At 36.2% G+C, this 279384-nt stretch overlaps 3 protein-coding genes and 1 pseudogene across 3 annotated transcripts; 3 read left to right on the plus strand and 1 right to left on the minus strand.

The window, feature by feature from the left end:
• Nucleotides 1-48865: 48865 nt before the first annotated feature.
• On the plus strand, nt 48866-55005 carry LOC131152695 (probable linoleate 9S-lipoxygenase 5). Its single transcript, XM_058104503.1, has 9 exons — nt 48866-49016; nt 50882-51171; nt 51453-51693; nt 51844-52185; nt 52305-52390; nt 52758-52865; nt 52968-53269; nt 53359-53622; nt 53998-55005. The coding sequence occupies exons 1-9, from the start codon at nt 48899-48901 to the stop codon at nt 54749-54751; spliced, it is 2505 nt and encodes an 834-aa protein (XP_057960486.1). The 5' UTR covers nt 48866-48898; the 3' UTR covers nt 54752-55005.
• Nucleotides 55006-65953: 10948 nt separating this feature from the next.
• On the minus strand, nt 65954-66552 carry LOC131152705 (large ribosomal subunit protein eL14z-like; annotated as a pseudogene).
• An 11540-nt stretch (nt 66553-78092) lies between these two features.
• On the plus strand, nt 78093-172964 carry LOC131152683 (DNA polymerase zeta catalytic subunit). Its single transcript, XM_058104484.1, has 24 exons — nt 78093-78308; nt 78567-78649; nt 88381-88438; nt 93741-93790; nt 93907-94019; nt 106023-106065; nt 106705-106773; nt 107155-107385; nt 107490-107661; nt 107754-107845; nt 107932-108354; nt 115360-117019; nt 120731-120955; nt 121044-121103; nt 121177-121526; nt 132006-132148; nt 155846-156437; nt 157095-157241; nt 165064-165339; nt 166305-166412; nt 167466-167671; nt 167969-168272; nt 168453-169070; nt 172465-172964. Exons 1-24 carry the CDS (start codon nt 78209-78211, stop codon nt 172636-172638), a joined length of 6297 nt encoding a protein of 2098 aa, XP_057960467.1. The 5' UTR covers nt 78093-78208; the 3' UTR covers nt 172639-172964.
• A 23720-nt stretch (nt 172965-196684) lies between these two features.
• Nucleotides 196685-212189, plus strand: LOC131152687 (uncharacterized). The gene is made up of 5 exons (XM_058104491.1): nt 196685-197391; nt 198395-198512; nt 208991-209343; nt 209845-209943; nt 210395-212189. The coding sequence occupies exons 1-5, from the start codon at nt 196781-196783 to the stop codon at nt 211749-211751; spliced, it is 2538 nt and encodes an 845-aa protein (XP_057960474.1). The 5' UTR covers nt 196685-196780; the 3' UTR covers nt 211752-212189.
• Nucleotides 212190-279384: the final 67195 nt, after the last annotated feature.

Raw genomic sequence — 279384 nt, forward strand, 5'->3', positions numbered from 1 at the left:
CTATATTTTCTACTTTTCATATTGATAATATTATACTATACTCATCATATACTGTAAAACTGTATACATATACATAACTGTGTTTTATCCCTAGGACTCTGTACGTTATGATTTGACCCCTCATGACAGGGTTGTGCGGCCCGTAGGTGGGACTTCATCTGGTCGGCCCTCCAGATAAGTCAATATACTCAACTCTACCTCAGCCCCGCCAAACTGCATCAACTCTTAGGCGCGGGACTGGCTACTACCTCGTCAAACCGGCCCCCTCCACTTAGTGAACTGGGGAGCTGCAACCTCTCCGAGCACAGTTGACGGTACCCACACACTATCTGAGATATGTGGTTGCACTCTATCTGCATATAGCAAAGGTACCGTGCTCTGTAATCTATATCTGTACTGTATCTGTCTATAATCTTTCCACAGGGATCTAATACTATATACATATATACATATATACTATTTTACTATTTTCATCATGTTTCCAAAATTACCATAATGTTATCTTTCTATACTGTAAATACTGTAAACTCTGTATACTGTATCTGTAGCATTTTGATGCTACCTCTATATATCTATCTGTATCTCTGTCTAAATACTCTGTCTGTATACTTTGTATGTTATGGTAATAGGAAACATGACATACTATAACTCTGTATATACTGTTCTATATAAAGCTGTGATATATATACTGATTTGAATAAAACTGTGTACATGTATATGTACATATATATATATATATATATATATCTCTGTTTCATGAAACTATTCGTATAAAAGCTGTATATGCATGTAAATTTCTCTGTATAATCTCTATGAATATATAACTATATCTGTATATTCTGTATAACTCCATATACTGGGAAAAACTATATAAACTGTATATACTTTCTATATCGGTGTATTCAGTACAGTATGATACATTATAAAGATGTGTAATTTTTCACAAACACTGGGCCTGATAAAGCCCTTATCCAATAATTCCTATAGCTGATCTTTCAGTTCTTTCAACTCGACTAGAGCTATACGATATGGTGCTTTAGATACTGGTGCAGATCCCAGCAACAAATCTATCGTAAACTCAACCTCATGATCTGGTGGCAAACCAGGCAATTCCTCTAGAAATACATTTGGGAATTCCCTCACTACTGGTAAATCAGCTTGTCTCAATGCTTCTTTTAGCAATTCTTTTATGTATGTGACATACCCCTGACAACCCTCTTGTAACAATCTCCTCACCTGAATAGCCGACACCAGCTGTGGCGAGGCACGCATGTGTGAACTTGTAAATCTAAATTCTGGCTCACCTAGGGGTCTGAAAATTACTTCTTTCCGATGGAATCTATACTAGCGTGATAAATGGTCAACCAATCCATACCTAGTATCACATCAAATCCCTGCATATCCAGGACCATAAGATCGGCTAAAAGCACTCTCTCCTGAATACTTATTGGAAAATTCTGAAGTAGCCTCCTACATCTAATCACAAATCCCATTGGCATACCCACAGATAATTCTATATCTAATGGTTATATCTCTATTCCAGCTATTTTCACATATCCCGCCGATATAAAAGAGTGGGTGGCACTTGTATCAAACAAAAGAATCATTCTATATGGAAAAGCAGTAAGAGTACCTGTGACCACGTCTCCAGCCGTCTCGGCATCTCCTGGTGTCAACGCATAGACCCTCGTCGATGCAGTGTTCCTCTACTGACCATCGTGGGGCACTTGATATCCACCTTGAAATGGTCTAGGAGCCTGTGCATAATTCGACGGCATCTGACATGATTGAGCCTTTTGACTCGGCCTCCCACAGCGATAACAAACATTCTCCCCTAGTTGGCACTCACTAGGATGTCTTCGTCTGCATCTAGGACAAATAGCAAGAAGTTGTTTGCCCTGAAATCCACTGTGTTCTACCATATGTCTCTGGCCTCCACCAAATCTACCTCCTCTCCAAGGGCCTCGGCTGGGACCCGCCTAAAAACTGGAGGGCGCAGTCCTTTTCCTCTGACTTTATGTCTCCGTCTCTCTAGATAGACTCTCCTCCGCTATAGTGGCCCTGTCAACCAATTCTGCAAAATCCTGGATCCTCAGTACTACCACCTGCCGGTAAATATCACGCCTCAAATTTCTCTCAAACATTCTAGCCTTTTTGCTTCATGGGGGACAACATATGGGCAGAAACAAGAGAGCTCAATAAATCTCACCGCATACTATGGGACAGTCAATGTCCCTTGAGATAGACTCAGGAACTCCTATACTCGAGCATCTATAACTAAAGCAGGATAATATCTATCAAAGAACATGTCCCTGAATCGAGCCCAGGTCATCTACACTGGTACAACCCTCTACTCTTCCAACAACCAAGTGGTGGCCCACCATCTCTCGGCGTCCCCTGCCAGCCTATATGTAGCATATAAAACTCTCTGCTCACCGGTGCAATGGAGTACTATTAGAATCTTCTCTACCTCCTACACCCAATTCTCCGCAACTGCAGGATCAGTTGCTCTAGAGAAAGCTGGCGGATTCATTTTCATAAATTTCTCTATGGTACATCCCTGAGCTAAGGATAGGCCTCCCTGCTCTCTAGAACTCCAGCTATTTTAGCCATGACCTTCTGAGCCACACTACGTAGCACAGAATTTGAATCCCCACCTGCTGCGCTAGAAGGACCAACACCATCATCCCCATTGGCGTGAGCGCTATTGCCTCCTGGGTCCATCCTGCAAACATATAGAACACCATTTCAAAATTCTATTTTCCTACAGAGCCAACTTATTCAACTAAAACTCCAAATCCTCTATTAACTATCCCTCATGATTCTAGCCCCAAAATCCACTCCTGCAACCCAAACACATGACTCGTCAACAGTTTACTATGGTTTTCCTGAAATCGTCACCCCATGAAAAATACGAAAACAATCATATAATCCTATATCCAGATCACAAAACAAAACCTCAAAAATTTTCCTATATTCTGATATTGTTTTCCGCTGCACTCTAGAGTCTATAGAACCAAACAACCTCGGCTTTGATACCAAAATGTAATATCATCAAAATTCTATCTATTATATATATATATCCATACCTAAACAATGGGAATACAAATCATACAACAATTCACATATATACTATACAATACCAAAATCCAGTATATACAGACCATAGCTATATAAAAATACCCCTCCAGCATCATCTACTCAAAAATATACATAACTCTGTCAAAAACTCACCCTATAACCAGGGTAATCAAACTACTCTCTATTCGCGAGCCTGATCTGCTCGCCTAGCTGGCTCACCTAAAATATGTTAAAGTAATGGGGTGAGTCGACGCTCAGTATGTGGAAATATGCTATTACTAGTTTGTGGCAACTAAGTTAAGGATACTTTTAAATAATAACTGAACTGTAATGCAACAAATAATCTATAAAGCATATCTTTCTTTCTCAATTTAAAATATATTGTATCATCTGTATTTTCTACTTTTCATACTGATAATATCATACTATACACATCATATATTGTAAAACTATATACATATACATAACTGTGCTTTATCCCTAAGACTCTGTACATCATGATTTGACCCCTCATGACAGGGTTGTGCGGCCCGTAAGTGGGACTTCATCTGGTCGGCCTTCCAGATAAGTCAATATACTCTAATCTATCTTAGCACGGCCAAACTGAATCCACTCCTAGGCTCGGGACTACCTACTACCTCGTCAAACTAGTCCCTTCCACCCAGTGAACTAGGGAGCTGCAACCTCTCCAAGCACGATTGATGGTACCCACACACTATCTGAGATTTGTGGTTGCACTCTATCTGCATATAGCAACGGTACCGTGCTCTGTAATCTATATCCGTACTCTATCTGTCTGTAATCTTTCCACAGGGATCTGATACTATATACATATATACATATATACTATTTTACTATTTTCATCATATTTCCAAAATTACCATAACGCTATCTTTCTGTACTGTAAATACTGTAATCTCTGTATACTGTATCTGTAGCATTTTGATGCTACCTCTATATATCTATCTGTATCTCTGTCTAAATACTCTGTCTGTATACTTTGTATGTTATGGTAATAGGAAACATGACATACTATAACTCTGTATATACTGTTCTGTATAAAGCTGTGATATATATACTGATCTAAATAAAACTATATACATGTATATGTACATATATATATATATATATATATATATATATATATATATCTCTGTTTCATGAAACTATTCGTATAAAAGCTGTATATGCATGTAAATTTCTCTGTATAATCGCTGTGAATATATAACTATATCTGTATATTATGTATAACTCCATATACTAGGAAAAACTATATAAACTGTATATACTTTCTATATCGGTGTATTCAGTATAGTATGATACATTATAAAGCTGTGTAAATTTTTCATCACATGAAAATCTACTCAGACCACACAAGCATTTAAAATCATATTCTGTAAATACTGTATAATAAACTGGTATAAATATATGTCTATGAAATCTCTGATAGCATTATAAAAACCCCTAACGTAGCATATTTCCCTTACCTTAGCTTTGAAAAGCCCCTATAAAATTCTGGCTCTATACCCGCAAGGTTCCTAACTCAACATCTTGAAAACACAATCTCCCAGAACAAAACATCTGCATTTTCTTACCTACAACATTTCTTATAACTGAGGGAAAGACAAATATTGAATAAAATGTCTTACCCTGAGATTGGGACGAAATCCAACCCAACTTTTCCAACGATCATTTTCGACAGATTTGCAAAGAACTTCGCTAGGAGCATCGTGGTAGCCTGAGATCTTCGATCCGATGAGAAACAGACCCGGAAATGAAGAGAGAAGTGAGAGAGGTACGTAGAGAGAGTGTGATACCCCATGGATGAAAGACTTAAAAGATTAGATGTTACTACCCATATCAATACGGTACACCTTTCTTTTCGAGAACTTTCCCATAAGAACTCCATAGTTAAGTGTGCTTGGCTTGGAGCAATCTTGGGATGAGTGATCACCTGGGAAGTTTTCTTAGGAAGTGTGTGAGTGAGGACAAAACACACTGAAAAGAACACGCGTTGGTTTGTGGGCCCAGCCATTAGTCTGATAAGGCCTGCCCCCTATTGTCTGGTCCAGGTGGAGGAGGAGAGACGCAGTGCTCCCTAGCAGACCTAAGTTGGGGTGTTACAAATGGTATCAGAGCAAACACCCAACCAGAAGTGTGATGAGATTCACATCGCCTAGGTTTGGAAATGTGGATTCGCAATGAGGACGTTGCATTCTATAAGTGGGGGAGAATGTAATACCCCATGGATGAAAGATTTAAAAGATTAGATGTTACTACCCATATCAACAAAGTGCACCTTTCTTTTCGAGAGCTTTCCCATAAGAACTCCATAGTTAAGCGTGCTTGACTTGGAGAATTCTTGGGATGGGTGACCACTTGAGAAGTTTTCTCAGGAAGTGTGTGAGTGAGGACAAAACACACTGAAAAGAACACGTGTTAGTTTATGGGGCCAGTCATTAGTCCGATAAGGCCCGCCCTTTATTGTCTGATCCAGGTGGAGGAGGAGAGACGCAGTGCTCTCTGGTAGACCCAGGTTGGGGCGTTACAGAGAGAGAGGAGAGAGAGAGCGGAGTTAAAAATGGATAAAAATCCGAGTTTTAACTATTTATACTGCGGCCTTCATCGATGAGACACGTCATCTCATCGACGAATCTTTTAGTAATTTCGTAGACAAACCTTGCTCCCTCGTCAACGAAATTCAGGCTACCACAAAACCTCTCTTGGTATTTTCTTGTCGACGAGGCGTAGCACCGTCGATGAAGCCTATTGCCTCCTTCTGTTTTTGTTTCCATTTCCCTCTCTCTTTTATATTTAAATATTGCTATTTTTCAGGTCATTACATGAAAAACCCATAGTTTTCCTTGTTAGATCCCCCCAATGAGTAGCCAAAACACACATAGGATCGTGAACCACAGTTCTACTAAGTCTGATTTAAAAAATAACTGATATAAACACAATTCCCTTTACCTTTTCCCTGAATAACAAATCCCGAACTCCAAGGCCCCTAAACAGCGAACCGAGTTCCAAAACTTACAATCAACAGTCAACAGTATAGAATATACTCACAACACTGTTCTCTACAAAACTACCAGATCAGAATTGAAAACCGAGTCTTACCTCGATTTTTCTCCAAAACCCAAAAATCTCTGAAACAGGATTCCAATCTGTAGAACTTGTAGAGAATCCTTCCACGGTCCTCATGGTAACTTTAGATTCACGATCCTCGCGACAATAGGCGAAGAAATCTAGAGAGATAGAGAGTAGGGAGAGTCCTAGAGAGAGAGAGAGAGAGAGATTTGAAGCTTCTTAATGGTTAAGAAATGAAAAATGATATTTATAGCCCTCTCGTCGACGAGATGGTGTCCTCGTTGACGAGACTCTATAGTCCTCTCATCGATGACACAGAGGATTCCTTGATGAATCCTAATATCACCGGTTCCTGAAACTCCTCGGCTTCTCCTCATCGACAAGCCTCTGAACTTCGTTGACGAGAGATGCATGATCTTCGTGAACGAAGCCTATTCAAATACCAATATTACCCCTCTCTTAATTATTTAAACCCATCTATCACAGTTTGGGTTCTTACATATAATATCAACATAACCATAATAGATATAAACTAAATAAAAAAATATATAAGTATTACAAAGAGCAAGGTGGGTGTGCTGTGTGCGTGTGCGGTGTGTGTGCTATGTGTGTGTGTGTGTGTTGTGTGTGGTGTGCATGTGCGGTGTGTGTATGCAGTGTGTGTGTGTGCAGTGTGTGTATGTAGTGTGTGTGTGTGTGCAGTGTGTTGTGTATGGTGCTATGTGTGGTGTTGTGTATGCGTAGTGTGTGGGTTGTATGTTGTGTGTGCTGTGTGTGATGTGTGTTGTGTGTGTGTTTTGGTGCGTGTTAAAGGTGCATGTTTTATGTGTGTGCTATGCATGCAGAAAAGCCTACCGTGGGTGTCACCGGAGTTATTGCTTGTGCTCACAGCTAGAGCTGGTGTGTTGTGAGGATGGTTGTGGTGTCATGGGGCATCGATGATTGCTGCCCTGCATGAAAGGTAAAGAGAGAGAGAGAGATATCTGTGTGAGTCCCCCCTGCGGCCGTTTCTTGGTTGCTGGTGTGGATGAGGACGGCGACACAGTGAACAAAGGCAGGAGGGGCTCTGAGAGCGTGGAGGTCTATGCGGCGTGCGGGTGTTCAAAGAGAGGTGAAGGACGATGGTGTCGGTGCTGCTGTTGGGGGAGTGTTTCCGAGACCAAGGTTGGTTGATGGTGGCCGGTTTGAGCGGCGGTGCGATGGAGACCCGAGAGCGAGGGAGAGAGGACGTGGGGGCTGATGAAACTAAAGTTATGGTTGGAGAAGAATGAAGCGAGTTAGAAAAAGATGGAAAGGTAGCTGTGTGGCTGGGGTTCCTGCTGAAGATGAGAGGGTGGCGTTTAGGGTTTTTTTTTTGTTTTTTGTTTTGAATGCTCTTGCCCCCCCCTGGGCCGGGCCGTTGGTGAGTGGTGAGAGTCCCTTTTATAAACTCTCATCCCCTAACCCTAATAATAATAATAATAATAATAATAATAATAATAATAATAGTAGTAGTAGTAGTGGTAATAATGAAAATAATAATGATAATAATACTAATAATAATAATTAAAAAAATGAATATATTAATAATAATAGCATTACTAAGAATAATAAATCATAATAATAATAATAATAATATAAAAATAACAATAATAATAATAATAATAATAATAATAATAATAATAATAATAATAATAATAATAATAATAATAATGATGATGATAATGATAAAAATAATGATAATACTGATGATAGAAATAGTTACAACAATGATAGTAAAGTAATAATAAAATATAAATAATAAAAATGATAAAAATAATATATAGTAACCCCTTTGTTATATTTGGCTCGGGCAAAAATAGGGTGTCTACAGCTGCTCCTTTTTGTAGGCTTTGTTGCTTCAATGTAATGGTAGGAGCTCTTCTACGTTTTTGTAACAACAAACTTACAAAGATAAAAGACACCTATTTTAGTCAAGCCATACAGCTACCTATGGATTTCAGGTTAATCAAGTGTTGTTTATTTTTGCCAACCAAGGATGATTTGCACTGAATGTAAGAATCCAAGCGGAAGTACATAGCGAGGTAATGCACTAAATGTAAGAATCCAGGTTGAGGTACATAGGGATGGCTTGCTGCAAATGTAAGAATCCGAGCCATAGCGGATACGATGATCAGAGCCATGAGACACAATAATGGTTTGCTTCAAATGTAAGAATCCGAGCCATTGCAGATATGTTGATCTGAATCATACGACACAATGGTGGCTTGCTTTGAATGTAAGAATCTGAGTCGTAGTGGATACGATGATCTAGGCCACAGGACACAATGATGGCTTGCTGCGAATGTAAGAATCTGAACCGTAGCGGATACGATAATCCGAGCCATAGGATACAATGATAGCTTGCTACGAATGTAAGAATTCGAGCCGTAACAGATACGATGATCCGAGCCATACGAAACAATGGTAGCATGCTTCAAATGTAAGAATCCGAGCCGTAGCGAATACGGTGATCCGAGCCACAAGACACAATGACGACTTGCTTTGAATGTAAGAATTTTAGTCATAGTGAATACGATGATCTGAGCCACACGACACAATGATGGCTTGCTGCAAATGTAAGAATCAGAGCCGTAGTGGATACGATGATTCGAGCCATAAGACACAATGATAGTTTGCTTTAAATGTAAGAATCTAAGTTGTAGAGGATACTATGATCCGAGCCATGCGACACAATAATGGCTTGCTGCGAAAGTAAGAATCTAAGCCATAGCGGATACGATGATTCGAACCATAGGATACGATGATTGCTTGCTTCAAATGTAAGAATTTGAGCTGTAGCGGATACGATGATCCAAACCACACGACACAATGGTGGCTTACTTTGAATGTAAGAATCTAAACCGTAGTGTATACGATGATCCAAGCCATAGGACACAATGATGGCTTGCTTCAAATGTAAGAATCTAAGCCATAGCGGATACAATGATTCGACCCATAAGACATAATGATGGCTTGCCGCGAATGTAAGAATCCGAGTAGTAGCGGATACGATGATTCGAGCCATAGGACACGATGATGGCTTGCTTCGAATGTAAGAATCTGAGCCATAGCGAATACGATGATCTGAGCCACAAGACACAATAATGGCTTGCTGCGAATGTAAGAAATCAAGCCGTAGTAGATACGATAATCCGAGCCATACGACACAATGATGGCTTGCTTTGAATGTAAGAATTTGAGTCGTAGCGGATACGATGATCCTAGCCATAAGACAAAATAATAGCTTGTTGCGAATGTAAGAATCTGAGCCGTGGCAGATACAATGATCCGAGCCATATGACACAATGATGGCTTGCTTCGAATGTAAGAATCCGAGTCATAGTTGATACGATGATCCGAGCCATAAGACACAATAATGGCTTGCTGCGAATGTAAGAATCCTAGCCATAGCAGATACGATGATCCAAGCCACACGACACAATGATGGCTTGCTTTAAATGTAAGAATCCGAGTTGTAGCGGATACAATGATCTGAACCACACGACATAATGATGGCTTGCTTCGAATATAAGAATTCGACCCATAGCAGATATGATTATCCAAGCCATTAGACACAATAATGGCTTGCTGCGAATGTAAGAATCTGGGTCGTAGTGAATACAATGATCCGAGCCACTTCAAGCAATAATAAGGTATGAAATCAAAGTTTGGAAAATGGTTACTCTATTGGGGAAATGCACGTGGGTGTAGGGTCCTGATTTCAATGAATTAATTCACTTGTCCCTGGGATCTACTGCACCAGTTTCAAAATAAATCAATGTGTGTCTGGGGTCAATTGCCCCAATTTCCAGGTCAATCAATGTATGTCTGGGGTCGGCTATCCCAATTTCAAATATTAGCATAACATAAATTACTTAGTCAAGGATGTCAAATGATCATTCAAAAGCTTATTCAACAAGACGAATGTGAAGGGTGCTCTATTGTTGCTTATGATGCCTAAATGCAGTGATACGTTGCTATATGTATGCATATAGCTAACTTATGATGCTAGAATGCAGTGAAATGTTGCTATATGTATGCATGTTGCTAACTTGTGATGCCAGAATGTAGTGATATGTTACTATTTGTATACATTTATTTTTCTATGCAATGCATGAAATATATGGTAATGCATGAAATGCATGGCAATGCATGAATCTTTTCTCTCAGTGCACCTGTGATCAATAACCTCATCTTTTATCTTGGCCATGTTTTCGAATTTTTGCATGAAATTTTCCACATTTGAATGGATCTGTAATTGAACTTCGCTCAATTTTCTTGATTCATCCAGTTATGGAGGTGATTGACTTGGCTCAAATGAAAATCACAAAATCTGCCCCAGTTGAATAGATCTATAGCTGATTTTGACCCTGTTTTCATATTCCAATCTTATAAGAAAGCGCTTGAATGGGTCCCACTGAAACTCAATTCTTCTTGAATAAGCAGATCTCTGAAACTTGATATGACATTTTCCCCAGTTAACTGCTCTTTCTCCACAGGGATCTTCTTTATAGAAACTACTAGTGATTCTGAAACCCTTTGACTATCCATCCTCCTTTAAAGCTTTGAAGGGCAAGGAGATTTTTTTTTGTTTTTTTTTTTTTATAATACATGATGACGTGTCAATTTCCCAACGTGCCCATAACAAACCTAATTCTGATCTTGGCCATACTTTTGAATTCCCATCTGACATAGATGTCCCTGAATGTGTTCCTCTGAAACTCGGCAAGACACCTGCCCCAGTAGATGCATTTGTAGCTGATCCTTTCCATCTTACATTTTCTCCACAAGGACGTTCTTTGGATTACATCCATAATGTTTTAAAATCTTTTTGAAATTTAAATAAATAGCATACAATCAGATAACTCAATCTCAATAGGAATATGGATGGAATTTACAAACTTGCTTGTCTTTGCTTGATTTTTTGGGCTTGTAAAATAGGAGATAAATTTTACCAATACTTTGACACTAATGTAACTTTGCTAGCTTAGATAATCATATCAATGGGAATTTTTTTTTTTTTTTAGCCTTATAACCATAACTCGTCCACTTTATCGCCACTTAGAGATTTTTCCTTACTTATTTCAAGCTTATTTCAAAATCTCTGTCTTGAATTATAACTAGTGTCTCATTAAATAGTCTGATCAATATTCCAATCTCAGGGTGGACTTTAAGACATGGGACGAAATGTAGCCTTAGGATTTAGGTTTCACCAAGAACAAGGAAACTAAGGCTCAAAAATCCCATCCCATAATAAAAATTTCTACCCCATTTTGTGGTGCAGTATTCGCAAAGTATTGACCGAACTTGTCATTTGAACAAGTTGCTTATGTAACTTTGCAAGATCAGATCATTACGTAGTTCAAACTCAACATTGAATCTGAAAAATCATTTGAGACAATAATGTATACCAATCTGGTCAGGACTTTCATTTGGACTATAATGTAGGCTAGGGGTATGGTTTGAAGAAAGAAAGATTTGAATAAGGCTCAAAATTTATCAATCTCATCACAGGTATTCGTTAGTCAAAGATCACATATGAATCATGTCCCTTATTTTTCTTTCTTCTTCCTTTTCTTCTTCTTTCTCTTTCTTTTTTTTTTCTTTTGCTTTTTCATCTTCTTCTTCTTATTTTACCACAACTTTTGCTTTTCCTCTTATGAAGGAATCTTAACTTCATTTTCATTTGAATTCCATTTGGGACTGATCTTTTTTTTTTTTTAAACTAGCCCAGTGTGGGGTGTGATCCTTTGACGGGTTAATCAAGAATTGAATTTTTCAGACTCAAAAGGACTAGCAAATGATTTATTTTTCTTTTGAATTTCTTTTAGATAGCATAAAAATGGTCTGCCATCCTTTTGGTAATGATTATTGTCTCAAATGACTTGCTAAACACTAGGGAATCCAAACCCAGGTTAAATTTCTGATGAATTGAATTTTAAGAAAAAGTCGGTTTAACATTCAAGCTCAACTTGGTTAACAAATGGTAACTCATTGTTTGGTTCTTTATGGGAAAACTGGTCGACCAAAGATAGTCACCCCTCATTTGATCATAGTATAATAATTGTACTCTTAAGATATCAATCATAATTTAGAAAACAAAGACAGGAGACTTTGTTCGTCGATTTCATCCAGCAAATGCATGATAAGGCTTAATAAGTTGTTTCTGTCTACTTCTCCTACAACTCTTCATCATTTTGAAATCCTCACCCAATGAAACTTCTTGACAACATCTTGAAGTGGGGTCCTTACTAAACTCCAACTTGAAGGCTTTTCCTTCATTTTTTTTTTCATCATTTTTTTTTTTAAAAATTTTTGCCCCATTGAATAGACTCCCAAAACCAACAATTGACTCCAAGTCCTTTATACTGACAAAACTATTTCCTATGTCACTTTACACAAAATGCAAGCAAAAATAGGCAAAATTTGGCATAGGGTGATGATCCAAGGAGGATAGGATGAGATGAGACTAAAAGACATTCTTATTTTATTCAATTTCAAAATGATTTAAATGAAAAGCATGGATACATTCCTCTTGTTATTACCCTTAGATGATCAAGCACATCATTTTTGTATCCCGTGAGCTCACTTCTGAAGTTAAATACCAATCAATCCTTTAACCCGATGGCATTTGTGACATTTCAACTGTGATCGGGCAACGAGTTCCCATGATTTTAACCTTTCACCTAGAATAGAGAGATCGTTTTTGTTCTGCTCAATGATGGAATCTTGGATCTCAATTTTAACACCTTGGCTCATGGTTTTACAAACAATTGGAGTGTGATTATTGACCCATTGAAGATGACTATGCATGCATGGATATGAAATTATACATGAATTACATGAATATGTTATGCAATGGGTGTTTATGCATGAGTGTAACTAGTGTAAAAATACATGCAAATAGGGATATGAACATGCATGCAACCTATCGTGCATGGCTATGCATGAAATTATGCGTGAAGTGCATGAATGCAATGTAAACGAAATAACTACTTTTCCAGAATTCTGGAAAAATCCCTATCGGCTAATGAAAGGTTTCATGGTTAAGCCAACCATTGATGGACCACTAATTCAATTCAATTCCTCTCCCAACCATTCCTTTCCATGATGATGGTCCATATACCTTAGATCCTACAAAGGATCAGGTTATGATCTGGGTTTGGGATTAACTCGGATGAGTCAACCCATTGGGTTGGTTCAACGCAGGCTTGTGGACTTTGATGTGCACTTGGACCTCGGGTGAAACATATAGGCTTCAAGCTATTTTCTGATGGGTCAAGGCCCGAGTTTAAAAAGAGTTGGACTTGGAATACTTTAAAAATGTTGGCCTATATTTTTAAGTAATAGGGTTGAAGCCCCTTTTTGAAATATGGGTTTGGCCCTTATTGAAAATTAGTCTTGGGTTGGATTTTTGTTTAGGAAAAGGTTGGGCTTAGATTTTTTTTTTTAAAAGAGTTGGATCCAAGTTATTTGAGAAGGATTGGACCAACCCATCTTTTTAAATGCTTAGACCAAGTGTTTTATTTTTTGAAGGGATGGGTCATGGTCTCATTATTGGGCCTTTCCAGAATAAAGGCTAAGTAGTATGCATGTCTCAAATGGATGCAAAATGCGTGACACATTCAACACAAAAACACATATATACAAAAGACTCGATTATATAAATATGAAGAAGGATGTGGCCTCTGTCCCAACCAAGGGTGGGTTTGTATATACGGGGTTCTTCAGGGTTTTATCCTAAGCAAGAGATTATAGTTATATGTGGCTAGGCTCTAACCTTATTGACAATAGGTTCCCAATCTGACCCCTATCCTTGCCCAAAAGGGGTTTGGATAAAGTTAAAATTCAGCGGAGTGGTTCGCGGGTCCCCACAAGCCCTGTCACGTGGGGACAAATGGTATTATACTCCTTTCTAATCTTAGCAGGTAAAGCCTAGGTAGAAGGCGCGTGAAAGTGTGTGAATTCAAATTTAGCCTAATCCCGCTACCCCACATGCATGTCACACGCTTATTCACAATTAATCACATGCTTATTCAAACATCCATGGAACCAAATATTTTCATTAAATCAAGGATATTTTCAAATATGGAAACTAAATGTTTACATTAAATTTAGAATATTTACAAACATAGTAACAAGCATTCACATTAAGTCAAGGATATTCACATATATGGGGGCTAAATATTCACATTAATCAAGGATATCTACATACATGGGAACTAAATATTCACAATAATCAAGGATATCTACCTATATGGGAAGTAAATATTGACATTAATCAGGTATGTCTACATATATGGGAATATTAATTCACATTAATCAAGGATGTCTACATATATGGGAACATTAATGTTGGCCTTACAAGGCTTTAAATCTTGTTATCTTGTTTTGATGCTAACAAACAAGTGGAATTTAACATATTTGTGTCAGTAATGTTATTTCAGGGCTCACATATTAGAAAGTAAGGTCAAAGTACTTACAAGGATTAAATGAAACTTAAATGAGTCAAAGCATGGACTTAAAGATGATATATTAAACCTTGAAGAATATAAGGTCATGCATGATTTGTTGAAAGTCAAGGAATGTTTAAAGTCAAAATAGCCAAAGAAAAGCAAAGTGAAAGAGCTCAAAGAATATTAAAGCTTGAAGACCAAGAAAGAGCAAAAGCGAACATGAAGACTTGAGCATTTAGAATGTTAATGTCTTAGAAGTCTCATATAAGTGCTTTAATATTTAAAATATCGTTTGAAATATTATGAAGTTCTTAGGTTAACTTCTTGGACCTAGATACCTTTTAAAATACTTGGAAAATATTTTTATAAGGTAAAAAATTATTTTAAAAAGGTTAAAATCATTTTTGGAATGAAAAGCACCAAAAAGAGTTTTTCCAAATGCTGTCAGTTTTTATACATCCACATTGAGGTGAATTTTTCTCTATCAAAAACTCATTATTTTAAAATGTGTTCAACATGAAAATTGTAGGATTTTATCTTAGATTTATTTTAACACCAAGAAAACCTAATTTGGAGTTATAAAAAAAAAAAGTTATGGCCAAAACACTGAAGCGGGGTCACGGCTATCAACCAACCGAACACTGTTCACAGGAGGAACTTCAACTGACTGAACAGCACACAGAACCACTTCAGACGACTGAAGTGTAACTTCAGACGTTTGAAGAATAACTTCAGATGACCGAAGATTAAGTTCAGTTATCTGAAGATTTTTTGCTGAATTTTTTAAAGAGGCAGAACCACTTCAGACGACTGAACCCAAAAGTTCAGTCATCTGAACACTATTCAACGAGCAAATTTTTTAAAATCTAATATTTTAAATAATAGCCATTTTGAGCTCCAAATTTTCTAATAACTTGGGAAACTCTCTAAGGAAACTTTTGCAACAAGGAAACTTGTTTAAAAGAATATAAATACGTGGTTTTTGTAAATCAAAATCACACCAAGCATTGAAAATCTCTCATAAGCTCTTTTGCTCTCAAAGTCTCATCTTGATCATCTCTTGCAAACTAAAAGTGTTGTGATTCTAAGATTCTAACTCATCAATTTATGAAGTTAGATTACTGATTTCTCATCTAGAGAAAAGAAATTTGGTGAAATCTTTGTTAAGCTTCAAAAATGTATTTCATTCTTGATATTTATCTTTTGAAGTACATAGTTTCAATTTGTACTAACCTGCTCTTTGTGAGAGCATCTCTTGTACACCAGCTACTTGCTATTTCTCTTGTAGATTTTGGATGATTCCAGGCTGTTGGATCGTTGACCAAATGAGGGTATATTGTTTGGAGAAGGCGGGCTCTAGCCTAAAAGAGTGACCAAACGAGGGGACGTCGTTTGGAGAGGCGGGCTCTAGCCTAGTGAAGGAGTGTTTAAGTGTGGGGTATCGCTTGTAAAGGTTTTGTTCCACCCATCAATGGAACAGGTTTAGTGAATCCTTTGGTGGATTGCCAAAGGCGAGGATGTAGGCTGGGTATAAGCCGAACCTCGTAAAAATCTCTGTCTCACTCTCTCTTTCCCTATTCTTTATTTTCAGTACATATTTAAATTGCGTTGATGGTTTAAATTTGAAAATCATATGAACTACGTATATTTGGAAATCAAGTAAACTTTAAAGTTTGATTTTGATTTGGGTTGCGGAAACCAAAAGGGAGTACATTGATTGAACCATTCTTTGCGGAAACCATACGGGAGTACATTACTTGGCTAAACATCCCAAAGATAAACTAACTTAAGAGTTTATTTGAATTCTGAAGTTTGGAAAGAGCAATTGGATCTTATATTGAACATCACATTGAAGAAGCATTTTCACATATACAGGGCTTTGCTCAAACTGCATTTATGATAGGGCTAAACACAATACAAAAGCTGAAAGTTACATATACCATTAATATATTGTGATTGTATGGTATAAAGCTTGAGATTGAGTGAACTGTGTTTATATTTCAGAAAGAGCTAAATCTTGAATGATTTCATCAATCTAATAGTGCTGAAGTGAATTAATATTTGGCAATCAAATTGGTTGTTGGTTTAAGCATTGTGGTTGATAGGCTTGACTAGTTTATTTATTTGTGTGGTTGAAGATTAAATGTTTTATTAGTTGTTTTGTTGATTGTTTAAAAGAAACCAAGTTCTTGTTTGATTGACAAAATAGATAAACAAGTTAAAGAATTGGTTAAATATTAAAAGAAGTTAAGGACTTTAAAAAGAACTAAAACAAAAGTTTTAAAAGCCAATTCACCCTTGTAACGACCCCGACCCGCCACGTGGGCCCGAAGTGCTACTTTAGTGACGTCAGTGTACCAGACACCTTATTCGTCAAATATAAAACATACGTATGCAGCGAAAATAAAATATAAAATCCTCAAATTGCATTACTAGAGTTCTAACTATCTTTACACACAAATATACCCATTTTCATATAATTACATCCCATAAAACTAAACAAAAATAAAATCTCTATCTACACACTACCTACATAAATTTACACCTCTAGCTCGGCTCCTCTAGCCTGCTAGACCCGATTTCTAGGATTTCCTAAAAAGATAGTTTGTAAAGTAGGGGTGAGGCACAACTCAGTAAGGGAAAGACTAAGTTAACGTCGGTGTGTGGCCAACATGCATTTAATATACAAAAAATAACCAGTTCTCTAAGCAGATAAACACTTTTATGAAAACATTCTTATTTTACACCCACACACACAATTAGCCGAGGATAGAGAAGATTACCCGCCCATACAAGTAACTTCCCTCTACTCTAGTACCATTACTGCTACCGCGGCACTCACCTTTCTCATTAAGCCCTCGAAGTTATCTTATTAATTAACTGTATTCACATAAATTAACAGATATACATATAAGACACTTCATGTGACAAACATGCCATTTACATCCCCATGGCACGGGTTGTGTGGCCTGAAGGCTGGACTCAGCTTGGGTGATAAGCCCAAACAAATTCAAAAACAACATCCTCTGCAAACACATTGCAGGCATCCACAGCAAAGCTGCAGGTCTGATGCTCTTACTTCAACCTCACGCAGGCAGTCGGTTGGACCCCCTACACTTCTATCCAGACAGTGTGGGTGCACATGGTCTAACTAGCAACGGTACCGTGCTCACAATACACTGGTCCCCAAGGTTCCTAAAGCATAGCATGCAATTTAGATAATAGAAATCACCATTTAAAATATTAATTCATATATATTTCATGTTATTCCAAACACCTAGCTACCAGCCACAAAATATAACCCGGCATATAGCCATCAATTAAAAAACTCAGCCCTCGGCCGTCAAATAATAATCCTAGCCCTTGGCCAATAAAATGCACCTGGCCATTGGCCGTTAATTCAAACTCCTGCATTTCATAAACAGTTCCAGTATTTTCACAAGCATTTCCAGTATTTCTCAATCAATTCAATATTTCAAAATCCCAAATCCAGATATACAATAATCCATAAAAATTAAATCATCTACCACATGATTTTCCACATTTTTACAAATCCATATAAACAAACAAGCTTTCCACCATTCATTTTATTCAAAAATACCATACCATATATCCTAAGTTTGTAAAATCTATTTTGAACGGTTGGTTTCCAAAATAGCCTTTAAATTCCCAAATGAATAAATTAATAAATATATTTATATAAACAGAACAATTTTATTGATTCAATTTTCATAAAATTACTGACTTAACTTAATCTCCTTAACTGATTCCTGAAAAAACCCGATAACACCCCGGCCTACACCCGAGGTGTTCAAAAACCCCTGAACCCTGAAATTCAAATTTCACCATATTATTCGTCATAATTCCTAGAGTAACTTTCCCTAAAATTTCCCTAAGTTTTGAATACCTTAAATAGCCTAATAAAATCCTAAATTATCAAACTTACCCTCAATTTAGGATTAGTACCCCGAAACTCCAATTTGAAAACCCTCTTCGGCTAGATTGTAGAGAATCTCCCCACGAGTCTCTTGACAATTTCCGTTTGTTAATGGGGCTTATAATTTAAGTAAAATTGAGGTAGGTTTAAGATTTGGCCTTACCCCAGGAGGTATGCCTACTCCGTTCCTACGACATATCTGCTCTAGTAGAAATGTCGGTGTTGGCGAGCAGAGCCCAACAGTATTTTTGGATTTTTGATCGACCGAATAACGGAGACGAGATGGAGGAGAGTGGGAGAGAGGAGACAGAGAGGAACGTGGGGCTCTCTGCAATTGCTTCCACCTGAAGGATTCAAGAATCCTTCAGGATGTATATATATATATATCATTATAATATTATATTATTTAATTAATATTAATTAATTAATTAATTTTATAATTTTATAATTTTAATTTTAATTTTAATTTTTTAATAATAATTTTTAATTAAATTTTTTTTTTTAGGATTACTACAACCCCCTTCTTAGGAAGCTATTCCTGATTTCAATTAATTCACATTAATCAAGGATACCTACCTACATAGGAACTAAATATTCAGATTTAATAGAGGATATCTACATATATGGAAACATTAATTCACATTAATCAAGGACACCTACTGTAACTGTAATGACCCGAAGAATAATGGTATTTAAATAATAAAAGAAAAGGAAATGGAAACTGGGAACAGAAGGAGGCAGTCGACGATGTTGCATTTTGGAAGGAATAACCAAAGGAAATTATCAGGGCCTCGTCAACGAACACAGGGGATTCGTCGATGAGGGTATAAGAGAACCTCATCGACGAAGGCAAGATTCATCAACGAGGAAATACCAAGAGAACGTTTTAGGCAGTCTTAATTTTGTCAACGAGGAGTGGGATTCGTCGACGAAATTATTAAAGGACTAGTCGATGAGATGATGTGGCTCATTGACGAATCCAACCTTATAAATAGTGAAAAACTCATATTTTTTTATGGAAATCTTGCGTAGAAACCCTCTCTCTCTCATCCTTCGGTTCTTCCCCCTTTTCTCTTTGATTTCGGGCTAGATTTCTGCCGGTTTAAGGATCTAAAGCCACCACGACACTCCTGAGAAAGTTCTCTGCAAGTCTGCCCGAGCGAATCGTCGGTGGGGCTGAGTTAGAAATCATCCCAAATCTAAGATAAGGTTTTCTATTCAGTATTTGGTTAATTGATAGTTGTAGGAAGTGATATACGCAAGGAAATACTGAACTTTAGTTCTGGGGAATGCTATTTCCAGGGCGTTGAACGGGGAACTCTGTGAGTGCAGGAGTGTTTGATTTAGGGGCTTTTCAAGACATAGGTAAGGGGATAAATTAAGCTAGTTCTTTTTGAGAAAATGTATATATATATATATATATATAGCATTTGATTTCAAGAAAGTAAATATGTTCATATATATGATTTATATTTGAGAAAACAATGTTAAAAATGATGGTACGTTGAATATGCGGAAAACTTGTTAGTGTGGCATGAGTAGAAATTGCTTTGAAATACTGTTTTCTAGAAATGCGATTATGATACGGACTTTTATAGTGGAAAACTGGCGTACGGACCGAGATTTTTATATGTTTTGCTAACGTACGGGTCGTACTATGTGTATGATTTGCTAACGTACGGGCTGAGCTATGTATATGATTTGCCAGCATACGGGTCGTGCTATGGATGTGATTTGACAGCGTACGGGCTGAGCTATATATATGATTTTTCAGCGTACAAGCCAAGCTTTGGATGTGATTTGCCAGTGTACAGGCTACGCTATGATATGATTTGCCGACATACGGGCTGAGCTATGATAAAATTTGAAATACCGGTGTACGGGCCGATGATTTTTATGATGTACATATATATGCAAAATGATATGATTGATTTGATAATTAATGTTATGAAATATCCATGTTTCACTGTTTCAGTATATGTTATATGGTATCAGAACCTGGTTGGCTTGGTCTAGGCTAGCACATGCACGGTACCGTTGCTATGTATCCATGGTCTTCGTGATCATGATATCCGTGTTAACGCCGCTGTATGGAGTAGTGTGAGATTGGATGGTCGATATGGTTTTTAAGAAGTGTGTGAGTGCCCCCGGTACACGGACCAGGTCTGGTAGACCCATTAGATTTATAGACTGTACTTTTGACTTGGCAGTGGTCGACCAACCATTGTAAGGTCCCGCCTTCGAGCAGGCAACCCAGTCATGTGGGGGTAATACATGACAACAGCCAGCTAACCTACTAAGAATGTTTTTATATTATTATTATATGAGATGATATATGTTTATGAAAATGCAGTATGTTTTGCCATGTTTTGATGATATATATATATATATATATATATATATATATGTTTTCCCAGATCTGACATAGCAGTTTATAGAAAATGTTTTGTATGGTATATGTATAACACAGAATACTCATGTTGCCACACACTAGTATTAGTTTATTTCCCTTACAGAGAGATGTCTCACCCCAAAATTTTATAAACTTTTCAGAAGCCCTAGATAGGAGAATGGGAAAAGCCCCACTAATCTAGAGCTGTTGTCTGTCCTTTTTGAAGGGTAATTTTTAGTAGGGACAGCTAGATTTTTGTGGAAAATATTCCTAGATTTTGTTTTTGGGATGTATATATTGAAATATAGTGGATATAGTGACTCTGGTATTTATGGTAAAGTGATGGATGTTTTCGTGTTTATAATATTATGATTGTATGTTTCCTACTGCTTAGGCTTCCGTTATGTGTTCTGATGTATCCTCGGTACCCATGAGTCCAGGTGGATTATGATCTACTGAGTTGGGGTTGTGATATTGATTTTACTTTAAAAAAAATGTAAAAATTAAGCAGGTCGTCACAGTAACGACCTACTTTTCTACCATATAATAAAACATATTTAATAATAAGGTCAACCTGAACCAAGGGGTAACGGGGACACATTTGACATTCACGGCGGAAATCTAAGCAGCAGTAAATGTGAATCACATTCTCATAACCACAAAATACATAATACCAGAGTTAACTATAATCCAAAACACTGTGTTTGTATACAATCTCCCAAAAATACAAAAATATCTTTAGGATCCCACATCAAAATCTCCTGATCCTAGTTTAAGCTTACCCTTCTAATGGGCTAACACAACAGACTCAACGGCGGCCTCAATCCGCCAATCCTTCTGGGTTTCTTGAAAATTATTTAAGTTCGGGGGGTGAGACACTTCTCAATAAGGAAAAATAAACTAAATACAGTTGTGTGACAATATGAATATTTAATGCTATAATGCATATACAGTACATTTCATATTCTAGAAAACATTCATGATAAAATGTCTGATTAATTATAAACTTTCATTATTTCTAATAATTCATACTGATCATGAAATATATGATATATCTGATAATACAGAAAATTTACCCATGATGTATAGCTAACTGATGTCATGTATTACCCCCCACAACGGGTTGTGCAACCCGAAGGCAGGACTCGACAATGGCTGGCCGACCACTGCCGAGTCAAAAATGTCTGTAAGTACGATGGGCCCGCCACACCCTGGTTCGGACTGCCAGGTAGACGTTTACAACTCTACACTAAAAGCCACATTGACTATCCATCTCCCACCCCCTTGTGAGGCAGTTAGCACAAGTCTGAACATAGTAATCTGATCTGTATAGCTACGGTACCGTGCTCCTATAACTGAACTAAACTATCATCCGTGTTCTAATAACATATAATACATGATAATATATTTGTTTAACATAAGTAGATTGATAGCATTTTCTGTAATAACATAAATACATACGTACATACGACCTTACACCGATTTCTTTCATATCTGCGGCCATGCGCCGAACATTTCATAAATACGGCCTTGTGCCAAAATCATACATAATACACGGCCTTACGCCAGCTATCAATCATGGTCTTGCACCGAATATTTCATACATATCATTCTGAATAAATAATTCATTTAACATGTACTTCAAAATCAACATGTACTGCATTATTTCATAATCTCTGAAAAACATGTTTTATTCATAAAATTGTCATATCATAATACTTCCCATGTAAAATACTATTCATGCCACACATTGCTGCATAAAACCATACATTATATTCTAAAATCATAATTTCGGGAATTTCATACATATATATATTTCAACATAATAGCAGTATTTTCTTAAATATGCACTTTCTCCATAATATACAAATATAATACATGCTTTCCTGAAAATTAATTTGCTCATAAATAATAATAATTTGTATGAAAAATAACTACTTTAGTTTATTCCTTTACCTGATTACTAGAAAGAAACTTGCTAAATACACCGGTCCTATACTCGCAGGGTTCCCTGTTCAATACTCGAAAAATGAGAACTTCCAAAACTAAACTTCAATATTTCTCCATGAATAATATTTCCTATAACTAGGGAAATACCAAATTCTAAATAAAAAGTCTTACATTAAACCAGGGATGAATTTCAACTCAGTCCCACCAATGATTTGCTCTGGTACATTTGGAAAGAACTTCCCCAAGAGCGTCGTGGTGGCCTCAAATCGTCGATCCGGTGAACGTCAGAGCCGAAATCGAAAAGAGAAAAGAGAGAAATCGTAGAGGAGAGAGAGGAATTTTTTCTGATTTTTCTGCGTAAAAATTCGAGGTTTGGGCTATTTATACTATGGGCTTCGTTGACAAGCCACGTCACCTCGTCGATGAGGTCAAGAGGCAACTCATCAACGAACTCTTCCCTTCGTCAATGAAATTCAGAGTCGCCCAAAACATCCTTTCGGTATCTTCTCGTCGATGAAGCATACCTTCGTTAACGAGCCTATACTGCCACGTCGTCGACGAATGCGCATCCTTCTGTTATTGTTTCCATTTCCCTCTCTCTTTGTTATTTAAATACCATTATTCTTCGGGTCATTACATTCTCCCCTCCTTATAAAATTTCGTCCTCGAAATTTACTATTCATATAACTCATCATCCTTTAAAGGCAAAATGGTCTACTTATTTTATTACTTACTCTCACTTATGGAGGAGGAATGTCGTGGTTACATTCCAAGTCTTGGGAGATTACATAAATAAAATAAAATAAAAATTCCCCCAAAACTAAAATATTACTTACTAATTAAATTATCACATGTACCTACAAAAGAAACATTATACAATCACTTACATTTTCTTGATCAAGACTGAACCTCTTGGAACAACTACGGGTATTTCTGTCTAATATGTTCCTCGAGCTCTCAAGAAGCCTCTTCTACTGCATGATTCCTCCATAGAACTTTTACCAAAGGAATTTTCTTATTACACAATTCCTGTTCTCTTCTATCCAGAATTTACACTGGCACCTCCTCATAGACTAGTGAATCGTTGAGCTCTAATTCACCAAAACTGATTATGTGAGAAGGGTCTGGGACGTATTTCCTCAACATAGAAATGTGGAATACGTTGTGCATCTTGGATAACACAAGTGGTAAAGCTAACCTATAGGCAACTGGTCCCACCTTCTCTAAAATTTCAAACGGACCACTAAACTTAGGGCTAAGTTTATCCTTCCTTCTAAACCTCATAACCCCTTTTAACGGAGCTATCTTCAAAAATACATGATCACCAATGTTAAATTCTAACTTCCTGCGGTGATTATCGGCATAACTCTTCTTTCGACTCTAAGTTGCACTGATTCTATCTATGATGAGTCAAACCTTATTGTACGCCTACTGCACAAGCTCTGGTCCCACAACTCGTTGCTCACCCATCTTGTCCCAATACAAAAGAGATCGATATCTCCTACCTTATAAAGCCTCAAATGGTTCGATGCCAATGTTGGCTTGATAACTATTATTATACGCGAACTCTACCAACGATATGAATTGAGTCCAACTACCCCCAAAATCTAATACACATGCTCGGAGCATATCTTCTAGTATCTGTATCATCCTCTTAGTCTGCCGATCGGACTGAGGATGGAATGTCGTGCTAAATGATAACTAAGACCTTAAAGCTTCCTGAAAGTTTCTCCAGAATCATGAAGTGAAATGTGGGTCTCGATCTGACACTATGGAAATAGGCACTCCGTGCGAACGGACTATCTCCTGAATATAAATCTTTACCAAACGATTAAAAGAGTAGCTAATCTTGATAGGCAAAAAGTGGACGGCCTTAGTCAAACAGTCAACAATCACCCATATGGCATTCTGGCCGTGCAACGCCGTCGGCAGTCCTGACACAAAATCCATAGATATATGATCCCACTTCCACTCTGGGATAAATAATGGCTATAACTACCCTACCGACCTTTGGTGCTTCACTTTTACCTGCTGGCACGTCAAACACTAGGCTACATATTCAACAATCTCTTTCTTCATACCACTCCACCAGTATGACTCTTGCAGATCTCTATACATTTTCGTACTGTCGGGATGAACTGTATACAAAGATCTATTAGCCTCCTCTAAAATGGTCTTCCTGATGTCAGCATCCGTAGGAACACATAACTTGGAACGGAACCGTAAAGCTCCGTTATCTGACAAACATAATTCCTCCCCCTGACCATTCTACACTTTGATTAATACCTCTGCTAATTCTGGGTCTTCCTTTTGAGTAACTTTAATTCTTTCCTAAAGAATAGGCTACACTATTAAAATGGTGATACATACCTGATGATCGCTCATGACCAAGTTGATGTCGAGTCTCTCCAGATCCATCATGGTCGGATACTGGATCTCCTTAGTTGCTAACTGTAAAGACCCGAAAATTTAAAAGGATTAAAATAATTTGAAAAAATAAATAAATAAAATAACAGATGAATAAATAAAAGGAATGGCGTGGGAATAATAATAATAATAATAATAATAATAATAATAATAATAATAATAATAATAATAATTAAAGAAATTATATTAAATTAAGATAAATTAAATAATTAAATAATTAGCTATTAAATTAAATATTTTTACATTGGATTTAAAAAAAAAACTAATTAGAATGATATATATAAGTAAGTTATTATAATATATATATATATATATATATATATATATAAAGTAAAGTAAAATAAAGAAAAAGAAGAAAGAAGAAAGAAGAAGAAGAAGTTGGAGCAGGCAGCAACCCCCCCTCCCTGAAACTTCCTGCGAGCAGCGCAACCACCTCTGTCTCCGTCTCTCTCTCTCTCAATTTCTCGGCGAGTTTGCGATGGATCAGGAAATGGAAGGTGCCATTGGATTCCTGGTTTCGTTGTCGACATTTCTACTGGAGCATATTTTTCATGGGAACAACTTAGGCACTGCTCTTGGGGAAAGGTAATTTTTTTCCATTTTCTTAATTTCGCTATTAATATGCGATTAAATCAACAATTGGACACCACCACGTGGTCCTAGTCGTCGCCATCATCATTTTGACGTAGGTAATTTTTCAATTGGTATTTTTTAGACCCTACTCCAAAGCGAGAGTGGGATTTGGGAATTTGGCTAAATTTAAGGGTATTATTATTTATTTAAGAATTATGGTCCTAGGAAATATTTAAATAATATTTTATTCAAAAATATTTTATTGGAATTAGGAATTTAATTTCAGGGTCCAGGTGAGCACCGCATGCATCTTTTCGGGGTCCCTGTTGGCGTAGTTCAAGAAATTAGGTAAGGGGAAAAATATATATTAAATCATAATTTTTATGAATTTAATGGAAAAATAAATTGTGTTATATGTACGTGTATATGTTTCATTATGGGTAAAATGCCAACTGTTTAAATTATATTTTTTTCGAGTTTAGGGCTGTTTATTAGATATGTGTGTGAAAATGAACTGATGAAAGTGGAAAAATATTTTCAGAATATTTTACAGGCAGTGTATGAATTTTATTGCTAAATTGTGTGGCATGAGTAATAGAATGTTGTGTGCAAATATATGTTAAATGTATGAGATGCAGGCTAAGTAAGTAAAGCAATGAGAATAAAATATGATATGGACAATGTTGCCTATGTATGTTAAATGCAACCATGTAAAGGTACGACAGCTAAAAGTCGGGTTACCAGATTCTAGCGCATTTCTATGTGGACTAACTGACGACAGCTAAAAGGAGTTGTGTTAGCAGGTTCTATCGCATCTCTATGTGGACAAACAAATGACGGCTAAAGAGTGGCTATAGTACAAAGGAATGAAATGAAAATGTTATGAAATGAAATGACAAGGAATGACAATGCAATAAAATGAAATGTGAAATGTGAATGATACAAATGGGAAAGAGTCACTTAAAGTGAAATGAAATGCAAAGTTAAGTTATGAACAAGAATGAATGTGCATGAATGTATAATGACAGAAAAGAATGATGTATTATGATATTAGAAGTATGTATGTACGTAGAACATGTTACGACTGGGCGAGGCGTACCTTTCGCCTGAGGGCTTGTTGAGTAAGGCAAGTGCACTAGTAGCTACAGATGTGACAGTAGCCGCATAACGTACTAGGGAAAAGAGAACCTACTTGTATGGACGGGTAGATTTCCCTATCCTTAGGGCCTTTGCCAGTAAACTTTTGTAAGAACTGTGTGAGTACGAGATCAATTTATCACTTGAGGGCTTATTGAGTAAGGTGAATGCCCTGGTATGCTTTAGTTGTGACCTTTGGGTTGTCAAATGTATCAGAGCAGAGGGGTGCTACTTGTATGGGCGGGTAATCACCCCTATCCTCGGGTAATCTCGTGGGTTAAACATTTGCATGTGTTTGATTAGGATCAGGAAATGATTTTAGAAATTATGTTAAGGATTTTCAAATGTTAAATAATATGTTATATATAAACTCATGTTGGTTACACACTGTTTTAATATATGGTTTCTTCCCTTACTGAGATGTGTCTCACCCGAATATGAATTTATTTATTTTCAGGATTTCCTTGAGATCGAGCTTTGAGAGCTTGAGATTTTTATAGCATTATTAGGAAATAGAAAAAAAAATGGTATATTTCTATGTTAATTTTGGGGAATGTAAATAGTTATGTTTTACGCCTTTATGTTTTAAGGCTATTGAGTAAGGAATGATTGTGAAAATATTGAATTGCTTTGGGAGTTATGTAGATTTATGAAAATGCAAGTGATGGATGATTTAATATGGATTATAGTTAGAATTAGTAAACTCTGGTGTTATGTTATATGGAGATTATGATTATGTTTTCCGCTGCGTATGTTATGGAATATGATTTATCGGGATATGATCAGGTATAACACACCGGACCGGGGTTTAAGGGTTCGGGGCATTACAGAGCTAATGCTAATCCCACAGACTTCCTACTCAGTGCATTAGCTACCACATTTGCTTTCCCTAGGTGGTAACTGATAGTATAATCAAAATCCTTACTTAACTCTAACCACCTTCTCTACCTTTCATTCAGTTCCTTCTGAGTGAAGAAATACTTCAAACTCTTGTGGTCAGAGAAAATCTCACACTGCTCGCCGTACAGGTAATGCCTCCAAATCTTCAATGCGTGTACCACTGCAGCCAATTCAAGGTCATGGGTAGGGTAGTTTTTCTCATATTCTTTCAACTGTCTAGATGCATACGCCACCACCCTGCCGTCTTGCATCAATACATAGCCTAGTCCCTTCAAATACCCATCACTGTAAATGACATAACCCTCGCCCCCAGACGGGATGATCAGTACTACTGCTGTGATTAGCCTCAACTTCAGTTCCTAAAAACTTTGCTCACAACTGTCGTCCCATTCAAATCTGGCGTTTTTTCCTAGTCAATCGTGTTAGAGGCCCTGATAATGCTGAGAATCCCTCAACAAAACTACGGTAATAACTAGCTAACCCTAAGAAACTCCTGATCTCCTGGACATTCCTCAGTCTAACCCAATTCACTACCACCTTAATCTTACTGAGATTCACAAAAATTTCGTCTCTTGAAATAATAAGCCCTAAAAACACAACTTTTTCGAGCCAGAACTCACATTTACTAAACTTGGTATACAACTTCTTTTCTCTGAGCGTCTACAAAACTTGCCTCAAATGCACCTCATGCTTTTCATAGTTCCTCGAATAAACCAATACATTATCAATAAAAACAATATCAAACTGATCTAAATATGGATGGAAGATTCTATTTATCAAATCCATAAATATCGTAGGAGCATTCGTCAGACCAAATGGCATAACAAGAAACTCATAATGTCCATAACTGGTCCTAAAGGCCATCTTCGATACAGTTTCTACTCTCACCTTTACCTGATGGTAACCTAATCTGAGGTCAATTTTAGAATATACTCGTGTACCCTGGAGCTGGTCAAACAGATCATCTATACGAGGTAGAGGATACTTGTTCTTGATTGTCACTTTATTAATCTCCCTGTAATCTATGTACATCCTCATGGACCCGTCCTTCTTCTTCACAAATAGTACTAGAGCTCCCCATAGGGATACACTAGGTCATATAAAACCCTTATCAAGTAAATCTTGCAACCAATCTTTCAATTCTACTAGCACTGCTGGTGCCATTTTATACGGTGCTTTAGAGATCGGCGTTGTACCTAGAAGTAAATCGATGGGAAAATCTACCTCATGATCAGCTGGCAGACCTGGTAATTCATTTGGAAACACATCTATAAATTCTTTCAATATTGGCGTATTAATAAGCTTTATTTCATTTTCTGACATTTCCTTCACAAAAGTCACGAATCCCTGACAGCCACTCTGGAGTAGTCTCCTTGCTTGAATAGCTGAGACCATCTGAGGTAGAGATTGCACTCGTGACCCTGTAAATCTGAATTTTGGTTTTCTTGGAGGTCTAAATATCACTTCTCTCGTATAGCAATCTATAATAGCAGAATTAGCTGCTAGACAATCCATGCCAAAGATGATAACAAACCCATGCATATCCAGCACCACTAAATTAGCAGATAAAATTCTCCCCTGAACATCAAATGGACAACCACAGAGCATCCTACTACACCTCACCACTGACCCGGTCAGTGTAGCCACTAATAATTCAACATATAGTAATTGTGTTTTAGCCCCACACAATTTAACAGACCCCACAAATATGAAGGAGTGTGTGGCCCCTGAGTCAAATAGTGTAATAATTTTAAATAAAAACATATTAACCGTACCCATCACCACGTCGTCGGCTGTCTTAGCATCACCCGGCGTCAGAGCAAAAACCCTAGCTGGAGCCATATTCCTTTGCTGGCCTCCACGTGGTGCCTGATAACCTCCTTTGAGCAGGTCTAGGAAAAAAAGCAGCACCAATCTGAACCTTGCAATCTCATCATATGCCCTAGTTCCCCACACCAATAGCAGATACCTCGCCCAGCATGACACTCCCCCGGGTGTCTCTTCCCACAAGTCGGACAAGTTGGAAGTGGCTGCACAACCTGGAAACCCCGATTCCATGTCTCCTATCTTCGGTCTTGGTAGTAGCCACCTCTCTTCCATGAACCACGACTGACTCCCTACTAGGAACCAGAAGGTGTGGATCTCTTCCTCTGTCTCTGCTCCTCAGCCTCCAACCGCTCTCCAATTTCTGCTATAGTGGCCCTATTTACCAGCTCAGCAAAATCCTACAACTTCAGCATCAACACCTGCTTATATATCTTTTTCCTTAGACCTTTTTCGAACTGTCAAACCTTTTTCACCTCATGTGGAATAATGTATGGGGCAAAGCGAGATAGCTCGATGAACCTCTATGCGTACTGCTGCACAGTCTGCTGTCCCTGTTTTAGATTCAGGAACTCTTCTATCTTAGCTTCCCTAGACGAAGCCAAAAAATACTTGTCGAAGAATATCTCCTTAAATCGCTCCCGCGTCATCTTCACAGGTGCTGTCCTCTTCTGCTCTAGGAGTTTCACCGCCATCCACCATCTCTTGGCCTCTCCAATCAATCTATAGGTAGCAAACAGCACCCTCCATTCCCTTGAACACTGTAGCACTGTAAACACTTTCTCAATCTCCTGCACCTAATTTTTAGCAACTGCAGGATCAGTTCCTCCTGAGAAAGTCGAAGGATTCATCTTAATGAATTTCCGAGCTGCCGTGGCCGATAGATGATCCACCCAGCTCCCTATAATTCTTGGCAATTTTAGCCATAACCTGCTGTGCCACACTGCATAAAACTGCATCTAAATCACCGCTCGCAGCGCCTGAGGGCCGAGCTCCCCCATTTCCACTAGCATGGGCACTACTGCCTCCAGGGTCCATCGTGAAAAAACAATAACTTAACTTAGAACCCTATCACCATAACATATCACCCAACTAGTATAATATTTCCTTAATTAATTCATCACATCTGATCTTAATTCAAGGTTCAATCCTGCAACCTAGATACCCAATCCTACAATAGTTTACTATGACTTTCCTGAAATCGTCACCCTAGGAAAATCACACAAATCACTACGGAAGTCCTGCAACTAGACTACAAAACTAGACCTCAAATTCCCTTATCCTATACTCTGGTATTATTATTGCTACATTCAAGAGTCTACAGAACCTAGTATTCTAGGCTCTGATACCAAACTGTAACGACCTGCTTTTCTTACCATATAATAATACATATTTAATAAAAGGTCAACTTGAACCCGTGGGTAACGGGGACACATCTAACATTCACGGCGGAAACCTAAGCAGCAATAAATGTGAATCACATTCTCATAACCACAAAATACATAATACTAGAGTTAACTATAATCCAAAACACTGTGTTTATATACCATCTCCCAAAAATACAAAAATATCTCTAGAATCCCACATCAAAATCTCCCGATCCTAGTTCAAACTTACCCTTCAACGGGGTAGCACAACAAATTCAACAGCGACCTCGATCCGTCGGTCCTTCTGGGTTTCCTGAAAAATTATTTAAGTTCGGGGGGTGAGGCACTTCTCGGTAAGGGAAAATAAACTAAATACAGTTGTGTGGCAACATGAATATTTGATGTTATAATACATATACAGTACAATTCATATTCTGGAAAACATTCATGATAACATATCTGATTAATCATAAACTTTCATAATTTCTAATAAATCATACTGATCATGAAATATTTGATATATATGATAATACTAAAAATTTATCCAGTATGTATAGCTAACTAATATCATGTATTACCCCCCATGATGGGTTGTGCAGCCCGAAAGCGAGACCCGACAATGGCTGGCCGACCACTACCGAGTCAAAAATGTCTGTAAGTACGATAGGCCCGCCACACCCTGGTTTGGACTACCAGGTGGACGTTTACAACTCTGTATGGCTACGGTACCGTGCTCTTGTAACTGAACTAAACTATCATCCGAGTTCTGATAACATATAATACATGATAATATACTTGTTTAACATAAGTAGATTGATAGAATTTTCTATAATAACATAAATACATACGTACATACGGCCTTGCGCCGATATATTTCATATCTATGGTCTTGCGCTAAATATTTCATAAATACGGCCTTGTGCCGAAATCATACATAATACACGGCCTTGCACCAGCTATCAATCATAGTCTTGCACTGAATATTTCATACATATCATTCTAAATAAATAATTCATTTAACATGTACTTCAAAATCAACATGTACTACATTATTTCATAATCTCTGAAAAACATGCTTTATTCATAAAATTGGAACATTTCATAAATACGGCCTTGTGCCAAAATCATACATAATACACGGCCTTACGCCAGCTATCAATCATGGTCTTGCACCAAATATTTCATACATATCATTCTGAATAAATAATTCATTTAACATGTACTTCAAAATCAACATGTACTGCATTATTTCATAATCTCTGAAAAACATGTTTTATTCATAAAATTGTCATATCATAATACTTCCCATGTAAAATACTATTCATGCCACACATTGCTGCATAAAACCATACATTATATTCTAAAATCATAATTTCTGGCATTTCATACATATATATATATATATTTCAACATAATAGTAGTATTTTCTCAAATATGCACTTTCTCCATAATATACATATATAATATATGCTTTCCTGAAAATTAATTTACTCATAAATAATAATAATTTGCATGAAAAATAATTACTTTAGTTTATTCTCTTACCTGATTACTGGAAAAAAAACCTGCAAAATACACCGGTCTTACACTCGCAGGGTTTCCTATCCAATACCCTAAAAATGACAACTCCCAAAACTAAACTTCAGTATTTCTCTATTAATAATATTTCCTATAACTAGGGAAAGATCAAATTCTAAATAAAAAGTCTTACATTAAACCAGGGATAAATTTCAACTCAGTCCCACCAACGATCCGCTGCGGTACATTTGGAGAGAACTTCCCCAGAAGCGTCATAGTGGCCTCAAATCGTCGATTCAGCAAACGTCGGAGCCGAAATCAAAAAGAGAAGAGAGAGAAATCGTTGAGGAGAGAGAGAGAGGAAATTTTTTTTTATTTTTTTGCGTAAAAATCCGAGGTTTGGGCTATTTATACTATGGGCTATAATAAACTAGATTGGAAATGGTTGATAACTACACTTGAGTCCCTATGGATCGATACTCGACTTCCCCCACTTTCTACAGAACTTGGGATTAGTTAGGTTCTATGAATATTATTTTTGGTAGTTAAGAACCGAAGCCTTAGTGAGCCTACCAGTTGGTTTAAATTAAAGAGGTTAAATTAAACTGAAATTCCGCTAAGTAATTTTTAAATACTCAATTCGCCCCCCTCTTGGGAATACATCTTTGGTCTTAATTGGTATCAGAGGCCCAAATTGTAGTAAATCCTAAAAAGTAGCTACACAAAGATCTTTATGGCAAACTTAAGTGTGTCCCCTTTCGGTGAAGGTCAATCTTCATTTAGACCTCCTATTTTTTGCAGTGTAAATTACACCTTCTAGAGACAACATATAAGGATATTCTTGCAAAATATGGATTGGAAAGTCTAGAAAGTAGTAACTCAAGATGACTATATTCCAAGAATGTAGGTAATAAAGAAATCCCTAAAGAAGAAATTGATTTGAATGACACTGATATGAAATTGTTGCAAATCAACTCTAGCGTAATGAATGCATTATATTGTGCGTTATATGCGAATGAATTTAAAAAGATAATAGGATGCAAATCCGCAAAAGAAATTTAGGATAAACTTGAAGTAACCTATGAAAGAACTGTTGATGTAAGGGATAGTAGAATCGATATGCTCACCAGCGAGTATGAAGCCTTTAAGGTGAACCTAGAGGAGTCCATTACCAGTATGTATACTAGGTTCACCCATATAATTAATTCTCTTAATGCACTAGGAAAGAACTACACTACATATGAGATGATTAGGAAAATCCTTAGAGGACTTCCTCCCATTTGGGAATTAAGGCTACTGTCATAACTGAAGGCAAAAACATGAAGAATACTTCCTTAGATGAACTCATAGGGTCACTTCTCATGTATGATATGACAATATATGAAATAACTACCGAAGTTAGTAAACAAAAGAAATCAATAGCTTTTAAAGGTTCAAAGGAAAGCTCAAGTGAGGAAGAGGATAATGAGTTGGACGATGATGATTTAGCCATATTCACTAGACGGCTAAGCAAATTCTTCAAAAAGAATAAAATATTTTTTTAGAAAATTCAGAGTAACTAAAACAAACAAAGGTGAAACAAGTAAGAAAGAAACAAAGGCTAAACCCCCGACTTGCTATAACTGTGAAAAGGTAGGACATATAAAGCCTGACTGTCCCCAACTTAAGAAAGATGTTAAGAACAACAAAAAGAAAGCAATGACTTGGGATGACTCCAACTCAAGTAGCTTAGAAAGCGATTCAAGTGGTCAAAAAATAGCCAACCTGTGCTTCACGGTGAGAGATGACTAGGTAAACCCTTATTCAAACTCACTTGTAGAATCTAGTGATGAATCTTGTAATGACTCATGTGAGAGCATGCCTTCCTACAATGAAATTCAAGATAAATTATTCTCACTACATAAGAGGTTCATAAAAGTGTCCAAGAGAAACATTACACTAAAAGGACAAAATGAAATATTAATGAACCAACTAGAGTCATTTACATCGACTGAAAAAGAAAAGGACTTGGTTATTGATGAACTTGAAAGTAAAATAAACCATATGGCTAAAGAACTAGTAAAGCTACAAGCTAAATGTAAAGGAATGAAAGATTCAAAAATACTTTGTATTGAAAGTAAAATTGAGGATCAAACTAGAATTATTTATAATTTTACTAAAGGTAAGGAGAACTTTGATCAACTAGTTGGATCACAAAGAATGTCTTTGGATAAGGAAGGCATAGGATACAATGGAGTTGAAAACAAGAAGAAAAAGAACGCTACATGGGGCATTTTGTAAAAGTTTCAAAACATTATGCAAGCACATCTTCAACTAATGCATATGAACACACCACATGTTTACTATGTAAGGAGAAGGGACATATAAAGTTTGAATGTACATTCAAGAGAAAAAATATTAAAACCAAAAAGGTATGGGGACTCAAAAATGAAACTAAAACTAACTTAAAAGGACCTCAGAAGATTTGGATACCAAAAGTAACATCTTAAATCCCTTTTTGCAGGTCTGTTTTAGGTCCACCCCATCAAAAGACAAATGGTAGTTGGATAGTGGGTGCTCAAGGCATATGACCGGAGACAAGTCCAAGCTCGCCTTGTTGACACTAAAGGATGGTGGACATGTCACTTTCAAAGATAATGTTTTATTGGTAGAAGGGTTAAGACATAATCTACTTAGCATTAGCCAACTAAATGACGAAGGATTTTACGTAACATTTAAAAAGGACAAATGCATAGTTGAACACACTAAAAAGCATGAAATATTGTTTATTGCAAACCGAGTTGAAAATGTATATTGCATAAACTTTGAAAACCTGGTGTCTCAAAAAGTTAAATGCTTCATAACCTTAAATGAAGCTAGTTGGTTATGACATAGGAGACTAGGACACGCTAGTATGGACCTGTTGTCCAAATTAGCTAAAAAGAATTTAGTCAAAGGCTTACCCAGTAAAAAGTTTATAAAAGACAAGGTATGTGATGCATGTCAACTTGGGAAACAAACCAAGACTAGCTTAAGAAAAAGAAACACATCTCCACTGCAAAGCCATTAGAACTAATTCATTTAGACTTATTTGGCCCCACTAGAACACAAAGCCTAGGAGAAAAGCAATATGCATTCATCATAGTTAATGACTATTCCAGGTTTACCTGGGTACTATTCCTATCCTCCAAGGATGAAGAATGTAAAATGCTAATCAACTTATGTAAGAAACTTCAAAATGAAACAGGATATGGTGTTCTAAACATTAGAAGTGACAAAGGTTAAAAATTAAAAAATAAATATGTTAAGAACTTTTGTGATGAAAATGGAATTTTTCACAACTTCTCAGCATAACATACACCTCAACAAAATGGAATTGTTGAAAGAAAAAATATGTCACTTCAGGAAATGGCTAAGACTATGCTAAATGAGCATAACCTACCTAAAGTGGTAGGTTATGCTATGTGATGAATCGAGTAACCATTAGAACCATCCTAGATAAAGCCCCATGTGAACTTTGGAAGGGAAAAAGACCAAATATCTCTTACTTTCATGTATTTGGATGTAAGTCTTTTGTCTTAAATGATAAAGGGGACCTAGGAAAATTTGACGCTAAATCAAATGAAGCAATCTTCCTAGGATATGCTGTAAATAGCAAAGCCTTTAGAGTTTACAGTAAGAGAACCCTTTTTGTTGATGAATCCATTCATGTAGCATTTGATGAAGCAAACCCATTTTCTTCTAAACCTACTAATGTTAATGATATAGAAATAAGAAAGAGTTTAGAAGATCTAGAAATTCATGAAATTAAGGATGAGAGCACTGAAACTCAAGAACCATCTAATGATTCCTCTCAAGAACAATTTGAATTGCCTAAGGAATGGAAATTCGTGAAGAATCATCCTAAAGACCAGATTATTGGAGAACCATCACAAGGGGTGTCCACTAGATCTTCTTTAAAGAATCTATGCAATCATTGTTTGTTCCTATCTCAAGAGGAACCCAAGAACATAAATAAAGCAAACAATGATGATTCATGGATACTAGCCATGAAAAATGAACTAAAACAATTTGAAAGGAACAAAGTTTGGAAGTTAGTTCCTAGACCCGCTGATCATTCGGTAATTGGCACAAAATGGGTCTATAGGAATAAGAATGATGAAAACAGCATTGTAGTCTGTAACAAGGCTAGATTGGTAGCTCAAGGGTACAATCAAGAAGAAGGCATTGATTATGATGAGACCTTTGCTCCCACAACTAGAATGGAAGGTATACGCATGCTACTAGCCTTTGCATCTCACAAGAACTTCAAACTCTATCCAATGGATGTGAAAAGTGCATTCTTAAATGGGTATATTAATGAAGAAGTATACATAGCACAACCCCCTAGATTTGAAGACTTCCATTTTCCAATTCATGTGTTTAGACTAACTAAAGCCATGTATGGATTGAAACAAGCTCCTAGAGCTTGGTACGAATGACTGAGTGGCTTCTTGTTAGAAAATGGCTTCACTAGAGGAAAAATGGATAGTATCTCATTTCTAAAATCTAAGAACAACGATATGCTTATCATACAAATCTATGTTGATGATATTATCTTTGGTGCTACAAAGGTGGAATTATGTAGGGAATTCGTTGCATGCATGCAAGATGAGTTTGAAATGAGCATGATGGGCAAATTGACATACTTCCTTGGTCTTCAAATTAAATAAGCCAAAAATGGAACATTTATCAATCAGTTAAAGTACATAAAGGACTTGCTCAAGAAATTTGATATAGAAGGTGGCAAGCCATTAGGAACTCCAATGAGTACCTCTATTAGTCTATACAAAGATGAGTAAGGCAAATCGGTAGATGTCAAAAACTACCAAGGCATGATAGGTAGCTTGTTTCATTTGATGACTAGTAGACCTCACATTATGTTCAGTGCCTGTATATGTGCTAGATTTCAAGAGGCACCTAAAGAGTCTCATCAAATAGTGGTTAAAAGAATCCTAAGGTATTTGATAGGTACTATAGACTTATGTTTATGGTATCATAAAGATAAGCATTTGAGATGATCAGCTATTTAGATGCGGATTACGCCGAATGTAAAATTGACCGAAAAAAGTACAAGTGGTACTTGCCACTTCTTAGGACATTGTAGTGACCCAAAGAATAATAAAATTTTAATAATAAGAGGGAGAGGAAATAGATACAGAAACAGAAGGAGTTCGTCGACGACATTGCATTTTGAGGGAAATAAAAATTTCAAAAAATTTCTAGGGCTTCGTCGACGAAGGCCTTAAGGATTTCGTTGACGAGAAAATACCGAGAGATGGTTCGAGCTTCTCTGAATTTTGTTGACGAATGTAGGGCTTCATCAACGAATTTACTGAAGGATTCATTGACGAAGTGACGTGTCTTTTCGACGAACCTGGCCCTATAAATAGTGGAAACCCAGGATTTTTATCATTTTCACTGCACCTCTCTCCTCTCTCTCTCTCTATCTCTATGTCTCCGTCTCCCTTCTCTCTTTGATTTCAGCCCCACCAGTCACTGGATCGATGATCTGAAGCTATCATGATGCTCCTGGCGGAGTTCTCTGCACGTCTGCTAGAGCGGATCGTTAGGAAAACAGAGTTAGATTTTATCCCAAATTCAAGGTGAGACCTTTTAGTCCCCATTCAGCCTTATGGCAATTATAGGAAATAATGTAGATGGAGAAATATTGATATTATGTTTTAGCATATGTTGGTTTTAGGGTGTTGTGTAGGAGGCCCTGTAGGTGTTAGGCCAGTTTATCATAGGGGCTTTTCAAAGTTAAAGTAAGAGAAATATGCTATGCTAGGTATTTCCTAAAATACTATATAGCTTATTTAATTATGAAAATTATGTATTTAATATGGTGTGGCTTGTGAATATGAATATGATACGGGGATATGTTTTACGAATCTAGTTTCATGATTTTTACGAATTTCAACATTATGATTATGTGAATTTTAGTACCATGATTTTATGGATTTTAGTACCATCATTATACGGATCTTAGTACCATGATTACATGAATATTAGTATTATAATTATGCAGTTTCAGTGTTATGATTATTCAGTTCTCAATATTATGACATATGAATTACAGTACAGTAATGCAGCATCATGGTTATTAGGATTACTTCAAAATCATTGTAAATTAGATAGGTATGTATAGAAATGTATTATATGATATCAGACCCTGTTGGACTTACAGCTACAGAGCACGGTACCATTGCTACAAATATTATGTTACTTTATGAGTGTAACCACCTATTTAGATAATGCGTGGTAAGGTTGACCACCTAGGCCCTTGAAGAGGTTAGGCTTCCCATCCATATATGGGTTGGGGTGGGCAAGTCGACTGAAGAAGTTTAGTGATTTATTTCTGGTTGGCCAGTCAGGGTAAATCCAGCTTATGGGCCGCACAACCTTGTCATGAGGGGGCAAGTCATGACACACGGATAGCCATAGGGAACAGTTTCAGTTACTATTACATACGTACGGATTTACAGAAACAAGGACCCTATTTATGTACACTAGAAATACTTTGAATTATAACCTATAAAACTGCTATGTTAAGCAACATGGAAAGGGGTGGTGTATTTTATTATTTGTATGTACTCTTGTATTCAGTTATTCATGTTATATGAAAAAAGATTTCATGATATATATATAAAAGGGGTGGTGTATTTTATTATTTGTATGTACTCTTGTATTCAGTTATTCATGTTATATGAAAAAAGATTTCATGATATATATATATATATATATATATATATATAGTAGCTCATTTGCCACACACTAATAATAGCATATTTCTTCTTATTGAGTGTTGGCTCATCCTAGTGTTGAAACATTTTTCAAGTAATCCAAGTAGGCAAGCAGATTAGGCTCGAAAATAGAGGGGCGTCTATAGTGCCCTGTCAGCAAAGTGAGTACAGTGGAGGATTTTTGCATTTGCCCCAGTTAGCTGAGGGTATTTTGGGAAATCAGTGATATGTGTATATTTTGGGAAACATGTAGTACTCTGGTATTGAGTGGTATTGGTTTTGTATTGTATATAATGGTTATGGTTATGTTTATATGATTCTACTTCTTGCTGCTTAGGTTTATGGATGAGTTTATCTCAGTAGGGTATCAGAGCATGTAGATTATCATAGTATAATAATAATTAAAAAAATACAGTTTATTAAGCAGGTCGTTACAGACATTCTCTAGTATTTTGGTTTTCCAAGAAATAGAATTTTGTGGTGTTATCCACTACTGAAGCTGAATATGTTGCAGCAGGTAGTTGTTGTGCACAAACATTGTATATGAAACAACAACTTAAGGATTTTAATCTGGAATATTCAGTTATCAAATGTGATAATACCAATGCCATTAATATTTCAAAAAAATTGTATATCTCACTCTAAGACTAAACAAATTGATATTAGACATCATTTCCTTAGAGATCATGTGCAAAAGGAGGATAATATTCTTGAATTCGTAAACATAGATGAACAATGGGCAGATATTTTCAAAAAACCTCTTTTAGAGGATAGGTTCATCTCCGTACAGCAAGAATCAGGTTTATTACACTATAGAGAAGTGATTTGAAGAAAAGAAACTCGTTAGAATGAGTATGAGAGTCAAAAGAGCAAGTGAGCCAAGTTTTCTGAAGGATGAGCGACTGAGCCTTTCATATCAGTCGACTGAACTTATACTGACTTGCGTATTTTTGGAGTTCAGGCATATCCGGTGACTGGCCCTTTGAGCATTTGACTGACTAGCTACTGACCTATGAGTTTTTAATTTCCAGACAGATCAGGCGACTAATTGCATGCTTCAGTTCAGACGCCTGAATTGCAGAGATATAAATACATTATGTTCGTAAAAGCCCTAATTTTTTCGAACCCTCAAGCTATTGATTGCTATTTTCTCCTCACCTAAAGGCTCTTCTTTAACCTCCAAGTGCTCTCCTTTAAAGATTTCACCGTTTAATCTTCCAAAAGCCTCTTACTCATGCTTCCTTTACTCTTTTTGGTTGATTATATCGATTATTCTTCTCTCAAACCATATCATGAACTAAGGAAAGGGGAAACAAAAGCTCCACTTCCGAGAAGGATGACACAAAGGATATTCAGAAGTGGCTGGGTGAATATACAGAGAGCATATAAGATCTATCGAACCCATCCTCGATAAGATTTTGGACATTTCTTTTACGCGAGATGAATTTCCTAACATTCTTCAAATGTTTAACGTTTTAGGTTGAAAGCAATTCCTTACTTATCAGCCTAGGGGTGTCTATCCTAAATTAGTTAGATTATTTTATGCAAATATGGTTAAGGATGAACATTTGTATATAACCACCGTATTGGATAAGGCCTTTGTCGTTACTCCACAAACTCTTGCCATTAGGTTTAAGATCCAAGATGGCGAATTTGAATGTCCACAACTAGGAAAATCTTGGATTATGGCACAGGGATTCGACCCTAAAGAGTTTCTACCTTTGATAATGAGTGAAGAACCTGTATATTTTGGTCACCCTCCATTATACTGGCAGTTGAATCTTGAAGCTTAAGCTAGAATTATACATAACCTTATTACATATAACATTCTACCTAGGATAGGGTCTCGTGACCATTTATCCTATTTGGATTGTTTTGTAATGAGGTGCTCATATAAAGGCAAGCGCCTTGATCTTCCAAGTCTAATTTTTAGGTGGATGATTTTTAAAGAAGAATCTCGTCGAGTAATTCTTCCTTATGGAGGAGTTCTAAACTTAATCTTTGATCATCTTCAAGTTACCTCTCCATCGATACTGTTCATCGTTTGTGCGCATTATGACGTCTTCTCATCTACCACGGTTAAGCTAATGGGATACGATAAATATTGAGACCTTGGTGGGTTCCCTAAGCATGGCAAAGCTCACAGAGAAGATGTAGGACTTCAAGAAGATCTGTAACCAGCTCAGGAACAACAACAAGTGCACCACCAGCACCTTTAGTACAAAATGTTGACGCTCTTACTTGGTTCATACTTCATTGACTATCGTCATCATATGGACTCTCAGTTAAGTGCATTTAGTGGAGAAATAAATAAGAAATATGACGCACTTCAGTCCAACATGACTTCCTTTGATCAGAGGCTCAGACGCATTAAAAGCTATACGGGCGATTCTTCCACTTTGCAAGGAAAGGCTCCCGTGGAGACGAGCTCTAGAGATGATGATGATAATGATGAGGGTTGATTCTGATGGTGGTGATGAAGACTAGATCTTATTGTTTTTACTATATTTTACTGACAACATTTAATTTGTAATATGTTTCAATTGTTATTTGTGTTTGTTATTTCTCTTACTTGACATTTTCTTATCTTTTGTGATATTTTCTCATACTTCTATTATCGTGGATACTGAGTACTGCATACGTTTGGATCTTATTGCATATGATTTGCATGATGCTTACTATGTATCTTGATGGATATATCATTATTGTATGTTTTGCGAAGTGCATCCTAAATATAGGACTTTGTGAACTGAAAGCTACTTATTGGTTCCTTGAATATTTGCATGTTTCTTTTTTGAATTCTTCCCTTTTTTTTTTTTTTAATGTCAAAAGGGGGAGAAGCATAGAAAAAAGAGTAGAGCTAGATATTCTGAATTTTTAAGAAAGCATGTAGCATATGCATGAGCTAAAGCTAGATATTAGATATTCTGAATTTTTGAATTTTTGAGAACCTATGACATATTCTGAATTTTTCCTATGACATATTATGAATTTTTTTGAGACCTTATGAATGTATTTCTCCTATCTCTTTATTGAACATATTGTTTAGAGAAATATTACATTTAGGGGGAGTTATAATTATTAAAGCATGATATAAGTTGCATATGTTGAAAGCTTGATATATGCTATATTGAAATTCTGATATGAGTTTTGAAAATGCTAATATTCATGAATGACTTGTTGAGAGCAATCTAAATGTGAGGGGAGTTTAATCTCGTCTTGATGATAACAAATTAAGGTTACTAACTATGCTTTCAAGTTAAGTTTCAAGAATCAAGTATCTTACCAAGTGAAGTGATTCCACCTGAAGAGATTTGTTGAAGCTTAGACTTAAAGCTACAAATTATTAGGGATATGAAGCATATTGAAGAATTGGTTAAAGCTCAAACAAATTATTGAAGCTATGACATAAATACTTAGGAATTGATTTGATTTATCTTTTTAGAGTCTCATGTAAGTACTTATATTTTCAATATTGAAGCTCTTAGGATTTATGTTAGACTTAGAGACCTGATTTAGAATATAGGAAAAAATTTTATAAGATCTAAAATATTTTTCAAAGTCAATAAAAATAAGTTTTGGAAACAAAATATGAAAAACACTAAGTAGCTTAGTCGTCAAGCGACTAATGATTATACATTAAGCGACTAATATGCTACTGTAGCGTTAATGAAGAAACAAAATAGGGTCAGGCAACTAAACCATCGGTGTCAAGTGACTGGACTTCTATTGTATGTTTTGATGCGCTATTTTGAATTAGCTTAAGCGACTCATCTCCTAGTTTAGGTGACTGAAGCGTATGTTTTAAACTTTCCTAAAGCGTTGATTTCTTTCCGAATTCAATTGATTGAGTTTCCAAACTTAGAGAAAATTTGGGGAAAATGGTAGCTATCCTTTCTACTCTATATAAAGATTATGTTTTCGCAATTTAGGGTAACCAAAAAATTGCACATACATTTCAAATCTGTGTTATACTCTTGCTATACTCTCTGAAAATCTGTTGTGAGCTTTTGCTGAAATCCCTAGGTTATATTCTAATTTGTTCTTCTTAAATCTTCACTCGACAATTAGAATACGTTAGATTTTTCATGAGCTTCAATCTGATATTGATTATCTTAAGTATATTGTGCTTTATTTTATTCAAATTCTGCTCTAACTGAGAGTGATTATGTACGAATTTTTGTATTGCCGTTGTGCAAACTTTGATGGTTCAGGATTGCTGAATCATTGCCTAGCAAGAGGGTGTTCCTGTAGAGAGGGGTCTCCAAATGCCAAGAAAGAGAAGTTTACTTCACCTATTCAACGAAGTAGTAAAGGAAATCCTCACAGCTAGTTGCTTAAGGCAAGGACGTAAGCTGCTGGCTGAACCTTTTAAAAAATATTGTATTTTGCTATTCTTCCCTATCTCTTTAATTTTTGTATCTTATAATCTGCGCAAAAAAATTATTATTATTATTATTTTTGGGTCGTTACATGTATGACTTTAAATTCATTGGGAAATTTGTTGAATATTGAGATTTGATTGTAGTTTAATCAAGTTATTATATTGAATGTTAGTTTATGTTGCTAGATGAAAATCAAATGAGTTTTGATATCTGAATTTAGTTGTGTCTTGGTTGAAGTCAAATTGTTGTAATTGATTATTTAATTGAAGCATAAGTAGCAAGATAATCTAAGTTGTGTTATTGAATTTGTGCCTTGAGAAAATTATTGATTATTGCTGAAATTTAGAACTGAATACTAAATTAACTAGAGTTTAAATTTGATTTGTAATTTCAGCATTCATACATATATGATTGGTATAGTATGTTCGCTGATTAGATTATTGTGATTGATATTAGAGTGTGGTTGTGATTGGTTTAAATTAAAACGGTTAAAATAAACTAAAATTCTGCTAAGTAACTTTTAAATACCCAATTCACCCCCCTCTTGGGAATACATCTTTAGTTTCACATCTGGATAAGCTTTCATGGTGTTCCCTAGTAAATATTTGAATATTCTATTCACCAGCCTCTGGTAGGTTGCTCCCGTGTTTTTTAATCCAAATGGCATCACTCTGTAGCAATAGAGCTCTCTTTCGGTGATGAACGAAGTCTTCTCCTTATCTTGGGGATGCATACAGATTTGGTTTTAACCTAAGTATGCATCCATGAAGCTCAGAAGCTCATGTCCAGATGTGGAATACACTAGCTGGTGGATCCATGGAAGAGGAAAACTGTCTTTAGGGCATGCCTTGTTTAAGTCTATGAAATCGATGCAGATTCGCCACTTTTCGCTTGGCCTTTTCACTAAGACTACGTTGCTAAGGCATTTCGGACAATTGACTTCCTTGACAAAGTTATTTTTTAAAAGTTTGTTTACCTCTTCATCAATTACTTGACTCGCTCTAAAGCAAAACTTCTCTTCTTCTACCTCACGAGCTGATGGTTTGGATCCACATGTAATCTATGCTCAATAATTGTGGGGTCGATTCCTGGTATATCATCTGCTGACCAAGTAAAAATGTTTGCATATTCGCCCAATAATCGAACCAGCTCTTTTTTTAGTGGGTCTAGTAATTGCCCCCCCCCCCCACTTGAATGCACCTCTCCTAGTCCCCTCTTATCGGAATACTAATCAAATCCTAATCTAGTGTGCTGATCTGCGAGTATTCCTCTCTTACCTCCAAATCTTCAATTGTTTGGGTTTCCCATCCCTCTATCTTCCCCTTCAGCACCATCACATAACAATTGTGTGCCACCATCTGGTCTTTTTTCACCACTCCGGCTTCGTGTGAGGTAGGGAATTTTACCTTTAAGTGATAAGTGAAGGTCATGGCTCGGGTTGCATTGAGTGTTGGGCGGCCCAATATAATGTTGTAGACTGAAGGGCGGTCAACCACTAGGAAATTCATCGTAAGGGTAATCTATTGCGGAGGTGTCCCCATTGCCAAAGGGAGTGTTATCGTGCCCAAAGGATGGACTACATCTCCCTTGAATGCCACCAAGGGTGTGGAGATTGGTTTTAGCTGCTTTCTTCCAATATGCATCTCCTGTAGTACCTACTAGAAGATTATTTCAGCTGAATTCCCGTTATCCACCAGCACCCTTCTTATTTTGTAATTAGTAACAAGTAATGATACTACCAAGGTGTCACTATGAGGTTGTTGTACACCTTCTTCATCTTCTCTAGTGAAGGTGATAGTATCATCATGCTTTTGTTTTTTGTGATTCTGCTCCTATACTTCTATCAAGAGCATTTGTTTCGCATACCTTTTCTAGGCACCTCCGCTATTTCCTTTACTAGCTCCTCCCCCAAAGATCCCAGCAATCTCCCCAACAATCTACTCTCCTTTCTGTTTATCCTCTGGCTTTCGATGTTCATGAGCTTCTACTTGGCGGTCATCTCTTTTCACAAACCTAAAAAAATATCCCCTTTTTATTAGGGCCTTAATTTTTTTCTTCAAATGGATGCAGTTTTCTATGTCATGCCCATGATCCCTGTAGAGCTGGCATAATTTAAATGTGTTTCATTTATGCGATAGTGCTCGCATAGGCTTCGTCCATGAAACATATTCTCTTTCTTTAATGTGCATTAGGATGTTTACTTGGGAGACATTCAAAGGGTGTAGGATTGGAATTTAGCTACAGATCCTAACTCCCTTGGACTACTCAGCGATTTGCTATACTCTTGCTTCTTACCTAATCTCGCAGTTTCTTCCATGTCTTTCAAGCCCTTCCTTTTCAAGTCAGTTCGACTTTTCCTTGTGTCCATCACCTCTTCCAAATTGATATGCTTTTGAGCTTGAGTCATTCACTCCCCCTATTGGCTGGGGGTTTCTTCCCTAATGAGTTCAAGAAATCCCCTAGCTGGAGATCCATTGTCAAGGCCACCACCACTACCTCGTGGTCCAGGTTTTGAATCTCCAGGGTCACATTGACGAAACGGTGCATGAACTTCTTTAATATTTCTCTTTCTCCTTAAACAAGGCTTATTAGATGAGCTGAGGTTTTTGCTATCCTTCGGCTACTGATGAAGTTTCCCGTGAACTATTGCTCCATTTCGGAAAAGGAACCGTTAGAGCCAAGCTTCAGGGTCTGATACTATGCCCTAGCATTCCCTTTTAAAGTGGCTACAAATGCTCAGCACATGATTGCATCTGGTGCACCTTGCAATTGCATCAGCACTTTAAAGATATATAGATGGCCGATAGGATTGGACAAGCCTTTGTACCCCTCTAAACTAAGCATTTTGAATTTGCTAGGCAGGGGAACGTTCATTACCTCTTTAGTGAAGGGCAGGTTTGAAGATTTCAGTAAGGACTCCCCGAAGGATGGGTTGCAGCGAGCCTAATTCCTCATCTTCCCCAACTGATCAATTCTTTTGAATCTTTCTTCCAGTTCATTCGATCATTGTTCGTTGATTCCCACGCTATTTGCATCCTCTACCTTCTTTGTAGGGTCAGCCTTTTCATCAATCTCCGGTGGGACTGCAACCTTCTCACGTGACTTAGGATCTACTTTCTTAGGGTGGGGAATACATTCCTTATAAACCTTTTGCTATTGGATCATACTGAGCATGTCCTCCATCCTTTTCTAGAAAGCAAGGAACTCACCTCTTATCACACCAAAGTTGTCACTTGGTGCGGAGTGTGTAGACTGGTGTGATTGGTCACCCATGGTAGGCTCTGACTTTGAGTTATTTGATGTGGTCATGATTTAAGGATCATAAAAGAAAAATCTCTCAAGAAGTTTCCCACAGATGGCGCCAACTATTGTTGAATAAAATTGAACAATCTTTGAAGACTTTTCTCGATCACGACCATCTGAAAGGGAGAAGGTAAGGATGGCTTTGTGGACCCGGGTTATACTCCGAGGAATCACTCCAATGCCTAAATAAGGGACTTTGTTGAAGTAAGGGACTTTGTTGAGAGGCTAATTGCAACAGTAAAAGAATGGGTATCAATGAGATGTCCTTACCTCTTCCCCATGTCCCCCTTTTATAGTGGTGAAATTTGACCATGCGATAATGACATTTATGAACGCATTATTACACTTGCATGAATCACTCTAGCCTTTATGGACATTGACTTGAGTGATTTTGTAACTGCCCCCATCAATGTGGGTGATTTGGTCTTCTCATTGGAAGGCATTTTAATGAGGGCATAGTCAACAAGTCTTCCTCTTTAATGAGGATATTTTTTAGGTATATCAGTATAATTTCCCCACATTGAATGGAATAATTCAAGAGAAATGTGCCAATTTTCCTTGTTGGGTGCATGCATGTGTAGGTGTGCAGAAAAGTATGGGCTCTTGTGGTCATAGAAAATAGTTTTTTTTTAATTTTTTATTTTTAAAAATTAGAAAAATATAAGCTATTTTTAGTTTTTTAAATTTATACTTTAAAAATAGAAAATAAATAATTTTTTATTTGTACAAAATAGTTGTTATTTTAAAATTTCAAAATAATTGTAAAAAAAACACATATTATCTTCTAATTTTTCTAAAAAAAAATTACATGAGATAGTAGTTGAGAGTGTGGATTAAATTTAGGGTTTGGATTTGTGTGTGTTTAGATATGAAAGAACTTCAAGTATAATTTCGTGTTGTATTTTGTCTAAATCCAAAATCTGAATTCAATGCTCCTAAATATAGGACAAGAGATAAAAAAAAATTTAGAAAATAAAAAAAATTCTAAACTTTTCATATTATATGTTTAGAAAATTAGGTGACATTTTTTTATAATTATATGAAAAAATTAGAAATGAAAAATAAAATATTTCCACAAATGGAATGCACCAAAAAGTTTTATTAATTTTTTTGCATTTTCTTATACAAATGTTGTAAAACCAAAAAAATTAAATAATTTTTTATAATTATGACAAATTAAAACTAAAGACTAAAAATTATTTTCCAAACTAAACTATTTTATTTATCATCATTTTAAAAACAACGACAAAACCGAAAAAAAAAAAATGCAAAACAGTTGTTAGCATTAACGCGCAGCTAGAGAGAGAGAGAGAGAGAGAGAGTTTACGTAGACGATGGACGTGAAGAAAGCAGGTCACGAAGCTTCTTAGCATTAACACGCAGCTACGATTCATTGATTCATCATCATCATTTTATTGCCAAACTCTTGGCCTAAAAATGCCCACCGCCGTTCATTGATTCATCATCATCATCATCTTCCAATTTCTAACTCACCAGTATAAATTAAAACCTTTTCTCAATTTATACTTAGTTTCTTTTCATCTCTTTGGTTCCGTTTTGATAATCGATATAGTTTATATATATCGGTCGTTTGTATATATATATATATATATATATATAAAGTTTTGTTTTGATATATATTGTATTATATTAAGAAGCTAAGGAGACAGATCAATGGTGTTGGAGAAGGGGATGGATGGGACGACGTCGTTAAAGGGAGAAAATGAGAAGAATATTAATGGTGTGATAAAAGTAGAAGGAAGGGTAGTGCTGATGAAGAAGAACGTGTTGGATTTAAATGATTTGCATGCATCTGTTCTTGATCGCCTTCATGAGTTGCTTGGACGTCGAGTCTCTCTGCAACTCATTTCTGCTGTTCATGCTGACCCATGTAAGTTCTTCAATTTATTATATTATATATTACAATTATGTAAATCTCATGTATCATAATTGATACATATATAAAAAAATTCGATATTTTTTTATAAAAAGTTAAATGGGTGATCTAGTAGGTACCTTACCTGAACTCAACTCACCCGTTTATTAATTGAGTTGGATTCGAGTTAACCCATTTATAAATGAGTCACTCATTCTTAGATCCAAATCAATTTTAACTGAGCGGGTAACGGATTACCCCAATTTGGTCATGACCCATTTTAGCTAGTGCATTTTATTTCAAAAACTATAAATATAAATAAATATATATATTGATATGAAATATAATATCATATAAAGTATATCTTGAAGAGTATTATGTGAAGTTTGGGTAAGGTTTGGTGAGCTAGGTTACAATTAAGGTGCCCTAATTAGGTGTCAATGTGGATTTGCAAAATAATTATGCTTGATCCAATATTTTTGATATTTCATGTCACTAGCATTTTTATTTTCCTCAATCAAACTTGAATAGATTTTAATTTAAATATTATTTAAGAGAAAAAAGTCTATAAAAAATAGATTTCCTTTTTCTCCTTTATAACCTTTTTCCTTTCCCACACATATTTTATCATTCGAACAAATCTAACGTTGTACTCATTTAGGAATGTAAATTTGCAATTTTTAATCCGAAATTTTACAAATTTTTAGATAAAATTTAATATTATTTTGGTTATTTAAGTATCTATTAGGTAAATAAAATCAGATTCAAAATTTTAAATACTAATTTCAGAAAATAATTTTAAAAATGAAAATATGAGATATTGAGTAAGCACACGTGGGGAAATTTTTTTAATGAGGCAAACAATATTGACAATGTGACATTCAACTACAAGTCACATGGATGAAAAGTAATTGTTAAATTCGTGAGCAATATGACCAATTCTATTAATTTTTTGATTTTAATTTTAGGATGCTCATGAATTTGAATTTATGACTTGTACGTAAGAAATGATGAAGGGTATTCTAAGAAAAATATAAATCGAGAACTGACTTTTCTTTCTTTAATTAATAGCATAGATTTAGAAATGTTTATAAAATTTTAATCACAAATCGTATGCATGCATTCATTTAGTGGAAATGGTTATTTCAACAAGCAATCATGATACGATTTCCTTAAATAGTGTAACTATTTAGTTGAGTTTACCATCTAATTTAGAAAATGTTTGGAAAAAAATGTTCGAAAGGCTAAATTTTCTTGTTTTCGATTGAACTAATTTGGACACCCTCTTCAAATTCAAACTAGTTATTAGTACATTATAAGGAGAAAATTGGAACCTAATCGAAAGAGACCATTTGAACATTTATTATTCTCTATCTGTAACCCATAACATATCCAATGAAGATATTGATTTTCAAAGTCTTGAAACTGGAGAGGTATCCCATAAAATGTTTCAACTTGAAGCTCAACCAATCTTGTCAAGTCTAGGTTAGCCTAGCCAGTAAAGTGTGAAACCCGAAAGTTGAAATTTGAAAAGTCATTCTTGTCTATTCTATGTTATGAATTAATAAAAAAAAATTGTATTGTCATGTGTGTTTACGATGGTGGCATGTTTTTTTTTTTTTTTGTAAGCTATTTCATTTCCATACTATCATAGTTTCTATTCCACTTTTGGAACCAGATATAACCTTAAACTCAATTTTTTTGCAAAAGGAAATTTTTTTATATTTTATATTTTTTTCTCTATTTCAAATGTGAGTAAAAAGTAAAAATTTATTCAAACATGAAATAAAACTAAGGAAAGTTAATGTTTGGATTATTTGTTGAATATAAGTATACACTAAACCATGAAGCCAATTTTGAGCTTGGATATGATTTTGCAGCAAATGAGCTGAGAGGGAAACTTGGAGGGCCAGCATACTTAGAAGAGTGGACTACAACATTCACTGGTTTAGCTGCTGGGGAGTCTACTTTCAAGGTTACATTTGACTGGGATGAAGGGATAGGAGTTCCAGGGGCACTGCTCATAAGAAATAACCACCACAGTGAATTCTACCTCAAGACTGTCACACTCGAAGATGTTCCTGGTCACAGTCCGATTCACTTTGTTTGTGATTCATGGGTTTATCCGGCTAAGCGTTACCAAAAAGATCGCATTTTCTTCACTAATAAGGTAATTTGTGCAAGATGATGTGCAAGGTGGTTCCACAGGCTCATAAATTCTAAAGAGATTTTACATAACACCCACCTAAGTTTAACACTCGAAATTGAAGTTGGATTTAAATGTTCACGACACTTTTCCTAGTACTAGTTTTGCTATCTTTTGTTTTCCTAGTATTATACTGATCTAAGAATAGGATTTCTTCACACAAAACCATGTCTAATGAGCATTTGTTCAAGACTTCACTAGTGATGAACTAAAAGATGTTTGAAAATTTTCTACTTTTGTTACAGACATATCTTCCAAGCGATACCCCGGTGCCACTATGCAAGTACAGGGAAGAAGAACTAGTGGGCTTGAGAGGCAATAAAAAGGGAGAGCTCGAGGAATGGGATCGAATTTATGACTATGCTTACTATAATGATTTGGGAGACCCAGACAAGGGTCCAAACTATGCCCGTCCAGTTCTTGGAGGGTCTACCGAGTTCCCCTATCCTCGTAGAGGAAGAACTGGTCGAGCACCAACCAAGACAGGTATATATACACTTCCATCATTTTCTTGTTCCCATTCCTCAAGAGTTAATAACCATATTACCATCACATGAGAATTAGCACTTGTTACTACATGTTCTATTGCCTCTTGCTCTTGACATTGCCTTTCACTTCAATTCATTAACTCAACAGACCCCGAGAGCGAAAGCAGGCTGTCCCGGCTAGATGGCTTAAACATTTATGTTCCAAGGGATGAACGGTTCGGTCACTTGAAGATGTCAGATTTTCTCGCTTATGGATTGAAATCCATTGTTTATTTCCTTCTTCCGGAGCTAGAATCCCTATGTGACATCACACCAACCGAGTTTGACACATTCCAAGATGTACTGGACCTCTATGAAGGAGGTATCAAGCTACCAGGTGACCCTTTGCTGAACAAAATTAAGGAAAACATCCCATTTGAAATGCGCAAGGAACTTGTTCGAACAGATGGCGAAGGACTCCTCAAATTCCCAATGCCCCAAGTAATCAAAGGTAGTATGTACATATATGCTTTTAAAGACCAATGCTGCTTTTAAGAATGTCATAGTTCATATATTTTTGTTCATTCCCTTCAAGAACATTTAGATATTTAAGCCTTCTTATTTATGCAGAGGATAGGTCTGCATGGAGGACAGATGAAGAATTCACAAGAGAAATGCTAGCTGGCGTAAACCCCGTTGTCATCCGTGGTCTCCAAGTAATCTAACATTATCAATATTAACTCGATTAACATTCAATTGCTCTCCCTTACTGTATTCTGGCCTTTGACAGTCAACATATCCCAAATGAGCATTTTACATATCCCAAATGAACATTTTTCCCATTTGGAAAAGTAAAAATGTCAAATGGTGTAGATGCCCTTTTAAAATCTAGAATTAAAGATAATTGGATTCTAAAAGTGATTTTGGATCATCAGAAAAATCTTCCAAACAAAATCTAAAGTGCCCAATTAATCCTCACTTCTATTATTTATTTTAATTCACAGGATTACCTTCTGGCTGCAATTGAATTAAGCTTGTACTGGTTTTTTAACTTACAGTAACATCTAAATTTTTCAACTGCAGGAGTTCCCACCAGCGAGCAAGTTGGATCCTAAAGTATATGGAAACCAGAACAGTTCAATAACCAAAAAACACATTGAGAAGATCCTAAAGGAGCTGACAGTTGAGGAGGTAATCTTTTTTAATTTACTCTCATTTTCAATTGAAGAAGCCTGAAACATCCTTGCTCTCAATAAGCCTTAATATAAGAAGTATGTGTATTTTTCTGACTAGGCAATCAAAACCAACAAGCTATTCATATTAGATCACCATGATGCACTGATGCCATACCTTAGGCGAATAAACACTACTTCGACGAAAACTTATGCCACGAGGACTCTCCTCTTCCTGAAAGATGATGGAACTCTAAAACCTCTTGCAATTGAATTAAGCTTGCCACATCCTGAAGGGGAACAACATGGCGCCAATAAAGTATTCACGCCGGCAGAACATGGTGTGGAAGGCTCCCTTTGGCAGCTCGCTAAGGCTTATGCTGCTGTAAATGACTATGGCTATCATCAGCTCATCAGCCATTGGTACAATATGTTTAAAAAAATAACTGCTTCAGAGCAACAAGCAATTGTTCTTGACATGTTATCTGAAATTTTTTGAATCTCTTTGACAGGTTGAATACCCATGCAGTGATCGAGCCATTTGTGATAGCAACGAACAGGCAGCTGAGCGTGCTTCATCCAATTTATAAGCTTTTGCATCCCCACTTCCGCGATACAATGAATATAAATGCTCTCGGTCGGCAAATGCTTGTCAATGCCGGTGGAATACTTGAGATGACAGTGTTCCCCTCAAAATTTTCAATGGAATTGTCAGCTGTTGTTTATAAGGAATGGGTGTTCCCAGAGCAAGCACTCCCTGCAGATCTCATCAAGAGGTAGATCGCTAAATTACATTTCATTATCATTTGGAACGAGCCATTTAGAAAATAAGTGGGAAACATTGTGCAGAATGTCTGGGAAATTTCATTGGGAAAAAACCAAAGACAAAAATCAACTATAGGGATTGAAACTAAGTGTGGAATTACAAGAAATAGTTGTGATTCCATCAAATATGAAAATCAATCTTTTAAACTTGTTGAAAATTGATCTTTTGCTTAACCAAAAAGTTCCATTCTGTTTGCTTATTAACAAAAAACAAAACAATCAATGTACAAACCATAGAAAGCATACAATAATGTGGATTGCAATCAGTCGAAATAGAATTGTGATCTTAGTAAAAAATAGCATATTATTAACGTTGTTTTATACAGAGGAGTGGCTGTTCAAGACTCAAATAGCCCCCACGGCCTACACCTGCTAATAGAAGACTACCCATATGCTGTTGACGGGCTTGAGATCTGGTCTGCAATCAAAACATGGGTTGAAGAGTATTGCTCCTACTACTACCATACCGATGAAATGATCCAGGCAGATCACGAGCTTCAGCACTGGTGGAAGGAACTTCGAGACGAAGGTCATGGTGACAAAAAGGATGAGCCCTGGTGGCCTAAACTGGATAACGTCCAGGACCTAACACAAACATGCACCATTATCATATGGGTAGCTTCTGCTCTCCATGCAGCAGTCAACTTTGGACAGTACCCTTATGCAGGATATATCCCAAACCGTCCGACCATGAGCCGCCGGTTTGTCCCGGAACCAGGAAGTCCTGAGTATGAGGAGCTGAAGTCAAACCCAGACAAGGTTTTCTTGAAAACCGTTACTGCTCAGCTGCAGACCCTTCTTGGCATTTCCCTGGTAGAGATTCTGTCAAGGCATTCCAGTGATGAGGTTTATCTGGGACAAAGAGCTACTCCTGAATGGACTTCTGATGCAGCACCATTGGAAGCCTTTGAGAGGTTTGGGAAGAGGCTGGGGGAGATTGAGAATAGAATTACAGAAATGAACGATGACACAAGGTGGAAGAACAGAGTTGGGCCAGTCAATATGCCATATACATTGCTGTTTCCTAGCAGTGAAGTTGGTCTCACTGGCAAGGGGATTCCCAATAGCACCTCAATCTGATTCTTTTCTCATTGGATTCATTCTCTCCCACTTAATGTCCTTCAATTTGTTATTTCACTTCTGCAAGAAGGCATGTGCGGTTAGTCTAAATAAATACATGTATAGGTGCTCATAGTATTTATAATTTCTTAAGATAAATGCTTTTGTGATTGATAATGGGAATTGGGTTCAAAAAATCCCATGTGATTTCTAAATTCTTTCATATGTGATTAGTTGTTTTTGGAAACTTAATAAAAGGATCTTGCAATCAATTATGTTTTTGTGTCAATTTTATTGGTCATTTGACTCATTTTTGCTCCTTTGATGAATAACATTGTTCTGATTCTTTCCTTTGTTCTTTTTTTTTTTTTTTTTCTTATAGGCAATCAATTATGTTTCTTATTGAATTATGCATGAATTCATTTGCGAGCAAAGGATATAGAGAAAAAAAAAACGTTTTTTTTAAACTTAGGCATTCATCACACTACTAGGAATTCTTTTCAAAGGTGTCAATAAGTGTAATAACGATTCATTTGATTTCATATTTATAGAAAGTTTAGGACAAAAATGTCTTTAAGAGTTTGTCTACCACATGGAGTGAAAATAAAAATGTTAACTAATGGTCATTTGATTGGTCATATTAGAATCAATTTTGGAAGCTTTCATTGGTGTCTTTTTTTTTTTTCTAACAAAATTGAAAAACTTTATTGATATGCCCTCACTTTTGGCAGAGGAATACCGTGGTTACAAGACAAATAATAGGGAGATTACAAATAATGAAATTAAAACCCTCCCAAAAACAACACCAATAACCAACCAAACCAAGACAACAAATTCGAACAATGCTAACTAAGAAACAAGTCTAAACAGACCTAGATAAAATCAAAAAAACTTTAAACAACTCTAAATCCACCAAACAAAACTCGAGAATTGAACTAACGACGAAAGGAAGTGAGACTCAACCTATCCACCCGAAGTATACCTTTCAAAGAACGTGATAAAAGATGTTGTTCTTCATAGATGACATTGTTTCCCATTTTTCCTTCTTTAGCGAGAAAATCAACCGCACTATTGTCTTCCCTATATTGATGGATCACCATGAAGTTCACTCCTTCTAACTCTGCCATGAGCTCCTCCCAAAAATCTCAAAGATACCACAAGGTACATCTACCTTTCCGAAACCAATCAACAACAATTCGCGAGTCACTTTCAATAATGACATTAAAATAATGAAGTCATTTACACAAATGAATTCCTTCCATTATTGCTTTAAATTTCGCACTATTGTTCGTACCATTGCCAAAATAGATTGAAAAAACCGCTCTCGCCATGCCATGGTAGTCTCGAATAATTCCTCAACCCCCTGAAGTACCCAAATTGCCCCTACAGCTCCCATCACAATTAAGTTTTATCCACCCTACTGGAGGTTTAACCCACAAAATAATTTTTTAGGCCTAGCGCAAACTCCCTAATGCTTAATTTGAAACTCCTTCAAAATCTTAATGTCTGACATCTTCAATTTTCAAAAAGAATTAGTGCTCTTAGCTATAGAACTAACCCATTATCGAACACTTCCTCACATTTGATTTGCGCTATGATATAATCCTTCCATTCTCGCTTTACATCTTCGATTCCAGAGGCACCACGTAATCAAACACGAAATTAGTTCAATTAAAATACCTTTAATAGACGATTTTCAAGCATAGTGGAACCAAGTTGCAATTCTTTTTTTACAGGAAAGGAACCGCTGAAAAGGAATCCCCAACACCACCCTAGCCTGATGCCAAACCTCTGAAGCCACCTCGCCTAAACAAAGAACATGATTGCAAGGGGAATAAACAATCATGCGGAAATTCCCAGAACCTAAAACCTGTGAAAAACAAGATAGAGACAAGCATACGCCAAAGGAAAAATAATCACACGCACACACAAGACAATATTTACGTGGTTCGGCAATTTTACCTACATCCATAGAGTTACAGAGATTTCACTATTATCAGGGAAGTATATAGAGTGCAGAAGATCATCGTCGTCGACCTAGTCGCACCCCTGTTCCCTATGGTCGCGATCTGGTCGAGCCTTGAGGGAAATCAGGCCTAAACTTCAGCATCCTCTACCTAGTCGCATCATTAAGTCTTGCTGGTCGAGATGCTGGTCGAGCCTCTCAGGATTTCATCCTACAAGATATCTCATAAACTCAACTTGGTTGCCCTTCAGCATCCTCGACCTAGTCGCACCATTAAGTCTTGCTGGTCGAGATGCTGGTTGAGCACTTGGGCAAGACTCTCAGTATTTCTGGCCAGGCCTGGGCCGATAGATTAAACATAACTAGGCTCCACAAAGCCCAACAAATCTCCCACTTGGAGACTAGTTCAATCACCCACATCAACTACAATTCTCCAAGAGAATAATCCCTCATCCCTACAACTCTACCTCTTGTCCTCAGGCTAAAGGGTCAACTGAAGTGCACATAGCTTCAGCTTCTCAATAGTGACACCCTTACTCAACATATTTGTTGGGTTCTTAGATCCACATATCTTCTCAAGTATTACCAACTTATCTTCAACAAGGTAACGGATAAAGTGGTATTTTGTTTGTATATGCTTCGAATTTGAATGAAAAGCTGAATTCTTAGCAAGAAAGATTGCACTCTAGCTATCACTGTGTAGAATGCCCATCTTCTGCTTCTTGCCCAATTCATCTAAGAAACCATGCGGTCAAATCATTTCTTTTCCAGCTTCAGTTGCTACAATATACTCAACTTCTGTAGTAAACAAAGTAACAATCTTTTGCAGATTTGAAGCTCAAGATATAGTTGTATCACCTAGAGTAAATACAAACCCAGTAGATCTTTCTACTATCATTATCACTAGCAAAATAAGCGTCTACATAACCCTGCAATTTCAAACTTGCACTTGTGAAGCAAAGACATGTATCTGATGAACCCCTTAGATATCTCAGAATCCACTTCACTGCCTCCCAATGCTACTTCCCTAGCCTACTCATGAATCTGCTCACAACTCCCACTACATGTGCAATGTAAGAACCCAAAAAATAGAAAATGGATTCCTGCAGATTTCGTCGATGAAGCCAGATTTCATCGACGAAGGCAGTAGACTTTTCGTTGACGAAATTCAGAGGTTCATCGACGAAGAGAAGCCGAAAGGTCTGGAAAAGTTTAAATATCAGACTTCATCGACAAGGCTACCGACATCCGCGACGAAATCCTTGACTTTTCATAGACGAAAACCAGGCAGGTCAAAAGGGGTATAAAAGGGATTTTCTCATTTCTTCTTCATTAAGTTTCCTCACATCTCTCTCTCTACTCTCTCTCTCTCTAGATTTCCTCGCCGATCGTTAATAGAATCGGAAATCTGAGGTTACCATGAGGATCGTGGAGGGATTCTCTACAACTTCTGTGGATCGGAATCTCAGTTCGAGCGTTTTCGGGTTTTAGGCCGAAATCGAGGTAAGGCTCAGTTTTCATTTATGATTCAGTATATATGTAATAGTATGGAGTATAAGCATGTTTAGTATTGTGGTTTGTAGATTTTGGAGTCTCGGTTTGTAGTTTTGAGGGCCGTAGAGTTCGTGATTTCGTTTCGGGTTGAGGTAAGGGGATTCTGTCTATATCAGTTCATTTTTGAAATCAGGATCGGTAAGCCTGTAGGCTACGATCGTATGTATGTTTTGACTACTTATTTGGGAAATCTATCGGGTGAAAACACGGGATTTCAGGTTATAGTTTTCAGGAAAATTAAGGATTTCGGGTATCATCTCTTATTTGATTGGAAAACCGTTTATGTTGTTTAAACTGTATTATTGAGGTGACCGTAATCCATATTTGCATAAACTATATACTTGAAATTGTAAACGATATGATTTGCCGTAAACCAAATAAGTGTGGTACGTGTGTATGTATGTAAATGTTCCAGGTATTCGTGAAAAAAAGCTATGTGGCGGATTATTACCGTACACTGAAATGTATAGGGACGTGAGTTCCAAAGTGATTCCAGGTTTTATGAAAAACGGCTAGGGGCAGCTAACTACCGTATGCCGTAACAGCTAGGGGCGGCTAACTACCCTATGCTGTGCCCTATAACGGCTAACTACCATGGGCAAGAGTGGCCGGCTCTATATCCGAGGTGCGAAATATCACTAGCATGTTTCGGTTGGTCACCGAATGTAGCAACGGACCACAGTGGGCCTAGGTTGACGCAGCGTAGTTTGCACATGGTAACGTAATCGGGGTTAGACCAGGTGACCTTGTGTAGTTGCATGTGTAGTAATGGATTCGCTATTGGGCCTGAGTCGGAAACCTTCGTAGTTTAATGTGTTGGAACGTAACCGTTGTGAGACTAGGTGACTTGTGCAGTTGTGAGTAGTGTGACGACAGTGACCATATGTATGTATGTATGTATGTATTTGAGTATGGTATAAACTGGAATGGATTTTGTGGAAATACTAGAACTGTATGGAATTGTATGGAAATGTATGGAACTTGTTTTGAAACTGTACGTATGTGTTCCAAACTGTATCGTATGTATGTGTTATGAAGTATGAAAATGACACTGGCATGCCACACACTGATATAACCTGTTTTCTCCCTTAGTGAGAAGTGTCTCACCCCAAATATATATACAAATGTTTTTCAAGTCCTTCGGATAGCCGAAACTAGCATCTTAGCATCCGGAAGCGGGGGGGTGTGTTTAGCTACTGTTAGTACCTGATAGGTATGAATTTTGTAACCGGGTTGTTCTGATGGATTTTGTAACAGGGTTCAGAGCGTGACATGCAATGTCTAGCCTTATACCCACAATGGCATTCATCAAATTGCCAATAGCTGAGGTATAGGGCACCTTGCTCATATGGTCCCTTTCTTCTTCTGGATTCAATGAATGTTCATTGCTTAGTTTAAAATGACTACCCAAGAGTGTGCTAACTGGTTTAGCTTCATTCATGTTGAACCTGCTAAGAACTTTTTTCACATACTCTGATTGTGAAAGCTTCAATGTGTCATTAGCTTTGTCTCTAATGATCCTCATTTCAAGGATTTGCTTTGCAGCTCCCAAATCCTTCATTACAAATTGTCTTGACAATTGCTTCTTCAGATTGTTAATCTCCTCAATGCTAGACCCTGCAATGAGCACATCATCTACATATAACAGTAGAATGTTGTAAGAATTGTCAAAGTACTTAACATAGCAACAATGGTCAGTTTCACATCTCTTTAATTCAATTCTATGCTTAAAACTATAAAATTTCTTGTACCATAGTCTTGGATCTTGTTTTAGGCCATACAAGCTCTTTCTTAGTTTGCAGACTAAATTTTCTTGTCCCTAAACAATGAACCCTTCTAGTTGACTCATGTAAATGTCTACCTCCAAGTCACCATGAAGGAATGTCGTTTTCACATCTAACTGCTCAAGACGTAGGTTTTTAGCAGCCACCATTCCCAGTACTAGTCTAATTGTAGACATCTTCACAACTGGAGAAAATATTTCTATGAAGTCAATGCCCTGCTTCTGTTGAAACCCTTTGACAACTAATCAAGCTTTGTAGAGTTTGCTACCATCATGCTCATTCTTTATTCTGTATACCCCCTTGTTGTGCAAAGCCTTCGTTCCTGCTGGCAATTCAGTCAGTTCCCAAGTCTGGTTCCCCAACAAGGAATCCATCTCATTCTTTATGGCTAACTCCCACTTGCTTGAATTTTCATCTTGCAAGGCCTCATCATAACACTCTAGCTCACCACCATCAGTCAACAGGAGATAATTTAGAGCGGGTGAATAACGCTGTGGAGGTCTAATAGTCCTGGAAGATCTATGGACCGTAGCTACAGGTGTACTCTGATCTACCTGTGATTCTACATTCTCTTTGTCCTCTTCACCCCTTTCTTGGACAGTGCTTTCAGTCAACTTATCTAAGTTAACAAATTCAGATTTCTTCTTATCTATTTCAGTGACATCTGTCACTACAGTTGAGCTGTCCTTATACATCACCTGTTCATTAAATATCACATTTCTACTTTTGATAATTTTCCTGTTTTGTTCATCCCAAAACCGATAGCCAAATTTCTCATCACCATAGCCAATGAAAAAACATATTTTAGACTTTGCATCAAGTTTACCATGAGCATTAGAATCAATACAAATATAAGAAACACAACCAAAGACTTTTAAATGAGAGAACGTTATCTCTTTATTGCTCCAAACTTATTCAAGAAGTCTGAAATTCATGGGAACCGAAGGTCCTCAATTTATCAGGTAAGCTGCAGTGCTAACAGCATCAACCCAGAAAGTTTTTGGTAGTCCAGCATGCAACCTCATGCTCCTAGTACGCTTATTGAGAGTTTTGTTCATGCGCTCAGCCACACCATTTTGCTGTAGTGTCCCAAGAATGGTCCTCTCCATTCTAATTCCATGTGCAACACAATACTTTCTGAACCCTCCATATATGTACTCTCCTCTATTGTCTAACCTTAAACATTTTACTTTCAAACCTGTCTCAGTCTCAACCATAGCCTTCCACTTCTTAAAAGTGCCAAATGCATCAGATTTATTTTTCAGAAAATAAACCCATACCTTTCTAGTTAAGTCATCAATGAAAGTGATATAATATCTTGATCCTCAAAGGGATGCAACCTGAGAAGGCCTCCACAAATCAATGTGTACTAACTCCAATTTTTCAGCCTTCGGTGTTCTATCGATTTTCAAGAAACTCACCCTTTTCTGTTTCCCTAAGATGCAACTTTCACACAAGTCAAAATCAATGGACTTCAATTCTGGTAGTTTCCCTTGTGACAATAGCATCTTCATCCCTTTCTCACTCATGTGACCAACTCTACTGTGCCATAAACTTGTATCAGTACTCGCTTCAGCAACTGCAACTGTGCCTCTTGGACTTGAGGTCATATATAGAGTACCAAACTTCTTTCCACGAGCCAATACTTTGGCTCCCTTTGTAGCCTTCCAAGTGCCACTAGTGAACAACATTGCATGTGTCCGATAGAAATCAAATTCCTTCTCAGGTTAGGAATATGTTGTATCTTCTCTAGTAACCAAACAGACCCATTGAGCAATGATATCCGGATGTTTCCCATACCCACAACATCCAAAGTTGTACCATCAATCAAATACACCTTGCTGAAATCACCTGCAACGTAGTTCTGTATCATTTCTTGGTGTGAAGTGGTACGAAACGAAGCTCCAGAGTCCAAAACCCAATCATCAAGTGGATTGTCTACTACAAGAAGCAAAGCATCTTGTACTTATTCTATTACGACATTAGCAGGGTCATCTTCATTCTTCTTCTTGAGACTTTTGCATTGCCTCCTAAAGTGACCCGTTTTCCCATAGTTCCAACATTATCCCTTTTGGTCGGATCTCGATTTGTTTTTGTTCCTATTAGAATTTTTGGATTTTGATCTGCCCTGATTTGAATTTCTATCATTACCTCTGCCTCTTGTCTCAAGGTTCAGGGCAGAACCAGATCCTAAGGTTTCACCAGCATCCTTTTTGCGAATCTCCTCAGCCAAAACTAAATCTCTTATGTCATTATACTTTAGTTTTTCTTTTCCCGTGGAGTTACTTACAACCATCCTCATGGCCTCCCAACTTTTTGACAATGAAGCCAAGATGATCAGTGCACGTATCTCATCATCAAAAACAATTTCTACAGACGACAATTGATTTGTGATTGTATTAAAATTGTTCAGATGTTGTGCAACCGATGCATTCTCATCTATCTTTAAATTAAATAGTTTCTTCATCAGGTGTATCTTGTTATTTGTAGATGGCTTTTTATACATACTTGACACAACCTTCATCAAATCTGCTGTGGTCTTCTCCTTTACAACATTATGTGCAACAGACCTAGTCAAAGTTAATCTGATAACTCCAAGTACCTATCTGTCAAGGAGAGTTCCTTCCTCGTCCTTCATGGTCACAGGTTTTTCTCCTAGAGGCGGTAGATGCAACTTCTTCCTATAGATATAATTCTCAATTTGCATCCTCCAAAATCCAAAGTTTGTGTCATTGAACTTTTCTATCCTAGGCGTCTTTCTTGCTTCCTCTGTCATTGCTCCCACTCAAGCCTAACTTGGCTCTGATACTAGTTGCAAAGGGAATAAACAATCACGCGGAAATTCCCAGAACACAAAACATGTGAGAAACAAGATAAAAACAAGCACACGCCAAGGGAAAAATAATCACATGCACGCACAAGACAATATTTACTTGGTTCAACAATTTTGCCTGCGTCCACGGAGTTGTAGGGATTTCACTATTATCAGGGAAGTATACAGAGAACAACAATTACAGTTTCTCTCACTCTAAACAAGGAAGAAACAATGTGCACACACCCTAAACACCAAAGCAAACACCTTTGGATCGTGCACACAAAAGCTCACAACACTTTCCACACTGCTGCACACTTCTACGCCGCTCTACACACATAGATGAACATTAGAAATATATATCTTAGGGTTTACAAGATCATAACTTTTGAAATAGGAAAGTTATGCCAAAATCTCACATAGAAGATCGTCGTTGTCGACCTAGTCGCACCCCTGTTCCTATGGTCGCGACTTGGTTGAGCGTCGCGGGAAATCAGGAATTTTGAACTTCAACATCCTCGACCTAGTTGCACCATTAAGTCTTGCTGGTCGAGATGATGGTCGAGCTTCTCAGGATTTCGTCCAACATGATATCTTAGAAACTTGACTAGTTCGCCCTTCAGGGTCTTCATGGATTAAACATAACTAGGCTCCACAAAGCCCAACACATGATTAATGTTTTCTCGGCTTCTCTGCACACAGCAATCATATGGCTAAACCATTGATATTCCTTTAGCCTAAATTCTATCATCTACTGTCAAAAATCTGAACCAGGCTTTCCATAAACACATTGAGATTCTTCTAGGCAATAAAGAATGTCAAAACCAGTCATTCCACAAAAATTATCACTTCTGTTCCTCACTGCCTCCCAATTCCCATGCCATTTTTGTAGAGAAATTACTGTCAAGGGCAGGCTTCCAAACAAATATATCCTAACCACTTTTTTCGGCCGGCACATTATGCAAAATTTCTATTGTTCTATCGGCACCAACCAATTCCAGTAATAAATCAAAGTTCCAGTTGTTATTCAGCCAACAATCCTTAATACACAGCTTCTTGTTCGAAATATCTTCAGTGCTCACAAATAACGGGCTTGATGTCAGCCACCTATCGAGACAAAAAGAAGAGTTCCCACCTCTCACCAAAATTTTAACATCATCCATAACTTTCATAATGGTGGCCGTCATTAATCTCCATAACCGAGAGTCATTTGATCTCCCTTTCCTTATTAATAAATGATCATTTCTGTAATATTTAACCCTGAAAAAAATCTGCCTATAGATAATTAGAAGTGAGCAATCTCAAAGCAAATTTCATGCAAAGAGATTTCTTGACTCATTTTTGCTCCCTTGATGAATAACATTGTTTTGTTTCTTTTCTTTATTCTTTTCTTCTTTTCTTTTTTTCCTTATTGGCAATCAATTATGTTCCTTATTGAATTATGCATGATTCATCCGTGACCAAAGGATATAGAAAAAATAAAAAACCTTTTTTTTTTGTTTTAAGCTTAGCCATTCATCACACTTCTAGGGAATTCTTTTCAAAGGTGTTGATAATTGTAATAACAATTCATTTGATTTCATATTCATTGAAAGTTTAGGACAAAAATGCTTTAAGAGTGTATGTACCACATGGAGTGAAAATAAAAATGTCAAATCTCAACTAGGAAGAATTTGTATGTATCATCCTTAATTTGAAGCTTAAAATTATGACATTTTAATAATAATCCTTGTATGATTTAAATGAAATGAAAAAAATTTGTGACACTCCATAGCTTTGTACTTGAAACCAAAGGGCACATGTATGTGGAAGGTATTTTGACAAAGTTGTTCATTTCTCTAAGAGTCCGTTTGGATCAAGAATTTTATTTGAGAAAAGGAAAAGGAAGGGAAAAATTATTTTTCATTATATTTTCTTACTATGTTTAATACTATTGAAAATGAAAGTTTATTTTAAGATGACTAAAAGTATAAAAAAAAATCATATATTAATTATGAGTAGAATCAAAATTTTGTTCATAGATATGGTATTTTTTTTTTCTTTTTTATTTTCCTCGATAACCAAATATAAAAATGCAAATTCTTTCATATTTTCGTTTTCTTTCCTTAGTGTTTTCCAAGTTCCAAACATAGTCTAATGGTCAGTTTGGATCAAGAATTGCATTTGGAAAAAGGAAAGAAAAAGAAAATAAGAAGAAAACTAATTTTCCACTATATTACCATTTATCTCTCTATATTAAATACCATTTAAAATAACAAATTATTATAATATGATTAAAAATTAAGAAAAACCAAATGTTAAGAATGTGTAAAGTTAAAATTTTATTCATTGATTTGATATATTTTTTATTTTCTTTCTCACTTTCCTAAATAACCAAACATGTAAAAGTGGAATCCTTCTTATTTTTCTTTCTTTTCCCCAATACTTTTCAACTTCCAACCAGACCGTAAAAGTTTTTGTTTTATTTTTTTTCCCTCAAAACATTTAACATATATTTATTTTTAAATATATTTATGTTTTTTATGAGCATAAATCTGCTTGATTGGTTTTATTTATAAATGAAGTTAGGAGATTTATGTAACTTCATAATTTTGCCTTAAAAAATAAAAATGAGTAGATGTTTGTGAGATGAAAATCTACAAAAAGAAAATAATAATTATACAACCAAAAAAGGAAATGATACAACTAGATCTTATTTGTCCGAGATAGATGGGCAATTGCTAGAGAAATTATTAGCTACTCTTGGTGCGCCACTCACTTTGATTCGGCACCCAGTGCATCAATCATACAACGATACATTATCTAGATGTGTTGGGCGCATATTGTGGGGAAAAAAGAAAGACTAAGAAAAGTCTTGGCTTGGTTTGTGACCCTAGTGAGATTGTGTGGGAACTTAGAATATATTTATTTTAGTAGTTGGGTGCATTTTCTTTAGATGAGAGAATGGTCATTTGAAGCTCGAGTTTGACGAAATTTCAGTATATTGCTCTCGCTGGTATGAAGATTATTTCTACCCATCTTGATCGTTCATCAGCATTCCCGTTTCTCTGCTATGAATACCCACATTTTTTTTTATTTTATTATTTTTTTTTTGAGGTCCAGCCATAGAATACAAATGTCTCATTAAACTGCTCTTAAATTTTCAACCCTGAAAACCAAAATCCATAAAAAAAGCAAAGAAATACAGCTTGCTGAAAATCATAACAAAAATGGAAACCCAACAAAAAATTGATTAGGATGCGTTCTGTTTTTTCAGCTTTGCAAGTTCCTGCCTGACCACTCCAGCCCTCTTGATCTTTGCCAACATCAGCTTAAACCCATCAAAGTCATTAAGGGAAGCTCTCCTCTTCTGAACAATCAGCTTCCTGCCCCAAGAGCTATTCTCCCACTTGTTCTTAACATCAGCAGCCTCCATTGCGTTGATCAGTGTCTTCTTCTTTGGGACCCTCTTGATGTCAATTTTCATATCTGTGAGGGAAAGCCTCTTAAAATTCATTTAACATCTCACCATATCAGGGGCATCAACAAGCGCTCGATTTTGATCGATAACGTCGACGATCACGACGAGTTTTCCATATTCCTTCCCGTAGTTCACAAGAGCGACCCTTCCGATCTCAACGTACCGCTTAAACGGCATTTCTTAGGGTTTACAGAGTAATTACTTGTGCGAAGCAGAGAGCTTAGGGTTAAAAGAAAATGACGGGCTATGAATACCCACTTAGCAAGCCCTTTTCTTGTGTTTATATTGAAATCAATCTTAGGGCGATGAAGGTTGTTGGTTATCCAAGAGTTGTATATTCTTGATCATTATATATATATTGTTGATTGGTGATGTCTAGATTGGCTAGAGGGATTTGTATTTATAATCTCACTTTTTTTTTTTTTTTGGATTACGCATCGGGTATCCACGCGTCCGTTTTACGGTTCACGTGACTAATCTTGCGCCCCTTGAAGTTGACCCTACAATTCCAAAGGGAGGATAAATTCAGAAGTCCATGGGTGAAAACGAGTTCGGGAGGGTTTGAACACCTGATCTCGTGAGAGGTACTCCCGCAACTCGCACTGCCACTTGAATCACACCCTGGGGTTTATAGTCTCACTTTTGATATAGTGGAAGATTTGCCATATTTCAACCCAATGATTTTAATATTTTCAATCCATGTAAAAATTGTTCTCCTCTCTTGTGGATGGATTTGTGATTTGTTTGTGTGTAATTAACTTGTGTGGTTTGATTTCCGACTGAACTATTGTTATTCCCATTAAACTTGCAAAAAGAGAATAAAATATTTCCTTGGGCTTGCTAGACTTTGGTATCACCCCAAGATGATATAATATGAGAGCATGTGGATAATGCTAAATAGTCTAGCTCACTTACGATACTTTTGATTATTAATGTAGTACACACCAAATAATTCAAAAATGTGTTGTATTTTTTCTATGTTATAAAAATTGTCTCCTAACCAACAACAAAATTTGGTCCATGTGATCAATAGCAATTTTATGGGTCATGTTTTCCTTAATGAACAAAATATTTTGAGTATTTGGTTATTATACTTTACTAGAAATCAATTGTATTCTTTATTAGATTATGCATGTTGTTTTGCAATCAAAGGATGTGAATTACAACTTTTTTTTAGCTCGATCGACTAATGACTGTGCTACTAGAATTAATCCTTTCACATATGTCGATAAATGTAATTGCATTCTATTGCTTTCTTATTTAGAGAAAATAAAAATGACATCTAACATTTCTAGCTTTTGTAGGCCTAATTATCTTTTAAATATTAAATTACAATATTTAACTACTCATATTGTTTAATAAACAAAGTAAATGAAAATAAATTGTGATTTATAACAAATTGTAATCATATAATGTATCAAAGGAAAGACATTGCAAATGTTTGATACATCTTCAATAAGCATAAGTTTGTGTGAGAAGCTTTTTCTATGAACTAAATTGATGAAATTCATTGTAGCTTCATAATATTGCCCAACAATGTTTGACTTATAAACTAAATTGATGAAATTCGTTGTAGCTTCATAATATTGCCCAACAATGTTTGACTTACATTTATTTAAGAATGAAAATGATCAATCATTCCTTGTATTATAGAAACAAGAGATGAAAAGGCAAGGAATAAAAATAACATATTAAACAAATATTAGATATTATTGACCTTGTAGAATAATGATATAATCCTAGATAGAATGATTGATACTACCCAATAAAATGGGTGATTAATTTTGTAGCAATTAATATAAAATTATACTTTTATTGGCAAGGTAGTTTATATGAGCACTTTATATATATGGATAAGCACCCTTGACTCAAAAGTTTAAGCCTTTAGGTCTTGGGTCCATTAATCATGCATGAACACCCATCTTTCACTCTATTTTTTCAACATTAAACAAAATCACAAGTAAAATTCTAAACAATATTCTCCTCACTTATGAGTTCCAACCACTCTCATTTAAACGGAAGTCATTAGTTCTCATGCAGCCAACAAGAAGTCATTAATTAACCCTAAGAAAAGGCATGAAATCATGGGATTTAACATATCAACACTCCTCATCCACATGTCCGTATCGGCAAGAACACATTTATAAACACTCGAGCCTATTTCGAACTGTCCCTTTGGGAGCGAGCCTAATACTCCAATCATTGCTCAAGTGGGCCTTACTCCTATGTCTTCCTAGTCTTGAGTTACATTCGACGTACCTTTGAATCAATCCTACTTCCCACATCTTAACTTTATTCAAATCCATTTACTAGGCCCAGATGATTCTTATTGGCCACAGGTATACACTTAGTCCTTAAATTGTTAATTAACCCTAAGAAAGGTGTAGCAACATGCCTATTTTACCATAATTTTTTTTTTCCTTTCTCACATACAAATACCAATCTTAATAACAACCCTGATACCAATATAGCAAAATCAACCCAAACTTGTGGGTGCCGGGGATACACCTGTCATACACAGCGAACACCTAAACAGCGAAAAATATAAATTACATACATACCATCCAACAGTTACAATACCAGAGTTCTACTAATATGTCAAGTATATATATACATCCTAAAAAGATCAAAAGGGTAAAACTAGGATCATAATCCAAAAACCATCTAACCCTAGTTCAGCAACTCACCCTCTCACCGGGGTAGTATGAACTGTTTCTACTAAAATGTTTTGTAAGTTAGGGTGAGACACCTCTCAGTAAAGGGAATAAACTAATATCAATTGTGTGGCGGTATGAGTATATTTGTGCTATAATAGATAAACAATACATAACACATGTCTGGATAAAACTAGTGATATAATACTGGTTAAAACGTACATAATCACGTTCATGTTAAATCATATTGTATTTCAATTATTATAAAATCATCTGCTATAACTGATAGTACTGAAATATTACCCATGATGGATAGCTAACTGATGTCATGTATTACCCCCCATGACTAGATTATGCAACCTGAAGGTGGGACCTAATAATGGCTGGCCGACCACTGCCAAGTCAAATATGTTTGTAAGAACGATGGGCCCGCCCCATCCTAGTCCAGACTGTCAGGGGGACATCTACAACACTACACTAAAGCCACATCGACTATCAATCTCCCACACTCTCTACTGGAAAGTGTGGTAGCACTAGTCTGAACTAAACTGAATAGCTACGGTACCGAGCCTTGAATACTGATCTATACTAAATCATTCGAGTTCTAATAACATATAGTATGTTTAAATATACTGTTTTAATATAAAACTACATTGATAGCATTTTTTTGAATTCTGACATATCATACATAATCACAGCCTTGCGTCGAATAGCATACATAATTACAGCCTTGCACCAAATAGCAGACATAATTACGGTTTTGCGCTAGCTATCAATCACGACCTTGTGTCGAGCATATTATAACTTACTGAACTAAAATTTGTACTACTTATCATAAAATCCTGAAACCATAATTTTTTGTATTTTTTATGGTTTTCCTGAAAAACTGTTGTAAACATGCTTTTACTGAAAATTTGTCATAACATAATATTCGTAAAATGATACTCATGCCACACAATTTTATATAATATTAAACTGAATACTTAAGCTAAATATATTTCTGATTAAATATTTTAAAACTGTTTTTCTTGTTCAACTGCAGTATTCCCAAATATTCTGATATAACATACATAATTACCATAAATACATGCTGTTTTAAAATAATAAATTTCCATAAAAATAAACTGACTTAATTTATCCCCTTACATGTCTACTGGGAATCCCAAAAAACTAACTAAATCTGCCTCTGTGGTGTTCCTAGCTCAACACCTTGAAATTCACATTTTTCCCCAACAAAACTTCAGTATTAATTCATCTACTACACCTCTTAAATCTAGAAATACCAAATACCTTATAAAACTTAAAATAATTAACTTATCCAAAATTTGGGATGGCTCCCAAGTTAGCCTAATCAACGATCCACTCCTATAGAAATGAAGATAAACTTCCCAAGAGTAGCGTAGTGGCTCCGGATCATCAATCTAGCGAAGAACCAGGCTGAAATTGAAGAGAGAAGGAGGAAAACCCATTTTTAGAGAGAGAAAATGAGAAAGAGAGAAATTTCTTCACTGAAAACCCTTGATTGGGCATATTTATAATCCCGGATTTGTCGACGAGACACGTCACCTCATCGACAAGTCCATGAAGGGAGTTCATCACCGAACTCGAATCCCTCATTGACGAACTTCAGGCTATGATAAACCCCCTTTCGGTAAATTCTCGTCGACGAGACATGTGCCAATGTCGACGAGCCCAAGAAGGATACTCGTCGACGAGAACCCTGCGTTCATCGACGAGACCCTGTGAATTCCTTTTCTTTTATTATTTAATTACAATAATTCTACACGTCTCTACAAAAGGCATGAAACCATGGGACTTAACTTATCAACACTCCTCATCCACATGTCCACATTCGCAAGAACACATGTATAAACACTCGAGCCTAATTCGAAATGTCCTTTGTGGGAGCAAGCCTAATTCTCCAATCGTTTCTCAAGTGGACCTTACTCCTATGCCTTCTTAGTCTCAAGTTACATTCAACGTGCCTTTGAATCAATCATACTTTCCATATCTTAACCCTATTCAAACCCATGTACTAAGCCAAGATGATCCTTATTGGCCACAATCATACACTTAGTCCTCCAATTGCTAAGGAGAATTAGCTTTTATGCCTTGACTTTATGATGTCGCTAACCCAAAGTTACAAACCATTGAATCTGATACCACTTTTTTAGAATTGAGGGAATTTTCATAGGAACTTTATATACACTACAAGAAATAAGGGTATTAGTGACGGTTTTAAATCGTCACTAGTACTATTAGTGACGGTTCTCTCAATATTAGTGATGGTTCTATTTTGTCATCATATCTACGAATACTAATACTTATTAGTGATGAAATATTCAAATCGTCACTAGTAGTGTAGTATTAGTGACGCAAAAGAACCGTCACTAAAAGCCTACAACCGTCACTATAAAATTGCACATATGGTCGGCTCAACTTCGTCACTAAAGTGCATGTATTAGTGACGGATTTAATAACCGTCACTAATATGACTGTAGTTGTGACGGTCAAGAAACCGTCACTAATAATACGCTTTTTAGTGATGATTATTAAAATTGTTACTAATAATTGACTATTAGTAATGATTATAGAACAATCACTAATACTTGGCCCCCATAAGGTTGATTCTATAGTGACGGTTTTGGTCATTTAGTGACGGTTTCTAAACCGTCACTAATACTTCATCTTCCTATTAATAGTAACAGTTTTGCAAATTGTCACTAATGCTTTGAAAAAATTAAAAAAAAAATAAAATTCCTGTAAAAACCTTTAATTACATTTTAAAATACATAAAATAGAACTAGAATTACTAAAACAATCATAAATTATTAAAATTTAAAATACAAATTGTTCAAAATTAAAATACATACAAGTACAAATTCAAATTAAAATATACAAATTAATTTCGTTCAGTTAACGAGAAATACGGGAAAAGTAAAAAGTTGCGCGCATTCGACCCGATTGAAGTGTCTACCATCGTCGTAGTGTTTTGAGAGCCGCAAACCCTACAAAATAATAATTTCACACAAAATTAGCTAGCTAGTATACAATGTTTGAACATATATGTGTGTGTGTGTGTGTGTACATAGCATGATTTTGTGTTCATAACCAAAGAACAATCCTTATTTAATCACTTAATGTATACACTTTATGACCATTTTATCATATTTTATTTTTGGAAAAATTAACTGAAATTTTGGCAGCATGCCGTCCGTAAATTGAGCATTTTTCCATAACAAAATATGCATACAAGTTTAAAGCAATTTAGTATACTCAATATTTCAGTAATAATCCATTCAACACAAGCAGTTCAGTATACTCAATATTTAGCAATGTTCTATTCAATACAAGCAGTTCAATATGATCAGTCCAAACATTTCATATAAACAATCAAGTTAAGTAGGTCCTTGCAAGCATCAGTTAAACATAATTGTTTTTCATAAATAAAAAGTACAAGATGATTTGCATCAATACACCAAAATAGATGCAAATAGCTAGTAACATCCTTAAGAGAAGCAATGAAAAAACTTTCTTGACTTCCAAAAATATCATCAGTTCAAGCACAAAAAACGAACACCATCCTCATTACCATCCATTTCTCCCCCTTTGCCATTATCAAAAATAGGGGGCTATCACTGCTGTTAATCTAAGAATGGTGCTCAGCTCCTCTATATATGTTCTCATGCATGCAATTTCAATTTAAGATGAAGATCAATTTTCATTTAGCAATCACTCATCCTTTCAATAACAATTTAAGCATGTATCATATTAGAAACATTTAGCACTTGATTTTTGGGTTTTGATTATTTTGGAAAAAATTTTAACAAAATTTTGGCAGCATGCCGTCTGTAAATAGAACATTTCCCAAATCTGTAAATCAAAAAGAGTATTCTAGATAGCCTAATTGTTTTTTATAGCATACAAAACATAAATCACTGCATCAGCCATGCAGATGGCATTCTAGATAAGGCATGCAATCTAGTAGCTCAAATAATAGGTCATACAAAATATAAATCATCCATCAAAGAAATGTAATCATTCACTCAATTTGCAAAAATGAGACTCAAATTTTCACTTGCTTATTTGAGTGGTCATCCAAGAACACGTCTAAACTCTGCAAGCACTTATGGGGCAGACATGTGCAGGATTTTTCTCTCTTCTGATGCAAGCCTTTTGTGCAGTCGCTTCTGATGATCTGCAAACTCCACGAATAAATCCTTTAACTCCTTAGCTATCCTGTATTTTGCAGTTCCTGAGTGAAAAAGCTTTAATTCTTCGCCAATTATAGCATTTGTGCTCTGTAATTCCTACTACAATATGAGAATCATAAGATCAATTATGCAATTTGACAATAGAGCTCCAACAGTAGCACAAAATCTCACTTTTATAGTTGATGATATTTCCTAAAAAATTAACAAAAATAAAAATGAAAGAACTTGCTAGGGACTTCAGTGAAATGGTAGTTTTGGAAACATCTAATGTTTTACTAGATAATTATGATATGATTAAATATTATTGGAAATCTGTGTGGCATGAGAAATAATTTTGATTACTGAAAATAAATCTATATTTATATGAGGGATTGGTGTTTATGTGGGAATATAAACAAATATGATGATATGAGTAATATACCAATATGTTTGAGACAAATATGTTGAAATGAGATTTATACAAAGATGGTTTTATTAGACATGATATGATAATATGTGATATACACAGTCAAGATAGTTTTATACTGATAGATATGATGAACAGCCATGAGTTACAGACGAGATGTGTTGCATGCACATGGATACTCATGAGCTTGAGCGCCATGAGTTACAGATGAGATGTGTTACACATGGATCATGTGCTTGGGCATGTTTATGAGAAATGAAAACTTTTGGGAAAAATAGATTTTTATGTAAAATGAGTGATGGAAATGAGAACCCGATTGATTAAGGATATAAGAGCACGATACCTTTGCTAGAGATTGTATTAGTGCAACCACACAGCTTGGGGAGCATGTAGGTATTGGAATTCGATTAGGCCTTCAAAGAGATGTTGACTGCCCCTGGGTCCGAACCAGGCTGCGGTGGGTCAATTGTACTACACAGGAGGTATTTTGACTTAGCCTAGTAGGCCAACTAGGGTTAAGTCTCGCCTTCGAGCCGCACAATCCAGTCATGTGGGGTTATTACATGACGATGATATGAATGAGTATCCTCATTACAGATGCGATACACTCATATGATTGTACTTTGACAAATATGATACTTTGTATATATAAATATTTATTGACCATAATTATATTTTCAAGGAAAGTATATGATTACAAATATACATATATGTTTGTGAATATGAGTACAAATTCTTATGATACCTCAGTTAAATTAATATTTTTATAAACATGATATGATACCCTAAAACTCATTGCCACACACTGATAATAATTTATTCCCACTTACTGAGAGGTGTCTCACCCCATAGATCTTAAACATTTCAGGAAATTCGGGGCGTCAGGCGGACCGAGCTCCATGATAGAGGATGAGTAGATTTCCATTAGTCAGGATATGTTTTTATTTTGGGATTGGATATATGTTTGTATAGGCTTTGGTGGTCTGATGACTTTCAGGAGTTGGTCTGTATATTTTTGGGAGAATGTAGTACTCTAGTATTGTACCTAGAACTCGAATGTGTTATATTTTCCACTGCGTAGACAATATATGAATGTGGACAGGTGTACCCCTGGTACCCTACCCTGGGTTCGGGTTGACTTGGTTGACCTTATATTTATTATGGTATCAGAGGTATTTGATTAAAAAAAAAAAAAAAACTAGGGCGTCGCACTCCACACATGATGGACAACAAGTGGCAACCTTTACATCGGTTCACTGCAATCTCGACGAATTTTTTGGTTTGATTCACGTTCGTTGATCGTTGGTAAGTTATCCAGAGGAGCCATGTAACGACCTGCTATTCATTTAACATTTTTTTTCTCTGTATATCATAAATATCATTTGTCTGTAATACTACTGAAAATACCTCAGTCTCAAAGGAGCACTGGGGAAATCCTGTATGTCATACACACCTAAGCAGCGGTAACAAGAAACTGTAAACTGTCACATATATAATACCATAAAGCTATAATATTCTAAAGTATATTTACAACACAAAAATACCCAGTGACAATATCAAAACCCCAGGATCTATCCCAAATCACTAGCACCAAAATTGCACCTACCCTTCTAGTAAGGGTAGCACAAGAAAACCTTTACCCGCGAGCTTGATCTGCTCGCCTAACTGGATTTCTTGAAAAATAGTAAGTCATTGGGATGAGACAATGCTCAGTAAGAAGGAAATATGCTATTTCTAGTGTGTGGTGGCTGAGTTACACATTTAAAATACTGATACTGTAATCTGAGAAAATCGATAAACTGTACAGAATATATATATATAATGTAATTTAAAGTACATCTGTATTTTTGAGTTTGCTATTTGTACATACTGCTAATAAGATAATATAAACTACTACTGTGTGATATATTTGTACATAAGAACTTCTGCTGTACCCTGGGATCTGTGGTTGGACTTACTCTGGTTAGCCTACCAAGCAAGTCAATCTATATTTGTAACATCCACCAATCTAGCCCACTGCAATCTCTTTGGGCAATCTCCAACTCTAACATTGTCTAACCAGCCCTCAACCCAGCTCGTTGGGGAGACTGCAATCTCTCCTGGCACGGTTAGATAGAATCCACATACTATCTAAGTAATGTGGTTGCACTATATTCTGTAAATAGCAACGATACCGTGCTTTGATTCTGTGTAATACTATATATATATATATATATATATATTTATCTTGCTATTTTAACATGATTTCAAAAACAACCATAATACTATAAATCCGAAATATCTGTAATGTCAGTTTGTAATATATGTAATTTCTGTCTGTAATATCTATAATTTCTATTTGTAGTATCTGTAATTTCTGTCTGTAATATCTGTAATGTCTATCTGTAATATCTATAATTTTTGTTTGTAATATCTGTAATGTCTATCTGTAATTTCTGTAATTTCTGTCTAAGTGTTATGGTTTAGAAATCATGTTATTCTGAGAAATACTATAAGTCTCATTTTCTGCTAATAATCTGTATAACTGAATATCTGTAAAGTTGCATAATCAATCATGGTAAACTATAATAAACTTAGGCCACACAACTATATAAGTGAAATCTCATAATCTATTTCTGTAATTTCACTGTAAAAATAATAATCATGATATTTTGGAAAAATAATTTGATCCACATGCTCGCAAATATATATTCATAATCTTCTATTATACATATTAAAAAAAATCTCTAGCATAGCATATTTCCCTTACCTAGATTCTGAAAAGTCCCTATTGTATCTTGGCTTTATACCCGTAGGGTTCCCCGCTCAACACCCTGAAAATAACATCCCCCAGAACAAAACATCAGTATTTCTTTGCATAATACATTTCTTATAATGGTGGGAAAGGCTAATACTAGATAAAATATCTTACCTTGAGATTGAGATGAAATTCAAATCATTTCCACCAACGATCAGCTCTGACAGACTTGCAGAGAACTTCACCAGGAGCGTCGTGGTGGCCTCAGATCTTCGATTCAGTGAGAAATGGAGTCAGGATCGAAGAGAGAAGGGGAGGGGAGCATTTTAGAGAGAGAGGGAGATATTTCTATGCTGAATTTTAGTCAAAAATCTGGGTTTCAACTACTTATAGCCCCAGATTCGTTGACGAGACATGTCATCTCGTCGACGAGTCCTATAGAAAGTTCATCGACAAACCTGCACCCCTTGTCGATGAGTTTCAAACTGCCACAAACCCTCTCTCGGTATCTTCTCGTCAACGAGACGTGCCCTCGTCGACAAGATCCTCATGAACCTTCATTGACGAAACCTTTGTGTTCATCGACGAAACTTTAATTAATTTCTTGGGTTATTACAAGCCACACGGTAATACTCAACCTAACCTATCCATAACTTTGTTACCATCTTTGTTTAAGATCCCATAAGCCCCCGTTTCGCAAAAACCTCGAAAAATCCCATTTTTATTTAGTTCCTTCGCCACCAGTCAACTAAACACCTCCAAAACTTGAAATTTATCACTATTTATACACATACGAAAGAACCACCTGAGACTGAATTTGAATTTGATTATATACCTTTTTAAAATCCCTGAACTGCATGATAAAACATGCTTCATTTTGTTTATGTTTGGTTGATTGAATACTTGTTTTAAAGTGTTTCTCATATATGTGATTGAGGGTTGAAACCCGTAGGACTAGGTCACCCATGCCCGTCCTACATCAATGGGAGTAGAATGAAATAATGGAATGAAAGAAAAGTGTAATGAAATAAAAAAATTATCACAAAATATATATTACAGAGACTAATTCAATTTTATTTCATTATTATATGTTAAATAATTTTTTTATGCAATTAGAAAGTAAAATGTCATTTTTTTGTCTTAATATTCCCAAAAGTAAATTATTTTAATTTTTTTGTTATTGTATTCATTTTTATACAATATTTTAAAATTAAAAAATTAACTTACTTTTTTTTTATTCATTTGAAAAGTAAATAAAAAGTAAAAAAAACATTTTCAGCATTAAATGACACTAAAAAATATACTTTTTATTTACATATTTTTATATAAATCTTAAAATTTGAAAAATAATATATATTGTATTAAATAAATTTTACAATTGATCCCGCTTTAAAGTGGGATTTGATTGGGGGGGGGGGGGGGTCATGCATTGAATGGATGGCAAGAGGTTTTTGTTATTGAGCTTGGCGAGGGGAAGGCAGGCACCAAACTGAATTTTGAAAAATCGGTTTCGTCATTTAATTTGTTTTTTTTTTTCTCTTGACAGCTGTGATGTGGGCAGGTCAAGAATCAACTTTTCAGATTTAGTTTTTTGTTTTTTGTTCCTATATTTCTGTACAAGTTTTTTATTTTGTTTATTTTTTTAAAGCCCTAACCGACTTTTGAGGTACATTTCCGTATTTTTTTTTTTTGGGGCCTATTCCATGTGTTTTTTGTTTTTGTTTTTTTTTTAATATTTCCGTAAAAACCTCCCATTAGGGCTCCGTAGCCCATTTAAGTAAAGTCTTGCCCGAATTAGCTTTTGGCGTTCGTTCTCGCGCGCTTTATTGCTTATGGTCTTCCCCACCGATCCATAATGCTGGTCCTCCGTGTGTAGCCGCAGAGAACAGTTATGGCGGACTCGAACGTGTTCAGCACTCGGATCGTTTCGATCGATTACTACATGGCGCCTCCTATCCCTGACCTTGACATTTGCTACAGTAGTTTTCAAGGTATGTACTGCCTGTTGAGCTCATCTTTCTCTCTTGCTCTCTCACGTGAGCAGGTATAGTTACCGGGACGAAATATGAGGAGAGCATATTTTTGAGTGCGAATTTAAAGCATTTTAAGCAGAGTTTTATGCATTTTTAGTGTTTTTGGAAGCAATAATTGCAGTGGAATTAGATATTAGATGCAACAAGAGTGTTTTCTAGAATACTAACTCAACATATCCGTGCGCGCGCGCGTAAATTACCTCTTGATTGCTGAAGGTGGGAAAGTAAACGAGGTTCCTGTGATAAGAATATATGGCTCGACTCCGGCCGGACAGAAGACATGTTTGCACATACATCGGGTATCTTCATTTCTTAATTTTCATCTGCTTAAATTATACAAGGTTTTGGTAGGTGTTAGTAGGAAAAAAAAAAGACGTAACATTGATTGTCTTGATTTTATTAGTAGTTTTTATTTCGGGCAAGGAGAAATTTGAAATATTTGAGTTGACTGGAAATGGTTCATTAATTTTCACGGGAAATACAATGCTCTGTATGTTCCTTCACGGAATATAATTGATTTCTAGCTGTATTTGTTATCGTTGTTTTTTATAAGATCAATGAAAATAAAATTTGCAGTTTGTAAGTTTTTACCTCACATAGGAAACAACTGTTACTATTTTTTCTGTTAAATTATTATTTATCTATACTTGAAAAATGCAAAAACATTAATGGGGCAAGTGGGAAGCTATTCATATTTATAATTTTGTCCAACAGCTAACTTTGAGAATTATTCTTATGTTTCCCTTTTTTTTCTTCCATAGAAAAGCAACCTCATACTATCTTCAACTATGTAGGAGCCAAAAAAATTGATATATCATTAGCAACAATGTCTAGCATGGAAGAGGGACCATCTTCCACTCAGATTCTAAGATCAAAACGAAGAGGTTGGAGCCAGCATAAACCCTGAGCGGCTTCATTCCCCTCCCCATTGAGATACAAACAACCGCAAGAAGATACCTTTGGAGTCGTGCAAGAAGCCCTACATAAGCAGACTTAACTCATTTCTTGGAATGAACTTCTACTTTTAATCGTCTCCAAACCCAAGAAAATTGACATAGCCTTAGCCATCCCAACCTTCAATTTAAATGCCAATGCTTCTCTGCATAAATATAATGCTTCTCAAATCATCCCTGAACAGCATGCTCTGTTCTATACCAATGCCCCCTGAAAATGGCAGCATCAACATAAATATTAAATAATCTTTCAAGAGGTGGCCTCAACCTTTCTAGCTCCCTTAAATAAAGTGGGCAAAGCAGCATCAATAGTCTTATATTTCTTTTCCACAAAAAAAAAAAAAAAAAAATGGTATGCCGATATATGTGATTGACCAGTTATACGTTTCAACAATGAATGATGCATTTTCAAAGTACAGTATATTGAACATGTTTTGGATATGACTTTGAACTTTGAAGTATCTTATATTTGGAAGTATACAAGGAGTATGAGTATCTAATACTGGTAGAATATGGATATGATCACCCTTTAGAATTGTTTTTGTTTCCATATGATTGGAAACAACTATGGTTTATTGTTTTTAAATGGTATTGTTGTAATGTTCGCAACTTTGCATAGTAATGTTTTAGTGAGGCGTGAGTACAGGTTGCACCATTGCGCTTAACACTTACCTTTCTAAATTATAGCTTGATTTTGATAAAATCTTGCAATAATAGGATGCCCTTTCTCTTTTGATAGGAAAAGAAAATTATATTAATGAAGAAGAGAAAGTAAGGACTTCTTAGTCTTCCCATAACTAAACAAAATGCAAAATAGAAAATGTTAAATTTGGAGAAAGACATTTTTCTCTGTATTATTATTCAGCATTACATGGGTGTATATATACATGAATCAATGAAACAAGATCCCAAATTACTCCTGAATATCTGCTTTATAATAATTACACAATAATTGGAAAATGGAAAGTGTAGATATTTCTCTAATACTCTCCCTCAAGTTGGAGCATGGAGATCCGTAATGCCCAACTTGAGGGAGAGTATTAGAGAAATATCTACACTTTCCATTTTCCAATTATTGTGTAATTATTATAAAGCAGATATTCAGGAGTAACTTGAGGGAGAGTATTAGAGAAATATCTACATTTTCCATTTTCCAACTTGCGTGATAAGTTTTGGAAATGTTCACGACCCAAAGTTTTGGTGAAGATATCGGCAAGCTGACTGTGGGTAGGAATATGCTTAGCGAAGAAAAGGTCAGCCTGTAACTTTTCATGAACAATATGACAATCGATTTCTATATGTTTTGTACTTTTATGGAAAACAAGATTCTGGACAATGTGAAGAGTCGCTTGGTTGTCACAATATAAGAACATAGACTGAGAATGCGGTACACCAAGATCATTTAAAAGAGTTTTGAGCCATGTAAATTCACAGGTAGTGGAAGCAAGTGCCCGGTACTTAGCTTCGGCGGAGGAGCGAGAGACTGTAGTTTGTTTCTTAGTGTGTCAGGAAATTGGATTAGTGCCCAGTTGAATGAAAAAACTAGTGGTGGAGTGGTGAGTGAGGGGACAACTAGCCCAATCCGAATCAGAATAGGCTGAGACTTGAAGAGTGTTGGCAGTAGGAAAAAATAAGCCTTGCCCTGGAGATGGCTTTATGTAATGAAGAACACGTATAGCAGCATCATAATGTGGTCGTCTGGGGTGGTGCATAAATTGATTGAGAATGTTGACTGGAAATACAATGTCGGGACGAATGATGGTGAGATATATCAAACGTCCAACGAGTCGCCGAAACGAGCTTGGATCAGAGAGAAGACCACCATCAGTATTATTGAGTTTGAGATTTTGTTCCATGGGAAAGTTGGTAGGACGAGCACCACGATGACCGCTATCAGTGAGGATGTCAAGAGCATATTTTTGTTGATTAAGAAATATGCTAGTAGAAGAGCGAGCAACTTTAAGGGCAAGGAAATATTTCAGTTTGTCGAGATCCTTTAGTTTGAATTTTTGAGCATGCATGACTTTGAAAGTGTTAATATTGAAGAGATCATTGTCTGCCATGAGAATGTCATCAACATAAACAAATATGACAGTAAAATACTGACCTCGAGAGCGGGTGAAGAGAGAGTGATTGGTTTGAGATTGGGTGAAACCCTTAGCAAGTAAAATAGAAGATAATTTAGAGAACCAATTATGAGAGGCTTGCTTAAGGCCATAAAGGGATTTCTGAAGACGACAAACACGAGTCTCCCCCTGTTTGCAATAACCCGGTGGAGGGGTCATATAAACCTTTTAATCGAGGTCACCTTGGAGAAAAGCGTTGTTGACATCTAATTGAAGGAGATGCCAATTCTGAGCTGTAACCACTGCAAGAACACACCTAACAGTAACTAGTTTAGCAACAGGAGCAAAGTGTCATGATAATCCAAGCCTTCTACATAAGTGTAGCCCTTGGCCACCAAGCGAGCTTTGTGTCGCTCTATGGATTCATCGGCCCGAATTTTTGTTTTGAACACCCATTTACAGCCAATTGGTTTTTTTCCAAGTGGAAGGTGTTGAAGAACCCATGTGTGATTGACTTCTAAGGTTTGAATTTCAGAAATCATGACATCACGCAAATGTGGGTGTAGCACAACTTGAGAATATGAGGTGGGTTCGGGATGTTGGGACATAATAGAAAGAAAAACCAAATGCTCATCAGAAAAACGATGATAAGATAAAAAGGAGGAGAGACAATGAACCGTACTTGAGGAAGATTGTGAAACCTGTGAAGCCGTGGAGGACTTTGGTAAAATAGGGCAGATATAATCATCCAAGTAAGAGGGATGTGTGATAGCTCGTTTGGGCCGTGAAGAGATGGGTGGAGGGGGTGGTGGGGAAGGGGGCGAGGGTGAGGGTGTAGGTGTGGATGGTTGGGTAGGTAAAGGGTAGGAAGGGTGTATCTCAGGAATAGGAAGGGGAAGGACTGGAGAGGATGTAGGAGTTGGAGGCATGAGATGATAGGGAAAAACATTTTCTTTAGAAGTGACATCACGGGAGATGAAAATTTTTTTGTTGTCAAGACCATATACACGATAAGCCTTATGATGAGCATGATAACCAAAGAAAACACATCGAAGAGCATGAGGAGAGAATTTATCGCGATGTTGGCGAGTGGTTTGGGCATAGCACAAGCACCCAAACATTCGCAAGTGTGTATACGATTGTGGTTTTTGAAAAAGTTCATAAGGGGACTTATGATTGAGGCTGAGTGAAGGAGTGCAGTTAATTAAATAAGTGGCTGTGAGAATGCATTCACCCCAAAAGGAGATAGGAAGATTAGCTTGAAAATGTAAACACCGAGCCACATTAAGAAGATGACGATGTTTACGCTCGGCAACACTATTATGTTGAGGTGTATCCACACATGTGCGCTCGTGAAAAATGTCTTGATCATGGAAAAAAGTTTGAAGTGGAGTGAATAGAAATTCTCTACCATTAGCAGTGCGCATGTGCTTAATGGTGCAATTGAATTGATTTTTAACCATGGTGCAAACATTTTTAAGGCAAGAGAAAGTATCAGATTTCATGCGCATAAGATTGGCCCATGTAGCACGCGAGTAGTCATTCACGATTGTTAAAAAATAATGTGCACCAGAAAGTGAAGCTGTAGGATAATCACCCCATATGTCACAATAAATCCTATTAAAACAAAATGTGCTCTTATTTGTATTCAAAGAAAAAGGTAAACGAGTGTGCTTTGCTCTAACATAAACATCACAAGACAAATGAGAAGAAGAAATATTTAAGGCTTTCTGAATGCATGAGATAGAAGGGTGACCAAAACGTTGATGCCAAAGAGTAGTGTCAGAAACGCGCTGAGAGTGGAAAACTGAGGCGGAGGGAGGTTTATAATGGTAAAGTCCATCCCGTACTGCACATGTTCCAATCAGCCTCTTCATTGATAGGTCCTCAAAAACACAAAAGGTAGGAAAAAATATAGCAACACAATTGAGATCAGTGATAAGTTTGCTGATGGACAATAAATTAAATTTAAATGAAGGCACATAATGAACATTAGAAAGAGAAATTAGGAGAAAAACGCATAGTGCCGGTATGAGTTACAGGAGCAATGTCCCCATTTGGAAGCTTAATGGGGCATGGCTGATTAAGAAGTTTAATATTATCAAGAGAAGACAAATTGGAAGTCATATGATTGGACGCACCTGAATCAACAATCCATTCAGTATTAGAAAAAGAAGCAGAGTGACAAGAGGCAAGGTTACTAGCAAAATTGGTGTTCAAGGGCGATAAAAGATCCAAGAGTTGACGGTATTGTTTGCTGATGAGTCTAGGGATAGCAATCTCAGAAGAAGTTGAAGAACCTGTGACAGTATTTGCAGCCATGGAAGAACCAGATGTGATGTTGGTCATATTGCAGATTAGTTCAGGTGAAGCAAACCGCCGAATCGAGTCAGATCTGATCTCTTTTCTAGGTGGAGATGTGGAGAAACAGAGAGGCTGTGAGCTTGAGGATTTGCTGCTGGAAAACTATCTGAAGACAAGAATGATGCCGGAGTCGGAGCAACAAGCAAAGATGTCATTGGAGAAGGCACCCCGAAGCTTGAGGGATACCCGAAGATGATCAACTGAAAAATTTTTGCCGGAGCTGAGATGGCTGGACCGCCGGAAAAACAGAGTTGAGATGGATCGCCGGAAAACTACGAACAGAAACCAGCCGAGACGACGAACTGGAACTGAGAGAGATTGCGCCGGAGATGGGAAAGAACTGCCGGATAACTGAGGTATGATGGAGACGATGCTAGAGCTGCTGTGGGTGCCGAAACTTAGAGCTGCAACTTAGCTGGGAGGAGAGATATGACGCCGGCGACTTAATGGTGCACTGAGATGAGGCTAGAGAAGGTGGAAGACGCCGAGAACTAAGAACAAACGAGAGACTGTCGGAGAGGTTGAGCGTAAGCCGAGCGAAGGGGTCTGGCCGGAGAAGACAAACGGACTGAGACAACTCTGAGAGATGCTGAAAAAAAAAAACAGGGAGTCGAGAGACAGAGACTCAGCGTGGTGTGACTGGTGTCGGCAACTCACAAAGTCGCAGTGTAGAGGGGCAGAAGCGAGAACTAAGAAGGTGATTGGTGAGCTTCGTAGCTTCTCGCGGGTCGCGAAGACAGAGAGAGTGAGGCAGATCGCCGGAAACGACTAGAGAATGCCGGATAAAAAACAGCAACAAAGAGGGACGGTGGTTTGCCAAAAATTGAGCACGAACTGAAGGGGATGCCAGAGAAAAAAAAAAAAAAAAAAAGGAATGTCGGACAAGAGAATGAGAGAGGGAAGAACTGAGGGCTTGCAAATCGGACGGGAAAACCACGCCCAGATGACGACGTAGAACCGGTGGTCGAGCAGAGGGAGGATGAGACGGCGGCAGCAAAGAAGGTTAGAAAAAACTAGGTTTTGAAGGTAACCATTCTCCCAAGCTTTGATACCATGTTAAATTTGGAGAAAGACATTTTTCTCTCTATTATTATTTAGCATTACATGGGTGTATATATATATATGAGTCAAGGAAACAAGATCCCAAATTACTCCTAAATATCTGCTCTATAATAATTACACAATAATTGGAAAATAGAAAGTGTACATATTTCTCTAATAAAAAACAATACAATAGACAACTAATATAGAAAAATATCCAATAACTCCAAATTAGATTCAAAGGAACTACTGGAAAAGTGCTTGCATGGGCGCCCAAAGGGAGGCAAAAAATGCCACTCTTTCTTGAAGCTGGTGAAGAAGGAGAGCCTTGTCCCCAAAGATCTTCAAGTTCCTTTCTAACCAAATGCACTGCACTATAGCTAATAAAATGCAGTCCCGAAAATCCGACAAGTCTTTCTATGCCCGAAAACTGAAAACTTCACAAAAAACAACCCTTCCAAATATTTTGAGGCATCTAACGTTCCCTACTGTAACGGGCCAAACACTTCACATCTAAGGGTTGTGTGGCACTAGTTTTAGTGCACTAGCTTAACTAGTTAGCCAAAAATAAACTATAGTTTCACCCGTGAACAACTTCACAACCATTGGATACAAATAACATAGTAGTAATGAGCAAACATGAAATCAAATACAAGTTACGTGGTAAACCATAAAGCAACATAATTCGTTAATCACACCTTTGTAGGCAATGAGTGTTTAGCAAGGGAAGCAAGTGGGCTATTCACATTTATAATAGCTAGTGAGTTTTACAATGATTGATGAACACGAACCCTCCATTAAAGAGCTTTCTATGCTATTCTCACTCCGTCACTACTCACTAGGAAACATCAACGTAACTAAAGAGTCATGCTCACTATTCGTCTCTAAGGCATTATCTACTCAAGACACTAGTAATTACATGATGTTTACCCGTTCTATGTGGTACAAAACAAGCATAATGCCCTGAAAATCTTGGCTTACGGTTCCCATCAATGTGAAAAAGGAGATTCCACAACTTCCAAACATAGGGTAATGCAGAAAATAGACAGGGAATGGTCTCATTATTCAGCTTGCATAATAACACGCACATCAGGCGAAAAAGCCTTATTAGGCCTCCTCCCCTGCAAAAAATCATAGGTGTTTATTCCGTTCAAAATCATGCACCAAAGAAAAATCTCAACTTTAAAGGATCTTTACCATTCCAATTAAATTTTTTCAATAAGAAAGGTCTATCATTTTGGGTTTGAATGATATTAGAATAGAAGGATTAGCAGGAAAAGGAACCCAAACTGTCAAAACACTATAATCTCCCATCCAGGGAAGCAAGGAACTGACAAGAATCAATAATAGGGCTCAAAGAAGAAAATTTTTCTAACTCCCTATCATTAAGATTACAAAAGAATTGAATATAAAAAGAATAATAAGAAACATTCCAAATATAAAAATTTAATAATTGGAATACTCTTGTGTGGAAATAGTTCAGAGGCTGCGTCATATTTGTTTATTCATTTTTCATTCGCTTGGAACTTGTGGGATACTCTTATTGGGGTTCTTGGTGAAATGGAGTTTGTCCTAAGTTGGTGGAAGAGCTACTGACTCTTTCTTTTACTGGTTTTGGGAAAGGTAACAATGTTAGGAGGTTGTGAAAGTGTGCCCTCTGCTGTTTCATGGGAACTTTGCCTGGAAAGGAATGCTAGAATATTTTTTGGTGAGAGGTTATCAGATGTACTTCTTAGGGCAAGGATACAGTACTTGGCTTTTATTTGGGATTATAGCACAGGATGTTTTAAGGGCTGCTGTTTTCAAGATATCTGAGAATGAGGGCTTTATTAAGTTGATTTAGTTTTGTGTTCTCTATTTTCTTGACTGAGGACCTCTTGCTCTCCTTTTTTTTTTTTTTTTTTTGTTGTTGTAGGTATTTCATCTTCAAAAGCTTCTTTTTTTATAGAAAGAAACTAGGAGCTTCATGCACGGTGGAAAATATTATATAATCATGGAGAGGAGTATCCCCATTGTTTATTAGTTAAAAAGATAAAGGTCGGAAAAATTTGAGAGATAAAGGATTAGCATGGGAAACATTACCTCCCACCTTAGCATCCCAACAATCTCTATGGAGGCCATATTTATTTTTGATTACCTTATGCCAAAAGGGAAGGAAAACACCACAAGAAGTTGCAGGCCTTTTTCTCCTTCCTGTTTTTGTTATGAGTAATAATTGAGCCCTACTAATGCATGTTTTTGGGATACAATGAGATGGTATTGTTGTTTCTTGATGGGTTTGTGTTGATATGTCAATGTTGCAATTTTAGGATGCAAAGTAAAACTATTGATACATTCAATAAAATATTATGGTATAAAAAGCAAAGTTACTAACTGAATGGATATAAATTTTATGATGTAAGCACATGAAATTATTGCAAAATGTTTGACATTGCTATTGTTTTAGGTACTGATATACATATGTTTGTGTTTGTGTGTGTGTGTATATTGAGTCCCCACCCCCTTGACTTTTTGGTGACTTTATTAATTACCATTTAGTTTGTTATTATAGGCTTTCCCATTCTTTTTTCATGCTTTTTAAATGGAAAGAATTTTTATTGAGAGAAAGAAGCCCCATGTTTTCATTACATTAACTTTTTTTTTAAAAAGTAATAATAGTGGAGGGTCTGGCTGTAAATTTGCTCTTTACTACAGTAGCATTGGTCCCTGCTCAATTTCTCAGAATTCTAATCATAAAAATTCTGTACAAATTTTCTAAATCTATTCCAAATGACATGCATACAGCATATATCAATATACAGACAAGAAGCAAACTAATGAAATGCGTTTAAAATTTTGACAATAAAAAAATCATACTTTTCCAGTAAACATTAAAAGGGAATGAGTCAACAAAAATTAATAAGAAAAATGAACTTTATGTTGTTGGACAAACTGATGAAAAAACACATTTGAATCTTAACAAAAAATGAAACATGAGTACCACCTTAGCTGATGTAGACCTGACAAAGTGGATTGGGTCAGGTAGTCTGTGACAGATTAGGCAGATTGTCGGGTGAAAAAATTACAATCCATATCCGATTCAATTAAGTGATGGATTTATGGCAGTTTGAATCAGATTATCTAATGGGAGATAATTTGTCATTCCTCTTCTTAGTATAATGTTTTTTACCATCAGATGAACAAATGATTTCGTAACATAATAATTGAAGTTATTTTTGAAATTATAATTTTGTAATTTGTTAAACATTTAATAACCAATCACAAAATTATAATTTAAAAAAAAAATTTAGATCATGAATTTATGGTTTTTATTTTAATAATGAGAATTGGGTATTTGGGCTTGAGTTTGAATGGGGGCATGGGCAAACTAGAAGCGCGTACAATAGTGCAAGAGTTGGGTGTGGGTTTGCACTTTAGTCAATGGGACTAATGCTTTCTTTTATGTTACTTGTGCACATCTCCTCAGTTGTCATACAGTTCCTGATTTATTTAACTATTTTCTGGTGGCATTAAGCGCTCTCTCTCTCTATCTCTCTCTCTCTCTCTCTCTCTTGCTTGCTTTCTTATCTAAAAATGGAGCTAAATTATTTATATTGGCTTATGTAGGCTTTACCATATTTATATGTGCCATGTGCTGATATATCAGTTCAACCACACCATGGAGGTATTGTACATATGTGGATTTAGATTACAGGTCAATGTTTACTTGTGTTATACTTGCTGTCATCATTATCGTTATTATCATTATTTTACCACTATATTTGTGTGTTTTTTCTTCTTTAATGTTTATGAGCATGTTCACTGATGTGGGTTTATATGTCCTTATTTCACTGATTGTCATTCTCATGCTTTGATTTGGCTCACTTTACAACATTCGTAGTTAAGATGGCTAGAATTCTATTACCTGGTTGCCTGTTGCTGGTTCTAGTGAGAGATAGATAATTTAGGTTCCTCTCCATCATTTTCTCTTCTTTTAGTGGATCACACATTCACAAATTCTCATGCTTGCATGGTTTCATGCACATACACACCCACACAGAGTACACTATAGAAGTGCCTTAGAATGCTGCTTAACTAAGAGACTGTTCCATTCTTTATTTGGTTTCATCCTTTTACAGCCAAATAACTATAACTTTGACTCAGTTCTGATCTGGATTAGTTTCTTCTCTCTGTTATTATCAACAGGGAACCTAAGATTTGGTTTTAGGGATGTGTCAAGGAGATCCTTTATCTCCATTCCATGCCGGATATTTTGAGCATGATGGTTGATAGAGCTGTTGCCAGATACTTTGTCTAGGGTCTCACAATGGGTAAAGACAATCTTTGTTTCTCTTTTGCAATTTGTTGGTTACACCATCTTTTTTGTTTAGTCTGATGTTAGCATGTCTGTTTGTTATATTCTTACTTTTTTATATGCCTTTGAGAGCATGCAAGAGTGGTTTAGCTTCATTCAATTTAAGACCAGTTCTCATTGTAGGTTTTGCTTCTCCAGCCGTCTATGGCATTTTGCAATGGCCTACCTAGTGCCTACATAGGAGTCCCATTAGGGGGCCGTGGTTGCGTTTTAGTGGTTGGAAGGGTGCTCTTTTTTCTATGGGTGGTTGTATTGCTTTGATTTAGGTGTCTCTTTTTGTGTTCCCTTTTTGTTTTGTCTTTGTTTGGCATTCCTACTAGGGTGGCTACTAAGTTACAGCACGTGATGAGGGATTTCCTTCAATCTGGTGTTTGTGAGAGGAGAAATCAATTAGTGTGTAAGGTCAAAGACGGAGGCTTGGGGTGGGGGGAGGTTCATGGTTGGGGGGAAGTGATTCTAGTGCTTTTCATCAGAAATAATTTTTTTTCCCTGGCACTAGCTGATTAAAAACAAACTTGGTTTGCAGGAAAATGGGTGGGTTACCAATCTTGGCATTGTGGTTTCATTTTCTGGAGTTTTTCATTGTTTTTTTTCCCTTTGTTAAATGCAAGGTGGGATAAGAATCTCAAGTTCAGTTTTGGTAGGATTTGTGGTTGGGGATAATCCTTTATTTTCTTTTCTATTCCCTTTCTGTCATTTTATTCTTCATAATTATCCTATTTCTGTTTTGTTGACGGGGACTTTTTTTCTTAAGATTTTCACTTTGGAAGGAGCCTGAATGATAGGGAGGCTGTTGATTTTCTTTTGTTACTTAGTTTGTTAATTTATTTTTTGCCTTTCTTCTAGAGAAGGCCATAGGCTTTGGACTTGGATGGGTTCTGGAGTGTTTTCTTGTAAGTCTTTTTATTCTCATCTGATTCATTCTTCTACAACCTCCCCCTTGCTAATTGTATTTTGAAAGCTAAGGGTTTGTTTGGTATTGTTTATGTTTTCTATTTCTGTTTTGGCATTGTGAAGAAACAAATTATAAAAGCATGTCTGCGCATGTCTGTGTATCTCATCAATTTTCTGTTTCTATTGTTGATTTTCAATTGTTTTTGCAAGTTGTTGCCAGAAAGGAAATTTTAATATCCAGAAGTAGTTTTTTTTTTTAATTAAATCGTTCATTTTATAAGCATTTTTAGTTAAAATTAAAATAGATGATCATATAAACATAAATATAATTAAAATAAAAAGCTAAAAGCCCATTACAATATATTTTTACAAATTTTCTATTGTCCCGTGCAATAAAATTGTTATTGTAAAGTGAATTTTGAAATATAACAATTATGTATTATAATAATTTTTGTTTTTATTATGGTATTTTTAATTTGTATTCTTTTGTTGTTTTATTATTTTATCGTATTTAAAAAATATTATTCGATTTAAAGACAAAAATGAGCATTTTTTACTCAAGTTTTTAATTTGTTTTTGCTTTTCAAATACTAACCAGAGAGGTTGCTGGTTTCTGGTTTTTAGTTTTTGTTATTGGTTTTTAGTTTTCATTACAGTGACACCAAACTGTCCTAAGGGTCTGTTCATTTCTGGGGAACTGCAGCTGCTGTTTTTAATTTTCCAATACTTACAAAAATGCTGACTCTTTTCTACTTTTCTATCATTTGTGTAGAAAATATGGGAAAACAATAAAAAAGTTGTTTTTCGACTTGTATAAATGTTGAGAAACTGGAAAACAAGCTGGCATTTTGTAATTATTTGGAAAACTTGAGCTGTTTTCCAAAGCCAAACAGACCCTAAGTTTTTTTCTTTTTCATTTGGTTGACTGTACTTGATAAAGTTAACATCAACAACTTGCCAGAGATCAAGTTGAGCAGTTAGGCCCTATCTCCTGATATTTGTGTGATGTGTTTTGCTAATGATGGGTCATTTCTTTAATTTAATTTTTTTTTTGTAGCAGATTAGCAGTTCAGAGGCTTGGAGCTTGTTATATAGATTAATTAATTCAGTGAATGTTTGGGTGCTTATGTTTGGGATCCTTAGTGACGTTCTTGCTAACTTCTTATGGGTGTTTTGGAATGTATAAACTATAAAGATGCTAGCAGATTATGGTTTTGTGCATAATTGTGTGCTGTTTTGTGTTGCTTTTGTCACATTTGGCTAGAGAGGAATGATCATATATTTGATGATTATGCTCTGCTTTTATCGTTGCTTTGAGATTGGATTGTTTTTCTTGCTTCTCTGAGGCCTTTCTTTTCTAGATGCTTCAAAAGAATTTGTTTTTTGGCCTTTTAATGGGATAGTGTGGCTTTGTTAGCTTGATTTTTTTTTTAATGTATTTTGTGACTTTTTGGCTTTTTCCCTTCTGTTTTCTCCAAGGAGAACACATTATCCTCAACTTCGTATCTCTTTGCTTCTTGTAATAAATTTTATTTTTATATAAATTTAGTGATTATAGCAATGCAATTTAGATAAATGAGAGTGAGTTTATTGGTGATTTTGTACGTCATGGTTTATTGGATGAGGTCTGTGACCGATTTGGGTATGTTTCTGATTCATATGATTTAGTTGGGGACATTTCTTATGTGCCACCATCTCCTCTTGAAGGTTTGGATGGAGGTCTATCTATTTTGAGGCGGTTTGGCTAAAGGGCTGGTGAGTAAACAGTGTGGGGATGGGATTTTACCAGCCCCGTGGAGGACATTAGTGGTAAGGATATTGAAGCCCAACAGCTGGTGGACAATATGGGACTGTCGCTGTCTAATCTTGGAAGAAAAGAAGTTCATTGGAATGGTGCTAAAACTTAAAAGTAAGGAGAAGAAAGGCTAGTGTGAGTTAGAAAATTAGCATGCTTTATTGACTCAATAGAAAGGGGGATTTTTTGAAGAGGGGTTTTCTTATTTAGTCTGTGTTAGCTTTTTTCCTTTTTTTTTTTGTTTTGTTTTTGTTTTTGTTTTTTTTTGTTTTGTTTTTTCTGTTTGGGGTTGTTGTGCTCTCCTAGGTTGTATTTTCTCTCTGTTCTTCTTAATACATTTTCTTTTATTATCTCTTTTGATCAATGCTTAAAAAAATTAATTCATTTTTGGTGTTACAAATCTGATTTAATTAGCCTAGAAGCTTGAAATGGTGGTTAGGGTGAGATAAGTAGAAGAGACAGGAGAGAAAGTATAGTTGAATAATTTTTTAAAGGAAAAATAATCAATAGCTTTAAAAATCCTGTTGCGTGCTTACAATGTGCTACATGTGCACTGTAAGTGTGTTCTGACAAGAGGACACTGGTAAAAATGAAAGCAAAGCACTGAACAAAATTATTGTAATGGATTCTCACAAGAAAATAATGGTAAAATAGAAGACAAAATGTGAAACAACACCCAAAGAGTGTTGTAACTCATATGTTTGAATACTAAGATGTTCCAATAAGGGTGCCAACAAGAAATTGTTGGGCAGTTGGATGTTGAAGGAGCATCTTTATTTTCAACTTTATGCTTGTGATTCTACTGCAGATCCTTTTGCTCTGTATCCTTTGATTTGGAAAGCTAATGCTCCCTCAATAATAAAAGCTTTCATTTGTACTGCAATACTTGAAAGAATTAATACCAATGACTTGCTTCAGAAGAGAAGACCTAATAAGGTCCTGTACGCCAACATTTGTGTCCTTTGCACGAGTGAAGAGAGTTGTGCACGTCTCTTTCTTCATTGCCCATTCATGCTGGCTGTTTGGAATAAGTAATTTGGTATATTTGGTGAAAATTGGGTCTGTCCATACACTTTGAAGGCCTTTTATACCATAACTTTTAAGGGTTTTAGCAAAGGAAAGGATAGGAAAGCTCTATGGTGTTGCACCATTATGGTTATGATTTGGTGTTTGGTTGGAGAGGAACACTAGAATATTCAAAGGTGTGGCTCTACTAACAATTTGCTTTGGAGTAGAGTGGTATATCTTTCGTCACTGTGGGTGTCAGCAAATGGTTTTTTTTGTATTGTTTCTCTGGAAGACTTGCAGTGGGATTGGTTTGTCCTGTCACATTGAGTTTAGTTCTCTGTTTAGGTTGCATTCTTTGTAACTAGTTTCTATTGATCTAAAGGGAGGATTTCTTATTCTGCCCGTTTTTATTTTTTCTTTTCCTTTCCATTTCTAATTTTTTTATGTACATTCTTTTCTTTAATGCAATTCTTTGTCTATTAAAAAAAAAAAAATTCATGCATGTGTTTTAAGGAACGGAGATATAGCATCAAGTCATGCAAGTGTAACAATCAATGTTTTTCTTCTTTTTGTTTTGTGGAGGTATTTTTTAATTTGTAGTTCTAATATTTGAAATATTCTTATGTATTGTTTGGGAGGATAGATTTCGAGCTTGGATTTGAATTTGTATGGATTTGAAAGAAATTCAGTACAATTTTATACCACATTTCTTTTAAACCCACACAAATCCAAATCCAAGGCTCGAAAACCAGGCTTTCAAACAGAGGGTTATGTTAATGTGTGAACTATTATTTTATTGCCATTGCTGTTGATTAAAATTTTTTTCCAAATAGTAATTTTGTATACTATTTATTTTGTTTTCTACTTTAGTTTATAGATATGGATGTAATACATTTTTACTGTTAAATTGCACAGATGATGCATATCCACGTGTTATATCTATTGCTATTGAGAAGGCTTTAAAGGTATGTGGGATTTAATCAGATTGGGTTTTGATTTGCATGCTGTTTGGGTTTTGTCAATATTTTGTTTGTACATGACTGCTAATTGGACATGAATTACTGTCCATCTGAATTTAAAGCTTAGGAGTAATGCTGGTTCAAAACGACAACATGTGCATGGTTGCAGTCTTGTCCGGGCGAGGAAACTTTATGGTTATCACTCCACTGAGGAGTTGTTTGTGAAGATATATCTGTATCCAAGTGTTTAGTATGCAATTGTTTTTGGATTTGAAGGAATGGCATGCCTTTTCTATTAAATTAGTTTGTAATTCGTGTGATGCATATCTAATTTAATTTAACATTAGTGTATATTCATGCAACTAAATTAATTAAGGGGCTGCTTGGTATTTTTCTGTTTTCTTTTTTTCATTCTTCTTTGGAAGGAACAGGTGGTGACAATAAGTTTGATTGCATTGCTAGTTTTCAATTTTGTTGTTGGTTTTAAGTTATTGTCTGCAATAATATCTTGAATTGGAATTTGTGGATCAGATGATTTTGTACAAATTTTTTTTAGTGAAAAGGTTAAGTAATTATTGCCGTATGAATTTAAAATAAATTAATATAAAATAATAGGTGTTCTAAAAATTTAAAAGAATATAAAAATCATCTGAAAAATATTTTCATCAATTCTCAACCTTCAAAGACCATGGGATTGTTCTTGCAATACTAAAATATGAGTTTAAAAATATAATAATTAAGTAAATTAAATAGAGTTATTATAATCTCTTTTAACTTGAATTTTTCATTATTCTAATCACATCTATTAATTGTAGTTTGATCCAAGGACAAAAATGAACATGCCCCCAATTATTTTTTTAATTTGTTTTTAGTTTTGGGAATAATAACTTGTTGCATTTGGATGGATTATTCATCTTTCTTTTTTATTTTTTTATTTATCCTTAATCACTCTGTTTTCATTAAAGTACAATAGACTCATGAGAAGAATTTGATAGTTTTGAAATGGAATTTTTATGCATCAGTAATTTAATATTGATGAGATTTTGTTTATAACTGCTTCTGCCTATGAGTCATGTTTTTTATTTAAAAATTTTAAACTAGTTGATAAAGTGGCATATACTTAATTAATTTAATCTAAATTATTTTATTGGTATGTTAGTGTGGAAGTAAAGGCTTATGATCAAGTTACTTGGAATTTCCTAGATAAGTTAATGGCTAGAAAGGGTTTTGGGGAGAGTTGGTGGGCTTGGATTAGGGGATGCTTGTCTAATGCTTCTCTTTTCAGTCACCATCAATGGAGAACCCAAGTCATGGTTTACGGCTTTAGGGGTGTTGGGAACGGGATGCACTCTCTCTCTTTCTCATGGTCAATATTTTGCACATATTGGCAGATAAGGTGGTGGATATGGGTTTGGTAAGAGTGATTGGAGTGAGGAGTGGTGAGGTTAGTGGGGTCTCATCTTTGGATGTGATTTTTCTCTTAGAAGATCATGAGGAGTATTTTTGGAATGTTCTATTGTACAACTTTATGAGAGGGTTTTGGGCTCGAAAAATAAATTTGGGTAAGAGTGGGATGGGTGGTATTAGTTTGAGTTAAACTTGATCCTTGAATTTTACCTCCTTAGCTGGGTGCGGTATTTTAGAGTGGCCTTAAACTTATATGGGGGTTTCTTTGGTGAGTGATCCTAGGTCTATTGGTTTTTGGTCTCCTATGATGAGAAGGTGTTCCTTCGAGTCCTTGAGGGGTGTATTCACAACTTCATTTTCTTTCCCAAATTTTTTCTTGGGAATAGGTCTCATATTCATTTTTGGAAAGATATTTGGTTAGGTTATTTTCTCCTTTTCATTTCTTTTCCTTGTCTTTATCATGTATCCTCATTGCATAATGGGGTTATTCTCCTCTTTTTTGATCATTAATGGAGATAGCTTTTTTGGATTTTTTTTTTTTTTGGGTAGATTTTTTAATGATACAAAGGTAGAGGCGCTCTCAGCCTTGTTGTGGACTCTTCATTCTGTGGGTATTTTTCTAGTTATTTTCTTCGATCAGTTGATGCAGAAAAACATGCCCTTTGAGCTTCATGGTAGTATTTGGAAGGCCAAAATCCCTTGAAGTGAGAACTTTTATTTGATTGGTTATTCTTAATGGAGTTAACACTAACAATCTGTTGCAGAGTAGGAGGGTTTCTAAGGCTTTATCTCCGAATGTGTGTTCTCTATATTTTGATGGTCATTATCTTTGCTGTTCTCTTTCTTCACTGTTCTTTTTCATGGAGGGTGGAATAAGATTTGTGGTAGGGTGGAATAAGATTTGTGGTATCTTTGGGGGAGTTGGGTTTGTCCACATATGGTGAAGGAATTGTCGGCTACTTGCTTTATGGGGTTTGGTACGAGTAGGGATGGTTTAAATTTGTGGGGTATTTTGTTGCGGAGGAATGCACATATTGTTATGGGGAAGAAGATGTCCTGAATTTTGATTTGGGATAGGAGTATAGGATTCAGTATTTGGCCTTGTCATGGGCTTTTGTAGCAGGATGCTTGAAGGGGGTACCTTTTTTGGATTTAGAACATGACTGTAGGACTGGAAGGCTCTGTAAAATACTTCTAATTTTTCCTCTTTTGTTGTTTTTCTTTCTTGAGAGGACTTCTTACGCTCCTTTTTGTTTATTCTTTCATCTTTAATGACATTTCTTCCTTTTTTATCAACAAAATATCCTAGTGGGAATTCACTAGTATTTTGGAATTAACTTGTTGCAAGTTCTGTGAATCTTTTGTGTAGCTATCCTTGATTACTATATATGTGTTTTGATTAATGTACAATAGACTTATGAGAAGTATTCAATGGCTTTAAAACATCGTTTTTATGTATCAGTCATTTAACATTTGAGAAAATGGTGATTTTAACTGAAAATTTCAGTTTATAACTGCTTTTTTTGGTTCATTTAATGGTTATTTAGTAGGCTTCTTCTGATATCAAATAATTTGACATTTGTTATGTGGAAGATGTGTCTAAGCTTATGACTTTGTTTATGATTAAGAAATCTGGTTTATTGTTCATTTAAATGATGTTAGGCATTTTGTAAGAGCTCTAAAAGAGGCTGTTAAAGCTTGATATACATTGTTGGACACAACCTAACAGGCTAAGCCTTTAGGTAAAGTGGTAATCTAACATGGTATTAGAGCTGGTTACTTGAAGATCCTGGGTTTGAGTCTTGTTGCCCGCATTTACTGTGTGGTATTTAAAAGAATTATTGTATTCCCTGTAATGGGTGTTATTTCTCATGTGTTTATCTTTCCATGTGTTATCAGGTTGCACATGCGGGGGAGTGTTAAAGCCTGATGTACTTTGTTGGCCCCCAACCTAATAGCTTAAGCTTTTTGGTAGAGGGGTAATCTAATAGATGCAAAAGGGTATACATATATTTGAGTATATATATATTTGAGTATATATATATATTTAACATTTTTAAATTGTTGCTTTTATTTTTTTTCCTAATGGATATTTTTTTTGGGTGATTGGTGTTTACGGTAGTTAGATGTCATCGAAATTGAAAGATTATTAATAAATCAATGGAATTTTAACTCAAAAAATTTGATTAATGCCCTGGAATAGGGACAAAGTCCCCCATTCAAGTGATATGAGAACTGTAAACATCGATGATCCAAAATACAAAAAGAGAGAGAAAGTAGGAGATACAATGGAAGAGATACAATTGCTGCACACAAGGGGCAAGTGTAGTTACTACATTGAATACAATTAGACCTAATTAAATAAACCTAACTCTAATAATGATACAAAGACTAAAGTTCCCCTACTTATACATATATATATATATTATCTAACATCCCCCCTCAAACTCACGATGGCGCACCAAGAAGCATTGAGAGTTTGTTGAGTAGAAACTGGAAACGACTAATAGTGTGAAACTTTGTGAAGAAGTTAGCCAACTGCATGGTAGAGAAAATGAATGGGAGAGAGATGGTGCCAAGGCGAAGATGATGATGTGTGAGATGACAATCAATTTCAATATGCTTTGTGCGTTTGTGAAAGACAAAGTTATTAGCAATCTGAATAGCATTGGTGTTGTCACAATACATAGGAGTGGATTCAGCAAAGTTCAGCAAGTAAGACACCCATGTCAACAAGTAACCAGCGCAACCAAAGTTTTTCAGCAATAGTTGAAGCCATGGCACAATACCCAACTTCAGTAGAAGAACGAGAAGCTACAGATTGCTTCTTGCTTTTCCAAGAAATGAGAGTCACCAAGAAAAATACAGAAACCAGTTGTGGACTTGCGGTCTATAGGATCTCCAACCCAATCAAAATCAAAATAAGCATGAAGTTCTAAAGTAGATGTAGAAGGGTGTAATATACTCTGAAACAATGTTCCTCTGATATAACGTAAGATACGGAGAATAGCAGCCCAATGGATCGTAGTGGGAGAGGAGACAAACTGACTCACAATATGAACTGCATATGTAATATCAGATTGCGTGATGGAGAGATAAATCAAACCGCCAACAATAGTATGGTATATAGTTGGATTCGCCAATGGAACCCCATCAGAAGAGGTATAATGAACATTGAGTTCAAGAGGAGTTTCTACAGTTCGAGTATTAGTAAGATGAACTTTTTGAATGACATCTGTTGCATATTTAGACTGAGAGAGGAGATAACCTTTAGGAGAATAGGCTACCTCAATCCCAAGAAAGTATCTCAGGGGTCCCAAGTCTTTCATTTTAAAGTGGTAGTGCAACTCTAATTTCAACTTTGCGATCCCATCTGTATCATCATTAGTTAAAATCATATCATCTACATAAAGAAGGAGAATAATAAGCCCAACATGTGTAGAACGAGTAAACAAGGCAGAATCATTCACTTGGGCGGAAGCCAAAAGAACAAAACACTTCAAAGAACTTCTTAAACCAAGCCTTGAGAGCTTGTTTAAGACCATACAAAGATTTTCTCAATCTACAGACCTCCCCTGGATGATGAGGAACACCAGTGGGTGGAGACATAAACTTCCTCTTTGAGATCCCAGTTTAGGAAGACATTCTTTACATCTAACCGTGAGAGGTTCCACTGGTTAATGGAAGCTACTGCAATCAAAGTTCATACAAATGTCATTTTAGCAACTGGTGCAAATGTCTCTTCATAATCAAAGCCAACTTTTTGAGTACACCCTTTTGCAACCAAACGGGCCTTATATATTTCAATAGAACCATCAGACTTAGTTTTGATCTTGTAGACCCAGCGACATCCTACAACCGTTTTACCAAGAGGAAGAGGTACCAACTCCTACGTGTTGGTCTTATACAAAGCAGCAAGTTCTTTATTCATAGCTTGTTGCCAAAGAGGGTCAAGAGCTGCCTCCTTATAGGAAGCAGACTCACAATGGGATTGAAAAGAAACTAAAAAAGTAGCAAAATTAGAAAAATAACAAGAATTAGACATAAGAACATATGAATCAAGATGAGAAGGGGGCTTACGAAGTCGCGTTGGATAACGAGAAGATGCAGGGTCCGCATGATCGGAAGATGAAGAGGAGTCCGCCAAGGAGGATGGGGGATTTGTACTTGCAGAAGAAAATGAAGGACGAGTAGAAGAAATGGGAACAACTAGGGAAGATTCTGAATTAATATCACAAGTAAATGGATCAGTATTTACAAGGTCAGACTTATTTAAGATGCTAGAACTTGTTGGAATAGAGAAGAAAGGAACGTGTTCAAGAAAGGTGACGTGACGAGAAACATAAAGTTTTTGTGTTTGCGGATCATAACAACGATATCCTTTTTTTCCATCACCATAACCAAGAAACATGCACATAGAGGATCGTGCAGACAAGTTAGAACGCTTAGTATGAGGACGAAGGATAAAGCATGTGCAACCAAAAACTCTCAAATGAAAATACTCTGGAGCCTTGCCATGCAATTTTTCATAAGGAGAGACTTGTAGAGTAAAAGCAGTAGGAATTCTATTTATCAAATATGTGGCAGTGAGAACTGCTTCTCGCTAGAAAACTTTGGAAACATTACCAGAAAGGAGAAGGGATCGAGCTGTCTAAATGATATGTCTATGTTTTCTTTCAGCCACACCATTTTGCTCAGGAGTGTTAGTGCATGATGGTTGATGTGTGGTGCCATCAGAGGTGAGTAGGGTGAAAACTCAGTAGAATTATATTCCCCTCCCAAATTGTACCTGAAACACTTTATGACAGCTGAATGTTGAGTTTAAACCAAAGCACGAAACATTTTATAGATGCTAATGAAATCAGAATGTTTTTTCATAAGATATATCCAAGAAAAACAAGTATAATCATCAATGAAAGAAACATAATATCGGGACCCTCCCTTTGAGGTAGTAGGAGCTAGTCCCAAAACATCAGAATGAATTAGATCAAAGGGTGCAAGAGACACTGATGTACTTTTATTAAAGGGCAAAACAGAGAATTTTGCAAGCTTACAACCACTACAATCAGAAAGGTCATGAGAAGATACATTTTCTAATACTCCTGTGGAAGCCAAAAATCTCAGTCGAAAACTAGAAACATGTCCAAGGCGTGAATGCCATAAATAAAAATTAGAATAATTTGAATTCCAACAAAATGAAGACAAGTCAATACTAAAACCAGCAAATTCTTTGACCCAAAGCTCTTCTAACATATACAATCCCCCTTTCCTACGGCTTGTCCCAATCAACTTCTTGGAATGCAGATCTTGCACAAAACATGAGGTTGGAATAAAGTAAACACAGTATCCAGAATCACATAGTTGACTAATAGAAATCAAATTCAATGAAAGTTGAGGAATACAATAAACATTAGAAACACACAAACTAGATGAAATGATGGAACCAATACCTACCAATGGCATTGGTGTACCATTGGCAGCTAGTACAGATGAAGGTGTCAAGGTAGAAGATACTAATGTAAATATAGAGATGTCATTAAACATATGATGAGTAGAACCTAAATCAAATATCCAAGTGGACGGAGATATACCTGTAGTGGATGAGGAGGACAAACCTATGGAGGGAGAAACAGATAAGGCATTAGGCTTTGATGTAGAAAGAAACTTCTGCAACTGCTCTTCAATAATAGATAGTGTAGGCACAGTGGGAGACAACTCTTCTGATGATGTAGTGGCTGCAATATGATAATGCCTAGGCTTCGAAGCTTGTTGTTGTCCTTTATGTAACAATAAGGGACATTGAACTTTCCAAAGACCCTTTTGCTTGCAAAAATTGAAAGAAACGTTGTAATCCCAAGAAGGGGGGGGGGGGGGTGAATTGGGTATTTTAAAATTCTTTGTGTGGAAACTTAATTAATTTTAAAACTTATTTTCCACGTGCTCTAAATATTACAGAAATTTATTCAACGAACAACTATACCAATCAACAATCCTAAATATGAAATCAAATCCCAAGATTAACAATATTCTCAGAGGACTAATATTAACAACAATATGTTTAACTACATAAATATTTATGCTAGTAATTAATAATGAATCAAACTATTCCAAGCAATCCTAGCAGACTAATTTAAATATGAATTTGTAGCTATAGCAGCATTTGAACACAATAGATATTTAGATCATTCAAGACATCCACAAATCAAACTAAACATTCATACCACTCCCAAACCAAAAGATATCATTCACAGTAGATGAATATCAATATATAAGTGCAAGAAAGTAAAGAGGTAAGGGATAAGAATGACACCGAGATTTTTTATAAGGTTTGGCAACGTGCCTATGTCCTTGCCTCAAACAACCTGCTGTGAGGATATTACTAACTCTCTCCATTCAATAGGTGGAGCACCTCTCTCCTTCCAATAGGTGGAGCACCTCTCTCAGTTCAGTAGGTGGAGCACCTCTTAAGCAAAAACACCCTCTTGCTTGTCTCCGATTCATACCAGAATCGTTTGTTTACAAATAACAGCAGCAGATTTTTCGTACAATAATGAAACTCTCACAAAGAGCGAATTTGTACAAGTTAAAATCACTAGGATACTCTCAATATAAATTTGCTATGAAGCTCAAGAGATTTTCTAGGTTTTTGGGATTGAAAGATAAGAAATCAAAGAGCAAAAACCAGAAAATACTTTGTAGCGATGAAGAACGGCGCACAACAGCTATTGGAAGATAAATCAATGTGTTCTTGTGTGATAAGGTTTTCCTAACACGTTTAGAGTTAGCCTTAAATAACTGGGTTTGAATTCTGACCGTTTGCCCAAATTTTGGTAACAATATATTTTGAAAATGAAAAGAAATAGCATTGTTCTCAAAGTAAATCGCGTACTTCGGTTGACTAAACTGGTACTTCAGTCGCCCGAACTAATTAAAATTATGAATTTCAAAACAGGCAGTAGCCTTTCAGTCGACTAAACTTCAGCTTCAGTCGCCTGAACCTGTTCGGTCGGCTGAACTTTTAGTTCGGTCGCCTAAACCAACATTGTTTGTACTTTATCAATGGCAGTACGCATTCGGTCGACTGAACCATGTGTCTAGTCGCCCGAACTCACTTATGCCAGATCAGATTGTTCTGAAATTCAATGTTCTTTTGATTTTTGATCCCAAAACTCATTTGTATTCATTTGAAAAGATATTTGGACTTTGAAAAAAATTATTTTCAAGTTGTTAAAATAGGTCTCTAAGTCCAATTGTTTATCCTAAGAGCTTCATAAACAAACTTAAATTTGAGAAGTACTTACATGAGACTTCTATTACATTAAACATGAAATAAAATCTAAGTCTTCATGTCTTGAAGCTTGATCATCATCCAAGCTTTAGCCAATCTTCATTTTGCTTGTTTTCTTCATGGCTTTTAAAATTAAATGTGGTCCGTTGTGCTTGGAAGATATAATACCTGTAAATTCACTTGAAAGCACAATTAGATTCCTTAGTTTGTCATTATCAAAACGAGATTAAGCCTTGTTAGGCCAACAAAAATTACACTCATCAATGGCAACTTTTTGACGTCGATTTGGGTCATTGGAAGATTGCTTAGATGAGACAGCCAAAGCAGTCTGAGTAGACACTGGGAGGAGACCTTTACCCACATGTGACTTGAGACGCACTTTCTCTGCCATTAGTTTACTAACAACTGAATCAATAGAGGGAAGAGGGCTTTGATGAAGGATAGAACCACGAAGTGCCTCAAATTCATTTCGAAGTGCCATAAAAAACTAAACAAGTCATTGTTCCTCTCTATAAGTGCAGTAAGACTTATTCACACTAAGATCTGTAGGTTCAGTTAGTGCCAATTCATCCCAAAAACTAGTCATAAAAGTGTAAAATTGCTGAATATTTTGATCTCCATGCTTTGCTGCTCTAATATCCATCTCTAACTGATATTGTTTAGCAAAATTGGATTGCATTACAATTTTGTTAAATAATCCCAAACTTGCTTAGCTGTAGAAAATTTAGCTAGTTACATACCAATGGACTGATTAACAAATTTATTGATCGGGTAATAATTTTGAATTATTCACCTCGCAAACGGTTAACAATTCTACATAATTCTCTTTCTTGCTATAAGAGGGCATAGAGCCATAAACACATTACCATAAACATATCCCCACAAGTTTTTCCAATATAAAATTCTTCATAACATATGCCCAATATGAATAATTATTTCCATTCAATTTAGCACTAATGGCTTGGATAGAATCATTGCTTTCACCAACCATCTTTAAATGCAAAGAAATTAATTGTAGAGATCCAATTAACAAATGAAATCAAGATGTTGCAGAATAAATATTATCCAAAAAAAAACTATCAACACAATTTTCAGAAACCACTGATTTTCTCAAAATCTCCAATGAATCCAGGTAACAAACTGCCAAATTCCGCATAGTTACCGCTTACAGTATGTGCTCTTGCTTCTCACTGCTATTCTCAATGAACGGCAAGTTGTTGAATTTTTTTTTTTTTTTTTAAATCTCAAAAAAAACTGCAATCAATAAATAGATTCGAGAAGAGTAATAATTTCAGAAGTTGAACAACACAGTACCCAGATTCAATTCCAAATCTGTCGATGGTGGATGGAGCGAGAGACCTAGCGAGCCGCCACTGCTGTGAGGAAGACAGCGATGAAGAAGAAAGCTGGCAATAATTTCAGAAGTTGAACAACACAGTACCCAGATTCAATTCCAAATCCTTCATGATACAATTGCCAGATTCAATTCCAAATCCGTCGACAGTGGATGGAATGAGAGACGGAGCGAGCTGCCACTGTAGCGAGGAAGACAGCCATGAAGAAGAAATCCGGCGACCAAAACGTCGACGGTGGATGGAGTGAGAGACAAAGCGAGCCGCTACTGTTGCAAGTCCAACTGTGCTGCGTGCTGGAGTGCGGCAGCTCTTGGATGAGGTTGCTGCAAGCGACTAGGGTTCCACGACGTGGGAACCGCGGCGGACGACGAGGACGGCGAGGGGGAAGGGATTAGGATCGTTTATGCTTTGATACCATATAAACCTTGATGATCCAAAATACAAAAAAGAGAGAGAAAGGAGGAGATACAATGGAAGAGATACAATTGCTGCACACAAGGGGCAAGCCTAGTTATTACATTGAATACAATTAGAGCTAATTAAATAAACCTAACCCTGGTAATGATACAAAGATTAAAGTGCCCCTACTTATATATATATATAATATTGTCTAACAAGAACCAATGTGAAGGCATATATATACACACAGAGACAGATATGCATACACACACACACACACAGTTTTTTGGGTTCAAACAATCTTTTTTATTTTTTTAATAAATTTCGCAAAAGAAGAAGTATATTAATAGAGAAAGAATATATGATACAGTAGAATAGCAGATCCTCCAAAAAAAAAGGAAGAACAGAAAAACAGAAGTAGACAAATAAAGAAATTAATACAAAACAAAAGATCAATCACCCTGGACATCTTCAAGACATAATCCCTTGAAACAACCCGCAGCAACAGCTTATAAAGAAGCAAAGTAGAGAATCTTATCCCAAATGAAAACCTAAAAAGCCTTTTTCCTCTTGTGCGATTGTTCCTTTCCATCCAAATACCCCGGAACACAGCAAACAAACCACATCTCCTTGGAGCAGCCTTGTCTTTGCTCCTTCTGAACCCCAAAAAAGAAATGGCCAGCATATACTACCGGACCTCACAGACTCTGGACAAACCCAACTTTCACCAATAAAACCAAGTAACTTGTTCCAAATCCTCTGAAGGAAAGAGCAATGCAAAAACAAATGAGAGACAGATTCAGAACTATCATAACAAATAATACACGTGTCCGGAGATGTTGTCTTAGAAGGCCTCCTATTCTGCAACAGATTGTTAGTGTTAACTCTATTAAGAACAGCCAACCAAACAAAAGCTTAATTTTAGACTTTTGCTTTCCATATCATATGAAAGAAAGAAAAATATATATTCTATTGGGTCGAAAGAACTCAAAGAAACAGCCTCTGCTTCTTCACAAGCTCCTCCACCTCTCTATCGTTTTCAAAGATTTACGGATTCAAAATGTTAACTTATTATCAAATAATAGAGCAATTATCAAATATTAATTATATTAATTTTCCTTTTTGTCTAAATTGTGGTTGAGCTTATATTTTTTCTATTTATTTTTATTTTTTATTTTTTGAAGAAGTGTGGATCATTGATATGTTTAGTCAATGCTAAACCTGTCATGAAATCTTTTGTTTTTGTGACCTTCTAAGTTCTTCGTTAAGCCTTTTTTCCGTTCACCCTTCTTTTGCTCAATGGTGCTGACTGCATGGTTTTTCAATAGACAATGTCAGTCATTATAATGGTAAGTTTTTATGATAAGTCTTGCATATGTGGACCAAAATTTGTCTGAGCACTTCTTCCCATCTGCCCGTCCAAATTTTACTGAACTGCTCAACACACACAGACACACATAAAATTTAGGAGATTTAGTTATAGTATATTATGTATACCATATGCCATGTAGCCATAGGTTTCTTGGAATCTTTAATTGCTTTCTCCTTTTATCATTTGACTGTCAAATGATGGTTTGGGCATCTATGTAAAGATTGTTTGAATATGTCACTTGAAATTGTTGTTGGACATGCTCATCCTATACTCATGATTTAAATTTCTTTTTATTTTTCTAGCTATTGACTATACGTCGGTCATTAATGTTTGAATATTACCTAGCTTTTGTTGTTTTATTTTTTTATTATTTTGGAAGCAAAAAGTATGAAGATAACTCCTTGACAGAAATCTTAGCTATTACCCACATGATGTTTCTCGTGCGGCCAATCTTCTTTTGGTAAACTCTTGAACTTTCAATTGATGCCTGTTGTTTAATATTTGGGCTGTCTGATGGAATAGTCAACACACCATTCTTTACTCAATTTGGTCTGATTGGATCAAGGATTTTGTTTAGGAAAAGGAAAGGAAAGGAAAAATAAGGGAAAAAAAAAAACTCATTTTCTGTTGCATTTAATCTCTATATCAAATACTATTAAAAATTAAAATTTGTTCTAAAAATTAAGAAAAATAAAGTGTTAATAATGTATTAAATCAATTTTTTTTTTCATTGCTTTGGTATGTTTTTATTTTCTTTCTCACTTTGATTGACAACCAAACATGAAAAAGCAGATTCATTTGTATTTTCCTTTGGTTTTCCCGATATTTTCCAAGTTCCAAACTGACCCTTATTAACAAAGGAAAATTGTTTTACACTTGCATGACAAAGTGGCTATTTTGTAGACGACAAAAAATAGTTTTTATATCTATGTTTTTCATTTTACATACTTAAATATTTTATCCATTTTCCCCTGTAAAGAGAGTCATGCTCTTTTCATTCTTAGTCATCTGCATTATGTGCAAACTCTCATGGTTTTCATTTTACAGATTTGAACAATTTGCACTTCCCAGCATAGTTGATGAAAATTTTGTTTTGCAGGGAGGTGCAGTTATGAATAAAGGCTTACAGCCACATGAATCACACATTCCATTTCTTCTTCAGTTCTTGGTAAATAAATTTGACAATTCTTGTTTTGCCTTGTGATGTTTAACATCCATTTAAAATGTAAAAGTGTATAAGTTCATCATCTTGATCTGTGAACGACCTTTAGAGGACATTGCAATCGTCATCACGTACGATGTTGAAAACTTGAAATTTTAAAAAGTAGCTCCTATGAAATTTCAATTAGTTGCTGGGATGGTTTATTTTGTTTCTTGACCTATTCTAGGTCATGCATTTGCACTTTTAAATACATTGTAAAACATGTCATGTCTGTCAGTAATACCAATGGGATGTCCAGCCTCACTTTTCTTGTTCCATTTCTTTTATTTATTTGTATTCCTTTAATGTTGTCTTGATCTGTCTTTCTTGTGTTCCAAAACATGTTAGATTGATTACAACTTGTATGGGATGGGTCACCTACACGTGTCAAAAATGAAGTTCCGTCATCCAGTTCCAGACCTTTTTTCCCCAAGGAAGGCTAATTTGAGTGGCAAGCATGGTCAGGAAACCATTCACTCCACTCCAGTTCCAGATCTTTTTTCCCCAAGGAAGGCTAATTTGAGTGGCAAGCGTGCTCAGGAAACCATTCACTCCACTTCCATGGTTACTAGTTTTCAGGTTATCTTATCTTTTTCTGATCCATGATCTTTAAATGTCCCTCCAGTGCTTGGAATGTTACAATAATTATATATATAATGGCATTTTTGGTCTCTTTTTATTAGGCAGATCCAAGTGGGGGTTCTTTTTTAGGTTCACCAGTTTGGATATCTTCCACAATTCCTGATGGTTGGTTGTGGCAATGTACTGTTGAGCTTGATGTTTCACCTGATCCAGGCATTCACCTTGTTAAACGACAAAGCAGTTGTGAGCTTGAGGGAGATGCTGCTGTAGATGGTTGGTTTGGCATCAGTGTTCTGTCAGATGTTTTTGCTTCCTTTCTTCAGGATTTTATAGCTAAAAGCAGCTACCTTTTTGTGTTGTTCCAGAGATTCTTAACCAGCAGTTTAAAATGTATTCGTCCCTTTCACAAACTCATTCGAGCGTGAATATGGTTCAGTCACTCATACCTATTTGGGAGGTTTATATGCTTTTTTATAAGACTTGTCAATTATGATTTAGACCTCTTGGAAATACATTTTATTAGCTTTTCTTTTCTTGTCTTAGGAGGAGTATGAAAGAACTGGGGTGCATGAGACAGCAATTCCTCCTGATCCTGGGAAACCAAATCCAGAAGATGTTTTGAAAATTCTTTTGCATGGGCTAGAATTGGAGAACAAACTTGTAGAATTGGGTGGGGAAGCAGAGATCTCTTCTGGTTCATTTGAGAAAGATAGCAGGTCTCCACTGTCAATAGGATCTTCAGCTGATAAGGGAAGTTTGATTGAACAAGAAGATAGTAAAACTAGCATTAAAGATGGAGAATCTTTGTCTAATGTGAAAAATATTCTTGAATCTGTACTATCACAAGGTGTTCTTAGTGAAGAGGACCATATTGCAGCACCAAGTGAGGAGGAAGATGTATATCCAAAAACATTGTCATTTGATGAGCTGCCACCGTCTGATGGGATTGGAACATTGGGTTTGAAGGTAATATGCTCTTTTTCTCATTTTTTTTTTTTTATGAAAACAATGATTTATTAATAAAAGGAAGAATATACAAAACAGAGGACCAGAAATCTGCCCTAAAAAGATCTTAAAAAAATAAAATACTACAATGAAGCAAAGCAGTAGAATAAAGAAGATGTCCAATCTCTCTGAATATGATTCAATAAAACTTCTGCAAAAGCACTGGTTACTGACGTATAAAGAGAGGCATAGAAAACCACCTCCTATATCCCTGAAGATTCTCAAATTCCTCTCTAACCAAATGCACTGCACTGTGGCCATTAAAGCACCCATAAAATCCTACTGTCTTTTCTTCTGTCAAAACTCCAAATCTAAGGAGAAACAGCTCCTCCACAGTACTGATGAGGCACTGATTCCAAAAGTTGAGGTTGATTGAAAGATTGGAAGATAGAGCCTAATTAATGTGGGAAGTAGTGAGGAGTAGTAACAAACTAATGCTGTATATATTTTTCTATTTCTCCCGTAAGACTTTGTCATCCTACAAAATGACTGCAAGTTCACCATATATATATTCCTCTATATTTTGATTAAACTGAGGTTTTCTATGAGCTTTTAATGATTCGTGTCACCAAATTACGGGAAAATTGAGCAGCCTGTACTAAGATAACTATTTGAAATGTATGTCATAAAATTTCCCTCGTAGTGTATGCACTTGTCAACTACAAAATGTCTTTTCATGTAATTTAAGGTAAACAGTTTCATCAATGAGCTCTTTTTTGTCCATTATTAGAACGGAAAATGAGTTTCTACGTCCTTAGTGGATGTGATCTTCATTCTTTTTTCAAATTTGGTGTATGAATGAGATGAAGTATTTATTAGTGGATCCTTAAGGTTGCTCTTTTGCAACCTGCTCACCATGGAACCAAGGTCCTAATTTTCAATTTTGACTCAAATTTTGAAGCTCCAAAAGTACATAAATTTCAACAGAAATTTCGATTTTGATTTGAAAAAAGAATGGAAATCAGTAGTATAGCATGGAATTCTTTTAGGAAACTCTAGAAATGGTTAATAGACATAATAATATAAGTTTTAGGACTACTATATTACAAGTTAAATACATCTATGTCTATGATGTGGAAAAGTTGAAATATAATATGTATATCAAACATATCTGTAAGGTAATGTGCATTAAACATATTCAGTTAATGCAAATAAAATTCATAAATCATTTAAATATTATTATTATACAAATATTTATAATTTAGACATGAATGTTTAGATAAAATGTTTTTGTAAGTTTATTTTTTCATATAATTTTCAAAATCTCTCGTAAAAATCTTTTTGTTTCAATTAGAACAAAATAAATTAAGAGAGAAATTTCACTTCACTTCTATATCTCTCATTTGATTTCTAAGGAAATTTAATTCTATGGTTAAAATTTCTAAAAATTTTTTCTAAAATTCTTAGATTTTGATAAATTTCGGATGATTCATTGAAATTTTGACGGAAAATATGTAAAATGGAAATTGATTGCCATTTCGATTTTGAGGGTGATGGAGATTGGAATTTTCATGGAAATTTCAACAATTTCATGGAAATTTAAGACCATGCATGGGACAACCTCTCCACATGCAGGCAGCAGGAATAAAGTTCTCTACATCCAATTGCAGGTTTGTACTGATGAGAGCCTTGATGGTTATAGACCTTGGAAAGCCCTGTGAAGGTGGTGCTGAAGGCAGTGTTTCAAATGGAGAAGGAGAATAGGGTCTTGATGGTTTTACTACGGTTTTCATTTTGGGTTGTGTGATATAGTCAAGGATCATTTGATAAGGATTTCCAAGGAGCTGTATGTTAGTGGTGTGTTGGGTAGGAGTACTAATTCAATTTTTATCCCCTTTGTCCTTAAGAATGATATGTCCATGGTTTTAAAAAACAGATGCACCAGCTGGTACGACTGGGTTCAACCAGAAGTAGTCCCAAGTCTGGTCTGATCAAGCCTCCAAAGTGCAAACTGAAATTGACATGAATGGGTATTGACCTGATTGAACTGGTCACAACCAGACCGACCATGCTGGAACAGGGGGCTACTAATGGGTCAACCCAGCGCCTCAAAATAAATAAATAAGCAGGAAAGAGCAAGGGACCTCAACATGTTTTCAAAATGTGAGCTACCAACATAAAAGCTTTATTTTGTTGTCTATATCACCAAGGAAGTGATAGATACTGACAATCTACGCACTAAATTAAGTAAAATTTTAATCGAACCACACATTTTTCTACATCTTTCAAATTTCAAGAATATTTTAGTTGAAAAATGACTAGCTTTTATTGAAAATGTGTTAGTAATTTTTTTACTCTATTTGGCTAGTAGGTGATCATGACCAGCATTTTAATATTATCTTAGATTAGTTTAATCTTATTGTTATATAATACGTATTTATGTATATGTATGTATGTGCGTATGTATGGCTGAATTTGTACATAATGTCATGCAGACATCACCAATTTGACCCCTGGTTCTACCCACCTGTTTGAATGGTTTGGCCAGCCTAGTGCCTTTTTCTGGGTGGTTTAACATTGGTCCAGTTTTTAAGACTATGGATATATCTATTTAGGTAGCAAAAGTTCTATGTAATAGGCTGGGGGAGTTTTGGAGGATACACTTGCTTATTCTAAGAGTGCCTTCATTGAGCTTAAAATATTTGGATGCTGTTTTAGTGGGGAATGAAGTCGTGGAATTCTTTGGAAAGGTGGTGTGCTTAGACAGATATTGAGAAGGCGTATGAGTGAGTATGTTGGAAGCTTCTTGACAAGGGTCTGGGACTCTGGAGCATAAGGGTCTTAAGGGTTGGTGGATGAAGTTGATTTGTGGGTGTTTTTGATTGAAAACTTTTGCATTTACTGTCAATGGTTGACTGAATTTCATGTTAGAGCTCCAAGGGTATCTGACAAGGTGATCCGTTGCCTCATTTTATCTTCTTGCTGTTAATGTCTTGGGTAGGGAGATTGGTTGTGCAGAAACATAAAGTTTTATTTATTTATTTATTTTAAATGGGTATTAGTTTGAGGTTGGAGAATGTTTGTGTTTTTCATTTATAGGTTGCCCATGATGCCTTTTTTTTTTTTGTTTTTCTTGATGTCTGAGTTGGTCTTTCAAATAAGATTAAGTTGCTGCAAGAGTTTGAGAGGATTTCAGTGTTGTAAATTAATTTATCCAAGGGTGTATTGGCTGGTATTAACTTGTGTTGTCTGAGCTTTTAGTTTTGGCAGGGTGTCTGGTTGACAAGTGGCCTCTTACTTATTTAGGCATTCTTATGGGTTGATGGTTGCCTTTTTACTTATAAGTTGACATTGTTATCTTTCAAGCTTGCATATCTTTTTTTTTTTTTTTTCCCTAACATTTTTATGTTCATTTAAAATTCATGTGCAATGTTCTCAGCATTGAGAGTTGATGAGGGGATTCTGGTATGGGTTGGGTGATGTCAAGGGTGATCATCTTATCAATTAGGATAGGGTTTGTAGGCCCAACTGGAAGTGTGGTTTAGGACTAGGAAACTTAGTGTTAAGGACATTGTGTTAGTCTGTAGATGGTCATGATTCTTCGTTTGTAGTCTGTAGATGGTCATGATTCTTCCTTTGTAGTATGAGTCAATCTATCTCATGGAAAATCCATGAGAATGATTGGATGTTAAAGCGGGTATTAATAGTACCATGCGAGTGGTTGTGAGTTTCTAAATCTCATTTCTCATCTTTTTTTTTTTTTCATTTTTTTTTTTTCATTGGGTGAAGTTCAAAGTTGGTAATGTTATAGGATTAGTGGATGCTTCTATTATGGACATCCTTTATCTTTCTTCTAGTTGTCATGCTCCCATTTTCCTTCTAAGGGGAGTACTTTCTTGGAATTTCAATTTTAGGAAGGATTTGAATGAGAGAGAGATTCGTGATCTTGTCCTTTTGTTAGGATTTTTCATTCTTTCTGTCTTTTATTCTATTTTTTATTTGATTTTATTTTTCTAGTAGAGGGATAAGGGTTTGGGTGTTGGATGCTTTAGGAAATTTTGTAAATAGTTTTTAATCACTTGACTTGGGATCCTGATGGAGATCAATTCTCATTTAGCCCTCTTATTTAAAGGCTAAGCCCCCTCTTAAAGTTAAGACTTTTACTTTGTCTATGGTCCTTAATGGGATCAATGACAAGGATTCATTACACAGAAGAATAAAGCTTTAGCTCTAGATGTGTGTGCCTTGCCATAAGAGTGAGGAGTTTGAATGCTCGACTCTTTTTGCATTATTCATTCTGTTGGCATATCTGAAATAATCCATTAGGGGTGTTTGTTGAGTTAGGAAGCATTGATATTGATATACCCGGGTTCAACGATGTGGTGATCCTTAAAAAACCTATGGTGGAGTGCGGTTGGGGTATGTTAAGTTTAATTATTGAAAAGCTGGTATCTATACATAAAATTATTAGTATGTGTTCTTAAAGTCTTTTAAAAAGTGAAATGGTTATGACACTTAAAATTTTCTCTTGAAGAAAACATGTAAACTCCAACTAGATAAATTGTTTCTACATTGTTATCACATCATGATGTAACGAAATTATCATTTTGATGAGCAAAGTGATCAATCAACTAGCTCCCAGTTGCTTGGTCCAATCTTCTTTTAATGTTCAATTGCATTTTAGGCTTTATTTTTTTTTTTTAGATTCACCTTTTAAACCCATAAAAAACTTTAAAAATTTAATATTAGACCCCAGTTTCAATTTTTTAAAATAACGCTTCACACTTGTCCTACCCATTTTGTTCTTGTACCTACCATATGCATGCCCACTATGTAGCCGAAACTTACATATAGTTGAAATTTTAAAATAAATAATAAGATAATAAATACGCATCAGTATGTAGCAGGCTGTACCTGAGCCCTACTGTTACACACTACTTTACCCAGTACATGTACTTCATTTTTTTGGAGTATCCATGCTTTCTAGTTGGTGAGCAGTGGGTTTGCCCTTCTTTCCTAGAGGGCCTTCTTAAGAAGTTTAATGGTTCTGGCAGTGAAAAGCATAGGAAGTTTCTTAGGAATTGTGCTACTTTTACTATTTTATGGTGTATATGGTTTGAGCATAATGTTAGGGTTTTAAGGGGAAACATGGAGTTGGGGTGTTTTTCTAGCATCACCATGGTGATTGGCCAATGGTGTTTCCAAAAGGAGAGCCTATGGTGACGTGAAAATTGGATAGCTTTTTGCTTCATTAGTGTTTTCATGTGTTTTATTTTAGTTTTGATTGATTCAAGATGAATTCTTGATCTCCTTTCTGTACCTTTTTTTCCCTTTCTTATAAGATTCTTGTTCATTAGAAAGAAGAGTTAATGTTAAATGCTACTTAACTATTTTATAGTAACAAGGTATTAATAGTCTTGCCACAAAGTGTTGATGTTGGATGCTGTTTGATTGACACATCTTTCTGAATTGTTGCCTCTTCTTTTTCTTCTTCATACGTTGTAGGATGTCATTTTTTCCTGTTTTAAGATTTGTGTCTGCATGATAGGACAGGACAGTTGATTTTATCTCAATTGATGAATATCAATGCAATATAGTTTTAATAAAGAAAAACACAATTTATGGACATATAATTAATTGGGTGCAATTAAGTTTTTTGTTTAAGGCTAGCCTGTTCTGAAGGTCTTTTGATTTTTTAATTGAATCAATTAATTTTTTTAGCTAGGTGTTAGTTGAATAATTGAAAAATTGTTGGTTTAATCCCCATGATGATCCGTGGCTATTATGGATTTTCAATTTCTTATACAGCATCCCCGGTTCTATATCTCCTATGGTTGATGCTGGATTACCAATTATTCTAATTTAAAATATTAGGAGTTGAGCTCCACAACGCATCCCAAGCTATCCATAACTGTATCTCATGTGGTCTCTTGCATGTGAGGACTGAGGAGGTAAACAAATTGACTTGGACGGATGCATAAATACAAATAGAACAAGGTGCACTAGAACGAACATAATGGGGTAAAACACACATCACAAGGTTTGAACATTGCACCTCCTCAATGAGAGACCCTATGCCATGTTAGATTGCCAATTAAGTTAGTTGCTTTACCTGTTAGAAGTTGAGACCAACATTTGACATCATAGTTTCATACTGAAAAGTTGTCTGTACTCACTATCTTTCTGTTGTTGATGGGGCACTTGTGTTAGCATCTTAGCAAGTGAAGGAGACTCTGGGAACTGATGCATCTATTGCTGTAAGCCTCTAACTATTATTTTTTTTTTCATAATAAAAAAAAATATATTAAGAAAGGAAAGAATTACAATTTAGAGAGTGCTTCAACTTGGCTAATTCCTGCTATCCTTTTCTCCACTTTACTTTTACTGACATTCGGACTTCTTTGCCTATCGAATTGAACAACGAGAAACCCATCTTGTCCAACAGCTGTTCTGCTTCTAGCCTCTTATGTCCCTCCCATTAGTCTCCCCCATACAAGAAATAGGGGTGGGCAAAGTACCAGCCTCAAATGGTTCATTCACCTGCTTCTCTCACCCGTATCCTCAGAAGATGGGAACACCCTCTAAACTGCCCAGCTGGGATGGAGACACCTAAGGTATTCTGGTAGATATCCAAATTCATCACAAACCTCTTCTAAAAGCAAGTCTTGATAACAATTAAAATCACTATCCAATACACTCATCATGGGATGCTTCTCCACATTTCTTTTTGTTTTTTTCTGTTTCAAACTTTGATTTGCTTGAAACCTAATGAATAAAAAAACTACTTGCACTATTTCTTTTATGTTTCTTCTGGGAACCTGCGTACCTGCAATCGAAGGGGATTTTTTTTATTTTTTATTTTTGAGGGGGTCACCCCTAGAATAGTGCTATACAATGATTGGGCGGGTCGGATAAGTGTACAGTTTACTGACTGTCTTTCTCATGTTTTGTTGTTTTTTATTGTTTATGCTGCTCAGACTATGGCTAAAAACTAGTTCTCAATTTTTTTGTTTACTTATTTTTTAGGCCGCAGATAAAGAGGCATTGGGGCTTCTAAAGTGGCTTACCTCCTCTCAGGCAGCAGAAGATATAAACTCTGATGATGAACTTGCTCATGAGACCATTCTGAGTCCTTTGTTTCCTGCAACAACAATTGATAAGGTGTTGGAGAGAGCTAATAAGGAGTACGAAAGTGAATCTCATCAAGAATGTCAAGACATTCTTGATTCAATTGATGATTTGATTGACTTTGAGGGATTGAAGGAAGGGAATTCTTGTTCTGTTAATCATGGCAACTCATCAGGGAAAATTATTCCCCAAGTGGATGGCTCTGGTGATGAACAGTACAGAACTCCTGGCACTGATTCATTTGAAATAGATATTACTAGTGAATCTGGAAGGCCTTCTCAACACCAGCTACAGAAAGAAATGAGCTTGAGGTCTACCAGTATCCACAAAAAGAAAGACCCATTTTGGGGTTCTTTACCTTTCTCCATAGCCCAGGAAAATGTTGTACAATCTGTCACTTGTAACATGACTGGTGGCAGTGCTGGAACTAAAGCTAGTACAGGAACAGGTTCTGGAAAAGAGGCAGACATATATTCTGGCAGGTCATTAAACAGTGCAATGGCAAATGTTTGTGACTCAAAGGAAGCCAGTTTATTAGTTGGGGGCTCTGTCCGGGACCTGATGAGGAAAAAGCGATCCTATCGGCTTGAGTCACCTGACTCTGGGACCCATAAAATTACAAAGATACTTTTGAAAGAAGATTCAAACGAACGTATGTTAATCCAGTCACAGCAGTTAGACTTCCAGACAGCACAGAGTGTTGCACAAGAAATGGCGCCTGTTGAGTCTCACATCATTAGCTCTGCAGTTATTGACCAGCAAAGAGAAATCTTTGGAAGGAGTACATGTATGGCAACTTGTGCTCTGGATGCAGGTGGTGAGGCTAGTGATGTTAAACCTGTGCTTTCTAATTGGTCCATGTATGGTAAATTGCCCTTGTCATCCTGCTGTGATGGTTTATTGCAAGATTATGCATCTAAAGATAGACATTTTGATTCTTGTGAAATACTTGATGCTGAGGCTGCAGGAAACATTTCTGTATCTTGTCCTTTGCATGAAGGAACTAGAAATTTTCTTCAGCCTTCGTACTTTGAGAAGCAAGATTCTGCCGTGTCTGGGGACCATTGTAAGAATTGTGCTATTAATGAACTGGGCTCTGCGTCTAGTTCTGTGGTACCTGTGACGTGTGATGGCAATACTTGCAGTAAACCTGACAAAGTAGTTAACAGGCAGTTGATGAAGTGTGACACTGAGGATAAGCTTTTGGCTGATGATGGATTGCGGCAAGTGGATGCTGCTGGTCTAAGCCATTGTTCAACTTGTAATGTTGAAGCTGATATGTCTCGTAAAGATACGTACAACTGCAAGAGTAGCCATAAGAGCTGTAACTTCTTTGAATGTGCACCTGGAAGGGATAATTGTTCGTACATGTCTGGCTGTTCCGTATCCAAGGTTGTTGACATAGAAGCAAAACCCACGGGATTGGTTAGCATGACCTTATGCAAGAGGCCTCCCACAATGGATTGGGCAGACGGTACATCTGAAAATGTTTTGTGGTCACCTACTCTCTCAAATTGCCCTTTATATGGGAATGGGGAAATTTGTAAAGGGACGTCAGGTTGCACTTCTATTTCTTGGATCTTATTGCTCATTTCTTCTTGTTTTTACATTAAAACATACTCTATTTGCGTTTTATATATGGCCAACGTCAGTTTCTCCCTCTCACAATGGAGATTCTTTGTATGTAATCTAAACAGTGTCTCTTTTCTTTTCTGTTTTTTTCTTCATTTGATATAATCTAAATATTGTCTATTTAAGTATATATTTGGTTGGCTTTAGTGTCAAAGAGTCATTGATTTGGAGCATATGGGGATAGAAACGTTGGTCTTGAGCATATGGAATAGTTTGATTAGAGTTAGTACTAGTGATTAGGAATTAGAATTCTAGTGGAAATGCAAGGGATTCTTTTCTTGCTCCAGATTCACTCTTCATAGGGTTAAAATAATTGTATGAAAATTGAAAGTGCCTGATGGCTGAGTAATACAATATTGTCTACTTTGACAATCAGTTTAGTGCATAAGCTTGAGTGCTTCAGCTGCCACTCCACAAAAAATCTAGAATGCATATAGGTAGAGCTTCTTTAGTTTATTTGTTGTGTGTGCCAACTAGTAACCTGAGGGGACATGTTAAAGTTACTGTTTTAAGAAATGTTTTCCATTCAACGCAGGCACACATTGCTAGATGATAATTTTTATGGCTGTAATAAGGAACTAGCTAAAACTAAGAACTGAACCCAATCAAGCTGAGCAGTTGTTTCTGTTCTTTTGAGTTATTGAGGAGGTTGTGGTTCCAAAAATTTAAGAACTGGTTTCATTCAGTTCTTGATTTTTCAGTCAAAGGAGCTGAACCATTTAGAACCAAATTGAACCAAACCATACTAGACTTAAACCTATTCAAAACAAACCAATTCTAAGGAACTAACTCAAATTTTAAACTAACATTTTTTGAGAAGGGGTCAACTTGAGACTTGAATTCGTAAGCATTTGATTTTTGAGGTAGGGTCACTATAACAAATGTGTTTTGTATTTATATATGAGTAATATATAAAGTACATATTAGATAAGATTAATGAAAACCAATAGAAAGAGAAAATTGTTACTAAGTTGCCTTAAGAGCTGAAGTTAGATGTTTTTCTTGCTTGTTTCTTTTGCTTAAGTTGTCACTTGTCATCATGTGATCTAAACTTTGTATATGGGTTAGTTTTTTTCAGTTAAACTTTGTTGGATTATTGAAATTTCAAGCTATGCTTTTAATAGCTTGAAAATGGATTGCTTTTAATTTACAAGTTTGCAAACTTGAAATCTTTGGACTTAGTTGTTGAAGCTTGGAATTAATTTTCTTCAATTTTGTTGGACTTCTAGTGGAATGTGCTGGTAGCCACTAAATGAAGGGGTTTGGCACATTAAATTCTGTCATATTAAGCAACAAGCATCTCCTTTATTGTTTTTGCTTAAAATGTAATGCTTTTAAGTTTACAATCATGTATACAGTTTATAAATATAATTATTCTTAAGAATAAAAGGCCCACATTATGTCTCAAGTTAATTTTTTTTTTCCAAAGAGCAATGTGTCAGACCTATAGTTATGCAAAGTTTTATTCGCCCAGGAACAGAACCAAACTGAACCAGAAAAATTTTGGATTTGGTTAATTTTAGTTCCAAGCATGGTTTGTGTTAAAGCTTAATATACATTGTTGGCCCATAACCTAATAGCTTAAGCTTTTAGGTGAAGTGTAATCTAACATGGTAATAGAGCCAGTCACCAGGAGGTTCTAGGTTGTAGTCTTGTTGCCCTTGTTTATTGTGATGTTTAAAAAATTATTGTATTACCTGTAAGGGGTGGTGTTATCTATTGTGCATTTCTGTCTCCACGTGCTATCGGGCTGCATGTGCAAGGAAGTGTTAAAGCTTGATATACATTGTTGGCCCACAGCCTAACAGCTTAAGCTTTTAGGTAAAGTGGTAATCTAATAGTTTGGGTAGGTTCTAGTTCCAATTTTATGAAACCAAAGTAGTTTGAAACTAAGCAGTACCAAACCATTTACACCCGTAATAATTTGGCTTCAATAGGCCGTATGTGGTGGTAGGTTTAGTTTCCTGTGTTTTATATTTAATGGAAGCTCTGTGGCTGCCTTTTGTATTGCTGGATTATGTCACTCAGAATTCTAACCTGCAAAGTATTTTATTTTATGCTTAAAATTGTATTCACATAAATGCTGACAAGTTAAGAGTGTAAAACATTGTATCGGACATAAATATGGTTTAACTTTTCAAGACATTCATCATTATTTTCAAGATACCAAAATAGCTACAAGCTACTAGAATCCACTTTCACATAATCATTTCATGTCTACAGGCCTACCACATAAGAACCTGCTATATTAATTCATACTCGCCACATGACAATTTAATCTTGACTTTCCTATAGTTTTCTACTTGTCAGTGGTTGTTTTACTCTTCTTAATCAATCATAGAAAAAATATAATCATAAATATATCTATGGTCAAGTGTTGATTATTATCCAAGTATTATAAATTTGTTTAAAAACACATGAACTTTACTCAGTAATTATCAGTTTAGATAAAACAAAATAATTTGACCTTTTGATGCTAACATGTGCACAGGAGTATTAGAGTAATAGAATGTTTTTTTTTTTTTCTTTCTTTTTGCTTTGAGGATCTCTTGTCCTCTCCTAGCTTGTACTTCTCTCTTTTCTCTGTCTTAATATATTTCGTTTGCCATCCAAAACAGAAAAATGGTATTATAGTATCTATGAAAAGAAAAAACGATAACACACTACACAATCCATATACTTAAACAGGCAAACATTAAAATTTAACTTCTAATAAAACACCAATCAATGGAGTTGAAAATTTGCAATACATCAAGGTTATCATTTCAATCTGTTATTTGTATTCGACATTTAATAACTATGAGTTTATGAAATTAAACTATTTATTTTTTATTGTGAGACTCCTACAGTTGGTGTAGAAGGGGACTAAAAGTTTAAGGGCAAATGGAAGTGAATCTCAGGTTAAAGGTAAAAAAGTCTCAGTTATTTGACATAATGAGGTTGAGGGGATGGGTTGCCCACAAGTAAGATGGAGTTGGTTGCTCCTAGTGAGCAGGAAATTTGTCTTGGCAATGGGGCAGATAATTGTGCTGAGAAAAAAATTTGTGCTAGATATTTAAAAGAGTACAACCATGATGGTATAGCTTTATGAGTACAATTAACTATGGTAGTCAAGCTTTGATGAGAAGGTTTCTTAATAGGCAGTCTAAATTTTTTGTTGTTTTTTTTTTTATTCTTTTTCTTTTTGCCTTTTTTTTTTTCAAAAAAATTATTATAGAGGACTTCTTGTCATCATCGAGTTTTTATATTTTTTCCTTTCTAGTGCTATGTATTTTTAATCTTTTTTTTTATCTAAAGAATTAATAGTTTTTACTTATGCCTACGGTTCTTTTAATATTACCCCCCCCTCTCCTTTTTTTGGGTGTATTGTGCTTAAATATAGCATTTTGTTACTACACATGCAAATTTGCATGCATGTCGTCCTTTTGAAAGTTGTTTTTCTCATTATGACATTTAGAGAATTGAGCAGAAACTAATTTTCTTTATTGTTTATGTTTAGTTTAAATAATTTTAGGATTATATGTAAGTTAGGGTCTTGATTTTGGTGGCTTCCCTCATATTTCTGCATGGGATTGATCATATAATGCTTTTCTGTTGTTACTCTTTACTAGCTTATGTTTCTTTCTTCATCATGCAGTTCAAGGGAGGGGTGCAGATGAATATCTTCCATTTTTTGACAATAGAGGAGAGAAAGAAGTTTCAAACAAGTGCCATATAAAAAAAGACTTTAATTCCCTTCAAGGCGTCAAGGGTGTTCCCACTCACTATCAAAATGATGGCTCTGTCTTATACATGTTGACTCCTATGTTTTCTCCTCCATCCAGAGACTCTGTTTCTAGATGGCTATTGCATGATGACTCAGGTATCAATTGGAGGTGCTATGTGAGAATTTATGCCTTTTCCAGTTGAATTGAATTTCTCATATATAGATGCTGGTTATGGAGTGTTAGGTACTTCAAGAGAGAACTCTAGGACAGTGCTTGTGAAGCCTTCATCTGTGAAAAATAAAGGTATTTTTTTTAACACCTTTCAGAGGGAAAAAGATATTTTAACTATGTAATACGTGTCAAGAACTCTTTGCAGGATTGTCTACCGGTCTGCTAGGTCCACAAGGTTCCCCTGCTGATACTTGTTATAATGTGTTGCCTGAATCTTGTTCTGATACTCATGTGAAGCCTATTCTTAGTCAGCCTAATCATGAAAAGCATCAATGCCTCAATACTGAAGAGAGAATTTCTTGTAATGATGTGACACCTCCACTCCGGAGTGAAGGAAGTACTGTAACGTTGAAAAAATGCTCTGATTGCTCACAAGATGTTTCTCAAATTTCGGGCCCAGCTGGGAACTTGAAGCCCACTCCTGTTAGTCAAATGGGATTCCGGGATTCTGCAAGTGTTGGTGGAGGCCAGCAGCTGACATTGTTTAGTATAGAGGTATTCTTTACGGATTTTGTATTGTGAGCTTCGTCTGTTATTCTTGCAAATTACATTAACATATCTTAAAGCATATTCTGAAGAGATGTCTTCAAATGTGATATATCCTATGTTCTCTCATTTAGACAACAACATTCTGATGAACTGATCATATTTCCACTTTTCTATTTTTTAAATTGCTGTAGTTGCTAGCCATGCATTTTCTTTCTTCCTTTTGATGGCTAAATCTTGAAATTGAGTACGCTAATTTTTAGAGAACATATAGAGGGGACCGGCCCCTCCACATGCCCTTGTGCTTGTTACCTAACCTAGACCATGAGACACGTGCTGGTGTGTACCAGCTCTTGATGACTCATTGAAGGAAGTCGGCTGAAAGGGGTGGGACCTGCCTGCCATGTGTCTCAGATTTAGGCAACAAGCATGTGAACATGTGAAGGGGCTGGTCCTTGTACAATCTCTTCAATATTTGGGTTTTTGAGGAAACAAAATGCATTTTGTTACTTTTATTTTGAGCCCTTTATGGATGAATTCTATAAGAATGACATTGATTTTGGGGTTGTTAAGGCATGTTGTGCATTGTTGGCCCACAATGTAATAGATTAAGCTTTTAGATGAAGTGGTAATCTAACATGGTATCAGAGCCAGGTTGCCAAGAAGTCGTGGGTTCTAGTCTTGTTGCCCACATTTATGATCTATATTTGTTTAGAACTATCTTATTTTCTACGATGGGTGTTGTTTTCATCATTTGCATATCTCTCCACATGTGCTCAGGGATGCACGTGCTGGGGAGTGTTAAGGCTTGATATGCATTGTTGGCCTACCCCTAATAGCTTAAGCTTTTAGGTAAAGTGGTAATCTAACAGGGGTTAGGTCAGGATATTTGCATTTCTTTTGTTTTAGTCATCTATGTATGACTTAATGAGAATGACAATGATTTTGGTTGTACCATTATATTTGTCTTGGTTTAGAATGGTCTTGCTAGCTTCTCCTCGGCCATGGCTTTTGATGTTTTTAGGGGGATTTCTTTGATTGATTTGCAAAGGGATTGGAGAACGTGGCTTTATGCAATTTGTCAGAAGAGAATATGTTATTAACTAGATTGTCTTAATGGGTATTTTTGTTCTTAAGAGGCTGTATGCAATTTGTTAGAAGAGATTATGTTATTTTAAAAATTAGATTCTGTTAATGGGGTATTTTTGTCCTTAAGACTTTATTGTTATTATTAATATGTAAGAGGGCAGACCTGGAGCTGTACTCTCTAGGAAACTGCTGCTCAGTTTTTTCATCTTTTTTTCCTATTCTTCTCATCTCCTCTTCTTTCCTTCTCTTCTTCTCTCCTCCATCTGTAACTTTACAACAATGGTTTCAAAGCATTGAACTCCTTCAATCAGATTGGTTTTGATGCTCTGTTTTTCGTTTTTTTCCTTATCCTCCCCTAATCTGTTCTCCAATCTGATTTTCTAGTTGGTTTGAGAGTCGTTTAAGGACACCCTCCATTTGGGTTAGGTTGTGCAGCATCCTTGCAAGGAATCTATGTGTTTTCATGGTGATCTGCTGATGTTAAGTCAGTTATACTCTATTTCAAGTATGCTGCTGCCACTGCTGTTCCTCTGTCACTTTGTGGTTTGCTGATGAAGCTGTTTTGATGACGTGTATTCATGATTGATTGCTTACAATCTTGTACCGATTGCTGGTTGGTTTCGATTGGTGTTCAAATATTTATTTCCTGTTCTTCTCTGAATTCGTTTCCAGTTGCTGCCATCCATAATGCCTGGAGCCGCTGCCTGGTTGTTTATAAAATGCCTGCGGTACTTTTTCTGTGGTCTGCCCTGTTCTTGGTGGCTAAGTAATTCCTTTGGATGTTGGAAGGTCAGTTCTGTAGTCATAGCTGCCTATTGAAGTTCTGGACTCTGGAGAGTTTGAAGTGTTGTGAGTCCTAGTTTTTTTAAGTCCTGAAAGTGCTGTTTGTGCTAATGTGTGCTACCTGACTTCTCAAGCTCCTTCCTGGCAATAAGTCAGCCATGGATACTACCTCTAACTGTAGTAGGGTAAGTTTTGGAGGAGGACAGTTTGGATTGTGATCATGGCAGTAGTTACACAAAGAGTTCGTTGTGGAAATTCTTGCATTTGCGCACATTGTGGCAAGGAAAATCATACCATTGATCGCTATTGGGATCTCCTTGGGAAACCAGCTCAGGTCAATAAGTCTCTTACGAAGGGCAATTCTACTAATGCCACTTCAAACACACCTAGCTACTCCACTGGGGAGTTGAGTACATCCTCCATTGTGTCCTGAAATGAGTTTAACAATATTTGTTTGGATCTTCTTGGGAAACCAGTTCGGGCCTATAAGCATCTTCTGTAGGGCAATTCTACTATTACTTCAAACACACCTAGCCACTCCACTAGGAGTTGAGTACATCACCCACCGTGCTCTGAGATGAGTTTAACAATCTTTTTGCATGGTTAAACAACATCAAACTGAGTCTTTCACATCTAGCGCTACTGTGGCCCATTCTGGTACAGCAAGGCTTCTTGCCTCTTCATCCTGCTCACCTTGGGTTGTAGATTATGGTGCCTTCTCTCATATGATAGGTAGTCCTAATTTGATTGAGTCCTTGAACCCCGTTGCTCTACACTCTAAGCTTACTTTTGCTGATAGTTCAGTTACACTAGTTTCTTGTTCTGGCAATATTCTCTCAATTCATTCTATTCATCTTTTGTCTATGTTATATGTGCCTAAATTTCCCTTGTACCTGCTATTAGTTGGTTAATTAACTAAGTCTCATAACTGTTATGTATCATTCTTTCCTTCTTATTGTATTATTCAGGATCTCCAAATGAAGAAGAAGGTTGGTGGAGGGCTTGAGAAGGATGGATTGTGCTATTTTGATGGTGTTCATGGTGGGTTCAATTCTTGTCATTTAACTTCCTCAATTTCTACTCATGGTGTGTCTCTTGATCATTGACATGCTTGTATAGGTCATCCTTCCCTTAAAAAACTACAACTATTTTTTCCTATGTTCAAATCCTTTTCTCATTTTGAGTATTCTATTCGTTAGTTTGGAAAGCATATTAGGACATCTTTTCTGTCTAGAGTCTCCTCTCGTAGTAAATCATTTTTTTACTTTATTCATTAAAATATTCGGGGTCCGTGTAGAGTCAAAAGTTTGACCAGGTCATCAGTATTTTGTGTCCTTTGTGGATGATTTTTCATGTATGACCTAGAACTATTTGTTAAAAGATAGGTTTGAATTTTTGAACGTTTTTACTTAATTCTACCTACAAATAAAAACTCGATTTGGCTTTGATATTCAAATTTTTCAATCTAATAATGCACTTGAATTTTTTCGAAATGAGTTTCTATCTTTTTCCTTGGCCAAAGAGATTATTCATGAAACATCATGTATGCATACCCTATTACCCTTTAACATAATAGAGTAGCTAAATGAAAAATAGACATTTACTTGATGTAGCATGGTCTCTACTCCTTCATATGCATGTTCCTAAAACCTTTTGGGTTGATGCTCTTTTTATAGCCTATTTTTTGTTCAATAGGGTGCCCTCAAGTGTTCTAGGTAGAAAAATTCCCTTCTCCTTGTATACCCAAAAACATCCATGTTATCTATCGTGCCTCGCTTCTTTGGGTGCACATGTTTTGTTCATGTTCCATATATTGGTCATGACAAGTTATCTTGTGATGTTAAATGTATCTTTGTTGGATATTCTAGAACTCAGAAAGGATATAGATGTTATGATCCTCACACTAGTAGGAAATATGTTCATCGTAATGTCACCTTTTTGGAGGGGACATCCTATTTTTCCAGTGTCGGATGAATCTATTCTGATTCAATCAACAGATTTATGGTCCCCCCTCTTGTGTTGATCCTCTTGTTTTTACCCTTATCCCTTTTGAGAAATCTTCTACCTCTTTTCCAAATCCATTAGTTACTGATCCAGTGAAACAATTGAAGGTTTATGAACAATAGAAAGCAAGTGCAAACATCTGTACCACCATGCAGGTGCCTCCTCTGCCCATACTATTGAATTCTGGTTCTGGATATCCATTGTAATGTGATTTGGATTTGACATTGCTCATTGTAAAGGTACTCAAACATTTGCTCAGCAATCCTTAGTTGCTTATCCTATTGCTCATTATGTTTCAGTTCTTCACATTCCTAGTTCTATGCGTCCTTTTGCCTTGTCTATTTCCTCATTTTCTATCCCTTCTTCACATGTTGAAGCACTTGCTAACCTTGTGATGTAGAAATGGATGCCTTGACCACTTGAGGGACATGGGACTTGGTGGATCTTCTTCCTTGTAAAGAGTTGGTTAGGTGTCATTGGGTCTACACCATCGAATATCTATTTGACGACTCTATTAAACAGCTTAAGGCTTGGTTAGTTGCCAAGGGGTACACCAAAAAATATGGCACGGTTATTTTGATACCTTCTCTCTGTTGCTTGATTAAATTATGTTTGTCTATTGATCTCATTGGCAATAAATTTTGATTGGCTTTATTTTAGTTGGCTGTGAAGAGCAGGAGGAGGTATGCATGGAGCAACCTCCTGGGTATGTTGCTTAAGGGGAAGATGATAAAGTATGCAGGTTGCATAAAGCCATTTAGGCCTTAAAACAGTCTCCTCGAGCCTGGTTTGATAAATTTAGTGTTATGGTCTCTGCATTTGGCTTTATCCAGTGCTACCTTGATCATTCAGTTTTTATCCGCGAAACAAGGATAGGTGTGGTACTTCTAGTAGTTTATGTTGATGATATCATCATCACTGGAAGCGACCATAGTGGGGATTGCAGGTGTTAAGCAGTGGCTTAAAATAAAAATTCCAAATCAAGGACTTGTGTATTCTGTGTTACTTCCTTGGTATGGATACGATGTAGGAAAGGGTTGAATTTATCTCAGCGAAAATATATGTTGGACTTGCTAAGTGAGACTGGTTTGTTGGGAGCCAAACCAGTTGATACTCCTATAGATCCCAATATGAAGTTGTCTAGGAATGTTGGACCAGACTTTGAAGACAAATGTTGATATAAGCAGTCGGTTGGCAAGTTGATCTACTTGACTCTCACTAGACCTGACATATCTTGTGCAGTTGGGGTGGTGAGTCAGTTTGTAGAAAATTCCAAACAACTACATTTGGATGCTTTTTGTAGGATTTTGTAGCATCTCAAAGGCTCTCCTGGTAAAAAGTCTGATATATAAATGTAATAGATATTGTGAGATTGTGGAATACTCTGATGCAGATTGGGTTGGATCTGTTGATGATTGAAGGTCTATTACTGGATATTGTACATTTGTGGTTGGTAATCTTGTTACTGGGCATAGCAAAAAACAAACTACTGTAGCAAGATCTAGTGCTGAAGCAGAATATCAAGCTATTGTTCATACTATGGCTGAGCTTATATGGCCGAAGTCTCTTCTGTCAGAGATGGGATTCTTGGTAACAAAGGCAATAGATGTGTTTTGTGATAATCAGGCTGCCATTTATATTGCTTGCAATCAAATGTTTCATGAGAGGACAAAGCACTCATAGAAGTAGATTGTCATTTTGTGAGGTATGCTGTGTTGAAGAATGTTGTGAGGACTCTCTCTATGAAGTCTGTTGTTTAGTTAGGTGATTTTTTTACAAAGCCTTTGTTTTAGCTCGCCTTGTCTAATATTTGTTACAAGCTAGGGTTAAGTGATATTTATATACCTCCAACTTGAGGAGTATTAGAAGAGAAAATGTTATTTTAATAAATAGATTTGTGTTCATGGGGGTATTTTTGTCCTAAAGACTTTATTATTAATTTATTATTAATAACATATAAGAGGGAAGATTGGATATTTGGAGCTATATGTAGACTCCAGGAAACTGCCGCTCAATTTTCTCCTCTTTTGAAGGTTGTTCAGCACTAGCTAAAGCAGTCTTGCTTAACTAGTCAGCCGAGAGTATATGGCAATTTACTACAATAACACATTCACAAACATCAAATGCAAAGTAAGCGGAAGCAGTAAACGATCAAGTAAGAAAATGTAAATCATGCTGTATACAGAAAAGCAATGTGATTCATTAACAAAACCTCCATAAGCAACGTGTGTTTAGCAGGAGAGGCAGGTAGACTAAACAAGTTTACAAATGCTTGTGAGGTTTATGATGATTGATGAACACTCATCCTCCCTAAAGAGCTTTCTTTGCTATTCTAGCTCTGGCACTAGGGAACATAAAACTGACTGAGGATCATACTGCCATTTTACACTAAGGAATAAACACACTCAACTAATAAACCCTGTAATACTATTTACATGATGGTTACCCATTCCACATACACAAGGCTAGTAATCATAGGCAAGCATAATGCCTTGAACAAGCTTGGCTCGTGAAATGTACATAAAACAGCATCCTTGTGAAGTTTAAGGAATAGATAAACAAGAAGGAAGGCTTATAAAGAAGTTATTACAACTTATCAGGGGTGTTCATATTCCGAAGGTTGGGTTGCAGCACAAGTGGAGCAATTGGGCTCTTGTCATGTGGCTTTGTCTTCTTCTCCAGTGGAAGGCAACTTTCCTATAGGATTGGTCACAACTCAAAGATGTTGCTTTGCCCCTTTACTTGACATGCTTCATCCTTTTTGGCTCAGTTGGGGAGGGACAAAAGGGCGGGTTTTAGACACTTATGTGGGTTTTTCTTGCGAATTCTTCTTCTCTCATTTGGTCCATGTCTCTCCATAATCCCAATGCTATTTATTTTGCTCTTCACTTCTTTCTTCGGAACGCTAAAGTTCCTTCTAAAGCTAAAGCCTTAATGTAAACTGTGATTTGGAAAAGTTAACACTAATAACTTGTTTCAGAAATGAAGCTCATAAGTATTTATCGCCTGATGTGTGTGTGCTTTGCTTTGACAGTGGGGAGAAGAACTGCTCGCACATGTTCCTATAATGCCACTTCTCTTGGTCACTTTGGAGTAAGTTGTTTGGTATTCTTGTAGAGAAGTGGGATCTGTTCTTCCACTTTGGAGGTGTTTTGTTTTATGAGGTTCAGGGGTTTGGGGAAGGGGAAGGAGAGAAAGGCTTTGGGCATTTGCTTGTTTATGGCTATTTTATGGTGTCGTTGGTTGGAGAGAAATACCAGATTTTTGGAGACAGAGGCTGCTTCACTCTAGTTACTTTGGAGTACTGCTGTTTCTTACTTCCTTATGGGTTTCAGCTAACGGTTTCTTTTGGCATTTATCTCTGGCAGATCTACAGTTGGATTGGAATGCTTTGATGTTCTGCAATTTATTGTTTTTCTTTTGTTTTTGCTTTTTTTTTGTTTGTTAGGAGGATATCTTTTTTTATTTTATAAGCAAAAGAAGATGAATTTATTAGAAAGGAAAGAGCATACAAGAAGAAAACATGGAGCAGATATGGGTTAAGGGTTTTCTCGGTGTTGTATACCAAGTAGTAGAGAGATCCAAAGTCGTCTTATTTTAATGTTCAAGGCCAAAAGAGGGCATTTGGTTCACGACTCTTTCAAGATTCCTAGGACTGTGATGCCTGTGACATCTCATTCCTACCTTTGTTTGTTCATGGGAATGTGGCAAGCATGTTCACATTCCTAGGAATGAAGGGATTCACATGAAACATGGACATCCTATTCCCACCTTCCCTTGTGGGTAAGTTTCACAGAATCCTACTTTTTGGACAAAATTCCTCTTATTATTTTGGCTTTTAGAAAATAATGCCACTATACTGTAATACAATCACACTATTATTATATTTAAAATAATAATTATTAATAAAATAAAAGTGAAAAATTTAAATTAGAATAAATATTATTTTTAATTAGAAAATATATAATGTTAATTAAAGATATTATTTATAAAGTTTTAAGTAAAATTTAATTAATTTTTAAAATATAATAATTAAAATGTTAATTAAAAAATTTTATTTGAAAATATTAAAATGAAAATTAAAGATATTAATTAACACAAATATTAGTTAATTTGTTAATTAAAAAATAAATTAATTTTTTTAAAATAGATGTATTAATCATAAAATTTTAAAGATTAGGTTATAGTTATACAATATAACTTATTTGTCTAAGACTGAATTTATTAGATTTTAGTACTTTAAGAAATAAAATTATAGAACTTATTTAAGTTATTGTATTTTTTGTATGTCTTGTGCACAAATTAATGGATTGTACAATTTATTTTGTTTTATTAATTAATTCGTCACACATGTGATTAATGAAAATGTGAAAATATGTGTGATGAATGAAAATATATAAATTTTCTATCGAAAGCCATTTAAAGCAAATGCAAAATTTATTTTCATTACTAAACAATGTTCGTAAGTTGAACTAAAGGACCCAAAATGCACTTAAACTCTTTTTATGAGGGTTAAGATCTTAAAACATGCATATAAATCAATATACCTAAGATTTTGTGGGCTTGAAAAACATTCAATGCCGTTACACCCACTTCCCATTATGCAACATGTTCTGCTTCTGCTTGCTGCTACATGCATTAATGTTACACATTTCTACAGCTTCTGCTTTTATAACCATGCTAGTGCGGAAAGTGGTGTTTTTAGTTGGTGCATTACTTGATTAGGTGGTAATCCTATTGAACCTTCTCTTTGGGACTCTATTTTTAAGAGAGTTTCTAGGAGGTAGGACGGGTGGAAAGGAGGTTTCTTTACTTCAGGGGGTTGTAGTACTCTTATCCAAGCACAGATCTCTTCCATTCCATTGTTTTGTGCGTCATTTTTTAAGATTCTTATCAAGGCTGTCTCTTTTTAAGATTCTTATGAAGGCAGCACACAGAATAGAGAAGTTGGTGAGGGATTTTTTTTGGTTTGGAATGGGTGAGTGGGGTAGATATCATCTCATAGGTTGGGAGATAGTGAGTAGATCTAAAAGGATGTGGGGGCTTGGGTTTAGGTAATTTGGTATCCAAAAATATTTTCTTCCCTTAGAGCATGACTCTCTTTGGCATAAGGTAATCTGAAGTAACTTCAAATGCCAACAGCATAGGCAAGATGCTAAAGTGTTTGTTGATATTACCTGTGCGAGTCCTTGTGAATTTGTTTCTCAGATCTATCAACTTGTTCTCTCTTGGGTTTGATATAAGATCTGGGGGAGAGAAATTGTTTTGGGAAGATCATTGGATTGGAGAGGCTGCTTTAGCTTGAATGTGTCCTCATCTTTTCCGATTACCTACTTAGGGTTTTCACTTTGTGAGAAACCTAAAAGAGAGGGAGACGAATGATCTTGTCCTTTTGTTGGATGGCCTTGATTCTTTTCATACTTGGGGAGGGAAGAATTTGGTTACTAGATATTATGGGGATTTTTCTTGCAAATGTTTCTTCACTTGATTCATGTTCCTAATGCTAATCAACTATCCTTACATTCTTTTGTTGGAAGGTTAAGTTCCTTTAAAATTAAAGTTTTTCTAGCTAAGATTGTGATGCTTAGTAATGACTTGCTTTAGAAGTGAAAGCCAAATAAGGCTATGTGCCCTATGTTTTAGGAGTGGGAAGACTTCTTCAAATCTGTTGTTAGTTGTTACATTGTCATTTTGCATGGATTCGGAATAACTTGTTGGAGTTCTTGGGGAGAATTGGGTTATCCCCTTCATTTTAGTTGTTTTTGTGCTGTTAATTTTAGAGGTTTTGGAAGGGGGAAGGATAAGAAAGCTTTTTGGAAATGCGCAGTCCTTGCTGTCATTTAATGTGTTTGGTTTGAGAAGAATCCAGAATTTTTAAGAGCGCTGTTACATCACATAATTTGGTTTCGAGCAGACTGTTTTTTCTTGTGTCACCTCGGTGTTATTTCTCTTGATGATTATCAGAGAGATTGCATTGCTTTGCTTCACTAGAGATGTATTGTAAATATTTTTTTTTTCTTTTTCTTTGTTGTATTCATTGACTATTGAAGGATGCCCTGTTCTCCTCGCAGCCTTTCTTTTCTTTTTCTGTAATTATTTTCTCTTCTCTTTCTAATAAAATTTTTTTGTTTATAAAAAATAAAAAAAAATAAAAAAAAAAAGGGTCATCAAATCACATCTATATCTTTTTCTCTATTTTGTAAGTGGTGATGAATCATTCAAATGAGAAAAATTTTCTCTATTCCAACACCGCAGAAGTTGAATAGTCCTCAATTTCATATTTCAATTTCTGGGATAGATAGCATATATGGGTATTTTTGACCCACAATTTTTTTGAATAGTAGTTTTCGGTGGGCCAGCAATTGCGAAAATGTTTTCCATGGGTGTTTTTGGATTGAAGAACTCTTATTAGGTTGTTTATATTTTTTCAATTATACTGTGTTGTTGTCGGCAGTCTTTCATTTTTGTTAAAATCTTGTATCAACCTATATTAGACTTCATTCATGTGTCACGAATGGAAAACAACAAAAAAAACCTAACAGGCTAACCAAAAAAACTATTTTTTTCCATCAGTTGCCTTATCTTTGACTTGAATGTGGTACTGTATTGTAGGTTCTAGCAGAATCCAGAGGAGACTTGAGACCCAACCCTAAATTTGATGCCATAAATATTATTGCACTTGCTATTCAGGAAGATAATGACGACATTCTTGATGTTAATGTTCTTTTGCGTAGTAATACTGAATCTTATCAGAGGTATGATGTTTTTCTTAATCTCATACAGTGATTTAGTTCTTCATTTTTCTGCTGATCATTTTCCTCATGGATTATGACCTTTTGAAATTTCTCTGATGGTTACTTTTGATATTTGACCCTTTTTATGGAAGCACTCTGATGTTTTTGTGAAAAAGAGTAGGGAGTACCCATGAGTTGAGGAACTGGTTGTGTTGGTGTTGGAAATAGAGTAATGGGGATGCTTGGAAGTAGAAAAGATCGCTACTTTTTTTTTTTTTTTTTTCTCCAGAGAAGCTTTAGAACAGGGAAGAATGTAAGAAATTGGACCCAATTCTGCCACTAAATAATACATTATTACAGCCTTTTATCTTATGCATTTGCACTGGATTTGACTACATAAACCTACTAACGGACATGTCTGAGCTTACAAAACTGATGTCAGCCATGCATTTATTAGTCATTTTATAATATATATAAAAAAACACTTTAAATTCATGGCAAAGTAATCTCGATAGCACTATGCTAGAATATTGACAACAGTTCAGCTATAGTATTGTCACGAGGTTCTTCAACCATATTAACAATACGATGCTATTGGAAGATGAATTTTTACATGCAGAAATAAATAATAGTATAGTTACCATGTGGAGTTTACCTTGTAACTGTACCACCAAATAAAACTCTGGGATATTAGTTTGCATTTTTCTCTGTCTCTCCTAAATTTAATGACTGATCTATTAGTGTTATGTAACCAAAATGATAAAATATTGAACTTGGAAGTGAGAAATGAGGAAAAGTCTAAAAATAGGAGATTTATTCACAAAATTAGAGTCTTGAAGTTAATATGGCTTTAAAAAAATGAAAAGTGGGAAATATATAGGACCAAACAACATCCCAATTGACGTTTGGAAATATTTAGGGGATAAATGAAGTAGATGCTTAACTAATCTATTCAAGATTATTCTAGTATCAAGAAAATGTCAGAGGAATGGAGGAAAAGTGCATTAATACCTTTATACAAAAACAAAGGCGGCATTCAAAATTGTAATAACTATCGTGGAAATAAGATTATGAGTCATATGATGAAACTTTGGGAAAGGGCAATTGAACATAGAATAAGACTAGAAACGAGGGTTCTAGAGAATCAATTTGGATTTATGCATAGGAGATCAACAATGTAAGTCATTTATCTTTTGAGAAGAATAATAGAAAAGTTTAGGGAAAAGAAGAGGGACTTCCAAATGGTTTCAATTGACCTATAGAAAGCATATGATAGTACCTAGGGAAGTTCTTTGGTGGGTCGTAGAAAAGAAGGGGGTATTTAGTAGATATACAGATATACTAAGGTCATCAAGGATATGTATGATAGAGTAATAAATAGCATTAGACTACAGGAGGGGAATCTAGAGATTTTCCAATCACAATAGGTGTACATCAAGGTTCTACTTTGAGTCCTTATCTTATAACTTTTGTTATTGATGAGCTCACTAAGAATATCCAAGACATGACCCCTTGGTGTGTGATGTTTGCAGATGATATTGTCTTGATTGATGAAAGTATGAGTGGAGTGGAAACTAAGTTTGAACTTTGGAGAATCACATTATAGTCCAAAGATTTTAGAATAAGTAGGAATAAAATTGAATATATGAAATGTAATTTCAATAACGTAAGGAGTAATGAAGAGAATATTAAACTTGATAATCAAGAAATTAGTAGCACTTGTAGATTTCGATATCTTGGATCTATATTGCAAGTTTGGAAGGGGAAATTGAAGAGGATGTAACGTATAAAATTAAAGTAGGTTGGGTAAATTGGAGGAGTGCATTAGGTGTGTCATGTGTAGAATACCTTTAGGATTAAAAGGAAAATTCTATAGGACAGCTATAACGTCATCTATGCTTTATGGTTTAGAATGTTGGACAACTAAGAAACAACATTTACAAAAAATAAAAATTCCTGAAATGTGAATGTTAAGGTGGATGAGTGGTATAATTTTAAAAGATAAATTAAAGAATGAGTATATAAGCAATAATCTAGGCATGGTGCTAGTTGTAGACAAGATAAAGGAGGGGCGGCTTAGATGGTTTGGACTTCTGAAAAGCAAACCTAATAGCTCACCTGTGAGGAGTCAGTGAGTTATTGTTTCTAGCACAAAAAGGGGTAGGGATAGGCTAAAATAACTTGGAATGAGGCAGTGAGGAAGGATTTAATATTTCTCAATCCAGTGGAGGAAAAGGCTCTGGATTGGGTTAATTGGCGGAAAAGGATTCATGTAGCCAATCCTACCTAATGGGACTTAAGGCTGCTTCTTCTTCTTGTTGTATCTGTTAGTGTTATGTGGGTGCAATACCTTGATTGTTTGGTCATTTTGCTTCTAATTGTTCATGTTTATTCTTTTCGCAGCACACAAGTTCCAATGATTATCTCTATTTACTTTTATTAATGAGCAAAAATATGATTTCAATGGCACCAAAAGGCACCAACTCAAGTACAAAATAAGAGAAAATTATGTACTAAGCAAGGTTTTAAATTTCAATTTCAACTAAAATTTCAAGGCTTCAAAAGTACGAAGATTTCGATGGAAATTTAAACATATGTCAATGTTGATTTCTATTTCTGAAAATGATGGAAGTTTCAATATATGTGAATGTACAGTCTTTATTTTGACATTGTAGGAACTGTTTATAAACATAATAGGCAAGATATAGAACTAAAATATTGTAATTAAAATAAATAAATGACATGTATTTGGTTACTGTAATAGAATAATTCATATTCAAAATATTCGATCAATAAAAATGAAATTCATAAATCAGCTAAAAATTAGTTATTATGCAAATACTACTTATTTTGGCATAAAATATTGAATAAAATGTTGTAGCTACTAAGTTCAATTTTTGCATAAAGTTTCAGGAGTCAAAAAGTTACTTCTCATCCTTCTTGCAGTAATCTTTATCTTTAATGAAAAAAGATCTATTAAGAGAAAAGTTTAATCTGGGTTATGATTTTCTAATTTAAAACTTAATGAAATTTTTTTCTAGTCAATTTTTTAAAAAATATCTCTGCGATTTTGAGGTTTAGATAAATTTTGGATCATGTGGGTAACTTTTTATAGAAACTTAAATTAGATGAAAATTGACTATCATTTCAATTTTGAGGGTAGTGGAAGCAAAAAAATATGATGGAAATTTTGGCAATTTCATGGAAATTTAAGGTCATGGTACAAGGTAAAAGATCCAAAAAGTAAAAAATATGATGTATTTTTAGACAATAATGCCTAGGAAACATGTAAATAAAGACTTTAAGTTTCCTATCTTGAAGTTCTATGAATGCCATCTCAACTACTTCAAAACTCTTATATTACTTTTTCTCCAAACAACGTACAAAAATGGTGACAGGGAACTGTGATAAGGTTTTTTATTTTTTCTTTTAAAAAAAAGAAGAGAAAAAAAATATGTTCAGGAATTTATGCCTCTCCAACCACAAAGCTCCTCCCCAACAGTTTCGGTTACTGCCTAATGGATGCGAAGAGAAAAAGAGAACTCCCACACATATATGGTCCAAGGACAATGTAGTAAAATATTGATTCACAGTTCCAGCAGCATGTCTGCAAAGTGAGCATCTGAACACCAGTATTTTCCCCCTCTTTTGGAGGTGATAATTATCAAAATTCTGTCTGAAGTTGCTTCCCAAGCGCAAAATAAATAAATAAATAAATAAAAAGCCCACATTTGTCTTCCAAATGGCTTTCCCTGGGGAAGCTAGCTTTCTGAGCAACACAATCCCTTTCTTTCTTTTATTTACAATAGGGATTGAAGCAAAAGAGCCCGTTGTTCTTCAACTTCCAGATTGGCCAGTCTTGGCCTTTGACTGTTCCATAGACTGCATCAATGAATAGGAGAACATTTCCACCTCCTGGCCTTGAGTTTTTCTATCAAAATAGATGTTCCAAGTCACTCCCTCGGCTGAGTGAACAAAGCATGAGCTCGCCAAAGCATCTTTGTCGAGGGCCAAAGTGGATATTGGATATTCAAAAGGGAATCCATGTCATAGATCATATCGAAAGAGCATGCTTCTGTCATTCCCCATCAAAACTGTGCAGAGCACGGAAGTCATTCTGCCCTTTTCTTACCAACTCCAAACCCCCACGCCAAACAGTTCTCTTTTGTCCTTTAGACGTCCATGAATTGTGATATGAGAGATTTTCTTTGATTTGGATTTGTGGAGAAGAAGGGTCACTTGGTTAGTTGGGAGGTTGTTTGTAGGTCTAAGGAGGGGGGTTTGTCTGGGTAAGTTGATGTCTAAAAACATTTCTTTAATGGGTTAATGGCTATGGTGGTTTCCCTTAGAGGAGAAGCCTTTTGGGCGCAAGGTTATTAAAAATATGTCTAGCATGCTGGTAAATGGGTGGGATGGAAATATAGGAATAAGATGTTCCTTCAAGGATAAGACAATCCCTATAGAATCTGGAATAAACAAGAAGAATTTAAAAAGGTGTTATTTCCTCTTATATTTTTCTCACTAAAGGGGATAACTTCTCTTGAGATTTCCATTTCTGTAGGTCTCTTAATGATAGGGAGGTGGAGGAACTCTTTTATTTTGTTGTGCCTATTGGAGGGTTACTGTCGTTCTAATAGATTGCACACTCGGTCTTGGGTTCTAGAATCATTGGGTGATTATTGTTGTAAATTGAACATTTGTGTTGACTTTTTGAGTCCGATCTCTAGTTTTGATAATGACAAACCGTAAGTTACTTATGTGTGTATTCAGTGCATGAGTAGGCTTAACATTTTAGGGCACACATAAGGAAGAGATGGAAGCTAGGCGGAACATAAAGATCATATCATCCGGCCTATTCCATGGGAAGATTAAAGAGCAAAAGAAGCAAACATTTATTGATTTATTTTGTAATGCATCTTTGTTTTCTATTTGGTATGTAATAATGCATAACATGCATGATGTGAATGCCAAGCTTAGGATGACTGTAGACAGACCCTAGGGACCAGCACTTTTCATGAAAAATTATTTTTTATAACTAATTGGTAAGGGTAAAAAATTAAGGCTAAAATGAATCGGTTGACTGACATTGGATTTTTTAGGTCAAATTAAGGGAAAAATAGTAAATTTTAATGCCCTCGGTCGACCGACCATTCTTGTGTTATAATCCAACAGTCGATCGAAGCATTGTTTGCCCGGAGTCAACTTGTTGACCAAGGCTCGGTCAACCGACCCAGTTTGAACGTGGCTTCCTCGGTCGACCGGCCCTTTAAAATTGACCTTTCCACTACCCTCGGCCGACCGGTCTTTTAGTTTAAAATGACCATGGTTGGCCGAATCTTATGAGTGGCCGACCAGCCTTTTGTCACGGTTGACCGAACCCACAAAGGGTTCCGTGTTGCCTTTGGTTCGGTCAACCGACTCGTGCCTAGGTCGACCAAACCTCTCGGGTCAGATCATTTTTGCTGCGCTAAACTGGGTTAATTTTTCATTAAACAATTTCAAAAATTCCTAATATGTCCCCAACGGTCATATTTTTCCGAAGGTCTATATATACCCCCTCATTACTCATTTTTAAACACAAGATTAGAGAGAAAAATCCTCCAAAAATTATTTTATGTTCTACTTTCATTTTTACTCTATTATTCTTTTGATAGATTTTTACAAGAGAGCATAGATCTTAAGCATTCTTTCTTCATTGCAAAACTCATTTAACTCTCTCTCTCTTTTACATATCTTTGAAAAATCATTTTGAAAGAGATCACTTTAATCTTTGGGCATTTACTTTCTTCATTCAAAGCATATACTCTCACTAGTTATTTGTTTGTGAAAATTTATTTTTGAGAGTAAGCTTCTTGGATCTCCCATATATTTTATTGATAAATATTAATTGGGAGAAAATTTTTATTGGTTATTTTTGAATGACTTGAGCACATATATTTTGTGCTAGGAAAGTCTTATTGCATTCATGCTTACACAGAGACATTATTTTTGCAAGTTCATTTGAAAGCAAAAAACCCTAGGTTCTCCTGCACTTTATTTGGAAAAACATTTTTAGAGAAATATCTTATTTGGGTTTTAATCTTTGAGCACTCATTACATAAATAGTTTTATTCAAAGATTATTTTTGAGAAAATCACCATACTCACACTGAGTTTAAACTCCCATCATACGTGAGTGCATTTTAAGCTGTATTGGTATACACATCTGCTTGTAGTAGAAGCATTCTATTTGTACACAAATTTGATTATCTATTGTATTCTCGACGTGTGGTCAGAAGAGGAAGACTTGCCTTGTGAAAAGTCCCGGATTGCTTAGACCCGGTTAAGAAAGCACCGGATGGTTTAGATTTGGTTAGGAAAACTCGGAGCACCTTTCTAAAGTGTGATTGTAAAGGTTGGGGTTAGCCCTGTGAATCTGACCTTGGGAATTCCCTTGCCTAGTAAGGAAAGGGTATTGTAATTGGTATCGCTCCACCCATAAGCGAGCAACTAGTGGAATCCTTTTGCTTGTTAGCTGGAGGCGGGGACGTAGGCAAGTTTGGCCGAACCTCGATAACATTTCTTGTGTCTGATTTTAATTTCTGCAATTTAATTTCTGCACTTGAATGTTTATGTTTTTATTGTTGTGAATGATTGAGAAATACTGAGTCTTCTGTATCTGTTTTACTTATCTGCTCAACTTTATATTGTCGGGTAATTGGTATTTGCTTAGACTGACCCTAGGTTGAGCTATACTGATTGTGGATTTGAATTACACCTAGGAAGAATTTTTAAATACCCAACTCACCCCCCCTCTTGGGAATACACCAATTCCAACAATTTGACTTGTGAAAACATGTCCTTTCTGCATTATCATAATGTTTGTGCGCTCCTTGTTTTGGTAGTTCAGAATCTGCTTCTCAACATTTCATGGATTTTGTTAAGGCTTGATTGGCCCACAACTTAACGACTTAAGCTTTTAGGCAAAGTGGTAATTTGACATGGTATCAAAGACAGGTTGCCAGGAGGTCCTAGGTTCTAATCTTGTTGCTTGCGTTTATTGTTTGTTTGTTCCCTATAACGGGTGTTGTTTATGTCAATTTAGGTGTAATCCCAAGAGGGAGGGTGAATTGGGTATTTTAAAAATTCTGAGATTTGAAGTCCTAATTTTAAAATGGCACAACCACACAAACACAAGTTTGGAGATACACAGATTTCAGTATTACACAGCCTAATAGATTCAAGCTATGTATTCCACAACTAGTCAATCAATCAGTGGTGCAAGAGATATTTAAGACATACACGATAGGCAAATGTAAAATAAATAATCAAACGCAAGCGGAAATAAAATGAGGTAAGGGAAAGAGAGATGCAAACTCTAGATTTTACGAGGTTTGACCAACTCGGCCTATGTCCTTGTGTTGGGCAAACTACCCAAGGATTCCGCTATACCACTCCTTAAACTGGGACGGAGCTTCCTATTACAATCTGCTGCTTACAAGAGATGTAGTAGCTACCTCCTTACAATCTACTACTTACAAAAGGCGTAGGTTCCTCCTCTCAGTTCACAACTCGAACCGTCAATACAAGTGATGTCCAATAATTTTGAATACACTCAGATGCTTCTCAATAAGCTAACGAGTACAATAAAATCCTAAACACTCTCACAAGAAATAACTTGAAGCTGAAGAGATAATATGTATTTTTCCCAATGAGGTGTTTGCAATAAAAATATATGATCTTTGTATGAATATATATATATATATATATATATATATATATATATATATATTGTAAGTTGCTTCCAAGATCTAAACCCTATTCAATATTTCTCCACAAATGATTTCTTAAAAATATGTGTTTTGGAGATTCTAGGATTTGCTTTCAAATAGGTTTTGCAAAGATAAGAGAATATGAAATCTTTGAATAAAAATATAAAAGTGAACACTTCAAAGATTCAAGCCCTAGTATAAACTTTTTCCCAAAATATTTTCAAACAATGGATATATAAAAAGGTAGGGTTTTTGCTCCCAAGAAATATTTCAAATAAAATAAGTAGGAGAGTAGAAAAATAAGATTTGAATGCCTAAAACAAAAAAACTTATTTACCAATCCTCAAGATCAATATAGCTTTGCAAAATGATGTGAGTGGATGCTCTTGGATCTTGAAGATGGAAGAGAAGAATGCCCAATAATGATTTTAGTGTCAGAGAATATAGGCAAGAGGTTTTAAAATAAATTTTAGGGTTAGTATTTATAGGCACTTTCGGCATATAGCTGTTTTTCAACCATTGGATCATTAAAAGATATTTTATTAAATAAAAATCTGACTGTTGAGCACTGGAGCGTCAGGTCTGCCCGACAGACTCGTCGACGAGTGTCCTTCACTCGCTTGTCGACGAGACTAGGGGATTAGTTGACAAATGACCTGTCTAAGAAAATTAGGGTCTCGGTATTTTCTCGTCAACGAGACCAGGAACTAGTCAACGAGTGTACTTCACTCGCTCGTCGACGAGACTAGGTGACTAGTTGACGAGTGCCCTGTTATTCAGCCCTATTAAACTTCTAAAATGTAGATCCAACCTAGGACAAGTGCATATGAATATTTCATGAAAAATATGCATCCTAGGGTCCGTCTATTGGTCATTTTGAGCTTCCTATCATATCTTATGAGACATGTAAATACAAACAAGACTAAATACAAATTACAATTGAAAAGCTGAATTGTCTTCTTCCTTTTGCTCTTCTACTTCCATGAACTAAGCCAAGCCGTATGCACTTCAAGTTCCTCATGGCTTCCTTAGCATCCTTATCATCCGTGCGTGCTAAGTAATGATCCTGTTCAAAAGCTCAATGCACAGGTAAGATACTAAGTGATTTGTCATTATCAAAACAAGATTGGACTCATAGAGTCAACAGTTTATCTCTCCATATGTGGGGGAGTGTTCAGGCTTGATATACATTGTTGGAACCTAACATCTTAAGCTTTTAGGTAAAGTGGTGATCTAACAGAATGTTCTTTAGCATGGAGGTCTTGGAATAGGTTATTTGTTTGTTTTTTTTTTTGTTTTTTTTTGTTTTTTGTTTTTGTGGAGTGCTGGGTTTGCTCGGAATCATTGGAGGATTTATTGTCTATTTGCTTTATAGGATTTAGTAGGAGTAGAGATGGCTTGGCTTTGTGGAGGTGTGGGATTTTATTTTATTTTTTCCCTGTTTTTGCGGGATATTTGTTATGAAGTATAAACATAATGCTCATATCTTTACTAGGAAGAAGGTGAGTTCATCTATCCTCTTGGATAGGATTGCAATAGACATTAGGATGTAGTAAACAGAAGATTAGAGAGGGTACTCTCATTGAGGGTCTATCTACCACTTTTGGAATGATAAAAGCCTTTTCCATCTGGCTATATCCTATTCAAGTTTTGCCACTACAGAATCTTATATATCCTTCTCTTACAATTTTAGGGAGCCCAAGGTAGTTCAAAGGGAAGGCCCCAACTCAAAGTCCCAGCCAAAATATGTCCATCAATGGTGTTACTGAAAGGGACAAGTTCATTTTTCCTCAAAAGTAACTTTTTTGTCCTGAGAGACCTTTAAAATAGAGGAGAATGAATCTAAGGTTTAGAATTTTATGAGTGGCTGCATTACATAAAACAATGGTGTCTGCTGTGAATATGGGGATGTGAACCATAATATCTCTACTGCTGCCACTTCTTCCCACACTAAGCCCATTTAGTAGTCTCCTGTTTGTAGCTTCGCCCCTATTTGGAAATTGGAGCCACATAAAAGAAAGTATGTAACTGTAAAAGTACTGTTTGGCTTCCACCCGAATAAGTACTTATTGCAAAAAGCACTTCTCCGAAACTCCTTTTGGGGGCCTTGAATTACTTTTTGGATGCTTACAAGAATGGTCTTAAAGTCCACGAAATTGTCGAAATTTCCAATTTTTGTCACCCTCGAAATCGAAATAGCAGTCGATTTTTGTCTTGCGTAATTTCCGTTGAAATCTCAATGAATCATCTAAAATTTATCGAAATCTCGATATTTTAGTGAGACTTGTCAAAATTTTAACTATAGAATGAAATTTGCTCAGAATTCAAATGAGAGATTTAGGAGTGAGAAATTTCTCTCTTAATTTATTTTATTTATTTTTATCAAAACGAAATATTATTACAAGTGCTTTTGAAGTTATATGAAAAAATAAACTTACAGCTATATTTTATTTAACCATTCATGTCTAAATTATCATTATTCGTATAATAAATAATATTTAAATGATTCATGAATTGCATTTGTTTTAACTGAATATGTTTAATGTATATTATTTTACAAATATGTTTGTAACACATACTATATTACAACTTTTCCACCTCATACACAACATAAATGTATTTAACTTGCAATATATTAGTCCTAAAACTTATATTATTATGTGACTTATGTCTTTTAACCATTTTAAAATTTCACAAAGAATTCCATGCTTTACTACTAATTTCCATTATTTTTTCAAATTGAAATTGAAATTTCCGTACTTTTGGAGCTTCAAAATCAAAATTTAAGACCTTGCTTACAAGTAGTTTGTATAGAAAGGAAGTGGCAAGCTTGTAAATTGCAACAACTACTCAACCAGTGTTGTCTCTTTGGTATCTCTCCCTCATTGCTGCCACTTCTTCCTCCACCAGCCTCCTCCTTGCCTTTGCGCTACTGATGCTACCTCCTTTTCTAGCCTCCTCTTCCTCTTCCTACTCCACCAGCCACTGCAAGAAATTCTGCAAGAATGGACCCAAGGTCATAGATCTCACTTTGCTTGCTCCTCAGGATGATGATCTCAATTTCCACCAAATCCCCATCTCCTCTGTGCCCCTTGCGCATTATGGATTTTAGTTTATTATTAGGAATTAATGATAAATTATAAAAAGCATTATAAAACTAATAATATTATAAACATAAATTAATAATAATATTATTGTTAATTAATAAATTATAATAATTATATGTTTTTTATTTAATAGAAAATATTTACATGTTAATTGAAAATGTTAATTAATATTTACAATTAACATAAATATTAATTTAAACTATTTAAAATGTTAACTAAAAATATGATTTTATTAATAATATTATTATTGGCAATATTTTAATAATATTTTGTTACATATTATAACATATTAATTAAGTGATAAGTAATATAACAATATAATGAATATATTATTATTATTATTATTATTATTATTATTATAATAGATTCATACATGACTTAAAATAAAAGTAAGTTCCAAACACTATTTATTTTTCCAATACTTATAATCAGTACTTGTTTTTAGATACAACCAAGTAGCACTAATGACTTTTTCAGCACTTTTTAAATTTAGCACTTAGTTCCTAGTACTTTTTTAGGAAAGTACTCCATAAGTGTTTCCAAATGATTTCTAGATGGCATTAAATTGAGAACTTCTATGAACAAAATCTGGATGAGTGATAGAAATTAGAGGGATAACTATTAATGTGGATGGATAAGGTTGGGGTGAAGTTTTTTTCGGAGAATGTTGGGTCTGTCCAGAGACAGTTGAGGATTGTTTGGCAGTTTCTTTTGTCAGTTTTGATAGGAAAAAGTAGAAAGGCAGCACTTTGTGCTTTCTTTGCAGTATTTTGGGGTCTATGGCTGGAATGCAGTTTGTGTATTTTCTCAGGTAAGAAGTTGTCTTTTCTGGTTTGGGAGAAGATTCATTACATGGCTTCTCTTTGGTGTGTGGATTATGGGAACTTTAAGGGAGGAGCTTTTCAGATATTCAGTACGATTGGTGATATTTGTTGGATTGATAGTGTATGCTGGGTTTTTTTTTGTGCTGTTTGCTTTTTGGTTTTCTTGTTTATTATCTGGTATCCTAGATTTGTTAAGGAGATGTTTTATTTTCCTGGCCGTATATTCTTGTTTTATCAAGGTATTTCTTCTTTTGCCATCCAAAAAAAGTGGTTGCAATGGAGATGCAGACTTTGATCCTCTTTTGCCCAAGATCCCTAAAACCAATCTTTAAGGAGATGGATGAGGAAATCCCAACAGACATGATCGAAATCTTTGTCCATATCAAGCTTGTAGAAAACTCCACTCTCATTCTTTGTTTTAAGAATCTACAATTACTGAGGTCAAGGTCAGGTCCATATTTTCTCTTCCTTCCATGAAAGCATTTTGACAAGGCCCAATGAATTTTTCCCAATCATCTTTTTAAGCTTAGCTGCTTGCACCGTGGAGATAAGTTTGTAGACACGTTTCACAAGGCTTATAGGCCAGAAGTCTGTGATGTTGGTAGCCCACCCCTACCTTCCCTGCCAGGGTCAGCAAGGGTCGAGTTCCAGCTTCCCAAAATTCTGCCATTTGCATGGAAATTCTCAAAACTTCAATTATGTCTTACCTGATGGCTTACTAATTTGCTACAAGTAAAGCCAAGGTAAAGTCATCAAGGCCTGGAGCTTTGTCCCCATCACAATCTTTCAAGGCCTTCTAAATTTCTTCTTCATTAGAGGGCCTCTCAAGCTAAGAGGCAGACCTGCCATCAATGGTAAAAAAACTCAAGACCTCCACTAGTGGTCTCCATTGACTGGTTTCAAGCAAAGTTTTTTGTAATAATTGCATATTGCTTCCTTCATTTCTCCTCCCATTGCAAATGATTCCCCTTCAATCTCCAATTTTTCAAGGGATTATATCTTCTATAGTGCTAGCTGTCCTACAAAAGAACTTGGTATTTCAGTCTCCTTCCTCAAGTCAAAGAGCCCAAGATATTTGCCTCCAAGAAATCTCTTCCATAAAAATTATATTTGGCCGCTCTTTTTCTTGAGCATCATTCTTCTCTCCCTATCTTTTCTGGAGATCCCTGAAGTCACCTTCTTTTCATCAAGGCTGTTAATATTGGTCAAAAACACCTCTTCCATGAAAGGGCCTTTCAAGCTAAGAGCTGACCTGCCATCAATGGTGAAAAAAAAAAACTCTTGAAGACCTCCACTAAAGGTCTCCATGGACTGGTTTCAAGGAAAGGTTTTTGTAATAAATGCATACTGCTTCCTTTGTTTCTCCTTCCGTCACAAATGCTGCCCCTTCAACCTCCAATTTGTTCGAGGGCTATTTCTTCTACAGTGCCAGCAGTCCTGCAAAAGAACTTGGTATTTCAGTCTCCTTTAGTCAAAGAGCCCCAGATTTTGCCTCCAAGAAATCTCTTCCATAAGAATAATATTTGACCACTCTTTTTCTTGAGCATCATTCTTCTCTCCCTATCTTTTCCGGATATCCCTAAAGTCACCTCCTTTTCGTAAAAGCTGTTAAGTCAAAAGGACGTCTTTCTTAGTGCATTCATCACTAAAAAATTCTCTACTCCAGCCTCTCAGTTCTTCCCTTAAGGCTTTCGAATAGTTGTCAGGATGTGTCTTGTGCAGTCTCTAACGTGGAAATTAACCCAGCAATTTTTTTATTAGATCTGTAAAACCTTCCACTTTGAGCCACGTGTTTAAAGCAAAAAGGTGTGGACCACACTTAACTCCACCAATGTAAAGGAGGATGGGGTGGTGAACAGAAATAGGACATGAGAAATTTTTGAACTACTTTTGGAAAATTCTCTTCCCAATGGATGACAGTGAAAGCCAGCTGTTTTTAGAGGGAGGGTGAGATTATCTGAGATTCGACTGAGCAACATTCTGTCAGAAGGAGATCGATGAGGGAATTGGTCTTCAAGAAATTCAAGAATGCCCTTGAGCAAGCGATTCTTGAGAAAACCCCACTTATTTCAAGAGAATAAAGCATCATGCTGATGTCACCTCACAAAACCCATGGGACATACCCGTTGACTTAATTCCAGAGTCCATCCATGGAAATTCCTTTGTGGGCCCTTCCTTGGTCCGTAGATCCCAGAGAACATCTATGTAAATTATCTTCTATGGATCTGAACATGGAAGTGATAGAGAAGCCCCCCACTAACTAACACCACATCATCTCTCCATAGAATGATAATACTTCCTGCATTTCCCACCCAGCAGGAAGAGAAGTCCATTTGCAGGATCTGAAGCCCATATACTATCAAATGAGTCCATCGATGATCTCCATTTTGGTCTCCTGCAGACAACTGATGTCTCCTTTTCTTTCCCTGAGGAATGTCTCTGCCAAGTTTTCTTGTTCTGATCATATAAGCTGTAGGCTTTCTCATCAAATCCTTTGAAAGTCACTGCTGTAATTTCACTCACCATTCTTACTTTCCTAAGCAACCACTTTGAAGTCTGCTTTTTGAACAGTTTATCTGTCTGGATCGAAGGTCAGTAGCTCTTCCAAAGCAGGATATTGTTTGGCCGAAGGGCAATTATCTTGATTAAGAGAATTCAGTTTACAGGAAAAATTGCTAGAGAGAGTGAAACTCCTTTGATCTGAGGAAGAATGTTGTTCGAATCACTGGCTTCCCATCAAATAAGTCTTGTTATCTTGATAATCGACATATTCCCATTTGGTTTGAGACTCACTCAGTTCATAGCATGGCATTGATTCTTGTTGACCTGCTGAAGCCTATCTTAATTTCTAGTATGTGGTTATCAACTGAAATTTGAATCTCTGCTGCCCTTCCTTTTGTTCTGTCCTCGATGGTAATGCTTGAGCCACAAGAACCCCTCAACTTGGGTAAATAACTTCAGGGGAGTGACTACCCTTGGGCTGTCAGGAGTGATATCAATCAGAAATGGGCCATGCGAAAAGACCAGCCTGCTCCTTCATAAAATCTCCAAGTGGGCTTGGGTTGATAGAAGAAGAGCTAGTCAAGCAGCTTGCTTTTAGAGTCCAAGATTCCGCCCGAATTCATTAAAGCTATTAGCCACTAAAACTTGGGCCTCATAGCCGTACCCAGCCCAGGAGTTTGAAAAAAAATTCAGAATTATTGGAATCCAGTTGTGTGCCGCTGGGTTTCTCAATCTTCACCTGAGAGAGAATCAAGCTGGTAGGGGCCCCTCTGTTCCTGCTACTGGGCTTATGATGTCATGGGCCTGCAAAATTCCACATCTGTCCCTCTTAAGACAAAATAGTATGACAGGATCATTTTTCTTCCATTTTATGAACCAGGGATCCTACTCACAAGAGGGAGAGACTTGGAAGCATCAACCCTGTCTACTTGCTATTGAATGGAGGTCTTCTTTAGATGAAGGATAGGGAGGGACACCTAGAAGTACCGGCTCCCTCTACCTACTTGCTACTGAATACTATTTTTCTTGTGTTCTTTCCCTTGACTTTGAGTTGTAATGCATAATTTACAAACTACATGATTTGTTGTAATTATAACCAGGTCTGATCCCAAGCATGGGTCAACTTATGCTTATGCTTAAGACTGTTACAGCCTGTCTTCAAGAGTACTGTAAATCTACTAAGTGTTAAAAAAAAAAAAAAAAAAAAATCATACAAATTTTGGAATCATCAAAATTTCACGAAATATATGAATCAATGATTAAGAATACATGAACACATTGATATGTAAGGGTGGCAAAACGGGCGACCCGTGACCCGCCTGTTCTAACCGGGTTCGGATTAATACAAGATGACCCGTTTATAAACGGGTTAACCCCATCCCGACCCATTTATTAAATGGGTTAGACGGATTGGATCGGGCCACCCCGCCGGGTGGCCCGTTTTTCCAGCCCTGAAACGCTCAAGTGCAAATAGTAATTGAACTCCATCCCAGCCACATAGAAAGAAGAAAGGCGCAGATGAGGAGACCCTTGATTAGTTATCACCCATAGCAGGCGCAGACGGGGAGACCCATACTTGATTAATTACCACCCGTAGCCTGCATTGGTTCCGCTCATTGAAGCATTGAAACAGGTAAATAAGTATATATATATATATATATTTATTTATTTATATGGCGGGGAGGTGAGATGCATGGTATGGGTGCTAGCTGGCTTGTTTGATTTTCATGACGACTCAGCTGCATGCTGGGGTAGTGGGTTAGATTTGCGCATGCTCCTGTTAGATATTGTTGATCCTGCAGGCTGCAATGCAGCTTTGAGTTTGTTGCCATTACTTTTAAGTAAAAGGGCAGTGGGTTAGATCCTGCATGCTGAAAAGTCGTCTTTGACACCATTCCTAATCCATTTTAGTTCTTTTCATCACATCTCCGCCTTCGTCTTCTTTCTATCCCGTATGTTGGTTGTTGTGGACCTTCCTCTTCTTCCCGATCCCTCCCACCGCACCGCCACCATCAACCCCCCTTAGCTCTGTTCTTCACTAATGTCACAAAAGTGGCGGCAGGAGGATACCAGGGTTTGATCTGAAGGCAGCACTACTCCTGAGGACAAGCGTAGAACTGTAGAAGGTTTCCTAGGTCAGGGTGCTGAAGTGTAGAACCTGCTTCAAGGTGCTGAAGCAGGTTCACCATCTGATTCGTCCGAAGTTCTTCGAAGGAGCAGAGGTCTGATTCATCCAAACTCCGAAGGGCAGCAGCCAGCAAGGGTTGAAGGAGTGTTTTATTTAAAAAATAAAAATAAATAATTTGTGTCATTTTATATGAATTGTTTAAAAAATTTCTAAATAAATAAATTATTTTTTAAACAAGTTACCCTTTTATTAAACGGGCAAGTTTGGGTTTATATATTAGTTACCTGTTAATAAACAGGTTAACCCGAACCCGTTTAACTCCCACCCGTTTACGACCTGCCCGAACCCAACCCGTTAACCCGTTTTGCCACCCCCATTTATATGTCAATATTCAAACATGTTCACAATACAAGCACAATATTCATATCTGAAATTCTTACGTGATCTTAAATTTTGATTAGGTGTTAGTTTCCAGTGCATAGATGTGCACAGATTTTGAAATGGGTATTGTTTTTTTTATTTTTTATTTTAAGATAACTAGATATAAGCATTGCTACTTGGTCTTTTTGAGGATTTCATAAGGCCCCTTGCCCTCCTTGAGGGCATTATTGTTTCCTTTGGATATCGTTCAGTTTGGTTTTGTCGATGATGTCATTTTGGTGTCATCTTTGCTTCTTGTTCAATGTTGCTTATTGCTGTAGAACAAGAAAGAGATTGAAAATGCAAAGAGGAAAGAAAGGAACGTGAGGACTGTGGAGAGGCAAAAAATTAGGGCATTAAGTAGGCCTTAACTTATTGGTAAAAACTTTTCTCCAGTAAGGAAATTACTAGAAAAATAGGGAATGAATTAATATTAATAATTGTTGTGTGTGCCTATGGTACGTGTGCAAGCAGATAGTGCTAGGATCTTTATCATTTGTCCTTTGTTCTGGTTAAGATGTTGATTAAAATGAATGACCTAACTTGAAGATAGATCCCTCCCTCTATTTATAATACAAATTAAATACATTTTGATGACAATATTACCCTTACTAACTCTCACTAATTAACATACTAGCGTACATAATAATAATAATAATAATACTGGAAGACATAAATAACCTCTAACACTCCCCCTCAAGTTGAAGCATAAATGCCTTATGCTCCTAGCTTGTTACAAATAAATTTAACGTGAGCACCCCACAACGCTTTGGTAAAAAAATCAACAAGCTACATATCTAACTTCACATAAGTCGTAGTAATAAGCTTCTTCACAAGCTTCTCCCGAACAAAGTGGCAACCAATTTCAATGTGCTTCGCTCGCTTATGAAAGACCGGGTTAGAGGCAATATGTAGAGTAGTTTGATTGTCACACATCTGCTTCATAGGCTGAGAATGAGAAATACCCAATTCTCCCAACACATTCTTTAACCAGATAAGTTCACAAGCAGTGTGATTCATAGCTCTATATTCTAATTCAGCACTTGACCTGGCAACCACAGTTTGTTTTTCACTCTTCCAAGGAACCAAATTACCACCAACCAAGATATAGTACCTAGTTGTGGATCTCCGGTCAGTCCAATCTATATTTGTATATCCATGGATATAAGTCTGACCCTGATCACGATATAAAAGACCTCTCTCGGGTGCACCTTGGAGATATCTCTAGATGCAAATTACTATGTCCCAATGACTTGTCCTCGGAGAATCTAGAAATTGACTTACAACACTTGTTGCAAAAGATATATCCGGTTAAGTGACTGTGAGCTAATTCAACTTTCTAAAAAGTCTTCAATATTGTCCAGGATTTGGTAGCAAATCACCTGTATTCGGCACTAACTTGTTGTTAGGATCCATGGGTGTATCAACTGGTTTAGATCTGAACAATCTAGTTCATCCAATAGATCAAGAACATACTTCCTCTATTACAAAACAGTTCTGATATGATATCTAGATACTTCTACCCAAGAAATATTTTAACGACCCCAAATCTTTTATTTGAAACTTAGTCTATCGAAAAAGTTTGAGACTCTAAATGCCTTTATCATCATCAATGAGTCTTTTCCTTTGTTGGGGCAAGGACATAAAAGTATAATTTGGAAGATTAGGCAAGGGAAGAGACTCTTTGAGCTCAAGAGCACTCAGGGACTGGGTGTAGTTAGGTGTAGGCTCGAAGAATGTAACATCGGCAAAAACAAAGAAGTGATGCAACATAGGATTATAATAATGATACCCCTTTTGAGTATATGTGTAGCCCAGAAAGACTCATTTTATAGCACGAGGATCCAACATATCCAACATATCCACCCTAGGAGTTAGTTGATGAACAAAGGACACACACCCAAATATAAGAGGGAGAGAAAATAAAGATGAATTAGGAAAGAGAATGGAGTAGGGAACTTTACCACTGAGAATAGAGGATGGCATCTTGTTGATCAGATAACAAGCAACAAGTACATCATCACCCCAAAACACTTTAGGTACATGCATTTGATAAAGTGAGGATTGTAGTGATTTCAAGAATATGTCTATTTTTCCTTGCTGCAACCCCATTTTGTTGTGGAGTGTGGGTGCAGGATGATTGATGAACAATACCAAATTGAGTCATATAAGTAGTGAATTGTGCACTGAAATACTCTTTAGCATTATTACTTTGAAGTATTTGAACTAGCAAACCAAATTGATTCTTTATTTCATAACAAAAGGCACAAAATACATGAAATAACTCGGAACAATCTTTTATTAAATATTACCAAGTCATTCTTGAATAATCACCCACAAAGGTTACGCAGTACCAAAACCCAACTTGGACACAACCCTAATAGTACCCCAAACATCATAATGAACTAACATAAAAGGGCTTGCAGCCCGTTTATTGACTTGGGAAGCGAAAGGAAGACGAGGGTGCTTTCCCAAATAACAAAACTCACAATCAAGATTAGACATAGAACTGAAACTAGGAAGAAGACATTTTAACTGTTCCAATGAAGGATGACCAAGGTGACAATGAATTTGGAAGGGTGTGACAGCAGCAGCGCAGGCGGTAGAAGGAGATAGCAGCTCAAAGTGATAAGAGTCCACCAGCTTCACTCCCTCCGCCAATTATCTTCCTCGTCTTCAAATCCTGAATAACCACAAAATTAGGGATGAATGTCATTGAACAATTCATAGATTTAGTAATTTTGCTAATGGACATAAGATTGAAAGGAAATTTGGGGATATATAAAACCAAAGGAAGAGAAATAGAAGAAGTGGGATTTACAGTCCCAACTCCCTTGACTACAATTGTGTATCCATTAATAAGAGTCACACAAGGCAATTTGCAGGATATTGAAGAGTGGAGAAGAAGCTAGGTATACCTGTGATATGATCAGCGGCAGTGGAGTCTACGACCCAAGGACTAGGATGAGAACTAATGGATGACAAGCATACTGTGGGATTACCTGTTTGGGCAAGAGATGCAATGGGAAGAAAAGCTTGGTGTGATGCTTGATACTGCTGGAACTTGGAATACTTTTCCTCTGACATGGATACAGTACGTTGCCCCCCGCTCGGCCCCAAAGGTGAGGAGTCGGTGGTGGCTGCATTGGCTGCCCTCAAAGGTGTGAAGTCAATGGTGGCTGCATTGGCAATTCATGAAGGTCTACCATGGAGATCCCAACACTGCTCAATAGTATGATTACTCCATCCATAATGAGTGCACTTGCAAGGAGTACCTCTTCCATGTCCGTCTCTACCACCACAACCACTCGAACCACTTCGATAACTTTTGCGGTTGTTTGGTAGAAAACTAGAATCTCCCTTTGTAGCAAATGCTGTTTCTCAGAGCTAGATGCAAGAGCAGGAGAATGTGTGCTAAAGGAAGCATGAAGGACACGAGAATAAACATTGGAAAATGATGGCAGCTCGACACTACTAAGTATCTAGGACCGGACTACCTCAAATTTGGGTCTCAAGCCTGCTAGGACATGAAGGACTGTCATTTGCTCCCTCTGCTTCTGCATCTCACGAACGTCGGCAGTTATAGGCTGCATAACGTTAAGCTCCTCATGAATACGCTTCATCTCTCCAAAATAATCTGCAATACTCCTATCTCGTTGTAACTGAACGTACTCCTGGGATTAATCATACAGGCTTGTAATGTTACTAGAGTATAAAAATTTGACATAATCCCAAATCTCCTTGCACATATCCAGATGCATACACATCCGTGCAATCTATGGCTCCATCAAATTCCATAAGAGGGAAACAATCCAGACATCTTCTTGAACCCACATGTCTTTTCTCTTCTCATTAGAAGGATCAGATTGGAGCAAGTGGTCAGATTTTCCTAATTTTGCTAAATAAACCAACAGCTTTAGACTATTGAACATAGCTCTTTCCCCTACTTTTGGGTTGTTACCTGTGGCAGCGATGTAGGAAACAAGTTTTTGGGATTCATAGATTCCATCCCAACACTCACAACTCAGCAGCCACACCAATGTCAAACAAGAAGAACAATCAAAACTAATCTGGACAATCACAAACTATGTTAAGCACCGACACAACCACAGGCAAGGTGAACAACTCACCAACAGATATAACACTGCCATAGCCTCAGAACTGGACGTACGAATGCTGCCACTGCTCCAAAAAACTCACAAAGAAGCCTTCACAAACCCTGAATAGAGATTAATGGAGTACCGCTAGTGCATGGTTGAAAAAGGTTTGATTTTTGAGCAAGAAAAAGGCCCAGCAGCTTGATAATATCGTCTAGAGAAGGAATCAGAGCATGGCAGTGGGGAAAAAAAAGTGGCCAAAAACTCACTCACGCGCTGGAGTGTGGGGTCGGCACTTCCGGAATTTGGCTTGTGCGTGGGGGCGCATGGGAGCTCCTTCAAAATGGGGTTTTGGGGGGTTCTGTTTCTGGGCATATAGTTGGTTTTGTGAAATAATGAGGGGTGGAGGTGGACCTGGGAAGGACAGCTGCAGGAATGGCTTTTCCAGCGACGGCTAAGGGGAATAGGGTTTAGGTTGGATTACGCTTTGATACCATGTTAAGATTTTGATTAAAATGAATGACCTAACTTGAAGATAGGTCTCTCCCTCTATTTATAATACAAATTAAATACATTCTACTGACAATAATTACTAACTCTCACTAATTAACATACTAGCACACTTAATAATAATAATAATACTAAAAGACTTCCTCTAACAGTTCTTTCTACTGCTATTCCTTTGTATTAAATTTTCACTAATTTGACAAAAAAAAAAGAAAAAGAATCATCTCACATTATAAGACAAAGCAAAATAAATAGAAAGACAGACTACATTGAGGCTCCTACTAGGTCTAGGGCAGGTGGTGTAACATATGCAGCCTTGCCCCTGTCAAGGTCCTATCTGTGGATAGGCTACTTCCACTACTCAAACCTGAGAAACCTAGGTCACATTGGAGCAACCTTTTCAATAGGCCTGGAGAGGGATCCGTGCAACAAAGGAAAAGAGGAAGCTTTGTTTCTCACTCTCGCAATTTTCTGGTGTGCTTGGGGAGAGAGGAGCTTAAGGGTTTTAAAAAATTCAATCTCGACGCTTCAGTTCAGCAGAGCTGTGGTTTACTGCCACTACTAGTTGGCATAGTGCACTTGTTGCAAATGAGTTCAATGTAATTTTTTATTTTTATGACACCGTACAGGGTGATTGATTTACTGTGCTACGGTTTAGCATCCCCTTGATGCCCTTTTAATGCATACCTTTTTTTCTGATCAGGAAAAAAAAAAAATGTGGTAAGGGCTGCCCTTCAGAAGTAAAAGAAATGTGAACATGAAGCCTCATAGCTGTTTTCAATAATTTTGAATGCCCTTATTTTTAGCTGCTATGAACCAAAAAAATCACAATAATAGTAAAATAATAACGTATTAAATGCTGGTAAAATCATGGTTTTAAAACAGTCTGCATACAGGTGTGGTGTAATAGTGGTGGCCATTGCAGACGTTACATAATACGTGCTGGGCATTTTGTCCATGAATTCATTTTTTTTGTGTTAGCAACCTTGTTAAAAACATATAGATTTACATGTTTTGATCCCTGAATCCTATAATTAATGCTTTAAATGTTTTTTAGTAAACTTTAATCAATATAAATGCTACATATACTGCAAGTAGTGGATGTCATGTTGGTTGCCTTAGTTGCTATTGGCGAGAAGAAGCATGCATTTGCTACTTATCAACACTTTATGTATTATAAGTTAAAACTAAGAAATCATAAATGTAAATAAAAATAAAATATGGTATGCCATCTTTTGTACTCTTTTAGTCTTAAATGGAATTTTTGTCATCCAAAAGAAAATATAGAATGTTCATATGTTAAACAATTGCATAGCAATAGAATGTAATTTTTCACCAAATTAAAGTTTACTAAAAAACATTTACTTTATATTGAAAGAACTTAGAATACGAACATATGCAACATAATGTTTTTAGTAAATTTTTTAATCAATTTAAACATAACATGTACTACAAGTATTTGATGTCATCTTGGTTACTTTTTTTGTTTTTTAAACTAAGAAATCATAAATATAAATAAAAATAAAATATAAGATTCCATCTTTTAGACTCTTTTAGTCTTAAATGGAATTTTTGTTATTCAAAAGAAAATACAGAATGTTCATATGTTAAACAACTGCATAGCAATAGAACTTATTTTGTCACCAAATTAGGCATCCGAAAAATATAGAAAAAAAAAAAAGTGAAAGGACTTAGAATACAATCATATGTAATTTAATGGGAGAAAAGTGGGTTTATTTGAATGCTAGTTATTAAAAACTCCATGCTAAATGTCAAGGAAAATAAACCAACTCAAAAATTGAGTTTCTAAGCTTCAATAAAGGGAAAGAAGAAGAAAAAATAGATAAAAAAGACTCAAAAACTTATTTTAGTCATTCACAGCCAGTCTAATGCAGTAACGGCCCATTACAGTCGTTGCAGTACTGTAACAGCCATTATGATTTTGAATCAAAGGGCCTCCAAGATATCAGCTTGTAATGGTCTTGGAAGTCACCAATAGCCATTAAGTAATGGTCATTATGCACCAATTTTTTAAACTACCTTACAATAATATTGAATCATACTTGACTGTGAAACTAGTTGAAAAAGCATTTTCTGGTTGATGATATAAAGCATATCTATTTTTTTACTATGTTATCTCTCTCTCTCTCTCTCTCTCCGAGTGTGTGTGCCTTGCTCTCTATCTAATGTGTATCTAGCCTTTTGGATTCGCATTCAGTTTTTTCTATGAATTTATATGGTAGGTTGTATTGGTTAGACTGTTACAGCTAATGCCCTTGTTAATCTCATGTCTTATGTTCCCACCCCCCCACCCCCCCCCAAAAAAAAAAAAAATTTTGGAGCAAATTATTGTCTTCTTCGCCTCATGCTATGCTACTTGCAGAAATCACCATGGGATATCTGGTTGCAAGGTGTTGGTCTCCTCTGAAGAGAAGCATTTACTTAAAAACTTTCTGAAGATCATTCATTCCTTTGATCCAGATATTTTATTAGGTTGGGATATCCAAGGAGGATCCCTTGGGTTTTTAGCTGAAAGGGCAGCACATCTTGGCATTGATTTACTTAATGACATATCCCGGACACCATCTGAAATCAAGGCAGTTTCTGGAGATTCAGAAATTCCCAGTAAAGGAACACTAGATAATATTCCCCCTGAATCTTTACCTGCTGATTCCATCCTACTTGAAGATGCAATAATTGAAGATGAATGGGGTCGTACTCATGCCAGTGGTATCCATGTTGGTGGCAGGGTCGTACTTAATGTTTGGCGACTAATGCGTAGTGAAGTTAAGCTCAATATGTACACCATTGAAGCTGTAGCTGAAGCTGTTCTAAGACGAAAGGTTCCATTGATCAATTATAGGGTGTTGACAAAATGGTATTCAAGTGGTCCTGGACAGGCAAGATATCGATGTATTGAGTATGCTATACAGAGATCAAAATTGAACCTTCAGATAATGAATAAACTTGATATGGTATGTCACATGTCCATTGGGATAGCTGCAACTTAGAATTCATTAAATAATGCTACCCTTTTCTTTCCAAACATTGGGATGGCATGCTGATTCTTTCTTTTTCGTTCCTCTTTCCCTTCCTTTCTCTGTTGGGATGTGAGAGTTGGGAAGTTTTGGTGGTTCTAGTAGTTTGATGTGCATTTTTAATGTGCCTGGGTAGCCATAGGGTGGATAAAACTGGCTAATTCAACGTATTACCAGGATGCTTATGCTGTCCTACACGTAATTTGGTAGATTTTGGATGACCGAACACCGTGGCTTGCCCAATTGACGTGGAAATAATGCATGTGATCCCTGATTTTCTTTGTCATAGCTTGCTTTGGTGCAAATATGACAACAATATGCATACTAATTGCTAGCGTATGTTCATATTATTTTTTTTTTCATGCTTTAATTGGTTTCTCCATTTTTTAGGATTTCAATGTCAGACATGTCAAACAATTTTTTGAATTTATAATGATTTCAATAGTTAAAATTGTTCTTCTCTTGGGGAAAAATACTGGAACTCTTAAATCCTCAAATTCAGTGATGAAAAGTTAAAAGTATTTATATACTGTGTTCGTTCTTTTGATTTTCATTTTACATTTTTATTTTTTCTTTTCTTGATGTGTGCTGCAGATAAACAGAACATCAGAACTTGCTCGTGTTTTTGGTATTGACTTTTTCTCAGTTCTCTCTCGGGGTTCACAATACCGTGTCGAATCTATGTTACTGAGATTGGCACATACGCAAAACTATCTAGCCATATCTCCTGGGAGACAACAGGTTTTCCCAAATCACCTTGCTTGTTTATCATATTATGTTCGGGCTGTTTTATTATTTATTACGTTAATTTTTTTTCTTTTCCACTTATTTTTTTATAATTCTTTCATTTCCGTCCAATTTTCAGCTGAAAGTTTGATGCTGACTATGGTCACTAATTTTTCAGTAGAACATGCTCCCTATCAAACTGTGGGCTTATCTTTTCTAATTTTACTTTGGGATTATTGGATGCAAAAAAGGACAAGTTGGCGATTATTGAATCTACAATATTGCCATCTTTATCTCTTAAGTCTTAACTGTTTTTGCGACGTTTGGTGCTTTTCCTGCTGTGTTTGTGATCTATGAAATACACAAGGGTCTGCTTGGTATCATTTCTATGCAATGAAGAAATAGATTATGAAAACCCATTTGTTTACTTTGCCATTTTTCTATTTCTGTTGGTAGTTTCAGCTGTTTGCAGAAAAAACTGAACCAAATTTTATGGATTTTAGTTGTTTTGGCAACCTATTACTAGAATACTTTAGTATTCAAAATTGACTTTCGTGGATTATCATTCATTTTATACATAATTTTTAATGAAATTTAAAATAAAATGACCATATGAATTTAAAATATTATTTAAATAAAAAAATATACATAAAATTTTCAAAAAAATAAAAAAAATAAGCCATTTAGAAAATATTTTTACTATTTTTCAACCATCATTTACAATAGATTGTTGTAAAGTGATTTTTTAAATATAATAATTAAGTAAAACAATTATGTTACTTTTTATTTTTATTATATAATTTAATTTGTATTCTTTTTTATTTTTATTGTTTTAATCACATTTTATTGTTATTTGATTCAAGGAAAAAAATAAGCATTTGTTCAATGAAATTTTGATTTTGTTTCTATTTTAGAAATGTTAACCCAAAGTTGCTGGTTTCGATTTTTCAGTTTATGTTTCTGATTTTTAGTTTTTGTTTCTATTTTCGTTTTCAGAATTTTGACAATGATACCAAATGGTTTATAAGGTATTTGGTTGTTATCAAATTGCAGTTGTTATCTTGCAACATTCCCTCAAGCTTCCCAAACCCCTAACTTTCCAACTTGGCATCTTTGTCTAGACACCTTACTACCTCCACAGCTCGTGTTTCCTGCCTCCATAATTGACCAAGTAGGCCAATCTTTGCTATCCTTCTCCATTCTCTTTATTTATTATTATTATTTTTTTTACGCTCATAGGTTCTTGGAGAGACAACAACCTTCAAAGATTGACCTTGGAGGCATTTTGCTCTTTGATATAGGGGTTTGGAAAGGAGAAGGACAGAAAGGCTTTGTGGCAATGTTAGATTACGGCTATCTTCGTGTATTTGGTTGGAGAGAAAGGCCAATATTTTTAAGAATTTGGATACCCCTGTCAACTTGCTTTGAATTAGGGGGGTGTTTCTTGCTTCACTTTGGGTTTTGGCTCAAGGTTTCTTTCAGAATCTGCCTTTGGCGAATTTATAGCAGGACTGGGTTTCTTTGTTCGAGTAGAGCTGATTTGTAATATTTGCTTTATGGATTTTTTATTTTGCTCCTTTTCTTTTGTTTTGGGATGATGTTGTATATTCCTGAAGGATTTTTTAGAAGAAGAATAACCATTTTTATTTAATTTCAAGAGACACAATTACAAGATAAATAGTAGAGGAAGGCCACCAAATTAGGAAGGCCACAAAATCAGCAAATCGAATCACCACAAAATCAGCAAATCAAATCAGCAGATCTCTAGGCTAGAAAACAAGAAACTGAAACTATTAGAAACTGAAATAGTAATTTCAGAATTTAAAAAATAGAATTCCCTAATTTATTCCCTAGAAATTTGACACCCCCCTCAAGTTGGAGCGTAGGTATCTATCATAACCAACTTGCTTACAAAGAGCTCAAAACTAGGTCTGAAAAGTCCTTTGGTGAAGATATCGACTATTTGTTTAGTAGGAACAAAAGGCATGCAAACAACTCCACTATCAATCTTCTCTTTTATGAAGTGTCTGTCAATCTCTACATGCTTCATGCGGTCATGTTGTACTAGATTTTGAGCAATACTTATGGCAGCTTTGTTGTCACAATACTTCATTGGCATGTTCACTAGCATCCGCAAATCTTCAAGAATTCTCTTTTCAGCCGTAGCATCTCACAAACTCCGTTAGCCATAGCCCTACACTCTGCCTCGGCACTACTCCTTGCAACCACATTCTATTTCTTGCTTCGCCATGTGACCATATTTCCCCAGACATAAGTACAGTATCCTAATATGGATCTCCTGTCAAAAACTGAGTTTCCCCAATCTGCATGTATGCCTCTATGTTCTGCTATGTGATCTTCCGGAAGAGTAAACCCTTGCCTGGTGTACTTTTCAAGTATCTGAGAATCCAATAAATTGCATAAACTGGCTTACCAAACTCACAGCAAAAGCAATATCGGGCCGTGTATGTGATAATTAAATTAAATTTCCCACCAAATTTTGATACCGAGTTGTATTCACTGGATCATCTTCCTTGTCATCTCCAAGTTTCTAATTGGGATCTATTGGAGTGTTTGCTGGCCTACAACCGCTCATCCCAGTCTTCTTAAGGAGGTCAAGGACATGCTTCCATTGGGAGACAACAATCCCTTTCTTCGACCGAGCAACCTCCATTCCAATTAAATACCTCAAAGATCCTAAGTCCTTGATCTCAAATGTTGATGAGAGGGAATTCTTCAATCGATTGATCTCAAGTACGTCAGCTCCAGTGAGAATTATATCATCTACATACACAATCATCGCTATCTTCCCATCCTGTGAATGTCAAACATCGTATGATCACCTTGCCCTTGAGTATACCCCTGACTTTTAATAGATTGAGTGAATTTCTCAAACCAGGCTCTTGGTGACTGTTTTAACCCATATAAGGACTTCTTTAGTTTACACACCTTTGTGCCAAACTTTTCACCAAATCCTGGAGGTGCATCCATGTACACTTCTTCCTCTAAGTCTCCATTAAGAAATGCATTTTTTGTGTACAACTATTGCAGAGGCCAGTCACGATTAGCTGCAAGTGACAAAAGAACTCTTACAGAGTTTAGCTTTGCAACTGGGGCGAATGTCTTTAAGTGATCAATGTCATAGATCTGAGTGAATCCCTTGGCGACCAATCGAGTTTATACCGTTCTAGAGAACCATCAGATTTATACTTGACTGTAAACACCCATTTGCACCCTACAGTTGTCTTTCCTCTTGGTAGATCAACTAACTCCCACGTGCCATTTTTTTCAAGAGCTTTCATCTCCTCGAAGACAGCCTCCTTCCACTTAGGAAGTTTCAGAGCCTCCTACACTGTATTAGGAATCTCTATACAAGACAATTGTGAGGTAAAAGCATGAAAAATAGGTAAGAGATTTTCATATGACACATAATTGGACAATGGTTGTTGGGTGCAAGACCTCACACCCTTTTGAACAGCAATGGGAAGTTCAGAATCATCGAACTCAGGATTGGAACCAGACTCGAGTTCAGAACTAGAGGACTCAGAACTTGCAGATGAAATGGACTGAACATGAGGTAAAGGCTCAGTGAGGACATTACTTGGATGGTTTACGAATTCTAGATAGTGTAAAGGATTGGAAGACCCTTTCTTTCAAGTTGTCCTCTGTCGTGAGTAGACAATGTCAAATGGTACCAACGCTTTGGTGTTTTTTTTTGTTTCTCCTTTGTTAGTCATTATAGGATCATGAACACCATGAGATGGCACTGTAGGAAGACTTGCCTTTTCAGTATCAAAAAACTTGACTCACTTTTCCCTAGTATAACAAAGCTTGGGTTTTCAGGTTGAATAATCAAAGTTGGAGAAGGCTCATTTTGCAAGTCTTCAGTTTGGAAAAAATAATAAAATACAGCCGAATCTTTGTTTTGGTCCCCCCCCCCCCCCTTCTTTTTCCGAAGATGAGGCGTAAAATAGGGATGTAATTCAAAGAATGTAACATCCACGGTAACAAACATTTTTTTGGAATTGGGCTCAAAACATTTATACCCCTTTTGAGTGGGAGCATAACCAACAAACACACATTTTGTGGCTCCGGGTTCAAGTTTTCCTTGATTATGACTATGAATATGAACAAAAGTGGTACAACCAAATATCTTTAGTGGTAAAGAAGAAGACTGCCGATTTGTTGGATAAAACTTATGAAAAACATCAAAAGGTGTTTCAAAGCTTAAAACCTTATTAGGCGTTCTATTTCTGAGATATGTAGTAGTAAGAACAGCTTCACCCCAATCATATTTAGGTACCTTATTGGTAAAAAGCAATGCCCAATCTACTTCCAATAAGTGTTTGTTTTTTCTTTCAGCCAACCCATTTTGTTGCGGAGTGTCGACACAAGCGCTTTTATGGTCAATTCCTTTTTCAAGAAAAAAATTGGCCCAAAATGTTTTTGAAATATTCTCGACCATTATCACTCCGCAATATTTGAATATTTTTTTGAAATTGCATTTGTCCCGTAGTGTAAAAATGTTTGAAAATTGTTTCTACTTCAGATTTTTACTTTATCAAATAAACCCAACTTAATCTTGTGTGATCATCAATAAAGGTCACAAACCATTTTTTGCTGGAATACATAGATGTTCTACATGGGCCCCAGATATCACTATGAACCACAGTAAATGGTGAAGTTGGTTTGTAGGGTTGGGTAGAAAAGGATTCATGATGATGTTTAGTAAACTGACAAAGGTCACATTGAAAAGGAGATGGACTTTTATTCCAAAATAAATTGGGAAACAAGTATTTTAAATATTGAAAACTAGGATGGCCTAACCTATAATGCCATAACATGATATCATTATCTTTGAGAACAGAAACAGAATTTAAGCAAGTACTTTGACATTGTCTACTCGAGTTAGGTCCATCATCAAAATAATAGAGTCCATCTTTTTCCTTAGCACTGCCAATCATCCTCCCTGTGGTCAATTCCTAAAACTCACAATAAGAAGAGTAGAAATTAGCTTGATATTGATGATCAGAGGTAATTTACTGATGGACAACAAATTGCAAGACAAATTTGGAACGTGGAGCACATCATGGAGAGTTAACAACGAAGTGAGTTTGATAGTTCCCATCTCGGCAATTACCGAGAGTGAACCATCTGCAATTTTGACCTTTTTATTGCCTGCACATGGACTATAGGATGAGAACAATTTGGAGCAACCAGTCATATGATCAGTTGCACCATAATCAATTATCCAAGAATGAACAGAATTAGGAATAACACCTAAAAATGCAGTAGCAAGAGAGTTACCCTTCTGTACTGAAGAACAAGATGGAGTTAAGGACAGTTTTGGAGATTGAAACAATTTGTACACGTGCTCTAATTGCTCCTTGGTAAAAGGGACTGCATCTGAGTTGGTAGAAGGCTCTTAGTCTCTTCAGCAGTGGCTTGGTAGGCGTGACTGTCACGTTTGAATTTTGGCTTCCAATTTGCTGGTTTACCATGAAACTTCCGACACGTCTCCTTCGTGTGCCACGGTTTTTTGCAATGCTCGCACCATGGTTTCTTACGCCCATTGAGTTTTGTAACTATGAGATAAAGTGCTGAATTCTGGGAATAGTAATCAGCAGATACAGACTTGGGAGGATTGGGTGGAATGGTTTCGGAAGCACCAGAAGAGCCGGTAGGATTTCTTTGGGTGCCGGTCATCGCCGACTTATACGACATCATTAGAAGAAAAGAGCACAAGGCTCTAATACCATGAAGGATTTTTTAGAAGAAGAATAACTGTTCTTATTTAATTTCAAGAGACACAATTACAAGATAAATAGTAGAGGAAGGCCACCAAATTAGGAAGGCCACAAAATCAGCAAATCAAATCAGCAGATCTCTTGGCTAGAAAACAAGAAACTGAAATTACTAGAAACTGAAATAGTAATTTCAGATTTTAAAAAATAGAATTTCCTAATTTATTCCCTAGAAATCCAATACTTCCTTTGTTAGATTACCACTTTACCTAAAAGCTTAAGCTGTTAGGCTATGGACCAACAATGTGTATCAAGCTTTAACACTCCCCTGCACATGCAGCCCGACAGCACGTGGAGAAATACACACACAATAGATAACACCCATTACAGGGAATATAATAAACTTTTTTTAAACACCACATAATAAATGTGGGCAACGAGATTAGAACCAGGACCTCCTACCATATTAGATTCCCACTTTACCTGAAAGTTTAAGCTGTTAGGTTGGGGGCCAACAATTTTTATCAAGCTTTAACATCCCTATTTTTCTTCTTTTTCTTGTTGTATTCTCTCTCTCTCTCTCTCTCTCTCTCTAAATTTTATTAAAATAAAATTACAGTTGTGGAACAAATATTTGCTGATTGTTGGACATTTTACCATTTATTAATGTTCATTGAACTCGAAAATAAATGACATTCAAAAATCATTTCTTTCTCCTCTTCCCCCTCGTTATTTTTCCTTTTTTTTTTTCAAGCAAATCTTTTGGTGTTATTTAGACACAGGTCTGCATTTAGTACTAAAAAAAATTTTCCTCCAAAAAGGATTTGCTGAAGAAATTTATGTTGCTTACTCATGGATATGAGCATTGATATGCTGGGAATCATAGAATAGGACAGTCACAGGATACACTGGGAACCTTTATCAGATTCAAATGATAGAAAATCTGCATTCAAAGGTTCCTAGTATGCATCAAAATCTATGACAGAAGTTTGCAGTATGCAGCTAATGCAAGCTAGCTGGACTGTCAATTTAGCATCTGAAATTGATAAAAGGTATGCTAGATTGTGAATGCAATCAGTGTTAGAAATGTGTCCCAGAAGGGCCCTAGAAGCATCAGGGTCTATTGTGGATGGTGCTTGCCCATAGAAATGTTCATGCACTTAAAAAAGAAGAAAAATATGACAAAACACCAGCACTAAGTTTTAACTCATATTCAGCAAAACTGGAAACCTTGTTCTTATGCGCTTTATTTTGTTGCCAAGAGGTCATCTCGTTTATTCACTCTCTTAATAAAATCTTCTTTTCATATAAAAACGGATAAAATCCCATCACTGAGCTGTCATTTAAGTTAAAATCTGTGACGTGTAAGGTGTTTTTCTTTTCAGGGAATCTCTGCTCCATATGTTTTACTGGTAAATGGACTAGTTAATTGGTGCATAGTTTTGTATTGGCACTTTTTTAGTAAACAATTCTTGTGTTCTCCTTTAATGCATATATTTTGACTAACAAAATATGCACCAAGAGTCATGGAACAATGTGTAAAGAATCATGGTGAACACGAATTTATTTCCTGATGTGCTTATGTTTAAATGGATGGTTTTGGATAAAAAAAATTGAACTTAGCTGCATTTTCTGACTGCTGGTAATTGCTTCAATTATTTGCCGTGATTCACACCCACACCTCCTGCTTTTCTCCTCTTCTAACTTACAGCTTTTAGAGACCGCATTTGCTCCTTTAACTGCCATTGGGAGCTGTGTGGATTGACATTATATCAGAGTCCTAATGTCCTTGCATCTTTTCTCAGTCTTCGCTATGTTTTTTGACAGATTTACATATGCTGCCATTTTACATTTATTTTCCCTTTTATCTAAATGATAAATATAATATTTCTAGTGATACACAGCTTTTTACCTCATGGTTATGATATTAGTTACTAAATGATGCATGTTCATTCTCTTGGTAAGATTTGATCATTTGAAAATATTGATTGGTTTCTTTTTTTTAACTCTTGTTCATTTGTACTTCTTCCTACCATGCACCCAACAATTGGATCTTGTGAATGACAGAATACCATGCCAATTTTCTCATTTAGGTTGCCTCTCAACCTGCAATGGAGTGTCTGCCTCTTGTAATGGAGCCGGAATCTGGTTTTTATGCGGATCCAGTTGTTGTTTTGGATTTTCAATCTCTTTATCCATCAATGATAATTGCATACAACCTCTGCTTTTGTACGTGCCTTGGGAAAATTCTGTCCTCTAAGCCAGATACACTTGGTGTCAGTTCATTTGCTCTGGATCCATCCATTTTGCGAAGTCTAAGACAGAAAATATTGCTAACTCCAAATGGTGTGATGTATGTGCCTTCAAAGGTGATCTTCCCTCAGAAACTTTGAGCTCTTCAATGCATCTTATTATGTGTACTGCATACACTATATATTGAGAATGCATTGTGCGGAGTATGTTGTCAACTTTATTGTCAATAATCTTGAATGACAATCAAAGTGTCACTTGGATTACTTTTATTTAGTTTTATATCAAATTATTGCTCCCATGGTTTACAGTATTGGAACGGTTAAGGCACAGGGTATACCCAGATTATTCTAGAAAAGGGACTAAATTGATTGTGCATGAAGGTTTACACTTGTTCTTAAACATTAATCCATTTGTTTCTGTGTGTGTTTGTGTGTGTTGTCTACATATCCTTGTAAATTGGCATTGGTTTATCTCTTCTTTGGTTCTAGAAGATTGCCTTGATTCCTGTCAACTTTATGATAGTCTCTTTTTCTTTTTTTTTTTCTGTTTTCTATTAACAACTTTTTGAATTCTACTTAATTGTTTTTCATTTTTTGGTCCTGTTCGGGACATATCTCCCCTGGCGCACTGCAAATTGAATTTAGTTTCAAATTTGAGCCTATTATGATAAATTTTATTTGCTTGTTTTCATATAATTAGATACTATTTTATAATTCAAAGATGAATGCCAAATGTAGCAAACTGATCTGTAAAATCAAAATTTGATAGTACTGTACTTGCACTTATACTGAGGATAGAATTTCGTTATTGCTGCATATAAGACAATTGTTTTCTTATTGACAGCAAAAGGTGTGTCTAGTTCTCCAGCTTCTATAGTTTGATTCTTCTAAGGTGTTGGACACATTTTTTGCCATCATAAGTTTTCCTTTTTTTACAATTTTATATAAAAATATATTTCCATGAGAAAATTGTCAATAATACTTCAAATATGTTATTATGTGCTAGCTGGAAGTAACACTATTACATGCTCTGTGAGTGATGCTGCTTGTCATATTCATGTGCTATCTGTGCTATGCTACAGGTTTGTAAGGGCATACTACCACGATTGTTGGAGGAAATACTATCAACTAGGATAATGGTGAAACAAGCAATGAAGAAATTGACTCCTTCACAACAAGTTCTTTACAGGGTGTGGCTTTACTTTAGGAACAGTGCTCAATTTATTTTTACATTTTCAACAAATTGTTTTCATTTTTCTTTGTTTAGTATTCATGCATCATAAGGTGTTTGCTTAATGTAGATTGTCGTGTGATCCATCATAAATGTTAAAGCTTGATATACATTATTTGCCCACAACCTATCAGCTTAAGCCTTTAGGTAAAGTAGTGTTCTAACATGGTATCAAAGTTGGTTACCAAGAGGTCTCGGGTTCTAGTTTTGTTGCCCACGTTTATTATGTGGTGTTTAAAACAATAATTGTATTCCTTTTAACGGGTGTGTGTTTATCTCTTCATGTGATGTTGGGCTACATGTGTGGGGGAGTGTTAAAAAGCTTGATATACATTGTTGGCCCACAACCTATCAGCTTAAGCTTTTAGGTAAAGTGGTACTCTAACAATAAATTGTTATTGAGCTATACTAAACTCCTCTTCTTGAGCTCTGTGCATTTAATAATTGTTTTGTTAAACTGCCATTTGTCTCCAAAAGCTTAAGCTGTAGGGAATGGACCAATGATGTAGATCATGCTAACATCCCCTTACTGTTGTACAGGAAAAAGGTAGACCCAAATAAAAAATTTAGTAGCAACTTCAGCTAGGTTCAACCCCTAGAGCTCCAGAGAACAAGGCTTCTAATACTATGTCACTACCACTTGGTCCCAAAAGATTAAGATATTAGGGACTGGTCCAATAATGTATCAGGTTAACAATAGGATGGGTACGCATTGCGAATTCTATGATTGCTGCTGAATAAAATTGGCATAGTGCGCGTGCGCACACAGAGAAGGGGGAAAAAAATGTCATCAAGACCCTTCTTTCCTGCTTGCAAACCCAATGAGAAAAAAAAAGCCAAAAGTGATGAGACTTGACAACCAAGTCACCCACTCAGTCACATGCCAAGGGATGGAACAGTTCTAGAACTGTAGCTTGTAGGTGCGTACATTGTTGCATACACACACAATGTGTTTATATGCAGACTCTGTTTGTTTAGAATATTGAATTAGTTCTCATATTCCTCCTTTCAGATATTAAATGCTAGGCAGCTTGCTTTGAAACTGATAGCAAATGTAACCTATGGCTATACTGCTGCTGGATTTAGTGGTCGCATGCCTTGTGCTGAGCTTGCTGATAGTATTGTTCAATGTGGACGTAGAACACTGGAAAATGCTATTTCATTTGTAAATGCACACGATAAGTGGAAAGCTAGAGTTATTTATGGTGATACTGACAGGTATACCCTCAATTTCCATATGCTTTTAAGGGAAAACTAAATTTCTGTACATCAAGAAAATATTCTATGATATTTATAGCATTACATGTTGCTTTCGTGGAAGGTATTTTAGAAACAAACTGCATTCTTGGGTAATTTTCTGGTTGGTAATATTGACTGACAAGCCAACTTCTTTACATTCATAGACTGGGTTATTATGTCGTATTGTGCTCAAATTAGATTATTGCGTTCACTTTTTTCCAATTGCTGCCTAATTATTGTGAAATTTCCATATTAAATTGCTTTATTTTTTTGCAGCATGTTTGTGCTCCTTAAAGGACGCACTGTTAAAGAAGCATTCCAAATTGGACAAGAAATTGCATCTGAAGTAACAACAATGAATCCAAATCCAGTCACGTTAAAAATGGAGAAAGTCTATCAACCATGCATTCTAGTTACTAAGAAGCGCTATGTTGGATACAGTTATGAGAGCCCTGACCAATTAGAACCTGTGTTTGATGCTAAGGGTATTGAGACAGTTCGTAGAGATACATGTAGTGCTGTAGCCAAGATGATGGAGCAGTCTTTGAGACTGTTTTTTGAATATCAAGACCTTTTAAAGGTAGACAATTAATATTCTTTCACTTTTACATAATTTTGACCACTGCAGAGAGCTTGTGTAAAAGTTGGATTCTCTGATGATTAATAGGTCTCCCTCCATTTTCCTTTAAAAATTTCAAGAATCTGACCATATATTGATAATGTTTCTTCAGGTGATTCTTTTGATTTTTTTTTTTTACAGGTTAAGTCATACTTGCAGCGTCAATGGACTCGGATTCTGTCTGGCAGGGTGTCTCTTCAGGATTTTGTTTTTGCAAAGGAGGTCCGCTTAGGTGCCTATAGTACTAGGGCTTCTTCATCCCTCCCACCAGCAGCAATTGTGGCCATGAAAGCTATGAGAGTTGATCCCAGGGCAGAACCACGGTATGCTGAGCGAATACCATATGTTGTAATCCATGGTGAGCCTGGGGCTCGCCTAGTGGACATGGTTGTGGACCCATTGGATCTTTTGTCGATTGATTCCCCCTTTAGATTAAATGATTTATATTACATCAACAAACAAATAATTCCAGCATTGCAGCGGATATTTGGACTTGTTGGGAATGACTTAAACCAGTGGTTTTTGGAGATGCCCCGTCCAATTGGGGAATCTTTGGCTAAACGCCACTTTTATGCCCCAAACCTACAGCGAACAAGAATTGATTATTATTATCTCTCAAAGCACTGTGTCCTTTGTGGTGAGTTGGTTCATGCATCTGCGCATCTATGCAATAAATGTTCCAACAAAGGAATTGCTGTTGCTGCAGCTGTGACTGGAAGAACTTCAAAATTGGAGAGGGAGATGCAGCACCTTGCCGCTGTAAGTGTTGTGATCATTTTCATCAATTATGAAAGATTCCTACAATTCAATGCTAGCTGTACTCTGTAGTTTGTCTTAGGGGCCATTTCACAAAATTATGTATTAAGTGCTGAAATACTAAATTAGGCTTTGAATTTTTTGAACCGATTAAGAGCAGATTGAACCCCTTAATGCTGAAAAATATAAGTTTGGTAAATTCTGTACATATGAATATGAAAAATTTTAAAAATAAATTATAAATTATAAATATTGGACTCAAATGAAATTACCAAAATTGAACTAAAAAATTGCTTGCATTCTTCAAGTTGAAAAGGTTTCAATAAATAACAATTAAATTCATCAACTCTTTTGGTTATCAATGTGGTTGCATGGAGGGCTTTTGTCTTCACTCTCTTCAATCTCAAAATGAAATCAAGCACGCAATGCTTCATATTTTCCAAATTAAGAATAAGAATATTGGGATCTAAACCTCCAAGTCACAACAGCATCACTAAAAAGGCAAGCTCCAATTACAAGTACTGAACATTAATTTCAACTTTTTCCTGAAATTTATACCCACCATGCGCTAGGTTATGCCTGAAGTTTTCCTGGAATGATGGTGACAAAATCCTCACATCCTTGATGCCGCTTATCACCGATGAGCGGACAGATGTGGACTGCAACCTTTACACAGCAATCCTCTGTAGCTTCCATAGGAAGCAGATTGCTTCCCCAAAGAGAGAAAGAGAAAGAGAAAGAAATGAGAACAACAGTGAGTTGAGAGTGGAAGACCACAATTTCCTCAGAAAATTGTTCTTATTATGTGAAAATTTGAGAATCTCTCTCAGAATGGCATTCAGCAACAAAATTGTTCCTGACCAAATAGCAGGAATTGAGAGGACATTCAGAGATGTAAACAAACATTACAATCTCTTAATTTGGAGTTCGTTCAGTGAACCAGTTCTATTTAGAGCCCTACTAAGTGCAAAAAAACACCTCCTTAATCCTGTTGTCTTAATACTCTGGTCTCCTGTGCTGTTTTGTTTTGACTCAAAAAATAAAAAAATCTTTCTTCATGCTGGATTTTGAGCCAAGAGTATCTACAGACTGTAGTTTGTCTTGGTTTTCAATCCTGTTTACTTAAAACTTTGGTGCATTGTTATTCTGACTTCAAAAATATTTGAGAAAAAGAAAAATAAAAAAAGTTCTTGCTTCATGCTAGAAGTTTGCTTAAAGTTGGATGTAATCAGGTGAGAGTTTATAGTTACAGTAGGGTTGATTTACTGATTGATGCTGGACCAACTTCTGAAAAATTAAATTCTTAATTCCAGACTCAATAAAAACTAATGCATGGGGCCTGTTATAGGCTTACCGTACCTGGAAGAGTAGGAACCTATGTTTGGAAACCTTAAGCTAAAATATTAATTTCCTAAATAATAATACCCAAGAATTTTAAGAAGATAACCTAGAATCTTAAGGGTATTACTATTACCTAAATAAGGAATAATACCCAAGAATTTTAAGAAGATAACCTAGAATCTTAAGGGTATTACTATTACCTAAATAAGGAACATGAAAATAAAACAAGAATACTAATTGTCCTGTTTGCACATATGACCACTGGTCCTGGAAGATCAGTCAACTGATCTACTAAAAATTGGAAGCATTACTTTAGCTTCTTTTGGATGACTGATCCTGGTGACTAGTTATCCTATCAGTGCTAGTTAACTGCTCTATCAGCAGCATTCTATTTCATTTTAGGCAATCCTTGCAGTTCTGGACTCTTGATTTTTGCAAGTTACATCTCCATAAGTGAAGGAATGATCTCTAGGGTTTTGAGAACATCTTCAAGAGCAAGAGGCCAAGGAAATGCCTTAGAGACCCTTGGAATTCCTTGAAGCATTTCCTCAATAAGTGTTGAGAGTGACTTGTTCTCTGGTAGGGTCTCTTTGAGATCAAAGTCTCAAATTATCACGAACTTGTTGAAATTTCACACAACACCCTTGAAATCGAAATGGTGGTAAATTTCTTTCTTCTGAAATTTCCTTCTTAAATTCAACAAATCAATCTAAATTTAACAAAAATCTTGAAAAATTAGCAAAAATTGTCAAAAATCTGAACATGGAACAAAATTTCCTTGAAACTGAAACTTGAGACTCAAGTGCTTGAAGTTTAAGAAAGGTTTGATGATCTTGAAAAGCCTTCAACTGTATTCTAAAACATTTCAGACACATAAGGGCCATTCTTATAAGCCGTCTCTACTTGAAACTGTATTTATTCATTCAAGAGCTTACCCATATTGAGTTGTAGCTTCACCTTCTTTTTTCTTTTTGGCTGGCAACTTCATCTTCTAGACATCAACTTAATAATACATGCACATTTATATTTTTAATCTTTGTTCATTTTTTTAACCAATAATTTTAATGTGGTTATCAATGATATAGGGTATTTGTTCTGCTAGTAATAAATTTATTAGTTTATTAGATAATTTGATGTATTTATATTATTATGTTTTTTAATAGTTTCTGAAGTTTCATAGAAAAAATATCCATGTTTTACTATAATTTTCGTTGTTTTCAGGAAATAAAAATCAAAAATAAAAATTGGCATTGAAATTTTCATCCTTTTTTTTTTTTTTAGAGTTTGAAATGTGGAAATCTTAATTGAAATTTAAATTAAAAACCTTGTTTTGGATCAACGTAGGGCAAATATTGTGAGAGGATTTACAAGGGATTTCAGGTTAGGGTTTGGAAACTTAGGGTTGCTTGTGGCCTTTTACGAGTCGTTTTGTAATCTCCAATTGTGAAGAACTTCTCTCCATGAAAAAAGTAGGCATGATTTCTGAACTACATCCAACTGTCTTGACTTAATCTTGTTTGCTTCTTTTTCTGCCGTTGATTGACAGTGTGGGTTGGTTGTTATTTTGTGAATTTTGGCAGCTCATCTTGGTCTTCAATGCATCAAGCAATTGTATTTGAGTGTTCCTTTTTAATCTTGAAAATCCATATACTGTTGAGCTGTAGCTCTCTCTCTCTCTCTCTCTCTCACATGCGAAGCTTTTAAAGCATGCATAATTTGTTAGTTAATTATTTCAGAAGTCACTCAGCTATTTATTTGCTTTAAAACTTCACATGATAGTTTCTCAACTACTTACCTTCCACATGCTTCAATAGAATGTAATTAAATCATAATGCCAAAATCTATAATGAGCTAATTTGTAGGATGGTAATAACACTAGGCTTTTAAGTGAAGCCAAAAGTTGAGGCCTGCTGTCATAGTGCGACTAACGTAACGATTGGAACTGCAAGTTGAGTGCTTAATTGAATTTGTGACTTCAATTGCAGGGAGATTGATTATCCAGGATGGAATTGATCTAGAGCAATCACATGTCTAATCGGTGCTGTTTCTCTTGCAGATATGTTGTCATTGTGGAGGTGGGGATTGGGTTATTGAATCTGGGGTGAAGTGCACATCACTTGCATGCACGGTGTTCTTTGAGAGGCGTAAAGTTCAGAAAGAACTTTTAGCCCTTTCTGCAGTTGCTGCAGATGCAGGGTTCTACCCAAGGTGCATGATTGAATGGTTTTAATTTTGAATATCATTTTGTACTCGTCTTCCAGTGGGTTCCATATTAAAGGAAGGCTGTTCAATAGAGAAAGCTAACAGAAGAGAGAGAGAGAGACTTTGCTCATAACATCTTATAAAATTGTGCTTGTACAGAGAGAGGGTTAGAGGGTCATGTGGCTGTATTTGAAAATGTAATTTTTCCCCTGTTATAACTTCAGAATGAATTAGAAATATGTATTTTAATTAAATTTCCTCCTGTAACCTTGGAATGATTAAACTGGGAAGATGTATTTCAGCATTATAATTAAATAGCAGCTAATAATTAGGGAGAGCATTTTTCTTCCTGGCATGGACATTTTTCCATTTCTACTGTTTTTACTTGTACACATAGTTGGTTTAGTGTTAGGATAATAGGATTCCCAAATCAATTGGGATTCTATTTAATATAAGATTATTTAATGTTTGTTAAGATTTCCAAATCAATTAGGAGGCAGATCCCCTCAAAGTAATCAGCCCTATTTTTCTTATTATTTTCCATTTTTTAAATTTTCATAATTTTTCCATGATTAAACCCTAGGTCTCATCATTTAGATCAACTTCTAGGGCCCGTAAAAGCATTCCCTCCCTCTTTGTTGCTGATGAAAGATCAGCTTGTGATGTCACAGGGTATTTGTTCTGATTTTGCTAATTAGTAATTATTCAGTGGCAAATTTGACTTTATTTAATATCACACCTTAAGAAACTCTATTCGATATTTGGTTTGTTCACTGCTTTCTCATTGAATCTTTTAGTAACTACGGCACCATGGGTTATAGATGTTCTAATGTCTGCGAGCAACTATTGGTTTCATCATTGAGGTTTTGGCACACTTATATGCTACGCAATTTCTAACTATGCTCCTGATTCTGGCTTACATAAAACAATCAATGTTCTTTAAAAAGAAAGTGTGCCATATGTGATTTATTCAATTGTCCATTCTGTTCAAAGCCTGAACAAGGTCAAATTTAAACCCCAAAAAATAATAAATTTGTGAATTATTCAGCAATTGAGAGGGAGATGATATTTGGAGTTTAAACACTTCAAATGAAAATATATATAATATAATATCGGATATCGATTTTTTTTTTTTTTTTTTTTGTCTAAAATGGCTAATATTGGGAACATTTTGGTTTTGAAAAATTAGATGCTCAAGGAAATCACAAATTACCAAATATGGTGGGTATTAGATTTTCCAAGTTTTGTAGGAATCACATTTGGCCTTGGGAATTTTAGGATATGGTGAATCAAGTGGCTTAGATAGACTTCTGAATTATACAGCCTCCTATTAGATGTCTGTTTCAGTGGCTTAATAATTATTTATCCTAGTCGTTAAAGTTGCAGCTAAAACTCAGTTTCTACTAAGGCAAATTCATGCATAGACTATCATTTGCGCTATAGTGTGAAGAATTAGTTTAAGGGCATTTAATTTGTGATGAAATGTTTTTTATGCAAAATGCAATAACCTAGTGAAGGTTTACTTGACAATAACAATCTTAGATTGCAGGACTTTATGACTTAATAGGATCTTTTCAATAAACTAAGACTGCTATTGCGTGCAAATCCCAAATGACTGCACACCAAAAAGATGAAAAATGAAAGTTCGAACAAATTAAGACTTCAATTTTATGCGCAAACAACATATAAAGGAGACATGCAACATTCATTCTTCATTATTTGATTTACTTGAAAATTTCGAGCAAAATAGAATAGACAACATACTTTTTAAAATGACAAACATACAAAACCTAATTTTGTCATTTTAAGGGCTATTCTTTAATTTTCAATTTTCTGTGTTATGGATTCTATACAGAAATTACAAACACGAGGAAATTAAATCAAACCTTACTTATCTTCTTAAATTTTCGTTGTTGGATTTTCACCCTTTGCATTCTTATTGTCCCTCGATGTGACCATTTATTTATATAAATTAACTCTCAATTAGGTCACGTACATCTTACAAATAGAATTGAGCAATAGATTATCTCTCTCATAAGGTTTGGTAAAAAGACATTGATCTCTTTTAAGATTTCAAAATTTTCAAGAACCTTCCTTGAAGTTTTAAGAAATTTAGAAATATTTCTTAAAATTTGACAAAAGAGACAAAGTTTTCCTTACATTTTATAAAAAGACAAGATTTTTTAATGAAAGTTTGTTTTTTTGCAAATTTCAAGAGAAGTTTGTGTCATTTTTAAAACTTAGGAAAAGTCAAATAAAAATTTTGAAACTTCAAGATAGGTCCTTATCGATGAAATTTTAACATATAATAAGTAATGATATTAATAATTTATCCGGATATTAAATTATACTATAGCAATTATAATTTTATATTTAAAAATAAAGTTTCATTAAATATTAAATATAGTGTTATAAAAAATAGGATTATGGGAAAAGTAGATGTCACCCCATCTTCCACCACTTTGGTTTCCACTCCAAAAAATTCATAGGCATCCATATTACCCTATAAAAAGGCACCTTACCCCTCTCATTTGTAAGACATATCATTGCATGCTTGTATAAACATTGCATGTTTGAATACTCATTTACATACTTGAAGTAAGTAGGGTATATAGATGGAAGATGGAGAGATAAAAAGAAGATAGAGATATCTTGTACAAGGCCAGTTCCATATCATATTGTAATTCCTCATGTGATAGTGAAGTTTTGATCACATCCGCACGTGGAGTCGGCATGGCCGAACCACGTACATTTCTGTCTCGTCTCTATTTATTTATTTTCCTATTTATTTTTCTGCATTTTTATAATACGTTATCAGCACGAGACTCTAACCAATTGACATATTTCTGTAATTCTTATTTAATTCACGAGACTCTAACCGAATAATATATTTCTATATATTTATACCGCCTTAATGGTCGGTCTTATTTCTTCCACATATATATATTTAAAGTACCAATCTCCAAAAGAGATGGTAAAATAGTCCTCCTGAAGAGGTTATATATATTAAAATCTTTCGTATATATATCTCTCGAAAAGATAGTCCTTCTAAAGAGGCAATATATTTAAATTTCTCATTTACATATTTAATCTCCCGACGAGATAGACCTCCTGAAGCGAGTATATTTTAAGCTCCTGAAGAGGTGTTAAGCTCAACCTCCTGAAGAGGTGAAACGTTTATCCTCCAGACAAGGTAGTATATTTAACCTCAGGAAGAGGTGCTAAATTATTACTCAATTTAATATTGAAAATTGAAATCATACTCCTGAAGAGTACAAATTGAGAAAAATAAAATAATGTTCCTGAAGAAACATATTTAAGTACCCTAGAAGGGTGAAAATTGTAACGTCCTAACCCAAAAAGGACAACTATTTTGGTCCATACAACCATTATACAAGTCCGGGGTCTTAGAACATAATTTACATACACCTGAGATCATACAACTCTTCCCAAAAAAAAACTATTCTAACTTTCACCCCATGATCATACTAAGCACGATACCTATTATTTCCTAAAAGGATGATTTGTATATTGGGATGAGACACTTCTCAGTAAGAATGATCAAGTTATTAGTGTGCGGACAACATGCGTTTAGTGCTTACAGAAAACATTCATTCTTCATTTAAACAAAAATAGCTATTTTACATTGTACGTACTGATACAGTTGAAAATACTTGCTTCATATTCCTGATATACACAGTTCATTAATTACATAACATCATTTACATAAATCTACAGATATGCATAAAAGACAATCCTTGGGACTAAACGCAATGTATAAACCCCCGTGATCAGAGTTGTGCGGCCTGAAGGCTGGACAAAGTCTGGGGTGATCAACCCAGACAAAGTCAAACATACATCTACGTCTTACTCCGACTACGCAGGTGTAATAATCCCAAAAATAGTTAAACAAGATTAGTGGAATGATCCTAAAAATAAAAAATAAAATTAATTAATTAATTAATTGAAATTTAAAAATAATAATTAATTAATTAAAATAATACAATATTATATTATATTATATTATTAATATATATAATAAAATATTATTATAATATATATAATTGTAACCTGAAGCTTCATTTCTATGCCCCCCCAATTACAACGCTATCTCTCTCTCTCTCTCTCTCTCTCTCTCTCTCTCTCTCTCTCTCTCTCTCTCTCTCTCTCTCTCTCTCTTTCTCTTCATTCTCTCTCCCACTCTCCTCAATTTCTCAATTGATATTCGGCCGATCGAAAATCAAAAAACATCGCTGGACTCCATTCTCCGCCACCGACATTTTTATCTAAGCAGATTTGTCGTAGGAGTGACGTAAGCATATCCCATGTGATAAAGTAAATTCTCACTCTTACCTCAATTTTTCTTAAATCCTGAGTCAAATGGACGATCGGACACCACCATGAGAATCTAGGGATGATTCTCTACAAGTCTAACAAAGAGAATTTCTCGTGTGGTCATCGTAAGTATAACTCCAAAATTAGGATAAGGGGGTTATTTAGGGATTAATTGTTATTTAATTATTGTAGATTTAGAAATGTTAGAATATTAGGCATTCTAGGATTGAACTAGGGTTATTAAATTCAGGACTTGGGTGAGCGCCGCGGGTATAATTTCAGGATCCCTGCAGGCGTAGTTCAGGAAACCAAGTAAGGGGAATAAATTATAGCAGTTATTTGGAGAATGATGGATGAATTATTTTGTGAAAATAGAATATGATGAATTACCTAAAAAATTAGTGTATTATGAGTATTAGACAAAAGTTGTGTGGCATATGATGTATATTGAAAATGTGAAATATAATGATGGGTAATTTCTGCGAAAATGATGAAATGAGAATTATTAATATGTTAGTGGAAAATGATGAAATGTGGTATTTATATGTGAATGGAAACGATTTCTATGAAAATGAGAATGTGTGAATTACTGATATGGGTATTTTGAGAAATATTGGAACACGTGAATTATGATATATGTTAGTATGTGAATGAAATGAGCATTGATACGAGAACTGGAAATGTGAATACTGAATGGTGAATATGAAATTACGAAAAGGGAAATGGGACTATTGCAATGTGAAAATTCTGCAATACAAATATTGAAATGTGCGAATTAAAATATGAACATTGAAATATGAATATCGATATGAGTATACTGAAATGTGAATATGGAAAAATAAATGCTGAGTTGAGAATGAGAAAATGAGAATATTGCAACGTGAATAATGCAATATGAAAATTGAAATGTAATGATTGAAATGAGAATACTGATTGTGAATACTGGGAAAATGTGAACATTGTGAAGTGCAAAAGCTGCAATGAGATCATTGAAATGTGATTAATGAAATGTCAATACTACATAATGATTGCGGGTATGTGGTAATGATAACCCTGAAGGATGGATATGGAAATCCTAATGATGGGTTGAGATGTTGAGCACGGTACCGTTGCTAATGAGGTGTTAGTGCAACCACACGGTCTCGTGGAGAGTGTGGTGTGGGCAGTCGACTGAACAATTTAGTATAGTTATTGTGCCCCCTGAGTCCGAATCAGGGTTATAGGCCGACCAGTTGTACTACAAACGCATGGATGGATTTTCATTTTGATCTAACCAAGTAAGCCAACCGCGGTTAGATGCAGCCTTCGGGCCGCACAACCCTATTCATGGGGGGAAGCATGACGTGGAGAAAAATTCTTAGGGTAGCCATGAGTTACATACGCAATGTTGGTACTGAATACCAAGGATGCTTATGTACTGGATAGTGAAATGGAAATGGAAATGGAAAAGGAAATAATGATGAAAATGGAAAATGAAAGAGTGTGAGTTTAATAATCTAAATAATTCAGCGAAGTAAAACTCTCCGCCTGAGGGCTTACTGAGTAAGGTGAGTGCCCTTATAGGTATCAGATGTAGTCATATCTACCTGCATAACGTATTATGGCAGAGGGAAACTACTTGTATGGGCGGGTAGACTTCCCTATTCTTAGGAACTTCACTGATAAACATGGGTTGTGTGCGAATGAGATTGGAAATGGAATTAAAAGCTTACAAAAGCTTATGTTTTATATCTATATGATTATGAGCATATATATCAGTGTATTTTTCTTAGATGAATTGATGATTTGAAAAGTAAAATGTATTATAACTGAACTCATATTGCCACACACAATAAATAATTTATTCTGTCTTATTGAGATATGTCTCTCCCAAATTATCTAAACTTTTCAAGGAATAGAGACAGATCAGGGGATAAAGCTCCGAGATAGTGTGGAGCAGATACCCTGATATACAGGATGAGTTTGGACTAGGGAGGTGTAATTCCCCTAGAGTTGTGTTGTTTTTGGGTATGATAGGAATGTGTGTATATGTATAATGATACTCTGGGTATTGTATTCTAGATAGTATGTACATTATGTATTCCGCTGTTAGGCTAATATAAATAAAATGCATGTTTACCCTGTACCCAATGCGGGTCAGGTCATATGAGGGGTATCAAAGTTGTTGACGTGGCCGATGTGATGTTTGATGTGCATGATTTAATTATTATTGATGATTTTAAAAAATGGTGTGAAAAATTAGGGCATCACAGCAGGCATCTGCAAATTGCTTGCGTGGTTTCGATTGCCCTACCACATCCTGAAAGTCCGGGCTTTTATGGAAAGTACACCCTCTATTGAGGCTAATTGGCTGAACCACCCACACCACTCTCGCAGTACAGTGTGGGCGCACACAGCCACATAAAGAACCTTTAACAACGGTACCGTGTCCATAACATAAGCATTCTTAGGGTTCCTAAAGCTTATCATGCAATTTAAGTAATATAAAACCATATTTAAACTCATTTCATATAAAACTTATCGTAGTATAAAACTCGGCCCTCGTAGCCATCATTTATATAAAACTCCCCGTATTTTCATAAACAGTTCCAGTATTTCACAAAAATTCATCATTTCAGTTATAAAATAGTACATACATATCATTCACTTGCCACACAATTTCTTATATTTTAAAACATAGCCCGTAGGCAACCGAGAAAAACATAGCATCATTAGTTTAGAAGATAAACCAAACTTCCTACTATTCATTTTTACTGAAAATACCATAACATATATCCTAGGTTTGAAAACGGGTCTTTTGAATGGTCGCTTTTTGAAACATCAACTGAAAACATAAATATACTTATTCCAAAAACATTTCGTATGATTCAAACTCATTAAAAAGATGACTTAACTTAATCCCCTTACCTGTTTTCGAAACAGAAACCGAAATGGATCGAAAACTCAAAACCCTAGCTTTTTGAACCTATGAAACTACGAGATCTGGCGAGCCGAGAGAGAAGAGAATGATCTGGGAGCACGAGGGAGCCCATAGGAGCCTTTTGACGCAAGAAACCTGAAACCCTAGTAGAGCTCAAAAGAGGATAATTTTGAATTTCTTAAAAAAAAAAATGAGCTCACTTCTATTTATAGGTGAGCGGGCCCAAGAGAAAACCAGCTCCAATTTCCCTTGTTCCCACAAAATCGTCACCAATTTTGTGGTTGACTCACCTAGTTGACCCAAAATCGATGCCGATTTTCTTCCAACTTGCAAAACCGTCGCCGGTTTGGGCTCTGACTTCCCAAATTCCTTTTTTTTTTTTTCCTTTATTCCTCTTTTTTTATATTTATTTTCTTCTATTTTCCGAGTTCGGGTTCTTATAATCTTCCTTCCTTATAAAAATTTTGTCCTCGAAATTTGCTAACTAGTACTGATTACTTCCTAGACTCACAATCCGTCTCTACCGAAAAGTCGGTAGCCACCCACATAGCTACCCTGTCCCAAGTTTATAAGATACCCTCACTTATGGTGGAGGAATACCGTGGTTACACATAATGTCTCTGGAGTTCACAATACCATACATAATTCTCCCAGAGACCATCCATACATAAACTCATAACAACTAACAAAATAAACATACTTACCTCACCTGACCTGACCTACACATAAGACTAACCCTTACCTATTCAATTGTACCAGTCTGCCTAATACAAATCCTCACTAAAAAGATGTGGGTGCTTCTGACGTATTTCTCTCTCTAGTTCCCAAGAAGCCTCCTCAACTGCATGGTTACGTCATAGTACCTTCACTAATGGTATTTCCTTAGTACACAACTTTTATACCTTCTGATCAAGAATCTGAACCGATACCTCCTCATAAGTCAAAACATCCCCGATCTCTAAGAGTTCATAGCTGATCACGTGCGTAGCATCTGACACGTACTTCCTCAGCACTAATACGTGGAAGACTTTATGAACTCTAGACAATGTTGGGGGTAACGTCACTTGATAAGCAATTGAACCAATCCTTTCCAGGATCTTAAATGGTCCAATGTACCGAGGGCTCAGCGTGCCTTTCTTCCTTAACATCATCACTCCCTTCATAATAGCAATCTTCAAGAATACCATATCCCCAATCTTGAACTCTAGTTCCTGTCGGCGAGTATCTGCATAACTCTTCTACCAACTTTGTGCTGCTTTTATCTTTTCCCTAATAAGTTCGACCTTTGCAAAGGTCTACTAAACTAATTCTAGACCCAAGACCTGTCGCTCGCCTACTTCATCCCAATACAACGGGGATCGGCATCGACGACCATACAAAGCCTCATATGATTTCATCTCAATACTGGCCTGATAACTATTGTTATATGTGAACTTGATTAATGGTAGGTATCTTATCCAACTCCAACCAAAATCTAGTACACACTCCCACAACATATCTTCCAAAATATGAATAGTCCTCTTGGATTGCCCATCCGTCTACAGGTGAAAGGCGGTATTGAAGGTGAGTTGAGATCCCAAGGCGTCTTGCAAACTCTTCCAGAAACGAGAGGTGAACCATGGATCTCGATCTGAAACTATAGAAACCGGGACGCCATGAAGTCATACTATCTACTATACATAAAGCTCTGCCAGCTTATCCATTGAGTAACTGACTCTGATCAGAACGAAGTGCACAGTCTTTGTTAGCCGATCCTTAATAACCCATATAGCGTTCTACCTACGCACTGCTGAAGGCAATCCTGACACAAAGTCCATCGAGATAGGCTCCCACTTCCACTTGGGGATGTCAAGTGGTTGTAGTGGTCTTGCTGGCCTCTGGTGTAACGACCTACTATTTAACTTGGTTTTTTTTTATTTTATACTATAACATTTAAAATGCTCTGATACCATACTAGATTAAATCCAATCATCAACCTAAGCAGCGAGAAGCAGAAATCAAATAAACATAGTCATATGTAATCATATACAATACCAGAGTGCTTAAATGTTTCCCAAAATATACAAGCACGTCTGTTCTCCAAAATACCCTCGACTAGCTAGGGCTATATAGAAATACTCCAAAACAAATACTCACTTTACACTGACAGGGCAGTACTGAAGCCCCTCTACCTGCGAGCCTGATCTGCTCACCTACCTAGATCACCTAAAAAATGTTAAATTAATTGGGATGAGCCAACACTCACTAAGACGAAATATGTTATTGCTAGTGTGTGGTAGATGAGTTACAATACTATGAAAATTTATTACTATATAATCATGTATCAATGAAGCTGTAAATACAATACCAGCAATATAAACCATCATCTTTTATCTGTTGCTTAACATTCCTATACTTTAGGCTTCTACTCAAAATACTTCTAATAAATATTTTTTTTTTATGTCTCTATAAATCTGTATAAACACAATAATAACTGAAAACTTCCCTGTGGATAAATGTGTGTCATGATTTAACCCCTCATGACAGGGTTGTGCGGCCTGTAGGCGAGATCTACCCTGGCTAGTCAACCAAAAATAGATCACTATACTCCATTAGTCTGATCATCCCTCCTCAACCCATATCTAATGGGGAGCCTGTCCACTCATGGGTTCTATGCGATCGACCTTTATAGCGCGTATTATCTGAATAGGTGGTTGCACTCTATAAACTGTATATAGCTACGGTATCGTGCTCTATAAACTGTATGGTCCAATAGGGTCTAATACTATATAATACATCTCTATATACAACTATCTATTTTACCATGATTCTGTAATAACTGTATAAACCATGACGCTGTAGAAAATTGTATCTATATCAACTGTGTTTCTGTAATGCACTATAAATCTGTATGTCATGGTACTGTAAAACTGTATAATCATGGTATTTCTGTAATTGTTGTAAAATATATTCACTGTCTGTATATTCTATAAAACACATCTCTGAAAAATATTGTAAAACATGTTTCTATACTATATCTATATTCTCAAGCCACACAGTAATTTTAAAACATATTAATCATACTTGATAAACTATATAAATCTCTGCTCTGAATAATACTCTAGTGGAACATTTATAATTTTATACTGAAATCATACTCAAATAACCTAGCATAGCATATTTCCCTTACCTGATTTCTGTTAAAATCCCCCTACTGTAACGGGTCCTACATCCGCAGGGTTCTCCACTCAACACCTTGAAAACCGTAAATCATAGAACAAAACATTACTATTTTTACGTCTATTACATTTCTTACAACTGCTGGAAACCCAAATTCTGAATAAAAGACCTTACCCTAGATTTGGGATGAATTTCGACTTCGTTCCACCAACGACCCGCTCCGGCAAACTTGAAGAGAACTCTGCCAAGAGTGTCGTGGTGGCCTCAGATCGTCAATTCGGCGACTGATGAAACCAAAATCGAAGAAAGATACAAGATAGGAGAGAGAGAGAGAGAGTGACGCTGCATTTTTGAATTAATCCGAAGTTTTGCACTATTTATATTGCAGGATTCATCGACGAGCCACGTCACCTTGTTGATGAGTCCTGTAGAAAGTTCGTCAACGAACCTGCACCTTCGTTGATGAATTTCAAACTTCCCAAAAATTCTCTCTCGGTATCTTCTCATTGATGAGATGGGACCTCGTCGACGAAACCCCTATGTTTGTCGACGAGACTTGGGAAATTTCTTGAAAATTTTTACCTCCAAAATGCAATGTCGTCAACGAACGCCTTGCGTTCGTCGACAAAGTCGGTTGCCTCATTCTGTTACTGTTCCATTTCTCTCCCTCTTTATTATATAAATACTATTATTCTTCGGGTCATTACATCTGGGGCTCAGCCTTCCCCTACTAACATGTCAGGCACTACTCTACAAAATGGGTGATATCTCTTTTCATATTAGACCACCAGAAAGAATCTCGTAGATCCCTGTACATCTTTGTGCTTCCTTGATGTACCATATATAAAGAGTGATGTGCCTCTTCCAAGATGGTTCATTTAATATCGTCATCATTCAGTATGCAGATCCAGGAGTGAAATCTCAACACCCCGTCATCAGAGATATTAAAATCTGCACTAGTCTCATCTTGTACTCCGCTCACAATCTCTACCAGCTCTACATCTTTCCTATGAGCTGATCTGATCCTCTCTTGTAAGGTTGGTTGCACTACCAAGTCAATAATGAATGTCTGGTGATTTCCTTCTACTAACTCTACCCCCAACCTTTCCAAGTCCATCCTGATCTCATGCTGAATCCCAATTGCTGAGACTGATGCAGGCACTGACTTCCGACTCAAAGCATCAACTACCACATTAGCTTTCCTAGGGTGATAACTAATAGTACAGTCATAGTCTTTAATCAATTCAAGTCACCTGCATTACCTCATATTCAACTCCTTCTGGGTGAAGAAGTATTTGAGACTCTTATGATCAATAAAGATCTCACAATTTTCACTGTATAGGTAGTGCGGCCAGATCTTTAGTGCAAATACCACTACTATCAGCTCTAAGTCATGCGTAGGGTAGTTCTTCTTGTACTCCTTGAGTTGGCGAGAAGCGTACGCAATAAATTTTCCTTGTTGCATCAAAACACACCCGAGCCATTTCTAGGACGCGTCACTATAGATCACGTAACCACCATCCCTTGATGGAATGGTCAACACCGGGGTTGTGATTAGACGTTGCTTCAACTCCTGGAAGCTCTGCTCACACTCACTAGTCCAGTCAAACTTACTGTTCTTTCTCGTAAGCTGTGTCAAAGGACCTGACAGCCTAGAAAAACCCTCGATGAATCGGCATTAGTACCCTGTCAAACACAAGAAACTTCTGATCTCATGTATATTCTTCAATCTTGCTCAGTTTACTACTGCCTCTACTTTGCCCGAGTCTACGGATTTTCCTTCCCTAGACACTACATGTCCTAAAAATGCAACCTTTTCTAGCTAGAATTCGCATTTCTTGATTTTAGCAAACAATCTCTTCTCCCTAAGTACCTGAAGTACCAGCCTCAAATGAGCTTCATGCTCTACAGGACTCCTCGAATAAATCAGGATGTCATCAATGAATACCACCACCAACTGATCTAAGTACGCGTGCAACACCCTATTCATGAGATCCATGAATGTTGTAGGTGCGTTCATCAAACCAAACAGCATAACCAAAAATTCAAAATGGTCATACCAGGTTTGAAAGGTTGTCTTCGATACATCCTCTGACTTCACCTTCAACTGGTGATACCTGGATCGCAAATTCATCTTAGAGAAAACCTGAGTACCCTTTAGCTGGTCAAACAGGTCGTCAATATGTGTTAATGGGTATTTATTCTTCACTTTCACCATGTTAATTTCTCTATAGTCGATGCATATCCCCATCAACCTATCCTTCTTTTTCACAAACAATACGGGTGCTCCCTAGGGTGATACGCTCAGTCTGATGAAACCACTATCCAAAAGTTCATGTAGTTGCTCCTTTAACTCCTTTAATTCAGTCAGAGTCATTCGGTATAGAGCCTTAGAGATTGGCGTCGTCCCTAGAGTCAACTCTATGGCGAACTCCACCTCACGATCAAGAGGTAGCCTCGAAAAGTCCTTAGGAAATACATCCGGGAACTCCCTTACCACTAGGATATCCTCTAGCTTCAATCCCTCCTTTGGTGATTCTTTCACAATTCCTAAGTACCCTTGGCAACCTTCTAGAAGTAATCTTCTTGCTTGAATCGCCGAAAGGATCCGTGGTGCGGAGCACACACGCGACCATACAAATTTAAACTCCTACTCCCCCGGAGGTCTGAATACTACCTCCTTCCTATAATAGTCTATGCTTGCATGGCTGGATGCTAGCCAATCCATCCCCAGAATAATGTCGAATCCATGCATATCGAAGACGATTAGACTAGCAGACAGCCTTCTCCCCTGAATCTCCACTAGGTAGTCTTTAACCACCTTACTGCATATAACAACCAACCCTGTCGGCATGACCAAACCTAGCTCGAATCCTAATGACTAAGTCTCTACTCTGCACACTTTAACAAACTCCCGAGACACAAACGAGTGGGTTACACTTGAATCAAAGAGCACAACAACTTTATTGGAAAGCATAAATAATACCTGTAACTACATCCCCTGCATGCTCAACGTCACCCGGCATCATAGAATATACCCGCGCCTGAGCGATGTTCCCCCAATGACCACCTCGGGGTACCTGACTCCCTCTCCCATACGGCTATTGCTAAGGTGTGTAATTCACTGTCACGTGACAATCCCGCACCTGATGCTCTGCTACACCACACCGATAGCAGATGGTTGTTCCAACCCTACACTCGCCCTAGTGTTTCTTATGGCATCTGAGACAAATGGCACACTGAGAACTCCCCTGAGGGGCTCGTGATCTTATCTCCTGTCGCTGGCCCACAAAATTATCGTGTCGCTTCCATGTACTCTGGCTAGAGCTAGACTGAAACCCCTAAGAAAAGGGCCTTTTCTTTTGGTTTACAGCTCTCTCCCCCTCCTAAATGCTGGTCTCAACTTCCATGGCTCTGTCCACCAATTCGGTGAAACTCTGCATCAGTAACGCTACCACTTGCGATTGAATACCCTACCTCAGGCCCCTTTCAAACATACGAGCCTTCTTCGGCTCATCCGAGACTATATGTGGAGCAAAGTAAGATAACTCCACAAACCTGGTCGCACACTACTGCACAGACATAGACCACTGTGTCAGATATTGAAACTCCTCTACTTTCGCCTCTCTAGTGGCAATAGGGAAGTATTTGCTGAAGAAGACTTCCCTGAAATGGCTCCAGGTAACAGATGCATACCCCGGCTGCTGTTCCTCCACTTGCTTAGCTGATCTCCAACATCTCTTTGCCTCTCCCACTAGTTTAAAGGTGGCAAACCTCACTTTCTGCTCCTCTGTGCATTCCAGCACACCCAATAGTTCCTTCATCTCCTGAATCCAGTCTTCTGCCACAATCAGGTTTGGTCCCCCCTAGAATGCTGACGGACTCGTCTGACAAAATTGCTGGAACGGGTAGCCTCTATCAACCGATAGCTGACCCTACTCTCGAGAATCCCTCTAAGCTTCTTTCTTAGCCCGCCGTGCTATACTACGCAGCATGGCCGAGGCCTCAACGTCATTTTTGCTATAGGTATTCACATGATTGTCCCTTCGAGCGATGACCTCCTTTCCCCTAGGATTCATCCTGAAGATAAGATAGAAACCAACTTAGAAATTCCACATTTATCAAGGTCGATGCAAGTACGGAATCACTAATAGTGAAAATATACAAATTTTCAATCAAAAGAATCACTTATACATTTCTGCTACAACACTGCTAAGGTATCAGTCCCTAATCATGATGCTGACACTATATACATACTTTTCCAACCTATCGTTCCTAACCTAAATTTCTGAGCTCCAATCCCTCAACCTAGAAACGAAACCATCGATGGATTTACCGTGGTTTTCCTGAAATCGTCACTCTAAGAAAAACATAGAAGACCGTCAAAAGATCACCATCCTTAAGCTTCCATACTAAAACCCGACTTAACTTACCCATTCTTATCCTTAACTTATCTCAACCTATACTTTGGTATTTATCACTGACAAAGTCTATAGAACCTAACAAACCTAGGCTCTAATATCATCTGTAACGCCCCGATCCAAAAAGGACAACTAGTTCGGCCCATACGACCATTATACAAGTCCAGAGTCTTACAACATAATTTACATACACTTGAGATCATATAGCTCTTTCCAAAAAGAAATTATTCTAACTTTCACCCCCTGAACCTACTAAGCACGATACCTGTTATTTCCTGAAAAGATGATTTGTATATTGAGGTGAGACACTTCTCAGTAAGGATGATCAAGTTAATATAAGTGTAACGTCCCTCAATAAAAATACAACATAATAAATAAATGGTCAACCCGAACCCGTGGGTAACGGGGACACCTGTCATACACAGCGGAAAACCTAGCAGCAGTAAACATAAAAATCCATACATCCATCCATAAAACATAATACCAGAACTTTTATAACATAATAATACTATACCTCTGTACATATCCATATACATCAAAATATCTCTAGGGTCACACAAAATAACTCTAACCCTACTACAAAATCTTACCCTTCTCACGGGTAATCTTACTAACTCAACGGCGGCCTTGACCCGCCAGTCTCTCTGGGGCTCCTAAAAAATTTAATAATGTTGGGGGTGAAACACTTCTCAGTAAGGGAAAGTAAACTAAATACAGTTGTGTGGCAACATGAACATTTAAGGTGCTTATACATATACCATACATTTCATAATTCTGGAAATAATCATAATATCATATTGGATAATCATGTATTTTCATATTTGTTAATAAATCATAACATACATAAACATCTGTTATAACTCGTAATAACATACATAAAACATTTGTTGTAACTGTAGTACTGAAAATATACACCCAGGATGAATAGTTAGCTAATATCATGTATTACCCCCCATGACGGGTTGTGCAGCCCGAAGGCGGGACCCGACAATGGCTGGCCAATCACTGCCGAATCAAATATGTTTGTAAGTACGATGGGCCTACCACACCCTAGTCCAAACTGCCAGCTGGACGTCCACACTCTACTGAAAGTCACATCGACTATCCATCTCTTATCCCCTCGTGGAATGGTTAGCACTAATATGGCCTCGTGCCAAAATCTGAACTACCCATAGCTACGATACCGAGCTCCTGGTCTGAACTAAACTAACATTCTAGTTGTGATAACGTATAATATATGATCATACATAACATCATTACGGTCTCGTGCCGAAAACATAGATGCGGCCTTGCGCCGAAATCATACGTAGGGCCTCGTGCCAAAATCATAGTAAATATGGCCTCGCACCAATAATATCAATACGGCCTCATGCTGATAGCATAAATAAATTGGCCTCATGCCAAAATCATATAAATACGGCCTCGTGTCGATAACATAAATATGGCCTCGTGCCAAAATCATATAAATACGGCCTCATGCCGATAACATAAATATGGCCTCGTGCCAAATACATTTTAAGTATTTACATTTGAAAATAACTCATTTATCATACATTCGTCAACTCAATATAACATAACCCATCTTTCCAAAATACCTGAAAATGTATTTTACTCGTAAAAGCATTCATATCATATCTCATTTTACGTAAAAATAATATTCATGCCACATATGCTCTATTAAAAGTCATACTTCATATTTCAAAATCATGATTTTCTGACATCTCGTACATACATATACTTTTTAAGCATCATAGCAGTATTTTCCCAATCGTACATTTCATTCATAATAAACGAATATATCATATGTTTTTCTGAAAATAAAACTACTCATAATCAATAATAGTTTGCATGGAAAAGAACTGCTTTAGTTTACTCCCTTACCTGACTATTGAGAAAGCCCCTCAAATTTCCTGGCCTGACCCCCGTAGGATTTCCTACTCAATACCCTGAAACTCAAAATCCCCAATACTAAACATCAGTATTTTCATGTGTATATCAATTCCTATAACTACCATAAAGTCTAATTTGGATTAAAAAGCCTTACCTCAACCCAGGGATGATTTCCAACTTCGTTTTCCCAACGATCCGCTTCAGCAAACTTGTAGTGAACTTCGCCAGGAATGTCGTGGTAGCCTCAAATCTTCAATTCGGCCACTCGTGGGACCAAAATCGAAGAGCAAGAGTGAGAGGGCCGAAGGGGAGAGAGAGGAGAGAGAGAGAGAGAGAGAAGCGTGAAAAGTGATTAAAAATCGAGTTTTTACATATTTATACAGGGGATTTCGTCGACGAGCCCAACCTTCATCGACGAGTCCTTCACAAATTTTGTCGACGAAATCCACTCCTCGTCAACGAAATTCAGTCAGCTCAAAAACCCCTCTTGGCATTTCTTCGTCGACGAAGCCCTGTGTTCGTCGACGAAATCCTTTAAGCCTTCATTGACGAAACCCTGTGTTCGTCAACGAATTCAGGCAATCTCTTTAAAATTATTTTATTCCCCAAATGCATTGTCGTCGATGAAGTCTATGGCCTCCTTCTGTTTTTGTCTCTATTTCCCTCTCTCTTTATTACTCAAATTTCCAATTTAAATTTGGGTCGTTACAATAAGTGTGTGAGCAACATGCATTTAGTGCTTACAGAAAACATTCATTCTTCATTTAACCGAAAATAGTTATTTTACATTGTAAGTACTGATACAGTTGAAAATACTTACTTCATACTCCTAATATACACAGTTCATTAATTACATAACATCATTTACATAAATCTACAGATGTGCATAAAAGACAATCCCTAGGACTAAACGCAATGTATAAACCCCCGTTGTCAGAGTTGTGCAGCCTGAAGGCTGGACAAAGTCTGGGGTGATCAACCCAGACAAAGTCAAACATACATTCGGGTCTTACTTCGACTACGCAGGCATCTGCAAAATTGCTTGCGTGGTTCTAATTGCCCTACCACATCTTGAAAGTCCAAGGTTCCATCGAAGGTACACCCTCTAATGAGACTAATCGACTGAAACCACCCACACCACTTTCGCAGTACAGTGTGGGCGCACACAGCCACATAAAGAACCTCTAGAAACAGTACGGTGCCCATAACATAAGGGTCCTCAGGGTTCATAAAGCATATCATGCAATTTAAGTAATATAAAACCATATTTCAACTCATTTCATATAAAAGCTATCATAGTTTAAAACTCGGCCCTTGCAGCCATCATACATATAGCTCGGCCCTTGCAACCATCATACATATAAAACTCCCTGCATTTTCATAAACAATTCTAGTATTTCATAAACATTCATCATTTTAGTTATAAAATAGTACATACATATCATTCACCTACCACACAATTTGCTGTATTTTAAAACATAGCCCGTAGGCAACCAAGAAAAACATAGCATCGTTGGTTTAGAAGATAAACCAAACTTCCTACCGTTCGTATTTACTGAAAATACCATAACATATATCTTAGGTTTGAAAACGGGTCTTTTGAACGGTCGATTTTTGAAACATCAACTAAAAACATCAATATACTTATTCCAAAAACATTTCGTATGGTTCAAACTCATTAAAAAGCTAACTTAACTTAATCCCCTTACCTATTTTCGAAATGAAAACCAAAATAGACCGAAAACTCAAAACCCTAGCTTTTAAATCGGTGAAACTACGAGATCCGGTGAGCCGGAAGAGAAGATAATGATTCAGGAGCACGAGGGAGCCCATAGGAGTCTTTTGATGCAAGAAACCCGAAACCGTAGTAGAGCTCAAAAGAGGATAATTTTGAATTTCTTAAAAAAAAAATGAGCTCACTTCTATTTATAGGTGAGCAGGCCCAGGAAAAAACCAATGCCGGTTTCCCCTGTTCCCACAAAACCGTCGCTAGTTTTGTGGTTGATTCGCCCATTTGACCCAAAATCGACGTCGATTTTCTTCCAACTTGCAAAATCGTCACCTGTTTGGGCTCTGACTTCCCAAATTCCTTCTTTTTCTTTTATTTTCCTTTATTCCTCTCTTTTATATTTATTTTCTTTTATTTTTTGGGTTCGGGTTCTTACAAAAATACTATTTCATTATTATCTCAGTTTTATTTTAGTTTTTACATTTTGTTTTCTAAATTGCTTTATTATTGTTAATTTATTTAGATGTCGAACCTAAGCAAAGTCGAATTTTTTCCCTTTGACATCAAAGTCAACTATTATTTATGATGGATTATTGATGTTGATATCCATCTAAATGTAGTGAACTTAGGAGACACTATTTTAGATGGAAATATTGCATCGCTCCAGGATCGCGCAAAAGTTATGATCTTCCTTCGTCATCATTTAGATGAAGAATTAAAGACTGAATACCTCATTATTAAAGACCCACTTATCCTATGAAAAAATTAAAAGGATAGATTTGACACCAGAAAAATGTGATTTTACCAAAAACTCTACATGAATGGTTGCACCTGAGGTTGCAAGATTTTAGCTCGAAGCTAAAATTATGTGGTGAAAATATTACTGAAGAAGACATGCTAGAAAAAACTTTTACTACTTTCCGTCCCATTAATGTGCTCCTGCTGCAACAATATAGGGAAAGGAAATTTACTAAATTTTCTAAACTTATATCATGTCTTCTTGTCACTGAGCAAAATAACGAGCTTTTGATGAAAAATCACCAAACTTGTCCAACTAGTTCAACCTCATTCCCTGAAATAAATATGAATACATCTCATGGTCAAAGACGAGGCCGCGGGCATGGTCGTGGTTGAAATAATCACTAGCATCAACGTGAGGCTATAATCCCCCAGAAGAGGGATGACCCCCCGAAGCAGGTAAATGATCAAAATCAGCAACCTAGACAACATGAAACTGAATGTTACCGATGCAGAGGAAAAGATCATTAGTCGTGTACCTGTTATATGCCCAGATACTTGGTAGATCTGTACCAAGCATCTATAAAAGAAAAGGAAAAGACTAAAGAGGTTGAAACAAGTGCTAATAATGTTGTTCCAATAGATGCTGGACCATCCAATTTTGTTTATCTTGATGTTGCTGATTTCCTTGTAAATCTAGGTGAAAATAATGATGTAATATTTTAGGATGTATAGTAAGTAATATTGTATTTTGATAAATTGCTGTTATGATCAATTATAGTAATGAGTTTTTAAAATATGTGTTGTAGTGTAAAGCTTTGATCAATTCTAAGATGTCTTTAAAAGAAATTTATTTAGCTGACAGTGCTACAACGCACACAATTCTTCGAGATAGGAAATATTTTCATTACTTGAATATATATTCAACAAATGTTAATACAATATCTGGTTCTACAAATTTGATTAAAGGCTCCGAAAGAGCTAATATAAAGTTGTCCAATTGTACTTTATTACAAATTGATGAAACTTTATATTCCAGCAGATCCAGAAGAAATCTGTTAAGTTTTAAAGATTTAATACTTAATGGATATCACACTGAAACTACAAATGAAGGCATTAAAGAATTCATTTATATTACTTCTATTGTTTGTGGGAAGAAATAAATTTTAGAAAAGCTGCCAACTTTATCTTATGGATTGCATTATACAAAGATTAAAGCAGTTGAATCATACAATGTCTTGCACTAAAAGTGCAACGACCAAAAGTTATTTACACTTTGATATGATTGTCTTGGACATCCTAGAGATGTAATGATGCATAGAATCATTGAGAATTCACATGGTCATCCACTAAAGAACCAGAAGATTCTTTTATCAAATGATTTCATGTGTACTGCTTGCTCTCAAGGGAAGTTAATTGTCAAACCATTCGTTTCAAAAGTAAGTCTTGAATTACCCAATTTCTTACAAAAAATTCATGGTGATAAATGCGCGTTAATACATCCACCATCTGGACCATTTAGATATTTCATGGACTTAATTGATGCATCTACTAGATGGTCACATGTTTCTTTACTTTCTACTTGTAATATTGCATTTGCTAGACTTCTTTCGCAACTAATTAGATTACGAGCTCATTTTTCCGATTATCCAATTAAATCCATTCGTTTGAATAATGCTGGTGAATTTACATCTCAAACTTTTGATAACTATTGCATGTCACTTGGAATAGATGTTAAACATCCCATTGCTCATACCTATACACAAAATGGTTTAGCTGAATCTTTTATTAAGAGACTTCAACTCATTGCTTGACCAATGATTATGAGAACTAAATTGTCTTTTATCTATTTGGGGACATGCTATTCTTCATGCTACATGTTTAGTCTGTATAAGACCAACTGCTCGCAATAATCTTTCACCCATGCAATTAGTTTCTGGGCAACAACCTGATATTTTTTATTTAAGAACTTTTGGCTGTGCAGTATATGTTCCTATTGCCCCTCCTCAAAGAACTAAAATGGGTCCTCAACATAAGCTTGGTATCTATGTTGGTTTTGATTATCATTTTATTTTTAGATATCTTGAACTTTTAACAGGTGATTTGTTTAAAGCATGGTTTCAAGATTTTCATTTTGATGAAACAGTATTCCCTACACTAGGGGGAGCTATATTAGTGCCTGAAGCATAGCATGAAATCACATGGAATGCCATGAGTTTATCTCATTTAGATTTTCGCACAAATCAATGTGAACTTGAAGTTCGGAGGATTATCCATTTGCAAGGAGTTGCAAATCAATCACCAGATTCTTTTGCCAATACCTAGGCCATACTAAAATCTCATATACCTACTACAAATATTCCAGCATGTATTGATGTCCCTAAAGGACAACAACCGACTAATGAACCTAAACCACAAGTTAAGTGTGGAAGGTTTGTTGGTGCAAAAGATAAGACTCCCAAAAGGAGAAGATTGAAATCTGTAAACACTCTAGAAGCGGTTACAAAAGTGGATAATCCATTCAACATTCACAAACCCATTTCTCCTGAAAATGAAATCCTTATTGTGGGACCTCCTGAAGAGAAACTTCCTGAAGAGGAATCTCTTGAAGAGAAAACTCCTGAAGAGACATCCCTTGAAAAGGGACTGGTACTTGGAAATAATAATGAGATCTCAACTCATTACACAGGAGAAATGTGAGATAGAAATAAAGTTGTTGTCAACAACACATTTGCATATGCAATAACTACAAACATTACCAAAATTAATGAGGATCTTGAACCTAAATATGTTAATGAATGTCGATATATAAGTGATTGGCCAAAATGGAAAGAGGCTATCACATCAAAATTAAACTTTCTATTAAAAAGAGAAGTTTTTGGACCTACAGTTCAGACACCAGAAGATGTCCAACCTGTTGGATACAAATGAGTATTTGTGCGCAAGAAAAATGAAAATAATGAAATTACTTACTATAAAGCAAGGCTCGTGGCACAAGGTTTCTTGCAGAAACCCATAATTGATTATAAGGAGACATATTCTCTCGTAATGGATGGAATCACTTTCAGATTCTTAATTGGACTCTAGCAGTCGCTGAACGACTGAGCATGCGTCTTATAGAAGTAGTAACAACATACCTATATGAGTTGTTGGATAATGAAATTTAAATGAAAATCCCTAAAGGATTTAAATTGCCTGAAGCAAAACCTAGAAATTTATATTCAATTAAATTTCAACGTTCTTTATATGAATTAAAGCAATCTGGACGTATGTGGTACAATTAATTAAGTGAGTACCTTGTGAAAGAAGGTTTCATAAATGATCCAATTCGTCTATGCATTTTTATTAAAAGATCAGAATCCGAATTTGCTATAATTGTTGTCTATGTTAATGATTTGAATTTAGCTGTGACTCCTAAAAAGCTCACTAAAATTGCTAATTATTTAATGGCAGAATTTAAAATGAATTAGAAAAGACAAAATATTGTCTTGGCCTACAAATTGAATATGTAAATAGCGAAGTTTTTGTTCATCAATGTAAATATACCAAGAAGGTATTAAGGCAATTCTATATGGATAAAGTTCATCCTTTGGGATCTCCAATGATGGTGTGATCACTTGATGTTAAGAAGGATCCATTTCGACTTTATGATGAGGGGGAGGAATTACTTGGTCCTGAAGTACCATATTTAAGTGCTATCGGCTCTCTAATGTATCTAGCCAATTTTACAAGACCCGACATTGCATTTACTGTAAATCTATTAGTAAGATATAGCTCTGGTCCTACTCAGCGGCATTGGAATGGAATTAAGCACATTCTATATTATTTAAGAGGTACATCTGATTTAGGGCGATTCTACTCATTTGATTCCAAATCTCAATTAGTAGGATATGCAGATGCTGGATATCTATCTGATTTTCACAATACTAAATCTCAAACTAGATATGTATTTTTTTAATAGAAAAACTACTATATTTTGGAAATCAGTAAAGCAGATGATTACAGCAACAACCTCTAATCATTCTGAAATACTAGCTATCCATGAAGTTAGTAAAAAATGCATGTAACTTAAATAAATGATTTCTCATATCCAAACAAATTGTGGTCTTCAAACAATCAAAAATATTCCAACAGTTTTATATGAAGACAACGCTGCATGTATAGTTCAAATAAGAGGAGGATATATAAAGGGTGACAGAACAAAACATATCTCTCCAAAATTATTCTATACACATGAACTCCAAAAGAATGGTGATATAGATGTTCAGCATATCCAATCAAGTGATAATCTTGCAGATTTGTTCACCAAAGTTTTACATACTACAACATTCAAGAAATTGGTTCATCTCATCAGAATGAGACACTTTAAAGATCTTAACAGAAGTAATTAATATATGAGTGACATTCAAGGGAGAGTGTTATGAAAAATAGGATTATGGGAAAAGTGGATGTCACCCCATCTTCCACCACCTCATCTTCCACCACTTTGGTTTCTACCCCAACAAATGCATAGACATCCATATTTGTCCTATAAAGGGGCACCCTACCTCTCTCATTTGTAGGACATATCCTTGCATGTTTGTATAAACATTACATGTTTGAATACTCACTTGCATACTTGAAGTAAGTAGGGTATATAGATAGAAGAGGGAGAGATAAAGAAAAGATAGAGATATCTTATATAAGGTCGGTTCCTTATTATTTTGTAATTCCTCCCGTGATGGTGAAGTTTTGATCCTATCCGCTCGTGGAGTAGGTATGGTCGAACCACACGTAAATTTTTATCTCGTCTTTATTTATTTATTTTTCTGCATTTTTATAACACATAGGATTTTATTTCCAATGCAGTCCTTTTTTTTTTTTAAAAGCAATATTCAAGAGAGCTCGAGAGAAGCTCGTTACTCGTGAAGCGGAGTGTGGAGCCTCCCCTTCCTAAAACCCCTGCTGTCTTAAGCCTCCAGGGTTTATCGTCTCTCCCATGGCGAAATCTCCCTTTTCTCTTCTGCTCCTCAGACGCCTCCCCCAACTTCACAAACCCTCCCTTTCTCTTCTCTCCCGCTCTCATTTCCTCTCCACCTGCCAACCCACGACTCCCCCCTCCAACTCCCCAGACCCCAGAAGCTCTCTCTCGGCTCGCATGAGCTTCGTCTTCGACCAAATCGACGCCATCGAAAAGGAACGCTCACAGAAGGACGAAGCCCTTCAGCGAATTCGAGCCTGGCGCGACTCCAAGCACAAGAACAACCACCCCAAAGAGGAGAATGTAGTATCGGAGTCGGGGGTCGGGCAGTTCATTGATTCAAATGTGAACAATTCGAATGATTCGGAGGAGAAGAGGAGGGAGAGAGATGGTTTGGTGGCGAAGGAGGTGGAGTTGGTGCACCCGTGGAAAGAGTGGATCGAGTTGATGGAGAGATTGGTTCAGCAGAACTACTTTGATCACAGGAGGAAGGACGAGGACAGAATGGTCCAGGATTTGGGGTTTGACATGTCGGAGGTTGCTGACGAAGCGGTTGATTTCACTAGGGATTTCAAGACAGTTCAGACCGCTTGTCTAAATTTTGGGCGTGATCGGTTCGATATCTTGAGGTATGGTTGCGATTGTTTTGAGTATTAATTGAATTTGTAAGTTAGTTGTGCAATGGGTGGTTTGCGTCATTTCTATTTTCTTTGCTTCTGAAAAAAGGAATATAGTACAGTGTTGAGTATCTGAATGACACACCACTTTGAGTAATTATGAACTTATTTTAGGAATATCATGAGGAAGTCTGGCTTTTACTAACTCAGTGGCGGGTTTGCTGCTTGGTTCAGTTGCCCTGCCCCAGCAAGGGTCTGCCAGTCTAGTGTTGACTGTTTGTGTCTTTTCTTCTGTTTTTGTTGATTGGTTGAAATTCTCGCCCTAGCCAGATAATAAAAATAATAATAATTTTTTGTTTGAGAGAAAAAATCAAATATCATATGCTTGAACATTTGGCATGTATGTTTGAATGCTTTTAGGAAGTTTACAAGCTTGCTCTTAGAAAAGCAACCAGGCATGACTTAAGCTTGTGTTTTAACTTTTTTGTTCTGGCTTCAGTCCTTAGAGTTTTAATGCAATAACTGTAATTAAGGCTGGCACAATGATATCAATAAGAAAAATTAGGTCAGACACAAAGAGAGACCTTTTAAAACAACATTGTTGTCATTGAATTGATCCTTCATTTGGTCGTGCGTAAAAATTGGGTAAGAAAATAAAAATAAATATGAAATATTAGTTTCTTCTTCTTCTTTTTTTCAGTTTGCAGCAGAAGATGACATAATCTTCACTGAACCTTGTTCATTACAAAAAATCTGGTCCAGCTGATTTAAATTATTAAAACTTAAGAAAATAAGCTTAATATTCGACATTTTGTTTTCAAGTCTGTATCTCAGATTTCTAAGCAACCAAATGAGTTGAATGGAAGCGTTTGTTGTTTTGTTGGTTAATATCATGTGAATCACTTTACAGAAGCCACATTTCTTATCTAAATTGTATTTGTAATAATGTGGTCTGTGACACTGTTTCATTCACTGACATTTTTGCTTGACCTTTTTAGATGGCAATACTTTTCAGGTCATTGTCAAGGCAGGATATTCAGCTTTTGGTTGGCTATGGATGTCCTAGCGTGGACAAGAAGGTTGTTTTCTCTGCAAAGCTATTGAGGAAGCATGCCCACCTTGATGAAGGAGATGTAAGTCATTTTGTTGCTTTCAGTCACTGTTTAGTCATGTTTTGTTGCTTTTCTGTTGGGAGATGTTAGTCAACTTTGTGTTGCTTTTCTGTTGGGAAGGAGGGTGGAAATCAATGATACATTCGCCTCTCTTTTCGTTCCCTTATATATGTTGCATTTATTTTATCATTTTATGTTTTGATAATCTATACTGTTGTAATTTCTGGAGATTTTAATGTTTGGCATTTGTTAAGTTGAAGACTGTCACCCAATAAATAGAGGATATTTATTATAAAGCTTGATCACTCATCATTAGTGTTAATGAGGCTGCCTGGGGCAGGGGGTTGGGGGGAGAATCAATGATACATTTGCCTCTCTTTTCATTCCCTTACATATATTGCATTTATTTTATCATTTTATGTTTTGAAAATCTATACTATCATAATTTCTGTAGATTATAATGTTTGGCATTTTAAGTTGAAGCCTGCCAGCCTATAAATAGAGGTTATTCATTTTAAAGTTTGCGCATCTTCAATTTATCATCACATGTCATTACTATTAATGAGGTTGCTTGTAACCATATTAGCACCCTCATTCTTCTCTCTTCATATTAACTTCTTCTCCCTGTTTATAGCCTCATTGCTTCATGTATTATTGCCCCTTCCAGAGGACCTACCTGTTTTGACCTAGACCAACATTTATCTGTTGATGATGCATGGCATTATTGAGAATATTTTGGATGTTGAGCTACCTTTCTTTTGGCCATAGATATTCTCGATACAAAAGCAAGGGACTGGTGATGGAGAACAAGGATGGGAAAATTCAGGCTTATTTTAGGGATTTTTTAATTGTGTTTTTAATTTAGGGTTATTTTTTTTTAAACAAAAGGAATTGACTACAGAGAGAGAAAAAGTATATACAAAATAAAAAGAAAGAAAACTGGGAGTATAAGACATTGTCCCAAATCAAATGAAAAAGAACAAAACAAAAACCCCAGAAAATAAATAATTACAAAAATATCTCTGCTGGAGCAAAGCAACCCATCCTTGCTGTAAATCTGCCATAGGTAAATGCTGAAAGAAAAATTTCCCGAAACCCATAGCAATGCAAGAATCACCCCTTTATCCCAAAGCAAGTTAAGTATCCAAAGTTCCAAACTCTTAAAAATTCTGGCATTTCTCTCCATCCATATACACCAAAAGATAGCTATAATCAAACACCGCCACAAAGTCATTCTCTCTTGTCCCTTTCTATATCCCCCCAATATTAGGGGCCAAAATGCCTCTAAGGAGGAAGGGCACACCCAATTCTCTTCAACAATACCAGATAACGTACTCTATAGGGTCCAAGAGAAATGACGGTGAGAAGAAGTGTGACAAATTTCTCCAATCTTAAAACAATGGACGCGCACAGTTGATGGTAAAGACTTGGTAGATCTTCATTTCTGAAGCAAATTATTGGTATAACTTTTTTCTAAAATCATTCATAGTAGTCAAAGGCACAAGGCGCACTGAGGTGCAGAGGTTACTTGGAGCCAAGGCGTGAGGCACGAGGTGAAGGCGCGCGCCTCACGAAGGTGAGGTGCACAATTATTAAAATTGTGTACAATGCCTATTTGGTGGGTAATTGATATAAAAACACATCAATAGTTATATTAGAATTTAAAATGCCAAAATATTTAGTAGTAATTATGACAACCAAGTACCAAGTTCCAAGTGAAACAAACATAGTTCAACATAAGTAATTATGCATGCAACATTTCAAGCTTCAAATTAGCAATGAAATAAAATTGCCAGGCTGAAGGCCCAAAGACATCTTCAATATCAAAAGAAAAGAGTACAAAAAAACAGCAGCTATATTCGGTAAAATATGTTATATATTAATATATTTCAGAAAAATGTATGGTTTGTATACTTCTTTTCCAAACAAATTACAAAACGCAGCAAAAATCAGTAAAAAATGTTATATATTATTTATAAAGTATAAACTTGCATTAAACTACATAATTAATTACACATTATATAATATTAACTTAGAGGCTTAATGCAAGTTAATATTATAAGAAGCAGCCGGCAGGAGGCAGCAGAACTGAAGAAGAACTGAAAAGGAAGAAGAAGCAGAAGAACTGAAAAAGAAAAAAAAAAACTGAAGCAGAAGAAGAACTGAAAAAGAAGCAGAAGCAGAACAAGAACTGAAGAAGAAGAAGAAGTAGAAGAACTGAAGAAGAAGAAGAAGATGAAGTACTGAAAAAGAAGAAGCAGAAGAAGAACTGAAGAAGAATAAGAAGCAGAAGAACTGATGAAGAAGAAGAAGAAGACAACAACGACAACTTACTAGTTTGAAAACGAAGCAGCCTGACAACTCACGAAGGCTCAAACCTTGATGACAAAGGGCTCCTGATGGTTCGAAGGCTCTAAGATGAACTGACGAAGGGCTCCTGCTGGTTTGAAGGCTCGAAGACAAAGAGCTCCTCCTGGTTTGAAGGATCGAAGACAAAAGCCTCGTGCTGGTTTGAACTTCGAAGGGTCGAAGACAAAGGGCTCCTGCTTGTTTCGTACTGCTTCGAAGGATCGATTAGTCGAAGACGAACTTCTCCTGCTGGTTTCGTGCTGCTTTGAATGGTCGAAGACGAAGGGCTAGGGGTGGTGCGAGTCAAACTGTAAAAGGCTGGATTGCTGGAATTGGGGTGGGCTGGTTCTGGCTATGTTTTATTTCTTAACAGCTTCAAAAATTTCAAGGCGCGACTCACTGCGCCTCTGGAAGGTCGCCTTGCTTGAAGAAGGATGAGGCGCTAGCTTGGTCGCCTCACTACGCCTCTCGCTTTTAACTACTATGAGATCGTTGTCCATATAATTGACGTAATCTTACAAGTAACTTTAGCTTTTGAAATGAAAGAGTAAGTGGCAAAAGTGCTGTATTAGGAACATGAGTCAAGTGAGAAAAGAAAGATTTACAAGATAATTTCCCAAAAGAGTCTAACCCTAACTCTTTGTTTCTTCTCGATTGGAAATGAAAAGAATGAACCACATTGATCAAAAGAGCAAGCTCGTCGGTCTCCCTCTCATTAAGGTTCTTCACAAAATGAAAATCCTACGAATGCCCACTCTCTAACAAGAGGAGGGTATCATGAAAAGAAGATAATTGGAAAGACGAGGAATATATGATGGCCTAAGGGGCCTTCTGAATCCAGTCACCCAGTGATCCTTCCAGAAGTAGATTCTCTGCCTATTACCAACACTCTGCCAAACATGAGGGGAAAAGGGTGGTAAATCCAAGACACAAATTTCCCACAGCTTGAATGCTATAGATATGTAATATTAACCCCAAATTTAGCAGCCCGTCTGTTATGAAGAACTCCAAATTTACTGCATATTAAAGTTATTAAACCCTGCGCCGAAGAGAATTAGGTTCTATCAGAAAGTGGCACAACCACTTTTCCACCAAGGAATGTTATTGGACACCAATTACCTAGACCCAAACCACCCTCTGTTTTGGACCTACTCACAATGGCCCCACTAACAAGATGATCCTTATCATGTTCACCGACTCCTAGCCACAAGAAATCCTGGGTTAGTTCTTGAATCTATGGGCCACTTTCACCAGAATTTTGAAAAGGGACATGTAGTACTTGGGGAAAAAGAGAATGGTGTCATTTGCAAATTGTAAATGCAATATCAGCAAGTTCTCGTGGCCCATATTAACCCCTTCCACGAAGCCTCCATCAAACTGCATATTCATCAGTTTACTCAAAGCATCAGCCGCAATAATGAAAAGGCATAGAGGATCTCCCTGTTGCAGATCCCTAGAGGCTCTAACCCAGTGTTTAGCCTTCCAGTTCACTAGAACAGAAGAAGCAGATGATAGGAACCACTGTAATTCAAATCCTTTATCTCGATCCAACTCCTTTTCTGCCCAGCACTCTATCCAAGAAACCCCAAGGTCCCCAACTAACATGATCATAAGCTTTTTCCAAAATCCAAGTTCAAAACCAAACCCCTCTTATTCTTCATACAGCATCTTCAACAACCTCATTAGCTACCAAAGCAGCATCTAAGATTTGTCAATCACCAACAAATGCACAGACTATGGGAAAAATATCTACCAAGACACTAGCCAATCTCTTATATAACACTTCAGCAAGGATCTTGTTCATGCTTGTCACCATGCTAATTCGCCTGCTAGGCTGCAATCCTTGTCTCTGGCAGCATAATTTTTTTAGGCAGCAGGGTAATAAAAATTGAATTCATGTTCCTACTCACAATCCCAATATGTGAAAACTCATAAAAAACTTTGAGAAGACCTTCCTTCCAAAAATCAAACCGTCCTTGAAAAAGTCATTGTCAACCCGTCTGCGTCAGGAACCTTTTCTCTATCCATTTCGAAAACAGCACTTCTAATCCCCCTCCTCCTCAAAAGATGCCTCTATCCACTTTGCTTTCTCTGAGGGAATAAGGAAACAGTTCAACCCGTCAATCATACCCTACCTCCATCCTCATGAAAAAATTCCTATAAAAATCAGTAGTCATACCTGCAGTGTGATCAGGGTCCCTAGTAATCATGCCCCTATCATCCTCTGATTCTTTTGTAAAATTCTTGCCTTCCTCTTGTATTACAGTCTTCCTCCTTAACCCGACTCAATCTAGACTTTTGCAGTTAATTAACCTGTTCCCTCAAAATAACCAGCTTAAACTCATTAGACAATTGAACCCTTTTACCTACCAGATCTTCTGAGAGATGCCCCTCCTCAGCTAACCAATCTATAGCACCTAGTTCAGGTAAATCATCTTTTTTTTTCTGGAACATACATCCCCAAAAAAATCCAAATTCCAAAATTTTAAGTTCTTTCAAAAACTTCAGCCATCTTATAGAACAAAGACCCTGCCAACCTTCCACAATGCACTCTCCCCACCACTCCCTGGCCAGCTTCCAAAAGCTATGATCTGTCAATCGCATATTTTCAGAATGATAATGGAGTAGGGTCTACTTCATTGGATTAGATTCAAGCACCAAGGGGCAATTATCAGAAATCACTCTAGGGCACTTTTTGAGTAAGGTTTGGAAAGGCATCCCCCCAGACTGTAGACAATAGGATTTATCAATCCAAGTAGCTAAGACCTATTAACACAGCAAACCAGGTGAACTGAGCATTAGCAAGAGGAACATCCCTTAAATCACATTGCCTAATGGAAGAATCAAAACCTCTCATGATAGGGCTGATCCTTGAACCTTAAATTACAATTTTCAGTCTAGACATCAATTAGAACACAAAACATAGACCACAGCAAGTTCATCCCATAAAAAACCACTTAACTGAGGAAAATCAGGAATGTTACCACATGGACCGTTCTGGATTGTGGAATGGGAACCAGATCGCAATGCGGCACATGCTCTAAATGCGGAATGTCAGGGATATACACAAATAGATATATTGGTGAAAAAAGTGCAATGGCACTTGTATCTTTTTTATAGGATATTGAGGTGTTTCCAAATATAGAAAATATTCTGTTGAGAAATGGATTAATAATGATAGAAACAGAATTATAATGTCATGGTTTCCCACTTTTAACTAACAAAAAGTTATACCATGTTAAAATATTGCAAAAAGAAATTTTTTTTTTTTTTGAAATGTTCATTCCAATACATGGTTTGCTAGGGTGTTAGCATTTTCTGGTAATTATAATTGGGATAATAAATCTTTAATTGTCTGAAAAAAGAGGCACATGAGAGGAGCCTTGGAAAACATCCAGCTTGCTAGCAAATCTAGTGTCTCAAATGACAAAGTACCTCCCAAGGATCCAGGAGAAGCTAAGCACACCCAATCCTTGAACCTAGAATCCAAGATATTCCTAACAAGAAAACAATCCACCCCGTCAAACATAGACTCTTGAAACATAACAATATCAGTGAAAACTTTGCCAATAACCTCCTTGAGATCGAGATGTTTCCTCAAGATCCCCAACCCCCAATTTCTCCCATTCTACAGCTCCATCTAAACACCTTACTAGCCCCACCTCTCTTATCCTGTCAGCCACCATAATTGATTGTAGAGGCCAATATTTGCTGTTCCTTTTCCACTTGTTTTTTTTTTTTTTCTTTTTTCGCTCATAGGTTCTAGGGGACACAACAACCTGCAAAGTCTGACCTAGAGGCTTAACTAATGTGTGCCCCATTTTATCCAACTCCTGTGGGTCTCGGTTGTCCCTCTCATCCGCCAGCACAGATCTAAGGTCACAATCCTCCCTTCAATAGAGTTTTACTCTTTGAGTTTATAGATTTGGGTTTTGATTTCTTTGTTCTTGATAGGTACCAATAGCATTTGGAGAGGTAAACATACAATGCAAAACAATATTCAACAGGGCAGCATGAAACATCCATTTTGTTCAAAGTGCTCATGATTGGGAACTTGGTGCTTTTGCTGATTTTTATGGCTCCCTTACGGAAATGTTCCCACTAGGATAATTCCGGATATGCCCTTATGGAGGCTCAATAGAAATGGTTACTTCACAGTCAGCTCCTTCTACAAACAGCTGGACAGGCTCTCTGAGGCCAGACTTGGTTTCCTGTTGAAATCCATTTTGAAAGCTCTTGCACAAGCCACAGTTGTTTTTTTTTTTATTGCTTGGGAGGCAACTTTGGGGATAATATTCAGAGAAGGGGATTCACCTTGGTTAACAGATGCTTTCTCTGCAAAGTTGATGCTGAAACTGTTGACCACCTTTGCTCCACTGCCCCTGGACCAGAGTTTTGTGGAATCTGGCGCCTGCAATTTCAGGAGACCACGGGGTAACTTCAATCTGAAGGAATATGGGCTTGGAAGAGTGTTTCTGCAAATCGATATAGGAAAAGGCAAGGACACCTTGTCCTTGATCCCTCTCACCATCTTCTGTATACTCATGAAGGAACTTCTACTTCTCTCATAATCCTCAAGGATAGACGGCTCTCTACACATTCCTCCTGGTTGAGTGGGCACTGGGCAGTACTAGCTGGACACACTTAAATCTTTGATCTTATTCTGCCACACTGTAAAGGGGTGGCACCCCCTTGGACCCTTTTATTTCTTGCTGATAAAAAGAAATGTTTAACAATATCCAAATTAGGATAACATAATAAAGATGATGAATGTAGGGGACAATTTTTTTTTTTTAAGCCGAAGATGATATTTCATTAGAAAGAGAAGAGTTTACAAAGAGGGTAAGTCATCGCCTGAAAATTTCTGGAAAAATCCATAGAAAAGAAAGAAACTAAAAACATGAAAAAAAATACCTTGAAATATCAAAGCAAAAAGTTTCTCCAATCTTGCTGAATTTCTGATAAGGTACCTTTAAAGCAACCAGAGCCACACACCATAAAGAAGCTAAATAATGAATCTTCTCCCGAAATGCAAGCAACAATAACTGAACCTTAACTTCCCAACATCCTAGCTATAATATTGTATCAAGTCTATAGGGGTATGCTTTGACCATTTGACTGTCTCTGGTATGTTCTTCTCCATCATAGTTTTTGGAAGGCCAAACTTCTCCAAAGATAAGGCATTCATTTGGTTAGTTGTTCACTTGTTCTTGATAGACTTAACATGAAAAATCTGTGGCAGAGTAGGAGGCATTCTTACTTAAAGCATTATCCCCAGATGTTTGTCCTTTGCTTTTTTTATATATAAAAGATTAAAGAAAGAAGGAAAAGTACATCACAAGGAGAACAAGGGGTCCTATGTAACAAAAAGAAAACAACAAAAGAAAATGAGGAAAGAATAGAAATGAACTCTAGTTAAGCAAGGCAATCCAATTACCCTACAAGTCTTCTAGAGTAACATTTTGAAGAAAAAATACAAAACAACTATAGTTAAGCAAAGCAATCCAATTATGCTGCAAGTCTTCTAGAGAACATTCCTGAACAAACCATTCAAAAGCACCAAACGGACATAAGGAACAGTGCTCTACTCCAGACCAAGTTTGTGCTTTGAGCTTTGGCATTTCGAAGTATGGTTCTCATTTCTTCTTACACTATTCATTTGCTTGGGGATGTTTTGTAGATTGTTTGGATTACTTGGAGAGAATTGGATCTGTTTGGAGTATATGGAAGATTTCTTGGCCATTTCTTTATTAGAGGCTTTGGAAGCACTAAGGATGCCGGTTGAATCTGGAGATGTGCAGTTTTTGCTAATGGAATGCAATTATTTTCACTATAAAGAGGTTGAATTTGTTTTTGCTTTCAGATACTATATGACATATGGCTTTGCGGGCTTTTGCAGTTGGTTGTTTTATGGGAACGTGTTTACAAGATTTCAGCGGGGTTGTTAGCTTTTATCATCATCATCATGCATTCCATTATTTTCGCTAATGGATTGCAATTATTTTCTCTAGACAGAGGTGTGAAAGAGGTTGAGTTTGTATCTGCTTTGGGATAGGATACGAAATATGGCTTCGCAGGCTTGCAGTTGATTGTTTTCTGGGAACATTCTTACCAGATTTCCAACCGGATTGGCATCATCATCGTCATCATATTTTTTCCTCCAGGGAATTTCTGATTTGCTGGTTGACTTTGAATGTAATCTAATTTAGTTTCTCATTGTGATAGTTGATTTCCTATTGTATAAAGATTTTGATTAGTATAGTGATTTTGTTGTTAAATATTTCTATATCCACCGTATTATTATTATTATTAAAAGGGCATCCCCAGGCCACAAGGCTCCCCGCTTTGCTGGGGTGGAGGAGGGTTGTCCTAGCGTACATAGCCTTACCCCTGCTTTTTTGCAAGGAGGCTGTTTCCCTGGACTCAAACCCATGACTAACCGATCACAGAGTAGCACCCGTACCGTCGATCCAAAGCCTGTCCTCTATTATCATTATTATTGTTGTTGTTGTTGCTGCTGATGTTGGAGTTATTGTTATTGGTATTATCATTATTTTTTTATATCTTTTCTTTTTAAAAATTTTATTTCTTTTTTTGGCTTTCATTTCATCTTAGGAGAATTCTCATATTTCTTTATGTTTATTCTTATTTTTTTTAATGAAATCTTTCCCCCTTTTTTTTTCTTTTTTTTTAATAAAAAAAAGGGAGCAACTTCCAGAGTCTGTTGCTCCCTATCAAAAGACCTACAACTATCTTTCCTAGAGGAAGTGACATTAGCTCCCAAGCTCTGGTAGTGCTCGTCTTTTGAGTTTCCCCATTTATTTTTTGCATCTTTCTGGAATGGCTGTTGGTGTAACTGAGATCTCAGAGTATTATGAGAGATTTTTCTGTTGTAGTAGGGTTATAGTAGTAAGGGATCATTTAGTGAATTGGGATGTGGTTTAGTCATAAGTGAGAAGGGGTTTGAGGCTTGAGAATCTGGTGTCAGAAAAAAAAAAAATCCAGTGGGATAACTATCATGAAGGGTTTCCCACAGAAACACTCTCTTTGACATGAGGTTGTTATAGTAGCATGATAGGTATGGTCTTCATTGCAGTGAGTGAGTGCTATGATAGAGGAATTATTCATGCTACTAATGCAAAGTCCTTGGAAGTTTATCTCTCAGATATCTCACTTGATTTCCACTAATACTTGATACAAGGTTTGTAATGATAATGATATTTGCTTTTGGGAGGATCACTGATCATTTTTCAGCCTTGGCTTCCTGTCTTCTCAGAATTCTTCCTTGCATAATGCTCCAATTGTTTCCTTTTGTTCTTCACAGAGTGACTCTCTTTCTTGAGATTTACATTTCTGTAGATATCTTTGTGGAAGAAAAGTAGACAAGCCTGTCAATTTAATGATAGTTCTGGATTATCTTGCCCCTCATTTGAGGAGTATTACTCATATTTCGCTTGGGTATAGTTTTGGAACATTCTCTTATAAATTTTTTCTAGCGTATTTAAAGAAATCTCCAAGCCCTTCTCATTTCCTCTAGGGAAGTATCTAAAAGGTTAAGCTCCATTCTAAGATCAGGACATTTACTAAAGGATTAAATATTAATGATTTTTTGCAAGTGAGGAGACCCAATAAAGCAATAAACCTAGATATTTATATGATGTGCCAAGCTTCTTATGAGAGTTTTGAGCATTTTTTCTTCTTTGTCAAACAGCTAGGCAGCTTTGGAGTAGGCTCTTTTGCTTGGCTCACACAGTGGAAAACTTTATGTAGATGAAGTTTTGGGGGTTTGATAGAAGCAAGAAAGGGTTAATATTGTGGAATTGCAATCTTAATTCTCTGATTTGGACCTTGTGAATGGAGAGAAATAGGAGGATATTTGAAGATCAAGTCATGTCTTACTGTTTGCTATGGGATAGGGTTGTCTTTTTTGCTTCTTCTGGGCATTAGCTTTTGTGATGTTTTGATGGGTTTTGTTGACTAATTTGCAACGGGATTGGGGGCTGCATTTTTGCAATTGATATTTTCACTTCATTAGTTGAAGGATGCCTTTCCTTTAGATTTTGTGTATTTGCTTTCATTATCCATGAATTTCTTAGTTTATATATATAGAAATAAATTGCTTGTTGATGCTGCTGTTCGTTATACTTCAGGTCTGCAGTTCTTGCAGTTTAAGGAGTTCCTGTGAAAGAGCATATTTGCTAACAAATAAAGAAGATGAAGCCCGGACTATTGACATTATGCGTATCCTACTGACTTTTGGCTTTGATCCGGTGAATGGATCAGTTGTTAATAAGCCTTTATTGAAAGTCAAATCTGTGAAGACTGTAGTCCGTAAATTGCTTCATGAAGTTGTCAAATTAAGTGCGGTTCCTATTGATCCTAATCTCCCCCCACCAGTAATTAAAAAGCCCCCTCCAAAAGTGAAGCAGCCGCCTCCCCCTCCAAAGAAACGAGTTGGACGTGATGACATTGAGATGAAGAAAGGGGATTGGCTATGTCCTAAGTAGGTTCCATTCATAAGAGTTTTATGCTTTGTTCATGTCACTTTGTTTACCCTAGAGCTTCTCATGAGTTGATGATGATATTGCTAACTGCCAATGATGCTCTTATGCATCCAATTAGAAATTCTTTGGCGAACAATCACCAAAGAATCTTCTTTGTTTGCTGTTTTCTCCTTGGGTGAATCAAAAGGATCTCCTGCATGGATGTTCAGTTGCATTACTATCAGCCTGAAGATTCCAAAATAAAGTTACTATATCTCTTTTTCTGTTCTCCAGACTTATGGATGCAAGAATATTGAATAATGAAAATTTGGCAGCATTTTCCTGATGAGGCTGACTAAATGCCCTGCATGACCAGAACTTGTGTTAAAATAGTTGATTGGTGGTTTAATAGAAAATGTTGTGAACCTCCATTTTGACATTTTTGTAGTCAACTGCTTAATAATTTAGGAAAATTGTGTTCCTTGTGGAATTTGATAAAGAATTGTGAAAACTTTTTGCAGATGTGACTTCATGAATTTTGCAAAGAACACCGTGTGCCTGCAATGTGATGCTAAGAGACCAAAGAGACAGTTGCTTCCAGGAGAATGGGAATGCCCAGAGTAGGTTTCTCTTCCAGTATTATTACAGTTTTATTTCTTAATTCATCAATGAAGACATATTTTTCACTCCTTTATTTTCTGAATGTTATTTAGTGTTAGTCTTGTTAGATTGTACGGTTACAATAATTTCTTTATGTAGTTTTCTTTTTAAAGAAAGAAATAGTTGTAAATTTGATCAATTTAATGTTAGGTTCATGGCTGTGCATGAAAAGGTTTTTCAATATCATATTGGGAGGTCCTAATGGTTTAATAAGGGATAATTAGATATAGTCCAATGATATAGGTCTTCTTACATAATCATCCTTGTATATATGACCTGATTTCTGCTTTGGCTATGGTGCTAATACGAGGTTCGTTATGATTAGTACATGCACACTCAAAATGCACGTTCTTACCCTGTTTTATAGCATTATAGGGTTTAATGTCATGTTGTTCTTTCCTTCTTTGGCAGGTGCAACTTCTTGAATTATAGGAGGAATATGGTATGCTTTCATTGTGAACACAAGCGCCCCCCTGATGAATTTACAGAGAATCGTACACGGGAAAGGCAACCTGATTCTAAGATGAGGTTTGAGAAGATTGCCAACCGGATAGAGGTTTCTAATGCCTGGAATTTTAATTTTGATGATGACGAATCAGATGGGGCCGATGTAGCTGCTTTTGAGTATGCAGATTCACCAAGAATGGATGAAGAGTTAGAAGATCGTACTCAAGGAGGAAATCTTGAAGGACCTGAAAATGATTTCTCCCACACTACTAGCAGATTTTCCACCACGTCCCGGGAAAGAGGTTATCCCAATCCTGATCATAACAGATCTGCAACAGGATTTGACGATTTTGATGACGAAGATGATGATGTTGACTGTTATGAGATAGAGACTCAAAATGGTGCCGCAGCACAGCAAGCATCTTCTAATGATTTTCCTGAGATCAGAGGGTACGCTGAGCCTTTACAGTTTGAAGGCTCTGATGATGAGTTGCCTGCTCGTCACAGAATGAGTTCCTTTCCTACTAGGCCATCTGAACGAATTCGTCGAAAAGCAGCCTTCTCTGGTTCAGAGGATGATTTTGACGTTGAATCAGATGAAGACCTTCCAGTTCATCCCAACTGGAAATCTAGTCATGTGGCTGATTCAAGACAGAGAAGTCGAGGCCGAGGTGCGGTTGGCTCCTCAAGAGGTATGAATTTCCATGGGGACAAGGAACTTGGGGTCATCTCAGATGGTGATGATGATCTAGACAAAGATGGTCCATCCATGCGAGGTGGAGAAAATAGATGGGGTTCTCGTAGAAGAGAATCCCGGAGACCAAGCTCTGATATTGAAGATGATCAGTTTAATGGTTCAGATTTTGATAAATATGATCTACATTCTCCTAGGAATCGACCACAAGGCAACAGAGCTGGACTTCATCGAAGAGGAAAACCTTTAAATGGTCGGGATAATTTTGATTTTTCCAGAAATACACGATTTAGGTCTGACCGTAAAATGGGTAACAGAGGGAACTCTTTTGCTGGCGACTTTGATAGATCATATGGCGCTGATAGAGGATACAGGGGTCGTGAAGGGAAGCCTTTAAATGGTCGGGATAATTTTGATTTTTCCAGAAATACACGATTTAGGTCTGACCGTAAAATGGGTAACAGAGGGAACTCTTTTGCTGATGACTTTGATAGATCATATGGTGCTGATAGAGGATACAGGGGTCGTGAAACTCGTGATTATGGTAGGCGAAGGTTTGAGGGTGGCATGGATAGAGATTCTGGTCGTGATAGACGCCGGAGGCCAATAGTTAGAAGATCAATTTAAGCCATGGTACAATTAGAATACCAGTATTGTGCTAATGCCTGCCAAATTTGTTTCTGGAATTGGGTGGATATGCATGTTTCATGCTCAATGAAGGCGGGCTCAATGAAGGCAGAGAAAACTCCAAGAGGGGAAGCACTTCCATTTTCAGCGCACCAGCCTTGCATCAACAGCAAGCTGCCTCTCTCTCTCTCTCTCTCTCTTTGTGGGGAGATGCATGGAAATTGGAATTTTATTTACTGACCAATTGTTAGGGCACGCTTTGTGTGATTTATTTGTTTATTTTTGTTCTTTATTCAAGATGGTTGTAATTTATGATAAGAGAGATTATATTGACATACTACAAATTTTTGTAAAAGAAATAAGGAAGAAATCATAAGCTGATCCTTGTATTATCATGTGAAAATTATTTTGTCTTTATAAATTTTTTAATTAGACCAATTAGAGATTTATATTTTATTAAGTTGTGTAATTAAAATTGTCATCTGAAGTAATTTACTGAGTTTATGAATTTGCTATAGTGTCTATAATTTCTGAAATTATTTCATTCTAATTAGGTGTCATTTTAGAATTTATATATTAAAAGCTCTAAGTTTCCTATCCCATTCTTAGAAATCCTTAACCACGTGACAAATAAGTGAAATTGGTATCTTGCTTACTAGCAATATTTGTATTTTCAGCGATGACTACTGATGTTCCCAAATTGTTCATATCTAATTTTTATGTTTCTTACAATTATATTTTGGAATTCTATTACCATGAACCACTAAATTAGCATGGATGAGATTCTTGGATGCCATTTCTCCACCAATATGAAAAGAGTTCCTGAGTTTATTTTTTAAAATGTTAGATTATCAATGAACAGCCAATACTAATATAACGGATAATGCTAGCTTCGCATTTTACGCATCTCAGTGAGTTTCACTAGTATTGTTAAGCATAATTTGGATGGAAAATATAATTACATGAAATTAGCGAGATAAGTCTTCAATTGCATTTGAAAAACATATATAAGTTATGATTTTACTATATTTCAATTTATGACTTCTTATTAGTGAATTTATACTAGTTAATAGGTTATATCCCTAAAATGGAAAATCAATTGAATTTTATTTTATAATAGGGGAAATTTTTTTAAAAACTGTAGTTTACAATATGTACTAGAGTTGGGTTTTGCTTCTTTTTTGGATTGTCACATGACACCTTTGTGTTGTTGTCATGTGGCACCCTTGCGTTCATTTACTTGACTTAGCTGATTTTGAGTTAGATAATCGAGTTTGGATTGAAGACTTTTTATTTTAAATTGACTTTCTTTTAAGGGCTATGCTTGGTTAGGTTTTGCTAATCATTCCTAACTTGTATTCAGTGCAATACAACTAAAAGATAGGATTGGCAGGAGGAGTCTTCTCAGCCCCTTCACATGGGCTAGAGTTAGTGAATCCTTCCTGCCATAGGCTAAGGGAGTTAAAATGCATAAAAATCGAAAAGAAAAAAAAGTTCATGTGTCATATTCTATTCGTGTTAGATGACAAACCATATATGAAATAAAATAACATATATTAAAGTTGAGCTTGCTTTCTTGTTGGGTTGGCACGTGGCGCCGTTTAGTTCATTTGCTTGACCTAGGCGACTTTAGCTTGGATGAGTGGATTTGGATAGGTGAAGACTCATGGGCTACACTAGATCAGGTTTTGCTAAGTGTTGTTACCTTATATCTAGTGCAACACCACTATTAAATAGGATTAGCTAGGAGGAGCCTTTTTAGTCCCCCCTCACATAGGCTAGAACTTAGACTAAGAGAGCTAAAAAGCGTAAAAACTACAAGTAAAAAAAATTAAAAATAAAAAAATCACTTGTTTCATATTTTATTCATTATATATGGCAAACCACATATGCAATAAAAATAGTCATTCCATTCGCTTCAATTCAATACTATTTAATCAATCCAATTAAAGGTCATTTAATAAGAGAGACCATCGATTTCCCTAAAATTAGAAAGGAAATAGAGGTATAGTCTATAGAGCTAATCCCCTATGATGGGGTCTCCTAATCTCTTTATTTTCCTTGGTTGCAAGTGATTGTCAAAAATTTGTAGGCATAAAGATAGAAATACGATTTTTTGTGTCAACAAAATGGCATCCCATATTTGCTATTACCATACTTTGATCCGTGTAGAATCGCTTTGCATGTATGCTTGCTCTAGTGGTGAATAAAAGAAGCACTAAATGTGGACATTTGGATAAAAATGGTGATAAATATGGACAAAACAATACACTAATTATACATGAGAACTTATTGTTCCTTTTTGAAACTCGTACAAGAAAATATTGATGAGAAAAACTAAGCCCATGGACCAAGAAAACTAAATCCTAACGAACCACCCTAATGGACCAAAAAGATCAAGCTGCAAGGAGTAGCCCAATGAGGCCTAGAAATCCAAATTCCAAAGAGTTGTCCTAAACCCTAAGGGGTCATTAAACCTGATATGATATAAAAATAAGATTGAAAAAAAACAACTTAATGAAAGGCGAAAATCAATGTTTTGCAATTAACTTCCAATTATTACCATTAAACCAAGATGAAACCCCCCACAATCAAAATAACTGGAAAAATAAATGTCAAATTTAATAGGTGCATGTCATCCCACACTATAAAAGGGACATCCGGAGAGAGGGTAAGCATATCATTCTCATCCACTTTTTTCTTACTGTTGCAATTTTGTCCTCCCACAGTCCTAAGCATCTGAGCAATCCTCTGGAGTACACTCTGAGTCCTCTAAGCCTCTCTTGTTCGATTCCTTGTAGATAGTCGCGGTCAAAGATTAGTTTACATCAACTAGCCAATTTTTGGCAGCAACTGTTGGCACCGTCTGTGGAAAACAAGAGGATTTATATCTTTGACCATGACCATGTTGCATAATTCCAAGTTAGAGCCTATTGTTGGGGATCAACCACCCCAATCGATTCATTCCACCTAACAAACAACTCATCACCAAGAGTGTCCCTAAGTGAATATTTGGCTTTCCAAAAGAAGGTGGTAGACATGTTGAATACAATCCTACATAAATAAAAAAAAAAAAGGATTATATAGAACATGCTCCACAAGCCATCCAGATAGAGGTAGCACCCGTGGGAAGGCGGTGATACCACAAGAGGTTACTATAAAGGTATTAGACTTGACCAAAAAGATAGAAGATGCTAACAGTATAGGTATTTATGAGCAGCAATCCTAGGAGCTTGGGGAAAAGTTCAGAAAAATTGACTAGTTAGAGAAACTAGTGAAGAAGGTGCACAATCATCCCTCTGTAAGGCAGACGTCAACCAAATCCTCAAACCCCCTTTTTACAAAAAAAAAAAAATCCTATACAATTGTAAGGTGAACATAATGCAATCATGTGTTGAGCATTTGTAGGGAATCTAAAGGGGAATGCCACGCTATGATACCAAACTCTAGAGTTTGGCTTAATTAGGTCTTTTTTTTAGATGAAGTAGCAAATTATAGGGCATATCATTAGCAGTCAAAAAATGGTGAAAACTTCAACCCACTTTATGAATTTTGTTCAAGGGGAGAAAGAAACATTAAAGGATTTCATGCGCCACTTTGTCAATGCAACTTCAAAAATCCGAAAATTAGATCACGAGGTAGTGGTAGCAGCTTTGACAACAACTCTTTAACCAAGAGATTTCTTAAATTCATTAGGAAAAAAGCCTTCAGTCAATATGGGTGAGCTAATGACACCAGTCCAAAATTATATCAATTTAGAAGATTTTATCCCCACAAGAAGGAGCACGATCGATTTGAAAAGGAAGAACCTAAGTGACATTGATGAAACAATTAAAGCAGGTAAAAAGTAAGAGATTAATAAAACATCCAACAGTTTGAAGGAAAACCCATGCAAACCCCATCATACAAAAGAAACACCTCAAAGTTCTGCAAGTTTCATAGAGACCATAGACATAATACGGAGGACTGTGTCCACATGAAAGATGAAATTGAAGCTCTGATACGGCAAAGACATTTGTCAAAATTCATAAAAAGGAAAGATCATCAAGTCGAGGCATGCAATCAGTAAAACCTAGAAGCCGCTAAAAAATAAGAGCATGTTATATGAGAGATTGTTGGACCAGCTAGTGGAAGAGGTAGTGGAGGAGCAAGGAAAAGGTATGCAAAGCAAGTTTTCCTAGCTAATAACCACGTGTAGAGTTAGAAAAAATTGCGGCAGGATGAGGTTATTACCTTCATAGAAGAAGATACGAAAGGAATTCAATAGCCACACGACGATGCTCTTGAAGTGTCATTACTTATTGCCAATTATCGAGTAAGGAAGATATTGATAAATAATGGAAGTTTAGCCGACATAATTTTCTGGTTTTACAAGAAAATAAGATAGGGGTAGAACACTTGAAGCCCATTTCAACACCCTTAGTGGGATTTGGAAGAGATATGTTCACTCCTTGTGCACAATCACACTCCCACTGACAATAGGGACGCCATCGCAACAGATTGCTCTCATGACAAAATTCTTGGTGATGGACTGCATTTTTATCTACAATGTAATATTGGGGCATCTTGCACTCCATGCAGCTCGGGTTGTCACTTCCACTTACCACCTGAAGGTTAAATTCCCAATCCTGAACAAAATATAGGAGATAAGAGGGGACTAAATAATAGCTCAAAGTTGTTATATAATGGCCCTAAATGGTATAATAGAAGGGTGAGAGGCTTTGACCATAGAAGACCTAGACTTGAGGGGCACAAACCCACAAGTCAGTACACCAATTGAAGATTTAATTAGAATCCTCTTAGAGGAAGGCAATCATAAAAAGTGTGTCAAATTAGGGGCCTAGATGTCAAACTCATTGAAGACAAAACTTTTGAGATTATTATAGGAGTATGTAGACTTTTTTGTCTGGTTTCTTGATGATATCCCTAGGATCAGTCCCGCTATTATTGAACACAAAGCTCCAAGTTAATCCTTTTCATCGCATGGTGGAGCAAAAGAAGTGGAACTTTGCGAAAATTAAGGTAATTGATGAGAAAGTAACAAAGCTTTTAAAAGCTAATTTCATGAGGGAGGTTCACTACCCTGAATGGCTTAGTAATATGGTGCTAATGAAGAAGTTAAATGGGGCGACTTACCCACAATTAGTGAATAAGATTTTCAAAGATCTTTTGGGAAGTACTATGGAGGCTTACGTGGATGACATGTTGGTAAAGAGTTTAAAATCCAACGATCATGGGAGGGATTCGAGGAGAACATTTGAATTACTTGGCAAGTATGAAATGAGATTAAATCACACCAAGTGCGCGTTCGGCATGTTAGAAGGAAAGTTCCTAGGGTTCATGGTGAGCCATAGAGGGATAGAGGTAAATCTTGACAAAATCAAGGCTCTAATGGAGATGTGCGCCCCACAAACAAAGAAAGAAGTGAAAACCTAACTAGAAGGGTGGTATCTTTAAGCAATGAGTTCTATCCTGATTTGAGAAGAAGGTAGACAACACAAACCAATATACTACACAAGCAAGGTGTTACGAGGAGCAGAGATTAATTACTCGCTAGTAGAGAAGGCTGCCTTCACAGTCATGTCCACAGCTAGGAAACTGAGACCCTACTTCCAAGCGCACAGAGTTATCGTGTTGACCAACATGCCTTTGAGACAAACCCTTTAGCGCCTGAAGTAATCAATAAGGATGATGAAGTGGTTAGTTGAATTGGGGGAATTCGATATCCATTACAAGCCAAGGACTGCAATAAAAACACAGGTCTTAGTTGACTTCATTGCTGAGCAAACTTTAGAAAATGTGCCTGCTTGATGAGCACAGCTCATGAGGCAACAAAGGTGTCATGACCCAAAAATCTATATCATTTCTTTTATAAAATAAACTGCAAAACATAAAATTATGATACTCCTGTAGAATCTACTATAACATCGCAGGCCCCAAGTGAGCACTAAGGAAATATAATTATATTACACACCTATGCAGCGAAAAAACATAAAACTTTCCATCCATATAAACAATGCTAGAATTTTAGTAATTCATCCCAACCATATACACATATATACACATCACCCCAGTACCATCTACTCAAAAATACTATCTCCTGTATACACTTACCCAGCAAATAGGGTAGCGCACTTGCTTTCTCTTTCTACAAGCCTGATCCGCTCGCCTAACTGGATCACCTAAAAAATATTAAATCACTAGGATGAGACAACGCTCAGTAAGAGGAAATATGCTATTACTAGTATGTGACGACTGAATTTCATAAATACTATACTGACAATATCTAAAATTGTAAAAGCTGGTAAAACAATATACAATATAACTTGCATCTGTCATAGTTTAAGGTATAACTGTATTATCTGAGTTTTCTACTTTTTCATACTTCTAGTATCATACTATATCTACTGATATTTTGTAAATCTGTATACATATACATAACTAAGATGTTTACCCTAGAAAACTGTACGTCATGATTTAACCCCTCATGACAGGATTGTGCGGCCCGTAGGCGGGACTTAATCCTGGTTGGCCTACCAGGCAAGTCAACTTTAACTCTACCAAACCTCAACCCGACCAAACTGCAACCTCTTCTAGGCACGGAACTGGTAACTACCTCGTCAAACTGGTCACCTCAACCCAGTCTTCTGGGGAGTCTGCAATCCCTCCAGGCATAGTTGAAGAAAACCTTCCACACATTATCTACAATATGTGGTTGCACTCTGATTTTGTAATAGCAACGGTACCGTGCTATGATAACTGAATATTTACTAAACTGATTCATCAGGGTCTGATACTATATAGTACTGATATACATAATTATCTTACTGTTTCATCATGATTCCAAAATAACCATAACACTAAAAGCTAATCTTCAATATTTTGTAATATTTGTACTGTGTAAACTGTAATACCATAGTGTTATGGAAAATAACCATAACACCAGAAGCAGATATGAAAATACTGTATTATCTGAGTTGTATAAATTATAATAACATAGTGTTATGATTTCAGTAATCATGGTAATCTACATATGCTGTAAAATATCTATCTGTATAAACACTGTAATTTATACTCTTGTAAAATTTGATAAAACATATTTCTGCATAATAATATAAATCATATCAATCAGAAAACAATATTGTTTATGTACTGATCTGATAAGGTCTCGTAAACATATTTCTGTTTAGATACTATAAAACATAACATTCTGGAAACTGTATATTTCATATATTGATCTAATACTGTCTCATGTCACACAACTACATAAATAAATATCTCATATACTAATACTGTATTTTCTAATATACAAATAATTTATGAACTGAATAATAATCTGGAAAACATATAATTTATTAATAAATATTCTAACATTCCTAGCATAGCATATTTCCCTTACCTAACTAGTTGGGAGGTTCGCCTCCAACTCTATTCTCACGCTCACGGCGTACTATCCCCAAAATCCTAAAATAATGCATATAATCCTATTTTCAATAAATCAACTAAATTTTTCGAACCTTCATACTCAAAATTTTCTAAACTATAATTTACCTGGGCTCCTAGAAAAGTATTTACAGGGGTCCTCAAACCATGTCTACAGGGTCCCAAAACACCTTATCCCTGAAAATATAACACCCTAATTTTGTTCCACAAAATTCCAGTAGATTCTCATATAATACAAAATCTGGACCCAAAATCCTGAAATAATGCATATAATCCTATTTTCAATAGATCAACTAAATTTTTCGAACCTTCATACTCAAAATTTTCTAAACTATAATTTACTTGGGCTCCTAGAAAAATATCTACAGGGGTCCTCAAACCATGTCTGCAAGGTCCCAAAACACCTTACCCTGAAAATATAACACCCTAATTTTGTTCCACAAAATTCCAGTAGATTCTCATATAATAAAAAATCTGGACTCAAATAAGCCTGCTAATACTGAGAATACCTAAATAATCTACTTACCTTGAATTTGGGATGGTGCCCAAGTTATCCCAATCAACAATCTATTCCAACAGACTTGTAGAGAATCTCCCCAGGATCAACACGGCGGCTTCTTATCACCGAACCGGGGAGTAACAGGGCGAGAAATCTAGAGAGAAGAGGAGAGAAATCGAGCAGGAGAGAGAAAAAAATGGAGAGAAAATAAAATTTCTTGCTGAAATGTCGTTTTCAGCTATTTATAGACCTCTTGCCATGTGGCCTCATCGACAAGTCACGTCACCTCTTCGACGAGTCTAAGAAAGGAGATCGTCAACAAACTCATTACCCTTGTCAATGAACTTTAGGCCCCGAAAATAGCCCTCGGTAAACACTCGTCGACGAGACACGCGTCCACGTCGACAAGCCTGCTGCGTTCCCTTTAAAATTTATTTTTTTCCTCTCATTTCTTTATTATTTAATTCCCATAATTGCCCTAGTTACTACAAAAGAAGTGAGCGCAACTTACCAAGAAGGGCCCATCTGGTGAGCGTCACTTATAAGGCCTGAAGACATGCCCACTTGATAAGCACAACTTATAAGGCAACCCATGAATGATCATGGACAACCAAAAAATGACCCATCTGATGAGCCCCGCTTATTACGCCTGAAGATATGTGTTGACTTTTTTGGCCCTATCTTGTTTTTTGATAATGACTAATACAAGATATTTAATGTTTGCCGAATTTGTGTGTAGGATCAATTAGCAAAATCATATGATGGCACATGATGAATCAAAGGAAAAATGAAGACCCCAAGTGTTTTAATTTTTGTATTTTATATTCAATTCTTTGGGTTTGTAATAATTATTTCAAGGTCTGTAATAATTAATGCATATCATGCATGTAGGGATTATAAGCTCAAGACCATAGATGGACCTTAGGGATCACCCTTCGGTCGACCAACGTCGAATTTTTGGGACAAATTAAAAAACTCAAAGACATTAGACGGACCATAGGACCCAAAATATTACATGAAAAGTCCCCCATAATCTTAGAATTAATTAGCATGTGAATAGGGGTGACTTCATAATAAGAACATGACTGAATTGCACAAAGTTGGTGTGTTCGGTCGACCAAACCCCAACACACAAAGCACTTCGGTCGACCAAACCTCTCCAGGGTCAAAAGGTTGACCAGTTGGTTGACCATTTCTGAAATGAACTACAACGCCTTGGTCGAACGAACTCACGGTTATAAAATAGTTTGGTCGACTGAACATGCAAGTTCGATCAACTGAACTTGGCTCGGTCGATCGAACCTTGGAAGTTAAAAAATCGCCTCAAGTCTGGTCGGCCAACACTTCAGTTCAAAAACACTCTAGTTGACCGAACTGAATAACCTGGTCGACTGAACCCAAAAAATGGTCGATCGAACCTCTCAAGTAGTTCAATTTTTACCAAGGTTAAACTGGTTTATTTTTAATTAAACTCAATTAATCTTTTTCCAAAACACCCAGCGTGTCCCCAACGGCTATAATTTTTCCCATCTCTATATATAGGTCCTCATTTGCAAAAATTAAGACAAGATTAGGGATTTAATTGGCAAATATTTTCTCTGAATTTTTGAGAACCCTTCTTCATACTCCAAGCCAAAATACTCCTCCTTTGATCATTCTTTTGCAAAATCCATTTGAGTGAGAGTATTTTAAATCATCCTACATTACTTTCCAAAGCTATAACTCTCATTGTGTTTGATTGCTTATTGATTTTTGATTGAGAGTTGTTAGCCAAAGGATTTCCCCCCGGTTTAATTAATAAACTCATTAAGTGGGGAAAACTTTTAGCTAGTGAGTCTTTGCACTATTATTGCAAGACTCATTAAGCTTGTCTTGTATTGTGTTCTTGCGAAAACTATTTTGACAAGCTTATATTACAAATATCTCTTGCCCTAGATTTTTTTGTGAAAATTATTATTGAGATATTTTAACTACACTATTTCGATATCTTTGAAACCCTACGTAAGATTGAGATATATTGATTTATTGTTTCAAAGATTGTTTGAGAATACACTCTTGTGCATGATTGACTACTAACATTAGATTGAGTGTAATTACACTTCATTAGCACTGAGCTTATAGTTCTTATCATATTGATGTGCGTTGATTATTACATGTGCGTATCGGTACATAATCTGCTTGTGATAAAAGCAATTTGAATTGTACACAAACTTGTATTTCATTGTTGTATTCCAGGCGTGGCCTGATGGGGTTTGATCTAGCCTATAAGGATCGAGTTGGGGTCAGCCCTGTGAATTTGACCTAGGGTCTTCTCCGCCCCATAAGGAGAGTTTGTAAATGTTGAGGTCAGTCTTGAGAATTTAACCTGATTGTAATCGGTGTCACTCCACCCGTAAAGTGAGCAATAGTGATAATCCTCAGACTTGTGAACTGAGGCGGGGACATAGACACAGCTGGCCGAACCCCGAAAACATATCGTGTGTGCATTTTATATTTTCGCAATTTAATTACTGCACATATATGTTATTTTTCAATAAGTCGGTGAATGTTGCGCATGATTTAAATTTTCGCATATTATATTTATCTGCACATTTGGTATTGCATAGACAGACCCTAGGTTGTGAAATACTGTTTTTTATATAAATTGACCTAGGAAAGTTAAATTTCTAATTCACCCCACTCTTGGGAATACACCAATTCCAATAATATGCCCACTTGATGAGCACAGTTCATGAGACAAGTTAGGAGTGAGCACAACTCACCAAGAATGGTCTATCAGATGAAAACCCTTTATGAGGTTTGAAGACATGCCCACTTGATGAGCACAAGTTATGAGGTAACCTAGGAGTAAGCATGACTCACCAATAATGGCTTATTTGATGAACACCACTCATGAGGGATGAAGGCATGCCCACTTGATGAGCACAACTCATAAGGTAACTTAGGAGTGAGCACGACTCACCAAGAATGACCCATCTAACGAGTACTACTCATGAGGCCCAAATATATTCCCATTTGATGAGCACAACTCCTAAAGAAACTTATGAATGAGTATGACTGTAATGACCCTAAAAATAATAAGCATGAAAGTGTAAAAAAAAAAAAATTAATTAATTAATTAATTAAACATTAATAAATTGAATTAATTAAATAGATAATATGATGGATATATATATATATATATAAGGATAACAGTAATATGTATATATATATATATATATATATATATGTATATAATATTAATATAATAATATACTTATATATATATATATATATATGTATGTATATAAAGAAAGAAACCTTTTTGAACAATCACGAAGGTTAAAATTTCAATTGTGAAACCCCCCCAGCGTCTCTCTCTCTCTCTCTCTCTCTCTCTCTCTCTCTTCAATTTTTCGGCGAAACGAGCGCCAATTGAGGAACGGAAAATATCTCTAGGTTCCAATTTCTGCCACAAACATTTTAACCGAGTGGAATCATCATTTGGGGATCCTAGACACCACTCCAAGGTTAAGATAGGGGAAATAAATTATGTTAATTATTTTAGAACTTCACCCGATTAAATCATGGTATGTGATTACTAGAATATTTTATATGGTTTTCTGAGTAATTTTATGGGTATGAAAATTATGGTTTATTTATTAAATTGTAGTATTTAATTATTAAATTATAGTATTTGATTAAATTAGATTTTTGGGAATATTTGAGAATTAAGTTAAACTGCAGGGATTTGATTAAATTAGATTTGGGGAATATTTTGGAATTAAGTTAAACTGTAGGGATATGATCAAAATGGATTTTTGGGAATCTTTTGGAATTAAGTTAAATTACAGGGATTTGATTAAATTAGATTTTTGAGTATACTTTGGAATTAAGTTAAAATGCAGGGATTTGATTAAATTAGATTTTGGAGAATGTTTTGGAATTAAATTAAACTACAAGGATATGATCAGAATGGGTTTTTGGGAATATTTTAGAATTAAGCTAAACTGCAGGCATTTGATTAAATTAGATTTTTTAGAATATTTTGAAATTAAGTTAAACTGTAGGAATTTGATTAAATAAATTTTAGGGAATATTTTGGAATTAAGTTAAACTGCAGGGACATGATCATGATGGGTTTTTGTGAATCTTTTGGAATTAAGTTAAACTGTAGAAATTTGATTATATCAAATTTTGGGAATATTTTGGAATTAAATCAAATTGCGGGATTTGATTATATCGGATTCTTGAAATATAATGGGATTTAAATTAAATATGTGAAATTGATCATACACTTGTTTTCAGTAAAAAAATATATTTTTCCCGAGCAGTTATTATATTATGATTTATCAGTCAAATCGTATGGCATGAGAATAATTATTGTTGTATGATTAAACATGATGATTTTTATATAGTTATGAAATGACAGTTATGATATGGCAGTTTAATAATGAGTTGTGAATTTATACTGAAATCATGAAATGTTGGGAATAATGTGATTTATGAAAGAAAATGTTATACCAATATGATTTTTTGTTATGAAATGCACAGTGATTTACAGATCATATAATTATTGAGAAATACGAATTGATGAAATTATTACTATATCATGACTTGTGTGAAGGGCCACGAAAGGAGTGAATTGGCCATGTTATGTGTGTAGGGCCACGAAAGGGGTGAATTGGCCATGTTACGTGTGTAGGGCCACGAAATAGGTGAATTGGCCATGTTATGTGTGTAGGGCCACAAAATGGGTGAATTGGCCATGTTATGTGTGTAGGGCCACGAAAGGGGTGAATTGGTCATGTTATGTGTGAAGGGCCATAAAAGGGATGAATTGGCCATGTTATGTGTGTAGGGCCATAAAGGGGTGAACTGGTCATGTTATGTGTGAAGGGTCGCGAAAGGGATGAATTGGTCATGTTATTATGTGATATGCCGATTTTATACCGAGACAGTTGTGATAAGAGGATTTTATACCTATTATGATATGATAGATAAGATATGACAGTGAAAACACATTGTATACAGATTTATGAAATGATGATTATGAAATGAGATTACGTTATCAGTTATGTTATATAAGTTGTACTATATGATATTAGAACCCTGATGGACTAGGTATGTTCAAAACACGGTACTGTAGCTAGCTAGTAAGATCAAATAGTGTAATTCCCATACGTGCCGACCCAAGAAGTGCTGAGAAGAGTAGGATGAGCAAACCAAGTTGGGCGTATAGCGGGTGGTGCTGCCACACTATTCGGAAAGTGTCAATGTCGGAGCTGATTAGCCCTGAAGTGTTGAGAAGCGTAGGATACCCACTGTGTCGACCTGAGAAGTGTTGAGAAGCGTAGGATGGGTGGACCAGGTTGGGTGGGCAATTATGTGTAGTTATGTTATGTTATGTTTGACTTAGTATGGAAGGCCAACCATGGTTAAGTCCAGCCCTCGGGCCACATAACCCGATCATGCGGGGTTAATTCATGATGTTATGGTAGAACCATCAAGGGAAAGAGAAGGAAGTATCTTATATATATATATATATATATATATATAGTTTTATGAAAACAAAATTATCTATTATGCTAGAGTATGTTTGAGTAGAAAATATGTACCTTGAAATGTATAGGTGTGAGTTATGATTGTTATATAGATGCTTTTTAGTGACAGTTTAATTAATAGCTAAGTTTAAATATGTAAAACTCATCTGCCACACACTGACAATAGTTTATGTTGATTTAGGTGTAATACCAAGAGGGGGGGTGAATTGGGTATTTTAAAAATTCTTTGAAACTTATTCACCACTTAGTTCCTATGTCTAAATGTAACCAATTACTTATCAAGTTCGTGTGAAATTATTCAACAAACATACAAGCAATGTAAGTAATGAAGTGCGTTGCGGAAATTAAAGAGATAAGGGAAGAGAGAATGCGAACACAGTTTTTATGAGGTTCAGCCAACCCGGCCTACGTCCTCGCCTTGAGCAACCCACTCAAGGATTCCACTATAATCCCTGCTCCTTAAATTGGTATGGAGCTTCCCTTACAATCCACTGCTTACAAGAGGTACAACTCCCTCCTACTCCGCTGCTTACAAGAGATACAACTCTCTTCTCAAACCTGGTTCAAAAGCCAAACCGCAAATACAATGAAATCTGTAAAACACTCAAAGTTGCTTCCAACAAAGTTAGTGAGTACAGTTCAAATTCCTAATACATAATCATATGATGAAACCTAAAACTCAGAATGTATGAAACAATACAATCGTTTATGAATGATTGCTTCAACACACAAATCTTTTTTTATCAAAAACACCCATGTAAAGATATATTTATCCACTTTGGAGAATATTATGGTTCTAGTTCACTTTGTAAAAATGCACAAATATATCTAATGTGAACTTATCAAAAGCTTTATCTTGAATATTATATCAATCAAAATCAAAAAACTTTCTTTCAAATATTCAATCACAACATGATCTTTGTAATATGCAAGTATATATATATACGATATGTATACCAAAGATCAAAAAACCCAATGTAATATCTTTCAGAAAATATCCTTCAACAATATATATAATTATGAACACCAAGGATATTTAATCAAGTAGATTTGTAATATTAAAAATATCAAGTCTTTAAATGAAAACTTACTTGAACCTAAAGTATTTAATCGACAACTAAAGCTCTTCTCAAGTGGTAGTCTTCTAAAAAATGATTTACAATATGCAGACTCAAGATCAACCTCTTATCAAATATTCAAAAATGGATTTTGCAATGACAAGCTCTTTGAAAAATGAATATCAACAAGTAGATCAGTTTATATATGAAGAACTCTATGCAACTAACTCTTAACAAGAAGTATGATTTATCAAACCTCAATATCAAATAAGCTTGTATAACAATCACAAGAAAACCTTTTGAGGATCAAACTAGGTTTAGCTTAGATGTGTAACATAAGACTTGAAATCCCAATCACAACTTCAGTAGTGTGATCTCCCAAGCTGTGCTAGTATGCTCAATTGTATTGCCAAGTTTTGATTTTCTTCTCCTTGTGTTTGAATCTTATCGTTGTTCTTGTTCTTGTTGATCTTAGCTAACGCTCTAGGATTTAGATGTTCAATAGATAGGTGCTTAACCCTTAGAATCAATCTTGACCGTTGGATTAAAAATTATCTCACGAGTTCTCTTAATAAAAATTAATTTTTTAAGTTTTCCCGCAAGTTCAGGCGACTGAAGTTCCTTAGTGCTTTGAAAAAATCATCCTAAATATAGGGTCAAGCGACTGAAGTGGCGTTCAGGCTCCTAAAAGGACAACTTCAAGTGACTGAGGTCTCAAGTTCAGGCAACCGAAGTGCCTCGGCCAGATTCTATGCTTCACCATTAATTCTTCAGGCGACTGAACTTAATCTTCGGTCTCCTGAAGAAATTCTTCAGGCGACTGAGGTTAACTTCAGGCTACGAAAGTTCCCATTTTCTGAATTTTTCCTTTCTAATTTAAAATTTTGCTTTGCTCTCTTTCTTGGCTCTTTTATAAAAATATTTTCCAGGGTTTTAAAAATATTTCTAAGTCCATGAATGTCCCCTAACGATGTTCATGAAATGCATGAGACCTAAAGTCATTCTAGGGTATATGCTGAGCCTCAAATTAAATCATATGAAAATGTAAATACATGAGTTCTAAGTACCAATTCCCATGACGTTCTTGAACTTTGTCGCTTGCATCTTGATTCTCGTACTCTTTGAGTTCCATGGATTGTGCCAAGATATGTAAGCTTTAATCTTCATGGCTTCTATTACTTGTTATCCTTCCGTGCATGCTTGATATAATTCCTGTTCACAATCTCAATGCACAAATCAAATACCAAGTGATCTATCATTATCAAAACCGGATTGGACTCAAAGAGTCAACAGTTTATTCCATCTTACTAAGAGGTGTCTCACCCCAATAAATATTTCAACATTTCAAAACCACGAGGGGATCGAGCCTAAATCTAAAGGACATGACATAGATAGTATTATTTAAAGTAAGTGCTGGTGAGATCGGTTATGTACATGGTGATATTTTTTATACATCTGGGGGTTGTATTGTAGTATTATTTTTGGAGAGTAACCTATGTAATTATGATGACACTAGTGCTCTGGTATTGTATATAGGATATCATGTGTATGATTCCGCTGCATGGTAGATATATGTGATGAACAAGTCAGCCTAGTGCCCACTTAGGGTTCGAGATATTATAGCATGGTATCAGAGTTTAATATATGAAAAAAAATATAGCAGAATTTTTGGGTTGTCACAATGGCTCACCAGGAATAGCCCATCCGATGAGGATTGCTCATGATGCCCAAAGATATTCGCACTTGATGAGCACATCTCATGACCAAGAATGGCTCATCTGATGAGCACCACTCATAAGGCTCAAAGACATGCCCACTTGAGGAGTACAACTCATGAAGCAACCCAAAAGTGAGCACTACTCCCCAAGAGTGGCCCATATGATGAGCACCGCTCATGAGACCTGCAAACGTGCCCACTTGATTAACACAACTCATGAGGCAACCCAGGAGTGAGTACGGCTTACCAATAGCCCATTTGATGAGTATTGCTCATAAGACTCGAAGACATGCCCACTTGATAAGCACAACGTATAAGGAAAACCAGGAGCGAGCATGACTTAGTAGGAATGACCCATCTAATGAGCACCGCTCATGAGGTCCTAAGATATATCCACTTGATGAGCACAACTCATGAGGCAACCTAGGAGTGAGCACGGCTCACCAGGAAATGACCCATTTGATGAACACTGATCATAAGGTCTCATGATATGTCACTTGATGAGCACAACTCATAAGGCAACAAAGCACCATAGCTCATCAAAGCACGACCCGTACAATGAGCACTGCTCATCAGGCCTAAAAATGCATGCTTGATGAAAGTTGCTTATTAGATAAAAGAGTTACTCAGAAAATAAAAGAGTTACTCAACAGATAGAATCTACTCAACAAAAAAATTGCTCAATCAATAAATAAAAGAGTTGTTTAGCAGATAAAATTTACTCAACAGATAAAAGAGCTACTCAACAGATAAAAAAAGATACTCAGTAGATAAAACTGCTCAACAGATAATAGAGTTAAAATATGCTCAATAAAAGAACTATTCAGTAGAAAAAATAGTTGTTCAACAGATAGGATCTGTTCAGTGGATAAAAGAAATGCTAAGCAGATAAAGGAGCTACAAAATAGATAAAACTGCTCATCAGATAGAATCTGCTCAACAAAAGAACTGCTTAGCAGATAAAAGAGTTGCTTAGTAGATAGAATATACTCAGAAGATAAAAAAACTGCTCAGCAGATAAGAAAGCTACTTAGGAGATAAAATAGTTGCTCAGCAGATAGAACTGCTCAATAGATAAAAGCGTTGCTTAGTAGATAAAAGAACTACTCAGCAAATAAAGAGCTACTTAACAGAAAAAATTGCTAAGTAGATAGAATCTTCTCAGCAAAAGAGTTACTTAGCATATAAAAAGAACTATTCAATAGAGAAAACAATTGCTTAGGTTAAGCCAAAAGTGGGTTAACTGGCTCAAATCGAACCGAACCGCCTCAAAGTGAGCCAAAGACTGATCAACTCTTAAGATAAAAGAAAAGATTTAAATTAAATTCCATGTTAATACAAGGTTTCTGGTCCCCCTTATGCGGTTTTTATTGATTGGGAATCTTATTAAGCGGCTCAAAGATTCATCAATTTGACTTAGATGAGCATATCAACCCTCAGCCAGCTCAAATTGAGCCAAAGCCCCCTTAATCGGCTTGGATTGAGCCATGAGCCCTTCAATTAGCATAAATTGGCCCAAACTCAATAGCTCATATTAAGTCAGGGCCCTCAAGGTTGGCCCAGAATAAGTCACATAGTTCGAAAGAAAACATAAAAATGATTGAGCATTGATTTTCTCAAATAACACATAAAACCACTTAGATTGAACCAAAGCCACCAGTACAAATCAGACTCTCAAATTGTCAAACTAAATTTCTTTAACTTGAGAGTAAAAGTGGAGGACAACTAATATGACACAAAAAATAAGTTTTAAAAAAATTAATAAAAGCCAAAAATCAAGGTTTTGCAATTAACTTCCAATTATTACCTTTAAACCAAGATGAAACACCTCACAATAAAAATAACTAGCAAATAAATGCCAAATTTATTAGGGGCATGTCAACCCCAACTATAAAAAGGGTATTCAGAGAGAAGGTAAGCATATCATTTTCATCCACTTTTTCTTCTCATTGCAACTTTATCCTCCCATAGTCCTTGACTTAGGTATCGAAGCGATCCCCCGGAGTACACCCCGAGTCCTCTAAGCCTCTCTTGTTTAATTCCTTGTTGGTAGACCTAGCAAAGCGGATTAGGTTGGATAATCCATTGCTGATTAGGCGGATTATTGGGTTAAAAAATCATAATCCATATTCGACTCGTTTAAGTGATGGATTACGCGGATTTAGGTTGGATAATTCATGGCGGATGGTGGATAATCCACCATTGTCAAATATAATTTTATTATTATTTTATTAATAATTTATTTTGTGTCATAATAATTGAAGTTGTGTACGACAACTTGTGAATAGTTTGTGTATTTACTAATTTTAAGTTAGTACAACCATGTTATAAACTGAAAATTTGAATTTTATTTTAAAACACCAATCTTAATTGTACCTAAAATTAATATCTATTTTTTTATGCAACAAAAAAAATTTTGCTTCAATATTTATTCAATACAATATTTTTTTTATCAATATCAATATCAGTTAAAATAAATACCTATTGTTAACACTATGAGGTTGTGAGCAGTAGCTTCAATATTTACTCAATACAAGATTTTTTTATCAATATCAGTATCAAAATAAATAAATACTTATTGTTAATACTGTGAGTGTGAGCAATAGCACTGTTGCACTGATTACTAAACAGTGAACACTATGAGGCTGTGAGTTGTATCCCAATGTCATGTGTGGTAGCATGCATGCGTGTGGTTGTGGGGCACAAGCAATGGGTAGTTGGCTGGGTGGGTTGGGGCTTTGGGAGGGTGTTGGGCTTTTGTGGATAATCAGTTAATGGACTTTTAAGCGGGTTGGTGGACATTCACCAGATAAACCCGACCCAACTCGCTAAGGGGGTGGATATAAAATGGAAAACCATATCCGACAACAAGCAAGTCGATTAAAGTGGGTCAGATTCAGTTCGGATTAACGAAATTGTATCCATTTTACCAAGTCCACTTGTAGATGGTCATAGTCAAATATTAGTTTACATCAGCCAAGCAATTTTTGGCAACAACAAAACCCAATGTCTAAGGAGCAGTCCTATAGGAGTTCGAAGGAGTAACATTGTGGGGCCATAAAGACCAAGTTATAAAAAGTCATTTTATGGGGCCATGATTAGAAAAATCTAAGGGGCAACCCTATCGATACAAAAACACCAAGCTCTAATAAGTCCTTTAGGACCACGAAGACTAAGCCTTAAAGGGCTCTCCTATGGGAAGACGAGGACTAATCTTTAACAAGTAGAGATATGGGGCCAAGAAAACTAAACAATAAAGAGTTGTCCATAAAGTGTAGTGACCTAGAGAATTATGGTATTTAAGTAATGGAAGAAGGAGGAAAAAGGAATTAGAGAAGGTAACTAAACAGGGCCTCGTCGATGAATACAGAGGATTCGTCGACGAGAGCACATGAGGGGCACGTCGACGAGGACGTGTCTCGTCAACGAGAAGATACCAAGAGCATGTTTTGGCGATTCTGAATTTTTTCAACGAGGAGTGAGAGTTCATCGACGAATTGCCTTCTTGACCTCATCGACGAAGTGACGTGGCTCGTCAATGAAGGCCAGTGTATAAATAGCCCAAATTTCATTTTTTTTTTCGCTAAATTTCGATGCACCAACTACCCTCTCTCTCCTCCATTCATCCCTCCTCTCTTCTTTTTAGGTTTTTAGGATGAATTCTCGCTGGTTCGATGATCTGAAGCCACCACGACACTCCTAGGGAAGTTTTCTACAAATTTGTTGGACTGGATCGTTGGTGGGACTACCATGAAATTCATCCAAGATTCAAGGTAAGACTTTTTATTTAGAATTTGGTCTTTCCATAGTTATAGGAAATGTTATTCATGGAGAAATACTGAAGTTTAGTTTTGAGAGACGTTGTTTTTAGGGTGTTGAACGGGGAACCCTACAGGTGCAGGATGAAAACTATATAGGCTTTTTGGTTGTCAGGTAAGGGAATAAACTAAAATAGTTATTTTTCCATGAAAATAATTATTAAATTATTAGCATATTTATGTTCATAAAGCATGTATTATATTTGAGTAATATTGAGAAAATATATATTTGGGAAAATACGATTGTTATACTGAAATGTATGTTTTTAGAATGAAATGTCAGAAAATATGATTTTAGAATAGAATGTATGGTTTTATTCAGCATTGTGTGGCATGAATATTATTTTACGTGAAAAGTATTATGTTAAGGCAATTTTACAGATAAAGTATGTTTTTAGAAATTATAAAATAATGCAGTACATTACGATTTCATTATACATGATAAATAACATGTTTATTCAGATCACTATGTATGAGATGTTCGGCACAAGGCCGTGATTGATAACCAGCACAAGGCCGTTTAATAGTTATGATTTCGGCGCAAGGTTGTATGTATGAATGATTTCAGCGCAAGGCCGTAGATATGAAAGAAATCGGCGCAAAGCTGTATGTATTTATGTTATTATAGAAAATGCTACCAATCTATTTATGTTAAACAGTATATTATCATGTATTATATGTTATCAGAACCCGGATGATAGTTCAGTTCAGTTTTATGAGCACGATACCGTAGCTATACAGATTAGATTATTATATTTCAGATTTGTGCTAACCACCCCTGCAAGTAAAGGGGGTGGGAGATGGATAGTCGATGTGGCTTTTAGTGTAGAATTGTATACGTCCACCTAGCAGTCCGGACCAAGGTGTGGTGGGCCCATCGTACTTACAGACATTTTTGACTCGACAGTGGTCGACGAGCCATTACTGGGTCCCACTTTCGGGCTGCACAACTCGTCATGGGGGGTAATACATGACATCAACTAACTATACGTCCTAGGTAAATTTCAGTAATATTAGTTATATCAAACAATTCTTGAACAGAACGATTTACTAGAAATATGAAAGTATATGTTTATGCGATTATGATATGATTAATGTTTTCTAGTATGCAAAATGTACTGTATATTTATTATAACATTAAATATTCATATTGCCACACAACTGTATTTAGCTTATTTTCCCTTATTAAAAGGTGTCTCACCCTAACTTAAATAATTTTCAGGAAACTCGAAAAGACTGGCAGATCGAGGCCGCTGTTGAGTTAGTTTTGTGCTACCCCGCTAGGAGGGTAAGTTAATATCTAGGAACAAGAGATTTTTGTTGTGAAATCCTAGATATGTTTTGGTATTTTTGGAGAATGTATATAAACACAGTATTTTAGGATGTAGTTGACTTTGGAATTATGTACTTTATGGTTTGGAGAATGCAATTTATATTTACTGCTGCCTAGGTTTTCGCTGTGTATAACAGGTGTGTCCCAGTTACCCACGAGTTCGGATTGACTATATTATATTATGATTAATTATATGGTAAGCTAAGAAGGTCATTACAGTTTGGTATCAGAACCTAGGATATTAGGTTCTGTAGACTCTAGAATGTAGGAATATTAATACCAGAGTATAGGATAATGTAATTTGAGGTCTGGTTTTGTAGTCTAAATGCCAGACTTCCATGATGGTTTGTGTGATTTTCCTGAGGTGACGATTTCAGGAAAGTCATGGTAAACTATTTTCGGGTTAGGTATCTAGGTTGCAAGATTGAACCTTGAATTAAGATCAGGAGTAATGAATTATTTAAGGATATATTATATTAGTTGGATGATATGTTATGGTGATAGGGCTCTAAGTTAAGATATTTGTTTTCAAGATGGACCCTGGTGGCAGTAGCGCCCATGCCAGTGGAAATGAGGGTGCTAGGCCTTCAGGCACTGCAGGTGGTGATTCAGATGTCGTACTGCGCAGGAGTTCTAGGGAACAAGTCATGGCTGAAATTGCCAGGAGTTCTAGAGCACAAGGTGATCCGTTGGCAGGCCATGATAGCTCGACTGAGAAATTCATTAAGATGAATCCTTTGGTTTTCTCGAGAGGAACTGATCCTACAATCGTTGAAAATTGGGTGCAAGAGATTGAGAAAGTGTTTGCGGTGTTGCAGTGTACTGAGGAGCAAAGACAGAGGAAGAGATCCACGCCATCTGGTTCCCAGCAGGGGTTTACTCGTGGTTCGTGGAAGAGAGAAAGCTACTACAAATACCGAAGGCAGGAGACAGGGAATCGTGGTTTTCAGGGTATGCAACCACTTCCAGCTTGCCCAACTTATAGGAAGAGAGACCTAAGGGAGTGTCATGCCAGGCGAGGTATTTGTTACCAGTGTGAGGAGCTAGGGCATATGATAAGAGATTGTCAGGCTTAGGTTGGTGCTACTCCCACTCTGAGACTTGCTCGAGGAGGCTATTAGGCGCCACATGGAGGCCAATAAAGGAATATGGCTCTAGCCAGGGTTTTTGCTATAACGTCGGGTGACGCTGAGACAGCCAGCGACGTGGTGATAGGTACGATTAATATGTTTTTGTTTAAAGTTATTGCATTATTTGACTCAAGGGCCATGCACTCATTTGTATCTATGGGGTGTGTTAAAATGTGTGGGGCTGAAACACAATTATTAGATGTCGAACTATTAGTGACTACACCGATCGGGTCAACAGTGAGGTGTAGTAAGGTACTCCATGGTTGTCCAATTAATGTTCAGGGGAGAATTCTATCTACTGATTTGATAGTATTTGGACATGCATAGGTTTGATGTTATATTCGGCATGGATAGGCTAGCAACTAACTTTGCTAGTATAGATTGTCGTTCGAAAGAAGTAATATTCAGACCTCTAGGAAAACCAGAATTCAGATTTACAAGGTCACGAGTGCAATCTCTACCTCTGTTGGTTTCGGCTATTCAAGCGCAAAAACTGCTCCAGAGTGGTTGTCAAGGATTCATGGCCTTCATAAAGGAAATGTCAGGGAATGAAGTGAAGCTCACTAGAACGCCAGTAGTGAAAGAATTTACAGATGCGTTTCCAGATGAATTACCAAGTTTTCCACTTGATTGTGAGGTAGATTTTCCTATTGATCTACTTCTAGGTGCATCACCGATCTCTAAAGCACCTTACCGAATGGCGCCAGCAGAGTTGGAAAAACTAAAGAATCAGTTGCAAGATTTTCTTGATAAGGGTTTTATACAACCTAGTGTATCTCCGAGGGGAGCTCCAGTATTATTTGTGAAGAAGAAAGACGAATCTATAAGGACGTGTATAAACTATAGGGAAATTAATAAAGTGACAATCAAGAACAAGTATCCTCTACCCCATATAGATGATTTATTTGATCAGCTCCAGGGTATACGGGTGTACTCTAAGATTGACCTCAGATCAGGTTACCATCAAGTAAAGGTAAAGGCAGAAGATGTATCGAAGACGACCTTTAGAATCAGGTATGGGCATTACGATATTCTTGTTATGTCGTTTGATCTAACGAATGCTCCTGCAATATTTATGGATTTGATGAATAGGATCTTCCATCCATACTTAGATCAGTTTGTTGTTATTTTTATTGATAATGTACTGTACTGGTCTATTCGAGGAGCTATGAGGAGCATAAGATGCATTTGAGACAAGTTTTACAAACGCTCAGGGAAAAGAAGTTCTATACCAAGTTCAGTAAATGTGAATTCTAGCTCAAGAAAGTTGTATTTTTGGGGCATGTTATCTCAAGGGATAGAATTTTTGTGGATCCCAATAAGATTGATGCAGTAGTGTATTGGGCTAGACTGAGGAACGTCCAAGAGATCAAAAGTTTCTTGGGTTTAGCTGGGTATTACCGTCGTTTTGTTAAGGGATTCTTAGCATTATTAGGACCTCTGACATGACTGACTGGGAAGAATGTCAAATTTGAATGGGACGATAGCTGTGAGTAGAGTTTTCAGGAATCGAAGCAAAGGTTAGTCACAGCACTAGTACTAGTCATCCCATCAAGGGGTGAGGGTTATGTTATCTACAGTGATGCATCCCTGAAGGTACTTGGTTATGTATTGATGCAACATGGCAGGGTAGTAGCATATGCTTCTAGGCAGCTGAAAGAGTATGAAAAGAACTGCCTTACCCATGATCTTGAACTAGCTGCAGTAGTACATGCATTGAAGATTTGGAGGCATTACCTGTATGGTAAGCGATGTGAAATTTTCTCTGACCATAAGAGTCTAAAGTACTTCTTCACTTAGAAGGCACTGAACATGAGATAAAGAAGGTGGTTGGAGTTAATTAAATATTTTGATTGTACTATTAGTTACCATTGAGGGAAAGCAAATGTGATAGTTGATGCACTGAGCAGGAAGTCTGTGGGATCAGCGTTAGTAGCTAGGGAGATTCAATATCCAATTATAATGGATTTATAGAGACTCGACATCGAATTAGTCGAGAGTGACCCTCAGGCATGTATCGTCAGTTTAGTGGTGTGATCTACTCTGCAAGAAAAGATTAAAACTACTCAGAAGGAAGATCAAGAATTAGCAGAGGTAATGGTCAGAGTACAGACTGGTCAGGGAAAGGAATTCTGCATTACAGATGATGGAGCTTTATGGTTCTGTTCCAGATTGTGTGTTCCTGCTGATGTTGACATTAGGAAGACCATCTTAGAGGAAACTCACAGATCTTTATACACAGTTCATCCCGGTAGTACGAAAATGTATAAAGATCTATGAGAGTTTTATTGGTGGAGTGGTATGAAGAAAGAGATTGCTGAGTATGTAGCCCAGTGTTTGACATGCCAGCAGGTAAAAGATGAGCACCAAAGGCCGGCAGGTCAGTTGCAGCCACTATTTATCCTAAAGTGGAAGTGGGATCATATATCTATGGATTTTATCTCATTGCTACCGTCGACATTGCAGGGTCAAAATGCAATTTAGGTGAATATAGATCGGTTTACGAAGACCGCTCATTTCCTCCCTATTGAGATTAGCTACTCCCTTAACTGTTTGGCAGAGATTTATGTTTAGGAGATAGTTCATTCTCATGGGATGCTAGTATCTATAGTGTTAGATCGAGACCCGCGTTTTACGTCACATTTCTGGAGAAGCTGGCAAGAAGCTTTAGGGTTTCAATTATCTTTTAGCACGACATTCCATCCTCAGTCAGACGAGCAAACTGTGAGAACGATACATATATTATAAGATTTGCTTCGAGCATGCGTACTGGACTTTGGGGGTAGTTGGACTCAGTTTATGCCGTTGGTAGAGTTTGCGTATAAGAACAATTATCGGGCCAGCATTGGCATGACAATTTTTGAAGCTCTGTACGGTAGGAGATGTCAATCTAAAATTGGGATGAGATGGGTGAGCGGCGATTTGTGGGACCAAAGCTAGTGCAGCAAGCATACGATAAAGTTCAGCTCATCAGAGATAGAATCAGTACAGCTCAGAGTCAACAGAAGAGTTATGCCGATAAACATCGCAGGAAATTAGAATTTGATATTGGTGATCATGTATTTTTGAAAATAACTCCATTAAAAGGAGTTATGAGGTTTGGAAGAAAGGGTAAACTTAGCTCTAGGTTCATCGGTCCGTTTGAGATTCTAGAGAAAGTGGGGAAGGTTGCCTATAGGTTAGCTTTACCACCAGTGTTATCTAGGATGCACGAGGTATTCCATATTTCTAAGTTAAGGAAATACGTCCCAGACCCTTCTTATGTAATCAGTTATGGTGAATTAGAGTTTAGTGATTCGTTAGTTTATGAGGAGGTACCAATACAAATTCTGGATAGAAGGGAATAGGAATTACGTAACAAGAACATTCCTCTGGTAAAAGTTCTGTGGAGAAATCATTCAGTCGAAGAGGCCTCTTGGGAGCTCGAGGAATAGATAAGACAGAAATACCCAAAGTTGTTCCACGGAGTTCAGTCATAATCAAGGAAATGCAATGATTGTAGAATGTTTCTTTTGCAGATACATGTAATAATTTAGTTAGTAAGTAATATTTTAGTTTTAGGGGAATTTTAATTGTACTTATGTAATCTCCCAGGACTTGGAATGTAACCATGGTATTCCTCTGTCATAAGTGAAGGTAAGTAATAAAATAAGTAGACCGTTTATCTTTAAGGGATGATGAATCATATGAATAGTAAATTTCGAGGACGAAATTTTATAAGGAGGGGAGAATGTAGTGACCCAAAGAATTATGGTATTTAAATAATGGAAGAAGGAGGAAAAAGGAATTAGAGAAGGTAATTAAACAAGGCCTCGTCGATGAATACAGGGGATTCGTCAACGAGAGCACATGAGGGGCTCGTCAACGGGGACGTGTCTCGTCCACAAGAAGATATCAAGAGGATGTTTTGGTGATTATGAATTTCTTCAACGAGGAGTGAGGGTTCATCAACGAATTGCCTTCTTGACCTCGTCGACGAAGGCCAGTGTATAAATATGCCAAACTTCATTTTTTGGCTGAATTTCTACGCACCATCTTCCCTCTCTCTCCTCCATTCATCCCTCCCCCCTTCTCTTTAGGTTTTTGGGCCGGATTCTCGCCAGTTCAATGACCTGAAACCATCACGACACTCTTAGGAAAGTTCTCTACAAATATGTTGGAGTGGATCGTCGGTGGAACTACCTTGAAATTCATCCCAAATTCAAGATAAGGTTTTTTATTCGAAATTTGGTCTTTCCATAGTTATAGGAAATGTTATTCACAGAGAAATACTGAAGTTTAGTTCTGAGAGATGTTATTTTTAGGGTATTTAATGGGGAACCCTGCGGGTGCAGGACGAAAACTATATAGGCTTTTTGGTTGTCAGGTAAAGGAATAAACTAAAATAGTTATTTTTCCATGAAAATAATTATTAAATTATTAGTAGATTTATGTTCATAAAGCATGTATTATATTTGAGTAATATTGAGAAAATACATATTTGGGAAAATACTACTGTTATACTGAAATGTATGCTTTTAGAATGAAATGTCAGAAAATATGATTTTCGAATAGAATGTATGGTTTTATTCAGCATTGTGTAGCATGAATATTATTTTACGTGAAAAGTATTATGTTAAGGCAATTTTACAGATAAAGTATATTTTTAGAAATTTTGAAATAATGTAGTACATTATGATTTCATAATACATGATAAATAACATTTTTATTCAGATCACTATGTATGAGATGTTCGGTGCAAGGCCGTGATTGATAGCCAGCGCAAGGCCGTGAAATATTTATGATTTCGGTGTACGGCCATATGTATTTATGTTATTATAGAAAATGCTATCAATCTATTTATGTTAAACATTATATTATCATGTATTATATGTTATCAGAACCCGGATGGTAGTTCAGTTCAGTTTTAGGAGCACGGTACCGTAGCTATATTGATCAGATTATTTTATTTCAGACTTGTGCTAACTGCCGTTGCAAGTAAAGGGGGTGAGAGATGGATAGTCGATGTGACTTTCAGTGTAGAGTTGTAGACGTCCACTTGGCAGTCCGGGCCAGGGTGTAGTGGGCCCATCGTACTTACAGACATTTTTGACTCGGCAGTGGTTGGCCAGTCATTATCAGGTCCTGCCTTCAGGCTGCACAGCTCGTCATGGGGGGTAATACATGACATTAGCTAGCTATATGTCCTAGGTAAATTTCAATAATATTAGTTATATCAAACAATTCCTGAACAGTACGATTTACTAGAAATATGAAAGTATATGTTTATGCGGTTATGATATGATTAATGTTTTCTAGTATGCAAAATGTACTGTATATTTATTATAGTATTAAATATTCATGTTGCCACACAGCTGTATTTAGTTTTTTTTTTCCCTTACTGAGAGTTGTCTTACCCCAACTTAAATAATTTTCAAGAAACCCAAAAAAACTGGCGGATCAAGGCCGCCATTGAGTTAGTTTGGTGCTACCCTGCTAGGAGGGTAAGTGCATATCTTGGAACAGGAGATTTATTTTGTGAGATCCTAGATATGTTTTGGTACTTTTGGAAAATGTATATAAACACGGTATTTTGGGATGTAGTTGACTCTGAAATTATGTACTTTATGGTTTAGAGAATGTAATTTATATTTACTGTTGCCTAGGTTTCCGCTATATATGACAGGTGTGTCCCCATTACTCACGGGTTCAGGTTGATTATATTATATTATGATTAATTATATGGTAAGCTAAGCAGATTATTACATAAAGACTAAGCTCTAAGGGACTGCCATTATATGGTCATGAAGATTAAGCCCTACGGGGCATAAAGATCAAGAACAAAAAATGTAATAATTTTTTTTTAAAAAAAGGGAGTTAAGAAGCTCCTTGACTCCGGGATTTGAGGAGGTCCAAGTTAACCCCATATTTTGGCTCCAAAAAAAATCAAACTATTAGTTTTAGTCCAATATTTTTTTTTTTTTTTTTTTGATAGTCCAATAAGTAGGTTGTTATAAAAATGAAGGGTGTGGCCTAAAGATGAGGTAGGAAAGGAATGAGCATCATGCAAAGGGGACTGCTGGACTATTGGATGCACTAAAAGTTCAAGTTCAAATTTTGGTTACATCATTATTGAATAAGCTATAGAATCTAGAAGCCTTCCATTTTATGATATCTAAAATGGCTAGATAATTTTTTCATCGAAGTGACTTTAATTTTTATTCCAATTACACACGTTTCTTGTCAAAATTCTAGAGAATATAAATTGTGAAGCACTTTTTGGTAACATAGGTCACACCATACGAAAAGCATCATTCCACTATACTAGCAATTCAATTTTTGAATCTTGCCATTAGGGGAAAAAAAACTATAAAGTATGTATTAAGATTAAGTATAATCTCTAGACAGAAGTTTTTGCTTTGGTTTATGTAGAAGTCAATGGAATTAGTAATTAATGGAATTAGTAATTAATGTAGACTCAACTTCGGTTTATTGTTTCAAAAATATTGTGAGGCACTAAAGCCAATCACTACTATTGAGATTTTAGTAGATTGGTAATCCTATATTAATGATAAAGATGACAATGACGATGATACATTAATAAAAAGAAGAAAACAAAATACCTACCTAACAATAGTTAAAGGAAACAAATGAATCATACATGAGATTGAGATGTTAGCAAAAGAACCATATATATGTAGAATAATAAATAAAGAAAATGATACAGAATAGAAAATGCTTCAAGACACGTTATAATATTCTTTTCTTTAAAACGTTATTTTCCCCCACTAGATCAATGTGTATTGAGTCAGCAAATATGTTTCCAGGATACAATGAAGTCCAAAATATGATCTAATATCAGTTTGTGTTATACATAAACGAAAACCGATCACCAACACCCTTAGAATAATTTGAACAAATTTTTTTGAATTCTATTTCTGCAAAAAATAGAATCCAGATTTTGAAAAGATATAATTTGTGGAAGTTTTATGTAAGAAAGAGAAGGAGAGTGATAAATTTTTTGTATATTTCATTGATTTAATCTTGCCTTTAAATAGACAGAATTATGTCTTTGAAAGGTTGCATATATTCAAATCGCGAAGCAGATTCGACTTGGTCGCACCAGGTGTCGACCTGGTTGAGCCCTAGTCGAGACATTCTAGAAAATCAATTATTCATTCATGTTTATTCGATGGTACTGTAACGACCTGCTAAATTTATCATATAGATTTTTTTCTCATAATATTAATATCCATATAAACCATAATCCACCCGGACCCAAGGGTACCAGGGTAACCTAAAATTCAACACCATTACCAAAGCAGTAGGAAACGTGAAATCATATATATTCAAATAACCATACAACCCAATACCAGAGTTTACCACAACCGTCATATAAATATACACATCACAAAATTTCCAAAATGGTCCTAGGGTCACTACCCAAAAATCCGTCAGACCCTAGCAAGTACTTACCCTTCAAGTAATGTAGGACTACCAAACACTAGCGTTGTGGAGCTTTATCCACTCTTCTATTTGGGGCTCCTTAAATGTTCATATAATTTGGGGTGAGACACCTCTCAGTAAGAGAAGATAAACTAATACCAGTGTGTGGCAACATGAGCATTCTCATGTTATACATATAATAGTATATAAGCATATTTAGTGAAACTGTCTGTATCATATATGGGAAAACATATATAATCATAACATGGTAGAACATACTATATTTCCACAAACATAATTCATCTCATATCATAATAATACAACATGGAAGGTTAGCTAGCTAGTGTCATGTCTTACCCCCACATGACTGGGTTGTGCAGCTTGAAGGTGGGATCCGACAATAGTTGGCCAACCACTGTCGAATCAAAAGCAAAAGTCTGTAAGTACAATGGGTCTGCCTTTACTAGTTCGTACATCAGGCACGCCAACACTACAATAAACCACATCGACTGTCATTCTCCGGCTGCCCCGTACGGCTAGCGGTAGCACTAACATATCATTATCGTGATCATATAGTTACGGTACCATGCTCGTGTAAGCCTAAACCAAGCCAACCAGGTTCTGATAACATATAACATATATTTAAATTATGATACATGGCTATTTCATAATAGTAATTGTCAAATTAATATCATTATATCATTTTGCATAGATAATGTAAAAATCATCGGCCCTTACACCTGCATTTCATATTTTATCATTACAGCCCATACGCCATATTACATATCAGATAAAATTCTCGGCCCGTATGTCGGCATATTATATATAAAGTTTGGCCCGTACACCGGTATATCACATAAAACCCTCGGCCCATACGCCAGTATATCATATTAAAACTCTTGGCTCGTATGCCGATATCACATAAGTTGGGCTCAGTCTTGTAATTGAGCTGAGGTTTACCTCACCCCATAAGGAGAGATTGTAAGGGATTCTGCTCCGCCTGTTTAAGTGAGTAGGGATAATGGAGTCCTTGAGGGATATGCCCAAGGCAAGGACGTAGACTGGTTTGGCCAAACCTCGATAACAAATCTCTCTCTCTCTCTCTCTCTCTCTCTCTCTCTCTCTCTCTCTCTCTCTCTCTCTCTCTCTCTTATTTAAATTCTTGCACTCTAATTTCAACATGTGTATGAATGTTTATTTAATATCATTATTATTTGCATACACACATTTGATTTAAATAAGATATATTGCACATGTGTATGTTTGCTTTCATTGTTAAAATTATTTTACATACACACATGTATATTGAATGGGATATGAACTGTGGTGAATCGACAAATATTTAAATTTAGTCAAAATATTTTAAAACCCAATTCACCCCCCTATTTGGATCACACAAATTCCAACAAACGGTCACGATCTCGCACGATGTAAAGTGCTAAGTGCTTGTGCCCCAACTAAATGTGCCACTAGTGCCCTACATCCCATGCCACGTGCGCACGAGTGCGTGTGCGTGTGTGGACGGTGCGAAGGTGCACTAAAGTACACACAAGCACTTTCTCTAAACCAACTTTAAAAGATTATTCCACCTTATCATTTATTAATGACCTTTCCTTTTCCACTTTTTCCAATGTGGGACAAACCCGCATAACATTAAATACTCCTCATGAATGTTTTAGAAAATTTATAAATGGAAGACTTTGAAAACCCATAAAATCATTTTGAAAAGTAAGGTGTAGTCCCAAGAGGGGGGGTGAATTGGGTTTTAAAAATTTTCTTTTAAATATTTTTGGGAATTATTAACTTCTTGTTGATTCTTCAAACTTTTAGCAAAAACTTATTTCTTTACTTAATCCACAACCACACGAACATTCAATCATTCAAGTAATCAATCAACCAAACAATTTGAAAGCAAACAACCAAACCAAGAATAAAGTATACAACACTTTAGTAATGTAAGAACTTAAGATGGTTGTTTGTTTATATAAGCCCTATGGATATGAATTTGAACTAAGCCCTCTAGTGAATGTGAAATCGTTCCTTCAATGCAAACCTCAACTCAATTTCCAAACAAATCAGAATTTAAATAAACTCTTTAGTTAATTTGTCTTTGGGTGTTAACCAAACAACGTACTTCCTTTTGAGGTTTCTGCAAAGTTTTGATCAATCAACGTACTCCCTTTCGGTTTCCACAATCCCAAATCAAAATTAAACTTTAAGTTTATTTAACTTCCAAATTACATAGTTTGTATAATTAAGAGAACTAAATCATCCACGCAGTTTATATATGCTGAATGTAAAGAGAGTAAGGGAAAGAGAGAGTGAGACTGAGCTTTTACGAGGTTCAGCTTACACCCAGCCTGCGTCTTCACCTTTGGCAAACCACCAAAAGATTCACTAAAACCAGTTCCTTTTCCGGGCGGAACAACACTGTTTACACACTCCTTTGATTAGGCTGGAGCCCGCCTCTCCAAACGATATACCCTCGTTCGGTCACTCCTTCAATTAGGCTAGAGCAGCATGTAACGACCTGCTATTTAATTAGGGTTTTATATATATACTATGATATTTAACATGCTCTAATACCAAATTGTAACGACCTGTTATTTAATTAGGGTTTATATATATATATATATATATATATATACACTATGATATTTAACATGCTCTGATACCATACTGGATTGAACCCAATCATTAACCTAAGCAGCAAGAAGAAGAAATCATATAAACATAACCATATGTAAATATATACAATACAATACCAGAGTGCTAACATGTTTTTCCAAAATATACACATATCACTGTTTCCCCAATATCCTCAACCAATGAGGGGTATATAAAAATGTTCCCAAAAATATACTCACTCTCTCTCTGACAGGGCAGTACTGAAACCCCTCTATCTGCGAACCTGGTCTGCTCACCTACTTGGATCACCTGAAAAATAATTCAACACTGGGATGAGCCAAAGCTTAGTAAGATGAAATATGCTATTACTAGTATGTGGCAAATGAGCTACAATATTATGCAAATCTAATTTCATATGATCATGTATCATTGAGTCTGTAAAGCACAATACTAGAAATATAGTCTTCATCTTTTTCCTGTTGCTTAACATTTTTGTATTTTAGGTTTCTATTCAAAATACTGTTAATATATGTATATATTTTCTATTTCTATAAAGCTGTATAAACATAATAATAACTGTAAACTTCCCTATGGATAACTGTGTGTCATGATTTAACCCCTCATGATAGGGTTGTGCGGCCCATAGGCAGGATTTACCCTGGCTGGCCAACCAGGAATAAATCACTATCTTTCATAGTCTAATCAACCCTCCTCAACCCATATCTGATGGGAAGCCTGTCCACTCGTGGGCTCTATGCAATCGACCTTTATACCACGTATTATCTGAATAGGTGGTTGCACTCCATAAATTGTATGTAGCTACGGTACCGTGCTCTGTAATTGTATGGTCCAACAGAGTCTGATACTATATAATACACCTCTATATACAACTATCTGTTTTACCATGATTCTGTAATAACTGTATAAACCATGACGCTGTGAAAACTATATCACTATATCAACTGTGTTTCTGTAATTTAACTATGAATCTATATGTCATGGTACTATGAAACTATATAACCATGGTATTTTCGGTAATTGCCGTAAAATACATTCAATGTCTATATATTCTGTAAAACACATCTCTAAAAATACTGTAAAACATGTTTCCAAACTATATCTATATTCTCAAGCCACACAGTAATTTTAAAACATATTAATCACATTTAGCAAACTATATAAATCTCTGTTGTAAACAATACTTTGGTGGAACATTTATAATTTCATACTGAAAACATTCTCAAGTAACCTATCATAGCATATTTCCCTTACCTGTTTCCTGCTAAAAATAATCCTCTACTATAACGGGTCCAACACCCGTAGGGTTCTCCACTCAACACCCTGAAAATGATAAATGCCAGAACAAAACATCAATATTTCTTAGCCTACATCATTTCCTATAACTATTAGAAGACCGAAAACTGAATAAAAGACCTTACCCTGAATTTGAGATGAAATCCAACTTTGTTTCACCAACGATCTGCTTTAGCAGACTTGTAGAGAACTTCGCCCGGAGCGTCGTGGTAGCTTCGGATCATCGATCCAGCGACTGATGGGGCCGAAATCGAAGAGAGAAGGGAGAGAGTCTATAGGAGTGAGAGATGAGAGAGAGAGAAGCCAGAAATTGTGATAAAAATCTGAGCTTTTCCTACTTATAGGATTAGATTCGTCGACAAGACACGTCACCTCGTCGACGAGTCCTTCAGTAAATTCATTGACGAATCCCTATATTCGTCGATGAAATTTAGAGTAGCCCAATCCGTCTCTCGATATTTTCTCGTCGATGAAACCCTGTGTTCGTCAACGAAATTTTGAAGACCTTCGTCAACAAAATTCTGAAGACCTTCGTCGATGAGACCCTGTGTTCGTTGACGAAGCTTGAAAATTATATTGAAATTATTCTTATCCCCAAAATGCAATGTCGTCGACAAATGCGAAGTTTACGGCCTCCTTCTGTTCATGTTTCCATTTCTCTCCCTCTTTATTATTAAAATACTATTATTCTTCGGGTCATTACACAACACCTCTCTAAGCGATATCCCCTCGCTTAGCTAATGATCCAACAATCCTAGAATCGTCACAATTTACAAAAGATAGAACAAATAAATGTGTACAAAGAGTGCTCTCTTAAAGAGCTGATTGGTACAAGTTAAATCTATATAATTCAATCAAATTCACAATATGAAATACAATTAAAGCTCAAGTGTAGAATTCACCAAGGGTTCCTTTGTGATTGAGAAATCTCAGTATGAGAACCTTAGATAGTTGTTTTAGCAACAATTCATATGTTTTCCCCCAGCAAGAGTACGAGCAATATGAAACTATGAGAGAGATTTAAAGATTTGATGCAAGTGTGCAGTAAGATTGCTTGTATATAAATTTCTTGGGATTAAGGTAGTATTTATAGGCTTCTTAGAATTAGTTTCCTCGTTCCCCAAGTTACTTGGAGTGTCCCCCAAGTTTTTATAACTTTCAAATTTAAAAAACTAATTTTTAGAATTTTCCCATTAAAGGTCCAAATTTAAATTTTCTGTTGACCCTATAGGTCATACCCTGTTTTAATTATGACAAATACTCAAGTATTGCCAACTTCGTGTGCAAGTTTTTAGTGGCAAATACTCATATAATGGCATGTGCGAACCTGAAGAGAAGTGAAGACCCAACATATTTATTGTTATATTTTTTATCATTGGGTCTGTGATAATTTCATTCAAGAAAAGGTCTGTAATAATCTGCATTGCATGCATGTAGGATCTATAAGCTCAAGACCTTAGAGAGATGTAAGAACCCGAACCATGATATATGGGTTTATTTTGTAAAAGAGGGGTAAAAGCGGAAATTGTACAGACTTCGTCGATGAAGCCATAATTCGTCGACAAAACTCAGAGGCTCATCGACGACAAAAAGCCGAGGGGTTCTAGAAAATTTAAATATCAAGATTCGTCGACGAAATTCCCGTCTCGTCGACGAAATTTCTGAAGACTTCGTCGACGAGGACACAAATTCGTCGACAAAATCCCTCGGGTTAAAGGTGCTATAAAGAGATATTTTGGGTTGCTTTGGGACTAAGTTTTCCCAAAAGCACTCCCTCTCTCTCTAGAACTCTCCCTACACTCTCTCTCTCGCTAGTTTTCTTCGCCGTACGTCATCAGATTTACAAATCCAAAGTTACAGCGAGCATCAGTGAAGGATTCTCTACGTTTTTAGCGGATTGGAATCTTGTTTTGGAGGATTTTGGGTTTTGGGCTAAAATCGAGGTAAGGCCTTATCTCATTTTTGATTCGGTATATGTGTAGTAGTACAAATTGTAAGTATGTATTATACTGTGGTTTGTAGATTTAGGAGTCTCAGTTCATAGTTTTGAGGATCGTAGAGTTCGTAGTTGAATTTCGGGTTAAGGTAAAGGGATTCTATTTATATGAGTTCATTTTCGAAATCAGGATCGGTAAGCTTGTAAGCTACGATCATATGTATATTTGGCTACTTATTTGGGGAAATCTATTGGGTAAAAATGCGGGATTTTCGACTTACAGTTTTCAGGAAAATTGGGGATTTCGGGTATCATCTATATTTTGTTTGGAAAACCGCTTGTCTTGTTTAAATTGTATTATTGAGGTGACCGTAATCCATATTTGCATAAACTGTATACTTGAAATTGTAAATGATATGATTTGCCGTAATCCAAATAAGTGTGGTATGTATGGTTGTATGAAATTGTTCCAAGTATTTGTAAAACAGCTATGTGGCGGCTAATTACCGTACGCTGAAATGTATAAGAAGGTGAGTTCCAAAATGATTCTAGGAATTTGTAAAACTACCAAGTATCGGGTAGTTACCATGGACAAGAGTGGCCGGCTCTATATGCGCGGTGTGAAATATCACTAGTATGTTTCGGCTGGTCACCGAAGGGTGTGTTCTACACCGTATGTGACAATGGATTCACAGTAGGCCTAGGTCGTCGCAACGTAGTTGTGCATGTGGCAATGTAATCAGGGTGAGACTAGGTGACCCTGTGTAGTTGCACATGTAGCAATGGATTCACTATTGGGCCTGAGTCGTAGATCTTCGTAGTTGCATGTGTAGTAATGTAATCGTTGTGAGACTAGGTGACCTTGTGTAGTTGCGTATGTAGCAATGGATTCACTATTGGGCCTTGATCATCATAGCGTAGTTGCGTATGTAACAATGTAATCGCTGTGAAACGAGGTGACCTTGTGTAGTTTGTGAACTAGTGTGACGACACTAACCGTAGGTATATATATACGTATGTATTTGGATATCGTATGAATTGAAATGGGTTTTGTGAAAATACTAGAACTGTATGGAACTGTATTGAAACTGTATGAATTGTTTTAATTGTATCGTATGTATAATGTTATGAAGTATATAAAATGACACTGGTATGCCACACACTGATATAACCTGTTTTCTCCCTTATTGAGAGGTGTCTCACCCCGAATATATATAAATGTTTTTCAGGTCCTTCGGGTAGCCGAAACTAGCATCCTAGCATCCGAAAGCGAGGGGTGTTGTTTAGCTACTGCTAGTGCCTGATAGGTATGAGTTTGTGTAGCCGGGTTGTCGTGATGGATTTCGTAGATGCCCGTAGTATGTATGGTTTTTGTAGGGATGTATATCCTTGTATGGTATAGACTCTGGTATGATACTGGTTATGTATAAAAGACTGTATTTCGCTGTGTATTTTGATGAGTATGGACGTTTGTATGTATATAGGGCATCTGTTCACCCCACGGAGTCGGAACCTCTTTTTATGTCATATCATGTATGTTTTAATTGATACAGAGACATGTTAGGTTACTTAAATTCACCCCTGGGCCCCATTTTCGGGTTCAGGGCGTGACAACTTGGTATCAAAGCTAACCAGGTTGTTAGGTCTTGTAGACTTGGTTAGGAGTATTGATGTGTACATATTAGAGTATAGGATGTAGGAAATGGGTAGTGTTGGTCGAGGGTTGTTCTGTTGCTAGATCGGGATGTGTCGACGGTATTTCGTGTTTTTCCTGGAATGACGATTCCAGTAAAAGCAGAGCAGACCATTGGTGGATTCATGTCGGTGTGACAGGACAGGCTTAGACCTGTGAGAGTGATAGTTGACATGATTAGGACTATGATTGTGTAAATTGCGTACGATATAGGAATTATAACCGATTCCTATTCTGTTTTCAGAATGGAGCCCAAGGATAATAACTTGGAGAGTGGCTCCGAGGAGACAACAAGTGATGAGTCTCCTTTTATGTCTTTTGGTTTAGCGAGACAGGTGATCCAAGAGATTAGGCGGAGTGTTAGAAGACGCGAGAGTTCTCCTATTGATGCGGGGTGTACCATCGAGAGGTTCACACGCATGCACCCTCCGACATTTATGGGAGGACCTGATCCAATAGTGGCAGAGGACTGGATTGAAAATACCGAGAGGATTTTGGGAGTCCTCCACTACACTAAGAAGCAGAAGGTCTTGTACGCTACCTTCTAGTTGACTGGGGAGGCAGGGCGATGGTGGACAGCGGTGAGTCTGCTTGAGAGGCAGAGAGATGGTCCATCTGATATAATGTGGAGCCACTTCAAGGAGGTATTCTTCGAGAGATACTTTCCAGTCTCCACCCGAGATGCGAAGGCTGATGAGTTTTCGGGCCTGACATAGGGAAATTTGACGGTGCAAAGGTATGCTTCTAGATATATCGAGTTATCTCGATTTGCACCGTGTTTGGTTCTGAATGAGCACGAGAAGGCTTGGAGGTTTCAGAAGGGTCTGAGGAAGAACATCCGCCGTCTTGTAGGGATGCTGCAGATCCATGAGTTCTCCGTTCTGGTGGATAAAGCCACCATAGTTGAGACCGACCTTCAGGGAGATGAGGTAGTGCAAGTTCAGGGGAAGAGGCCAGTATCTTCTGGTCCTCAGAGTGAACCTCGGCAGAGCCAGTGGAAGAAGAAGAAGAATTACAGGTCTGGTTATCGGCAGGACACCAAGTGGCAGAGTTCTCAGGGGGATCCATCCTCCGCACCATGCGCCAAATGCCATAAATGCCATGATGGCGAATGTCAGCCATTCTGGGGTGTTTGCTACAACTGTGGCAAGTCAGGCCACATGGCTAAGAGCTGTCAGGAACCAAGGATGATTATGCCTGTACAGAGCCAGAACCGTGGGAGTAATCAAATGCAATGAGGGAACCACCAGGCAACCACGGCTCCGGTGAGAGTATATACACTTACTCGAGCAAATGCGGAACACGCTAGGAACATGGTGACAGGTACCATGTTATTGCTTTCGAATAGAGCTGTTGTTTTATTTGATTCGGGGGCAACTCATTTATTCATATCTGCTAGTTTTGTGAAGTTGTGTGGAGTTGAGACCCAACTTTTGGATGAATGTTTGGTTGTGGCTACGCCAACCAGGAGTATAACGATCTGTAGTAAGATGTTAGGAAATTGCCCAATTTTGATTCAAGAGAGACTGCTACCTGCGAATCTTGTAGTATACGACATGTCGGGTTTCGATGTCATTTTGGGGATGGATTGGTTGTTCTCCCGTTATCCAGTGATTGACTGTCGGAAGAAGGTAGTAGTGTTCAGACCTCCTGGGAAGCAGGAGTATGAGTTTGTGGGATCGAGTGTGCGTTCGACGCCAATGATTTTATCGGCATTACAGGTGAGGAGGTTACCCTTGGATGGTTGTCAGGGGTACCTAGCTTGTGTGCAGGAACTGTCGCGGAATGAGTTGAGGCTCGAGGACATTTGGGTAGTCAGCGAGTTTCTGAACGTGTTTCCAGATGATTTACCCAGTTTACCTCCAGATCGTGAGGTGGAGTTTGGGATAGAGTTGCTGCCCGGTAAAGCACCGGTCTCTAAAGCTCCATACCGGATGGCTCCAGCAGAACTTTGGGAGTTGAAGGAGCAGTTGCAGGAATTACTAGACAGGGGATTCATTTGACCTAGTGTTTCTCCCTGGGGAGCTCCAATACTGTCTGTGAAGAAGAAGGATGGGTCGATGCAGATGTGCATTGATTACCATGAGATCAACAAAGTGACGGTGAAGAACCGTTACCCTTTGCCTCATATAGATGACCTCTTTGACTAGTTGCAAGGGACGCAGGTCTTTTCGAAGATTGATTTGCGGTCAGGATATCATTAGGTGAGGGTTAAAGCGGAGGATGTAGCGAAAACTGCTTTCTGAACCAGATACGACCACTATGAGTTCTTAGTCATGCCTTTTGGGTTGACAAATGCTCCGACGGTGTTCATGGATCTGATGAACAGGGTTTTTCATGAGTACCTAGATCGATTCGTAGTGGTATTCATAGATGACATTCTGGTATACTCAAGGAGTACAGAAGAGCACGTGGAACATCTGAGGTTAGTGCTACAGATCCTGCAGGAAAAGAAGTTGTATGCTAAGTTGAAGAAATGTGAATTCTGGTTGAAATGTGAATTGAAGTGTGAATCGTCGGTCTAATAGTGGTTGAAATGGAAAAAAAATTCAGAAGATGTGGAAAAGGATAATTATATATATGTATATATATTATACATGTCCTATAAATAAATAAAAATATACGAGATCTGGCCTTTAGAGCCTTAGATCAACGTCAACATCTATCGCAGTACTAGCGGTGTCACTGCTAACCGCTTGGGTTCTTTCTTGGCAGAGTTGACCTCTTATAATGTCGCCGGCTTGGGTCGGAAAAAGGAAGAGGACGCCCATTTGTTCGGCGAAGGAGGAAGAGCTGCTCTCTTCCCGAGTTATTGGTGGCCCATATATGAGTCTCATTGCGAATCGGGTTTCCTTGAAATGGTGAAGTAGGCCAGCATTATCCGAAACCCTTAGTGTGGTGACTGCGATATTGCCATTGTAAGGGATATGGCTCATTGGTGAGATATTAGTTGTAAGTTTCACAGTCGGAATATTCTCGATAGGGAAGAGGGTTGGAAGAATGGCAGGGGCACTGCTTGGGTCGGTAGTGGCAGAGGAAGTGATATGGAGAATTGTTGGGGCAGTAGTTGAAATAGTGGCTTCTCCAACTGATCCCCGCCTACGCCTACGGTTCTCAAACCAAAAGCGTATATTTTTCGGCTCGATTGGACCATACCGTCGGAGTTGTGCTGCAAGCAAGATAGTCTGCTCCACTGAAGGGAGTTCCCCTTGACTGTTGTGGAAGACCTCCTCTAGAATCTCCAGCTGTGCCTTACCGGGTTTCCATCTTTGAATCGACGATCTAGTGCTGCTCTCAGCAACTTCGGGAGTTGGGTGATTTGGCAACATTTTCGAGTAATGAGACAACTAAGAGACAAGTTGGGAAGAGCTAATCACTACAAACCGAAATGTGATTGTTCAAGATGATAGAAAACTGTGATGCTTAGAGTTCGAGGAGGGCGTACCCTTTTTATAAGGGGATGACCGCGTGTTGTGGAAATCGAGAGAGAGCGACGTGTGTCACGGATATCGAGCAACACATTTTGCACAAATCGAGAGAGAACGATATGTGTCACGAGAATCAAGAGAGGGCGACGCGTGTCATGGATATCAATCAACGCATTTTGCACAAATCGAGGGATAACGATGTGTGTCGTGAGAACCGAGAGGGGGTGACGCGTGTCACAGATATCGATTAATGCGTTTTGCACAAATCGAGGGAGAACGACGTGTGTCACAAGAATCGAGAGAGAGCGACGCGTGTCACAGATATTGAGCAACGCGTTTTGCACAAATCGAAAGATAGCGACATGTGTCGCGGAAATTGAGCGAGTGATATGTATTGCAAAATTTGCAAACTCTAGGTTCTTTTTATGTTTTTACATCTTTATTAATGCTTTAACTATAATTAATTTCATCCTTAGATCACCACTTGGGTGGGTGGCCTAGTGGTAAGGAACCGGCCGTGCATCCATGTGATCGCGGGTTCGAGTCCCCACTACGCCCAAGTGGTCTCATGCCCTGACCTTGCTTCGGGGGTAAGTGAGCTATAGCCGATGATTTCCACCCATGAGGCCCCCTTTTTTTTCTTTTTTTTTTATAACTACAAGAGTACCCCTTATATATATATATATATATTCCATTAACATTAGTATTATTATTATTATTATTATTATTATTAGATCAAATAAATGTTGGGCATGTTTAGCCGATTGATGATTTGACATTGGTTAGTTATTTGAAGGAAATTAGTAAATTTTTATATTGCTTTCATAAAAATATATATATATATTTTTATATAGAAAATTTTAAGTTGTATTAACTTTTATAAATTTATACAAAATTAAAAATTTCATCAAAATTTGTACTCCTAAATTAAACTTGGATACTTGATGGAAATTGAATATGTAATGGGAAAAAAAATAAATATACATATTTAACTTGCACATGCTAAGGGATTATATATATATTGAATTTAAATATAATAAGTAATATTTAAATGATATTTAATTCCTTATATACTAATACGAAATAAAAATTAAAGATTTTGTCAAAATATATATTCCTAAATTAAGCTTGAATGTTTTGTTGATAACTGAATATGTAATGTAAAAATACATATTCATATCCAACTTATACATGCAAAGAAATTTTGGGTAAATTCAGATTTCATAATAGACCATTTGTTCATATCTATTTGTATGTGTAGCACTTCTAAATTCAGTAGGGTCTAATAGGTTATTTCTTATAAATTTAGTGAAAATAACAACAGTAAAAATAATTAAATCTCAGATATTATTATTATATTTATATATATAAAAAAAATTTAATTTATTAATTGCATTTGACAATTAATTATGAATCATCAATATGGGTACGTGTTTCTACAAACATAAATAACATATTTAAATTAATTAACGTGTCTTCAATAATAGTACTATTTTTCTTAGAGAATTTATAATTATTACCTGTCTTTGGGAGCTTTCATGTAAATCTCATTTCCTCAAATGCTACTATCTTTAGGATCCATTCTTAAATAATGATCAAATGTTATTTTAAAATCATAAATCTATTATTAACGCATAATAATATAACAAACTAAAATAAATATTCTAAACTACCCAATCCTACCCAAATCATATTTTATACCTATGCTCTGATAAAATTTATATATTAGATTATGCAGAACCTATATCCTATGCTCTGGTAAAATTATTTCTTTAAAGTCTACAGAACCTATAACCTATTGCTCTGATACCAAATGTAACACCCCGACCCCGAGGGGCCTGGAATATTAACTTTTTACTACTAATTTACAGCGGAAGCAAAATAAACTCAATTTTTATTAAACCAGAGCGCTAATTATTCATGTTACAATCACTTATTTCAAAAGAAGAAAATTACACAAACGTAAATATCTGAAATCATACTAATGTTTCTAATTAATCTTTATTTTTCTAATCCCCACCCGCATGCTTGCTAAGCCTGATTTCCGACATGTCCTTCAGAGTTATCTGAAATAAAATATGATTGGGGTGAGACGACGCTCAGTAAGTAAATAAGATTATTATTAGTGTGTGGCCAAAATGAGCTTTTAAAGAATTTCGTAAAACAATATTTAATACTATAACTTCAAAACTGCTTTTAAAATAAACATAAATTTAAAAATTCCTGCATAAAACTTTTTCATCAATTTTAACAGTAAATTTTTATAATCATATACTATAACTGTTAAATTAAACTTTTAACTTTAAAACTGTAAAAATATTTAATGATAAACATACATATACTTTTCCTTGTACGTTTTTCTTAGATCGTCATTTAAGCACCAAAATGATCCTTTTTCACGTAAACTTACACTTTTCCTTCAAATCATCAGTAACTTTGTACACGTAATTTAATATGTATAAACATATATTGTAAAAACCACCCTTAGGCCTGTTTGCCGTAAGTCATGTTTACCCCCATGACTGGGTTGTGCGGTCCGAAAACTGGACTTAGCTGGCTGGCCGACCAAACTAAATCAACGTACGTAAACTTTAAGTGAGATTTTCCTTATTAAGTCCTGGTCCGGAACCAGGTGTGCACTCAGGAGAAATCCACTAACATAAATAACCACTCTGTAAACAGTGTGGGTGCACTCTGATCCGTATAAACTTTAAGCTGCGGTACCGAGCATCTGTAACTTTGAACTTTCGTTGCCATAAGGGGTTTGAAAATCATCTTATTATCATTTATGCAATTTAAAATAATATCGTGAAAATCTCATCTTTACTCATATTTACATAAAAATGTAACGTAAAAATAAACTCATGCCACACAATTTTTGTGTTAAAAATATATATAATTTTATTTTTGAATAGAAAGAATTGCTGAAAATTTACCCGAGGGGATTGGAACATTTCTTAACCCAAAAATAGATGCAAGTATATTAAAGATAGAACTGGTATAATTAAATATGCGTGAAAATAAACTCATGAAAATTTTGTGGAACTAATTGACATAATTAAAATTTACGTACAAAATAAACTCGGGTATGAATTTAAAATAAAAAGAAACTAACATAATCAAAATTTACTTACCTTCTTCTTTTACCGTGTGCTACGAACACAATAACTATCTTTAAGATATGAGATCGGAAAGAGTGGGTGAGTGAGAACTTACTCAAAATTCTCACTCCACCACAAATTCTTTCACTCACTAATCCTTCTCTTCCTTAGAAAATTGTTGTGAAAAATGAAGGTTGAGAGCTCCCTATTTATAGGAAAATTTTGGGGAAGAAATGGAATTTATAAAAGTGTGGGGAGATGGGTGAAATTATAATTTTTTAAAAAATTAAAGAATGGGCAAGGGATGGGCAAGGTATGGGTTGAGTATGGGATAGGGATGGAGGCCATGTGGGAGTGCTTGCCACCATTCCCACTAAATAATTTTTTTTTAATTAATTACTTACCTAATTAATTAATCAATAACTTAATTAATTATTCTATTATTTTATTATTTTTTTTTCTAATCATTATTATCATTATTATTATCATTGTTATTAATTTTAAACTACTTTTAGTATTTATTTATTTTATTATTTATTTTTGAACAAGAATTAAATTTAAATTTTAAAAACTCATGTGGGCCCCACATGGTCTTGTGGGCCCCACACAACTTCGAGACCCGAATGGATCCTACGTAACTCGAATAACTCTTATACGATTTTATGCATCCTACATAGCTTTGAGACTTGTGAAAACCTCCATACGGCTTCGGGACTCATGTGGGCCCCACACAGTCTTGTGGGCCCCGCATAGGATACCTATATTATTATTATTTTATCATATATTTCTACAAATTATATCAGTTAAAACATTATTTTATGTACTTATTTACGTATATAAACAGTGTCTTGTGGCTCCGGGACTCATGTGGACCCCACATAGTCTTGTGGGCCCCACATATGATACCTATATTATTATTATCTTATTATGTATTTCAACAAATTATGTCTGTCAAAACACTATTTTATGTATATATACTTATTTACGTGTACAAATAGTGTCTATCCTGTTTATCCTATGAAATTCCATTTTGACCAGGCCGACCTCCAGGGAGCGACTGAGCCGCAATGGTCTCTGAGCACTCGCTAAGACAAGGTCTTTCTTAGGCATCAAACATGGAATCAAGGATCTAAACACTTCTGTATTGATATTAACTTAATGACTATTTTTATTATTTTATTATTATTGTACTTTAATCATATATATATATTTTTGGGTCATCACAGTGGTCGACTACGCTAAACCGAAGAGCGTGCAAGAGGATCGGAGTTTTCTAGGACTGGCGGGTTACTATCGTCAGTTTGTGGAGGGATTCTCTAAATTGTCTAGACCTCTGACATGATTGACTAAGAAGGGAGTGAAGTTTGACTGAACTAGTGATTGTGAGCAGTGTTTTCTCAAGTTGAAGCATGGCATAGTTACTGCTCCAGTGTTGACCATTCCTTCGGGGGATGAGAGTTTTGTGATTTATAGCGACGCATCCCTGAAGGGTTTGGGATGTGTGCTTATGCAACAGGGTAAGGTGGTAGCTTATGCTTCTTAACAACTTAAGGAGTATGAGAAAAATTACCCTACGCATGACCTAGAGTTAGCTGTTGTTGTTTATGCCTTGAAGATCTTGCGACACTACCTGTACGGCGTTCAATGTGAGATTTTCACTGACCACAAAAGCTTCAGGTACTTTTTCACGTAGAAGGATCTCAATATGAGGTAGAAGCGATGACTAGAGTTTATTAAGGACTACGATTGCACGATTAGTTATCACCCAGGAAAGGCTAATGTGGTAGCAGATACGCTGAGTCGGAAGTCAGAGCATGCAACAGTAACTGCAGTTGTAGCTTAACATCATGTCAAACGAGATCTGGAAAGCCTTGGCGTAGAGTTGGTGTCTGGTGATCATCAGGCTTTCATTGCTAGCCTGGTGATCCAACCAACCTTGTTTGAGTGTATTAAAGCTGCGTAGGCTGGTGATACAGAGTTAGCTGAGATTATGGAGAAAGTGCAGCAGGGTTTGGCTGCGGATTTTAACATCTCGGATAGAGGTGTGTTGAGATTTAGGACCAGGCTCTGTGTTCCAAATGACGATGAGATCAAAAGGACGATTCTGAAAGAAGCGCATCGTTCTTTATATATGGTACATCCGGGTAGTACAAAGATGTATCAGGATTTGCGCGAGTCCTTTTGGTGGAGTGGTATGAAGAGGGATATTGCCCGGTTCGTGGAGCAGTGTCTGACGTGTCAGCAGGTAAAGGCTGAATATCAGAGACCAGCAGGGCCGTTGCAGCCTTTGCCTATTCCGGTATGGAAGTGGGAGCACATTTCCATAGACTTTGTTACCGGATTACTAATAGCACTTCACGGGCAGATTGCTATTTGAATAATTGTGGACAGGTTGACGAAATCTGCTCACTTTGTACCGACAAAGGTTAGCTACCCTTTGAGTAGGCTAGCTGATATGTACGTGCATGAGATAGTGAGAATGCACGGAGTTCCGGTGTCCATTGTTTTAGATCAGGATCCGAGCTTTACTTCTTGATTTTGGAAGAACTTGTAGGAAGCATTGGGGACAAAGCTTACTTTCAGTACAGCATTCCACCCCCAGACTGGTGGACAGTCGGAAAGGACAATACAGACCTTGGAGGATATGTTACGGGCTTGTGTATTGGGCTTCGGTGGTAGTTGGATTCAGTTTCTACCACTAGTGGAGTTTACCTATAACAATAGCTTCCAAGCTAGTATAGGGATGGCACCGTTTAAGGCCTTGTATGGTCAGAGGTGTCGATCTCCTTTGTATTGGGATAAGATCGGTGAACGTCAGGTCTTGGGGCCTGAACTCATGCAGCAAGCATCTGAGAAGGTAGGTTTGATTCGGGAGAGGATTAGATCGGCTCAAAGTCGACAGAAGAGTTATGTGAATGTTCGTCGCCGTAAGTTGGAATTCGAGGTAGGGGGTAAAGTATTCCTTAGAATCGCTCCGATGAAGGAAGTGATGAGATTCGGAAGGAATGGCAAGTTGAGCCCGAGGTATATCGAACCATTCGAGGTACTTGAGTGAGTGGGTCCGGTAGCCTACAGAGTTACACTACGCCCAGCACTCTCGAGGGTCCATGATGTGTTTCACGTATCCATGTTGAGGAGGTACGTATTGGATCCTTCACATGCTATTAGTTATGATGAGTTGGAAATTAGGGATACTTTAGCATATGAGGAGATACTTGTTCAGGTTCTGGACCGTAAAGTTCAGAAGCTTCGTACCAAAGAAATACCATTGGTGAAGGTATTGTGGCGAAACCACGAGGTTAAGGAAGCTTCTTGGGAACTAGAAACGGAAATATGCTGAAAGTATCTGCAGTTGTTCTGAGAAGTACTTGGATAGCAGGGTGACATGAGTATGTATGTATGTATGTAATCCTCTGTTATCCTATTATATTTAGTGGTTAGTCTCTAGGAGAGTCCTGTTGTATTGTAAGCTCCCAAGACCATGTATGCAGGTAACCACGGTATTCCTCCACCATAAGTGAGGGAATGTATGTATGTATCGTAACGGGGTTGGGTATAAGTGGCCACCATATTCTCTAGAGTATGTATGTATGTATCGTAACAGGGCTGCGTATAAATGGCCACCGTATTCTCTAGAATATGTGTGTATGTATCGTGATAGTTTGGTTTCACTTCAAAGTGAGTATGTTTGTATTAGTAAAATTGTGCTTGTAAAGAGAGATTGCAAATTTCGAGGACGAAATTTTTGTAAGGAGGGGAGATTGTAAGAACCCGAACCGTGATATATGGGTTTATTTTGTAAAAGAGGGGTAAAAGTGGAAATTGTACAGACTTCATCGACGAAGCCATAATTCATCGACGAAGCTAGTGAAGAACTCGTCGACGAAACTTAGAGGCTCGTCGATGAGAAAAAGCCGAGCAGTTCAGGAAAATTTAAATATCAGGATTCGTCGACGAAATTCCCGTCTCGTCGACAAAATTTTTGAAGACTTTGTCGACGAGGACACAAATTCATCGATGAAATCCCTCGGGTCAAAGGTGTTATAAAGGGATATTTTGGGTTGCTTTGGGACTAAGTTTTCCCAAAAGCTCTCCCTCTCTCTCTAGAACTCTCCATACACACTCTCTCTCTAGTTTTCTTTGTCGTACGTTGTCTGATTCGAAAATCCAAAGTTACAGTGAGGATCAGTGAAGGATTCTCTACGTTTCTAATGGATCAGAATCTTGTTTCAGAGGATTTTGGGTTTCAGGCTAAAATTGAGGTAACACTCGGTTTTCATTTTTGATTCGGTATATGTGTAGTAGTACGGATTGTAAGTATATATTGTACTATGGTTTGTAGATTTCAAAGTCTCGGTTTGTTGTTTTGAGGACCGTAGAGTTCGTAATTGGATTTCGAGTTAAGGTAAGGGGATTCTGTTTATATCAACTCATTTTCGAAATCATGATCGGTAAGCTTGTAGGCTATTATTATATGTATGTTATGGCTACTAATTTTGGGAAATCTATTGGGTAAAAATGCGGTATTTTCGGGTTACAGTTTTTGTGAAAATTGGGGATTTCGGGTATCATCTCTATTTTGTTTGGAAAACCGCTTGTCTTGTTTAAACTGTATTATCGAGGTGACCGTAATCCATATTTGCATAAACTGTTGTAAATGATATGATTTGTCGTAATCCAAATAAGTGTGGTATGTATGGTTGTATGAAATTGTTCCAAGTATTTGTAAAATAGCTATGTGGCGGCTAATTACCGTACGCTGAAATGTATAGGAACGTGAGTTCCAAAATGATTCTAGGGATTTGTAAAACTACCAAGTATCGGGTAGTTACCATGGGCAAGAGTGACCGGCTCTATATTCGGGGTGTGAAATATCACCAGTATGTTTCGGCTGGTCACCGAAGGGTGTGTTCTACACTGTATGTGGCAATGGATTCACAGTGGGCCTAGGTTGTCGCAACGTAGTTGTGCATGTGGCAATGTAATCAGGGTGAGACTAGGTGACCTTGTGTAGTTGCATATGTAGTAATGGATTCACTATTAGGCCTGTGTTGTAGATCTTCGTAGTTGCATGTGTAGTAATGTAATCGCTGTAAGACTAGGTGACCTTGTGTAGTTGCGTATGTAGCAATGGATTCACTATTGGGCCTTGATCGTCGTAGCGTAGTTGCGTATGTAGCAATGTAATCACTGTGAAACGAGGTGACCTTGTGTAGTTTGTGAACTAGTGTGACAACACTGACCGTATGTATGTATATACGTATGTATTTGGATATCGTATGAACTGGAATGGGTTTTGTGAAAATACTGGAACTGTATTGAAACTGTACGAATTGTTTCAACTGTATCGTATGTATAGTGTTATGAAGTATGTAAAATGACACTATTATGCCACACACTGATATAACCTGTTTTCTCCTTTACTGAGAGGTGTCTCACCCCAAATATATGTAAATGTTTTTCAAGTCCTTCAGGTACCTGAAACTAGCATACTAACGTCCGAAAAAGAGGGGTGTTGTTTAGCTACTACTAGTGCCTGATAGGTATGAGTTTGTGTAGCTGGGTTGTCGTGATGGATTTTGTAAACGCCCGTAGTATGTATGGTTGTCGTAGGGATGTATATTCTTGTATGGTATAGACTCTGGTATGATACTGGTTATGTATAAAAGACCATATTCCGCTGCGTATTTTGAAGAGTACGGACATTTGTATGTATATAGGGCATCCGTTCATCCCACGGGGTCAGTCCCTCTTTTTATGTCGTGTCATGTATGTTTTAATTGATACAGAGATAGGTTAGGGTACTTAAATTCACCTCTGGGCCCCATTTCTAGGTTTGGGGCGTGACAAGAGACCTTAGGGATCGGTCGACTGACGTTAGCTTTTTTGGCACACTTAAAAAGGCCTTAAAAAAGACCCTAGGTCCCAACACTTAGTGTAAAGACCCAAACCTGTATAAGCTGGGTTCATCAATGAAATCAGAGCCTCTTCTACGAGGAAACAGTGAGCGGGTCAGTAAAAATATCCAGACTGGGCTCGTTGACAAGCTGTGTGGCGGATTCGTCAACAAAGATGCCGACTCGTCGACGAGTTGGACTTGGTCAAAGGCCCTATAAATATCCATTTTGAGTTACTTAAGAGCTAAGTTTCTCCCAAAAGCTCTCCTCTCTCTCTCTCTCTCTCTAACCTGCGAAAGCTCTCTCTCTCTCTCTCTCTAAGATTCCTCGTCGTTCGTCATCCGTTTCCAAAAACGGAGGGTACTGTATGGATCAGAAGAGGAAACTCTACAATTTTAGCTTATTGGATCAAGGTAGGGATCTGATCTTAGTTTTTATAGGAGATTTGGATAGTAGTAGAAAATATAGTATGATTATATTCTGTGGTGTTTAGGTTTTGAGGGCCTCGGGTTGTCAATTTGGACCATGTTCGTACGAAGTTTCGTTTCGAGTTTAAGGTAAGGGGAAATTGATTACAACATTTTTGGAAAAACTAAACCGCTAAAAAGTTAGTTTATGTTATTATGTATGATTTAACTGCTTAGTTGCTAAATTCTACCAAGTAGAAATGCCGATTTTACGATTTTATGGTTTTTGGTAAAAACGATGATTTCGGCGTATGATCTCCAAACTTTTCAAAAAATCATTTATTTGTATTTATAGTATAGTAGGAGAGGCTCGAATCCTTTACTTAACCATTTAAATGATGTTTATTGGATTTCTGTCATTTAGCGAGTTTTGGATTAAACTTGTGTGATATATGTTGAAATGGAAATGCATGAATTTTCTATACTATTGATATAGATTATGGGAACAGAGTTCCAATTTATTATACTGAGTATGTTGAAATGAAAATGTATGAATTGTCTATGTTATTGATATAGATATGGGAACGAAGTTCCAATTTGTTATACTGAAAATGTGAATAACGGAGGCCGGTGAAACACCAAACTGAATCAGTAAACAAAAAGGGGTAAATTGAGTGGAAACTCGCCGGTTTGAACCCAATGTGATTATCTGAATTTGTGAAAATACTGGAATTGCACAGGTTACTATATTTTGCTATAAATTGTATATATGATACTAGAACCACAACTTGCGACTAAAAGAAGTTGAAAGAAACTTCAGAAAAAGGGGTTGAAAGATACTCCAGTTCGGGGGTTGAAATAAACTCCTAGGGCTAGGTACTGATGCTGGCAGTGCAACCATACATGAGAAAATCAGTATGGATATATTAGATGGTCGACCTACGAGGAGTTAGTAAGCTGCTGGTAAAAATAAACCAGGGGGCAGACAGACTATAAAGATGCACGGCTTTGTCTGCACGAACAGGACACTATCAGAGGCAATCAATGCACAACATGTGCCACGGGGTAAATAGGCAAATTGTCATATCAAGCTAGAGGTGTTCTAATAATCATATGCATGATTTAAATACTTGATGTGTAGATAAATGTTATATGATATAATATTATAAACAAATGTTTCAAATGTATGAGTTTGTATGAAAATGTACATATATGCAGTCACACACTGTTGTAACACTTTCTTCCTTACTAAGAGGTGTCTCACCCTATCATACAACCTTTGTTTTAAGGTCCATTAGTATGACAGTCCTAGTAGCAAAAGGGACTGAGGAGGTTATTTTTGGGTTTAGCTTACGTACGCATTTGAATCTTGTATTAAACTTAGATAAAAGTTCCTTTTTGGAGGGTTGTAATAACAAGATTTATTCTAAGTCTGAATCTATGTAAATTGTGTGGATGTATTAGTAAATTGTGGTATAAGTCTAGTAGAACTCCCAATGAATGTTTATGTTTTTACACAACATTTACATTACTATTATGTATGAATTACACCCGTATGTCCCTGTTTAGGGCGGGGTGTGTATGTATCTGGAACAGGTACAGGTATTATGTATGAGTGAGTGACACCTGGGTCCGTATAAAGGGCCGAGTCGTTACACTTAGTGCACATTGTCCCCATAATCACATATATTATCTGGGGAATTAATTGAAGTAAAATTGGGCAAAATGGCATAATATGAAAGAGGTTGGGTGACCGAACCCTAGGAGTTCAAAACTCCTCAGGCGCCCAAACTACTTAAAAGTCAGCAGTTTGACCAAGCTTCGGGCGACCAAACCTATATTGACCTTATCGCCCTCGGGTGACTGAACATATGTCAGGATACCTTTTCACCAACCTAGGCGACCGAATTGGCATGTTTAGGCTATTGAGCTTAACACTGGGCACCCGAACAGCGCGGCAAAGGCTACTGACTTTTAATCAACCACTCGAGCAAAATTTCAAGAGACCGAACTATTTTAAAATGAATTTTTAACTGTGTCTGTTCGGGCACCCAAACCTCTGGCCAAGCACCTGAACCTCACGGGTTAAAATATTTTTTACTGATTTTTAAATGGGGTAAACTGGGTTAATTTTCTTAATGGCTTTTGAAACAATTTTAATTATATCCATTGTGTCCCCCAACGATCATAATTTACCCTTTCTCTATATATAGGAGTTCATTTGCTTAGATTAGATAGGATTAGCAAATTGATTAAGGCTGAAATTCTCTCAAAATTAAAAATCTCTTTTTAGCCTATAATACTCCCAAACACTTCAAAACTTCATTTTTTCTTGATCATTCAAGTATTGTGAGTATATTTAGAGTGCTTGTGCTTAATCCCCATTAGCTCATACTCTCATTTGTTGTGCTTATTATTTTTATTATTGAGAGTAAAGCTTTAAGTTCTCCCATTAATTTTATTTGATAAATCTTGTGTGGGAAGACTTAGTAGTTTGTGGTTCTTGCATTGCATTGCAAGTTACCTTAGCCTATATTTTTGTGTTCAAAAATTATTTTCAAAGTTTGCATTCAAACATCCATTGTGCTTAAAACATCAAGAACATCTTATTAAGGTCGTTTGAATCATCTAGTTTGCATATTTGAAACCTTGATATGATATTGTGACTATATTGTGTTTCAAATCTTGCTTTAATATACACTCTTGTGCTTGATAGACCATAGACATAACCTTGAGTGTTGATTGCACACGTAGAGCACCGAGCTTATAGTTCTTACATCATTGAGGTGCATTGATTATATTGAGCTGTACTGGTACACATACTTGCTTGTGTAAGAAGCGTATTTTCGTGTACAAATTTTATACACATTTGTTGTATTCTAGGCGCAGGCCTGAAAAGGGAGACTGACCTTGTGGAATAGTACCAGATTGGCTTAGACCCGGTTAGGAAAGCTAGGTGCACCATCCTCATAAGGTGTAGGTTGAGGTCAGCCCCGCTAATTGACCTAGTTGTAAAGGTTGATGTCAGCCATGTGCTAATTGACCTGGTTGTATTAGGTGTCGCTCCACCCGTTAAGTGAGTCATTAGTAGAATATTTGGGCTTGCGAGCTAGAGGCGGGGACGTAGGCATAGTTGGCCGAACCCTGATAACATATCGTGCGTGTTCTTTATATTTCAGCAAATTTATTTTCCGCCCTTTTACTTTCAACACATGTATGTTGTATGCTTGATTCATTATATGTGGCACATGTGTTTATTGGGTTTATAATTAAATAGAAAGACCCTAAGTTTGTGTAATGTTGTTGTTGAATTAGTTAAACCTAGGAATAAAGTTTTAGTACCCAATTCACACCCTCTTGGGAATACACCAAAGCTAACATTTTCGTAGGGTTAGTTGGCTGAATAGGCGACTAAGTGGGTGTTTACACAGGATCAGCTGGCTGGACAGGCGACTGAGTGTCTTCTGTCTCCCAAAAATTAATTCTGTCAACTGGTCAGTCAACTGACTGAACACAGTTCATTCTGGTCAGTCGACTAACTAGACAATTTTGCTAAAGTGTTGACAACTTCAACCCCACTTCAGTATTTTAGTTTTCTATATAACTCCAAATTTGACGTTCTTAGTATCAAACGAAAGGTAAGAGAAAATAGTACAACTTTCGTGTTGAATACTTTTTAAAATAATGAGTTTTTGATAGAGAAAAATGCTCATCAATGTGGATATAGAAAAATTAACAAAATTTGAAAAAATCTCATTTTAGTGTTTTTCATTTCAAAAACAATTTTAACCTTTTTGAAATAACTTCCGACCTTATAAAAATATTTTCCAAGTATTTTAAAAGGTAACTAGGTTCAAGTAATTAACCTAAGAGTTTCATGTATCCATATTGAAATCGAATGAAGTACTTACATAAAGACTTCTTAGATTTTTTGACATTCTTAAACACTTTAAGTCTTCATGCTTTGTCTTGGCCCTTTCTTCAAGCTTTAATATCAAGTTCATCCTCTCATAGTCGCGAAGCTTTAATATATCATTCATGCCTTTAAGTATTCTTTAAGCTTCATATGATCATGTTCCTTTGGAATATAAGTTTCAATTGATCCTTGTGAGTACTTGACCTTACTTTCACATATGTGAGATTTGAAATATCATCACTCAACCAAATATATTAAGTTCCACTTGTTTGTTAGCATCAAAATAGGATGTTAAGTCTTGTAAGGCCAACACATTTATTTTAGAAAATATTTCAACAATATATACATAAACAGTTTTCCTAGACCCCACTCAAAATCTCATAGCCACCTAGCTCCCGTCTTTTGTAAGTCATTACTAGAAATCCACGTGCCAATATATCATTGAAAAGAGTTGTCTATTATCAATAATTCAATGTCATCCAAGCAAAGCATTTTCTAATAGAACTATTCTAGTGATAATCTACCATTACTCAAATAAATTTGTTCACTCTTTCACCTGAATGCTACATTATGGATCCTAATGAAGTTCCTTCTTTTTTGACAAATTGAGCTCTCAAAACAAAATATTAAGCATGCATAGAATATTAAAATCCTCCTCCAATTAAATAGTATGTTGGTAGCATAAAATGAGTCTTTCTAGTTGGAGTGACAACAAACTTGCAAACATAAAACTCATAAGCCCAAACTAAGCTTCTCAAACTAATAGCCCCAAAGAAATTTCATAATCTAGGATCATACAACAAGAGCCTGTGTTGAGTTTGATATCATTAGTATAACCATGATTAATTTCAACCACGCCTCTTTACTTATTGCATGTAAAGGAGAAAATACACATTGAAAATACACATTTAGGCCCAACTTGACTTCTTTAAAAGAGAGGCCAAACAAATTTTCACTTATCCACAAAGTTCATATTTGAGGCAATTTTAAAACATCAATCACCAAAAAACCTCCTACCCATCAACATTTGAGTTTTAACAAAACTCAAGCTACCATCTATGTCACAATAATTATTGATGCTTGACCAAGAAGTGATAATGCAAGAACTTCCTCTTGAACTATTTGTTAAAGGCCCCTTGAAGAGCTACCTACAATCTTTAATCATTCCCATGAATCCGCCTAATCAAACTAAAGTAAAGATTCAATCTTGAAGATATTCCCACCCGCAAAGTGATATGGCATGCACATGTTTTTTTATTTTTATTTTTTCATTGTTCTAGATAATTACAAACACACTTAGGCCACTTTGCGAAAAGTGACTGGAAAATTTATAGGTCGATTTAGAGAATGACAAATACATCTGAGATAATATCATCAATTTTATCTTTGCCAAGTTAAAAGTCTTTAAGACTCTTCTCCTATATTTGTATTGAATTTTTGAGCTATGTCAATCATTATATTGATCTAGCAAGAGAAGACTATTTGAATATGTGGTGATGTTCTTTCAAACAAAGGATCTTGAAAAGCAATACAATCATATGTCCAAAAGATTTATGTTATCAAAGTCATGGATGAGGTAAACTTGAAGTAGGCATTTCTCAATTCTCTACTAGATCCACAAGGAGATGAGATAACAATTGAAGTTATTGCACAACAAAAGCATCGCCCTTCAAACCAACTATTTAGAAACTTGTTAGAAATTCTCCAATTTTGGTAGAGATTATATGCAACCAAAATAAATTCATAAACAACATTTTATTAACAAGAAAAGAAAATGCAACCGACAACTGTTCAAATATATTGATCCATTGTAGTAGCAAAAAACTTTTTCCTCGTTCTAGGTATAAAGTTTTTTTTTTTTTTTGGGCTCACTTATGAAAGTCCAAATTTGTGTAAAAAAAACAAAAGAAAAAGTTAAAAAAAAATAAAAATAAAAAAAAAGTTCAAAACAAAATTTGTATATATGGATGGTTTATTTGTAAAAAGAAATGCTACATTGCCAAAATTTGGCTAAAAATTTTTTTTTTTCTTTTAATGAAGTTTTAAACCAAGTGTCACTAATTTTCTATGAAGAAATATCTAAATGGGAGTTGATGTTTAAATGATGACTGTCAATCTTTTATATGAAGGGAAATGGAATAACTGTTGAGTTTAATGCTAAGTTACTCCACTCATGTTACCAATGATCAAACTCAAATGTCCAAACTCATCTCTTCACTACCTATAATCACTTACTTATCATTACCTAGGCTTTTATTATTATTATTATTATTATTATTATTGGTTTAGTTGTTATTGTCCTAAATTTGTCATTTATTCCTTAGCCATTCTCCTTACCTTATTTAGAGCACCCAGTGGGGAGAAAGTTGTTATTAAGTATGGTCATTCTTATTATGTTCTTCCTTAAATTAGTAATTAGGTACATAATCCTTGGTTCCACTCTTCTAGGCAAAGACCTCAATGCTGGTTTTGATTAATTACTTTACTCCCTCTTCTAAGATGGTCAAAAGGTTTGTACTACAAATAATTATTGCTAGCTTCATTGGTCCTAGCCCCTTCCTTGTATTTCGTTATAGCCATTCAAGTCTATTATGTCTTTAAATTTCTAATACTCTTGTGCAAAAGTTATTCAAACTTTAAATTTAGATGTTTTAATCCCCCTTCAACTGAACAAAAATATCTTTATCCATTGGCCTTTTTAAGAAAAAAGAAAGTGTGAAACCAATAAAAGTTGAATGAATATGAACCCATATCATTACTCTCTTGCGAGGCAAAAATTAGTCAAAATTTAGAAAGTTCTCATAGAGGAAACCTCACTGTCATAGGTTTATTGTATATTAACAAAAGATTGGAACAAGATTATGGAAAACTATCGTAGATTAAGACTAATTTTTCGTCCTCAAAAGTGAGTCTTAATGTAGCAACTCTCATATGCAAAGGTTTTCTTTTGAGGTTAGCATGCAAAAATTTATCCTAAAGTATAACACTTCGCATTGCAAACCACTAACTTTCATGATTATAACTTGGTTTTAGTTGCAAACCAAGGTTGATTTGGTTAAGTTGTGAAATTGGGCCATATTGTAACGCGCTGACCCGTCAGTGTGCCCGAGGTGCCACTTTAGTGATGTCTATGTACCTAATACCATAATCTTTAAACATAGATGCAGCAGAAGTAATGAAACATTCACCAAACATACATTACCAGAGTTCTAAGTCCTTTCATAAATATAAGTTCCCAAACATCCATATTACAATCCGACCCAAAAATGGCAATTGGTTCGATCCACACGACCATTATTCAAGTCCAAAGACTTACAACATAATGTACATACATCTAAGTTCTTGCAGACACTCTCAAAAAGAAACTATATTAGTCTTCACTCCCCTGATTATTCTAAACTCGATACCTATTATTTCCTGAAAAGATGTTTTGTATATTGGGGTGAATGTAATAACCCAAAAAAAAAAAATTAATTAAAAAAATTTAGTTAATTAAAATTATCAATCAACTAATTAATTAAATATTATTAAATTAATATATTAAATAAACAAATAAAAGGAATAATAAAAAAATTAAATTAAAATTATTTGTTATTAATCAATTAATTAATTAATTAAGTTTTGTTAAATTTGATTTTTTGAATAAATAATATGATATATATATATATATATAAGTACATGATAAGTTAAAGTAAAGGAAAAAAAAAAAAAAAGGAAACTTAACAGAGAAGGATCCTTAGACTTGCGCCTCCTTCTCTCTCCATTTGCTCTCTCTCGCCTCTCCCTCTCCGCCTCTCTCTCTCTCCCCCCATTTCTCGACGGATATTCGACCGATCAGGAAACGGAAGGTGCTGTTGGATTTCTAACTCCGCCATTGATATTTCTGTTGAAGCGGATTTATCGTGAGAGCAATGTAGGCACCACTCCTGTGGAAAGGTATATTTTCCCTAATTTCTCAATTTCTCATTAAATCTGCTGTTGAATCGACAATCAGGTACCATCACGGGGTCCTAGTCGTGATCGTCGTCATTTTGACATAAGTAAAGTTCCAATTGGGGTTTTCAAAGCCCCACTCCAAAGCGAGAGTGGGATTTGGGAAATTAGGTAATTTGGTTATATTTAAGGGTATAATTATTTTTTTAGAATTTATAGGCCTAGAAGATATTAAAATAATATTTTATTTATGATTAATTTAATGGAATTAGGATTTTTGATTCAAGATCTGGGTGAGTGCCGCAGGTATTTTTCGGGATTCCTATTGGCGTAGTTCAAGAAACCGGGTAAGGGGAAAAACATATATTAAATCAGAATTTTTATAAATTTAATGAAAAATAAATTGTATTATATATTACTGTATATGTTTCGATATGGGTTTAAAATGCCAACCATTTAAATTATATTTTTTCGAGTTTAGGACTGTTTATTGGATATGTATATGCGAAAATGAACTGATGAAAGTGGAACAATATTTTTAGGGTAATTATGTAAGGAATGAAAGATATTTTCGGTATATAAACGATAAATGTTGGTTGACGTATTTTACAGGCAATGTATGAATTTTATTGCTAAACTGTGTGACATGAGATTCTGTGCAAATATATGTTAAATATATGTGATGCAGGTTAAGTAAGTAATGCATTGTGAATAAAATATGATATGAACTATGTTGCTTGTGTGTGTTAATGCAATCATGTAAACAACTGAAAAATGTTGGGTAAACAGCTGAAAAATGTTAGGTAAATATGTAACAGCTGAAAAATGTTAGGTAAAACAACTGAAAAATGTTGGGTAAATATATGACAGCTGAAAAATGTTGGGTAAAATAGTTGAAAGATGTTAGGTAAAACAGCTGAAAGATGTTAGGTATGAAATGAAATGAAATGAAAAGGGAAATGAAATGTAAAATGTGAACAATGTAAAATGGGAAAGAGTCACTTAAAGTGAAATGAAGTGAAATGTTAAAGTTATGAACATGAACATAGGTAAATGGTTGAACAATGATAGAAAGAATAATGTATTATGGTTTTAGCAGTATTTATGCTAGTAGAACATGTTACGTTTGGGCGAGGCAAACTCTTCGCCCGAGGGCTTACTGAGAAAGGCGAGTGCCCTGGTTGTATCAGGTGTAACATTAGGTCGCATAACATGCTAGGGTAGAGGGAAACTACTTGTATGGGCAGGTAGATTTCCCTATTCTTGGGAGCCTTTGCCAATAAATTTTTGTATGAACCGTATGAGTATGAGATCAATTTATCACTTGATGGCTTACTGAGTAAGGTGAGTACCCTGGTATGCTTTAACTGTGACCTTTGGGTTGCCTAGGTATCAGAGCAGAGGGGTGCTACTTATATGGGCGGGCAATCACCCCTATCCTTGAGTAATCTCGTGGGTTAAATCTTTTGCATGTGTTTGGTTAAGATCAAAGAATGATTTCATAAATTATGTTAAAGATCTGCAAATGTTAAATATTATGTTGATTATAATTTCGTGTTGGCCACACACTGTTTTAATATATTGTTTCTTCCCTCATTGAGATGTGTCTCACCCGAATATGAATTTATCTTTTTCAAGATTTCCTCGAGATCGAACTTAGAGAGCTCAAGGTTTTATAACATTTTTGGGAAATAGAAAGAGAAAAGGATATATTTTTATATTAATCTTGAGATGTATATGTTATGTTTTATGTCTTTATATTTTAAGGTTGTTGAGTAAGGAATGATTGTGAAAATACTGGATGTTTTTGGAGATATTTATATATTTGAATGCAGGTGATGGATGATTTATTATGAATTATAGTTAGAATTAGTAAACTCTGGTATTATGTTATATGGAGATTATGTTTATCTTTTCCGCTGCGTATATATTGATTTATGGATTATCAGGTATAACACGCCAAACACGAGTTTAAGGGTTCGGGGCGTTGTAGTGAGACACTTTTTAGTAAGAGTGATCAAGTTAATATCAGTGTGTGGGCAGCATGCATTAGTGTTTGCGAAAAAACATTAACTCTTTATATAACAGAAAATAGCTGTCTTTATATTATACAAACTTATACAATTGGAAATACTTGTTTCATTTTCTTGATATAAACAATTCATTAATCACATAACATCATTTCGTATAAATATACAGATATGCATAAAAGACACTCCCTGAGAGTAACCGCCATGTATAAACCCTCGTGGTCATGGTTGTGCTGCTTGAAGGCTGGACTAAGCTTTGGGTGATCAATGATTACGCACCGAAACTGCGTAATTGGACGTTTAACTCGGGCTTTACGGTTTATTTATTTAATTAAATGTCTAAAATTGTCCAATATTTTAATAAAGTACCAAAATCATCATTCTTGAACTTTATTGCACTATTTATGAAGTTTTGGTAATTTTTTGTCGCAGGAAAATTCCCGGGAACCAAAACCGACACCTGTTCGTATTTCGTGCATAAATTTTCTGTTCAAACTCCGATTGAGACGATTCAAATATCTAGAGAAAGAAGAAAGGATCATCTACAACTTTCGTGTTTTGAGTTTTGTGAGATACGGGCTCCAGAAGAGCATAATTTGCAACGAATAGAGAATTTAAAAAATGAAAAAAATCAAGTTGCCGGGTCAACCCGTTGCAAACGGGTCGGGTTGTTCCACACCGGGTCATAGGGCTTTTCCCCATCCTCTTTAAATCTTCTCTTTCTCCTTCTTCTTTGACAGGCAGCCCGGAGGGCTCTCCTCGGCTCTTCTCTGTTCATCTGCTCTGCCATATACTCTTCTCTTTCTTCTTCATCTTCTTCTTTACTCCTTCTTCTTCTTTCTTGCTTCTCTCTTCTTCCTAACTTTCTCTGTTTCTCCGGCCATTCTCTTCTCTCCCTCTTTCTTTCTCTCTTTATCACTTAGCTTTTTTCCCTTTCTCCCTTGGTTCTTCCTCAGCCCTTCTAGCAGTCCTCTTGGCCAACACCAGCGGCAGCAGGTCTTCCTTTGCAACTTGCTGTAATTTTTCAGCATCCAGCTTCTACAGCAGAGGACAGCAGCTTCTCTAGCAGAGGCCAACACCAACCGAGCAGAGGACAGCAGCTTCTCCAGCAGAGGCCAACACCAACTGAGCAGAGGACAGCAGCAACCGAGCACACCAGCTGCTGCAACCAGCTTCTCCAGCACAGGCAGCCCCTACGAGCACCATTGCTACCAACCCAAAACAGAGCAGCACTCTCTCTCTCTTTCTTATTCCCTTTTCCCTTTAATTACTCTCACCTTTATTTCAGTAGAACATCTATTTATGTTTTGAGGTTTCAAACTTTGTTGGATGATTCATAGTTAATTCTCTTCAATTCCTTCTCTTCTCAAAGTGATATTAGTAATAGATTTATTTTTATTTTTATTTTCTTGTTTGTCTTGTTTGCTTGAAGTTTTTTTTTATCATTGATTAAGGTATAATTCGGTTTCTTGAAAAATAAAAAAAATAAATAAATAAAAGAAAAGAAAAAAAAAATCTTTCTTGGAAATTAAATTAGTTGTTTTCCTTAAGATTCAAAAATTCGTTGAGTTTTACTTAGTTTAAGATTAATTTTTTAAGTCCGTTTTTTTTTTGTCTTTCCGTTATTGTTTAGCTGTTAGAGTTTTAACTTTTGTTATAATTATTGTTTACGTAAAAAGGGGTTGGTTCTTGAGTAAAAAAATTCATCTTTAGGTTTTTCTTTTCTGCATGTTTAAATTCCGGCTTCAAAGTTAACGTTTTTAATCAGTGTGTGTTTGATATCCCTTAGGTAGATTAGAGTTTCTATCTTTATTGTTTACTTTAATGCCAATTAGGTCTAGGGTTTTAATGCGCGTGTTTGTTTAATTTATCAAAAGAAATCCCAACAATTTTGAAAAATCCGAATCTGAACTGAGTTCAGTACCTTTTTAATTTCGATTGGAAGAACGTAAATTTTGAGATTAAATGCATTCCCTGAGGAGACGATCTAGCCCTTGGGCTTAATATTACACGATGTAACTCCTATACTTTGGATAGCTTTCGAGCTGCTTATTTTTCAAGTGAGTCAATCAACCTAGACAAAGTCAACATACGTCCATGTCTAACTCTGACTACGCAGGCATCAGCAACTTGCTTGCGTGCTCCGATTGCCCTACCATGTCCTAAAAGTCTGGACTTCTAGGTAAGGTACACCCTCTACCGAGACTAATCGGCTGAAACCACCCCCACCACTCTCGCAGTACAGTGTGGGTGCACATGGCCACATACATAATCTCTAGCAATGGTACCGTGCTCATAACATAATGGTCCTCAGGGTTCCTAAAGCATATCATACAATTTAAGTAGTAATGTAGAGACCCGTAGAATTATGGTAATTAAATAAGAAAGAAAAAGGAGGAACAGGAAAATTTTAAAAAGGGGGAAAAATAGGGTTCAACGATGAACCCACCAGCTTCGTCGACAAAATCCCTATTGGATTCGTTGCACGCCACGTGTCCCATCGACGAAAGATTACCAAGGGGCTATTTTAGGGTCTAAAATTCGTTGATGAAGGTTATTAGTTTGTCAACAAATTCCCTTCTTAACCTCGTCGATGAAGTGACGTGTATCGCCGACGAAGTCAAGAATATAAGTAGCTCAAAATCGAATTTTCAGCGTAGAAAAATTTCATGTAGCCCCTCTCTCTCTCTCTCTAACTTCGTCCTCTCTACCTTCTCTCTAGGTTTCTAGCCTAGTTCTTTGTTGGTTCGATAATCTGAAGCCGCCACGTCACTCCTGGAAAGATTCTCTTCAAATCTGCTGGAGTGATTTGTTAGTTAGGCCAACTTGAGCACCATCCCAATTTCAGGTTAAGTAGGTTATTTGGGTATTTTTAATATTAGCAGGCTTATCTGGGTTAAGATTTTGTATTCTATGAGAATATACTAGTGTTTTGTGGAATAAAATCAAGATATTTTTATTTTTAGAATTAGGGTGTTTTGGGATCCTGCAGGCAAGGATGAGAACTTCAGTGGGTGGTATTTCAGGAATGTAGGTAAAATGATATATAGATTATAGTTTAGGATTTGTGCATATATGGATTTGGGGAAATATGTATGCGATGATTTTTAGGAGAATTCAATTGTTTGATTGAGAAATTATATGTGTATATCACAGGATGTTGAAATTATAAATGCCACACGTGTGAGACTATAAATAGCAACTAGTATTTAGATAGTCAAGTAAGGAAAATATGCTATGTTAGGAAATTTTAGTATGATTTTAGTATAAATTATATGTTTTTACTAGATTATTATTATTATTCAAATTATAAAATATTAGTATAGCAAAAATACAGTTTTTTGAGCATGTAAATCTTATTATTTAATTGTGTGGCATGAGCTTGGAACAGACTAGTACAATATTTATATAGTTTACAAATACCATGTTTTATAGTATACTAGACATAAAATATCATGGAATAATTATATGTTCTATAAAATGATGAATTTTCAGTATACATATAGATAGAAATTTTACAGAATATTCAGAATACCATGATTTATCTATTTTCCATAATACAATGATTTACAGTATATGTATATAGAAACATATATTTACAGTATTTTCAGAATACTATGATTTCAGTTAGATATTCAGATATACAGATATTAAATATTCAGTCAGTTATTCAGATTATTAGATTAGTTTTACAATGTTTTGGTTATTTCAAAATCATGGTAAAATAGTAATATAGAAACAACAGTTACATATATAGTATCATACCTTGATAGACCAGATTTAGTCAGTAGAGCAGGATATCGTAGCTATATTCAATTCAAAGTGTAACCACATTACTCAGATAGTATGTGGATATTTGGTAGTCGATCGTGCCTATGTTGTGGACAGGCTCCTCGTCAGTTAGGGTTGAAGAGGTTGGAGTTCAGTTGACTTATCCTAGTCGGCCAGCTAGGATGGGTCTTGCCTTCGGGCCGCACAACCCTATCATGAGGGGTTAATTCATGGCTTTCAGTTATCTATTTAAGGAATTTTCTTAGTTATTATATTTATATCCAGATTTACAGAAACCGTAGACGAACATATGAATATTAGAAGTATTATGAATAAAAAATTTAGAAAAATAGTTTTATGTTAAGTAACATAGGTATAAGCTATACAGTACATTATCTATATGTGTTTTCTCAGATTCAGTTATTTATGGTATTTCTAAATTAGATTTTACAAATATGTAAACTCACCTGCCATACACTAGTAATAGCATATTACATTTTACTGAGCGTCGTCTCATCCCAGTGATTTAATATTTTTTTCAGGTAATCCAATTAGGGAAGTAGATCAGACTCACAGATAGAGAAGACTACAGTACTGCCCTATTCGTAGGGTGAGTGTTTTTAGGAAATTATTTTTGGGTAGTCCCTAGGTCTAGATGAGGGTATTTTGAGAATGGATGTGTATGTATATTCTAAGAAATATTCTAACACTCTTATACTGTGTGTGTGTGTGTATATATATATATATGTGGTTATGGTTGTATGTATTCTACTTCTCGTTGCTTAGGTAGTTTATTGTGTCTCAGATTCCACGGGTAAGAGCAGAGAAATTTCATAGTATTTATCTATAAGGAAAAAAAATGTAAGGTAAAAATCAAGTCGGTACAAGTAAAAACATATTTCATATTCATTTCATATAAAACCTGTCATTTAAAACCTCTGACCCTCGGCCGTCATATAAAACTTGGCCCTCGAGTTCATCATATATATAAAACTCGGCCCTCGCGACCATCATACATATCTTCCTACGTTTTTCAAAACAATTCTAGTATTTCCCAACATTCATCATTTTGGTTATAAAATAGTACACATGTACCATTCGCCTACCACACAATTTCCTGTACTTTGAATATAGTTCGTAGGCAACCAAGAAAACATAACATATGCAGTTTAAAACATAAAACCGAGCTTCCCATCGTTCGTTTATAATGAAAATACGATAACGTATATCCTAGGTTTGAAAATAGATCATTTGAATGGTTAATTTTAGAAACTTCAACTAAAAACATAAATATACTTACTCCATAAACATTTCAAACGGTTCAATTTCATTCAAAAACTGATTTAATTTAATCCCCTTACATGATTTTTGAAACACAAATTGAAATTAACCGAAAACTCGAAAATCGAACCCTAGCTTTTTCCCTAGTTCAAGAATCCACTTCGCTAGATTTGTAGATCTTCGCCCCCTGATCCTCATGGTAGCTTCCGATCGTTGAAACGGGCAACGATTGGCGAAAGATCGAAGAGAGAGAGAGAGAGAGAGAGAGAGAGAGAGAGAGTGGGCGTAGGTTATAGAGAGAAAGAAAGAGAGAGAGAGGGAGATATTTAGTTTTCTTAATGAAAAAGCAAACAAAATCTTATTTATAGCCCCTTTGACCCAGTCAAATTCGTCGACGAAGTGGAGCCTTCGTCAACGAGCTACAGAGGGCCATTCGTCGATGAAAGAAGGACTTCGTCGACGAACCCTAAACTTGATATTTTCAGCCCTTTTGGATCTTTTCATGGATGAGACTTAGAATTTCGGTGTCGAACCACATAAAAACCTTCGTTGACGAGAACCTGGACCTTGTCGACAAAGCCTGTTGTTCTACTTTTGAAATTTTCCTTTCTTATTTAATTTTTCTTATTTTTCCGGGTTTGGGTCTCTACACGTATGGAACCTCTTATTTGGTTTACCAAGGAAAAAAAATCGACCTAAAGAAAGGAATTAAGGTAGGAATAAACACTGAGGGGTGTTCATGGTTGAGTCTAGGTCTAGTTGGGCTAAAAAATCTAATCAACTTTGTTAATTATTAAAAATCCAATCTTAAGTTGAACCATTTAATATACCATTTGGGTTTAACCAAGTACGTAGGACCATTTTATCTTTTTTGAAGAGGAAAAAATAACATAAAAGAAAACATAATAAGATGTATATATATATATATATATATAACCTTTGAAAACATTAGTTTGACGGTGGCAATTTCAAATTAAGTATATCTTCGATTTCTCATTATGAAACAATAGAGTCAATTAACCAACTCACATATTTGTGTCCCATTATTATTATTATTATTATTATTATTATTACAACTATATTTGACTTGATTTAGGTTGGGGGAGATTGCACATTAAAGTCGTAACTTGATTCATATATTTGGTTTATACATAAGTTGAACCCATCAACTGATCCGCATATTGTCCAATTTATTTTATTTTATTTTATTTTTAAAGTCAGGTTCCATTGAGATAGATTGGACAATTGGGCCAATGTTTGATATTCTTGTGGTTGGAATGGAAAAACATGTTATTTTATTTTTTTAAAAAGTCCATAATACAAAATTATTTTATGCATTACTTTAATTTAATATTATTTTTTTTATATTGAAAACTTTTGCATTTTTGGATCATAATATTTTTATTTACATTTTAAAGATAATAATTATAACTGAAATTTTTGTTTGGATTTTCTTGTCATCTTTTATATATGATAATAATATGATTATGATTATTATATCATTGCTATATTATTATTATTTGTTATAGTTATTATTATACTATAATCATAAGTTTTTATTGTAGTGGTTGTTGTTGTTATCCTTGTTTTAAGGATAATAAAGAGGCATTTTCTATGTTAAGGTAAATTGCACATTTAAATTGCATGGAGTAGGGGTGAGCACTCGGTCGGTTTGATTAATTAACCGAATTAATCAAAAAATTTTGATTAAAAAATCTCATTTATCGAACCGATCGAAATTCCATATTTAATCAAATTCAAAACCAACCGAACCGAATTGCGATTAAATCAGTTAACAGATTTAATAGTTTAAATATATACATATATATTTTAATATATATAAAATATCAATAATATATATAATATATATAAAATTTTAATATATATAATATATAAAAATAAATAAAATTTTAGTATATATATAATATAAAATATTTTAACATTTAATATATATAATTTTTTATTATTAATTTATACTATTTGGTTAATTAACCAAACCGACCGAGTGCTCACCCCTACCCCTTCCCCCCGGTCCCAAAATTCGAGTCTAAAGTCTCAAAAAATGCATGTAATTTTTATTAATACTTGACAAATTTCTACAAATTAACAACAAAAAGTTGTAGGGTGTCGGTCGGCTTCTTGGGGCTTAGATGTTAACACCACATGAACTAGTTATGTTTTAAGATTAATATGTGCAATGGACTAGCATCTCACAATTAGAAGCTAAAGAATAAAAGAATCAATGAACTGAAATTATAAATAGATGAATACACAAGCATTAGTTTCTTTGTTAGGCATAAACCAGAACAAAGGGAGTAAATATAGCACCAAG

Source organism: Malania oleifera, chromosome 4, assembly GCF_029873635.1.
Source record: "Malania oleifera isolate guangnan ecotype guangnan chromosome 4, ASM2987363v1, whole genome shotgun sequence".
In the NCBI taxonomy this organism is placed as follows: Eukaryota; Viridiplantae; Streptophyta; class Magnoliopsida; order Santalales; family Ximeniaceae; genus Malania; species Malania oleifera.

Excerpts from the sequence above, each read along its gene's own strand:
- LOC131152695 (XM_058104503.1), top strand. The coding sequence starts at position 48,899 with ATGAAGAAGAACGTGTTGGATTTAAATGATTTGCATGCATCTGTTCTT. Across the intron at positions 51,694-51,843 it reads TCGAGCACCAACCAAGACAG|ACCCCGAGAGCGAAAGCAGG; the intron begins GTATATATACAC and ends TTAACTCAACAG. Across the intron at positions 53,270-53,358 it reads CATCAGCTCATCAGCCATTG|GTTGAATACCCATGCAGTGA; the intron begins GTACAATATGTT and ends TCTCTTTGACAG.
- LOC131152683 (XM_058104484.1), top strand. The coding sequence starts at position 78,209 with ATGGCGGACTCGAACGTGTTCAGCACTCGGATCGTTTCGATCGATTAC. Across the intron at positions 94,020-106,022 it reads TTGTTTGTGAAGATATATCT|CTATTACCCACATGATGTTT; the intron begins GTATCCAAGTGT and ends CAGAAATCTTAG. Across the intron at positions 121,104-121,176 it reads TTCATCTGTGAAAAATAAAG|GATTGTCTACCGGTCTGCTA; the intron begins GTATTTTTTTTA and ends AACTCTTTGCAG.
- LOC131152687 (XM_058104491.1), top strand. The coding sequence starts at position 196,781 with ATGGCGAAATCTCCCTTTTCTCTTCTGCTCCTCAGACGCCTCCCCCAA. Across the intron at positions 198,513-208,990 it reads CCCACCTTGATGAAGGAGAT|GTCTGCAGTTCTTGCAGTTT; the intron begins GTAAGTCATTTT and ends GTTATACTTCAG. Across the intron at positions 209,344-209,844 it reads GGGGATTGGCTATGTCCTAA|ATGTGACTTCATGAATTTTG; the intron begins GTAGGTTCCATT and ends AACTTTTTGCAG.